The sequence below is a fragment of the Ursus arctos genome, unplaced genomic scaffold (assembly GCF_023065955.2).
Source record: "Ursus arctos isolate Adak ecotype North America unplaced genomic scaffold, UrsArc2.0 scaffold_25, whole genome shotgun sequence".
NCBI lineage: Eukaryota > Metazoa > Chordata > Mammalia > Carnivora > Ursidae > Ursus > Ursus arctos.
The window spans coordinates 12,202,743-12,456,975 of NW_026622930.1; the positions used below are offsets into that span (position 1 = coordinate 12,202,743).

Below are 254,233 nucleotides of genomic sequence, written 5' to 3' on the forward strand. Positions count from 1 at the left end.
TAATATTTAAAAATGTTTATATTAAACTACATATGAAAATTTTCAAATATGCAAACAGTTGCTGAATGTAAATTCCTATCATTCATAGACATGTTACTAAAAGGATGACAACGTTTGAATACATTTGTTCTGTGTATTTTTACTGGGCTTCTCACTTAGGTAGGTGAGCGAGTTGGTGTTTGCATAATGTGCCGTACAATTTAGACTGCTGAAAGACATGTCGATATTTTAACAAATCGTATTTATAAAATGGTGTTTATAGAGACAGGATTCTATGTAATCTTAGCAGTTACTGTTAGCATTCAGATTCCAGTTAATCAGCATTCTATTTGATCTTACAGTCTGCTAATGTTTAGCCCTTAACATCCTTTCTCCTAAAAAAAAAGAATGACTTCACCTTTTTCATTATAAACCGTCCAAAAGATATCCTCACAGTAAAAATTTGTGTGTCGAACTTTCTCCTCTTTAGTTGGCGTTGAATGTAGTCCGATTATGACTTTTTCTCAGGGTTCAACATCACTTGCCTTGGTGACGTGATGATATCACCTGAATGCTTTTTATCAACAGTTGTCTGGAACTTGAAAAGTATCTGTAGTTACATGAAAACTTTACGTTTCATTTTCAGATATTCTGTTCTTTTAAATAATTGGGATAGTGGAGTACACCAAGACTCTAATGGTTTCGATATGATGAAAACACTGCTGGCAAGAATTTAAGTCAATTAGATTCAAGTAAACAATGTGTATTAGTGATGTAAATACCAGGTCTTTCTAATCTAGTTCCTTTTCTCTGAGATGCTTCAAACCCTTTATGACTATTTAATATATTACATGTTTTCTATATTATTATTAGAGAGAGAGACTATGTATGTGTGTGTGTGTTTTTATAGAGAAAGAGAGAGAAATAGAGAAAGAGAGACTTTTTAAGACTTTCCGTTTAGCCAGGCAGAAAGAATGATCAAACAATATTCAAATGAATTTTCTACTGTCTATTATCCATCTTAACAAGATGTTATCACAAGAAGAGCTATACCTAACTTTATTTTACATCATATCACCTGTAGTGGGCTCTGTGGCGTTCCTTAAAAAGATATAGCCGTGTCCTAATCCCTCGAACCTGTGAATGTTACCTTGCAGATGTAATTAAGTTAAGGATTTTGAGATGGGGAGATGATCCTGGATTCTCTGAATGAGACTTAAAGGCCATCACAAGTGTCTTTATAAGGGGAAGCAGAGGGAGATTTGATACATGCAGAAAAGAAGAGTAGAAAGCAACATGCACAAGGTGGGAGAGATCAGGGGCGGTGCAGCCCCTGGAAGCTAGGAAAGGCAAGAAACAGATCCTTCTCTCTCCTAGAGCCTCTGGAAGGAGCCCCACTCTGCTGACACCTTGATTTTGGACTTCTGGCTTCCAGAACCGTAAGAGATGGATTTCTGTTCTAACCCAGTTTGTAGTTATTTGTTATGGCAGCTCTAGGAAACTAATACATTACCCTTGTTACACCACTTTCAGATGTGTTTCTAGGACATCAACTGCTTTAAAATTGTCTGCTCTTTCATAGTTGCTCATATTTATTTGTTTTAATAGCAGAAGCTTTAAAAAAGTGCTTCAGAAAGGACTATTATATTCTGGATTCAAAGATGATTGAATCCGTGACAACAAATTGTAATATTTCCAGATCTCATTGAATGAGGTTTCAATGGTGCATTGTTTCTCCAGATCACGTCGTTTAACTACGTAGACCCTGGTAGCTACTAAGAATTTTGTATCTATTAATTAAAAAAAGATACCATATATTATCCTAGCACAGAAAATGAATTTATAGGGTGAAAACAACTAAAATTGGCGAGTAAACATTTTAAAAAATCTTAATAGCACAACCAATGATAATACGGTAAGAAATTATACAGCGAAAAGTGAAGAGAAACCAATTCCTCAGGAGAGAAGGATGGAATCAAAGCCCAGGACATTAGGAGGAAGTCTCGTTGGACAGGATGGCTGGAAGTAGAACAGCCCTCACAAAATTATAGCCAGTTTTCCAGTCACCTGGTTTGACACGGGTATCTCAAGCCTTAAACTGGCTTTAAGGTGAGTCTTAATTGGTAGTAACTGAGGAAGCTGACAGAGGCAAAAGCAACTCTTCTTTGAAGTAAAGTGCCCCCATTCTTGGCCTCAAGTTCTACCTCCAAATAATTTTTTAAAAGATTTTATTTATCTGGTAGAGAGAGAGAGAGCAGGAGGGCAAGGGAGAGAGAATCTCAAGCAAACTCCACACTAAGCAGAGAGCCTGATGTGGGGCTCGATCTTAAGACCCTGAGATCGTGGGGCGCCTGGGTGGCACAGCGGTTAAGCGTCTGCCTTCGGCTCAGGGCATGATCCTGGCGTTATGGGATCGAGCCCCACATCAGGCTCCTCCGCTATGAGCCTGCTTCTTCCTCTCCCACTCCCCCTGCTTGTGTTCCCTCTCTCGCTGGCTGTCTCTATCTCTGTCAAATAAATAAATAAAAATCTTTACAAAAAAAAAAAAAAAAGACCCTGAGATCGTGACCTGAGTTGAAACTAAGAGTCAGATGCTCAACCAACTGGGCCACCCAGGCATCCCTACAAATAATTTCTAATATAGTGCCCAAACTATGGCCAAAGAATATCAGGAAACCCCCCAAAATCAGACTCTCTGAGCAAGAGAAAGCAGAAAAACAAACAGAAAGAGACCCACAAAGCCGTCAGGCTTTGAGGTTATCAGGCACAGGCTATGAAACAGCTGTGCAAGCTAAGTTTAAGAAACAAGTTTGAAGGTATCTTCAGGAAAAGAGAGCGTTAACTGGGTCCCAGGTTGTTCTAACTAAGCAATCCAGTGAAAAAGCAAAGAATGTCAGATTGGGGAGACAAAATGACGGAAAATACGGAAGAGAAGGTAGATTTAGAAGAGACAGTAGGAGACGGTCGGAGTCCCCCAAGGGGAGTTGATAAGAGGGCGAGGGCAATGCTTGAAGAATGATGGCTGAGAATGTCACACAGATGATAAAAAACAGCATATTAGCCAACTGTATAGGGTGGTTACACTGGTTGTTGGCTTCATATTCACATTTTTATTTATTAAATTTTTTATTTTGAGATAATTATAGATTTACATGTAGTTGTAAGAAATAATACAGGGGGATCCCTTGTAACTTTGAACCCACTTTCCTCCAAGGAAATAACTTGCGAGCTATATATAGTACAATATTACCATCAGGATACTAACATGGATACAGTCAAGATACACAACGTTTCCACCACCACGGGGATCCCTGCTGTTGCTCTTTCCCTCCAGCTCCACCCACCCACCTCCTTAACCCCTGGCAACTATTAATCTGTTTCCCATTTCAATCATTTTATCATTTCTAGAATGTTCTATAAATGAGATCCTAGAGTAGGCAGTCTTATAGATTGCCTTTTTTCACTCAGCATTAGTTCTCTGGCTATTCATACAGGTGGCTGCATTGCTTTTTATTGGTGAATGCTGTTCCATGGTATGGATGGACCATAGTTTGGTTAACCATTCATCCATAAAAAAATATCAGGGTTCTTTCCAGTTTGGGGCTATTATGAAGAAATTGCTAGAAATACTGTGTACAGATTTTCATGTGAATGTAAGTTTTCAAAGTTCTTTACAAATGTCCAGGAGTGCAATTGCTGGGTCATAATTAGTTTTTGTTTTTTAAGAAAATAGCGAGCTGCTTTCCAGAAGTAATGTACAGGTGGTCCACTTTCTCTGCATCCTTACCAAGATTTGGTATTGTCACTACTTTTTCATCTTAGCCATTAAGCGTATAGAGACATCTCATCGTAGATTTAATGTGCATTTCCTTAATGGCTAAAGATGGTGAACATCTCCTATGTATTTCCCATCTGTGCATCCTCTTTGGTGAAATGCCTGCTCATATCTTCGGTCATTTTCTAATTGGATTGTGCAGTTTGGGGGGGTTTTTGTTTTGTTTGGTTTTGTTGCCGTTTTGAGAGTTCTTGATATATTTTAGAAAAAATCTTTTGTCTGATATTGTGGTTTCCAAATAAATTCTCCCAGTCTGTACCTTAACTCTTCATCCAGGATCTGTCACAGAGGAAGTTTCTAATTTTGATGAAGTCCTATTTATTGATTTTTTTTTCCTCTTACAGATTGTGTTTTTGGTGTCGAGTCCAAGAATATTTTTCCTTCTCCTCGTTCCCAAGGAATTTCTCATATGTTTTTTGCTAAAAGTTTTAGAGCTTTACATTTTACATTTAAGGACAAGATCCATTTTTAGTTAATTTTTTGTAAGGTATGAAAATGAGATCAAAGGGGTTTTTTTTCGGGTTTTTTTTTTTGTTGTTGTTGTTTGTTTGTTTTTTGCCTATGGACGCTCTAATCCTCCAGCACCATTTGTTGAAAAGGCTATCTTGCCTCCATTGAATTATTTTTGCATTAAAAAAAATCAGTTGGACATGTTTGTGTGGGTCCATTTTCTGCATCTATATTCTGATTAACCTCTTTGTCTATCCCTTCACCACACAATCTTGATTACTGTGGCTATATGTAGTAGGCTGAATAGTGGCCCCCAAAAAGATATGATCATAACCTAATCCCCAGAACCCATGAATATCCCCTTAGATGACAAAAGAGTAATATTACCTTAAATGACAAAAGATGTGATTAAGTTAAGAACCTTGACAGGAAGTTTCCAGTGAAACCATCTGGGCCTGAAGATTTCTTTTGGGGGTGATTTTTAATTACATACGCATAGGGTTAACAATCACAGAGCTATTCAAATGATCTATTTCATACTGAGTAAGTTGTGGTAGTTTGTGTTTTTCACGGAATTGGTCTATTTCATCTAAGTTACCAGATTTATGTATATAGAGTTGTTCATAGTACTCCCTTCCTACCCTTCTGATGCCCACAAGGTCTGTAATGATATCCCATTTCATTCCCAATATTGATCATTTGTGTCTCCCCCCCCCGCCTTTGTCAGTCTTTTCAGAGGTTTGTCGACTTTATTGATCTTTTCAAAAAATCAGCTCATTTTTTCATTGATTTTTCTCTATTATTTTTGTTTTCAATTTCATTGATTTCTGCTCTAATCTCTATTCCTTCCTCTTTCCTACATGCTGTGGATTTTATTTTGTTCTTCTTTTACTGGGTCTTGAGGTGAGAGGTTAGATGATTGATCTGAGAATTTTCCGCTTTTCTAACCTATGCGTAACAATAAATTTCCCCTCCACTCTGCCTTAGGTGTGGCCTACGAATTGTAACATGCTATTAAAATTTGCATTTTAATTTTCATTCAGTTCCTTTTTATTGTTGCTAAAACTATGTATTTTTATTGTCCTTCAGTTCAATTTCTTAAATTTCCCTTGAGACTTCCTCTTTAATACATGAGTTATTTATAAATGTGTTGCCTAGTCTCTGTTTGCTGGAGACATACCTGTTCTCTCTTGCTATCAGTTTCTAGCTTGAGTCCATTGTCATTGCAGAACATGTCCTATGATTTATATCCTTTTACATTTACTGAGGTTTGTTTTAGGGCCTAGGATATGGTCTACGTAGGTATATTTTGTGGGCACTTGAAAAGAAAGTTTATTGTGCTTTGTGGGGTGAAATTCTATAAATGTCAATTGGATCCTGGCTGATGGTGTTGTTGAATCCTTCTACAGCCCTGCTGATCTCCTGTCCAGTTGTTCTATCAATTTCAAGAGGGGTGTTGAAGTCTCCAGCCCTAATCCGAGTGTTGTCTCTTTCTCCTTTCAGTTTTAGCCACACATTCAGAAGCGCTGTTGTTTGCATCAGACACACTTAGGATTCCGACGTCTTCTTGATGGACTGACCCTTTAATTACGATATCAAGTCACTCTCTGTCTCTGGAAATTTTCTTTGATCTGAGTTGTCTCCTTCTGATCTGTAGCCACTGCAGCTTTCTTTTGATTGTTTGCACAATAAATGTTTTTTCTCTCCTTTTACTACTGAGCCGTCTACTTGGTTATACTTAAAGGGAGGTTCTTGGGCACCTGGGTGGCTCAGTTGGTTAAGATTAGTGTGGGAAAGGAGAGACCTGGTCTTCTGCTCAGGTCATGATCCTCAGGTCCTGGGATCAAGTGCCACATCGGGCTCCCTGCTCAGTGGGGAGCCTGCTTCTCCCTCTTCCCCCCCCCCCCCCCCGCCGCTTGTGCTTGCTCTCTCGCTCTCACAAAAATAAATAAATAAAATCTTTAAAAAAATAAATAAAGGGAGATTCTTGTAAATACATATGGCGGGGCTGTGGTGGGGCTGTTTTTAGCCCACTCTGCCAATCTCTATCTTTTAATTGGTGTATTTAGACCATTTATATTTTATAATTTTTGATGTGCTGGGGCTTAAGTCTGCTATTTCATTTTTTGTGCTCAGTTCTCTGTTTCTTTTTCCTGCTATTCTGTGGGGTTTCTTGAGTATTTTTTATCAAGGTAAATCAAAATAGATTTCTCTGTAGTGGTTGAAGTGTGTCTCTTTGTATAGCTTTTTAAGTGGCTGCCCTGTGTGTGTGTTTGCTGTCATTCAAATGTCATTCTTTTCCTTAAGGCGGTGTTTCTCTCTCCCTGCTTTCAAGACTTTGTGGTTTTTCAGAAACTTGACTATCATGTAAACGGTGTGATTTCTTTAGGTTTACCCTGTTTGGAGTGGACTCAGCCTCCTGAGTCTGTAGATTTACGTATTTTGTAGATTGGGGGCAGTTTTCAGTCACTGTTTCCCTGAGTACTTTTTCAGCCCTCTCTTCTTTTTACCCTCCTTTTGGGTCTCTAATAACATGAATGTTAGATCTTTATGATAGAGACTGGATTCACACAGGTGTGACCTGATGGCCTCCCCACAGCTGTGCTTCTCCCTTCCCTCCCCAGGGCTTCTCCGGTGCTGGAGTGTGGGGTGCTGGGAGAAACTGCTCCATGTCCAATCATGCAGAACCCAGAAGTGCGGGAGTATAAGGCTGCCTGGGGCAAACTCTCTCTCTCTCTCTCTCTCTCTCTCTTTTTTTTTTTTTTAAGATTTTATTTATCACAAGCAGAGGGAGCGGCAGGCAGAGGCAGAGGGAGAAGCAGGCTCCCCACTGAGCAGGGAGCCCGAAGGGGGACTCAATCCCAGGACCCTGGGATCATGACCTGAGTCGAAGGCAGACGCTTAACTAACTGAGCCACCCAGGCGTCCCTGGGGCAAACTTTTGGCTGAGGGACACGGGAGCTAGGGATAAATGCTTCCCCCTTCTCCCTGCAGATTAATGGTTCTGTGGAACCAAAGACTCATTGAACCCCGGTGGCGCTGTTTGGGACCATCTCCCAGCATTGGTTCCTCCTTCTCTGCCTCGTACCCCTCTTGCTTGCTTTTCTCCAGGGGCTCACACTCCCCTTCTTAGGTCTTTGTCTCAGGCTCTGCTTTCTGGGATACGCCTCAGCTTCAGCTATGCTTCAGTTCTCTCCTTTCCCACACTAATCTGGCAAGCCCACGTTCTCAGTTTTAATCAGTCCTGCAGAAAGCCTGAGAAAGTAACACTGACCTTTAACTGCCTCTTAGAGAAAACACACTGTTCCTATCGTCACTGATAGAAAGAAGGTCCTGCCCCTACTTTTTATCATCATCTCCCCCCTTCATTTTTTTCTCCTTTGATCCAACTTTAGATAGAAATAAAATAAGTAAAAGTTCAGTTTAATAAAACAAAAATGTCAAGGTCACCTATGTTAAAAAAAAAAGAGAGAGAGAGCGAGAACACAAAAAACAAAAAGCAAAACTACAGAATTTCAGTATTGCAAAACATCCGTACAGTCCCTGTAAGGTTGATTTAACAAGATCTGATCTAGATTTCCCAAATTAAATTTTGGAACCAGAGTCAGCTGTTAGAGATCTAGACCGTGCTCAAAAATCCGTTCATCCGGTCATCGCATCTAGTTCAGAGTTCCATGAAAGGTCAGGAACATATCAGAAGAAAAGTTTTTTGAAATACAAAACTATTTAGATCCCATCTATTCCACCGTTGGAAAATGAATGACAGCATCTCTTTGAGGTTAGAACGAATTACCCACGCAAACATAGGTCCTGGCTACTATTGCTATGTAACAAATGACCTCAACAGTCTGTGGTTTTAAAGTAGCCATGTTATCTTGCGCTCATTTTTATAGGTCAGGAATTGGGGAAGGGTTTGGCTGGGCAGTTCTCATTTGCAGGTTGTCATGCGGTTGCAGTCAGAGAGGGTTGTGCCGCCGTGCTCCAAGAACTCAGCAGGGTCAGGGTTGTTTAAAATGAAGCATTCACCAGGCTGTGGGCCATGGATACTGCCTGTCACCTGGGAGCTCAGCCAAGACTGTCCACCGGAGCAGCCACATGTGGCCTAGCAGGGGAGTTGAACTTCTTACCTGGCGGCACAGAAAGCATCCCGAGAAAACCAAGGAGGGGCGCCTGGGTGGTTTAGTCAATTAAGTGTCCAACTCTTGGTTTTGGCTCAAGTCATGATCTCAGGGTCAGGAGATCGAGCCCAGCGTCAGGCTCTGTGCTCAGCACAGAGTCGGCTGAGATCCTCTCTCCCTCTCCCTCTCCCCCTCCTGCTTGTTGTTCTCTCTCTCTGTCTCTCTCTCAAATAAATAAATCTGAAAAAAAAAAAAGCACACACACACACACACACACACACACACACAAAACAGGCAGATGTGGCCTAACTTCCAGTGTCGCAATGTCACTTCTGCTTTGCTTTATTGATTACAAACATGTCATCAAGGCCAGCCCAGATTTAAAAGGGAGAGACAGAGACTCCATTTTTAGTGGGGAAAAATGTCAAAGGACTCGAGAGCAAGTTTTTTTTTTTTTAAGATTTTATTTATTTATTCGACAGAGATAGAGACAGCCAGCAAGAGAGGAAACACAAGCAGGGGGAGTGGGAGAGGAAGAAGCAGGCTCATAGCGGAGGAGCCTGATGTGGGGCTCGATCCCACAACGCCGGGATCACGCCCTGAGCCGAAGGCAGACGCTTACCCACTGTGCCACCCAGGCGCCCCGAGAGCAAGTTTTTTAACTACTTTACTAACTATGTTTACTCATGGAACTCTAAGGAAAGAGATTGCATTTATGACCAATAATACAAGATAAGTTTCAGAGGCCAAGGTAGGGAGGGTATAGATGAAAGGACAAGTTCATCTCACTTTAAAATATATATATATATATATATATAATTATTTTTTATTTTCGAGAGAGAGCAAGAGAGCATGGGGGTGGGTCAGAGGGAGAGGGAGAGAGAGAATCTCCAGCAGACTCCCTGCTGAGCACGGAGCCTGACTCACGAGCCTGAGATCACCACCTGAGCTGAAATCAAGAGTCAGAGGCTTAACCGACTGAGCCACTCGGGCAACCCATATTCATCTCACTTCTTAACAACCTCAGAACAACAGACGTGGTCTGGCTTGGGAGATAACTGGACACCCAAAAGCATGTGCTGCTCTCTTCTCTCTGATGCAGACATATTTGCCCACACCGGGGTTGGGGTAGGGAGGCAGGGAACACCTGGGGATAGGCTGTCATGTTCGGGAGGTTAGAACATTTCTCACCCAGTGACAGTCTGAAAAATCCAGGCAACATCTTGATTGTTCTGGCTTTTGTCAAGTACTAACCTAACCGCCGCGGTCAAGGGGCAAGGTACAGAATTGTTGCGTCACGTAAATATAACCATATAATTCTCAAATACAAAGTTAGGAAGAATATTTGGAGTGACAAAAACTAAGTCACAAACATTTGATTTCTGCTTAAATAGAGCTAAATAAATAATTTTCATGCTTTCATGTTGATACCACCATCCTTGTCCACCTATACTACCTTTCTGGTTATCAAAAGGTGGAAAAACAAATTAAGAATAAGGAATGTATGGATGCGTTTTTACATTCAGAATATACTTATACTATTTCTTCTGTGACAAATAATCTGAAAAAAATTATCCACCACAAAGCACTCCCTACAAATCAGGAGCCCTTGTGATCTGGTCACCAAAGATAGGACCCTAACACGACTCAGTCCTTTTGGGGATGAGTAAAGTGTCAGACATTTAAAAAAATAATAATCCAGATTTGACATGATCTAAGAGGAATCTGGTCTGCTCAGATGAGAGCAGGGACGATATGCATGATCTTTTCATCCTGAAGTCCTTCTCAAAACTCAAACAGGTGTAAATTCAAAAAAAAGAGAATCTCTTTTTTGTTTTGCAAACCTTTTATATTAGAAAGAAATCAGAATTCTCAGGAAAAATCTGAGAAAGAACAAAGTGATAGTTGTATTAGAAACATTCTTCTCGTTCTGTAGAAGAACTTTAGCAAACGTTATAAAAATCAAATACGTCAAGAACATACATATTAACTCTCAGTATATAATCCAGCAGGCCTCAACATAAGGGTAGCTGTGAGTTAATTTTAATTTTCTCATTTCCAGTTAAAATCTTATATTGTGGATATAAATCAAGATTTATCTCTTTTTACATTTAAAGACTTACTGTGCCTAAGAGCTGAATTTAGCACTAGTCTGGGTCCTCCAAAAAGCACACACCAAGATGAGATTAACCATGTAAGGATTTTATTAGAGGAAACACTTATGTAAAAGGAAATCGAGAGCCAGAATGGCTGGGAGAGGATTGAGTCCAACCCTGAGTGAAGTAAGAGGGACAGAAGGTTGGGTGGAAGCATTCTAGAATGTAGTGCACCCTAAAGAATGTTCGACAAAGCTGCTGAAGGAGTCCTTGAGCCCAAGCCACCCTACAGATGTTTCCCAGGAATATCTGCCTTAGTACCCCGCTGCATGCAGTCACTGGGGGGAGCAGCCGATGGGAGGTATGCTGTTTATAAGCACAGTGAGAACTTTCAGAGTGCAGCAGCTGGGGTCCTGGGTGAATTATGTTCCTTGTAAAAAGAGGTCTGCAAGGAGGGCACCCGAGTGGCTCAGTCAGTTAAGCGTCTGACTTCGGCTCAGGTCATGATCTGAGGGTCCGGGGATCGAGCCCTACATCAGTGGGGAGTCTGCTTGTCCCTCTGCCACTCCCCCCGCTTGTGCTCTCTCTCTCAAATAAATAAATAAAATCTTAAAAAAAATAAAAAGAGGTCTGTAGGGCATGTTCTCATGACTGCCACCTTTGGCATCCCCTGAATAACATGCAGAGCTAGAGCTATTTGAACAACTAGCAAGAAGCAGAAAGGGGCTGAGGGAAATGTACAAAACTGAGAAAGCATGTGTACATTGAAATTCCCCATGGATAATTTCAATACCCAATCTCCTCTTTCTCTTTATTACTATAACTACTTCCCTTGGCCAGTCTTCAGGAATGCTTGCTTTTACTTCTGGATGCATGGAATGTCCTGCATGAGGGCTTGGGCGATAGGTGGGAGATGGTCTTGGTAGCAGGCCGACTGAAAGAAGTCTCTGGGTTCTTCATTGCCCAAACTAATATAAATGCTGATGCAAATGCTGCTATATTCTGCTAGTGCCTGGGAGTGTTCCTCACAGGACTCTGAGCCATTCCATTTCAGAGTAACAACAGTTTCTGGTCACCTTTTGTAACTGAGTTGGAGAATTTCAAGTACAACAAATCTTATGGTGATGACCAAAGAAATAAAACAGCAGAATCAAACCCAGGGGATATGAAAGAGAAGAAAGTTAGCAGGCCTTGGTGAGGGACTAAGTACAAAGGTGAGGGGGAAAAAGTGAAAATGACTCAAATTTTTATCTGAAGTATTAGAAAATGGCTTGGGACAAACTTGTTTTGCAGACACCTCATTTCGAATCTTCATGAACTCTGTGCATCTCCACCACATAAAGCACTCTTTGACACCAGTCTCGAAAAAGGGTGAGAGAGGAGACTTGTCAGCTATGGTAGAGAACAAGGAAAGGCTGTATTGGTATCAGTCACCTCTCTGCTCTCCCCGACCTGATTTCCCTCCCCTAGATCGAAAGCAGTCTTAGGAGCTGGGTCTTCTTTTTCAAGACAGATTTGTATGGTGAGTGACGGGACGTCAGTGGCCCTTTTTAGACCATGATTTAGTTCATTCTAGACCTCTTTTTTTTTCAAGTGCTTGGCTTGTTCTTACCTGGGAAGTTGGCTTGGCTGTGAAAGAATCCACTCAAGGAGCACATTGTATATCATAGCAGCACCTGCCTCCTGAGTAGACACCAGTTTTATTTTTATTTTATTTTATTTATTTGAGAGAGAGCAGAGTGAGCGAGAGAGAACACGAGTGGGGGTGTAGAGTGGGAGAGGGAGAAGCAAACTCCCCGCTGAGCAGGAGCCCAACGTGGACCCCCATCCCAGGACCCTGGGATCATGACCTGAGCCCAAGGCAGATGCTTAACTGACGAAGCCACCCAGGCGCCCCTAGACACCAGTTTTATAGTGTTCCACTCCACGGGTGCCCTCCTACCAACACCTGCCACCATGGCAAGGGCTGATTTTCAGGAGAGGGGTTTTCTTTTTCTTTTTTTTTTTTTTTTAAGATTTTATTTATTTTGACAGAGAGAAACAGCCAGCGAGAGAGGGAACACAAGCAGGGGTAGTGGGAGAGGAAGAAGCAGGCTCCTATCAAAGAAGCCTGATGTGGGGCTCGATCCCAGAATACCGGGATCACGCCCTGAGCCGAAGGCAGACGCTTAACGACTGTGCCACCCAGGTGCCCCAGGAGAGGGGTTTTCTTTCAGCGGCTCAAGTTCTTTCTTTTACTTAGAGTAGGGAAAAATGCAAATAGGAGAAATAAAAACATTTTGGCTGGCTAGATTGTACTTACTTGGACCACAGCACCACCAGCTATAATGTAGAGAGTTTTAGAAGGAAGGTAAGAGTGATGGCTGTGAATCCAGGTGACGTCTTTCCTCAAATTATTTCACATTTGGTTTGGGGATCAAGTAAGCAATGTAAATAAATTTAATGATGTCTTACTGCATCGAAAGTGGACAAAATTGCTGTCATGTCCTGTTGCTTGAAATTATTGCGTTTTACTTTTTAGAGACAACTTTTATTTTTATAGTTTTCCTTTTGTTTGGAAAAGATGAAAGTCTCTGTTCTTTGTAAGCACCTCTTTGCATTTGGCAGTGAGGGAGGAAGGTCCCAACCTCTGATTTTAAAGAAAATCCCACATCCTGGGAAACCCCTCAGTATCGGTCATGCTGTCAGGTCCTCTTCCTGATAGATGGGTGTAACTCAAACTGCATTAGCAGGTTTGAGATGAGATTCCTGGTGATGTTAAGCACCTGAACTTGCCATAATGGTGGCCACTAGACACATGTGGCTACTGAACACTTGAAATGTAGCTACTGCAAATAAGGAACTGAATACTAAACTGTAATTTTAATTAAAATTTACACTTAAAAATCAATATTTTGGAAAAAAACTTAACTTGTATATGTGAATCTACTTTTTCAATTGTAAATTTAATAAACTCTAAATACAGATTAAGTATTTCTGCTTCCAAGTAGAAATTTACACCAGGGGTAAAGTACACATCGCATTTTGAACTTAGTACGAAAAAATGAATGTAAAAATCATTAATTTTATATTGATTAATATTTTGAAGATACTGCATTCAATAAAATACATTAACACATATCAGTTTCTTTGTACTTTTTCAAAAATTGGCTACTGTGAAATTTTAAACTACATGTGGCTCATTTTATTTCTAGTGGACAGCAATGACTTCGACGGCCTGGCAAATAGAAGCCCCCAAGGCGGCTCTTAACTTTCGTGAGAATGAGAATTTGGAATGAGATTGATTCCTTTGTGAAGATTAGCAGTGCTTAACCTCCCACGTCGAGAATTACTCATCCCGATTATACAATATCGTAGCCGTATCTGGTTTCATGAGCCCTTCAAATTCTTTTTTGCAACATGGAGGACTAGAAAAGAACAGCTCTGATAAAGAGTAAGGGAATGGCGGTAGCAGCTGGACTGTAAGGTGAGGTTTTAGACTTGTCACTTCGGGCCTGGTGCCAGCCGTCCCGTTTCTAGACTCGCCACACCACTGCGTGCCCCATGGCGGCTCCCAAGACCTGCGGCTGCCCTCGCCATGCAAACCTGTGGCCTTTCCCGGAAGCTTTTCAATGTCTCCCCAAAGGAAAAACGCCTTAAGTTCGCGAGGCTCCGGCGCCTCCCCAAGTGTGCGCTCCAGGCGCCCAGGAGAGGACACTCGTGGACGCGGAGGCGCCGCGGGAGAGTGCTAGGGCGACGCGGCCCGCCGCTTGTAAGGCAGGAAGGGGCAAGGGCTGCGGGACAGCGAGGAACCGAGAAGACCGCCGCCCCCGAAGCCCGAGACGCCAGGCGCGCGGCGGGTAGGCGCGCCGAGGCGGTAGGCGGGCTCCACGCCCCTTTCGAATCCCCGAACTGGGCTGATGACGAACACAGGGCGCGACGGCGCACACGCCGCCCCGCGCTCGCACGACGGTGCGTGCAGGGAGCGCGAGGGAGCCCCGGGCCGTCACCGGCGCGACCAGCGTTCCGCCTCCTCCGCTCCCTGCGCTCCCGCCACCTCGGCAACTCGGCGCCCGCCTACCGCCTCCGTCCGAGGCCTCCGCCGCAGCGAGGCTCCCGGCCTCGCTCCTGTCTCTTTAAATGGTGGGGCCAACGGGCCGCCCCTGCAGCTGCTGCCTGGGTGGCCCCGCGCGCTGCTATTGAGGGGCGAACCAAGATGGCGGCGGCTTTGGCTGTGTGAGGAAGACGGAAGAGGCGGTGGCAGAGGCGAAGGGAAAGGGACTTCCAGGAGGCAGGAGCGCTCGTGCGCCTGGGGGCTCTCGCAGTCTCCCGCGCAGTGGTAGCAGCTGCAGCAGGAGCAGGCGCCCCTCGGCTTGGGATATTTGAAGCAGGGGAGCGGAGCGGAGCCACTGGCTGCGGTGGCAGGGCCAGGTATAAGGAAGGAAAACATGGCGGCGGCGGCCTGAGGAGGCGGCGGCAGCGCGGGAAGCGGCTTCGCGGAGATCATGGCGGAGGCGGGAGCAGGGCAGTGACCGGCGCCCCGAGTTGCTACCGCTTGGGGCCGGGAGGCTGTAAAGCGCTGCGCGCCCCTCTCGGGGCGGCCGGCCTTGCCGAGCTTGGACAATAGCGCTGAGGAGTCGGAGGCGAGGAAAGACTGGGGCCCAGAGCTCGGGCCCGGGAGCGGGCCATGCGGGCGGCACCGCGGCCCCGCGGCGGCCAGCGGCGGCAGTGAGGCCCGGGAATCCTCCGCTTGCGGGTGTCCTCCCGCCTTGGCTCCCGCGTGTCCCGGCCCCCCTTCCTGGGCGACGCCAGCGGGGCCTCTGCCCCGGCCCCCGGGCGGCACGATGACCGACACCCGACGGCGGGTGAAGGTTTACACGCTCAACGAGGACCGGCAATGGGACGACCGGGGTACCGGGCATGTGTCGTCTGGCTACGTGGAGCGGCTGAAGGGCATGTCCCTGCTTGTCAGGGCTGAAAGCGATGGTAAGTGAAGCTCCTTGCGGCGGGACCCTTGCCTTCCCCCCGGCTCCGGGCCACATCCCTGGTTGTTGGGGGGGCGGGCAGTGGCCCTCTAAGAGAACGGAGGGGGCGACCGGGGCTGGGGGCGGCTGCCGCCCTGGAAGAGGGCGGGCCACCAGCACCCCAGTCCTCTCGGAATTAGCTGCACGGAGAGCGCTCGAAATGTCTTTTGCTTTCCAGCGCCTGGTAGCACTTGCGGGGACGAGGGGAGCCCAGCACGTTTGAGCTGTGCTGCCTGGGCGTGTGGAGAGGTCGGGGGCCTAGGATCGGGAGCCCGGACTGTGCTGTTCTTTTGCACTAGAGTGACCTTGAGAAAGGCACTGATTAATCCGATCTTCTGCCTTAGTTCACTCATCTGTAAAGCAGGCGTGAAACTTTCTCGGAGCGAAGAAAGTTCTTAGGTGTTTCACTCTTTGGAGAACGTTTTGCTGTGCTTCCCCCCCCCCCCCGCCCCTTTTAAACTATTTTTCTGCCACATCTTTTTGATCCTGTTGCAGGTTGGCTATACCGGCTCATGGATCCGGCAACTCTGCATTCGGCAGAGAAAACTCTTCTTTGCCTTGAGAAGATAGATTTGTGTTTCCCAGTATTGTCTTTTTCACTAATAATGCAGAATTTTGTGTACAGTTTGTGTAAACGTCTTACAAGTGTGAAACTATTTTATGCGAGCTTTTTTGAGTCACAATTTGGTTCAGTTAACAGGTGGGGAGAAGTTGGCAGATTACTTTGGGAAGACCTTTCCTATCTGCCCTAGTGCCTATGCTTTGCGTATTTTGAAATAGCCCTCAAGGTTCAAAGACCTAGTTTGAAAATAACTTTAACATTTTTCAAAACTTTCTTTAGGGTTTGCCACTTCCCTCTGTGACATACCTTCAGTTTCACTTAACATGTTCACATCAGGTATTTCCAAATTGTTTTTTCTGAATTGGAAAATCTGGTTACATTAGTCTATAATTTCACTGTAGCTGTTTCAGTTTATTACGATTGTAGTTGTTCTGTAGCTGAATTATTACAAACTCGTGTCAAGGAATTTTAATTGGACTTTCAATCCAATACTCCCAATTCTATGAAAAACAAACAAGACTCACCCTTCTGTAATTAAAGACTGTAGGGACATTGATTTTCAATTGGAATTGAAAAATTGTAATTTAGAGTTCCATTGCCCACAGGTGATCTTTATAAGGCTACCCCAAATAACCTAATGGAGAGAAGTTATTTCCCTTCAGAGGCATTTAAAGGATTTTGAATACATTGAGTGTATTTTTCTGAGGTCTATTTATTTGCCTCTTAAAAATACAAGTTTGTGTCGGTGTACTTTTGTATGTTTCTATCACATAGTCATTGAGTACCCTCAAATGTCCTTCTTTGCATGTTTGGAAAGCTTTTTACATAATGAGTTGAAAAGTATGGGCTGTGTAGGTTCAGTTAACTGCCAGATGAAGGTGTGTGTAGATTTGAGATCAGTTCTTTGAAGTCTCGTAACTTACCAGGAATAATTGTCACATCACATATTTAATTGGACTCTGTTAATACAGAGCCCGTTGTTTAAAATATTTTTAAGCATTAAGTTTTAATGTCATACTATGCTAGGGAATCCTACTCTACTAACCTACTAATGTAGGGGTCTGGTTTTTTTCCCATTTTTGTTTTTACCACTTTGGAAATAGCCCCTAAACTCTCATCCTTGGGAAAGTTTGGGACTCTGCAATGAAACAGGTTGAATGGCAAAAACAAAAAGGCCTTAATTTTTTATCCATTTTATTTATTTTTTTCTTACTGTTAGGGAAAGCTGAAATAAATGTAACTGGTGTGCTCTTATTAATTTAAGATGTAAGGAAAACTAAATCCAAAGAGTGGGCTTAGAAGATAGCAGCATACTTATGAAATACTGTCATAAATAATCTCTAGTTTGATGATTAATGTTTTTTTTTTAAACAGGAAGACTCCAAATAGGAATGATAATCAAAATTTATCGAGTGCCTACTGTGTGCTAGAAACTCTTTACTTGTATCTGCTGATAGAAGTGCTATTATTAGCCATATTTTGCAGATGGGGAAACTGAGGCTCTGACAGCCTATGGCTTGAGACTGTTACTAATTATTCTCATTAACTGTTTATAGTGTGTTTTAAACTCCCCTACTGCTCGACTAGCCTCATATGTCCTCCTTTGCATGTTTGGAAAACTTTTTACATAATTAGTTGAAAAGTATGGGCTGTGTAGGTTCAGTTAACTGCCAGATGAAAGTGTGCGCAGATTTGAGATCAGTTCTTTGAAGTCTTGTAACTTACCAAGAATAATCGTCACATCACATATTTAATTGGACTCTGTTAATACAGAGGCTGTTGTTTAAAGTATTTTTAAGCACTAAGTCTTAATGTCATACTATGCTAGGGAATCCTACTCTACTAACCTAATGTAGGGGTCTGGTTTTTAGCAAACTTGCATTTGCTGCTAAATACTTAAAGGCTCAAAGTTTATTTCAAAGAACATGAAAAGAATTTTTAGCCTAAAGATACTTAAAATTGTTTATCTTCAAGGCACGGGGTGGGGGGGTTATGTACAGACTGCTGTTTTCGGTTATCCATTATTGTATGCTTCTTCCGTTCTCCATTATAGGATAATTGAGAAGTTTCTTTTTATTGTGGTGAGCAAAGTGGAAAGTATTTCAGATTTTCCATAAAATGAGACATTTATCTTGTTAGAGGTGCTTATACACTAAACTGAAAATCAGGAAGGCAGTTCTGAATGGAAGTACTTGCGGCCTCCCTATTAACAGGGCGCATCTTTTCTAAGTGTGCCTTTCCCCTCTGAACTGGATGGTTTGGCAGATCTGTAGCCCACCTTGCCTTGGAGGAGAGAGATATCCTGCCAAGCTACTGAGCCCATTCCCTAGGTTGCATCCTTATTCGGTAGGTTCCTTTTGGCAAAGTGTATTGTAGGAACATGGCCCTTTCTTTAATGAAGATAAATTACCTCATTTCTCGGGTTTTTGTCATAGCCAGCTATCTGCAAAGTTCCATCTTCCAAAAAAAATTACTTGGTGTTGTTTTTTTTCTTCTTTCAGTTTATGCTGTACCTGTTAAGTTGCATGAAGGGTAATAATGTCGTCCCTTACTTGCTTGTCACTTTATGTTCAAATCATTCTATTATTGGGGCGCCTGGGTGGCTCAGTCGTTAAGCGTCTGCCTTCGGCTCAGGGCGTGATCCTGGCGTTCTGGGATGGGGCCCCACGTCCGGCTTCTCCGCTGGGAGCCTGCTTCTTCCTCTCCCACTCCCCCTGCTCGTGTTCCCTCTCTCACTGGCTGTGTCTCTGTGTCAAATAAATAAATAAAACCTTTAAAAAAAAATCATTCTATTATGGTTTTTACCACTTCCACCTTCCAATTTTAGAATTGATAAAGACTTTGGAATTTCTCCACACACTGAAGGATGTCTTTTTAACATAAAATCATATCCATGCTCTTTATTCTGGATTACTTGCCAGGCATCAAGAATAGTTTCATCTATTATCTGAGTTGCTTATTGCAAAGTTTAAAAGGTTAAATTTTCAGTGTTACTTGAGTCACAAAGAAAATGAGACATGGGGAAATGTTTTTGTTCAAGTTAGCACTGCTAGCTAGTGGTAAAAACTAGAATCCTGTACCTCTGCCTCTTGTAGATCTTGGCTGTAGGTAGTGCCTCACCCCCACTCTAAGTAGAAAAGGAGGTCAGAACACTTTGGGTGGAAAGCCTGTTTTGTTTTGTTTTGTTTTGTTTTGTGTGGGCTGTTGTGAAAGAAACGAAGAGAGATAAGTATCAGCAAAAATTTTTTTTTCTCTTATAAATTAGTAAGCAGTATAGAATCTTGCCTGCAGTAAGCGTTCCAGATTTAGCTACTGAGAAGAGCTCAATGTCAGTACTGGGAGAAATGCTTCACTCTGAAAAGTTCATTTAAACCCTTTTTTTCCTTCTTATGTAGACCTACTTTGTAGAAAATTACTAGGCCTAGGGTAAGCAAACCCCTGTTTATCATCTTCTGTGTGTGGTAACTTCTGACAGTTTGAAGTCCATCAGCCACGCTGGGTATAGGTGATAGGGCCTGAGTGTAGTGAAGGCCTGACGCAGGCATGGGACCTTTTCATGTAAGGCTACTCCTCCCCCCCAGCCTTTGTTTCAGTTTTTAAATGCTGTGTGTAATGGTGAGCCACAAAATTAGGAGAGAGGGAACACAGACTAGGTTTAAAGCCTACACCAGTGTCCTGTCCAGATGACGTTTTGGACTGACATTAACTCATTTTTGATGGTGTTTTCTTCCCACTAATGAAACACGGTACTTAAGCTCCTGCTCTTGGTTTTGAGCATTGATAAGGACAAAATATACCAGCGATGCCTAGATGTTGAACTGTGGAGTGACAGAGCTGAACCTGGTCATTCTGAAATCCCTAAGTGTTTATCCAAATCAAAATTAAGACCAGGACCAATGTGTCTTTAACTACCTGAATCTGATTGGTTGGTAGGTTGATATTGAAAATAGAACCATAAAAGTTATAGAAACTCTATAATATATCATTTCTCCAGTGAAAGGAAGTGGTATCTTCTAAATAAGCAAAATTTCTAGCTAAAAGACACTGTATCGGAAAGATTACAAATCTGAACAGTTTTCTTGGAATGTTTCCTAAATATTATATACTAAAATGTTTTTTTAAGCAGTATAATAAAACTGATGGTTAATCTTTCGTTCTAATGTGTTTCTGGGTTGTAGTTATTATCACTAGTTTTTCTGTTCAGCAGCACAGTGATGCTCGTGAAACGATACGTTGTCCATGCTCTAAGAAAAACAAGTATTGAGTGCTGGTTATGTAGTATATGCTAGTATATTCACTTTAATATGAATTTTTAGTTAATACAGCAACCTTATGAGGTATTATTTTTTCTAACCATAAGTCTCCCTGTATTGATTATTTGATTGGGTAGTTCTGTGGTCTTTGTTTCCTGCACTCAGCCAGACATCTACTTTTTTTTTTAATGTACAGTTTTTCCGTTTTAAAATATTTGCTTGAATTCGGTGTATGAGTATGTGTGTTAGACTGAAACTCAAATAAGCTGTCTGCTGGCTGGATCCAGGCTGCAGGCACTGGTTGTAGTTCTCTGATTTAAACACTTCTGGAATGATATTTCACTCTGCACTACCAGCTCCTTACCACCCCACTCCCTGGAGGTGTTGTTTTGATAGAGGTGTGTTGGGGATTGGCAAAAGAATACAAGAAAAGCTCTCACATTTCGTTTTGCGGGGAGGGAACATTTGTAATGCCTAAAATTGTGCATACTCGTAATTGTACTAAATGTTTTGTCCATCTTTCTTGCTTATTTGTGTTTGACAGCTTCTACTTGCAGTTGTCTTGGTAATGTTCTGAGTGGCATTTTCCCTCTTGTACCATTGTTCCCCTATTTTCTGAGAGTACAGACCTCCTTGTTTATTTGGGGCATCTATTTATGTCAGGATACACAGATCTGTCATCTAAGAGTAGCACAGTATTTCACTGTATATATTTAATTCACACAGTCCTCTGTTGGTGGCATTAGAGTAGCATTTCTGAAACCCTCCTTAGGATACCTTTATACTCTTAAAATAGGGGATTGTCAAAAGCTTTTGTTTATGTGGGTTGTATCTACTGATACTTGCCACATTAGAATTTAAAACTAATTCTTTAAAAAGCTTTTAAGTCAGAAGAGTGTCACTCTTTTACAGTTTTACAGATCTCTTTAACGTCTGGTTTAATTTTTAAAAAAAGATTCTTTTTTTTTTTTTAAAGATTGTATTTATTCGACAGAGATAGAGACAGCCAGCGAGAGAGGGAACACAAGCAGGGGGAGTGGGAGAGGAAGAAGCAGGCTCCTAGCGGAGGAGCCTGATGTGGGGCTGGATCCCATAACGCTGGGATCTTGCCCTGAGCCGAAGGCAGACGCTTAACCGCTGTGCCACCCAGGCGCCCCTTAAAAAAGGATTCCTAACCTGCTTCTGCATTCAGTCTTCTGCAATACCAGTATAGACACTGAGAAAAATAAGGGTGAAAAAGGCAAATAACTTCTTAGTAGTAATACTTTGAAAATAGTTTTGATTTCCCAGACTCGCTGAGGTCCCACACGTTGAGAACAGCTGGCATAGAGATTGTTTCTAGATTTTTACCGTTACGAACACTGCTAGTGACTTGGCTTGTTCATATACTTGGCACTGTGTGAAGATGTAGGCTAATTTCCTAGAACTGTTGGGCCAAAGAGGACTGTGTTTCAAAAGCTTGGTAGAGAAAGATAAAATGACCCTTTCAAAAAGTTGTGCTGATTGTAGTTTTGGTAATGGTAAACAAGAATTAAGGACCCTCTTTATTTTTTGAAGAAGTATGTGTATAAATATGGACTTGTAGGCCTATCAGAGCTTCTATGGAACATACTCTTTTAACAAGCACTCGCTGTGCAGGAATACTCTTTAGTTCACCTGAAGATGGTTGATTTTGCTAGTGGTCTGAAGGAATAGATTTTGCAATGACAAGTGAATTACATGTATTGATGCATTCCCCTTAGTTTGATCACTGTCTTGTTGTTTCTTTGTGTCTCCATATTTCCTTTATGTTGAAAGTGGGAAGGCCTTTCTCAAGTCTTGATATTGGGATTTGCTGTGTAGGCTTGTCTTTCACTCCGTGTGACGGAGTGTCTTTGTCAGATGGTGAGGAGGAGGTGTCATGGAGAGGGTGAGAGTGAATTCTTCTTGGGGGATAAGGGCATTTATTGGAGAGGATGGGTATGTTTCTCAAATAAGTTGGGTGGGGGCCGTTGTGCATATGTGCTTCAGTTATTAAGATAAACTGAACCTACCCTGTATCAAAAGCACGTGTTTCTCCCTTTAACAAGAACCATCTCTGCCTCCCCTTGATGTTGCTTAAGGTCTGCTGCTATGGATCATCTTCCTCATTTTCTCCCCTGTTGTTTCTGTTACCATGATAAATGCCTCTCACCTACAGTTGAACTCCACATCCCCAGCCGTACCCATTTATTACTAGGATGGAATTGCTGTTCCCAGTGCTGTAGCTATAGCAACTGATACGACTGATCTTGTTGGGAGAAAGGATTGTGTTAATGCATATTAACACTCATCTGGATCTTTTTCTATTGATTGGAAAAGCGCTGATAACTTGATCCAGTAGAAACTAAGAGGTGGGGGAAGGGAATGTATGACCTAGAAATCAAACTGTGAAGTTTTTGATAGATGACCTAGAAATAAAACTAGAAATATATCTTTGTTATTATCCTAGCCCCCAAACTAAAAGGCAGTTTCACATGCTCCAGCCTCTACAGCCTACTGATTTTCTAGGGAGCATGGTATTTGGGGACCAGAGCTGGGCTTCCTAAGGTGGTGCCTTAGACCAAAGGCATGGGATATGGCTGTGATGTGTTTCAGGAGAGATACTTCCCCTTAACATCTTGAATGGCCCAGTAAAGAAAAACTTGCCAACACCAGAAGCTTCCAGTTATCTACTTACTCTTGTTTTAGCTAGGGCTTTGGGAGGGTACACTTCAAGCTTTCGGTTTGGGATTTTTCCTTTCTAATTATCTTGACCCTGTAATTTTATGTAGTTTTGAAGCAAATGCAAAAGGGATTGGTACTTGAAAAATAATAGTTACACCCCTGCTGGTTTTGTTTTAGTAGCAGCCCAGTCAGGTGTGTGTTTTTCTTTCTTTCCTTTTTTAAGTACACTGCACACCCACCGTGGAGCCCAAAGTGGGGCTTGAACTCATGACCCTGAGACCAAGACCTGACCTGAGATCAAGGGTCAGATGCTTAACAGACTGAGCCACCCAGGCGCTCTCTCCTTTTTTTTAATTGAAGTGTAGTTGATGTACAATGTTTCAGGTGTGTTTCTTGAAAGCACAGTTTGAAATGATAACTTTACCCCACTGTGCCATATGTTGTTTACCCCTACTCTTAAACCTTAAAAAAAAAAAGTTTTGAATTGTAATAGATCAAAAAGTTACACAAATGCTAAGTATTCAGCTTGGTGAATTTTCACAAAATAACCAGCACTCTGGAAGCTTGCTTCATGTCCCTTCACAGTTACTATCTCCCCCTGCCTGCTAGTACCATAGATTAATTTTTGCTACTCTTTGAACTTTATGTAAATAGAATTATATGGTATATATTTTTCTCTGAGGTTTCTTTCATTCATGTTTGTAAGATTCATGTATGTTGCATTCACGGATTTGGTTCATTCATTAACGTTACAATGAGGTGTTTCACTGTATGAATATTTACATCTTTTTTTTAATTGACATTGTTCACATGCTGTATAATTCATTGTTTTTTAGTATATTCACAGGGTCATGTAACTATCACCACAGTCTTTTTAATTTTTTAAGTAACCTCTACACCCAGCGTGGGGCTCAAACTTACAACCCCGAGATAAAGAGTTGCATGTTCTACCGACTGAGCCAGCCAGGCTCCCCACCACAATCTAATTTTAGAATATTTTGTTCTCTCTGGACTATGGACTATGAGAAACAAACTGAGGGCTACAGAGGGGAGGGGGGTGGGGGAATGGGATAGACCGGTGATGGGTAGTAAGGAGGGCACATATTGCATGGTGCACTGGGTGTTATACACAACTAATGAATCATCGAGCCTTACATCGGAAACCGGGGATGTACTGTATGGTGACTAACATAATATAATAAAAAATCGTTATTAATAAAAAAAAAAAAAAGAATATTTTGTTCTCTCTGAAAGAAATCATGTACCCATTAGCGGTCACTCCCCATTCACTCCCCCTTTCCTCCCTAAACCACTAATCTACACATCTTTCTCTGATTTGCATACTCTGTACATTTTATGTAAAAACAGTCATACAATATATAGTCTTTTGTGATTGGCTTCTTTCACTTGTAATATTTTCAAGGTTCATCCAGCATGTATTTTTTTGTGTGTAGCTGAAAAGTATTTTATTCATTAGGTTTTGGACATTTGGATTGTTTGCACTTTTTTTTGCTGTTATGAGAAATGCTAAGAACATGTACACATATTTGTGTGAGCATATGTTTTCATTTCTCTCGGGTATACACCTAGGAGTGGAATTGCTGGTAACTAGCAATTGAGTAATTGCCAAACCGTTTTCCAAAGTGGATGCCTTTTTGCATACCCACAAGCAAAATGAATGAGGGTTCCAATTTCTCCACGTGGTTGCCAACACTTGTTATTGGCAGCGCTGTCTTTGATTATAGGCATCCTGGCGGATGTTAAATGGTATCTTATTTGTGGTTTTGATTTGTATTTCCTTAAGGACTAATGATGTGTTGAGCATCTTTCGTATGTTCATTGTCCATTTATGTATCTTCTTTGAAGAAATATCTATTCATATCTATCGCCCATTTTTAAATTTGGTTGTCTTTTTATTATTAAGTTGTCAGAGTTCTGTATACAAATTCCTTATCAGATATAGGATTTACAGATATTTTATCCCATATTGTGGGTTGTCTTTTCACATGCTTAATGGTATTATTTGTAGCACAGATTCTGATTTTGATCATAATCCAATTATCATTCATCAGTGATGTCCAGTATTTTCTTTTGGGTAGGTGTGCTTTTGTGTGGTTTAACTTTTAAAGAGGCTAACTTAGTTTGGTTCTAGGATACTAAACCTTTTGGATCTTCTGAATGTTACAAAGTAATCCGGTTGTTTCATTCTATTATTTATGTAGTTTTCTAGAAATGGATTGTTTTTCAGGACATGATATATTTCAAAGTGGTTTTTTTTGGAATTATTTTCTCCTAGAAACCACATTTTGAGTATATGCCACAAAAAGTAAGTTTGATCCGTAATGTACCTGACATACTCTGATTTCACTGGGAAATGATAGATGGCAATTTTTGTTCTTGTATTTACGAAAAACAATGGAAGAATATTTACAATGAAAGTTGGAGTCTTACTACTTTTGAGAGACTCTAGACATTGAGTTCATTTGCTTGCTGCTTTTTCTTGTTTTGAGTACATCACTAGACAACTCTTGGTAATTACCAAAATAAAAAAATCCAGTAATTGTGCATAAAGAAAATTGAAGCACTGGGAATTTAATTAATATGGCAAAGATTAGGAGAAGAGGAGGAAGATTAAACCAAATTTCCCTTAGAATGTGAGGATACTTGTCTGAACCTCAGTAAGCCAGAAATAGTAATTTTAAAAAGCCTAAAGAAATGGGGTATTGGGGGTACAGGGGGTAGAGGTGGGAAAAATATGGAGACTGTTTAGTTACCTTAAGTATAGAAAGAATTAGAGACACATTTAGAGTTAAGTTTACCTGTGTTAGACACAGTGGGAGGATTCGAGTGAAGTGGGAGGCTGTGTGCACAGGGTGTTCACAAATTAAGTCCTTACATCTTGGTAAATGCTGGTATTTTACTGTATTTGGTATCACTTAACACTGTTCTGAGCACAGAGGAGTGAACGGTCAGTAAATCACTAAATGGGACATTATCATAAGATTAGTAAATGAATTTTAACATTAAAAGCCAACTAATTAAATTTGGGAATGTTAAGAATCACCGTTTTCCTCAGCTCCCTAGCCACTATTTGGAAAGGAAAGTTAATGGTGATGTGTAATAGGAGAAGAAATGAAAGATTTGGATGAAGGACAGCTACAGAGAAAACTGCTGCTTCTTAAGCATTTTGGGCCAGTATTTGTCTTTAGATAGTACTTTGGGGATAAACTGGAACTAGAGTGAGGGGAGAGGCATAAAGCTGGTCTTAAAATTTGCTCTTTGTTATAAAGCAATAGTTATTTTCTGAATAGCACAAGTCCTATGATATGGCCAGGAAAAAGATAAAAATGTGCAAATTAAAATTAGTTTACTATGAAAAAATTGATCATTTGAAGACGAAGTGTGATAATTCTGGAACAGAAGTAAGAGACTTTCTGAAAGTGAACTGTAATGTGGGGATGTACTGGGGCAGTGGATTGTATCCAAGTCACAATGTACGTCACAGATTTAAACTCAGGCCACCTGGCTTTATGCTGCGCTGTTTCGCTACCCTGTGCTGCCCGTACGTTGTTAGATTTCTGTTACCATCCAGTCCTTACTCTTCAGATAATCGTGTCCTTGTTAAAAGTAAGCATGCATAAAGCAGGCATTTCTTGGGTTATAAGTTTTATTATATTTAAATTTGTTTTTAAAATACTATTTCCTTAACTAAAGTTACATGTGTATCAAGTGTTCAGGAAAGGAAGTATGTGTGTATGTGATGGAATGTAATTATGCTGCTTTGCAATGACATAATGGAATGTTTTGTTTTGTTTTTCTGTTTCCTAGGTTCTCTACTTTTAGAGTCCAAAATAAATCCTAACACTGCATATCAGAAACAACAGGTAAAATTTTGAAGATGTTGTGTTTTACCTTGTATGCTATCCTCTCAGTTGGGTGATTAAATGAAAATTTACCATAGATTCCTTACAGTTAAAAATTCAAAACAGGTTACAGCATACTTTCCCAGCTTAATTCTAAAATGTGATTTCAGCCAATCTCTGTGGTGTATAAAGCAGTCATTTTATTTTAAACTTAAAAAAATTGTTTCAAGTTAAGCTAAGTTTTTGCTCCAGATATTCTTGCAACTTAGTTTTCAAAAGTTAAAACTAAAACAATACAGTTTTCCTGTTTCTACCTAAAGAATAAAAAGTGACCACTGATGTAATAATCAGCTGTTAACACCACGAAAAGGTAGAAATTGCTTCCTTTGCTCTTGTAGATGCTAGTGCAGAAGGGACATTTCTGTCCCTACACAGCAACCCAGTGTAGATAAAAATCTGATTTCTTACATAGCCTGAATAGGACCTTAGAATAATACGGTAATAGAATAATGCAGTTTGTTAAGGCATCTTTCAGTTTTAGTACACTCTTTCTTGTATCCTTCGGATGAATAAGCAATATCTGAAAGTAAATCTTTCTCTACTTGGTAGACCTACTAGCACTGTCATCAAAAGGATAAGAGCACGTGTGTGCGCGCGTACACACACACACACACACACACACACACAGATGTACTGAATACTGTACAAAGCCAACGAAAGCAATATCAGTCCCCTCAGTGCTCTGAAGGTACAGAAATAAAATTTAGAGTAAAGAATATTACTAGCACATTCATATGTATATATTATTTTATAAATATATTACTCTATAAATAAATTATAAAGTGCTTTGCTTCATCATTGACCATTAAAATACTACTAGAAGGAAGTTAGTGTTGGCTTTATTTTGCGTGTTAGATGATCTCTAAAGATTGTGACTTGCTTGAGCTTACACAGATAGCATATAGGAAAGCTGTTATTAATTCCTGTGTCTGCATGATGGTGTTTTATTTGTCCGGAAAACATTTGGTACAATATGAAATATTTTCTTGATAGTCTAATGGTCTAATACTTTGTTGCTTTTAGTGTTCTTAAGAAAACTGGTTTGATTGGAGTGGCTGGAAACTAGAGTATTTTGTCTTTGATATTCTATACTTAAATACATAAATTCGTGTTTTGAGGCTTCAGTCAGTTGAAGAGTAAAAACACGTCCAAAGAAAAAGAAAAGATGAAGTCTGTTTTGAGGATGAATGAAGAAATCCTTATGTTGTAAGCTGTAGGTTGTTGGATGATAAATAAGATGATTTGGTGAAAATTAGACTCTTCAAGGAAAACAAGAAGAGCAATTCCTAAAAATTCTCAAACTTTTAAATTTGTCAAATGGGCACTTGAGAGCGTATGTCTAGTTGTGCCCTGTTTTAAGCCTACAGATGATTCTGAATTTACATTGCTTATGGTCCTATTCAATCTACCTTATTACCAATGTGATACTGGTTTTAGGCTTGTTTGGATCTTTATCACTGGTTTTCATAACTGTATGTATTATACCCATTTTAAAGATGAAGGAACAGACTCAGAGACTACACAGCCGACTAATATCTGGCGTGTTGATCTTACAATGTTTTGTGTGGTTTTTTTTTTTTTTTTTAAGATTTTATTTATTTGTCAGTGGGTGCCTGTGAACACAAGCAGGAGTAGGGACGCAGGCAGAGGGAGAAGCAGACTCCTTGCTGAGCAAGGAGCCTGATGTGAGACTGATCCCAGGACCCTGCAATCATGACCTGAGCCGAAGGCAGATGCTTAACTGACTGAGCCACCCAGGCATCCCTTGATCTTACAATGTTAATGTGAAGTGTTTTGAGTTTGAACAGCTACTTAGTCACTATGGGACAGATGCCTACCTGGTATCCATGCCATGATCTCTAGAAGTTCATGAAGATAGTAAAAAGGGGTCTTTGACCTCTTGTTCAAAATTCTGAATAAAAATTGTGGATTTGTTCTATTAGTAATGCTGTACAGCCCAATCAAATTATCTTTTATTTACTTATGGCCAGTGTCCCTTTAGTTCAGTGACAGACTACTGGTTCTCATCATTGACAGTTACATAATTGACTGAAAAGACTTAATATGCAGTTTAGCAGACAAAATCAGGGGATCCATTTGTGTACAATAGGAGGTATCTTTGATAGTGAAAAGTATTAAAAACTGCCTCCATGTAAACATATTTTTTAAGGTACCTTAAAGATGGTCTATCGTGTTTCCTTCTTAATGTAGGAACTTTTACCCTCCCTATAGATGCTCACCTAGCCTTTGCTTGGCTCCTTTCAGTTACTTATTAGATTGAATTATTTTTTTCTTTATATTGTACTCATATCTTTCTAACTCTGACTTCTCCTAATTTTTCTCTTTGGACCAGCCTGAAAAACTGCTACATGATCGCTGTTATGTTAGGCTTCTTTTAATTTTTTTAAAATAATTAAATAATTAATTAATTAATTAATTAGAGAGAGCACGAGCAAGCATGTGCGCTTATGAGCAGGAGGGGCAGAGGCAGAGGAAAAGGAATCTCAGGCAGATTCTGCACTGAGTGCAGAGCCTGATGAGGGGCTTGATCTCACGACCCTGAGATCATGACGAGCTGAAACCAAGAGTCAGTCGTCTAACCGACTGCACCACCCAGGCGTGCCCCAGGCTTCTTTTTTTTAAATGTAACTCTCCCTGGTACCATTCAGTATTTCATACATAAGAGGATTCACAAACCTCTCTCAACAAGCGGGCTCTTTTTTGAAATGGTTGATGGTTTGGAAACAGTGTATGTGTTTATTTTACTGTCTGTACGTTTGAAAAGATACCTTAGACCCTGTAAATATTTTTATTATGCTATGCATATTGTAGAAGACAGACTGTACTACAGGGAATATAAAATGGTGTCAGTACTGTAAGTATAGTGTCTTGCAGAGATTACATCTTAATAAAAACTGTTGAACTGTTCATTAAACTTAACTATCATTAAATAAAAGTCTCTCTGAACAGGAGTAAAGGGACTGTGGGTGGTAGGAGCATCTTGCTTCTTGAACCATAGCACTTTGGTGAAAACTAAAAAAAAAACCTATCCAGATAAAATCTCATATATTACAGATTTAGTGAATAATTTCATGGGCCTTGTGTGTCTCAGGTAAAGAACATGCAGTGCTGGTAATAGATGAGAGAAAGGGTTTTGTTATTAATCCCACCCTCCTGACATTCCCTAGTTACTGAATGCTCAGACTTCCTCTCTGGGCAATTTGGAGCATAAAATGAAACCTAGTATGCAAGCAAAGAATTAATACAATGTTTAGTTTGTATCTTTTAGTACATTTAGATTGGTCACTTTGTGGTGCTTCATATTCTGGTTAACTTCTTAAGGAAAACATTGTTTTCATTTTATAGACTGAACAGAGCTAGGTGTGAAAAGGCATTGTCAATCACAGTATCAGTGTTGCTCAGTACTGTCCTCAACTTGTTGCTTTTTTCATTTGTCTTATACTTTGACGTAGTTTGTGATAATTAAGGGATGTTAATTACACTTTTTTTCTCTCAAGGACACTTTGATTGTGTGGTCTGAAGCAGAAAATTATGACTTGGCCCTTAGCTTTCAAGAAAAAGCTGGATGTGATGAAATTTGGGAGAAAATATGTCAGGTAATTTTAAAAACTAGAAAATCAACATGCTAAGTATTTTGGTTTTTTGCTGAGCTTTTAGCTAATACCCAAGATTTTAAATAAATAGCATTTCATATTGATCTATTAAATTCATATTGTCTGTGAAAAGCTTGATTTATAGGAAAGCACAGTTTATTGACACCAAACTGTCCAGCCACGACCTTTGCTGAACTCCGCACTCTATATCCAGCTGCCTTTGAGAGCTCCTCCATCAGTGCTCACTGGTATCTCAGATCTAGTAGTCTAGAACCAAACCTAATCTCCACTAGATCTGTTCATTCTCCCATCTCTCTCATCTCAGTCAGTGTCATCCAGTTGCTGAAACCAGAAACTTGGCTGTTTTATTTATCCTTCCTTCATCACTTACATCCATTCAGTCCTTCAGCTATAAATCTTAAATCCATTCATTTATCCTTGTTTTCACTACTATCACAGTTTACCAAGCCACTATCATTTCTTGCCTGGATTATTGCTTTCATCTTGATTGGTCTTCCCAAATCCATACCACAGATAGAGTGATCTTTTAAAAAATGCCGATCTGATCATATCACTTTATTCAGTAACTTCTTGTGACTCTTGACTGTCTCTTCAGCTTCATCTTGCTTGTTCTCGGTTGATTCTGGAATTTTCTAGTGACTCTAGTACCTTGGTCTGGTGACATAATCTCCACAGTCTTGTTGGGTGTACATTTATTATGCATTCTATTTTGCATTTATTATATGCTAAAGCCATTGGCTCTTGTTATAGACTCATTTGAACCATTGCATCCTAAGGACAGTTTCTCTATTTCCACATTTATTCTAGAGTATAATCTTCAGCAGATTCTTCGCTTTTTTTTTTTTTTTAAAGATTTATTTATTTGAAAGAGTGAATATGCACATGAGAGAGGGAGGAGGGACAAGGGGAGAGAATCTCAAGCAGACTCCCCCCCTGAGTGTGGAGCCTGACACCGGGCCGATCCCACAACTTGCCACCCAGGCGCCCCCTTAAGCAGATTCTTTAATTCATTGGTTCTCACAGCAGCATGACCTGGGAACTGACAGAAATGTAAATTCTGGGACCCCCCCATCCTGGATCTACTGAATCAGAAATTCTGTGAGTACTTCCCAGTAATTGTATTTGAATTATATTTGAATAAGTCCGCTAGGTCAGATTTTCTCCATAAAGGGTGAGATAGTAAATAATTTAGGCCTGTGGGCCATACAGTTTAACAGCTGTTCAACTCTGCTGTTGTTATATGAAAGTAGCCATACATAACCCATAAATAAACAGCCATGGTTCCCTTCTAGTAAAATTTTATTTATGAAAATTGTTGGTTGGCCACATTTGGCTCTAGTTTGTCAATTCCTGCTTAAGCTGATTCTCATGTACCCTTGAGCGCCACTACCTTAATAAAGCTACTTGTCCTTGAGGCACAGTGTTTCCTTACCTCGTAGAATTTACTTCTGCTAGTAGTCTGCTCAGCTCTGTTTTTCATATAATAACCTGTCAAACTTCCCTTTCCTTCTGCTGTGAAGGGCTTACATTTATAGCTGAATGCCTCTTCATACTTGCTGTTTGCTTTCTTTCCCGTACAGCTTTCATAGCCTGCCTTTAGATTGTGTCCTGTGGAGTTCTCCCACAGAAAGAGAGATGAGATTGAAGAGCTTGGGTATTATAAAAGCACCCATTGCTCAGACAGATTTTGTTCTTCACTTTTCTGAGTCGAACAATCCCACCCTGGACACAGTCTTCTATTAAACCAATATTTAACTCACACCTGGACTCAGTGCTTTGCTCTCAGGCCTGGCTCTCCTTTAGTAAATTGTCGGATCTTTACTTTTCCTTGGTCTGTAGTTCTTCACTTACACTTGGGGTAATAGTACTTCTGTACTTCTCTAGAGTAACTTTCCTAGGAATCACTGGCTATTTTTTTATTTTCTATCTAATCTTCCCCTTTAACTTGTGCATACTTTATGATCAAGATATAGTTTTCTACCAGTGTTTTGTGATCCTGTCTGTACTTACCAATTTCTAGATCCTGGCTTGTTCTAGAGAATTCATTACATTTTGCTCTTTGAGATCTTACATGTCTTCTGTTTCTTGAACCCTGCTCATTTTTTGATCTAGAAACAGCAAAAAGTCTCTCCATTTTCTAGTATCTTCCTTGATAGTAGTTATTAAGTCTAGGTGTATCTCTTTTTTTTTTTTTTTATAGACCTTTCATGGCCTTCACATTCTCATTTTCTTCATATCTGTCCAGACTGCTAAGACTTATCCTTTCTCTTAAGGAAGATTCTCTCTTCTAACTTATTCTACCTTTCTTTTGTTTTCATTCTTCCATTGCTCCGTTCAGTAAGACTGAAACATATTTGTCAAATCATTACAATTCCACCTTAATTCCCTGAGCAGATCAGATTCCAGGAAAATTCTAACCACAGACCTTTTTGATGACCTTTTAGCCTTCATATTTGCAGATAAACTAAAAATGATAGCATTTTCATCCATAGTAAGAGCTCTTGTCCCTTTACATTTGGCTTTTTAATCAAACACTACTAAATTGCTTTAGGTAGAGCCGTAGTTTGAGTTCCAGGAATCTAAAGCTATATTGAGAATTTATGTTGTTAACAAATTGGAGCCAACTCGAGACCATGGCGGGTACAGTCTGTGAATGTGCTTAGCTGCCTTTCAGTGGTACTGCCCACTGGGTTAAGGTCAAGACAATATCAACTTGCAACATATTTCAAGACGTATTCCAGGCCTTCTTCCCTTCCGGTATCCATTTACAGTCTCTCTTAATCATGATAAGCAATTTAAGTTTCTTGGCCATTTCATATAAGGTCTAATTTTTCCATTTCTTTACTGTTCAACTTGGCCTGTTTTAGTGATGGTGTCTCAAATTATAGGGCCAAGATAGCAAAGCTCATTTTATTTCAAAATAAGTCCTTGACTTTGGGTAAAAATATTCTTTTATCTCAGAATGTATTTGTGAAAACTTCTAAGTTATGTTTTTATCATTAGAGCCCCTATACTGACATAAAGTTGGGGTTTATGACAAACTTTCAGGGCTTCTGGGGGTGATCATGAAAGCTACAGGTTTGGGTGACTAGAAAGGAAAACTTCTATGGTTTGGTTACTTTTAGTAGATATTCTTGGGTGATCTACTGTATTACACTCTGCTACATGTATGCTGCAGTTACTTTTTATATGGTTTCATTTTTGTGTGAGTATACTTGTTTACCACAGTGTTCTTACTCATATTTTCGGGCCACCAACGAGCATTCACAGCGCATCGGTGACCCAGTTTGGTCCAGAACCAGTTTGCACATATTCTTTGGCCCTTGCTTTCTGGAATTGAGGTTACAGTTTTCCTCATTGCTTACAATTACATGTATTTTCTGTGATCACAACATTATGATGTTTGATATTTATTTGAATTTTACTTAAAACTTCGAAGGGTTTGGTGGTGGCTATTCTGGAATATGATGCTAGGATTCTTACAACATCTCTTGTATTCATCTAAGAATATTTAGATTTGTTTGGTTATATTCTATTAGCTCTCATAAATCTTATTTAATAGGTTCAAGGAAAGGACCCTTCAGTGGACATCACTCAGGACCTTGTCGATGAATCTGAAGAGGAGCGTTTTGATGATATGTCATCACCAGGTTTAGAATTGCCGTCTTGTGAATTAAGTCGCCTTGAGGAAATTGCAGAACTTGTGGCATCATCTTTACCTTCCCCCCTGCGTCGTGAAAAACTTGCACTAGCACTGGAAAATGAGGGTTATATTAAAAAGCTCTTAGAGCTTTTTCATGTGTGTGAGGATTTGGAAAATATTGAAGGACTGCACCACTTGTATGAAATTATCAAAGGCATCTTCCTCTTGAATCGAACTGCTCTTTTCGAAGTTATGTTCTCTGAGGAATGTATAATGGACGTCATTGGATGCTTAGAATATGATCCTGCTTTATCACAACCACGAAAACACAGGGAATTTCTAACAAAAACAGCCAAGTTTAAAGAAGTGATTCCCATATCAGATCCTGAGCTGAAACAAAAAATTCATCAGACATACAGAGTTCAGTATATCCAAGATATGGTTCTACCTACCCCTTCAGTCTTTGAAGAAAATATGTTATCAACACTTCACTCCTTTATCTTTTTCAATAAGGTAGAAATTGTTGGTATGTTACAGGTGAGTTAGATCATTTTTTTCCCTACTTACAAAGATACCTTCTTGATTGATACCATCTAAACTGTTAATTGATTCAGCAGAAGTAATTTCCTGTCCCTTTTAAATACCAATTTTGATTTTTGTCTAAAGGTATATATTTGGGTGGTACTAGAAAAGATTATAGTATTTAATACTATGGGACCAGAAGGTTGTTTTGTTTACACCAGGAACATAAATGTGATGAAGTCTAGCTTGAAAAAATTACAGGGGAATGAATGGTCTTAACAAAACGATTAAATGTAGAATTTTCAGTTATGCATAGAACAGAATCAGAGAGAAAGATAAAAAAGATAAAATGAAGAGGCCAAGAAGTATGTCATTAAATATAGAATATAAATAAATAAATTCTGTGGAATTGGTAGCACTGTCAGATCATTATATATTAAAAGCCTAGTATTAGGGTCAAGAGAATATAGCAGATATTGGCAAATTATAGTTGCAGGTATCCTTACCAAAAGGCATGCTTTTGTAACAGATGAAAGTATGGGGAAGTTGGATGTGAATATGAGTTACAGCTCAACCTGTCACTTAATAGCTATGGGCTACTTGGCAACTTTCTTACCCTCTTAAAGCTTCAGTTCCCTGATTTGAAGGATGGTGGTATTAGTATCAACCCTATAAAGTCATCTGAAGATTAAAGAAGATCATGCATGAACATGATCCAAGACTCTTGAGTATTTTCTTTTTTTTTTTTTAAGAGCATGTAGGTGTGTGAGTGGAGGTGTGGGGCGAAGGGCAGAGGGAGAGAATCTTGAGCAGGCTCCATGTCCAGCACAGAGCCCGACACGGGGCTCAATGCAGGCTTGATTTCACAACCCAGAGATCATGACCTGAGCCAAAATCAAGAGTTGGACGCTTAACAGACTGAGCCACCCAGGCACCGGAGCATTGTTTAAAAATATCTATTAGTAATTACTGTATTAAACTCCAGATTTTCTTTCTACAGTATGCCCAGTCTCTCAGGTCTGGGTTTTAGGGTGCTTGCATCAGAATTGCCTAGAGTGTAACGTTTCCTGGATTCTGCACAAAACACAGAAATCAAAATTATGAGAGCTGACAATCTACATTTGTAACACCCCCAAAGTCAGAGAACCTCTCAGTATATTACCCCATAGTGTAGGAATTAGTCTGTTCTAACTGAAATAGAACTTTAAAGTTTGTGTGGTGTAAAGATTTGTGAGTTGCACAGTGCCCATGATTTTTATTTCTTTGATGCCCATGATATTGGAAGAATAACGGATAAATGGTATGACTTGGAAGACTTAAGACCTTTCCTCAGATCTACAAATAAAAATTATTTGAAACCTGGATTTGTTAAAGGAGGCAGAAAAAACATCAGAGCTCTTTGTAGCACATTAGGATTAAAGCAGTAAGTTTAATCTGTATGGCTATTCCTTTTTAGAAAATTGCTGTATTTTAGAGTCCTGTCTTTGACATCTTCCCAAAAAAACCCAAAAAACAAAACATGAATTCGAACAGAAAAATCAGTTTTACCAACGCTGCTGTCCTGGAGCTAGGAATAATTCTGGTTCATGTTGACCAATTTGATGTGCTTCCCGTTCATTTAAGACAGACATGTAAACAATACAGGCAATATAGTCTGGTAAGGACAATAGTAATCTCTATACAGTATATTGTGTTGATAATGGAGGAGGGAGAAGGTTTTGGTACCAATTTTTATTCTTTGATAAGAATCTCGTTTTTACTGGCTACCTAGTAGATAGAGCCTCTGTTCTGGTCCACTTTTGATTCCGGGTTTCCTGGGATAGTCCTGAGTGCGTCTGGTCCTTTAGCTCCACATGATTCTCATTTTGTTATGCAAGGATTTGTCACTTGGGTGTTTTCTTGGTCTTCATACCTGTGAAATGCCAGTTTTATTCATTAAGTGTGAATAATTTCAAGTTGTTAAGTCTTTGTTTCGCTACATTATGCTGCTTTGTAAAATCCTGGCTGCCATTGCTGTAGTTCTGTTTCTCTTGATACAGGTACTTACATCCGAAGTGCTGCTATGAAGGAAAGAGAATTTTATACATTTTGTGACAGTGGGTGATTGAGATATAATTTAAAGCAGGTTCTTACCCCCCTTGTGTATACAATCATATCCTCCCTTTACTATTAACTGCTCTGTATGTAATACTGTTAAACATTCTTGTTTTTTTTTTTTAAACATTCTTAATTCTCTCAACTTCTGTACCCCCCCAGTGCAGCAGTTCAGAGACTCTTTTTCAATCATTTGATTTCCAGTTGGTGGGATATATTAGATCTGGGATGTATCTTGAAATTGCATGCCGTTTGAGGTACAGCCTGTTTGTACATTTTAGAAAAAAGTAGGAATAACCAATTTAATATCACAGAAAAGATTTCCTAAGAATGTGCCACAGTGAATATGGAGTTTATAATCTAGTGGGAGATGACATACACACATACACATTTATACATATGTAGATATGTTTAGACTTAGGGATGTCTGTAGGGCTGAAGTAGTGCTGAATCTAGTACTAGCTGAGACAGTATGGAATTAAAGTATAACACTGTCTTAGTTAAAAAATAGTGATGGGAAAAATTTGAACAGATTATCAGGAAGGTCTGTGCCACTTGCTGTGGTTGGTCTTTGGGTAAGTTTCTTAATCTGTCTCAATTATAAAATGAGGTAAGATAACATCTGAGGTTCTTTCCAAGTTCTGTATTGATTTACCCACATTAGCAATTTTCTCCAAAATACGTATTAAATTTTGTGTGTCTGGATGGGATATCAGTCAGATAATAGGTGTATCTTTTAAAGCTCTGCATTTAGCTTTTTGAATAACTGAATCATTTTCTGCATCTTTACAACGTGAAAGCTTTATCTTAATTTTTACCTTCATTTGAGAGGTGGTAGAACTTTAACCTCTAAAGGTAAGATTTTAAGATTCTCTAAATGAGGGGTTTGCAAACTATGGCCCATATCTGTTTTTATAAATAAAGTTTTATTTGAACATAGACATACTTACCTGCATATTGTCTGTGGATGTTTCCTACTGTAATAACAGAGTTGAATAGTTGTGGTAGAGACCTTATGGTCTATAAAGCATAATGGACACAGTGTGGCCCTTAAATAAACTTAGGAAATAAGGCCTTTCCAAAATGTAAAGAAAAATCTTCTGTATAAATTTCCAGTTTATTCTTTAATAGTTTCGTTTTTCCTTCTCTTAAAAAATACTGTTGCCAATACCATCTTTCCTTTTTCCAGTTAGTGCAGTTTATATTTTACAGTATCTGAAAACTATGTTTTAATATACTCTTACCATTAGCATCAATTTATCCTTTGATTTAACAGGAGGATGAAAAATTTCTGACAGATTTGTTTGCACAACTAACAGATGAAGCAACAGATGAGGAAAAAAGACAGGAATTGGTAAGAAATTTGGTACTTATGAAGGGCACAAAGCTAAAACAACAGATCTTTTTATATTCACTTGTCCTTTTCCTTATTTTAGGTTAACTTTTTAAAAGAATTTTGTGCGTTTTCCCAAACGCTACAACCTCAAAACAGAGATGCTTTTTTCAAGACTTTGTCAAATATGGGCATATTACCAGCTTTAGAAGTCATCCTTGTAAGTTTTTCTCCTTACATTTAATTACAATTATATATTTTTATTTTTTAAGATTGATTTTATTTGAGAGAGAAAGCACAAGTGGGGGGAGGGGCAGAGAGGGAAAGGCAGGTTCCCCACTGAGCAGGACCCTGGGATCGTGACCTGAGCCAAAGGCAGCTGCTTAACTGTATGAGCCACGCAGGTGCCCCTATTACCATTATATTTTTAATCCACAAAAATATGTTTTTATGTAATATGCAAGTGTTTGACTATAGCCAATATTTAATATTAGCTGTGTATTACATAAAGTAAAAAAGCTGTAAAATTCTAGTATTACAGAGTCCTTACATGATACTGAAAGAATATTCAGAGGAATTTTCTGTATTTTTAATAATAGTTAATTTTGCCGCCTGTTGGGATGTTAAGGAAAGTAACTTTATCCATAGAACAAGCTTTACATGCCAGATTTCCCTGACCTCTCTTATTTCGGTGTTTTCTTTTAATTGGGTAGATTTTGGATTTTATATAGCTATAAGCTGTATTTTTATAAGTATAGGAGAAATAAGTGCTTTTTATCTGCAGGGCATGGATGATACACAGGTGCGAAGTGCTGCTACTGATATATTCTCATACTTGGTTGAATATAATCCATCCATGGTACGAGAGTTTGTCATGCAGGAGGCACAACAGAATGATGATGTAAGTAAGAAGTTAACAGAGCAAAAAATAACCAACAAGGTAAATATTATTTGCACTAACAGTAAGTATTTGTACATGGGGAGCTAGAACTGTATTTATTATTTATTTTTAAAGATCTAAATAGCTGATATTTGGGGAAAGTGTAGCCAGAATGTCAAATGGCTTATTTTTCCCGAAATTGGCTCCTGTCTCCGTTTATGAATTGTGTGTTACACAGGTGTTTGTTTGTTAATGCTCCACTGAAACGTGTTCTTAAGTTTCTGCGATCACGTTTCTTAATTCTGTCGTTCACGTGCTACGTTGTCGTTTTAATCATTTAATCAATAAATTGTTCTTCTGTATGTGGAATTATAAGTAACTTCCCTAGGAAAACATTGACTTTGCTAGGGATAGGTTCTAAAAATCACCAAGAATGAAGAAATGAAGCACAGTCCCTTGGAAAAGTATTTAGGGCACTTTCTTTACCGACTAACCATAAGGAGCAAGCTGTTGTCTTGTTCCCTCACACACATCAGTTTTAAAGTAAGGGAGGGAGTCTGTCCTGATCATGTGAAGGGTGCTCCTGGAGTATGTGGCACATGGCATATGCAGCAGCCCCACATGTGTGTGCTCTTCGGTTTTAGTTTTAGATCATTAAACCAATGATCCTGATTTTTTTTCCCTCCTTTCCCCAAAATCTTACAAGTAACTTTTAAGAATAGACTGACATATTTTGCCCTCAACTGCATCTTAAAAGGGGAGTTGGGCATCCTCTTAGGAAAAAAAAAACCTATGCACCATTCCTATTGTATTTTTACAAAATGAGAAAATAGACTTCTACCTTTGGAAAAAATCTTAATGCGTTATGTCAAAGGGAAGTGGAACGCCTAGTAACTTCTGTATTTAAGGTGCTTTTTGTTTTTGTATTTTTGTTTTTTGTGTTTTTTTTGCCAGGGTAAGTGTAGAGAAGTACCAGTTTGAACTGTTCAATATTATGTCACATTTTTCTTTAATAAAAGTCTTATCCAGAAAACCAAAATACCTGTATTAATTTAAAATAAAGGCTGTTCTTGGCCCTGAAACCTGCTAGTTGCACATACAGTGATCTACTTCTCTCACACACAGTAGGCTTCTTGATTCCTAATCTCGATCTTTAGGTCCATCCTACTACTGCATACACAGACAAGAGCAGAGGTTTCCTCACTGCATCCCCTTCTGTTTGTAGTTACTCCTTGGGCCAGGAACACCAGTCATAGAGCCTCAGGAAAACTAGTTATCAATTTTCAGTGACATTTGGGATCTGTGTAACAGATTTGTTCTCTGTGCTATCTAAATACCATAATCTTGTTTCCCCTAATTTCACACATTTGGGTACCAACTAGATTTACTTTAAATGGAAACTTTGTATCATTTCCATAAATGGGGAATAGATACAGATCTCATTTGCCAAAAATAGAAGGAATCTATAGAAATGCAGTGAAAGTGGAACAGTGGTGTAAATTCTAGCTAAATATTTTATTAAACTGAAGGTCTATTACCTTTCTTCAGAAGGGAAATTTTGTTATCAAGAAGTATAAAGTTCTATTAGCACCAAACAAAGTTGATTTTTGCTTTAATCAAAGGGACTTAAAAATAGAGAAAGAAACTTTCTTTTCTGCATTACCTAGTGTAAATGTGCCTGTGCCACACTTGAGGGAAACACTGCCGTATATCCTGTTAAAGCAGTTAGTCGTTTCATTTTGGGTGCAGTTAACGAGACAGCTAGAGCTAGGTGTAATGCTGTAACATGTCATAGTATGTGCTTTTCCATTCTCATAATAAGTGATCCTTATTGTGTGTACTTTCTCACCAGGATATTTTGCTCATCAACCTCATTATAGAACATATGATTTGTGATACAGACCCTGAACTTGGAGGAGCAGTCCAACTTATGGGCCTGCTTCGAACTTTAGTTGACCCAGAAAACATGTTAGCTACTGCCAATGTAAGCCACAGGCATTTTTCTCTTTCTCATACTAGTATGTTGTTTATTATTGGTAGGAGCCAGTGCAGTTAAAATTCATGTAAATGTTTTTGATTCCTTAGAAAACAGAGAAGACTGAGTTTCTGGGTTTCTTTTACAAGCACTGTATGCATGTCCTCACTGCTCCCTTACTGGCAAATACCACAGAAGATAAACCTAGCAAAGGTAAGGTAATGCAGGTTGGTAGTAAGGTTCTTTGTTCTTGAGTTCTGAAACTCAGAGTTGATGTGGAGTAATAGTCTTCAAAAGTTCAAGCCATTTGGTTAACACAGAGGCGTAATAATATATCTTCAGAAGTGTTCAAGGTAGACTTTCTTTAAAGTGCTGTAACTGGTGATAATAAGATGTAAAAGAGGAGATGATTGTTGCTTTCAGAATTTAAAAACACTTCTGTTAAAGCAATATTGATATTTACATAGGTTAAATAAATAGAAGGAAGTAATTGTGAAAAAATCATTTTAGGTTAATTTGCACTTCAGATCTGTAGCGCAGAGCTGCTTACTATTAAGCCTCTTATTTGCATTGAGCATTATTCATAGGTAAGGGATTACTCTTATTTCTGCATTTTATTCCTTTAGCTTGCATAGTGTGTTTAAATTCAGAAAGTAGTTTTAGGGTCTTCGATGGGAAATCCCTTATTGACATTTCAAGAATATTTTGTTGTATAAATTACCAGTATAGTATAACTTAAAATACAACTTAGAAAGTAAATGTTAAATTTACCCTTTTTTTATGATTCTAGAATCACGTCTTAGACACGTGATATTCATTTTTCCTGTCTACTTCATTCATATTAGGTAAAGCTTGAGGCTTCTTTCCAAAGGCATATATTTAGTCTTCAAACATTTATTTAAAAAAACCCATTGTGTGGAAGGCACTGTGCTGTAATCTTTAGGGGCTAAATGGGGGAAATGAAAAAGTGAGTAAAATACTTTCAGAGGCTTGCTGTGAGGAAGAAAGGTAAGCCAGTAATTATAATCCATTGTGGATTCATTCTATGTAATAAAGGACCCATAAAACACATTGGAATCATAGGAGCAGGGAGAGTAATTCCACCAAAGACGAGATGGGATCTTTCTGGATCTCCTATGCTGTGTGTACATCTTATGAGGGCCGTGTTAAGACATGGTAGAGCATTCTTGCACTTGGGAATAAAGCAGAGCTAATAGATTTGTATCCCAGCTCTTGCCGTATTCAGACTTGGGTTTTGTGAAAATAATTCATCAGAGTTAAGAAAATGTAAAGCACAGTTCTCGGGGCACATGGTAGGGATTCAGTGTTCGTTCCCTTTTCCTTAACTTTAAAATTTTGGGTCAACAGAAAGGATTTTACTTGGTTGGAATTTGGATACTTACAGTTAGAAAGGAAAAGAATATTAGTCCTTAAATATAATTGTGTTTTGTTTTTAGATGATTTTCAGACTGCGCAGTTGCTGGCACTTGTACTGGAATTGTTAACATTCTGTGTGGAGCACCACACCTACCACATAAAGAACTACATTATTAACAAGGACATCCTCCGCAGAGTGCTGGTTCTCATGGCCTCAAAGCATGCTTTCTTGGCATTATGTAAGTGTTGCTTCCGGTAGAATTATTTATTATCTATATATTATCGTGTTGCCGGAGAAGAAAAGATCACAGACTTCAGGACACCTAGATTCTAACAGGAAACTACACCAATTCTGTAGTTTCACCACAATTGGAGATAATTTTCCTCATTCGCATCTTTCTTTCATATACAGCAAAGGGCTTAGTGTGTATCCACAAAATATGTTAAAGTATTCTTCTCCACTAATATGGCACCTAAGATCATTTTACCTCAGTTATTTTTTTAGTACTGCCTTCCTCATTACAAGTTAGGCATTCTTGTGAAACTTACATTAAATCATGAAGAACATTTTTGTAATTTGGAAAACCTTTAGCTAATAGCACTGAGTTGCTAAAACACATTCAGAGTTACAGAAGGCCCAGCACAAGTGTCTGTAGATGGTCAATTCGTTAATTGCACAAATATTTTTTCTCGGCGTTACTGAGAAATATTTGACATAAAACATATTGTTACCTCAGGTACTTTAGAGCAAGGGTGCCAAACCTCGGAAGTGACCAGATCCAGCCTGTGCTCTACTTTTGCATGACCTGCAAGCTGAAAAGTGGTTTTTAGGTTTCTTAAAGGGTTGTTTAAAAACAGCAACTGCAGAGGCCATATGCGGCCTATGAAGCCTAAAATGTGTACTTGTAAACAATATTTATGGGGAAGGTTTGTCAGCTCTTAAAGCAACAACTAGGTTGTTCTTGGTTATGTTATTTTTCAAAAATTAACTTTAACTGTGTTCTTAAGGCCCTAGTTTATGAAGTAAAGCGTGTTTCAGAATTGGAAGTAGGTTATTTAAGACTATTCTTGATCCCAGCAGCCAGCCTTTCTTGGTAAGTTGACCAAGACTTAGAGGCTCAGTAAAATATGTCTGCTGGTAACTTCTGTCTTTTGGTTTCTGTAGGTAAGTTTGGTTGTTTGGTGGTGGTTTGACGGCATCACAGTCATTCACTAATTAGAGGCCTGAACATACATACCCAGTTTTGCTATTTTTTTTAACCTCATTTACAAATTTTTTACTTCATGGATTTTTAAAAATATCCTAAAATTATAAAAACGTGGTTTATAAGGATGTTTCTGATGTTGATTTGCTCTAAAATATTTTATCTTTAAAACAGTATTAGAAATAAGTATCCTTCTAAAAACATGAAACAGTTTCTATCAGGGTAACAGTTACAGTTGCCTTAGTTTTTCTGGCTAATGTACACACTGGAGGAATGACTGAGAGTACATGTATTCACGGTATGAATTCACGGTTTTCCAACTTTTCAGGTGTTTAGTGCAGCTACTTTCTGTTGATTGTCCAGGAACTTTGATGTTACCTTAGAAATCTTTTTCAGCCAAAAGTAACAGGTAGCATTTTGTGGCATTAACCTAGAGTGCTAAGGAGAGCAAAAATAAATTATTTTGGTTCTACCGTACTAATATCCATGAGCTTAGCATTTGCAAAAGAAGAGCTTTTAAACTCATAGTCATTTTCCTTATGTACCTACGACAGCAAAACAGAGCCCCACGACCAAGTTGAGAGGGAGTTTGTACAGACCTTTCTTTCTTGTTACCGTAGAAAGTTTTGTTTGAGTGTGGGAAAGGGAGGTTAGGACAGAATGGAAAAACTAAATGAATAAGTTAATCAGTTTTATTTTGATAAATGTATTAAACACCTACCATATTTTATCAGTTTTAAGCTCTGCATTTTAGACATTTATCATCTCTCAAATCAAGGTGAGTCTTAAAATTAATGGCATGTCATCGTGATTGATAGTTCTGTCTGTTTGATTTTCTTAGTAGTAGAGAAAGTTTTTTGCAATCAGGGGCATCTCAGATTTGATGAAGATGCTGGATACCTGGAAATTACAAGGAAAACGCGGACCATTAAGACCTGGACTCCGCTGTCAAGGGGTTTTGAGTTCAGTTAGGAGGAGATAGTCATTTAAAAACCAAAATGTCAAAAGTACTATATTGAGGTGTGTTTGAAAGCATAGTGGAAAAATTTTATTCTACATGAATGAGTCAAATCAGGAAAATTTCGCAGGGGAGGTAAATTGGGTTGTGTCTTGGTCCTGGGAGAATGTGACATTCTTGGTCGAAGGCACAGCTGATGTACATCTGTGGGAAAAGTGTAGCGTGAGAATGGTTTGGTGCAAGGGGACCACACAGTCCAGTGGGGGAGTGCAGGAAAGGAAAAGGCTTTCTCGGTTCAGGTCGTCTCATTGTTTTGCTTGCAGTATTACAAAGAAAGTTTCAGTTTAATGAGAACTATGAAGAGATACGTTACAAGGAAGGTTTATATTGTAGGAAACTAAGCATGTTAGCAAAATTTTAGTTATGTTTTATTGTTTAACAATAACTCAGTTCGAAAAATGCTGACTCTTAAATGAATCTATGTGGCTGTCTTCCCAGATTCAGAACATAAGTAGTTTCTGGAAGAAGACGCCAGTCATTAGGAATGAGCATTTTAGGACTGGCTTTAAGAGTATACAGTAGGAGTTTTTGATCAAGGATTTCTAAAAGAGCTAAGTGGGAGGTTTAGGATATTTTCAGTCTTCTAAGATTATACACTGAGGGGCGCCTGGGTGGCACAGCGGTTAAGCGTCTGCCTTCGGCTCAGGGCGTGATCCCGGCGTTGTGGGATCGAGCCCCACATCAGGCTCCTCCACTATGAGCCTGCTTCTTCCTCTCCCACTCCCCCTGCTTGTGTGCCCTCTCTCGCTGGCTGTCTCTATCTCTGTCGAATAAATAAATAAAATCTTAAAAAAAAAAAAAAGATTATACACTGAAAGTATTAGGTAGAGTGTTTAAGGGAGGGTTTCATAAGTTTAGATGCCCTCTTGTAAAGATAAAAGATAATGAGTGGTTAAATGTAAACAGTTTGGGGACTTACGGAACTTCTCCTTTTTTATATCTGCTGCTTATTAGAATGCTTTTATCCTATTTAAAGACAACGAATCAGGTGTGTAGGTGAGACAAGCAGTCCTTTCAAAATTTAGGTCTTCGTAAGGTTAGATTCTGTACATACGCCACTTTTACCAGTCTCATTTCTTTGGCCTTTCAGGATTCATGTTGTCTAGTCTTTTGTTAAAAGTATGGAAATCTGTGACAGGAATAAAACACAATTTTATTGTAGATGCTTTTATTCAGCCATCACAAGTTACGTAGGAGGCAAAAAGTCTCAACTTTGTGACATGAAATCTCATGTTGTGTTAACATAAAGATGAATTACTTGTTTTAGAGATGACTGAAACGAAGCACCAGAGATTCCTGGCATGTTAATGAAGGTTAGAGATAAGGGAAGCAGAGTGCACTTTACTTTGGAAGCCCAGCAGTTCTGCCAATGTGACCTATTCCAAAAGCTTTCTCTAATTTCCTTTGAGCGATTCGACTTCATAGAGCTCGCTGGTAAATTTTTGAAAGCAGCTTTTGTTCAGCAGCAAGTAGTGGTTGGCTATTCTTGATGCAGTTTTCTTTTGGGGGAGGGGTTTGAATGGAAATAACCCAGTTCTGGATATAAATAAATCAGGGCAAATTGAAATGAGGAGCAAAACAAAGACCGTTAGAACCCCACCTCTGTCTACACCAGCAGTTTTTGGACAGAACTACTCTTGAGGGAATGGTGGCACTGCATACCTTGGTCTTAGTGAATTCTAGGAAGGGAGTTTCTTTTCACTTACCTGGGAACTGCATGCAGCCCACGGGGTTCAGCTAGTGTGTGTTATGGTAGGACACAAGTCTCCACGAAGCCTGCAGAGTTGGAGTACCAACTCAAAATAATCGCTCTTGCCCTAATGAATTACTAAAAACTTCACATTTGGCCTGAGCTCTAAAGTACTGATTTTTATTCTAACAAATGGAACTGCCTCACTAGTTCCTTTGTCAAGTGACATTACAAAACACCAAACTCTGAAATCATTGTTTGGGGAAGATAAACCCTTGTTAGGCTTTGACTTAACACACAGGTGCCTCTTACTGTTTAAAATGTCTTATTTCACCATGCTTATGTATTTGGAAATAATTCAGTAGTTAAAAAAAAAAATGCAATTACTATTCTATAAATTATTTTGAAACTCCCTGCCCAGAGTGTCACATTAGAAAGAGACACTCTTAAAGAAGTTGCATTGTTAAGGCAGTTTATAGCCAACTGTACCTAACTGGGCATTCACTTGTGGACCTCTTTTCTGCCAACTAAAGAAACATTGAGCTGCTTTACTCCTCTGCCTTCCCACCCAGAAACCGTGTCAGCATGGTTGCCTGGCTACCTGCTCATGAAGGACTTGATTAATAACAAATTGGCAATTTAACGAGCCACTTCCATGATCTCCAAAGAAACCAAAATACAAACACAATATTTAATCTTGCCAACCGAAGACGATGTGACTGCATGAAGTGAGTATGCTTTTTTGAACTGTTTACAATAAGTGGGGCATTAACTTACTGACAAACTCCATGTAGGTAAAGAGGGCTTTGTCTAGCTGTCTGAGTATATTTGGATCTTGACGAATGGTGACTTAAGTAACTCCCCATACCTCAAGATGTAAATATACCTTTTAATCTGTAAGTTAAAGCCTAATTAATTGTAAAAAGGAAAATTAGGAAAAAAATTAAAAAGCATACTCGCTGCAATAAGCATAGAGGACCACATTTTAAACACAACATCCTCTAAATTTATCTCTAAACTATGGGAAGGCAAGTTTTGGGTCATGCAGAGTTCTGTGGGTTTAGAGTAGTTCTCCTGACACATCCAGAAACCAGCCAACGTAAAGTGAACTCAGAACTCTAAAGCCAAATAGTAAAGAGTGTCCAAAAGTGATGATCAAATTATACAGTGGATTGCCCTAAGAAAACAATGGTTTTTCTGTTGTTTTTAAGGTGTACGTAAAACGATATATTCAGAGTTTTCTCATCTTAAGTAGTATGAAGTTAATTCATTTGTTAGCCCTATTTTAGCTTTTATTTTAGATGTAGAGTACATTTTGGTCGTTAGTAAATTCCAGAATTTTTCTGGCTGTCCAAGACTTGTGTTCTATAATGACATACACTACTTTTAGGGTACATTTTTCTGATAACCCTTTTGCAGTCCTTGTCTTTAGGTTCATGCTTCTGGAAGCAGTAACATATCACTGCACGAAGAACTATATTTATTAAGCAGGTCTTTTTTAATAAGTCTAAAATATGGAAGTGTGGTATGTAATTTGAACAATAATGCCTCTGTGTTTCAGGTGCTCTTCGTTTTAAGAGAAAAATTATTGGATTAAAAGATGAGTTTTACAACCGCTACATAATGAAAAGTTTTTTGTTTGAACCAGTAGTCAAAGCCTTTCTCAACAATGGATCCCGCTACAATCTGATGAACTCTGCCATTATAGAGATGTTTGAATTTATTAGAGTGGTAGGTTCTGTATTAGAATGTTGGTTTTAATTGTTTGAGAATATTGAATATGCATTATTAGTATTTTGTCTTATTCGAGATTATATTTGAAGAAAAATTTTAAAAACTTGTAGAAATTCCGTTCAAAGTAATGAAAACCAAAATGATCTTCCCTCAGCAGCTGTGAATCCTTCATAGGATGGCTTCAAAGAAAACTGATCTAACACTGTCATGGCACTCAGCTCATTTTAGGACAGAATGACAGATAATAGAAAGTATTTGATGTGGTTTTATTTTGTTTTTAACACTGAGGTTTTCTGACTTTGGACTTTGCCCTCTATTTTTAAAGAACAATTTTGTAACCAGTTCGATTCTTTACTAAAATTAAATAGTAGTCGGCTTGTGGTTTTCCCTCAAGTGTATGTCAGAATTATCTGTGGCATGCTTTTTTAAAAAAATTATGGTTAAATGTTTATCACATAAAATTTGGCGTTTTAAGTGTACCGTTCCTTGGAGTTCAGTACACTAACACTGTTGCACAGCTCTCCCCACTGTCCATCTCTAGCACTTTCCTGATGTGCTGATTTCACTCCCACATTCAACTTGAGTAAGAGTTATCTGGGGCGCGACCTGGGCATTTACTTGAGGAAGACCCGTAGTTAATTCTGAGACACAACAAAAATTGGAGACTACAGAGTAGCCATTTATGCCCTTTTTCATTGTTTTGTTATCTCTGAGATTGGCTAATAATTTAACAAAGTTAAACTGTTTTGGGCAGGTTTATGAATTACCTAAAGCCTATTTTGCTAAAATAACTTCTGTATTTTTCATTGTAATTCTTGTCTATAGGAAGATATAAAATCATTAACTGCTCATGTCATTGAAAATTACTGGAAAGCACTGGAAGATGTAGATTATGTACAGACATTTAAAGGATTGAAACTGAGATTTGAACAACAAAGAGAAAGGCAAGATAATCCCAAACTTGACAGGTAAATTACCACATTTTTTCGCCTATTCATTCAAGTTGTATGGTGGTTCCCTCTCTTTGCTTGTTTCATATTTGGCTTGGCTGGGGGAGGGGATGCACAGTGGTTGTAGCTTTTCTGTAACGGGTACTGTGCATGTTTTCCCGAAGGTGTATGTGGTGTTTGAAGCTAGATAATGAGAAAGAAAACCCAACCAGTACGTGGTAGTGGGGCTTCATGTGTCCAGATTAAAATCAAAATAGGATGTTTTAAAGTCCACGAATTAGGACTTGTTAGTTTCTGAGGTTAACAAGTTTAATAACTGATCTGTAATAGTACAGTTTCCATAATAGTTTGATTCCCCTGGTAACACTAGGTAGGGCGGGGTGCCTAGTTCTATGGACACTGGTTCTTCATTAGCCTCTCTGTATAAAAGGATCTGATTTGGAGCACCACTTGAAGACTATCTGAAAGAGTCTTTGGATGAGTCCCTTTACTTTTTTATTTTTTTCTTTTTTAAGATTTTATCTATTAGAGTATGGGGAGGGGGTGAGGGAGAAGCAGGCTCCCTGCTGAGCTGGGAGCCTGATGTGGGACTCAGTCCCAGCACCCTGAGATCATGACCTGAGCCGAAGGCAGACCCTTAACTGACTGAGCCACCCAGGCGCCTGGAGTCTATTTACTTCCTTTTCTTTATTCCTAGTATGCGTTCCATTTTGAGGAATCATAGATACCGAAGAGATGCCAGAACACTAGAAGATGAAGAGGAGATGTGGTTTAACACAGACGAAGATGACATGGAAGATGGAGAAGCTGTCGTGTCTCCATCTGACAAAACTAAAAATGATGATGATATTATGGATCCAATAAGTAAATTCATGGAAAGGAAGAAATGTATGTTGAAAAGCTGGACAAGGAGAAATGGTGGCTTTCCCGCTCTAGGCTTACTCTGTATAACTTGTCAAAAGGAGGAGTATCTACTTTGTTATGACATAGATTTTTAGAGACTTTGTTGCTTTCTAGAATGTGAATTAATAGCTGTGGGTGAAAGTATGGACCAAATTTTCTTAATCTGACTTGACCCAGGAGAAATAACATTATTTCAGGAAGGGGAGGGACACTGAATACTGAAGGTCTCATTCCTTCTCAGTAGTGAACTGAACTTGTGTTTTTCCCTAGCAAGGGAGTGAGCTAGTTAAGTGTGGTTTAGTGCCACCTCATTTGGGGGGATTAAAAAAAGAGGAGGATGGGTGACAACTATTGACACTATTCTTATTTTTAGTAAAAGAAAGTGAGGAAAAAGAGGTGCTTCTGAAAACGAATCTTTCTGGTCGGCAGAGCCCAAGTTTCAAGCTTTCCCTCTCTAGTGGAACCAAGACTTCTCTCACCAGCCAGTCACCTGCAACCAATCTGCCTGGTTCACCAGGCTCCCCGGGATCCCCAGGATCTCCAGGCTCTCCTGGCTCTGTCCCTAAAAGTACATCTCAGACGGCAGCTATTACTACCAAGGTACATTCGGACTTGCAGGCCTGTCTCAACAGTAATTGTGACTAAGATTTCATTTGGTTACTGTCTTTTGGAAGTGATCTAACGTTTCTGAATGAGAGAGAGAAATTCTCCACTACCTGAATGTATGGAAAACCTGAGCAATTTCCCAAAGGTTTTTATGACCAACACAAAAGGCTGAATGAATTATTTTCGTTATCTACATTTTAGAACTCAGGTTCAGATTTGTGTCAGAACATTTACAGAAATTTTAAAGTTACTCTATCAGCTTTCCCAGTTAATACCCAGCTAAAGGCTGGTGTGGAGCAAAGGTCAGTATCTGGACACTCTGCTTTGTCAAGCAATATTTATAAAAAAGAATTAACCATCATCATTAACATTTCATAAGAAAGGATGACAATTTTAACACCAAAAATGTGGACAAGACAATCTCAGAATAAAAACCAATTCTTTTCACTACCTCCTCCTGTCCCGGACTAGCAGTTAACAGACTGGCGTTTGGGACGCGTCGATCTAAGCCAGGAATGTCATGCCCCATGCACAGTTCCTTTTACTCTGACATGAGCGTGAGACCCCTGAGGGCTAAGAAATGAATCAGTGTTCAAATGAAGGGGCAGGCTGAGGGCACCGCAGGGTGAGTTTCTCCACAGCGCCCCACAGAGGAGCTACAGCGGTGCCTGGAGACGGCAGGGGTCTGAAAAGAGGCGAGAGGAAAGGCAGGATCGCCTTCCTAACTTCTGGTAGTTGGTCTGCCCTCATTTCTGTTAGTCATTAGTCTGTTTATCTTTTGCAGTTTTCAAGATTTTGCTAATGCATTGTTAAGTCTTAGAAACCGTAATTATTAAATTGAAAAGGTTTTATCTCCTGGCTCACTTAATTTATATAAACTAAAAGTTTTGTTACGGAAAATATAGGAAAAACACAGTGACTTTCAGTTGCATATAATCTCACCGTCCAGAAATAACCACACTTAGTATAATGGGGGCGGGGGTGGTGGTGGAAATCTGTGTCCTTTATCTAGTATTTATGTGTTAAGGTTTGTTTTTTAAAAGCTACGTGTTCTTTCTGAACAGGGAGGCCTCGTGGGTCTGGTAGATTACCCCGATGACGATGAAGATGATGATGAGGATGAAGACAAGGACGACGCGCTACCATTGGCGAAGAAAGCAAAGTTCGAGTCGTAATAACGGCAACTGCCTGTGATCAGTACCTGTTGAGAAAACTGGTTCTCCACCCCTCCCCCCTACAAAATCCACAACAGAGCAGCGGTCTCTCGTGAATGACTGGTCCGGATCAGCCTCGCACACTTGACTCTGCTCTTCAAGTGCCAATTCAATGGAGCAGGAGGAGGGGATACTCTACATTTAGGGGAAAGACTTAAGCCTTTGAGCTCTCCAGCTTGGACCACACATTGCCCTTTTCTCAGGGAAGGAAATGGAAACAAAAAGCCAACAGGGCAGGGGTTTTGTAAGTGGAACTCTGGATTGGCTGGTCAGTTGCTACAATCAGAGTATGCTTTCTCGGACCATGTTTGAGACTCAGAAGAATAGGCTTTTGTGCCGTAATTCTTCAGTAGTTAAGAATGCCAGCAGTTTCTTTGTATAAAGAGACCTGCCTTTAAAATCATACATTCTGAACATTTTAGTCAAGCTACAACAGGTTTGGAAAACCTCTTTGGGGGAGGGGCGAATATAAAGTTTCCTCTTTTTTATCTGTTCCCTTTGCCCTTCAAACTGCAGATTTTTTTTTAAAGTGGGGATTTGTCCCTACTTGATTAAAGATTGAGTGGAATTCTAGATGTGGTCATTTGTGTCATAATTTTTTTTGTTTCATTTTGTTTTTGATTTTTTCTCCCCTGAGTGTATGCTTAGTTGTTGAGTATATATATTTGGGACCATTAAAACTTTTTTTGATGTAATATAACCTAACGTCGTGCTGGTACCTGTTTTACCATGTGTAATTTTTGTTCACATCACAGTTCTTAATTTGTTTAGAGTTTTATGAAAGATGGTATAGTTTTTATTGACAAAAACAAAGTAATCTTACAACTATGTGCATACAAAAGCAATACTATTTTGTGACTAAATATTTTATATTAAAATTTACATCAGCAGCTGTCTCGAGAATTCAGGGAAATAGAGTGGAATTTAAAATTTCAACAGTTTTGTTAAACCTAGAAACGTGAAATTAGTATTCCAAAGAGATTCTGAAATTTCGTATCTTGGGAAAATGACGGTACATTAAATCAAAATTGAGGCTGGATGATTTAAAAATAACATTTGACTTTTGAATAATAAAAAGAAAAGTGAAGAGTAAGAGAAACTGTATTAGTTGTATGTTTCTTTTTTTTTTTCTTTTTCTTTCACCACTCCCTTTGGAATACCAGCTGGAGTTGTACGTGGTGGTTCCTAAATAAATACTTGGCCAGAGGACCACCAGCCAGTCCCTTGTTACAGCAGTGTTTTTAAATAGGTTCTTTTTATTGTCTTAGGTGTGCTAAAAATTCTAAGGAAATGAAAAATACTTTAATGTCACATTCCCTCACTTTTTTTATAACCTTTTAGAACTTACTGAAGAATGTGTTTGCAAATGTGAATAAAAATCCATACCCAGGAAAGGATACTATTTTAAGTATCATCTATTTTAACTGAGTGTCTAACAAGCACTGTGTGCTTCTAGTCTTCTCTTTTGCTTAGTCCTCCGTACATTTTAACGTGTGGTACCAAGAACAAGGTTATACTGAATAGCGGATAGAAAACCAGAAAGTGATAACTTGCTGTAGTCATAAAACAAGTTTTATTGTTGGCTGATTATTTTTTTAACAGAAATTTTAGGTGCATAATTAACTATAAGAGTTTAAGTGTATCTACTACAGTATAGAGCTGCTTGTGAGCCCCAAGTTCTGGCTATTAATAATTGAAGTTAATCAAGTTATCTTGAAAATAAAGAGAAGAAAGATCTTAAGTTTAATTATATTACGTCTTCCTTTGTGCCTTAACCATACTGACTTTCCTGGCTGGGCTCTCGGAGCACTTGGCCTGGTGTGCTGAAGGTTCTTGAGGGGAGGGGCATCCCTTGCTTTCATAAATTCTGATCCAATATTTTTAAAAAGGTACTGACTATTGGCCTTCAACAAGAGATGCCCCTTCACTGATAGACGGTTGCATTTTCTTAGCTATTAGTGATTACAGTGACTGAAGCAGAAAATTGACACAAGTTGCTTTAACAGAAATTAGGTCTACAACAGCTTGTCATTTCATAGAACTTAGCAACAAATTGCTAGAAAGACGACACTGGAATTGACAATCCACCTGATTCAGAAGTCTGAATCTCGAACAGATACTGTCTGATTTGGTAACGGATGTAAACATCATGGTGTGAACAGTTATAAATCGTTATTTTCCATTTTAATGATATGTATTGGTTCTTTTGCATTTTGCAATGTTGAAAATGAAAATAATTCACTTCCCATTTGATTACCCAACAACTTCTGACAAAGACTTGTAATTAACTACAGGAAACACCTTGATGTCCTGTCTTATCCAGAAATGCTACCCTGGCTTTTTGTTGTTGTTGTTGTTTGGATAGAATTGAAGCCTGACTAAAGTTTTTCCCCCTGACTGTACTCAAATCCTGCACATAATTTTCTCTGGGAGTCAATTTTTGTGAATTTGGACATGAAGGAGAGGCATGGAATGGGGGAACATTCCTTTTGTTCTTGACTGATTTAAAGCAGTAATCTTTATATAAAGTGTGCAAGATTAGAACAGCAAGCAGTTTAAACTGGAAGATATTTTTAAGTGGAAAACGAAAACTTAAGTCAACAGAGTTCTAGTATTTACCATAAATAACTGTTTAAACTGCACGGTCAAAATCACTTTTGAAGGAAAGATCAGGACCTTCAGAATTCTTAATATATATAAGGTTATATTAACTTTTTCTGCCCTAACATCCATTTTGAGCACAAGGGGATTATAAAAACGTTTTTACGGGACGGACTGTTGTCTGCCATGACACTGAGGAAACATGAAGAAGTGGGGCAGTGTCTGCTCTGCTACCTGTGGTACTGATTCCTCTCTTTGGCTTTAATGTTTCCTCTTGGCTCTTGGGAATGATAACTAAAGGAAACTGCGTGTAGAACGCCTCTCTTCAGATAGATAAATGTCTACTGGAGTTGGAGGTCTTGGTCCTTAAAATAGCCCTGGTTGGAGAGACCAATTTCCTTGACCTTTTCGCTGTCCTAGGTAAGTTCTGTGGACTCGGGAAATACAGATTTCTCCAACATGATGCTAAATGGGTTTTGGTTTAACTTACATTCCCACTGTTTTAAAGAAAATACTCTGGTGTATCACATTCTACCTACCCATTGAATGGACCCTTTTCTGTCCTTGTGTTTCCTCTTAGGTAAGAAATCCTAAAGCACATGGCGTTACAGAGGCCAAGGTATGGAGAAGACCGCGGATAGCAGCAAATACTGCCTTTCCATCCCCTGATAGCTCCCTTCTTCACCCCTTAAATGCTGGGAATCTCTACTGCCTCCCCATGGGTGCCCGTCTTCCCAAACTCCAGCTAGGGCACCTTCCTTTGCTGTCCCTGACCCAGTCATGCACGCTGTGCCCTAAAGACTGCCTCACCCCGTCATGTGCCCTTCTGAGTGCTCTTCCTGCCTCGCCAGCTGATAAACGTACATTCATCTTTCAGCGTTTGGAAGCGTGCCCCTGACCCTGTTTCTTCCTTGAGGAAGAGGTTTATGCCCTTTTCAGCTTTGTTGCCATAGTAGCTAGTGTGACACCCAGCCCACAGATGGCCCTCCAAAATGTTTACTGGGTGAATGAAGAAAAGACTGAGTAACGTGCACACAGAATATACAGACTGGGAAAGTTTTGGCTGATGCCCTTATGGTCAAGAATGAGTCAAACTCTTGACTCTCTAAGATTCCCTCTTTGTGGATGTAAAGGGAGAGCTTGAGGACCTTTGTCCTGTCCTTTGTACCTTTGGGCCTTAGGTTAGTAATACCAACAAGGGGCAACTTTAGTTTACAGAATTACCCCCATATAGAGCCATTTCAGCAACTCCTAAAATTCTATTTAAGCTTTCCTGGTCTGTTCCCTGGCTCCAGCACCTTTACCTCATTAACTATGCCGCTTACTGGGCCTTTGGATCATAGATCGTCTGTGTAGCCTCATAGCGCTGGACCCCGCCAGGAGCTACCGATTCCACAGAACACTCAGCTGCTGGGATCAGACGTTCATTAAATCTCACTCTCTTACTAAACGTTCGCATCTCAGTTTATCTCCTGGAATGTGAGATCCGAGAAGCGGGCCCAGATGCATGTGATTCTCTTCGTGCGGCTAGCGGTATCACAATACAGATGACAGGCAGGTAGACACGGAGATAGTAAATAGGTCAGAGGGATTTCCTGTGTAGAATCAATTGATACTTGCCAGGCATGATAAAGAGCCTGGAAAATGTAATCACTCAAAACTAAAGCACTTCACTTCAGCATTAAGTATCTTTTCACAGAATCTGTTTTTGTTGCCTTGCAGAAAACAGATTGACCTGACTTTAATGTTACTGTAATTCATAAAGAAATTGCTACTTCGGGTTTTCTTATCCTAAACCGTAAAGCACAACTCAAGAGGAAGAGAAGGAAATAATGAGACGGTTCATTAAATACCCTCCAAGATGGTTCTGTCGGGTTTGTGCTGTGAGGTGGGAGTCCCATCAAAAACACTAAGAGCCCGGAAAAATTTAGCTTTTAGGATTGTAGGGTGGCTTTCAAAACGTTTAGGTGAAGAATGTGAGGAACAGCTGTGAGTGAAAACGTTTCACCCAAATCCACCCTGCCCCCACTGAAGCCTTTCTGAGAGCCTATTCTGGAAAGGTAATAGGGGTTGGGTGGGATGGGTGAAATAAACCAAAGAGGCTGAGGGAGTACTCAGGAAATTTCATAATCTGTGCTCCATGCATGCTGACTGATCGATGGAGTCGAAGAGCAGATTTCTTGGTAGAAATTGGTGAAAAGTTGAGAATATAGACCAAGTATTATAGAAACAGCATAGTCAGAAAGGCCTGGGTTTGAATTCTCACTCTGCTACTAAGACCTTAGGCAAGTTCCTTGAGCCTTGGTTTCCCCATCTCTCATGGAAGTAACATCACAACACAAGTGTAAGGACTTCAGAATAGATGTGTGTGTAGAGAGAGAGAGAGAAAGAGAGACAGCAACTCTCCCAGTGGCAGCTACTCAATGGATGGTAGCTAATGTGTTATATTAACATGGTCCACACCCAGAAGGAGATGGCTATGGTGTGAACCCTTCACAACCCAAAACTGCCTGTTTTTAGAAGTCACTCATAATCTCTGCAGTGCAGGGCTCGGTATACAATATACTGGTTAAGATTATACATCCAAGAATGGCACAGTAAGGGGCTTGGCAAATCCTCCCTCAAAAAGCAATTTAAAAACTGGGCAAAACTGTCAGAATGAACCATTTCAGGACTTTGGAAGTTAGTCAAAGACATATAACAAACTGAAAAAAGTTGATTCAAGAATCTCAGTAAGAGGGGGCACCTGGGTGGCTCAGTTGGTTGAGCGTCTGACTCTTGATTTCAGCTCAGGTCGTGATCTCATGGGTCATGGGTTTGAGCCCCATGCCAGGCTCTGCGCTCCGTGGGGAGCCTGCTTCAGATTCTTCCTCAACCTTCTCCCTCTGCCACCTCCCCCTTCAAATAAATAAATCTTTTTAAAAAAAAATCTCGGCACAGTGAACAGTCTGTGGCATTTTGGTCTGGGGTTCCTCCCGTCTCCACCCTCCCCCACTCCCTCAGCTCAACCTGCTGGTAGTCCTACCAGCACAGGACAGCTGTGAACTCACTGTCACAGCTGGGAGTGGCTCACTCGGACTGCAGGAAAACACACATACTCGCCTGTTCACAGAAACAGTAGCTTGACCAAGAAAAAAAAAAGAGGATTCAAATTATTAAATTCAGAAATGAAAGCCATTTGGTTGGGGCCGTTGTTACCAACTTTATAGAAATAAAAATAATTATACAGGAATTTTTTTTTTTTTAATTTTAGATGTGTGGGCATGCAAGTAGGGAGGGGCCGAGGAAGAAAGAATCTGAAGCAGACTCTGCACTGAGCGGAGCACGGAGCCTGATGCGGGGCTTGATTCCACGATCGTGAGATCATGACCTGAGCCAAAAACCAAGACTTGGACGCCCAACCAAATGAGCCACCCAGGTGCCCCAACTATAAAGGAATATTATGATTAACTGTATACCAATAAATTAACTTATATAAAATGGACAGATTCCTGAAAGACACGAACTACTGAAATTAACTCAAGAAGAAACAGACAAAAATCTGAACAGACCAGTAATCAAAAACTTCCCAACAAAAGTCCAAGACCAGATGGCCTCACTGGTGAATTCTACCAAATATTTAAAGAATAATTAATACCAATTACCAGACTCTTTCACAAATCAGAAGAGGAGGGAACACTTCCAAACTCATTTTACAAGGCCAGCATTGCCCTGATACCAAAATCAGACAAGGACACCACAAGAAAATGACAAGCTCATACCCCTGATGAGCACAGACACAAAGATGATCAACAAAATACATTATCAAACCAAGTTCAACAATACGTTAGAAGGATCGTACACCATGATCACCTGGGATTTTTTCCAGGTATATAGGGATGGTTCCGCATCCACAAATCAATGTGAATGTGACACATCAATAAAATGAAAGATAAAAATCCATGGGTGCTCTAGAAAAAGCATTTGGCGAAATTCATCTAATTATGATTAAAACTCTCAAAAAAACAGGTAGATCTAGAGAGAAGACACCTCAGCATAATAAAGGCCGCATATAACAAGCCCGCAGTGGACATCGTGCCCGATGGTGAAAAGCTAAAAGCTTTCCCTCTAAGATCAGAGACAAGACCAGGATGCCCACTCTTGCCACCGTTGTTCAGTATAGCATGGGAAGTCCTAGCCAAAAATATTAGGCGAAAAGAAAAATAAATGACATCCACTTAGGAAGTAAAACTGTCAGTATTTGCAGAGGACAGGATATCACAGAGAGGACGCTAAAGGCTCCACTAAAAACCTGTTAGAAGTGGTAAATTCAGTGAAGACGCAGGGCACAAAAATCAACAGATGAAATCCTGTTGCATTTCTGCACACTGACGACCAACTCAGAAAGGGAAGTTAGGGCTCAGGATCAAGGTAGCGCAGGAAGATCCTGAGAGCTCACCTCTTCCCGCAGAGCCCGAACTGTAGCTGCACACAGAACTGCCGCTGGGGAGGAGCTAAGAGCAGCGGACAGACCACTCCCAAGTAAGGAGATCAGAGAGTCACGACAGGATGCAGGGTGGAGACGTGTCTGGCCAGGACCCACAACCCCACAAACACAGAGGTTCTTCCTGAAGAACACGGGGTCCAGGCTCCATATTGGGCTCCACGGCCTGGGGACCTGCCCTGGGAAGATGAGCCCCCACAGCACCTGGCTTTGAAAATGGGGGGCTTAATGCCTGGGAAGAGCCTGGAAAACCAAGCCTCTGCCTGCAAAGGGCGCCCCCACGTCTCACTCTCCAAGTCCCAGTGCAGAGGGAGCGGTCTGAAAAGTGCCTGGGTTACATGGGAAGGAAATCTACTAACTGAGGGCACTGCCAGAGGGGCAGGGATCCGTTAGAACATTCCCTGGTGAGGTAAGAACTGGTGGGCACCCTTTTTGGGGGACGGTGGGGGCGGGGCACTGACCTTCCACCTGGAAGCCCAGCGCCGGCAGCCACCGTTTCTGATGGTCTCCAGCCGCTCTGCTAGCACTGCCCGCCCCTCCCTGCTGTTCCCCTGAGGACGTGTTCCCCCAACACACCTGATGGACCTGGAGCCCCTCCCAAGTGGCTCTCTGCCACCTCACGAGGTGGGTGGGCTCAGCCAGCACCGGAGCTCTTCGAAGTGCCCTTAACCCACACAGCAGCATGCCGGCAGCAGTGGTGGCCAGGCCGCGCAGGCAGGCAAGCCACGGCCACGCTTGCACCCGAGCCCGCCCGGGCCAGACCAGTGGCAGCTGGACCTCACAGGCAATCGCTCTGTGGGACAGTCCCGCATGCCCGTGAGCCTGCACCAACTGTGACCCACCCCTAAGAGGATGGTGTTCACAGCCCACACAGTGGACACTCCGAGGGCACCTGGCTCAGGGGACCAGGGAGGTTTGTGTTACTGGGTCCTAAAGGACACCTGCGTAAAGCCACTCCTTCAAAACCGGGGGACTACCTGGCCTAATTAACACATAATAATAAGAGAGTTGGGCAAGATGAGGAGACAAAGGAATATGCTCAAAATTAAAGAATAAGACAAAACCTCAGGAAAAAAGGAAACAGATCAGCAACTGACCTCATAAGGAGTTAAAAGTAATAGTCATAAGGATGCTCAATGAACTTCAGTGAAGAGATGAGCACAGTGAGAACTTCAACAAACTATGAAAGGGAACCAACCAGAGCTGAAAAATAGATTAACAAATTAAAAAATACTCTAGATAGACTCAATAGCATATAAGACAATACAGAACAGATCAGTGATCTGGAGACAGGGTAGTGAAAATCATCCCAGATGAACAGCGAAAAGAAAGGACATTAAAAAACGAGGCCAGGGTAAGGAACCTCTAAGCAACATCAAGCACGCTAACATTAACATTACAGAGCTCCCAGAGAAAGAAGAGGAAGGGGCAGAAAACTTATTTGAAGAAATACTAGTTGGAAACTTCCTAACCTGGGGAAGAAAAGACATCAGGCCTAGGAAACAGAGAGACCCAAACGAGATGAGCCCAAGGAGGTCTGCACCAAAAGAGATAATAATCAAAATGTCCAAAATTAAAGATGAGAGAATCTTAAAAACAGTAAGAGAAAAAGCAACTAGTTACATATAAGGGAAACCCCATAAATCTACCAGCTGATTTTTTAGCAGAAACTCTGCAGGCCAGAAGGGAGTGGTATGATATATTCAAAGAGGAAAAAGGGAAAAACCAACAACCAAGCATACTGTACCTGGCAAGCTTATCATTCGGAACTGAAGGAGAAACAAGAGTTTCCCAGACAAACAAAAGTTAAAGAAGTTCATCACTCCTAAGTCAGCCTTACCAGTACTGTTCAAGGGACTTCTTTAAATGGAGAAGAAAAGGCCATAATAGAAGAATATTATAAAAGGGAAAAGATCGCACAAAAGCAAACATGAAGTAAAGGCAAGAGGTCGATCACTTATAAAGCCAGTATAAAGGTTACAAAGACAAAGGTAGTAAAATCAGTTATACCCACAGAAATTAGGTGAGGATCTACACAATAAAAAAAGGACAATATGACATTATACACATAAAACATGGAGGCAAGAGGAGGAAAAATAAATGTGGTGCTTTCAGAATATGCTCGAACATAAGTGACCGTCAGCTTAAAATAAGCGACTATATACGCAGGATGTTCTGAATGAGCCTCACGGTAACCACAAACCACAAAACTCAGATACACAAAAGAGATAAAGGAATCCAAGCATAACGCTAAAGAAAGTCATTAAATCATAAAAGAAAAGAGCAAGATAAGAAGGAACAGAGAAGCATGGAAAAAACGGCCAGAAAACAACAAAATGTCAACCAATAATCTATACCTATGAATAATTACTTTAAAGGTGACTGAACGGATAAAACAAACACACAAACAGGACCCATCTACATCCTGCCTACAACAGACTCACTTCAGACCTAAAGACAAATACAGACTGAAAGTGAAGGGATGGAAAAAGATATTCCATGCAAATACAAGTGGGGGGAAAAAAAGCTAGGTTAGCAGTACTTACTCAGAAAAAAAATAAACTTTAAAATAAAGATCATACCAAGAGACAATAAAGTCATTCTGCAACGATAAATGGATCAATGCGACAATAATACAGTAAATGTAAAGATGTACGCACCCAACATAGGAGCACCTAAATAAATAAAGCCAACATTAACACACACAGTAAGGGAAACTGAGAGTAATGCAGTAATAGCGGGGGACTTTAACACCCCATTTACATCAATGGATAAAACATCCAACAGAAAAATCAATGAGGTAACAGTGGCTTAGACCAAATAGAGTTAACAGATATTTACAGAACATCCCATCCAAAATACAGCAGAATAGATACCTTTTCAAGTGCACACGGAAAATTCTCTAGGATAGATCACATGGTAGGCCACGTAACAAGTCTCAATAAATGTAAAAAGACCGAAGTTATATCAAGCATCATTTCTGACCATGATGGCATGAAACCAGAAACCAATTCAAGGAAAAAAACTGGGAAAACACAAACATGTGAGGCTAAACAACATGCTATTAAACAACCAATGAGCCAGTAAAGAAAACAAAGATGAAATTAAAAAATAACTTCAGACAAATGAAAATGGAAACACAGTTGTCCAAAATCTATGAGGTGCAGCAAAAACAGTTCTAAGAGGGCAGTTTACAGTGATACAGACCCACCTCAAGAAAAAAGAAAAATCTCAATCTAATTTGACACCTAATGAAATACAAAAAGAAGAATAAACAAAGTCCTGGGGCACTGGGTGGCTCAGTCAGTCAGGCATCTGCCTTTGGCTCAGGTCATGATCCTGGGGGGTCCAGGAACGCGGCCCCGTGTCAGGCTCCCTGCTCAGCAGAGAGTCTGCTTTTCCCTTTCCCTCTGCCCCCACCCCGCTTATGCCCTCCCTCTCTCTCTCAAATGAATAAAATATTTAAAAAAAAATAAGCAAAGTCCAAACTTAGAAGGAAATAATAAATAATAAAGGACAGAGTGGAAATAAATGAAATAAAGACTAAGAAACAATAGAAATGATCAGTGAAACTAAGAGCTAGTTCTTTGAAAAGATAAGCATTTAGACAGAGTCATCAAGAAAAAAGAGGACTCAAAATCAGAAATTAAAACAGCAGTAACAACAACCAATACCCCAGAAACACAAAGGACAAGAGACCACTAGAAACAATCATATGCCAACAAATGGGATTAGCTTTAAGAAATGGATAAATTCCTAGAAACATACAACCTTCCAGGACTGAAACAAGAAACAATCTGAATAAATTACTAGTAATGAAGTTGAATCAGTAATCAAAACTTCACAACGAACAGAGGCCCAGGACCAGACAGCTACATAGGTGAATTCTACTAAACATTTAAAGAGGAGTTAATACCTATCCTCAGACTATTCCAAAAAACTGAAGAGAAATGAACACTTCCAAACTTTTATGAGGCCAGAATTACACTGATACCAAAACCAAAGACACCACAAAAAGAGATGAGCAAACCAAATGAACAATACATTAAAAGGATCATTCACTACAGTCAAGTGGGATTTAATCCAGGGATGCAAGGATGGCTCAATATTCCTAAATCTCCCATGCAATACATTAACCAAAAGACAAAAATCATATGATCATCTCAATAGACGCAGAGAAAGCATTTGATAAAATTCAATATCCAGTCAAGATTAAAAAAAAATGCTCAGAAAAGTGAGTATAGAGGGAACATACCTCAACATAATAAAGGTCATATATGATAAACCATATTCAATGGTAAGGTCATACTCAATCGTAGAAAGCTGAAAGATCTCCTTCCAAGATCAGAAATAAGACAAGGATGCCTACTCTTGCTACTTTTATTCAACAAAGTATTGGAAGTCTAAGCCACAGCAACCAGACAAGAAATAAAAAACCATCCAAATTGGAAAAGAAGTAAAACTGTCATTATTTGCAGATGACATGATACTTTAGATAGAAAATCCTAAGGACTCCATTAAACAGTACTAGAATAAATGAATTCAGTGAAGTTGAAGGATACAAAATTAATATACAGAAATCTGTTTCATTCCTATACATTAATAAACTGCCCAAATGAGAAATTAAGAAAACAATACCATTCACAACTGCATCAAACAAAAAACAGAAACAAACAAACCTAGGAATAAATTTAACCATGGTCAAAGACCTGTAGTCTGAAAACTATAAGATATTAATGAAAGAAACTGAAGAGGACACAAATAAATGGAAAGACATACCATGCTCATGGATTGGGACAATGAATATTGTTTAAAATGTCTACACTACCCAAAGCAATCTCTAAAGAGTCAATGCAATCTCCATCAAAATAATCATTGTAGAAATGCAAATCAAAACCTCAATGAGATACCAACTCACACCTGTCAGAATGGCTAGTATCAAAAACACAAATAACAAGTGTTGGCAAAGACGTGGAGAAAAGGGAGCCCTTGTATATTGTTGGTGGGACTGCAAACTGGTACATTCATGATGGAAAACAGTATGTGGGTTCCTCAAAACATTAAACAGAACTAGCATATGAACTAACAGTTCCACTACCAGATATTATCTGAAGAAAACAAAAACACTAATTTGAAAAGATACACACACCCCTATGCTTGTAGCAGCATTATTTATAATAGCCAAAATATGGAAGCAGCCTAAGAGTCCTTCCATCAATAGATGAATGAAAAAGATACAATATAATGAATACACACACACACACACACACACACACACAGTGAAATATTACTTGGCCTTAAAAAGAATGAAATCTCCCATTTGCAGTAACATGGATTGACCCAGAGGGTATTATGCTCAGTGAAATAAGTCAGTCAGAGAAGACAAATTATGCAAAAAAAAGTTATGAATATGATTTTACTTATATGTGGAACCAAAAAAACCAAAGCAAATTAACAAAAACAAAAGAGAAACAGACTCACTGATGCAGGGAACAATCTGGTGGTTGCCAGACAGGAATAGGGTGGGTGATGGTCAAAATACAGGAAAGAGATTAAAAGGTACAAACTTCCAGTTATAAAATAACGAAGACACTGAGATACAAGGTACAGCACAGGAAACAGAGTGAAGAATATGTAACAGCTTTGCATGGTGACAGATGGTGGCAAGATTTATCATGGTCGTCACTCTGTTATATATATGTGTGTGTGTGTGTGTGTTGTACACCTACAGCTAATATTCTATGTCAACTAGAATAAAAAAAGAAATTAAGAAAACCATCCCATTCACAATTGCTCCAAAAAGAAAATACCTAGAAATAAATTTAAACAAGAAGGTGAAAAACCTATACACTGAAAACTATGTAAGACATTGATGAAAGTAATTGAAGACACACAGGAGACGTGTTCTGTACTCGTAAATTGGAAGAAATAGCTGTTAATATGCCCATACTACCAAACACAATCCACAGATTCAATGCAATTCTATCAAAATGCCAGTGGCACTTTTTGCAGAAATAGAAAAAAACGATGCTAAAATACGTATGGGACTACTAAAGACCCCGGACACCCACAGGAATCCTGGGACAGAAGAGCATAGGGGAAGGCATCACACTTCTGTTTCGAACTATATTACAAAGCTGTAAATATCAAAAGAGTAGGATATTGGCCCAACAACAGAAACTAGATCAATGGAACACAACAGAGAGCCCATAAATAAACCCACACATATATGCTCAATTAATTTACAACAGAGAGCAAAAATATACAATGGGAAAAAGTCTTTTCAATAAGAGGTGCTGGGAAAACTGGACAGTCACATGCAAAAGAACGAAACTGGACCACTAACTTACAGCATACACAAAAATTAACTCAAAATGGATTAAAGACTTGAACATAATACCTGAAACCATAAAAAACTCCTAGAAGAAAGCATAGGCAATAAGCTCCTTGAGATGAGTTTTGATGATTTTTTGGGTCTGACACCAAAAGGAAAGGCAACGAAAGCAAAAATAAACAAGTGGGACTATATCGCATTGAAATGCTTCAGCACAGCAAAGGAAACCATCAACAAAATAAAAAGGCAACCTACACTAAAACTAGAAAATATGGGCACATTATATCCAATCAAGGATTAATATGCAAAATATACAATGAACTCATACAACTCAATACCAAACAAAGCCCCAAACAATCCAGTTACAAAGTAGGCAGAGGGGCGCCTGGGTGGCTCAGTCGTTAAGCGTCTGCCTTCGGCTCAGGGCGTGATCCCGGCGTTCTGGGATCCAGCCCCACATCGGGCTCCTCCGCTGGGAGCCTGCTTCTTCCTCTCCTACTCCCCCTGCTTGTGTTCCCTCTCTCGCTGGCTTTCTCTGTCAAATAAATAAATAAAATCTTAAAAAAAAAAAGTAGGCAGAGTACCTGAATAGACATTTTTCCAAAAAAGAAATACTGATTGTCACAAGCACTTGAAAAAAATGCTCAACATCACTAATCACCTGGAAATGCAAATAAAAACCAAAAGATCTCACTTCATGCCTGTTAGAATAGTTATTATCAAAGAGAGATAATTAGGTTGATGAGAAGAGTGCAGAAGAGGGAACCCCTGTACACTGATGGTGTGAATATAAGATTATGCCACCACCAAAAACAGTATGGAGATTCCTCAAAAAATTACAAATAGAATTCTCATATGATCTAATAATTCCACTTCTGTGTATCCAAAAGAAATGAAAACACCATACACTCCCCATATCACTGCAGCCTTACTTAGCCAAGACGGAGAAGCAAGCCACGGGCCCATCAGTGCAAGAACAGAGAAAGGAAAAGTGGTACACATACACGATGGAATATTCGGCCGTAAAAAAAGGGAAATCTTGCCATTTGCAACAACATAGATGGCTCCTAAGGGCTTTAGAGTAAGTGAAATAAGTCAGAAAAAGACAACCACCATCTGGTCTCACATGTGGAACCTTGGAAACAAACTCACAGAGAACATGGGGGTTGCCAGAGGTGGGGAGTGGAGGGTGACGAGCGGCTAAAATGTACCCGCTCCCAGTTATGGAATCAGTCACTTATGGGGATGTAAGGTCCAGTGCGGTGACTACAGTTACAAATACCGTAGTATGGAATATCTGAAAGTTGCTGAGAGTAGATCCTAAACGTTCTGGTCACAAAATAAAAAACCGGGGGAGGAGGAGTCCAAGACGGCAGAGGGGAAGGAGACCTTAATTTCGGGGGGTCGCAGGGATTCCGCCAGGTCGCTGTCAAACCATTCTGAACACCTGCGAACTCAACCGGGGATCGAAGAACAGAACAGCAGCAACTCTATGAACAGAAAAGCGACCACTTTCTGGAAGGTAGGACGTGGGGAGAAGTGAACCCGAGGTGTTATAGGGGAAGACAGATCGCAGGGGGAGGGAGCCGCTGCCAGCCGCTCCGGGGAAGCGCTAGAGCCTCGAGCCCAAAATCGGAGTTTTGAGGGGTCTGCTCCACTGAGGGACGTGCTCAGGCTGCAAAGCGGGGACGGGACACTCGCTGGGACAGTGTGGTCTCGGGAAGGTCACGGGAAGACCGGGGGAGCCTGAGTGCGGCAGAGCTCCCAGGTATCGGAGCGGGGAAGCCGGCTGCAGAGTGAGCCGAGGAGGGGGCTCTCAGCTCGGGGTGGCCATAAACCGTGATCCCGGCAGTCGGGCCACTGCTTTTCCAGCTGGGGCCCAACAGGCGGCAGATCCGGGGAGACCTGCCTTCCTGCTCTGGGAGGAGCAGCACGGGAGCAGCCGCAGGAGCCTGCTGACTCCAAACGGGGCGTGTGCCTAGGGCAGAAACGCTCGGTCACAGGCCTGGTGAGCACGGAGTGTGGACAGAGATCAGGGAGACAGGAGTGAGTGACTAGCTTTCTCTGAGGGCGCACTGAGGAGGGGGGGCCGAGCTCTTAGCTCCTCCGGGCCCAGAGATTGGGAGACTGCAATTTTGATTCTTGTCCTCTAAAGCTGCCTGGAAAGCCTTCAGGGAACCAAAGCCACAGAGACCAACCGGAGCCGAGGACTTAGCCTGATCCCCGGCAAGGGCGGTGCAATCCCGCCTGGGGCAAAGACACTGGAGGATCACTGCAACGGGCCCCTCCCCCAGAAGATCAGCCAGACCATCCAGCCAAGATCCAGTGTCCCGATCCATGAGATCTACCAAACTCCAGCGCTAGGGGAACGCAGCACACAGAATTCATGGCTTTCCCCCCACGATTCTTTAGTTTTCAACTTTAATTTTTAAAATGTTTTTCTCTTTCCTTTTTCAACTAATTTATCTTACCAACTCTCTTTTAAAAAATCTTTTATTTTTACAGTTACATTCTATCTCTTCATTGTATTTAATTTTATTTATTTTTGTATATACATAAGTTTTTCTTTCTTTACAATTTTGGGATGTAGTTTCTTCTAAGACTGACCAAAATACAGTTAGGAGATAGTGTACTGCTCTGTTCTGTTCACCTGTTTACATCCCTTCCTTTTTTTTTTTTTGTTAGTTTTTTTCTCTTTTGTTTTTTTCTTGTCTTTTAATTTCCATTTTTACAGTTACATTCTATCCTCCCATTGTATCTAATTTTACTTTTGTATATATGTTTTTCTTTCTTTATAATTTTGAGATCTAGTTTTCTAAAAAACAGACCAAAATACACACAGAATCTAGTGTATTGCTCTATTCTTCTCACCTGTCTGATTATATTCTTTTTTTTTTTCTTTACCCCAGTGTTGGGTCTCTTCTGATTTGTTTAGTGTATATTTCTCCAGGGTCATTGTTGCCATTTTAGTATTTTGTTCTCTAATCCATCTATTATTCTCTGAATAGAATGACAAGATGGAAAAAACTCAAAAAAGAGAACAAGAGGCAGTACTGATTGCCAGGCACCTAATCAGTATGGACATAAGTAAGATGTTGGAACTAGAGTTCAGAATAACGATTATAAAGATACTAGCTGGGCTTGAAAAACGCATAGAAGACACTAGAGAATCACAAGTGTGATAAATAAAAGAACTGAAATCTAACCAAGTTGAAATAAAAAAAGGTTATTAATGAGATGCAATAAAAATTGGAGGCTCGAACTGCTCGGATAAATGAGGCAGAAGGAAGAATGAGTCATATGGAAGACCAAATGATGGAGAATAAAGAAGCTGAGAAAAAGAGAGATAAACTACTGGATCATGAGGGAGAATTTGAGAGATAAGTGATACCATAAAGTGAAATAATATTAGAATAACTGGGATCCTGGAAGAAGAGGAAAGAGAGAGGGGGACAGAAGGTATACTGGAGAAAATTGTATTAGAGAACTTCCCTAATCTGGGGAAGGAAACAGGCATCAAAATCCCCCTTCAAAATCAATAAAAACAGGTAAACATGCCGATATATAATAGTGAAACTTACAAATCTCAGAGACAAAGAGAAAATCCTGAAAGCAGCTTGGGACAAGAGGTCTGTACCCTACAAAGGTAGAAACATTAGATTGGCAGCAGACCTATCCACAGAGACCTGGCAGGCCAGAAAGGACTGGCATGATATATTCAGAGTGCTAAATGAGAAAAATATGCAGCCAAGAATACTGTATCCAGCTAGGATATCATTCAAAATAGAAGGAGTGATAAAAAGCTTCCAGGACAAACAAACTAAAAGAATTTCTAATCACCAAACCAGCCCTACAATATTGAATGGGGTCCTCTAAGCAAAGGCAGAGCCCCAAAGTACCATACACCAGAAAGCAACAGAGATAATATATAGTAACAGTCACCTTCCAGGTAATACAATGGAACTAAATTCATACCTTTCAATAGTTACTCTGAATGTAAATGGGCTAAATGCCCCAATCAAAAGACAGAGGTTATCAGATTGGATAAAAAAGCAAGACCCATCAATATGCTGTCTGCAAGAGACTCATTTTAGACCCAAAGGCACCTCCAGATTTAAAGTGAGGGGGTGGAAAAACCATTTATCATGCTAATGGACATCAAAAGGTAGTTGGAGTGGCAATTCTTAACATCAGACAAATTATATTTTAAACCAAAGACTGTAATAAGAGATGAAGAAGGGCACTATATCATAATTAAAGGGTCTATCCAACAAAAGATCTAACAGTTGTAAATATTTATGTACCTAACATGGGGGAAGCCAAATATATAAGCCAGTTAATAACAAAATAAAAAAAAAACACATTAATAATAATACAATAATAATAGGGGACTTTAGCACCCCCCTCACTGCAACAGACAGATCATCTAAGCAGAAGATCAACAAGGAAATAAGGGCTTTGAATGACACGATGGACTTCACAGATATATTCAGAACATTCCATCCTAAAGCAACAGAATACACATTCTTCTCAAGTGCACATGGAACATTCTCCAGAACAGATCACGTACTGGGTCACAAATCAGGTCTGAACCAGTACCAAAAGACTGGGATCATTCTCTGCATATTTTAGGAACACAATGCTTTGAAACTGAAACTCAATCACAAAAGGAAATTTGGAAAGAACTCAACTACACGGAGGCTAAAGAGCATCCTACTAAAGAATTAATGGGTCAATCAGGAAATTAAAGAATTTTTTAAAAATCATGGAAACACTACACCAAAAGCTAATGATGTACTGTATAGTGACTAACATAATAATAAGAAAAAAGAAAAAAATTTCATGGAAACAAATGAAAATGAAAACACAACTATTCAAAATCTTTGGCATGCAGCAAAGGTGGTTCCTAAGAGGGAAGTATATAGCAATACAAGCCTTTCTCAAGAAACAAGAAAGGTCTCAAATATACAACCTAATCTTACACCTAAAGGTGGAGAAAGAACAGCAAATAAGGCCTAAACCCAGCAGGAGAAGAGAAATTATAAAGATTAGAGCAGAAATCAATGAAATAGAAACCAAAAGAACAGTAGAATGGATCGAAGAAACTAGGAGCTGCTTCTTTGAAAGAATAAGACGGATAAAGCCCTGGCCAGACTTATCAAAAAGAAGAGAAAGAACCTACATAAATGAAATCACGAATGAAAGACGAGAGATCACAACCAACACCACAGAAACACAAACAATTATAAAAACATATTATGAGCAACTATATGGCAACAAATCAGACAATCTGGAAGAAATGGATGCATTCCTAGGGATGTATAAACAACCAAAACTGAAACAGGAAGAAATAGAAAACCTGAACAGACCCATAATCAGCAAGGACATTGAAGAAGTAATCAAAAATCTCCCAACAAGAGCCCAGGGCTGGCTGGCTTCCCAGGGGAATTCTACCAAACATTTAAAGAAGAACTAACATCTATTCTTCTGAAGCTGTTTCAAAAAATCAAAATGGAAGGAAAACTTGCAAACTCTTTCTATGAGGCCAGCATTCCCTTGATCCCAGAACCAGACAAAGACCCACACCAAAAAAGAGAATTACAGACCAATATCCCTGATGAACATGGATGCAGAAATTCTCAACAAAATACTAGCCAATAAGATTCAACAGTCCATTAAAAGGATTATTCACCACGACCACATGGGATTTATTCCTAGGCTGCAAAGGTGGTTCCACATCCACAAATCAATCAATGGGATACACTATATAAATAGAAGAAAGGGCAAGAACCATATGATCCTCTCAATAGATACAGAAAAAGCATTTGACAAAGTACAGCATCCTTTCTTTTTTTTTTTGCAGGGCAAACAGACAGAATTTTTATTAGCAACTAAATGATTTATGGCACACACACCCTGCCATCACTATTACGGCGTCTTGGAGCATCCAGGGGTGAAAACATTAAATATTTATAAAAATAGGCTTTTTTTCCCCCCCAACCCTCAAGTCCTTTGTATTCCCCACCTCAACTTTCTCAAGATACGTATGTTTTGCTTAAGCTATACGAAAATTAAATACCCCCCCCCAACAAAAAACCCATTCCAGATCCAGGGCGGGGATATTGGGGTGGGGGGTTCAGGGTCTGGGCTCCGAATACTGGAGGGCAACCAGGGGGGTGGGGAAACGACGGGGGCTCAGGCATGGGAGGGCTTATTAGGAACCCACAAAGGCCTTTGGATAAGGCTCAAGGATGCTCGGCGCCTACCAGAGCTGCGCCCCCACGCACAGCCCCTTCCCCTGCCTCGGCTTCCAGCAGCCCCGCGCACTGCATTTACTTTATTTCTGCAGTCAACCCCCTCCCCCAAGGCACACAAGACACAATACCTCCTTTCTCTAAACCCCCTCTCCTCTCCGTCTTTGCTCCTGGCCTTCCCGGGGCCGCACCGGGAACCTCCTGCCGCCCCAGCCGCCACTGAGACCTGCGCGCCATGCTCCAAGCGCGGACACCGCTGCTGTTCCCCTCGGCTCCGGCTATATCAGCATCCTTTCTTGACTGAAACTCTTCACAATGTAGGGATAGAGGGAACATATCATAAAAGCCATTTATGAAAAGCCCACAGCATATATCATTCTCAATGGCAAAAACTTAGAGGTTTTCTCCAAAGGTCAGGAACACAGCCGGGATGTCCACTACTGCCACTGTTGTCCAACACAGAAGTCCTAGCCTCAGTAATCAGACAACAAAAAGAAATAAAAGGCATCCAAATTAGCAAAGAAGTCAAACTTTCACTCTTTGCAGATGACATGATACTCTATGTGGAAAACCCAAAAGATTCCACCCCAAGTCATACAGGAATTCAGCAAAGTGGCAGGATATAAAATTAATGCACAGAAATCAACTGCATTTCTCTACACTAACAATGAGACAGAAGAAAGATAAATTAAGGAGTCAATCCCATTTACAACTGCACCAAAACCCACAAGATATCTAGGAATAAACCTAACCAAAGAGGTAAAGGATCTATACTCAGAAAACTATAGAATGCTCAAGAAAGAAATTGAGGAAGACACATAGAAATGGAAAAAATGTTCCATGCTCATGGATTGGAAGAACAAATAATGTTAAAATGTCTATGCTACCTAGAGCAATTTACACATTCAGTGCAACCCCTATCAAAATACCATCAACTTTTTTTTCACAGAGCTGGAACAAATAATCCTAAAATTTGTATGGAACCAGAAAAGACCCCCAACAGCCAAAGGAATGTTGAAAAAGAAAACCAAAGCTGGTGGCATCATAATTCCAGACTTCAAGCTCTATTATAAAGCAGTAATCATCAAGATAGTTTGGTACTGGCACAAAAACAGACACATAGATAAATGGAACAGAATAAAGAACCCAGAAATGGACCCTCAACTCTATGGTCAACTAATCTTCGAGAAAATAGGAAAGAATACCCAGTGGAAAAAAGACAGCATCTTCAACAAATGGTGTTGGGAAAACTGGAGAGCCACATGCAGGAGAATGAAACTGGACAATTTCCTTACACATACACAAAAATAGACTCAAAAGGGATGAAAGACCCTCCTACACCGTTGGTGGGAATGCAAGCTGGTGCAGCCACTCTGGAAAACAGTATGGAGGTTCCTCAACAAGTTGGAAATAGCGATACCCTATGACTCAGCAATTGCACTACTGAGTATTTACCCCAAAGATACAAGTGTAGTGATCTGAAGGGGCACCTGCACCCCAATGTTTATAGCAGCAATGTCCACAATAGCCAAACAATGGAAAGGGTCCAGATGTCCATCGACAGATGAATGGATAAAGATGATGTGGTATATATACAATGGAATATTATGCAGCCATCAAAAAATGAAATCTTGCCATTTGCAATGATGTAGATGGAACTAGAGGGTATTATACTAAGTGAAATAAGTCAATCAGAGAAAGACAAATATTATATGATCTCACTGATATGTGGAATTTAAGAAACAAAACACAGGATCATAGGGGAAGAGAGGAAAAAAATAAAACAAGAGGAAACCAGAGAGGGAGATAAACCGTAAGAGAGTCTTAATCATAGGAAACAAACTGAGGGTTGCTAGAGGGGAAGGGATGGGGTAACTGGGTGACGGACATTAAGGAGGGCATGTGATATAATGAGTACTGGGTATTATATAAGACTGATGAATCATAGACCTGTACCTCTGAAACCAATAATATGTTATATGTTAATTAATTGAATTTAAATAAAAAAGTTTAAAAAAATTTGGAACTGTTTTGTGGTGATAGATGTTAACTAGACTTGTGGTGATCATTCTGCAGTATAGACAAATATATCCTTATGTTGTACACCTGTAACTAATATGTTATATGTCATTGTATTGCAATAAAAAAGAATAGACAATTTGAACAGATTCATATAACTAGTGTAGAGATTGAATTAGTGATCAAAAAACTACCCACAAGGAAAAGACCAGATGAAATGGTTTCAGCAGTGAATTCTCTAATTTTCACAAATTCTTTCAAAACATAGAAGAGGGGTCACTTCCCAACTCATTCTGGGAGGTCAGTATTCCTTGATACCAATTCCAGACAAAGTCATCACAAGAAAACCACAAAATGCTATCTCACACATATGGTCAAAACACTCTCAACAAAATACTAAGAAATGAATCCAGCAACAAATGAAAAGAATTATACATCATGACCAAGTGGGATTTCTCCTAGGAAGATATGGTTGGTTTAATAGCTGAAAATCAGTCTAAGTAATGGTGTAATGCACCATTATTGCGAATAATAATGTAATGCATAATAGGTAATAGACCATGTTTAAATAACAAAATACAAGACTACACGATCATCTTAATGCATGCAGAAAAAGCACTGACAAAATTCAACTCTCTTTCATGTTAAAAACACTCAAACAGTGGAAAGAAGAAACTTCCTCAACCTGATACAGGGCATCTACAAAAAACCTACAGCTAACATTATAGTTATTGATGATAGAATTGATGTTTCCACCTACGAGCTGATACAAGACAAAACTATCCGCTTTTGTTACTTCTATTCAAGTGTAGTGAAGGGCAATTAGGCAAGAAAAAACAAAGGCATGTAGACTGGAAAGAAAAAAAGGAAAACTATTTTGTAGAGGACATGATCCCGCATATAGAAAATATTAAGGAATCTATTGTAAAACTCTTAGAACCAATACACGGGTCCAGCAAAGTTTCAGGATGTAAGATCAATATACAAAAATCACTTGTATTTCTATACATTTGTAATGAATAGTCCAAAAATGAAATAGAGAAAACAATTTATAATAACATGTAGAATTAGAAAGAAATTTAACAAAAGCAGTGCCTGGAAACTGTAAAACACTGTTCAAAGAAAGAAGATCTAAGCAAATGGAGAAATATCTCACACTTGTGGATTAGAAGGCAAGATTAAGATGGCAATACTCTTCAAACTGATTCACAGAGTTAATGCAATCTCTATCATAATCCCCAGCTAACTTCCTTGTAGAAGTTGAAAAGCTACTTCTAAAATTTATATAGAATTTCAAGGCATCCAAAACATCTTAATCTTCAGAAAGAAAAATAAAGTAGGGGGCGCCTGGGTGGCTCAGTCGTTAAGCGTCTGCCTTCGGCTCAGGGCATGATCCCAGGGTCCTGGGATGGAGCCCTGCATCAGGCTCTCTGCTCCGCTGGGAGCCTGCTTCTTCCTCTCCCACTCCCCCTGCTTGTGTTCCCTCTCTCGCTGGCTGTCTCTCTGTCAAATAAATAAATAAAATCTTTAAAAGAAAAAAAAAAAAGAAAGTAGGATGAGATAGCCTTCCAAATCTCAAAACTTACTAGAAAGCAACAATAATCAAGACAGTATTGTACTGGTATACAGAAATACACAGATCAATGAATTGAAAGTTCAGAAGTAAAACCATGTATCTATGGTCAAGTGATTTTTTAAAAAAGATTTTATTTATTTGAGAGAGAGGGAGAGAGTGTGTTTGAGTGAGAGAGTGTATGAGAGAGAGAGAGTGTGTACAAGCAGGGGGAGGGGCAGAGGGAGAAGCAGACTCCCTGCTGAACAGGGAGCCAGATGTGGGGCTCGATCCCAGGACCCCAAGATCACGCCTTGAGCCAAAGGCAGGTTGCTTAACCAACTGAGCCACCCGGGCGTCCCTAACTAGAGTTCTTATAAGAAGAACTTAGATGTTAACTAACTGGAATTTAAATAAAAACTTAAAACAAAAAAAGAAAAAGAAAGAGGAAATGAGGACAGAGAAACACACAGAGGCAAGATATAGGAGGACAACCCTTTTTGAGCCGAGAGAGAGGCCTGAGAAGAAACCAACCCCACTGGGTTGGACTTCTGGCCTCCAGAACTATGAGAATATAAATGTGTTGTTTCAGCCATGCAGTCTGTGGTATTTCAATATGGCAGCCTTGGCAGACAAATACAATTGGAAAGGAAGACGATCTTGAAAATTGGAATGGGGGCATATGTGAAGATCTTGATGAAGCTGGAGGCATCGAACTCAATTCTTGTTTTAAAAAGCAGACTCCGTGGAGCCCAACGTGGGGCTCAAACTCCTGACCATGAAGATCAAGACCTGAGCTGAGATCAAGAGTTAGCACACTCTAACCTCCTGAGCCACCCAGGGTCCTGGGTGAGTCTTACCTCTGAGAGTCTTGCCAGTGGAAGCGCTGCTTTACCTCTAAGGAGATGAACCCCACTGTGCCTCGTGCGCCCTAGCGGTCTCCCTGGAGGCAGTGGCCTTGCAAAACGCTGCTGCCTCACCTCAGCGTCTCCTCCCGCTGCCCCTGAGCTTCTGGAGCTATACAACTAGACTCGAGTCCCTACAGGCACCTAGAGGGGAGGTACGGAGTGTGACCCGGGAGGAGGTGTGCCACGCTCCAGAAGAACCACATGATTTTCCCAGTTAATACAGACAGAAGTCCAGGGAGTCAACGTGGGAGTGGATACAACACGATGCAATGATGGTGGAAGGAGCATAAAGCTGGATCAAGCTGAAGTTATTGACAAGGGTCTAGGAAACATTCTGCATTTAATAAGTTGTACCTTATGGGGTAGAAGGGGTTCTAACAGTTCGGTTGGTTGGTTGAAATATGGACCAAAAGCTGGCTACAGTGAATTGAGCTGAAATGCCAGACGTGCCTTGGTAGACTGTAGCAGAATGGACTTGAAGGCTTGGGGATGCTGGAGTGTTAGAGATGTTTGTCATTTAAGATCTGCTCACCCGCCCTGGGTGGATAACACCTGTCACTGTAACTGTTAGGAATCTGTGCGTGGAGCCCCTGCATCCTTGAAGTGCTGTGTGGTCACTCTTCTCTGTAGGTGAGGAATTTCAGTGAACTGCCGCTAGGGCCCTGGCAAACCTAAATGCACCAGGAGTGACTGGATCCTGGGATGGTGGGGGTGGGTGGGTGAGTGACAGCACACGGAGGGAAATCCTTACAGCAATCAGAACCCTTAGCACTGAACCTAGGTGCTCACTTTGCTGGAAAGGAGTAATGGCCAGGTGTCCAATTATATCAATTCATTAGCTGTAACCAATAAACTGGCTGGATGGTCAGAAACCGGGGAGGAATGTGATTGGAAAACTGGTGACAACGAAGTCTGAGGAAGAGGTATGTGGGCAGACATCTCCAGGCAAAAACACAAAGATATTTATTTCCCATGTAAATGCTCACCAAAGGGTGACCTCAGCAGAGGAAGATTTTCATCAAGTGGATATAATGGCTCGTTCTGTGGATATTAGCTTCTTTCCCCAATCACCCGTTATCACCCCGTGAGCTCGAGAACAAAGTAGCCAGGGTAGCAAAGATGGAGGCTAGGCAGGGGCTCCAGCAACATGGACGTCGACTCACCAAAGCCAACATGGCTACAACCATGGTTGAGTGTCCAACATGGCAGCAGCAGAGACCAACGCTGAGTTCTCCATGTGGGACTGCTCCTTGGACTGATCAGCCAGCTACCTGGTAGCAGGCTAATTACACTGGACTGCTTCCATCACAGAAAGGCAGTGTTTTTTTTTTTCTTACTGGAATAGACATTTACTCTGAATACAGATTTGCCTTCCCTGCACACATTGCTTCTCCCAAAATTATCTGTGGACATACAGGATGCCTGATCCACCATCATGGTGCTCCATGGCCCTGCTTCTGATCAGTGAACTCACTTCACAGCCAATGAAATGCATGAATGAGCTCATGCTCACGGAATTCAGTGGTCTTCCCATGTTCTTTACCACCCTGAAGTAGTTGGCTTAACAAAGGATGTTGGAATGGCCTTTGAAGGCACAGATACAGCATCAGCTAGGCGGCGATACCTTGCAGGGGCCGAGCAAATTTTACTAGAAAGCTATATGTGATCTGAATCAGCATCCATGTATGGTGCTGTTTCTCCAACAGCCAGGGTTCACAGCTCCAGTACTCAAGTCTGGAAATGGGAGTGGTGCCACTATCACCCCTAGTGACCCACTAGCAAAACTTTTGCTTCCTGTCCCCACAACCTGATGCCCTGCTGGCCTAGAGGTCTTAGTTCCAAAGGAAGAAATACTTTTATCTAGAAACACAAAGAGGATTTTATTAAACTGGAAGTTAAGACTGTCACCCAGCCACTTTGGACTCTTCATATTTCTGAATCAACACAAAAAGGGAGTTCTGTGCTGGCTGGGGTGACTGATCCTGTTTACCAAGGGGAAATTGGATTACAACTGCCAAACAGAGGTAAGGAACAGTGTATCTGGAATATAGGAAATCTCTTAGGGCATCTCCTAGTATTACCGTGCACTGTGATGAAAGTCAATGGAAAACTACAACAACCCAATTTATGCAGGACTTCCAATGGCCCAGACACTTCAGGAATGAAGGTTTGAATCACACCACCCAACTAATGAAGGTAAAGAGTCATGACCACCCAGTGCGCTTGTTGAGAGCAAAGGGAATGTGGAATGGCTAGTGGAAGAGGTAGTTATAAATACCAGCTACAACCAGGTGATCAGTTACAAAAGTGAGGACTGTTTGGGCACCTGGGTGGCTCAGTTGGTTAAGTGTCCAGCTCTCGATTTTGGCTCAGGTCACGATCCTCAGCGTCGTGAGATGGAGCCCCCCATCGGGTTCCATGTTCAGCATGGAGTATGCTTGAGAGATTCTCTCTCTCCTTCCCCCTCTGTCCCTCTCCCTGCTGTGCTCCCCCCTTCTCTCAAAAAATACATCAATAAAATCCTAAAAAAACAAAAACAAAACTAAAGTGAGGACTGTAATTGTCATGAATATATCTTATTTCATTATGAATGAATCTCAGATATCTTTGTTTTTTTCTCTCTTACTCCCTTATCATATAATGTAATGTCCTGACTTTATATATTTAAGTGCTGTTAACTACATCAGAGTATTTCAGTTACAAGATTTCAAGTAGAATAGGTCACATCACACAAGGACTGCACATTCTCTTCTGGGAAAAAGTTCAGTACATTTTCAGTTGTACACAGGATAACTGTTACCATGTTAGGCATAAACATTATATTGTCTTTTTTCAGGGATCAAGTATGCTTTAAGGAGACGTGTTTGGGTACCAAGTTGATAAGCAGTAGGCTTGTGATGGTTAATTTTATGCTCCAACGTAGCTAGGCCACATACCCAGAGATTTCATCTAGTATCTGAATATTGCTGTAAAGGCATTTTTAGATGAGATTAATATTTATATCACCAGACTTTGAGTAAAGCAGATTGCCCTCCAGAGTGTGGGTGGGCCTCATCCAATCAGTTGAGGACACAGAGAAAATAATTTCAGTCGCTGGAGGAGCAGGCAATTCTGCCCCCGGCCTGTCTTTGGACAAGATCTGCAACATCGCCTCACCCCTGGGTCTCTAGCCTGCTGGCCTAACCCTGCAGATCTGGACTTGCCAGACCCCACAATTGCAGGAGCCAATTCCTTAAAACAAATACCCCTGCATCCTCTCCCTCTCTTGATAAATTATATACATACACACACACATGTCTGTGTGTCTATACACCTGTGTGTATATATACATACACCTATATCAAGTGTACATGCAAATATGACTATAGATACACACATCTTATTGGTTCTGTTGCTCTGGAGAACTCTGAGTAATACACATGCCAAGCTAAGGTCACTCAACAGGGAAAAATAGTCTTCTTGACAAATGTGCTAAAACAATAGACAGCTGCATGCAAAAAAATGAAATTGCATCCTTACACAAAAATTAATTCATAATAGATCAAAGCCCTAAGTGTTAGAGCTAAAACTATCGTATTCTTACAAGGAAATATAGGGGTACATCTTTTTGATCTTGGATTTGGCAATGCACCAAAAACATGAAAAACAAGAGAAAATTAGATAAACTGGACTTCATCAAAATTTTGAAGTTTTGTACTTCAAAAGACAACGTCAAGAGGGTGAAAAGATAGCCCACAGAATGGGAAGAAATATTTTCAAATCATACACCTGATAAGAGACTTGTATCTGAAATATGTAAAGTACATTTGCAACTCAAAAGCGAAAAGACAAATATGCCAACTAAAAAAATGGCAAAGAATCTGAACAGACATTTATCCGAAACATACACACGAATGGTCAATAAGCACATGAAAACATGCTATACATCACTGGCCATCAGGGAAATGCAAATCAAAAACCACAATGAGATGATCCTTCCCACCCACTAGGATGGCTGGGATCAAAAAGTCAGATAACAAGTGTCGGCAAGCGTTTAGAGAAATCACAACCCTCGTATGTAACTGGTGGGAATATAAAATAATGCATTTTGGAAGACAGTCTGGCAGCTTCTAAAATTAAAGAAAGAGTTACCATATCACCTAACAATTCCATTTCTAGGCATATACCTTAGAGAAACGAAAACATATGCCCATACAAAAACTTGTACATGAATGTTTATAAGAGCATTATTCCTAAGAGCCGATGGGTGGAAACAACCCAATGTCCATTAACTGATGAATGGATAAATAAAAAATGGTATGTCCACACAGTAAAATATTCAATCAGAATATGGAATAAAATACTTTGAAAATAGTATGCTAAGTGAAACAAGCCTGTAACAAAAAACTATATACTATATAGTCCCATTTATATGAAATATCCAGAATAGGCAATTCTAGACAGAAAGTAGATTAGTAGCTGCTTAGGGCTGGGGGAAGAGTGTATAAGGAGGTGATGGCTGGTCCAAGATGGTAACATATGAAGACTCTGAGCTCATCTTCTCCATGGACACACCAAGTCTGTACCTACATATAGAGCAATTCCTCCTGAAGGAGAACTGAGGGCTGACTGAACAGCTTCTGCACAACAAAGGATAGAGGGACCACACTGAAAACAGGTAATGACACGGTAATGACAAGAATCACTCCGACCCATGTTCTGAACTGCAGAGGGAAAGGAAAGTACTGAGGGAACTGAAGCAGCTTTATCTGTCCTGGGGCACAGAAAAAAACCTGTGGTTTAAAAGGGCAACTAGAATACAAAGGAACTAGCCTTCTGCCAAATGGTGGAACTTTCTCCAGGTCAGAGGGGCTGATGAGCACCACTGTTTACATTCCCCCTCCACTTTGATGGTGCACACAGGAGCAAGGTCTGGGCACCCAAGCTGGCTTGCCACCTGAGCGAGCTCTTGACCCCCAGCCCATACCATCCCCAGTCTTTCCACCAGGAAGGCTCCAGCACAGCACACACCAGGACACCTCTAGACAGTAACCTCTACAGCTCCAGTCATCTCACCAAAGCCACACAGGCACAAAGCACGCTGTGATACCCCAGACTCATACCAGCTTCAGCTGCATGGAGCACCTCAGACTCTTCCAGACCACACCTGCTTCCATTCCGGCTTTCTTGCCAAAGTCTGCACTGTACAGGGTGTCCTGAGACCTCTGGACCACACCCTCGTCAGCAACAGCCATCCCACCAGGGCTGCCCCAGCTCAGAGTCCTGGGACCCCTAGTCCACACCTGCTACAGCTCCAGCCAGCCAGCCAAAGCTGCCAGCCACACAGTCTGCACAGGGAATGTCCCTATGCAAGGCCATTACTTCAATGTTAGAAGTAGCTGTTCTGCCTAATTCATAGAAATAAACACAGAAAGTCAAGCAAAATGAGGAGACAGAGGAATATACTCCATACAAAAGAATGAGACAAAATGTGAGAAAAAGAACTAAATGAAACAGAGTTAAGCAATCTACCTGATAAAGAGTTCAAAGTAATGGTCATAATGATGCTGACTAGACTGGAGAAAAGAGTGGATGAATTCAGTGAGAACTTCAACAAAAAGAAAACATAAAAAGGAATCAGAGTTAAAGAATGCAGTAATTGCAATGAAGAATACACTAGAGGGAATCAAGAGCAGATTAGAAGGTGCAGAAGAATGGATCAGCAATCTGGAGGACAAGATAATGGAAAGCACCCAAGCTGAACAGCAGTAAGAAAACAGAATTTTTAAAACATGGAGGTAGATTAAGGGAACTCTGGGACATCAGGCATATTGACATTTGCACTATAAAGGGTCCCAGAAAAAGAAGAGAGAAAAGAAAAGAAAACTTACTTGAAGAAATAATAGCTGACAACGTCCCTAACCTGGGGAAGAAAAGAAATATTCAAGCCCAAGATGCAGAGAGCACCAAATAAGATGAATCCAAGAGGTCCACACCAAGGCACATAACAATTAAAATGTGAAAGATTAAAGATAGAGACAGAATCATAAAAGCAGCAAGACAAAAGCAACTATTTACATATAAAGGAAACCCCATATTACTATGAGCTGATTTTTCAGAAGAAACTTTACTGACCAGAAGGAAGTAGCATGATATATTCAAAGGGCTAAAAGGAAGAAACCTACAACTAAGAATACTCTTCCTGGCAAGGCTATAATTCAGAAATGAAGGAGAAATAAAGAGTTCCCCAGATAAAGAAAGGTTAAAGAAGTTTATCACCACTAAACCAACCTTATAAGAAATGTTAAAAGAGGAGTGCCTAGCTGGCTTGGTCAGGACAGCATGCAACTCTTGATCTCAGGGTCAAGAGTTCAAGACCTATGTTGGGTGTGGAGCCTACTACTTTAAGAAAAAAAAAAAAAGAAAAAGTTGTTAAAGAGATTTAAGTGAAAAAGAAAAGGTCAAAATTAAAAGAAAATTATGAAGGGAAAAAATTTCATGAGTAAAAGACATAAAGGTAATAGATCAGTCTTAGTTAGGGGACTCACCAAAATAAAAAAAATACGACAACATATACATAAAATGTGGGGTTGGGGGAGTAAGACCGAAGTTCTTTTAGAATGTGCTGGAACTCAAGTGACCATCTGCTATATATGTAGGATGTTATATACAAGCCTCATGGTAATCACAAACCAAAAATCTATAATACATGCAGAGAAAGGAATCCAAGCACAGCACTAAAGAAAGCGAGCAAGGGGGTGCCTGGGTGGCACAGCGGTTAAGCATCTGCCTTCGGCTCAGGGCGTGATCCCGGCGTTATGGGATCGAGCCCCACATCAGGCTCCTAGGCTGGGAGCCTGCTTCTTCCTCTCCCACTCCCCCTGCTTGTGTTCCCTCTCTCGCTGGCTGTCTCTATCTCTGTCAAATAAATAAATACAAACAAAAAAAAAAAGTGAGCAAGAGAAAAAGAAAAGAACAGAGAAGTACTACATAAAGAACCACAGAACATTTAATAAACTGGCAATGCAAACCTATCAATAATTACCTTAAATGTAAATGGTCTAAAAGCTCCAATGAAAAGACACAGGGTAGCTAAATGAATAAAAAATAAAAAAAAACAAGACCCAATCTATACGCTGCCTACAAGAGACTCACTTCAGACCTAAAGACAAATACAGACTGAAAGTGAAGGGATGGAAAGAAATTCCATGCAAATGGAAGCAGGAAAAAAAAAAATACAGGGTAGCCATACATCAGATAAATAAACTTTAAAAGAAAAGCTATCACCAGAGACAAGATCATTAAATAATGATAAAAGATCGATCCAACAGGAGGATATAACAATTTTAACTATCTATGCAACTAATAAGAACTTAAATACATAAAACAAATACTAACAGACATACAAGGAGAAACTGACAGTAATACAAGAATAGCAGGGGAGTTCAACACTAATTTACATCATAGATCATCTAGATAGAAAATAATAAGGAAACAGTGTCTGAATGACAAATTAGATCAAATAGACTTAACAGATACATATAAAACATTCCATCCAAAACCAGAATATACATCGTTTTAAGTGTACATGGAACATTCTCCAAGATAGATCACACGCTAGGCCACAAAAGTAGTCTCAATAAATTTAAGGAGAGTGAAATCATATCAAGCATCTTTTCTGACCATGATGGTTTTAAATGAGAAATCAACTATAAGACAAAAAATTGGAAAGAACACAAACATGTGGAGACTAAATAATACATTACTAAACAACCAATGGGTCAACAAAATGATCAAAGATGAAAAGAGAAAAAAATACACAAAGACTAGTAAAAATGAAAACACATGGTCCAAAATCACTGGGATGGACAAAAGCAGTTCTAAGAGGGAAGTTTATAGCATTACAGACCTACCCCAAAAAGCAAGAAAAATCTCAAACAGTCTAAGCTTACACCTAGAGAAACTAGAAAAAAAAAATAACAAGTAAAGCCCAAAGTTAGTAGAAGGAAGGAAATAATCAAGATCAGAGTGGAAATGAGTGAAACAGAGAATAAAAATTAATAGAGAAGATGAAACCAAGAAGTGGTTCTTTAAAAAGATAAACATTGACAAACCTTTAACCAGACTCATCAAGAAAAAAAGAGAAGGGGGCGCCTGGGTGGCTCAGTCAGTTAAGTGTCGGCCTTTGGCTCAGGTCATGATCCTGGGGTCTTGGGATGGAGCCCCACATCGGGCTCCCGGCTCAGTGGGGAGTCTGCTTCTCCCTCTCCCTCTGCCCCTCCCGCCCCTCACGCATGCTTTTGTTCTCTTGCTTGCTCAAGCTCTCTCTCAAATAAAAACAATCTATAAAAGAAAAAAAGAGAAGGGATACAAAATCAGAAATGAAAGAGGAGAAGTAACAACTGACACACAGAAATACAAAGGATTATAAAAGAGTCCCACAAAAAATTACATGCCAACAAACTACACAACTTAGGAGAAATATGTAAGTTCCTAGAAACACATAATCTTCTAAAAGTTAATCAAGAAGGAACAGAAAACCTGAACAGATTGATTACCAGTAATGAAATTAAATCCACAGTAAAAAACAAACAAAAAACCTCCCAGCACACAAAAGTCCCAGACTAGATGGATTCACAGGTGAATTCTACAAAACACAGAGAAGAGTTAATTCCAATTTTCCTCAAACTATTCTAAAAAATAAAGAAGGAAAATTTTCAAATTCATCCTATGAGGTATTGCCCTGATACCAAAACTAGACATAGACACTACAAAAAAAAAAAAAAAAAAAAAAAAAAAGAAAAGAAAACTACAGGCCAATAACCCTGATGAACATAGATACAAAAATCCTTAACAAAATATTAGCAAACTGAATTCAATAATATATTAAAAGGATCATTCCACACAATCAAGTGGGGTTTATTCCAGGGATGTAACAATGCTCCAGTATCTATAATTCAATCAATGTGATACCTTCCGTTAACAAAATGAAGGATAAAAACCATACGGTCACCTCAATAAACGCAGAAAAAGCATCTGACAAAATTTGACATCTGTTCATAATATAAACTTTTAATAAAGTGGACTTAGGGAAGGAACTGTCCTCAATATAATAAAGGCCATATATGACAAACTCACAGCTAACACCATATTCGATTTAAGATCAGGAACAAGACAAAGATGCCAACTTTTTTTTTTTTAAAGATTTTATTTTTTTTACTCAAGAGAGAGAAAGAGCAAGCAAGAGCAGGGGGAGGAGCAGAGGGAGAGGGACAAGAAGACTCTGCACTGAGTGCTGAGCCCGAAACGGGGCTCAATCTCAGGACCCTGAGATCATGACCTGAGCCGAAATCAAGAGTTGGATGCTCAACCAACTAAGCCCCCACGTGCCCCAAGGATGCCAACTGTTACCACTTTTATTCAATATAGTACTGAAAGTGTTAGCAGTCAGACAAGAAATAAAACATAACCAAATAGGTAAGGAGGAAATAAAACTGTCACTATTTGCAGACAACATTATACTATATATAGAAAAGTCTAAAGACTCCATCAAAAAACTATCGAAACTAATTAATTCAGTGAAGTTGCAGGATACAAAATGTAAGAAATCAGCTGCATATTTACACACTAATAATGAAGCAGCAGGAAAAAAATTAAGAAGGTAATTCTATTTATAATTGTACTAAAAAAAATAAAATACCTAGGAATAATTTAACAAGGAAGTGAAAGACCTGTATTCTCAAAACTATAAAATTGAAGAGGACAAATGGAAAGATATACCATATTCATGGATTTGAAGAATTAATACTTTGAAAATGCCCATACTACCCAATGGAATCTTCAGATTCAATGCAATCCTTATCAAAATACCAAGAATATCTTTTAAGATTTTATTTATTTATTTTGAGAGAGCAAGAGCATGAGAGTGAGAGAGAACAGGAGCAGGGGGTAGGGATAGAGGGAAAGGGAGAAGCCAACTCCTCGCTGAGCAGCGAGCCCGATGCAGGACTTTATCCCAGGACCCTGGGATCATGACCTGAGCTGAAGGCGGATGCTTACTTGACTGATTCACGCAGGTGCCCTACCAAGAGTATTTTTCACAGAACTAGGACAAATACTAAAATTTGCACGGAATCACAAAAGAACCTGAGTAACCAAAGCAAGCTTAAGTAAAAGGTACAAAGCTGAAGGTATCCCAAACCCAGGTGTCACGATGCATTTCAAAGCTATAGTAATCAAAACAGCATGACGCTGGCACAAATAGACACAGAGATCAATGAATAGGAATAGAGCCCAGAAATAAACCAACACTAATCTGCTCAATTAGTATACCACAAATGAGGTGAGAATATACAATGGGGAAAAGTCAGTCTCTTCAATAGATAGTGTTGGGAAAACTGGACAATTACATACAAGAGAATGAAACTGGACCACTCTCTTACACCTTACATAAAAATAAACTCAAAACTAAATACGAGAATTGAAACCATAAAAGTCATTCTTTTTTTTTCCTTCAAATTTTTATTTAAATTATAGTCAGTCAACACACAGTGCAAATATTGGTTTCAGGAGAAAAATTCAGTGATTCATCGCTTACATACAGCGCCCAGTGCTCATCCTAACAAGCGCCCTCCTCATTAACTATCATCCATCTAGCCCACCCCCCACCCTCCATCAATCCTCAGTTTGTTCTCTATCATTGAGTTTCTTATGGTTGAAGAGTTGAGATGGCAGAGGAGTAGGGGGACCCTAAGCTTGTCTCAACCATCCAACACAGCTAGGTGGTTATCAAATCATTCTGAACACTCAAGAAATCAATCAGATGAGAGAACAAAAACTGCAAGTCTACAAGTAGAAAAGCGACCACCTTTTGGATGGTAGGAGGTACAGGAGTGGACTTGGGGGTGATACAGGTGTGGATAAGGTGGCAGGGAGGAAGCCTGCTTACGGAAGCTACTGCAAACTATTATAAATATGGAGTGCAAATCTGAACTTCTGGAAGTCTGCTATCATGGGGGATTTGCCTGGCTTAACGGTGCTCAAGTAGCAAAGTGGGGAGGAATCCCAGGTGTGACAGAGTGGTCTGAGGATTCCCTGCGTCACAAGAACAGGTGGTGGTGAAGTGCTGCACTGTCGCCAGGCATAGGAGTGGGGACACCAGCTGAGAACAGTGAGTCTTGGTGTCGGCTTTCTGCTCTGGTTTTGCCATAAACTGCAACCACTTTCTTGGGACAGGGCAGCAAAAGGCAAAAGCCTGGCCAGACCCTCCCCCAGAGGAACAGTGTGCGTCCACACCAAGAGAGTCCCTAAAATTTGCTGGAGTTTTGAAACTCAGTCACACGCCTGAGATAAAAAAATCAAACACAGGCAGGGTGAACAAACGCAGGGTTGTGACAGAAACCGGGAACACAAGAGTGACTGATCTTCTGCGAGGGGGCTTACTGAAGAGTTGGGGGAGGGGAGTGGAATTTCAGCTCCAGGGCTAGAGAGTAGGGCACCACCACATTCATCCCGCCCAGCCCATCGGCACTGAGTCTTCAGAGACCAAAACAGCACCACCTGGTGGAGGCCAGAGCCGCTTACCCAGAGTCCTGCCTCCCTGTGCACTGGAGGCATATTTCCACTAGGGCAAGTCCACCTAAGAATCCGCCCAATAGGCCCCCTTCCCCAGAAGACCAGCAAGTAACTGCTCACACCAAGTCTACTAATCATAAAGTGCTGCAAAGCTCCAGCTCTAGGGGAAATAGGATCTAGCTTTCTTTTTACTTGTAGTCTTTATTATCATTTTTTCATTTATTTTCTTATTTTTTTCAATTCTTTCAATTTTTTATTAATTTTCAAAATTTTTATTTTTGGGGAGGATGTGGAGAAAGGGGAACGCTCTTACGCTGCTGGTGGGAATGAAAGCTGGTACAACCACTCTGGAAAACAGTATGGAGGGTCCTCAAAAGTTAAAAATAGAGCTACCCTACAACCCAGCAGTTGCACTACTAGGTATTTACACAAAGGATACAAACAGTGATCTGAAGGGGCACCTGCACCCCAATGTTTATAGCAGCAATGTCCACAATAGCCAAACTATGGAAAGAGCCCAGATGTCCATCGACAGATGAATGGATAAAAAATATGTGGTATATATATACACAATGGAATATTACTCAGCCAAAGAAATGAGATCTCACCATTTACAATGACAGGGACAGAACTAGAGGGTATTATACTAAGTGAAATAAGTCAATCAGATTAAGACAATTATCATATGATTCCACTGATATGTGGAATTTAAGAAAAAAGAGGATCATAGGGGAAGGGAGGGGAAAAAGAAAAGACAAATCAAAGAGGAAGACCAACCATAAGAGACTCTTCACTATAGGAAACAAACTGAGGGTTACTGGAGGGGAGGTGGGTGGGAAGATGGGGTAACTGGCTGATGGGCATTAAGGAGGGCACTTGATGGAATAAGCACTGGGTGTTATATGCAACTGACCAATCACTAAACTTTACATCTGAAACTAATAATACACTATATGTTAATTGAATTTAAATTTAAAAAAGGAAAAAGTTATTTTTATACATATACTTTATATATACTTATTTTTTTATTTTCATTTCATTTTTTTATTTTGAGATCTAGCTAGAAAAGGAACAGCAAATAAAGCCTAAAGCTAGCAGAAGAAGGGAAATAATAAAGATTAGAGCAGAAATAAACAATAAACAAACAAAACACAGTAGAACAGATTAACAAAGTTAAGAGCCGATTCTTCAAAAGAATTAATAAAATTGACAACCCCCTAGACAGGCTTATCAAAAAGAAAAGAGAAAGAACGTGAATAGATAAAGTCACAAATGAAAAAGAACACAACCAACACCACAGAAATACAAACAATTATAAGACAATACTATGGAAAAATTATATGCAACAAACTGGGCAAACTGGAAGAAATGGACAAATTCCTAGAAACCTACAGACTACCAAAACAAACAGGAAGAGATAGAAAATTTGAACAGACCCATACCAGCAAAGAAAGTCAATCAGTTATCAAAAATCTCCCAGCAAACAAAAGTCCTGGGATAGATGACTTCCCAGGGGAATTTTACCAGACATTTAGAGAAGAGTTAATACATATTCTTCTCAAACTGTTCCAAAGAATGAAAGGAAAGGAAAGGACAAAGGAAAGGAAAAAGGAAAGGGAAGGGAAGAAAAGAAAAACTTCCAAACTTATTCTACGAAGCCAGCATTATCTTGATTCCAAAACCAAATATCCCACTAAAAAGAATTACAGGCCAATATCCCCAATGAACAGGGATACAAAAATTCTCAATAAAATACTAGCAAATCGAATTCAACAGTACATTAAAAGGACTATTCACCACCATCAAGTGGGATTTATTTCTGGGTTGCAGGGGTGGTTCAATATTTGCAAATCAATCAATATGATACACCACATTAATAAAAGAAAGGGTAAGAACCACATGATCCTGTCAATAGAGGCAGAAATAGTATTTCACAAAACGCAGCATCCTTTCTTGATAAAAACCCTCAATAAAGCAGGGATAAATGGATCATATCTCAATATCATAAAGGCCATATATGAAAGACCCACAGTTAATATCATCTTTGATGGGGAAAAAAATGAGAGCTTTTCCCCTATGGTCAAGAACAAGACAAGGATGACTTGTTTCACCATTTCTAATTAACATAGTACTGGAAGTCTTAGCCTCAGCAATCAGACAACAAAAAGAAATAAAAGGCATTCGAAGTGGCAAGGAAGAAGTCAAACTTTGACTGTGTGTAGATGACATGATACTCTATGTAGCAAACCCAAAAGACTCCACCAAAAAAATCACTAGAACTAATATATGAATTCAGCAAAGTTGCAGGATATAAAATCAATGTAAAGAATTTGCTGCATTTCAAAGCAAGTAACAAAGCAGCAGAAAAAAAAAATCAAGAAATCGATCACATTTGCAATTGCACCTAAAACAATAAGATACCTAGGAATAAACCCAACTAAAGAGGTAAAAAACCCGTACTCTGAAAACTATAGAGCACTTACAGAAGAAATTAAAGAGGACACAAAGAAATGGAAAAGCATCCCATGCTCATGGATTGGAAGAACAAACATTGCTTTGGTTAGTATAGACATTTTAACCATCTACACGTTTAATGCAATCCCTATCAAAATCCCACAACATTTTTCACAGAGCTAGAACATACAATCCTAAAATCTGCATGGAACCACGAAAGACCCCGAATAGCCAAAACAATTCTGAAAAAGAAAAACAAAACTGGAGGCATCATGATTCCAGAATTCAAGTTATATTACAAAGCTGTAGTCATCAAGACAGCATGGTACTGGCACAAAAACAGACCAATGGAACAGAATAGGGAACCTATATATGGACTCACAACTATATGGCTAACTAGTCTTTGACAAAGCAGGAAAGAACATTCAATGGAAAAAAAGACAGTCTCTTCAACAAACGATGTTGGGAAAACTGGACAGCAACATGCAGAAGAATGAAACTGGATGGCTTTCTTACACCACACATGAAAATAAATTCAAAATGGATGAAATACCTAAATGTCGGACAGGAATCCATCAAAATCCTAGAGAACATAGGCAGCAACCTCTCTGACCTCAGCCACAGCAACTTCTCACTAGATACATCTCCAGAGGCAAGGGAAACAAAAGGAAAAAAATGAACTACTGGGACTTTATCAAGACAAAAAGCTTCTGTACAGCAAAGGAAACCATCAACAAAAGTAAAAGGCAAACTACAGAATGGGAGAAGATATTTGCAAATGACATTATCTCATAAAGGGTTAGTATCCAAAATCTATAAAGAACTTATCAAATTCAACGCCCAAAAAACAATTCGGTAAAGAAATGGGCAAAACATGAATGGACACTTTTTCAAAGAAATCATCCAGACAGCTAACAGCCACATGAAAAGATGCTTAACATCACTTATCAATGAAATGCAAATCAAAACCACAATGAGATACCACCTCACACTGGTCAGAACAGCTAAAATTTTTAAAAAGATTTTATTTATTTGTTTGAGAGAGAGAGAGTGAGTTTGAGGGAGAAAGAGAGAGCGAGAGAGAGAGATCATGAGTTGGGGGGGGGGTTGAGGGAGAAGCAGACTCCCCACTGAGCAGGGAGCCCAATGCAGGACTCGATCCCAGGACCCTGGGATCATGACCTGAGCCGAAGGCAGACGCTTAACTGACTAAGCCCTGAATGGCTAAAATTAACAACAGAATAAACAGCAGGTGTTGGCAAGGATGAGAAGAAAGGGGAACCCTCTTGTACTGTTGGTGGGGATGCAAACTGGTACACCCATCCTGGAGAACAGTTTGGAGGTTCCTCAAAAAGTTAAAAATACACCTACCCTACAATCCAGCAATTGCACTACTAGCTATTTACTCCAAAGATACAAAAATACAGATTTGAAGGGGTTCGTGCACCCTGATGTTTACAGCAGCATTATGAATAATAGCCAAACTATGGAGAGAGCCCGAATGTCCACTGACTGATGAATGGATAAAGAAGATGTGGTCTATATATACAACGGACTATTAGTCAACCATAAAAAGGAATGAAATCTTGCCATTTGCAACCATGCAGATGGAACTAGAGAGTATTATGCTAAGTGAAATAAGTCAGAGAATGACAAAATACCACACGATTTCACTCATATGAGGAATTCTAAAAAGAAAACAGAAGAACATATGAGAAGAGTGAAAAGAAATAAAAGGAGAGAGAAACAAGCCACAAGAGACTCTTAATGATAGAGAACAAACAGGGTTGATGGAGAGAGATGGGTGGGGGATGGGCTAGATGGGTGTTAAGGAGGGTGCCTGATGGGATGAGCACTGGGTGCTGTACGTAAGTGATGGATCACTGAATTCTACTCCAGAAACCAATATTGCTCTGTATGTTAATTAAAATTTTTAAAAACAGAAAAGAGAATCTCATATTTTGTTTCCCTCTCTGTTTTCCCCCCTCCCATATGTTCATCTGTTCTATTTCTTAAATTCCACATATGAGTGAGGTCATAGAAACCATAAAACTTCTTAAAGAAAACACAGACAGTGATCTTTTTGACATCAGCCTTAGCAACATTTTTCTAGATAGGTTGCCTCAGGCAAGGGAAACAAAAGTAAAAACAAATTACTGGGACTACACCAAAACTAAAAGCTTTTGAACAGTGAAGGAAACCATCAACAAAACAAACAGGTAACCCACTGAATAGGAGAAAATACTTGCAAATGATATAACTGATAGGGGGTTAATAATCAAAATTCATGAAGAACTTATATAACTCAACACCAAAAATACAAATAATCTGATTAAAAAATGGGCAGAGAACCGGAACAGACATTTTTCCAAAGACAACAGATGGCCAACAGACACATGAAAAGATGCTCAACACCGCTCAATATCAGGAAAATGCAAATCAAAACTGCAATGAGATACCACTTCACACTTGTCAGAATGGCCAGTAAGAAAAAGACAAGAAGTAAGGGTTGGCAAGAATGTGGGGAAAAGGGAACCCTCATGCACTGTTGGTGAGAATGAACATTGGCACAACCATGGTGGAAAACTATACGGAAGTTCCTCCAGCAATTAAAAATAGAAATACTATATGATCTGATAATTCCACTACTGGGTATTTATCCAAGCATAAATGAAAATACTAATTCAGAAAGATAAATGCACCCCAAAGTTTACTGCACCATTATTTACAAACAGCCAAGATATGGAAGCAACCTGAGTCCACTGATGGATGAATGGAGAAAGAACATGTGGTGTATATACACTATGGAATCATATTCAGCCATAAAAAAACAATGGCGATCTTCCCATTTGTGACAACATGGATGGACTCAGAGGGTATTATGTTAGGTGAAGTCAGACAAAGAAGAACAAATACCATATGACATCACTTACATGTAGAGTCTAAAAAAAGAAAAAAAATGAAACAGAATCATAAATACAGAGAACTGGTGCTTGCCAGAGGGGAGGGGTTTGGGGAGATGGGCAAATTAGGAGAAGGAGATTAAGAAGTACTAACCTAGTTACACAGAAATAAGTCACAGGGATGAAAGTATAGCATAAATTATAGTCAATAATATTGTAATAAACAACACTGTATGGTGACAGATGGTAACTATACTTAGAGCGGTGAGCCCAGCTTAATAACCCACAGAATTCTCCCTTCACTATGTCATACACCTGAAACTAAGATAACGTTGTATTTTAACAATACTTACTAAACAAAATGTTTATTGGGTAGCTAATAAAGGTAGCTAGAAAGATCCAGGGTTTCTTTCTGAGGGGATAAAAAGCTCGAAAATTGTGATTATTGCAAAGAACTGAATACACTAAGTTGTACACTTCAAATGGGTGAACAGTATGGTATGATAATTATACCACAATATAGCTACTTTAAAAATAAGAAAAAAGTTCAAAACAATGATCTAGCTTCCACTTTAAGAAACTAGAGAAAAAGGTAATTAGACCCAAATCAAGCCGAAATGAGAAAATGAAGAGAAGAAATCAATGTAATTAAGGATAGAGAAGCGACAAAGTTTTTCTCTTAAAAAATACCAAAGTTCAGATCTAGCCAAATTGACCAAGGGAACAAGAAGAGAGAAGACGCAAATAGCAAACAATAAAAATGAAAGAAGAAAGGAGCATCACTACCGACACCACAAATGTTAAAAGGATAAGAGACTAGTATGAAAAGCTTTATGCTCATTAATTTGACAACTTAAACAAAATAGAGAAATTCCTCAAAAGACACAAACTACCAAAGTTTAATCAAGAAGAAACAGATAACCTGAATAGTTTGTATCTATTATAGAAATTAAACTTGTAGTCCAAAACCTTCCAGCAATAGAAACTCCAGGCCCAGATGTCTTGGGCAAATTGTACCAGATATTTAAGAAAACATAATGCCAACTCTACACAAACTTTTAGGATAGAAGAGGGAAGATGTCCTAATTCGTTGTAGAAGCTTAGCATCACTCAACACCAAAATCAGAAAAAGACATTACAGAAAAAGAACACCACTAAGCAATGTCCTTCAAGAAGACATGGGAAAATTCTCAAGAAATACCTAGCCAACGGAGAATAAGAGCACCTAAAAAGAATCATGGCCAACTGGGGTTTATCCCAGGAATGCAAAGCTGGTTCAGCGTTTTGAAAAAATCGACGGAATCCACCATGTCGATAAAGGTGAGTATATAGCAACATATCACGTTCTCATGGCAAAAACAAGCACCACAGGCAGTGAAAAGAAATGATAGACTGGCAGAAAGTACGCACAATGTGTATCACAGATTATGGGGCGAAACCTCTAACTGATGTGAAGAAACTTTTAAAAAAAATTTTAGACAACCAAAAATCTTGTAGAAAAAAAAATGGACTAGAGATGTTTGAAAAGATAGTTCACAAATAGAGCTCTCCAAGGGCAGCCTGTCAACACGACGTTCGCGGCCACTCCTAATTAGAGAAACGCAGATTCAAACCACAGGGAGATGTGTTTCTCGTCCTCACACCGCAGACTCAAAAGCGGGACCACACCCTTTGTCGGTGGGGCGGTGGGAAGACAGGCACTTTCATGTATTTGGGGGACATTTACTTAGATCTTAACATTTTTTTAAAAAGATTTTATTGATTTATTTGGCAGAGAGAGAGACAGCGAGAGAAGGAACACAAGCAAGGGGGGTGGGAGAGGGAGAAGCAGGCTTCCCGCGGAGCAGGGAGCCTGATGCGGGGCTCGATCCCAGGACCCTGGGATCATGACCTGAGCCGAAGGCAGACGCTTAATGGCTGAGCCACCCAGGCGCCCCAGATCTTAACATCTGATCACAGAACGATGTGTCCAGAACTGCAGAGTCAGGACACCAGTGAGAGCCTGCAATGGGCCCTAAAACGTTTCGTCCTGTGCCGGCTCGGCTGTTAGGAGCGAAGGTTCTGAGGTAACTTTCTCAGTGGCAAGGGGAAGTCCTTGCTGTTGGTTTTTAAAAATCCCCTCCGGCCAGCCAGGCTTAGGTGCTGGACAATCAACAGAGGTCCCACCCACAGACTGTTCCAAGTGAGCGCGTACTACAAATGTGGATTCCGTCTGGTCTCCCTGCCATCTGCGTGGTCCTGTGCGTCTCAAACCTGGTTCTCCTCCATCAGCCACATACTTCTGATGCCTACACCACGGAACACGTTCACATTGCGACAGGCCTTCCAATCCTGCCTCTTCACCGTGACTCCATCTTTTCCAAAATGGAGGTCCTGCTAGAGGTCAGCTAATCATGAAAGGGGGAATGGAGGCAATGCTTCCCAGAGCCCTGCTTCTCCAACTTCCTGCACAGGACTCAACTAGAGATCTCCTCAAGATGCAGATTCTAGTTCAAGGAGGTCTTGGGAGAGTTCCGAGAATCTCCAGTTCTACCAAGCTCCCAGGTGCTGTTATTGCTGCCGGTCCACAGCTTGGGTTGTCAAGGAAGGGGCCACGAGAGAGATGTCTGGGTAGGCTCCCCGGGGTTGGTGGCCCAGCTCAGTCTCCACCCTCTGTGCCCACATTCAGTCAGTCACAACCTCTTCTCCACTTCCTCTGCTCTAGTCTGGACTCCAGTTGTCCCTCACGCGGATTACTGCAAAAATCTCCAGACATACCTCCCGGCCTCTCCTGCATCTTTAATCCATCCCTAAAGGTTGCAGAGATGATCTTCCTAAAACACAGACCTAGTCAGGTTCCACTCAGCCTCAGCCCTTTTGATGACTTCCTTTTTCCTCATGTGAATGTCTACACTCCCTGACTGGGCCCATCAGGCCCCCTCACAGGCCGCGTCCTGCCTGCCCTGCCAGCATCTCCCTGTCCATGTCTCAGCACGTCAGGTCACTGGCAGTTCCTCCGTGGGCCGGCGCGCATGGTATGCCCACCTCTCTGAAGACAAACCCTTACCCTTAAAAATGCTGGTCCAATATCCACCCTCAGCAAAGTGAAGGGTTAACCACACCCTTCTCAGTACTATTTCCATACCTTACATGGGCTTTCTGAGACGTCTTTGAAAGAGATTTATTCACATGCCGTCCCTCCTATGCACCAGCAGGCTCCCAAGGTCAGGGACCATGTCCTAGTCTTCATCGTGTTCTTAGTGAGCACAGAGTTGTTGTTGTTGTTATTTTTTAAAGATTTTATTCGTCAGAGAGAGAGAGAGAAAGAAAGAGAGAACACAAACAGGGGGAGTGGCAGGCAGAGGGAGAAGCAGGCTCCCCGCTTAGCAAGGAGCCTGATGCGGGACTTGATCCCAGGACCGTGAGATCATGACCTGAGCCAAAGACAGAGCTTAGCCAACTGAGCCCCCAAGGCATCCCGAGCACAGAGCTCTGAGTGGACCCACAGCTCCACAAGGTGGCACCTGTCCTCAAAGTCATCAGAAACAGTCAGCAAAAGACTCATTCAAAACACCTGGCTTTTGGTCCCAAATCTGCCGATGCTCAGCAAACGTAGGCACAACGTAAATGAGAACGCTTTGAAAACCAGCAAGTGCTGCAATCATTGGACCAGTAAAAGAGGCCCCTCTCCGCCAAATGTTTCCAGTATGCCACGCGCTTTCCACTCTGCTAATCCTCACAACACTGGTGAGGTGGGAGGAGGAGCCCACCATGCAGACAGACAAACCGCAGCCAAGAGAAGTTCACGCTCTTACTTAAGGTGATACCCCTGGGATCCTTGTTGGCCCTGAACTTAGGCATTGTCTAGTAAGTCTCATGCAAGGTATTCTCATTGCCTAAAAGTATATTACATTGTTTAATAACCCAGCCTCATAATAAATGACATTTATTTTTATTGCTCTATATATGGCTCTTAAAAATGCTAAACATTTAACTTGACCTGTGTTCATTTCTCACTCCCTCTTGAAAAAAGGTTCATATCTTATCCAAAGTGCCTATCATGTTTAGCATGGAGCAGAGGCTTGGTGTTTATTCAATGTGTCCATTAAGAACACGGTCTTCTAACTGTAAAACAGGAACAATGAAAATACCCATTTCATAGGGTTGCTGTAAGGACTGAGTAACGTAAAATGCTTAGAAAATGGACGAGCAGAGTAAGTACTAAGTATTTGCTATAAATTAGGGCTTTTTTCTTAGGTGAACCCCATATTAAATTGACATTTTTGTAGTCAAATTTTGACAAATATCAACAATTTCATATGGTTCAACCTGTATCTTTAACAGAAAGTCACAGAAAAAAGACACTGGTTGACATATGTTTACTTAGGCTTCCTGGCTTTCAATATAACATTTATACTTCAGCACTGCCATGTTTTAGTGTATTAACTCCTGTTCTCTCTCAAAAAAAAATTTCTTCAAAATAGTTTACTGAAATTTCCCTTAAGTGGTGGTGGGACATTAACCAAGAGTGGGCTGGCATAGATACTCTCTTACGCATTACATCCCGAAGGACTCCGTATCATTTACTCTGTCCCTGCATTTGACAATATTAACTTATTTCAATATTAAAGAATGTTCCAAAATGTCAGATCTGTGACAGAATATAAAACTATCATAGAATATCATCCTTTGTTATATATGTTCATGTTCCATTACTTACTTTACACTGATTTCTGCAGAGATGTATTCCTAAAAGGTGGTATTTAAATTAAACCATTAAAATTCAAATGAAATGACAAAGTTAAATAAATTCAACTAAGAACTGGCCATTTAAAGGACATTTGTGGCAAACCCTGAATGCATAAATATCCACTCAACTTATGAAGATCAAGTTTTCTTATCTGCATTTGACTTTTAAAAAATATTTTAAGCTTCTCCTCTAAGATCAGGAACAAGGGAAGGATGCCCATTTTCACCACCTCTATTCAACACAGTACTTATAGCCAGAGCAATTAAACAAGAAATAAATGTTGTCCAAATTGGAAAGAAGTAAAATTACCTGTTTGCAGATATTAGGATCTTAAATGTAGAAAGCCATAAATATTTTGCAAAAAGAAAACTGTTAGGATAAATGCAACAAAGTAATAGGATATAAAATTAACACACAAAAATCAGTTTTGCTGGGGCGCCTGGGTGGCAGAGCGGTTAAGCGCCTGCCTTCGGCTCAGGGCGTGATCCCGGCGTTATGGGATCGAGCCCCACATCAGGCTCCTCTGCTATGAGCCTGCTTCTTCCTCTCCCACTCCCCCTGCTTGTGTTCCCTCTCTCGCTGGCTGCCTCTATCTCTGTCAAATAAATAAATAAATAATCTTTAAAAAAAAAATCAGTTTTGCTTCCATATATTTACAATGAATAATCAGAAAAGAAAATGAGAAAACAACTGCATTTACAATAACACCACAAAGAATAAACTATTTAGGAATGAACTTAACCGGAGAGATAAAAGACTTGCAGGATGAAATCTACGAAAGGCTGCTGAAAGAAATTAAAGACGACATACATAAATGGAATCACATCCCATGTTCATGGACTGGAAGACTTAGTATTGCTAAAATGTCATATTACCCAAAGCAATCTACTAAATTTACCCAGTGTAATCCCTATCAAAATCCCAATGACATTTTTTACAGAAATAGAAAAACTCATCATAAAATCCACATGAAATCTCAGGGGACCCTGAATAGCCAAAACAATTTTGAAAAAGAACAAAAAAACTGGAGGACTCATATTTCCTGATTTCAAAACCTACTACGTGACAAAACTAAGAGTTCTTTGAAAAGATAAACAAAATTGATAAGCCTTTAGCTAGACTGAGGAAAAGAGAAGACCCAAATCAACAAAATTATAAATAAAAAAGGAGACATTACCACAGATACATAAAACATTAAGAGGCTACTATGCATTTTAAACTATACACAAACTGGACAACCTAGGAATCATGGAAAAATTCTTAGAAACATTCAACCCACTAAGACTGAATCAGGAAGAAACAGAAAATCTGAATAGACCAAGTACTAATAAGAAGATTGGATCAATAACAAAAAATCTCCCAGGACTAGGTGGCTTCACAGGTGAATTTTACCAAACATTTAAGTAAGGATTATCACCAATCCTTCTCAAACTCTTCCAAAAAAACAGAAGAGGATGTCCAGTTCAAGATGGTGACATAGTTATAAACAAAAAAAAATAGATATTTCAAGTAGATTATCATATGAATTAAATCACATAAAAAAACAGATCAATACCTAGGGGAATATACTAGAAAATGTGAGAGTGATTAAAATATCAGGGGTACATGGATGGCCCAGTTGTTAAACATCTGACCCTTGTTTTTGGCTCAGGTCGTGATCTTGGGGTCCTGAGATCCAGCCCTGCACTGGGCTCCGCGCTCAGCATGGAGTTTGCTTGGGACTCTCTCTCCCTCTGCATCTCCCCACTGCGTGCATGCTCGCTCGCTCTCTCTCTCTCTCTCTCTCTCTCAAATAAATAAATAAATCTTCTAAAAAAATTCAGCAGGGGCTCCGGGGTGGCTCAGTCGTTGAGCATCTGCCTTAAGCTCAGGTCATGATCCCAGGGTCGTGGGATAGAGACCTGCATAGGGCTCCCTGCTTGGCGAGCCTGCTTCTCACTCTCCCTCTCCCTCTGCCTGCTGCTCCCCTGGCTGAGTTCTCTTTCGGTCAAATAAGTAAATAAAATCTTTAAAAAAAATTAAAAAATTCAGTAATCAATCATGTAGCACATTCCATTAGCAGGAAAAAAAGGTGACATAGGAAAATCCTGAACTCCCCTCTTCCCACAGACACACTGAATCTACATGAAATAAGTTCCTATGGGGGGAAAAAACCCACGAACCCTTCAAAACCAGTGGAGGAATTTTGCATATTGGTCAAGTGAGAAGGAAACCACACAGAAGCAGGTAGGAAAGGCTGAGACACAACCTCGCCACATACCCTTCCTGGTGGTGCAGCAACCCACACTCAGGAGGGAACTCAAAACCCCGAGAGTCTCCCTAAGGGCTGAAGGGTTCATACCCCAGATGTGGCACCTCAATGCTTAAGACCTGAACTTGAGAGACCAGCACCCAACACATCTAGTTTTGAAAAACAGTGGGGCTTAAGCCCCTAAGCATCATGGGGCTGTGGCAAACCGAGAAGCAGCTCTTCAACGGTTTGCATGGAGACTTACTCGCCCCAGAGCATGGCACAGAAGCCGCTGTTTTAAAAGCACCCATACTTTATGTGAAACAGGCTCATTTGAAAATTTTAAAGCTTTGGACTGAAGGGTAGGGGCCTGCTGGGATACTCTCCAGAAACAGAGGCTGGTGGGTGCCATTTTTGTGCTCCAACTCTACCTTGCTAGAGCAGGCAAGTGCCATTTTTTAATTTTTCTTTTCTCTTTCTGCCCCGCCCCCCACCCCTGGTGCCATCTTGACACTTTTCCTGCCTTGCTCCAGCTGGCAGGCACCATGTCCACACTCCCCCTCCGTGGCACCCTAGAATGCCAGGGGCTCCAGAGGGGACCTCCTTCCTAGATGCATCAGGTGCCGTGCCTTTACATCTGGTCATCTGGTTTTTGCAGATGACACCCAGGCAATGACTGCTTCTGGAGGTGGGGTGGGGGGTGGTCAGGGGTGTCCCATGGGATTGTTAACAAGCGGAGAGACAGTTGTTGGCAGACTACCACTCCCAGAGCATTGCATAAACAGCACCCTGAAAACAGCCCTAGTCCTTCTGTGAAAGAGGCCTATTTGCTTGTCTGGAGCCTCAGCCTGAGGGGCAGGCTCCAGGTCTGGCGCACATCTAGGGGTCTACTGAGGGACTGTCAGGGGAGGTAGGCTGAGGGAGGCCATCTTTGGACCTATAGCTTGCCAGCATCTCCCAGAAAGGAGCTTACATACGTGACTGGAGCCCCAATTTTCACAACTACCACCTGAGGACACCTCCAGATTGCTCACCTCTGGTGGCCAGTAGGGCTTACACTTATGACCCCATAGGACTGTACAGACATATTCACATAGTTTAAAAACTGCTGCCTTGAAGGTCTGGCTTCCAATCAGCCCGAATCTAGGTGCTGACACTACCAAGTCTTGGCATACCCTCAAATACTAGGAGCTATTATAAATGAAATAGGCTGCTTGGACCATCACAAAGGTTTGAGAGGCAACCAAGATCTAGGGCAGGTGTGAACGACAAAGTTCATCTCCTACAAGAAGCCACTCCTTCAAGACAGAGAGGTGGCTGTTTCATCTAATGCTAGAAGCCAACACAGGGAGCCAAGAAAAATGAGAAATAGGGTAATACGTTTCAAATGAATAAACAAAATTTAAACCTCAGGACAAATCCTTAATAGAGTGGAGATAATTTACCCGATGAAGAGGTCAAAGCAACAGTTGCAAAAATGCTCACTGAACATGTGAGAAGAATGGAAGAAAACAGGGAGAACTTCAACAAAGAGAAAAAATATAGGAAAGTACCAAACAGAAATCACAGAGCTGAAGAATACACTACAGAAAGTTCCTGACTTACAATGGTTCATCTTTTGATTTCTTAACTTTGCAATGGTATGAAAGTGGTATGTACTTGGTAGAAACGATAATTCAAATTCTGAATTTTCATCTTTTACCAGGCTAGCATATGCAGCACAATACTCTCTTGTGATGCTAGGTAGTGACAGCAAGCCACAGCTCCCAATCAGCCACATAATCACAGAGGTTGACAATGGATACACTTACAACCATTCTGTACCCATAAAACCATTCTGTTTTCCACTTCCAGTATGGTAATAAATTACATGAGATATTCAACACTTTACTATAAAATGCGCTGTTAGATGACTGATCATATCGCCCAACTGCAGGCTACTGTAAGTGTTCTGAGCACATTTAAGGTAGTCTACGCTAAGCTAGGATGTTTGGTAGGTTAGGTGTATTAAATACATTTTCAACTTATGCTATTAAACTTGCAATGGGCTTATCCAGATGTAACCATCTGTTCAACAGAATAGATGGAGAAGAAAGGGTCAGTTATTTTGAGGAACTCCCTGAATCAGAGCAGCTAAAAGAAAAAAATGTTAACAATGAAGACAGCCTGAAACTTATCAGACATCAAAAGGACCAAAATTTGCACTATAGGTGCCCCAGAAGGAGAAGAAAAAGGGGCAGAAAACTTATTTTAAAAAATAATTGCTGAAAATGTCCCTAAACTTCAGGAAGGAAACTTCAGATCCAGGAAACCAAAAAAGTTCTGAATAAGACAAACCCAAAGAGACCCATAAGACACAATATAATTGAAATGTCGAAAGTTTAAGACAGAGAATACCGAAAGCAGCAAGAGTAAAACAAACAAACAAAAAACTTGTTACATAGAGAGGAACCCCAATGAGACTATATGCAGATTCTTCAGCAGAAGCTTTGCAGGCCAGAAAGGAGTGGCATGATATATTCAAATTGCTAAAAGACACCAGGCTGGGGACCAAACACTACCCACAACAGGAAAAGAAAGCCTCTGTAAACAACTGAACTGAAGGGAAAAGAGGCCAGGACTCAAGAGCAGAGCATAGGAAGCACACATAGAAGACACTCCCTGAAGCACCAGGTGCTGGGGAACAGGGGACACTGCACTGCAGGGCACTACAGGACCTCTTCTTCAGAAGGCCGTTACCTTCAAGAGCAAGAGATGCAACTGACTTTCCTAACACACAGAAACAGACACAGAGAGACAAAATGAGGAGTCAGAGGAATATGTCCCAAATGAAAGAAGAGGACCAAACCACAGCAAGAGACCTGAGTGAAACTGAAATAAGTAATACGCCTGATAGAGAATTTAAAGTAATCATGAAGATATTCACTGGACTTAAAATAAGAGTGGAGGACATCTGGGGTGCCTGGGTGGCTCAGTTAAGTGTCTGACTGTTGATTTTGGCTAGGTCATGATCTCAGGGACCTGAGATTGAGCCCCATCTCAGGTTCCTCACTCAGTGGGGAGTCTGCTTAAGATTCTCTTCCTCCCTTTCCTTTTGCCTCCCCCTTCCACACACACACGCTAATAAATCTATTTAAAAAAAAAAAAAGTGGAGAGCATCAGTGAGACCCTTAAAAGAACCAGAGATGAAGAACATAATATGTGAAATTAAAATACACTGGATGGAATATATAGCAGGCTATAGGAAGCAGAGGAATAAATTAATGACCTGGAAGACAGTAATGAAAAGTAACCCAGGGGCGCCTGGGTGGCTCAGTCGTTAAGTGTCTGCCTTCAGCTCAGGGAATGATCCCAGGTCCCTGGGATCGAGCCCTGCATCAGGCTCCCCGCTCAGCGGAAGCCTGCTTCTCCCTCTCCCACTCCCTTGGCTTGTGTTTCCTCTCTCGCTGGCTGTGTCTCTCTGTCAAGTAAAATAAAATAATATCTTAAAAAAAAAAAAAAAAGTAACCCGGCTGAGCAAACGAGAGAAAAAGAATTACGCAAATTGAGCATAGTCTAAGGGGACTCAGTGACTCCATCAAGCATAATAACATTCTCATTATAGAGATCCCCGAAAAGAGAAAAGGGGGCAGAAAATTTATTTAAAGAAATAATAGCTGATGGGGTGTCTGGGTGGCATAGTCAGTTAAATGCCTGACTCTTGGTTTTGGCTCAGGTCGTGATCTCAGGGTCATGAGACTGAGCCCCGCCTCAGGCTCCACATTCAGCATGGAGTCCACTTAAGACTCTCTTTCTCTCTCCTCCTGCCCCTCCCCACTTTCTAAAATAAATAAATCTTAAAAAACTCGAAAAATAATAGCTGAAAACTTCCTGAATCTGAGGAAGGAAACAGATATCCAGATCTGGGAGGCACAGAGCTTCCCCCACCCCACCACCAAAAATCAACCTGAGGAGGTCCACACCGCGACATATAGTAATCAAAATGGTAAAAAGTGATGACAAAGAAAACAATTTTAAATCAGCAAAAGAGGACAGTTACATACAAGGGAAATCCCAAGGAGCTATCAGATTTTTAAGCAGAAACTCAGCAAGCCAGAAGAGAATGGCATGGCATGATACATTCAAGGTGCTGAAAGGGAAAAATCTACAGCCAAGTTACTCTATCCAGCAAGGCTATCATTCAAAATAGAAGGAGAAAGTTTCTCAGACAAACAAAAACTAAAGGAGTTCATGACTATTAAACCAGCCCTACAAGAAATGTTCAAGGCGACCCTTTGAGCAAAAAGACCATAAATGAGAGTATGAAAAGTATGAAACACAAAAGCAATAAAATTAAGTATTTCTGTAAAAAGTCAGTCAAGGATTCACAAATAAAAGGATGAAAAATATGATACCTAACATGTAGGGGGTGGGAAGAGGAGTAAAGAATGGGCTTGAATTTAAGTAACCATCAACTTAATATAGACTGCTACATGCAGAAGATATTATATACGAACCTGATGGTAACCACAAATCAAATACCACAGACATGCAAAGAATAAAGAGAAAGGAATCCATGTATATCACTAAAGAAAACCAGCAACCATGAAAGAGAGAAAGAATAAAAGATCAGAGAAACTACAAAAACTACCATAAAAAAGTAACAAAATGACAATAAATATATCAATGATTACATTGAATATAAATGGACTAAATGGTCCAATCAAAACACATAGGGTGACAGATTAAAAAAAAAACAAATCCATCTACGTGCTGCCTACAAGAGACTCATTTCAGAGCTAAAGACACTTGCAGATTGAAAGTGAGGGGATGGAGAAACACCTATCATGCAAATGGACGTCAAAAGAAAGCTGGAGTAGCAATACTAACGCTGGACAAAGTGGACTCTAGAACAGTCTGCAAAAAGAGACAAAAAGGACACTATAAAATAATAAAGGGGACAATCCAACAAGATCTAATGATTGTAAATATTTAGGCACCCAACATGGCAACACCCAAATACATAAAACGGTTAATAACAAACATAAATGAATTAATCGATAGTAATACAATAATAGTAGGGGATTTTAACACCCCATTTATGTCAATGGACAGATGATCCAAACAGAAAATCAACAAGGAAACAGTGGCTTTAAATGACACTCTGGGTCAGATGGATTTAACAAACAAAACCCTAAGCCAGCAGAAGGAAGGAATAAAGATTAGAGCAGAAATAAGTGATATAGAAACTAAAAATGCACTAGAACAGATCAATGAAACCAGAAGCTGATCCTTTGAAAAGATAACAATACTGATAAACCTCTCTCCAGACTCATGAGAGAGAGAGAGAGAGAGAGAGAGAGGGAGAATGACCCAAAGAAATCAGATGAAAGAGGAAGAAATAACACCACAGAAATAAAAACTGTAAAACAGTATTATAAAAAACTATATGTCAACTAATTGGACAATCTAGAAGAAATGGATAAATTCCTAGAAATACATAACCTACCAAAACCAACGCAGGAAGAACTAGATAATTTGAACAGACCAATTACCAGCAATGAAATGGAATCAGTAATCAAAAAAACAAAACAAAACACAAAACTCCCAACAAACAAAGGTCCAGGACCAGAGACCTTCACAGGTAAATTCTACCAAACATTTAAAGAAGAGTTAATACCTATTCCTCCCAAACTATCCCAAAAAATAGAAGAGGATGGAAAACTTCCAAATTCACTGAGGCCAGTATCACCCTGTTACCAAAACCAGATAAAGTCACCACAAAAAAAGAGAACTACAGGCCAATATCTTTGATGAACATAGAGCAAAAATCCCCAAGGGAATACTAACAAACAAAATCCAACAATACATTAAAAAAATCATTCACCATCATCAAGTGGGATTTATCCAGGATGTAAGGGTGATTCAATTTTCCAAGTCAATTAACATGATACACCACATCAGTGAGATAAAAACCCTATGATCATTTCAACAGATGCAGAAAAAGCATTTGACAAAGTACAAAATCCATTTGTGATAAAAATTCTCAACAAAGTAGGTCTAGAAGGAACATACCTCAACAGAATAAAGGCCTTATATGAAAAACCCAGTGTATATGATACTCAGTGGGGAAAAAAAATGGAAAGCTTTTCCCCTAAGGTCAGCAACAAGAAAAGGGTGTCCAGTCTCACCACCTTTATTCAACATAGTACTGGAATTAGACAAGAAAAAGAGATAAAAGGGGTCCAAATTGGTAAGGAAGAAGTAAATCTTTGACTACTTGCAGAAAATGACATGATATTATACATAGAAAACGCTAAAGACTCCAGAGAAAACCTACTAGAACTGATAAATGAATTCAGTACAGTTGCGGGATACAAAATTAACATACAGAAATGTGTTGCATTCCTATACCATGATAATGAAGCAGCAGAAAGTGAAATTAAGAAAACAATCCCTACAGCTGCACCAAAAACAATAAAACACCTATAGGAAAAAACTTAACCAAAGAGGTGAAAGACTTGTACTCTGAAAACTATAAAACACTGATGAAAGAAATTGAAGACAACACAAAATAGAAGAAAAACATCCCATGCTCACGGAGTGGGAAAACAAATACTGTTGAAACGTCTATACTACCCAAAGCAACCTCAGATTTAATGCAGTCCCTATCAAAGTACCAACAGCAGTATTTGTGGAATGAGAACAATCCTAAAATTTGTATGGAACAACACAAGACCCTAAATAGCCAAAGCAATCTTGAAAGAGAAAAACAAAACTGGAGGTATTACAATTCCAGACTTCAAGTGATATTATAAAGCTGGAGTAATCAAAATACTATGGTACTGGCATAGGAAGAGACATACAGATTAATGGAACAGAATAGAAAACTCAGAAACAAACCCACAATTACATAGCTAATTAATCTTTGACAAAGGAAGAAGGAACATAGAATAGGAAAAAGTCACTTCAACAAATGGTGTTGGGAAAACTGGACAGCTACATGCAAAAGAATGAAACTGGACCACTTTCTTATGCCACACACAAGAATAAACTCAAACTGGATTTAAGATCTAAATGTGAGACCTTAAACTGTAAAAATCCTAGAAGACAGCAAAGCCAGTAATCTGACATTGGCCATAGCAACATTTTCCTAGATGCGTCTCCAGAGGCAAGGGAAATGAAAGGAAAAATAAACTATTGGGGCTACAACAAAATAAAAAGTTTCTGCAAGGCAAAGGGAACAATCAAGAAAACTAAAAGGCAACCTACTGAATGGGAGAAGATATCTGCAAATGACATATCTGATAAAGAGCTAGTATCCAATATAAAGAATGTATACAACTCAACATCCCCCAAAACCAAATAATCCAATTTAAAAATGTGCAGAAGACATGAACAGACATTTCTCTAAAGACATACAAATGGCCAGGAGACACATGAAAAGATATGTACCATCACTCATCCTCAGGGAAATGCAACTCAAAACTACAACAAGAAACAACAAGTACTGGCAAGAATGTGGAGAAAAAGGAACCCTCGTGCACTGTGGGTGGAAATGCAAACTGAAGCGGCTACTCTGGAAGACAGTAGGGAGGCTCCTCAGAAAGTTGGATATAAAATGACCTTGAGGGGCGCCTGGGTGGCACAGCGGTTAAGCGTCTGCCTTCGGCTCAGGGCGTGATCCCGGCGTCCTGGGATCGAGCCCCACATCAGGCTCCTCTGCTGTGAGCCTGCTTCTTCCTCTCCCACTCCCCCTGCGTGTGTTCCCTGTCTCGCTGGCTGTCTCTATCTCTGTTAAATAAATAAATAAAATCTTAAAAAATAAAATAAAATAAAATGACCTTGAGATCCAGCAATCACACTGCTAGGTATTTACCCAAAAAGTACAAAAACACTAAATCAAAGGGATACGTGCACCCCTATGTTTATTGCAGCATTATTTACAATAGCCAAATCATGGAACTAGGTCAAGTGTCCAAAGATTGATGAATGAAGATGATCCGGTGTGTCTACACAGTGGAATATTATGCAGCCATAAAAAGGAATGAAGCCTTGCCATTTGCAACAACACAGATGGAGCTAGAGAGTATAATGTTAGGCGAAATAAGTCAGTCACAGAAAAGCAAATATCACATGATTTCACTCCTACACGGAATTTAAGAAACAAATGATCCAAGGGGGAAAAAACAAGAGACAAACCAAGAAACAGACTCATAACTACAGAGAACAAAGTGGTGGTTACGAGCGGGGAGCTGGGTGGGGGGGTGGGGGAAACAGGTGAAGGGGACGAAGAGCACACTTATCATGAGGAGCTGAGTAGCATATGGAATTGTTGAATTACTATATTGTGCACCTGAACCTAATGTAACACTGTATGTCAACTATCCTGGATTAAAATAAAAAACTGAATTTTAAAAAAGTGCTAAAAGATATAACTTCTGACCAAAAACACTCTGCCTGGAAAAACTGTCACTCAGGATTGAGGGAGAGAGTTTTCCAGACATGCAGAAGCCAAAGGATTTCATCGTCACTAAACCAGCCCTGGGAGACATGTCGAAGGGTCCTTAGGCTGACTAGTAACGAGAAGACGTAGGACAGTAGAAATCTCACTGGCAAAGGTAAATATATAGTAAAAGCGGTAGGCAGATCACATACAGCTAGTATGAAGGTTAAAAGACAAAAGTAGCAAAAATAACTGTACAATGATTAGTAAAGGGATACACAACATTAAAAGATGTGAAATGTGACATCAAAAACATAAAACATGGAGGGGCAGGAGAAATGGACAGCTTCAGAATGCCTTCAAACTTAAGTTGTTATCAACTTAAAATAGACTGTTATAAATTCTTTTAAGTAATCCTCGTGGTAACCACAACCACAAACCTACAGCAGATACACTAAAGATAATGAGAGAGGAATCTAAGCAGAGCACTAAAGAAGTTCGTCAAACCACAACAGAGAGCAAGGGGAAAAGTAGCAAAACAACAACAAAATACAGACGGAAAGATATTCATGCAGACAAATCAGGAGAATATTGTCAAAATGTCCATAAGATTCTCACAAACTAGATTCAAAACCATTACTATCAAAATTCTAACAGCATTTTTCACAGAAATGAAACAATCCTAGGGGCACCTGGGTGGCTCAGTCGATTAAGCGTCTGCCTTCAGCTTGGGTCATGATCCCAGGGTCCTGGGATGGAGCCCGGCACAGGGCTCTCTGCTCAGTGGGAAGCCTGCTTCTTCCTCTGCCCCTCCCCCTGCTCGTGTGTGTTCTCTCTCTCTCTCTCTCTCTCTCTTGCTCTTTCTCTGTCTCTCCCCCTTATCAAATAAATAAAATCTTTAAGAAAAAAAACAATCCTAAAATTTGTATAGAACTACTAAAGACCACGAATAGCCAAACCAATCTTGAAAAACAACAAAGTGGGAAGCATCACGCTGATTTCAAACTACATTACAAAGCTATAGTAATCAAAACAGTATGATAGCAGCATAAAAACAGACACACAGACCAGGGAACGGAAAAGAGTTCAGAAATAAACCCATACATATATGGTCAATTTACAACAGCGAGCCTATGATGCGCAATCGGGAAAGGAAAGCCTTCTCGATAAGCGGTGCTGGGAAAACTGAACAGCCACATGTAAAAGTATGAACCTGGATGAGTATCTTACACCATACACAAAAATTAGCTCAAAAGGAATTAAAGACTTGAACATAACACCTGAAATCATAAAGCTCCTGAAAGAAATACAGGCTATCAGCTCTGTGACATTGGTCTTGGTGTTTCTTTTTAAATCTGACACCAAAAGCAAAGGCAACAAAAGCAAAAATAAACAAATGGAGCTACACCAAACTAAAATGCTTCTGCAAGTAAAAGAAACCATCAGCAAAATGGAAATGGCAGCCTAATAAACGGGAGAAAACATTTGCAAATTATGTATCTGACAAAAAGGTTAATGCCCCAAATAAAAAAAGAGCTCATACAAGGATACCAAACAAGGGGGGGGAAGCCCCCAAACAATCTGATTTAGAACTGGGAAAAATATCTGAATAGACATTTTTCCAAAGAGGGGTGCCTGGGTGGCTCAGTTGGTTAAACGTCTGCCTTTGGCTCAGGTCACAATCCCGGGGGCCTGGGATTGAGCCCTGCGTCTGGCTCTCTGCTCAGCGGAGAGCCTGCTTTACCCTCTCCCCCTGCCATTCTCCTTGCTTGTGTTCTCTGTCAAATAAAATCTTTAAAAAAGAAAAAAAAAAAAAAAGGACATTTTCCCAAAGAGACCTACAGAGGGCCAATACATGAAAAAATGCTCACAAACCACTAGGGAAAAACAAATCAAAACCACAATGAGACATCACCTCACACCTGTTAGAATGGTTATTATCAAAAAGACAAATAATAAGTGTTGGTGAGAATGTGGAGAAAAGGGAACCCTTGCGCGCTGTTGGTGGAAATGTAAATTAATGCAGCCCCTGTGGAAAACAGCATGGCTCTTCCTCAAAACATTGAAAATAGAATTAACATTATGATCCAAGAACTCCATTTCTGGGTACTCATCTGAAGAAAACAAAAGCATTAACTCAAAAAGATATATGCACCCCCATGCCATGTTCATGGCACAAGATCCAAGATATGGAAACAACCTAAGTGTCCGTTGACCAATGAATGGAGAAAGAAAATGTGGTACATACGAACAATGGCATGATCCAGCCATAAAAAAGAATGAAATGTTGCCATTTGCGACAACATGGATGGACCTTGAGAACATTGTGCTAAGTGAAGTCAAAGAAAAACAAATATAGTTTGATATAGCTTATATGTGCAATCTTAAACCCACAGAGAACAGTCTGGAGGTTGGCAGTGGTGAGGGGGTTGGGGGTGGGTAGGGAACTAGGTGAGTCAAAAGGTACAAACTCCCAGCCGTAAAATAAGTCACGGGTATATAATATACAGTTTGGTGACTCTAGATAACAATACTATTGCCTATTTGGAAGTTGCTACCAGAGTAAATCTTAAAAGTTCTTATGACAAGAAAAGATTTGTCACATGTACAGTGACAGGTTAACTAGACTTATCATGGTCATCACTCTGCAACACATACAAATACAGAATAATTATGCTGCATACCTGAAACATAATGTTATTAATTATATCTCACAAAAAGCCCAAAAATAAAAAACACAGAAGAGGAGGAAACATTCCTGAACTCCTTTAATGAGGTTAGCATTACCTTGATATCAAAGCCAAAATATTCTTAGTAAAATACTAGCAAATTGAATTCAGCAGCACATTAAAAAAAAAAAAATCATTCACCATGATCAAATGCTATGTATCCCTGGGATGCCAGGATGATCTGACATGCACAAATCAATGTGATATATCTTATAGAATGAAAGGAAAAAAATTGTACGATCGTTTCAATAGACACAGAAAAAGTATTTGACAAAATCCGATATCCATTTATGATAAAACTTCTTTACAAATTAGGTACAGAAAGAACATATCTCAACATCATAATGGCCAGATATGACAAGCCCACAGCCAACATCATACTCAATGGTGAAGGACTGAAAGCCTTTGCTCTAAGATCCGATACAAGACAAGGGTGCCCACTCCCACTACTCCTCTTCAACCTACTACTGAAAGTCCTAGCCAGAGCAATCCGGCAAGAAACATAAATACAAGGGATCGGAAATGGAAGGAAGAAGTGAAATTTTCTCTATTTGCAGATGACATGATTTTATATATAAGAAATCCTAACAACTCCACCAAAAAACTTAGATCTAATCAACAAATTCAGTAAAGTTGCAATATACAAAATTAACATACAAAAATCTGTAGCATTTCTATACACTCACAATGAACTATTTGAAAAAGAAAAAAAAATCCCATTTATAATAGCATCAAAAACAATAAAATACTCAGGAACAATTCAGCCAAGAAGGTGAAAGATCTCTATACTGAACACTCTAACACATGATGAAAAAAACAGAATATACAAATAAATGTAAAGGTATCCCTGGGTTCATAGATTGGAAGAATTAATATTGTTAACGTGTCCCTAGTACTCAAAGGCATCTATAGATTTAATGCAATCCCTATTAAATTCCAATAGCATTTTTTAACAAGTAAAAAAAAAATCATAAAATTTATATGGAACTACAAAAGACCCTGAATAGCCAAAGCAATCATGAGAAAGAAGAACAAAGCAGGAGGCATCACAATCACTTTCTGATTTTAACCAATATTATAAAGCTATAGTAATCAAAATACTATATTGGCACAGAAAATCATATACACCAAAGGAACAGAACTGAGATTCCAGAAATAAACCCATGCATATATGGTCAACTAATATTTGACAAGGGAGGCAAGAATACTCAATAGAGAAAAGACAGTCTCTTCAATAAGTGGTGCCATGAAAATTGGATATTTGTAGGTAAAAGAATGAAACTAGAGGGGCGCCTGGGTGGCACAGTGGTTAAGCATCTGCCTTCGGCTCAAGGTGTGATCCCGGTGTTATGGGATCGAGCCCCACATCAGGCTCCTCTGCTATGAGCCTGCTTCTTCCTCTCCCACTCCCCCTGCTTGTGTTCCCTCTCTCGCTGGCTGTCTCTATCTCTGTCAAATGAATAAATAAATAAAATCTTAAAAAAAAAAAAAGAATGAAACTAGACTCCTATCTTACACCACCACAAAAATTAACTTGAAATGGATTTAAATTTAAAGACTGGAAACCATAAAAATCCTAGGAGAAAATACAGGAAAAAAGATCCTTGGCGTAGGTCTTGGCAATAATTTTTTTGGACAGGACACCTAAAGCACGAGACAAAATCAGAGATAAACAAGAGGGACTACATCAAAGTAAAAAGCTTCTACACAGCAAAAGGAATGATAAACAAAATGAAAAGACAACCTACAGAATGGGAAAATACATTGGCAAATCATCTATCTGTTAAGGGATTGATATTCAAAATATATAATGAACTCCTACAACTCAATAGCAAAAGAACAAATAATCCAATTAAAAATGGGCAAAGGACCTGGATAGATTTCCAAAGAAGACATAAGAATGGGGGTGCCTGGGTGGCTCAGTCCATCTGCCTTTGGCTCAGGTCATGATCCCAGGACCCTGGGATCGAGCCCCACGTCTGGCCCTCCTCCAGCTCGTGCGCACTTACGCTCTCTTTCTCTCCCCCCCAAATAAATAAATAAAATCTTAAAAAAAAAAAGACATAAGAATGTCCAATAGGTATTTGAACAGATACTCAATACCACGAATCATTAGGGAAATGCAAATCAAAACCACAACACCACGTTACCTCACACCTGTCAGAATGACCAAAAAGACAAGTGGTAACAAATGCTGGCATGGTTGTGGAGAAAAGGGAACCCTTGTGCACTGTTGGTGGGAATGTAAATTGGTGCAGCCGCTGCAGAAAACCGTATGGAGGTTCCTCAAGAAATTAAAAATAGAACTGCCATATGATCCAGCAACTCCACTTCTGGGTATTTATCCAAAAAAACCAAAAACACTAACTCAAAAAGATACCTGTATACCCCTGTTCATAAGCAGCATTATTTACAGTAGCCTAGACATGTCCATCCACTGATGGATGAATGGATAAAGAATTGGTGGTACACATATACAGTGGAATACTATTCAGCCACAAAAAAGACTGAAATGTCACCATTTGCAACAACATGGATGGACCCAGAGGGCACCATGCTAAGTGAAATAAGTCCGAGAAAGACAAAAACCGTATGATTTCACTTTTACATGGAATCTAAAAATAAAACACAAACAAAAAAACCCCACACAAACTTATAGAAATGGGTGAAGGCGGCCAAAAGGTACAAAGTTCCAGTTATGAATTAGTACTAGGAAATGTAATGTACAACGTGGGGATTCTAGTTAACACTGCATCTGAAATGATAGGTGTTAACTACTGGTGGTAAGCATTTCACATCGTGTAAGTTACATCATTATGCTCTATGCCTTTCACACTGTAGTTCAATTTTACCTCAAACTGTAAAAAGAAAACTTTAAAAGCCTGCTATAAAGCCACAGTAATCAAAACACTGCAGCATGAGCATAAAGACAGACATCTACACCAATGGAATGGAGAGTCCAGAAATAAGCCTCTGCACAGGAGGTCAAATGATTTTTGACAAAATGACAAAACGGTGCCATGACCATTCATGGGGGAAGGGGAGGTCTTTTCAACAGATAATGCCGGGAAAACTGGATTACCCACATGGCCGAAGAATGAAATCGAACCGTTAACTAAGACCACATACACACATTAACTCAAAATGAACCAAGTACCTAAAACAATAAAACTTAGAAGAAAACATAGGACAAAACTTCATGATGTTGGATTTGGCAATGAGCTCTTGGATACGATGCCATAGGCAACAAAAGAAAGAACAGACAAGTTGGACTTTGTGAAAATTTTAAAACTTTGTATGCTAAGGGACACTAGAAAGTAAAAAGACGGGGTGCCTGGGTGGCTCAGTCGTTAGGCATCTGCCTTCGGCTCAGGGCGTGATCCCGGCGTTATGGGATCGAGCCCCACATCAGGCTCCTCCACTAGGAGCCTGCTTCTTCCTCTCCCACCCCCCCTGCTTGTGTTCCCTCTCTCACTGCCTGTCTCTCTGTGTCAAATAAATAAATAAAATCTTTAAAAAAAAAAAAAAGTAAAAAGGCAAGCCATGGAACGATAGAAGATACTTGCAAATCAGTTATCTGATAAGGGATTCATATTCAGAATATATAGAGGACTCTTTAAATGTAACCACCACCAAAGACATTAAAAACTGGACACATCTCCAAACGGGAGAATGGCCAGTAAGTACACAAAAAGCTGCTCAGAATCACAAATCATCACGGAAATGCAGATCAAAACTACAATGAGATACCATTCACGCCCACAAGGATGGCTACTATCAGAAAACCAGAAAACCAGAGAACAAGTGTTGGGTGGGTGGTGTGAAGAAATCAGAACTCTCGTGGTCTGCCGGTAGGATACAGAATGGTACTGCCACTGTGGAAAACAGGAGGGAGGCTCCCCTCAAAACTAAAAATATAGCATTGCCATAGGATCCAGCAATCCTACTTCTGAATAAACTCAAAAGAACTGAGAGCAAGGTCTCAAAGAAGTAATTGCACACGTGTTTATAGCAGCATTATTCACAATAGCTAAAGCACAGAAGCTATGCAAGTGTCCATCAATCAATAAATAAACAAAATGTGCTATATACATACAATGGAGTTATATTCAGCTTTACAAAGGAAATTCTGCAATATGGTCTAACATGGATGAACCTTGAGGACATTATGTGAAGGGAAATAAGCCAGTCACAAAAAAACAAATACAATCTGATTCCTCTTACAGGGGGTGCTTTGAATAGTCAAAATCCTAAAGACGGAAAGTAGAATAGGGGTCGCCAGGGACTGGGGGGTGGGGAGGGAGAACAGAGAGTGATGGCTTAATAGGTATAGAGTTTCAGATGTACAAAAGGAAAAGAGTGATGGGATAAATGGTGGTGCTGGCTGCATAACAATGAGAATATATTGAATTCTACCAAAGCTATACACTCAGCGGTTAAGATGGTTTTATGTTATATGTATTTTGACAAAATAAAAAATTATTTTTAAATCATAAAAGTAATATACACTTATTGTAACAAGAAATCAAATACGGAGACACGTTAACAAACAGCCATTCCTCCTCCAACCCCCAAGTTGTACAAAAAATTTCAGCTCCTATCAGGTAACCTAGACATGCCATCAGCTTACAGTGCTGAGCCAGCATTTTCCAGGAAGGGAAGGAAAATTCCTTTTCAGAATGAAGAACACGATTAAAATAGTTCTGTCCAGGAAGCAATATATAAAGCAGAGAAATTACTTTTTATGCAGAAATGAACAAGAAAAAAAATTTAAAGAAAGGATGATGTCTCAGCGCGAAAGCCAAGGGACATCCAGGCAGGGATGGAGGGACGCTGCTTAGTGGTTAGTAGGTGGTCTGTGTGTACGCTCTCTGAAGCTTATGCCCCAACCCAACGAAGACTTAGGGGAACAATTCTTTAAGTAGTGATAGAACCCAGCAGAATATCAGGAAGATAGTCATTAAGATCTTCATACACGATTTTACATGCAACACCTTGACCCCCCAAATTATAAAGTCATATAGGGGAAAATGTTCTTATTCTAATTTTAGGGATTAAGAGGCTTCTAGGAAGTACCTTGTCCAGGTCGTCCAGCCCTTCAAAGCTTTTCAACCCTGTAACCTGGGCACCATCTAGTTTACCTGACCCCTGTCTCCCACGGAACAAGGATGTGGCAGGGTCAAGGCAATGAACGATGGATACACCAATGATCATGAACCAGCACAGCAGCTAACTGACCCCAAATCAGAAATTCTTCAACGGACTGTGGCCCAGGGACTGCCAATATCCCCAGGGACAAATTCTCTCACCACGATGAGAAATGCCTCACCACAACTGTAAGAAAGCATTCATTAGTCCAATGTGCTTCTCAGTGTGAAATAGCTTGCTTATCAAATAACTTTAGTCTCTCCAAAAGAGCTGGGGTCAATGTGAAAAACACTCTGGTCTCACAGGCATTCCCTGCTTTACAGAACAAGGACCTGTAAACAAAGATGGATGTGGATACCCGTTACACCTGTTTTCCAACTGATTTTACAATAAGGGCAATTAGGGAATTAAAGTATTTCTGGTGCATAAGAAAACCATTATGCTAGAAATTTTAGTTCCTCCACACTGTCCCACTTTTTCCCCACTTACCTTGACTTCTACATTTCTCTTTAGGGACTCCTCGTCTTACCCCCCTTGGCTCCTGGGGGCACATTGTCCCCTCCTCAGCTCAAGATGCGGCAGAATTCGGCTGCAATACCACATTTCACCGGCAGATGCCGCAGCCTCAACACCTGAGAGCCAACTTTCAGATTACTAACAACACAACCGGCAGCCATTTACTGCCTACTGTATACTCTCTCTCTCTCTTTTTTTTAAAGTAGGCTCCGCGCCTTTCGTGAAATTCAACCGGGGGCTTGAACTCATGACCTTGATATCAAGACTTGAGCTGCGGTCAAGAGTCATATGCCTAACCACTGAGCCACCCGGGCGCCTTGCCTACTGTATACTTGCAGTACAGCAATACATTAGGCACTTCAGGTCAGCCCCGCACTGGCTGGCTCATCTGGACAACTCGTGAGTACTAGATTAGTTAAATCGCATTAAGTGCTTTGAACAATGAACTGAATTGTAGTGTGAAATTATTACCAGCCTAAGGTGAGGTGGCAGAGACGGATGGGAACTTGGGTCCACCGCAGCTGTCTCAGCAGGTTGGTCTGGGCCCAGGGCTTGCTTTCCTTCCAGTTGGGACCACTGTCCTTTCTCCTGTCGCCCTCCACTAAGCTGCTGTTATGTCCTCCAACTTGGAATCCGGGATTTGGCTCCTCTACTGCAAAGTGACTGTAGTTCTGGGGGTCGGGGGTCACAGGAGGGGCGGCCGCAGGGCGGTTCGGCCACATCACCGGCCTCTTGCAGGAACTTCTAGAAGACAGGTGGCGCGGTGGGACGCAAGAGGTCGCGCTCTTACGTTCTAAACTCAACACTAAGTTTCCTCCTTTGACCCCCGGGCTCGCGCCCCACCTGCCCGCGAGACCGACACCCCCACGCGAAGCGCGAGGGCTACGCTCTTCTGCCACGGACCCTGGAGGGGCCTCTGGCGGCACCTGGGGGGCTGGAGCTCCGCGCGGCCGATGGGCTGCACCTGCCCAGGGCCGGGAATCTCGGGATCGGGCTCCGCCGTGTCCTAGCGTGCTGTGGGCCGGGACGACTCTGCTGTCAGCGCCCCAGCCTCCGGCGCGCCCCCCGGGGAGGCAGAAGGGCGCCAGCGTCCGCGCGCGCTCCGGCCGGTACTTAGCGTCCCGGCCCGCCGCAGACGCACGCGCGCAGGGAGACGCCACGTGCTGGGGCCCCGAGCGCGGAGGCTGCGCTCAGCGTGGGCGCGTGGCGGCGGCCCCACGTGCAGGTTGCCGGGGACGCCGCGCGGAGACCCCCTCCCCCCGCACACGTGCGGGCCGCCGCCGCCGCCACCGCCCCCTCCCGGAGCCCAGCGCAGCCGCGCCCGCACCCGGGCTCCAAGCCCCGGCACCGCGAGGCGGCGCGCCGGCTGCCTAGGGCCGCCGGGGGGCGGGGCTGCCGCCCGCATTGTTCCTCCCCGAGTGGCGGGCCCTCCCCTTCCCCCAGCCCCGGGCGGGGCGCGGGGCCGCCGAAGCCGCGGAACGTGGGCTCGCGCCCCGCCTTTGTCTCCCGGGTGCTAGCAGCCGCAGCCCCGCGCCCGCTGCTCGCTGCCGGAGCCGTTTTGTGCCGAGGCGCGGGGGACCGGGGCGTGGAGCCGGCGGGCGCAGCCTCAGCATGGACGTGACCGTTTCGGAGCTCATGGAGCTCTTCCTGCAGAGCCCGCTGGTGACCTGGGTGAGTGCGCCCAGCTCCCTGCCCCATTGTTGGTGCACTGGCTCCTTTCCCCGCTGCCTACGGGAGCCATACAGCCTCCCTTCCCGGGGGTCCCGGGTAGCCTCCGGGACGCGGGGGACTCAGCAAGTGCTCCTGGCCGAGGTCGAGGTCTGAGCCCAGGGGTCCCGAGGCATTTCCAACTCGGGAGCCCGCGCTCACGGCCCTGCAGGGGCTGAGCAGGTACACCTGTTCTGACGGGGCGCTGGGCTAACGTCCCCGGAGCGGACAGGATCCAAGTAGTCACCTGGGCCCCCCATGGCTTGACCGCTCGAGAAAAGGACCCACTCCCCCAAAATATTCTCGTGTAGTTTCTGAACCTCTGAGACCAGCAGGTGGGTGGCGGTGGGGACTGGAGAGCTCCGAGTGAGCATGTGTACAGGCTGGGGTCGGCGCAGTCATTTCCAGTAGATTTGAGACGTGAGAAATTTACTGAAAAGTCCCTTTTAGTTTTGTTGTTGTTGTTTTCCGCCCTGGGACACTGGAGAAGAGTGGGGAGGAAGTTTTCCTCCTGCTGTCTTGCGTCTGTTGCCTGGCGCAGGGTGGGGGTAGAGGCCCTGGAGAAGGGTGGGCGGGCGTGGGTGACCCCCTCTTCCCACACGGGCCTTGCCGGCCTTTGCCCTGGAGAGCTTTAGACAGTGCGCTCGGGGGTGACTTTTCCTGCCTCTCTCTCCGCGCCCCTTCCCGGCAGGTGAAAACTTTTGGCTCATTCGGAAGCGGCAACCAGGACAACCTGACAATGTACATGGATTTAGCAGACGGCATCTTTTTGAACCAAATCATGTTACAAATGTAAGTTATCTACGGGGAGGAAGGGAAGAAGGAAAGAACGATGCTTCAAAAAGTTTAAGGTCATAGCTATGGACCATGAAGTTCTAACAGGAGGGTTCTTTGCCAGTGGGGCCCCTGGTGTCTCAGTATTAAGGTGACTTCCTCCCATTCCTGTGGATATGAAGAATTCCGCGACAGCAGCGTGCCGGCTTGTTTGGTAAAGGCAATTTGGAATTGAATGACTGTCATCCACATGGTGTAGATAGCACAGTTGACTTCAAACTCAGATACTTGACTGAGGTTTGAGCAACGACGTTAAAAAACACACCCTTTTGGGGGCAAGGAACTGTAACAGAGTCTGGTTACAGGAAGTGTCTAGGGTGGACCCGGAGCCTCTGTGTGACTATAAAGTTGCACTGTAAGTTGGGATGCCTGTATTTGAGCTCCTTTTCACTTCGCTGTACATTTTCAGTTGCCCCATAGCAAGTGCAATTCGTTAAGGCCCTTCCCATGACATGGATTTAAAGTTACTGTGTGAAGAGAGCTCTGGGAGTCAGAATGCTGTGGCACTGTTTGTCTTGATGCACTCAGCTTAAACAGGGTCTTGGTGGAAGTTAAAGTTACCAGCATGTGTGTGTTGACCACATCCTTTCCTGCAGCTGAATTCTGCAGAGCCTGTCTGATTGACAGCCTGCCACATGTAGGTGTTGGCTCCTCCCGCTGTATTCTGTTTTTAACTCAAAGTGCCGGGAACATATTGGAACTGACTGTCAGTATGATTCACAGGCACTGGAAGCAAACTAAAACGTTCTAATGTTCTCTGTGGATCAGCCACTGAGGCTCACCTACTCACCTGCAGCTGAGCAAGTTGTCCTACCGGAGCACGAACCCATTAGCTAATGAGTATCAGCTTTGTGGCCCACGCAGGAGGAGCAATTAGCTTTGGCATATTCAGAAAGTGGTTTAAATAAATCTACCTAAAAAAGGTCTGTTTCGAAAATTTCCTGGGAACACTGCTGCTTTTAATAAGTCATTTGGTGTCATGATGTGGGAGAGACACTTCAGTTTTTGTTTTTTGTTTTTTTTTTAAAAGGCCCAACTAATCTTACCAATCTTGTGTTTGATTAGATCCTAAAAAGTGTGTTGCCAGCTTTGGCAGCACTTGTCTGAGAACATTGATGAAAAGGACTTTTCCTGGGGTTGTCTAGTGGCATATTTAAATCCTGCCAACTCCCCACCCCTATTTTGGTGGACCCCGAAAATGACTGGATTCCATTGGTGCAGTGACCACCGTGTCCTTACCCAAGCCCAAGACTGTTTAATTAAAAACAGCAGTATCCCGGCCTTTTCATTCAGTTTTTGCACCCAGGCAGAGGGGAGAACAAAAGCCCTGGGACTGTTTCTCTTTCTTCCCTGACCTTTGGAATTCCTGAAGCATTTACCACTTGCTTGTAAATCAGAAAAGCCTGTTGGACCATTCCTTTGAGAAACACCGGCCCATCACTGGTTCGCACTTGGCCCGTGGCTAACTTCAGTTTGAAGGGCGTCTCCCCCTCCCTTGACAGTTTTTACATGTTCTCCCCTCAGGGATATGCCAAGATAATCATCCTAGGAGCATGGCCTCAAGCCGTGCTTCTGGAACCTTCTGGCCAGGGTCAGGAGCAGAGGAAGGGACACCGGGCAGCCGTGTGGGTGGCTTTCCAGCCGAGAAATCAAGGAGTGAGGGGCACCAGCAGCACACAGTTTACTGATCGGATGATCAGAATAACCCTGTTCCAGGTGATAGGATAGAAATCAGAACATTGTTTGCTCCTGGAGGTGGGTGAGGATTGTCTGGAAAGGAGACACAGGCGAAGTTCGGGGGAGAGTGGTGGTGATATGTTCTCTGTATTCACTGGAGTACATTTTATTTTTCAGAACTCATCAAGCTCTAACTTAAGATCTGTGTATTTCACTCTATGTAAAGATTATCTAAAAAAAAAAAAATGTATGCCCTCCCCCCCCCCCCCCCAAAAAAAGCGTATTTCAGCCCTAGTGTTGACAGCCTAGGTAGCCAGCCTGGATTAGAACTCTAGGTCTGTCTCCTACTGACCAAGGGATGCTGGGCACACCACTCAACAATTTAGTTTCCTCCTCTGTACAATGGGAAGTAAACTGTCTCCCTGAAGAGATGGTTGCAAGGATTAAATGGGATGATGTGTTAGCAATTAGCACAGTGTTTATCACTTAAGAGGTACTAGGGTCAATTACAAATATGCCATCTTAATCCAGAAAGGATTTGAGGCACCCCATAAGAATTTTTCCAGTCTTTCTTTCTCCCACCTTCTTAGTCTCCTAGATTACTGCATAATTCTTAGCCTTGGCCCTCTCTCAAGGAGAAGTAGAACAAAACGGGATTCTGGGATCCCCGTCTAAGACCCACATCTAATGCTGTATGTAAGCCTCTGTGTTCGCTTCTCCTGAATGGAGAAATGTCAGGCTAGCTAGCAGGTCAAGGATAAAGCTATGTTCTGCCTTATCTCCTCAGCTGGTAGCTCCAACTGTGTGCTATTTGCCTATTTTGATAAATTCTCCCCACGTTGGTAGGACCTAGGAGAATTGTAGAGAGCAGTATGCTAAGTGGGTATGAAGCTCAGATAAGAGGCATGTTACCTAACACTTCAGAGCCATATGGAAGCCGGCGGGGGTCACGTGGCTGCACCTGGGCATTGTCTCTGGCAACTGAAGAAGGCTGCGGTCGTAGTCTCTTGGCCCTGGCCTCCCGGTGACATCAGTGCCTGAAAGCAGGAAAGCCCTGTGGGCTCAGCTTTCAGGGGAGGCCCAGGTGTAGGAGAATTCCCAGTGAAAGGCATTGAATGGTGTGAACCAAGATGCACGGGGAGCCTGTTGAATCGGTCCTCTGTAAATTCAGTCTTTCTGGGTGATCTGCTGGTAGCCAAGGGGAAACAAGATTTCTCATTCACTTTGGACACATTTCTCACTGTGTCGTAGGAAAGGTATTTAAGCACTCGGACTCTGAAAGCACCTGGCGGACAAGTTCACATTCCTGTCTCTGCCACTTCTTAGTTCTGCCTCCTTTGGCAAATTACTTAAACTCTTTAAGCCTCAACTTCCTGATCTGTAATAAGGGGATAGTATTTTATACACTTGTGAGGATTAAATAAGATTATGCATCTAAAAGATGCCCAACAAACATTCATCATTGTTGGTAGTGAGGCCTAGGGCCCGGTGTGTGTGTGTATGCGTGTATGTATGTGTATGCGTGCCCGCTTGCGTGTGCGCACCTGAGCCACTGTACCTCTGTACTTTTGAAAATGGATACCTTCTGATTTGAGGCAGTGGCTATGGAGTGCAGTTGGGAACTTGGGATTGGGCTTGAGAGCTTGTGCCTTTGCGAGGCCTGTGGTAAGTCCAGCTTTATTCAGACTTTATCTCTGGTGCTTACTGCAAAATTCAGGATAATATATTATTCAGGAGTTGGAAACATCCTCAGGTCAAACGGGAGAGTTTCCTAAATTTCTTTTTTTTAAGACTTTTTTTTTTTTTTAAGTGATCTCTACACCTAACATGGGACTCGAACTCACAACCCCAAAATCAAGAGTCGCACTCCCCACCAACCAATCCAGCCAGGTGCCCCAAGTTTCCTATGTTTCTAAAGGGCATTTTTAGGATAATTTAACTCCCTAGTGTGTTGGAAGAGGACTTCTAGTCCCATTCTGCCTATATAAAAGCTGAGGGCAAGTACTTGTTAGTTGAATGAGTTGTATTGGCGGAAAAGTGTTGGAAAAAAAAGATTTTTGTGAACTTAAGTGATTTCCTTTTTTGGCAACAGAGTATGACACTCTTCATGGGGGCTTTGAGTTCTTAAAAATTACACCAAAAATTTACCTTGGTTGTAGGAGAGTAGCAAGAGACAGATGAGCCAAATAAAATTGCCCGTGATTTTACCCTGTAGAGGTAGCAATGCTAATATTCTGGTGTCTTCGATGTTATCTATGGTAGATATATGTATGCATATATGTAGATATATGTATGAATGTATGTATGCATATATGTAGATATATGTATATACATATGCATATATGTAGATATATGTATGTATATGTGTATGCATATATGTAGATATATGTATGCATATACATATGCATATATGTAGATATATGTACGTATATATGTATGCATATATGTAGATATATGCTCCTTAAGGCATCTTTATACTGACATGGGCTCATGCTATTGTCTTTTAGCATCCTTGTTTTTCAACCCGTGATACACTGTGGACATCTCTGTGTCAACAGATCATTTCTTGATTCGTTTTTAAATTTTGAAAGTCTTTGTAATATAACGAAAAGTTGCAGACTGGCTTTCCCAGGGGAGGGGGGCAAGGTTGCTATAAACGTAAATCATAACTCTTTAAAATTCTAGGGCAAGTTTATTTGCTTTTTTCTAGTTCGAAGTTTTTGTTTTTTAAAGATTTATTTATTTGAGAGAGAGAGCAGACTCTCTGCTGAGTGCGGAGCCCGATCTCACATCCCCAAGATCATGACCTGAGCCAAAGTCAAGAGTCGGATTCTCAACTGACTGAGCCACCCAGGCACCCCTCTAGTTAGAAGTTTTTATAAGGAAGTGCTGAGGACCACACAGTTTGGACTTCAAAATCTTCCTGAGTACAGACAGGCTACCAGATGCTTTCACCCAGTGCCTCCCTCCTGTCCTCTGACCTCTCAATATGCGGCTTGTGGGCTTTTGCATTCTAGGGCTGTTATGAAAAAAAGTTCCTTGTTAGTAATGATGGCTTTTGGGGATGTACAGTCGTGCAGGGGTTTATAAGAGTTTGCCAGTGCAGACCTGGCCTTCAAGAATGACAGCCTAGGGCTGGAAGGATCCTATCGTCATTTTGCAGATGAGCACCCTGGGGCCCAGAGAACCTTGGCCAGTCCTGTTCCCCGAACTGGCATCTGTGCCTCCTGCCCCATTTTGTGCCCCACGGAAAGGTGGGGGTGACTCCGTGCTGGGAGAGTGAGGATGAGCCTTTCCTAACCATAATTGACTTTTGTTTCCAGTTATTTCTTCATAACCTCTGTACCCTGTGAGTCTTCGTTAAAAGATGGAGTACTAATGATCGTGATAATTAGTCTAATTACTCGTTCGGTAAATGTTGAGGCTCTTTTGGAGTGTTGTTTCGGTTAGCTGAGCTGGGAGAACAAAAGCAGAGCTGGGCAGGGGCTTCTCTGCTGTTATCTGGGGGACGTGCAGGTCCCCACCCAGGGTGTGTGCTGTGCCTTTGCACACGCAGTGAGTGTGCACCGTGTATTCCAGCACGTGTGCCGAGGCCCCCTGACTTAAAGCTGAGACCGCAGAAACAAAATGGAAAAAGCTCTGCGTGTTCTCTAAGTTCTGTTTTAAGAAGTACTTTAGTCACTTAGTGAAATTGCTTCTTCTCTCTTGAGGTACCTAAAGAGACGAGAAGTGAGTCTTTAAGACAAATTGTTTGTAACGTTAAGTATACTTCTGTAGCTAAAAATGCCTTTGTGGTTGAAGTTCTGAATGCCACCTCTATTCCTAAATTAATTTCCACTGAACTGTTAACCTTTGTTTTCTCAGTAATGAATGGCTCCAAGAGAAACGTAACGTGCAAATGGCTTGGCCAGACTCCATTACTGTGTGAGGACAATAAGAAATGTTGTCACATGACGGTTGAAAAGCGATTCCCTGGTTGCCCCAAGGCTGCCCATGTGATTATTTTAGGGGATACAGGTTGATTGAATAAAATCCGTGGCTATTACTGCGTGTTGTAGGTAAAGGGCTTTGCATACACACAACACAGGGTAGGGACTCCTGGTGTATACGTCAAATATTTAATGGTCGAATTCTAAACAGTTCATATTATTAAAAAAAAAAAAAGATTGTGTTTTCAGTAACGTCTGAAATGGTTTCTACTTGTGGATTTTTTTTTTTTTCTGTTTGTCAGTTTTGTGTTAATTACTGGCTTTGGAATGAGCCCTGTGGCATCGGGGCTGATCTCCTTAACTGCCCAACTCCGTCTGTGCTCCTGTCCCATTGTGGGGCGATTACCGAGGAAGAGGCTGACTCTGCCCTCGTACCCGTCTCACAGGGCCCGGGATGACAGACGAAACCCTGAAAACACTCCTCATTTGATTAGACAGTGACACGGGAGGGAGGGCTTTCTTATGAGAAGTATCGAGTGGTACGCGGGAAGGTAGGAGCCAAATCCGGTCTACCCAGTCTGTTCTCTTCACGTAAGAAACATTTTCAGAAACCTTCTGGACTTGGATGAGTGGAAATACAAATCCATTGATTCAGATTTCTGGTTGCATCCCAACCAGACCTGACTTTTGCCCGAGACTGGAAAGTAAATGACACCGTGGGGGTTTCCCACATGAATTATTTATATCTCTGTGCTTGGCATTTCTCATAGGGTACATGGGACACTGTGTCACGTCACACACTCCTGCTGTTGGTTTTTCAGGGTAGAATTGTGTCCCCGAAATGTAAATCACGGGCAGCACCAGCCCTAGGCCAATCTGGTGACAGAGGTGGGGGACCCCGGTGAGATGGAACATGAATGATTGTGATTTATTAACTCAGAAAACATACCTTTTTTTCCCCTCTTTTGGTATTTCCTATAGTTTGGTTCAGCTTTTAATCTTTTCAGTCTTGAAATCTGTCTTGGGAGAGGTACTTGGTTTTCATTAAGTATCACTTTTGGGGTCTGCATTGACCTTTGGTGGTGGTTTATGGGTGCTGCTAGCAGTGGGAACGGAAATAACGTTGACTTGGCCCATGATGGGTTGGTGCTGGGGGGCGGGGGAGCAGGGAGGTGATGAGGGTCCCCCCCTCCTAAGATCCATGGCTTGGTAGTAGTGGAATAAGGATTTGACTCGAGCCACACTGTCACAGCCTCGTAGTTACTGAGGACTGGAGCTGGCTCTCAGCTGGGAACAGGGGTGTGTGGCAAATGCTGGGGTATGCAGTTTCCATTCTCTTCCTTCTCCAGAGACCCCAGACCATCAAATCAGCGCATCAACAAGCACGTGAACAACGACGTGAACCTCCGCATTCAGAACTTAACCATCTTGGTGAGAAACATTAAGACCTACTACCAGGTAAGGGCCTGGAATCTCTTCCCCTGAAGTCCTGTTACGCGTCTGGTGGTGTCGTCACTGAACGGTTTCCCGCAGGAAGCCGAGAGGAAATGGGGTTCAAGGTTAGGCATCTGCTTGCTCACGCTTGGTGTGTTTTCACTTGCGACCTTTTTTTTTTTTTGCATTGTGGGAAGGGTGTCAGATGTTGGACCACTTTGTCCAGTGAATGTCCTTTGAGCTGCGTGCAAAGCATCGTGCCTGGTATGATGGGGGCTCTAGGGATGGTCCTTGATTCACAGCCGCGGCCCCAAGCATGCTCTTGAGCGGGGACCCTGACATGGTGTCGCCCACAGCTGAGTGAGTCTTTGTTCAGGAGCAACTGAAAGGGTTGAGGGAAAGAAGGAACCGCAGAAGGGTTATGTTCGTGACCCCAGCTTGCAGACAGGAGCATTGGGGTTCACGGTGTGAGGCGTCCACTTGGCAGGTGCTCCCTGTGTCTCAGCAGCATGTAGGTGATGGGTTGGGCAAGGGGGCCTGGTGGGGAAGGGCTGTTCAAATATCCATCCCAGCCTTTGGAAGGTCAGGTGAGAATCGTTGATGTTGATGGGAAATGGATTTAAACTATGTCTCCCTGGTTTTTAAACTTCCTAGCAGTGAGCCTCCTTCTCCACCTCCCCCCTCCCAGTACATTTTTCTTGAAACCCCAGGTGAAGCCCTAGTGACTCTGATTGACTTGAGGGTTAGGGGGCCCTAGTGTTCTCTGCTCAGCACCTTCCTCTCCCGCTGGGGCATCTCTGTGGTTTCCAGGACCTTAAGGAGCACGGTTTGAGAACTGCTCAAGAACAAATCTTTTCCAGATTCATGCTGGGGCTTCGCTGATTCCTTGGGCAGACTCTGAGTTGGGGACCTGTTCCTAGCATCAGCTTCCTGGACTGTAACTCATCTCGGTGCTGGGGTTTAGGGACATCCTCAGAGTAGTGAGGTCCCTGTCAACATGAGGTAGGCCTCGGGCCACTGTGCTCGCTCTCTGTCCTCGTGCAGTCGTTGCTGGTTCTGAGGTCAGCCGAGGCATCATGCTGCATGCCGGGCCGGCTCCTGCCGAGGGCTGTGGTTGCCGTGGGAGCCCTCCTTCTGACGCCTCAGGACGAATCTGAAGACGGATGAGAGGGAGGGAGTGGGCGGTGTCCTGGGTTTTCCGAGATGATGGTTTCCATCCTCCCATCGAGGTCGGGTGCATGAGAAGGGGTTACTGTAGCTGGGATGCTTTCCCTGTGCGGCCAGTTCTGCAAGCCACCTGTGCTCACTGCATGGACCATCGGTGGCCCAGCACTGTGGGCTTCCTGAGCAGCCTCTGCGAGGCTTAGGTCCAGCCCCATCCTTTTAGTCCCAGATAGATGCCTGCTGTGCTGAGGAGGGGCGCCTGGGCGAGCTGGATCTATGGGGCTGAATGGGTCTGTTTTCCTGCCTGAGGGGTGCCACACTCAGGCCCGGGCATGCTGTAGACAGGTGGGAAATAGTCAGCGAGTGTTTCCCTGGGGATGGCCATGGGCAGGGGAAGCTGAGCAAAGGGCAATGGGGCTGTCAGTGAACTTGGGTCTGGACATGGAGAGGGCTGTCTGGTGGCTGGGCCGGTTGTTCAGCATGTCCTCAGGGCTTGAACCCTATCTGCAGGCACCATTCATGGTGAGCAGGTGCTTTTGATGCTGTGTGCTAAGTGCCAGGGCAAGTGGATGGTGCTGGTAGCTCAACAGACCCCTAACCCATGCTGCGGGGGGTGGGGGAGAAGGCTTTCTGGAGGAGGGGGCACCTGAGTGTAGTCTTGGTAGGTGACTGAGTTTCCATGTTTGGAGGGTCATGGGAAAGAAGGGGAGATGGTGTAGAGGAAAATACGGGGGCATGAGACCGGTTTGTCTTTGATCTCTCAAGGTCCGTGTTTTGCACAGTTGCTCTGATAAAGGTCTGTTTTACCAAGTTTCAGATGAATCCAAACTGGGGAGGATGGGAACGTGACAAATACAGAAATTCAGACCAGGCTTGCAAGGTTGGCCAGAGCCAGTGGCGCTAGGTCGACAGGTGTATCTTGGGCCGCAGGTATGGCTGGGGGGTGGTAATCGATCCCTGGTGGTAGCCATGAAGCTCTCAGGTGGAGGCGAGCTCTCTGAGAGCCCCATGCATAGTCAGGCTCTTGCTGCAAGCTGTTGGCCGTGCAGGGGCTGTGTTCTGCTCTTGCTGGCCCGGGGAGTCCCGCGCTGGGGGTGAGCCGCGGCTCCTGACCGTCCAGATGTGGTCTGGCCGGAGGGAACTTGACACCCGCTTGAGACGGTGTCAGTTCGGAGGCAGATTGCTGCTCTGTGTAGAGTTCCAGAAGATGAGACCCAGTCAGGGGGAGGAAAAGATGTCTAGTCCGTTCTCAGGGCCCAGAAAGACTCACGGGTAGAAAGGACGACCCTCCAACCTTGTTCTGCTTCTGCACTGTTAACTCTTTGTGGCTGGTGCGCGTGGGCAGCCGCAGCCCAGAGCAAGTGTTTGCCGTAAGCGCTCGCTAGCGGCTGCAGAGCTGTCCGTGCTTCTCAGCCCTGCTCGCTGGGAGAAAGCTCCCGGGCTGCTCCCTCTCCGGGCTGCCACAGGTTAGGTGTGGGCAGCTCTGTAGCTTTTTTTTTTTCTTTCTGATCTATTGTAAAATGAAGTTAAGTCCTGGTCTTGTAAGTAATAGGTGCTCTTTATAAACAGCTTGGAAAATAAGTAGCAAGAAGAAATGAACCACCCGCAATGCCACCACTTCAAGACAATCCCTATTAACATTTTTACTGTTTCCTTCCAGTTTTTGCATGAATAGTTTTTGTTTTATACTGTTGTGGTCATGCCATATATACAATTGCATATCCTGCCTTTTTCCCTGCCACCTGACATTAAAGTGTAAGCACAGTTGGCTATGAGTATAAGAGGTCCTGAAAGCATGTTTTCTGAGGAGTGCTGCCCGAGTCCCCTTGTGAAAGTGGCCCTCCAACTTGGGAGGGCTCAGGATGAAGCAGTGCCACTCCTTGCTGTTGCAGGGTGGCCTGGAAGGGCGAGAGAGTGCCCCCCGAGTGAGTGGGACTCCCGCTTGCCTGTGGCTTTTTGGTGGACTCCTTGAGGTCACAGAACCCTTCCTCTGGTCGGTTCTGCCCACTAGCTGTCCCCTTCTTTTCAGAGGCACCATGGGGCAGGGATAGAAAGGATGGGGACCTCTCTTGAGTAGCATGGGCTTATCGCACAAGGAAGCTCAAGTTGTGCCTCTGAAGACCTGTGAAGACAATAACCTTTGACCTTTTTCTGGGGCAGAAGGTAGACGGTGGGGGCGAAAGCCAGCATGGCCGGACTTAGTCTGACCACTGGTGCGTGCGCCAGGGTCTCAGGCTGCCTCCTGACCTGACTTGTCTGGGGTTGGGGCCTAGAACCTGCATTTGCAGAAGTTCCCCAGCTGTTGGTCTTACCATCCTTCCAGCAGGCTGGGGAATCAGTGGGCTTCTCAGTGTGTGGTCCCCAGACCTGCAGCATCAGTATCACCTGGGAACCTGCTAGAATGCAGATCGCCAGGCCCGTCCCCAGACGGGCTGTGGTGGTCCGGCAGTGTGTCTTCACAAGCCCTCCTGGTGATTCTGATGTACACTCTCGTGGGAACCAAGGGTTAGAGTGTTTCTAGTGATGTCCAGAAGAGGTGTCTTCGGCCAGGTCTCCCCAGGTGACTCCTCTTCATCACGTCCAGCGGACACACATCTCCCCTGTCCTGGGACAGGGAAGCAGAGAAGGGAGTGCTTGGTGTAGTCGCTGCCTTTTACAGAAGAAAAGGCTGACAGCCCAAGGTGGAGGTACCCGCTCCGGTCGAGCCTCCGCAGACAGAGGAACATCTGCTGAGAGGCCTGGAGGAAAGGCAAGCTTAGACCAGACCCGCGTGCTGCCTCAAGCCACCTGGCTGGCCAGCTCTGAGCCCCCCCCTCACATGGTGCTTGTTTCACTTGCTCAACAGCCAAACTCCTTTTCCTCGGAGTCCTCAGGTTAAATTTTACGGTTATAGAACGGTTCTCTTTATGTTCACACTCTCGAGGGTTTGCGTTACATGCGGGTTCACTGGATACCGGAGCCAGTGGGAAAGTGCATCTAGTAGGAGCGGAGATCCTTGCTGTAGCAGTGGCTGATGCGAGTGTATTCTTCGGGGGCTGTGCACGGTGTCGCACTGCCATTCCCTGCCCTGGACACCTGCAGTCCTGCTCCTCCTCCCAACATTTCGGGCCTGCCTGTCACGTCACGTGAAGTTACTGAGGCTCCTTTGGTTTTGTGCACTTCAGACAGCGACCTGGATAAATTCGGCGTGTGGTTGCTGTTTGTCGTCAGGTGTACACGTAGATCTCTGTCCTGAAATCGGGACCCTCAGGTGAATGTATGGACCCGCCTGCAGAACTTACCCTGAAATGAGAAATCTGCAGTTTCCTTGAGCGGCCCCCCTTACGGATCATGTGCCATGGTCAGAAGGCCAGGACTGACCCAGAATATGGGTTTGTTTGTTTTTTTTTTTTTAAGATTTTATTTATTTATTAGAGAGAAGGGGAGAAGCAGGGTCCCTGCTGAGCAGGGAGTCCGACGTGGGGCCCAGTTCCAGGACCCTGAAATCATGACCTGAGCCGAAGGCAGACGCTTAACTGACTGAGCCACCCAGATGTCCCGAATATCGTTCTTTATCTCAGAAGAAATAGAATGAAGAGTCTGGGGTTGCTTTATCTTCTATAGTCTTTTTTCTTTATTGCTTTGAAAAATTAAAGTAGTATGGATGTTTCTAATGAACACTTGTGTATCTATTAAAAATAAATATGAACACATGAATATAGTTCATATCTGCTTGAGGCTTGTTCCCCCCCCTTAAATAAAATTTCTCTTATCCAAGTCCCCAGGATGCCTCCGGTGTGTCCAATTATCCTTCCCTCCCTCCCTGGAGATAACCCTCATTGTTAATTTCGTGGGTATCCGGTTCATGTTTTTATACTCTTGGTCCGTGTTTATGTGTATATATATGTGTGCATACATACATATGTGTTATTTTGTGTGACATCTTTAGATAAAACTTCCATACACTTGCCTGACCCTTTTCCCTACTCAGCCTGTTTCTGAGATCTGTCCATTTTCGGTGGTGGTTATATTAGATAAGCATGGGCTGACTACTTAAAATTAGAATTATCTCTAGAAATAATGTGCACTCAGTTTGAGAAATGAATGACTTGTCAAAAGTAAGAATAGAAGGAAACGTACATTTGATATTGTTGGTGGGAACATGGCAAACTCGCGTAGCTCGGTGTCATTCGTGTGGTCGGTAGGGTTCAAAGTGAAGCCTCTGTAGGTGGGTGTGCCCTGCTTTCATGGATAGGGATGGTGTTCAGGGGAATTGACAACAGTCCACACTGGCCGTTTCTACAGTACCAGTGGAATTTGCTTTATGATGAATACGGTATCAAATTTGCAGGGGAGAGGTTTTTTTTTTTTTTTTTTTTTTTTTTTTTTTTTTTTTTTAAGATTTGTTTATTTTAGAGTGAGAGCACAAGCAGAGGGGGAGGGGCGGGGGGGGGTAGAGAGAAAGAAGCAGACTCCCTGCTCAGCGCAGAGCCGGACCCTGGACCCTGGACCGCGGACGCGGGGCTCGATCTCATGACCCTGAGATCACAACCTGAGCTGAAATCAAGAGTCGGATGCTTAACCAACTCGGCCACCCAGGTGCCCCTCCACTTTGGTTTTATAGAGGAGGGCTGTGAGGCGCCACAGGAGGGTGGATATTCTTGACTTTGTAGCTTATGTTTTTAGCGTCTGAGGACACTGAAAGTAATATCTCTTATTATAAAAATATTTTTTGAATGCAGATTGGGAGAAATAAGGGCAACTAAGTCCACCCATTATCTCACCACTCAGAGATGCCATTGTTAACATTTTGGTAATTATGCCTTCCATCTTTGCGTCTGCGTGCGCCGTGGGTTTCAAAGTGTGGGCTACCTCATCTATACTATGTGTAACCTGCTTTCTTTTCATTTCCTGTGCAGCGAGCGTTTTCCCATGTCATTAAATGTTCTTTCATAATAGGCAATTCACTGTCTACCTGGCACTCCCATCGTGCGGCTCACCCGTTATGGGAGAGCCAACTCTACCAACCAGCTCAGCTGATACTGTTACTTCTGTCTCAGAATTACAGACACCACCACCACGAACGTGCTTGGTACTTAACCCTTTCACCAAATGTTTTCATTTCCTGGGGATGAATGACTGGTATGGAATTCCCGGGTCAAAGGGCATGAATACTTTGAGGACTTCTGTTACTGCCAGGATTGCCTTTTATACAGGCCTTTTGTGTTTCTTGCCAACTTGCCCGTTCACGCCTGTCGTGTGTCGTATTAGGATACACCGTGTTCTGCGTTGGTGTTGAACGCATGACAAACATTTCTGTGTCTGTGCCGTGCGGATGAAGGTCTGAGGTTATTACCGTATGCCTGGGCAAGCTTCCTTGCGTTGGGGGTACTGTCGGAGGCCGGTTTGGAGTCTCAGCAGAACAGCCTCCTGGTGATGGTGGCGCAGTGATGGCATGGTGATGAGGCCGGGAGGTCTTCATCAGAGAGGCCCCTGCGTCCTGTCCCCGGGTCAGCAGTGGGAGCTCTTTTTCTGCTGTGGACTTGACCCAGGAGCGTTCCTGCTTCCCCGTGACTGGGAGCTGTCCGTGTGCAGTTCAAGAGGGAACCTTCCAGACTATGTTGGGAAGTGAGCCCGAGGGGCGGTGGTCTGCATGGACCCCTCTCCTCTTTCCTTCATCTCACTTGCTGGCCCTCATTGTCTCTAGGGTAGTGATGAAATGGGGGATGAGGAAAGCTCTGGGAGCCCAGAGAGGTGGGGTTCCCTTGCCAGGCGCTGCCTGGTTCTTTTCTTTCTTGTTCTTAAGGCCGTTCTTCATGCCTGAGATGCCCACATCTCATGGCGTGGGAGAGGCCAGGTAAACCAGCCGCTGTAACACTTGGGCGATCACAGCCTGGGAAAGGGTGAAGCTCCTGGGGAGCTTTCCTGTAGTGGGTGACACTTGTCCTGAGTCTTGGAGGATTGGAGGGAGCTAGACCGGCAGAAAATGGGGCTCATAAGGGCGTGTCCTGGGAGAGGAATGGCACCTGCAAAGCTGTAGAGACAGAAAACAGCCTGAGGACTGATTAAATCACTTCAAGGTGGCTAGAGGTTGGGTGTCTTTGCGGGTGGTGATGGGTGAGGAAGGAAGATGATGAGGTGCGGGGTGGTAGGGGGCGGATGCCATGCTGATGAATTCAGACTTCATCCTGAAGGACTCAGGAGTCTTTGGGAGAATTTTTAAAAGGGCAAGTTGAACAAAGGAAATGCTGGCCCCCATATCAAAAATGGATTGGTTTCAGGAGGGAGTGGGGAGTCGGGGCAGATTGTGGGGGCCTGGACCAAGGCAGGGGCCGAGGGGACGAGTTCTGAGAGATACGCCTGGGGTATTGCCCATGCGGGGCCATGGGCAGCACCTTGCTTGGTGCCCCACCTGGAGCGAGCATCTGAGGGGAGGGTAAATGTTTTCCCAGGCCCAGGACCTCTGAGGCCTGCAGCAGATCTGCCCCCCACTTTCCCCAGGGCCTCGGGGTTCAGGGCCTGCCCCATGGGGCAGAATGGCAGTGGCTCTGGGTCAGCTGGAGGGGAGGTGGCTGGAGGAGGGTGGCAGCTTTCAGGGCCGCTAGAATTTCCCTTTTCTACACTAAACAGAAGGCATTTGCTCCTGACCTATGACCCTCTCTGTCCTGCTGACCAGGGACGGAGCAAAGAGGGCGGAGGACACCCAGTCATGTGCTTCATCACCCCAGACCTTTCCAGAGGCAGGTTTTGTTTCTGCAAAATGGGAGACCAGGTGTCAGTTGGACTTGATTTCTTGTTTTTTTCTCCTTTTCATTTTTAGAGGAAATGCTGTCAAGTCATATCGAATAGGAAGCAGGGACTTTGAGATTCAGCTTTTTGCCCCGGTCAGAAGCTTGAGAGAAGGAAACAGTGCCTCCTGTGAGCCAGGCCTTGGCACTGCGGGGAAGAAGTTGCTGTCTCCATTTTACAGGTTAGGAAAGTGAGGCTCATCAAGTAAGATCTAGAAACAGCCCCAGAGAGCTACAGGTTTTCTTGCTCATCGGCTGCTTGGTGACATGTCTTTCTAAAAATCAGTGTGTCTGCAGTTCATCGTGTGGGAAGATAGCTCGGTGTAGGCAGAGCCTAGTTCTGTGAAGGTTGGCAGGGCCACTCAGGATCTGCCCGGTCACCGGGGTGAGGTGGTTCCTGGGCCAGAAGCCTCATGTGGCGGGCCGGGCTGGGAGTGCTGCCTCCGGAGGGCCTCCTGCTTGGGCTCCGCCTTGTTGAAAACTAGATTTCACACCAGCCTGGAGCCCCAGAGGAAGGGACTGGATTGCTTCAGGCCCCTTCAGAAGCCAGCGCTTCCGGGCTTGGGTCGTGGGTGGGATGCAGGGAGCAGCTGGTCTCAGACTGCACCCCTGGAGCAGCAGGAAGCAGAGAATCAGGGGCTAATTGCAGAGGGTGGGGAGGGGTGAAAGGTGGGTCTGATGTAATTAGTGGAGCTGGAACTTGGCCAGGCCATGGAGGCTGAAGGCGAGGAGGAGAGAGACACACACACACAGAGAGAGAGAGAGAGAGAGAGAGAGAGAGAGAGAGACAGAGGAGGCCGGGAGAATATATGCAGACACCATCCTCTGGTCTCTGTGGGCTCCCCCTCTTGACCTTGAGTCCAGACCGTGAATTGTTGGGGCTTTCCCTGCTGTCCCCGAGCTGCCACGCTCTCCTTCCCTCCCAGGCCCTGTGGGCTGCCGCAGCACTGAGCCCACATGCCCCATATAGGGTTGGCCCACGCAGACCTTCACAGCTGCAAATCTGCCCTTTGTCCTGGCTCCTCTCCTTCTCCTGAATGGCACTTCTTTCCAGAATCCTGGTTCTGATACACGTGCTCTCACCATGGATTTACTTCTCTATACCTTTCATTCCAGGTTTCTCAGAGTTTGTGGCCACGCCTTTAAGAGGTGTCCTTTTCCCACTCTGGCATAGAAGAGACCCCGGGGGTGGAAGTTGGGGGGAGTCACACACACCCCCCCATCGGGCAAATGGTCTGAATTTGTGCTTCCAGCAAAATATTAGCTGAACCACGACCCCGAAGTGCTCAGATGCTCAGGGTGGGAAGGGAGCCGGCCTCCTTTTCAGGTAGCTCTTGTCACGCACTCAGAACTGGGCTGCGAGTGTTCAGGGGCGTGGGGATCCCGCACTGCTGGGTGAAAGAAGGTAGAAACCTATTTTTGTTGTACACTGGACTCCAGAGAGGTAGGAAGTGGGAAGAGGTACCCATTCCTTTTGTGACGAGGAGGAGGGAAATGGATTTCTTATTTTAAGGGGGGGGGGTCTCTCCCTTGCCTTGGGTTTTGGTGTTCGGTGCCAAGATCAGCATGTTGGAGGTTACAACGACTTTGTCAGAAGGAGACTCTGAAGAACTTGCCCGGGCAGGCTTTGCCCCTCCGTAGAGCCGCCCGCATGGCTCACCTCCAGGGCTAATGACAGTTTTTGTTATCCAGCCGTTCTCCTGGAAGGGCAGAGTTTTTCTGCTCCTGAGCTGTAGCATTCAGGGCCTTGGTCCTTTCCCTTTATGACCTGTAATTTGAGTCATTTTTCTGGTATTCAGGAGAAAGACTAACGAGGATGAGGAAGTGCTTGTCTGAAATTGGTGGGTTCACCAAGGATGATGGAGGTGTTGAAGAGGCCCCCGATCCGGAGTTTGTTGGTGATCATTTGAGGGCAGGTGGAGGTTTTAGAAGGGCTGCCGGCGACACCCTGCAAGGGTTCCATTGACTGGGGATGAGGTTTCTCAACAGGTTAAGGGGGGCGTGGAGGTGTTCTAAATACAGGGCCACGCTGTGAGGGAAGAGATGGGGCCCAGGGCGGCTTTTGGGGGGGGAGCCTCCCATTGCTTCTGTCCAGTAAGACTGGAAAAGAACAAGGCCTTCTAGACTCAGGGTCTCAGAACCGCCATCCGGGGAGCACAGGTTCCAGAGTAACCGAGAAGGTCTCCCACCTGTGTGGGGAACGCAAGGGGGTTTTATGAGCAAGAGGGAAGGGGGAATTACACGATGGAGGTAGGGGAGAGAAGAGGACAAAGCAGCTAACTGGGGGCTGACGGGCTGAGCGGCCTCTGATTACTGTCTCATTATTTTATTGATGCTAGCACACAGAGGTGTCCCGGGCATGTATTACTTAACCTTACCATCCTCCTGTGATACCCATGTCAGGTGCTCTGTTGAAATGTTCTGAGCAATTGCCTGTAAAGCTGTTGCCACTTCGGGCCCAGGTCAAGAGTTCACCTGTTGGGAAGGAAAATGGAGCTTGAAAATGGGATCTCTTCTGTCCAGAGATTTTATACAGTTCCATCCACACTTCCGTTGGCAGCCACCCAGTGGTCCCGGCGTTGGCTCTGGAGGGGGAGGAGTCAGGTTTGCTTTCTCAGCCTGGGGGAGGAGGGGGGGTTGGTGGTGAAGGCCAGGAAGGTGAAGCCAGAGGGGGAAGATCGAGATGGAGGCATGGGGGTGGGGAGGGGGCAGAAGTAAGGGCAAGCTCTGCTGCTTTGTCAGCTTGGGTCATTTAATTCTTGCAAGGGTCTAGAAACTCGTGTGTCATGGTTACTACCGGTGTGACTTAGGGTGTGTCAGTTAACTTCACCTATAAAATTCGGCTGATACCATATTACAGCTTGTCGTGACGCTTCACATGAAATGATGCCAAGTTTCTTGAGGCCGTGAGCGCTGACCACGGTTAGCTCGTGCTCCCGGGCTGGCTTGGCGGTCGGTCTGTATGGTGCAGCTGCAAGGGCCAAGCGCAAGCAAGGAACACCACTGCACGCCTCTGTCTGCAGAGGCAGGAGGCAGAGGCTGGGGTCCTTGGAGCTCACCACCCACATTTGCGACCTTGGGGGGGGCTTCATCTCCCGGGAGTCTTTCTTATCTGAAACGGGCATGTTAATAGTGCCTGCCTTAAGGACCGTGAGGTGGGTTGAATGAGGGCCTTGTGCGGGTACCGCGAGGGTGGGATGCCCACTGGTCGGGTAGAGGGGGTCGCGAGCAGATCCGTCTCTCTGGGCGTGCTTCACTGGCTTATTAGTGGGTGGGTTGAGGAGAGGCCCTGCCCCGGGGCCCACTGTGATGCGTTTGGATTCGTCCCGTAAGCACGCACATATGTGCTTGACTCGCCCTACGCCTTTTTCTCCTCTATGATCTTTTTAAGTTTCCTGTGTGCTTACCGTGCACTGAGCGTCTTAGGCCTGTTATCTCACGATTTTATCTGCCCCCAGCAGTGAACTATCTTAAAAGCTGGTACTGCATCTTGGTGTCTCACCACGGCAGTACGGAAACAGGTCTACCAGCAGCATGTGTTAGAGACAGGATACAACACAACAGAACCCATGATTCGGGAGTAAGTAGTTCAGAAAATCAGCCAGTCCTCGCTTTCGGGGAGCTCGTTATTACCGGGCCTGGATCCGGGATCCTGTCTCTAGGCTAGAATGGCCTGACAAATTCCCCGCCCTATTGCTCCTTTGTAGACTGAGTAATTGGAGGACAGGGCCTTGCTTTATTCTGTGTCGCTTGAGTGCCTGACCTGTATCGGGAACTTAGGACCTGACCGTTGAGGTCAGAGATGCGTTGAGGAGGTCAGAGATGCAGTGGGGTGGCTGGAGCCTCTGAATCCCACTCTTCGAGGGGTCCCCTGCTGCTTTCACGCCAACCTGCAGGCTTTTCATGTGGTGTTCCGCTTTGTTGATGGAGATGCCATATGTCAGGTACTGGGGAGGCTCGGTCCCTGGGGGGTGGAAATTACATTGATTGTTTTCAACTTTGTCTAGCCAGTTTGGCTCCCCTGAGCCTTGTAATGTTTAGGCTTAATGACTTTAAAACTTTAAAAATGAATGCCTCCTTTCCAAACCACAGCCACCAAACAGGCTACGCCTCCTGTTTACTTCCCTTTACAGTGTGGAATTGGGGCTGTGTTATCAGAAACTCGGAATCCAGTTCGGCACTTCTGGTGCTAAGCTGGTCTTCTAGACACTTCCCCCCTCCTCCCGCTTTACAGTGAGAATTTGTTATGTTGGAATCTTACAGACTAGAGCTTACAAAATTGGCCTTTTCAGATGGCGGCTCAGTTGCAGCAGTGGGTGTCCCAATGTTGAGATGCCAACAAAAAGAAGAGCTGGTGGCTCTGATAAGCCCAGGCTCTTCTTTTCTGCAGCTGCCTGGGGCAGTTAATCCCGGATGGTTTGGCTTGCCCACACTTTCTGAGGAAAGCACATGGGGACAGAAGTGTAGGTCACCTAGGAGGAAGAGATGCTTGGATCTGACCTGCTTCACCTGTCGTCACCTGTCACTACCCTGGTTTCTTCCTTTGGGAGGTAAACTCTGAGGCCATCTTTACCTTGTCTGCCCCTGGCCCGTATCCTGGGGCGGCCTCTGGACAGCGTCCTCCCCATTGTTGGGCAGACAGCAGGCAGTGAGGTCTTTCCTCCTCTGGGGCAAGCGATCTGACCCCTCCAAGCCATTTCCTCCTTTGTCCAAGGGGGACAGCTGCCCTTGACTCCCTGGGTCAGAGTGTGTACCAGCTTGCAAAATGCCCAGCCTGGTGCCAGCTGCAGAGCCAGAGGCTGGTGCGAGTGGACTGGACCTGTTACCAGGCTGTAGTACAGTCTTTGCCCCTTCCCTGCCCACCCACTCCCCTTCCGTCTACACCCCTGCGTCTTGTTTTGGCACTTTTCTCCCATTGGAGCACCTTCCCTTGGTCCGCCTCTTTGAACCCGGGTTTAATTACTTTCCTGATCCCCATCATTTCAGCACCCACCTGCCTTCTCTGGGTCCTGCACCAGTTTGCAGGTTTTTGTCAGGGCAGGCACTGGCAGCCTTTGCCCTCCCAGGGACTAGGGGGTTCATAAATGCTGGCTGATGGGCCACCCTACCACTTGGTGTTTTCCTAAGAGCCGCGTCTGAAAGAAGCAGGGCTAGCCTGAGAACTGCCCCCGGGCGAGCTTTACGTGACAGGCTGGACCCCTCTGTTCCTTCTCTAGTGCATTCCCTGCATTGAGACTGCGGGTCTTTATTGACACTGAGGCTCAGAAGGTGGGATACATTGATTTCTAAAGGCAAAGACACTTCGATGAGCCCTTTAGCAGCCTTTTTAAACAGACAGTAATCGGAATTGTCACAGCAGAGCCTTTGTCTTTTCCCTGTGAAAGTATCCTTCTCTGGTTCTGACTGAGGTTTCCCTCCCTGCTCTTGGGAGGTCAAGGTCAGGACATGGGGGTTCTGTGTTCATAACTACCCCCCACCTCCCCTCCAAAGGGTATTGGGTTGGGTTCTTTTGGGAGTTGGAGGGGGGCGTCGTGAGAAGGGGTGACTCAGTGCCAAAGTTGTAGGTCATTTACGTTCCCGGTGTGTTTGCGCTCCTAGGTACAATCTGTGGAAGGGAGAGCTTGAGCCACTGGGGATGGCCAGGTTGGCAGGAGCGTGGTCAACTGGGAACAGCTATTATGGTGGGTCCCGGTGGTGACTGCCACCCTCAGAGTCCCAGCTGGCTGGGAGCAGCCAGATGGAGTTGGGAAGTGAATTCATGATAGGACTTTGAAATTGGAGTGTATGTTCAGATTTGGATGGAAAGAGTTTAGAACGTGTAAGAGATAACTACCAAAAGAAAAAGAGAGAAGAACATGGTTATGTTCAGGAAAATTGAACTTTTAGTCTTTGAGTAGGTTATTTGATTTTAGAAATCATCTTTGACTTAAAAAGCAAAGAACAACATCCATGCCAGGAGGTGGCAGCAGCCCAGGTGTCCATCTATGGATGGATGGATAACAAAATGCGTACACACAATGGACTCATATCCTTAAAAAGGGAATTCTGACCCATACTGCCACATGAGGAACCTAGGACGTGGTGTTGTGATGTAGGCCAGTCACAGAGACACACATACTGCGTGATTCTACTCGTAGAAGGGATCCGGAGCAGACAGCTTCACAGAGACAGAAAGTAGAGTGGAGGTTGCCCGGGACTAGGAACAGGGTGGAGGGAATGGGGAGTTACACTGTCCCGTGGGATAGAGGTTGACTTTGCAAGACGAAGAGGATTCTGGAGGTTGCTGTAACTGTGAATGTACTTAAAACTGCTAAACTATACACTTAAAATCGGTTAAGATGGTAAATGTGAATGTGTATTTTATGTGGTTTTATGTTGTGTGTTCTGCCATCGTTTTACCAAAAACAGGATTGAACGCACACCCCTTCCTCCTGGAGGCCAGGGTCTCTCAACTTTCTGGTTCAAATGGGTGACCTGTGCACCCGGGGAGAGGAAGTAGGATGTTTCCACTCCTTTCTCTGGGCTTTGGGAGAGTCCCTGTGTTGTTTAGGATTTCTTTGTTTTTAACTCCTCCGGGCTCTGGGAATCCCCATAGTAGAATGAGACCAGCTGTTGGCTTTTTGTATATGGTACCCGAGAGTTGGCTTCAGTGACACTTTGGAGGAGGCTGCTGCAGGGGTAGTTCTGGGCTTTTCCTCCTAGGGTCTGGCAGTGTGGATTTGACATAGAGCCAGTTAGAAAATCAAGAGATTGGACCGGTGCGGCCCCGAGGATTTCTGCAGCGGGGGCTTTAGTCAGCACGGACACCTGGGAGATGCCCGCCTGCCTTACTCCTGCGTGTAGTGCAGAGCTCGAGGCATGCTTTGCGTGCCGCCCTGAGTTAGATGGGTCCCCAGCCGCTCTACTACGGTCATGAGGTGGAGATGCCAGAAGCATAAATTAAGAGGTTAGAAGGTTTTGTGGAACATATGGCTATGTGCCAGACACAGGTCTCAAATATTTTCTGAAAGAGTGAAGAGAGCATCTAGTATGAACATACGTGATATTGGTCATCAAGGGCTTGAAACCCCAGCCCCAGCTTAAAAGGGGCGTGTGTCTGTCCCACTCAGGTGGCTCACTGACCACATGTGGCTAGTTGAGCGGGGTCAATCAGCATTTCTTTTATTTCCCTTTCGTTTTTCCTCCATCATTTCTTGTTTTATTTTTTTTCCTGTTTTATTTTTTTTTTCTTGTTTGTTTTAAAAGAATAACCTTTTCACCGGGAGTTAGCAGAGGGGTTTTTCCACATCAAAGCGATTCATCTTAAGTCCTGGCAGCCAAGATACTCCTGTGGTTGATGGATAGTCCTAGGAGAGGAGGACTTTGTAGAAGCTCTTGCTTAAATCAAACCAGGATTAAATTGTCAGACACAGAAGCATCCCTTTCCCCTTGAAGTCTTTTGGGTCTAGGTCAGTGACCTCAGCTTTGAATTTGGGATCACGTCTGTCTAGAAGAGCAGTCCGTGACTTCCCCCGGGAGAAGTCCGGGAGGGTGAGGGGGGAGCTGGTAGCGGAGGTGACGGCCCACAGCCCCTCCTATTCCCATTGTAGGGCCTGGACTTGGACGGAGGGTAGATGAAGCTGTTTTTCTCCTAGGCTCCTTCTCCCCTCACCTACCCCTTCGTGACCTATAAAGGCCCCACTCCACTTGGCTGTTGCGGCCGCGGCCTTAACATGAGCTAATTGGACCCTCCTCCAGGCAGAGGATGGGCATACTCCCTGCGTTGCTTGGTCGGTCCTGGATCTGTGGTGGTCTGACATCCAGGCTGATATCCTGCCTTGGGCTGGTGAACAATTGCCGGGGGAGAGGTCCTTTTCCATCTGGAAATGAGCTTTTTCCGTGCACACCCCCCCCCCCCGGCCTCCCCCCCTGACCCCCATGAGGGAGATCTTGGCCTGCTCTGCAGAACCAGGTACCTGGACGCTTTTTTTTTCTGCCTTCTGTTAACAGGGTGGTAATCAGAATAAAACTTCACATAAAAAGAGAGAAGGCAGAGGTCGCCCCACCATCCTGCCATCTCAGCACATTAAAGTGGTTCATAGTTCACTGTCCCTCCCAGCCTGTGGCTCTTCCCTGGGAAGGGACTCTCTGGCTTTCGCGGGGACAGCTGGGGGTTATTAATATCCAAGGAAGTCCTTCACACGGGCCCCAAAGGGGAGGAGTTCTCATCTCTCTCCCCAAGCATGCTTCTGGGGCACAGCCCACTGTGAGAACAGATCTCAATCTTTATTTGGTTGAAACGTCATGTGTTCGAGTGTTTCGAGCCTTTTTTAGTCATTTTCTGTGCTGCCCAAGTGGCTGACAGCTTGCCATGTGTATTTCTTGTTTACAGATGGGTTTGAGAGCTTACTGTGAGCATCTGAGTTACGTCCTGAGTCCCACACACGCGCACGGTCTGCTCTGAGAAGCTGTTGTAACTTGGGTCTTACAGGAATGGCGGAAGTCCTCGGCCAGGGTCTAGAGTCGCGATGGTGGAGTGTGACAGACACCTGAGCCTGGGGTGTTTTGGGGGCAGGTGCCACCTGGTACCTGTCCGGACCTCAGTGCAGGGAGCCCAGGGGTTTCGAGGCAGCGTCAAAGCTCTGGAAAGCTGTGCTGAGGTTTTGACCTGGAAAAGGGGATCCGGGTGGGGGGTCAGGGAAGTGGGAGAAGGGCTTGGCTGTGGCTACACAGTGAGTTAATAGCCGAGCTGGACGTCAGCCCTCCTGTGATGTGAGCGGAATCTGCTCATACATTGATTGGGACTCACTTCTTATCCCGATCTTCTCTCTTGCTGGCCAGAGGCACGGTTGGGACATGCCTGGGGCCTGATAAAGGTTCCTTGGTGGTGGTCAGGCTCAGGAGACTGTCACAGAGGGGTGTTTCAGGACAAGCCCTGTTGGGGTGTGGCTGGTAGTGTGAAAGCCAGAAGGGAAATGAGGAGTGGCCCAGTGTGGCGTTCTCACTCCGGAATAAATAACCGAAGCACCCAGAATATGGCATGTGGACCCCTCCTGCCCCAAAGTGAGGGATCTGGCTTTGGACTGGTCTGGTGGGCTCGGGTATCAGTATTGTTTAGAAGCTCTCTTAGGCTCTTCTAATCAGATGACTGCGATGAGCTGCCAGACTGAGAACCACTAATTCTGGTCAGCCTGCCTCTGGGTTAGCAAATGGGGAAACAGAAGCCCAGGGCCACGGACTGGTTTTCTTTCGTCCCTCCAGCGATTTGGAGGCAGCCGGCAGCTGAGTCTAGGACCCGAGCCCTCGGCCCCTGTCTCCCCCTGCTTGCCTTGTTTCCCGGTCAGGCATCAGCCAGGGAGATCTTCGTGAGGCTGCGGAAATTTGCTGGGGGAGCTGGCGTGCCTGCGTACTTCTTGTAGACAGACTTCTTGGTGCCTTTTCCCAGCCTAACAAGACAGGGCAAGATGGCTCAGGTGTTTGAGTTTGCATCTGGCTTTGGAACTTCGGGGGAGACAGAAAGTGAGCGCTCGTAGGCATGTGGCAGCTGTCAGCGCCGTCCCAGAGTGTGATACCTGCAGGGCATGCCGCTCAGGCAACTGGGCCTGAGCGGGTTTCTGGGACAGGACACAGTGGAGCCGTAAACACCACCTGAGCCTGTCGGCCAGGCCTCCCCGAGCTGCAGACTGGTGGGTCTTCCCAGCACAGTGCTCAGGAAAGCACCCGAGCTATTGAAGCAGGAGACCAGGCATAGCCTCCAGGGGCTTAACTTACCAACACAGGCCCTTTGAACCAGAACTGGCTTGTCCTCCTGCCCCTGAAGATAAGGCTGGAAATGCATTCTGTTGGTAGAGACCTTGCAGGTTGTCCTTAGGCAAATGTATTGCCCCTGTTTTGGTGTTAATTATCTTGTTTTAAGCTCTAGCCATCCAGAGGGGTTATTCCAGAGTGTCCGATGCTCCACTCCCATTTTGCTCCTCCTCCGCTAAAAGGCTTTTGCAGAAAACCCTGGGTGCTCATTGGCCCCAGTCACTACTCCGCTCCAGGCTGGCTGCCTCTCAGAAAACCCTCCCTCTGCTGAGCGCCTACTGTGTGCACACCGCCCTCCTTGGCACCCCGAGGGGTTCCGCGATGTGGGAACTGAGGGGCCAGTAGTTCAGCTACGTAGCTAGGCCGAGGCAACACCTTCACCAGGTTCAGAGCCCAAGCTCTCTGATGGCAGACTTCACAAACAAGTTCAGTGATATTTGCATAAATGTTTTGTTTCCATCCCCGTGGTTCATTTTCTTTCCCACCATGTGTCCTCGCGTTAGAGGCTGCCCGTTTTGACATGAGTGGTTGCACCAAAAGCTGATGTCACCTTGGGCTTTTCACTCTACTTCTTTGTGCCTCAGTTTTTCTCATTTGTAAAATGCGAATCACAACAAGGTTGGACTGAGGATAAATAAGTCAATATATTGAAGAGGGCCTGGCACTTAGTATGTAAGTGTTGGCCGTCACGGTCATTATCGCGTCTGGCGTAGAGGATGCCCAGAGCAGCCCGTTGCACCGGGTTCTGGCTGCCCTCTCTGGGTCCCTTGGGCCGTCCCAGCACTGGGTGTGAGGAGGAAGGGTGCCAGCCCAGGGAATTGGGGAGGATGTCCTCCGGTCTGTACAGTCATGTCCCACACCACGATGTGGGCATCGTAGGAAGCAGGCTGCACGGGCAGAACACAGATTGGCCTCGAGAACGGAAACTGTCAGCCACCAGAGCAGTGAGGAGTCAGGATGTGACCATGGTGAGGATGTGTGTGTGCACGCATGTGCAAATATACACAGATCCTATTGGTTCTGGCCTGAGTCTGCTGGCTGCATTTACATTAATTATAGGCTCATCGTAGGGGAGAGAGAGAGAGCGCGCGTGCACTCAGTCATCAGAAGATCTATAAAAAATATGCGGTGAATGGTTCAGGGATTATCACCCCCATTTTACAGATGAGGAGATGAGGCCTCGGCTTCATTTCCATTGCTAAGTGGCTTACTCAGGGTCACAAGCAGCTCGTGGGTGTCAGACCTGAAATTGGAAACCAGGCCTCTCTGCTCCCAATGCATTGTTTTCTTCTGTGCCACATGGCCTCTGAAATAAAAATGCACGTGGGGTTTTCTAGGCGATGAGAAAGGGGGGCGGAGATGTGCCACAAGCAGCGAGCCTTGTACCCCATGACAAAAATGGACTTTTAAAGCCCTGGAATAGGGGCGCCTGGGAGGCTCAGTCAGTTAAGCCTTGGACTCTTGATTCTGGCTCAGGTCATGATCTCACGTCGTGAGATTGAGCCCAGTGTGGGGCTCTGCACTCACCGTGGAGTCTGCTTCAGATTCTCCCTCTCCTTTTCCTTCTGCCCCTCCCCAGCTCATGCATACACACTCCCCCCCCCCCCCCCGCAAAATGAATAAAATAAAATCTTAACCCCCTCCACCCCGACCCCCCAGAATATCCAGACCTTTGGGCATACCCTGCACTTCCCAGGAAGGACACCAGCTTCTGGCTTCAAAGCCATCCACCAGCTGGTGACCTGAAGCCTGTCTCTGAGCACAGGTTTCTTGTGGGCCATGGATGGAATCCCCCCCCCCCTCGGAGGGCCAGTGGAGTTGCAGGACACGGCCCCTTGCAAGTTCCCGCCCATTGGCTCCCTTTCTCGTTGAGGCTGCAGGCGGCTCCCAGCTCCATGACGCATGCCTAGAGACTGCTGTCTGTCGGAACTGGAGGTGGTCTGGGCCACGGGCCTGACGGGGAGGGGGTGCTGGGGAGCGCAGCCATGGGGGGCATTGCTGGTGTTAAAGTTCGCTGTTTCAGCGGGACAGGAGAACGTTGCATGCGGCGGAGGTGGGGAAAGGCACGTTGGGACTCGGTCTGGATGACCTCTGTTGGTAGGCTTCTTATTTTCCCAGCTTGTTAGAAGTATCTAGAGTCCTACAGAAAAACTCTGGCCAACAAACACTTTTCACCTGAAGTTCTGATGCTTTGGAGTCTTGCAGACCTTTGAACTTAAACATCAAAGCAGTACCGGCCTGGGACACGTGCTCCTGGTGGACCTCTTCTGTCGGAGGGAGGAGAATTTGTGGGTGCTGGTCTTAGCCATGTGGTTCATTAGGAAAGGCTCCTGGAGGTCGAAGTGATCACACTGCAGTGCTTCATGGGGAGAAGGTGTTTGTTTTTTGTGTGTTGTTTAAAGGCTTTATTAGAGGGGTGCATGGGTGGCTCAGTCAGTTAAGCGTCTGCTTTCGGCTCAGGTCATGATCTCAGGGTCCTGGGATCGAGTCTCACGTCATGCTCCCTGCTTAGCTTGGGAGCCTGCTTCTCCCTCTCCCTCTGCCCCTCCCCCTTCTCGTGCTCACTTTCTCTCTCTCTCTCAAATAAATAAAATCTTTTTAAAAAAATAGGGGCGCCTGGGTGGTGCAGTCGTTAAGCGTCTGCCTTCGGCTCAGGGCGTAACCCCAGCGTTCTGGGATCGAGCCCCACATCAGGCTCCTTCGCTGGGAGCCTGCTTCTTCCTCTCCCACTCCCCCTGCTTGTGTTCCCTCTTTCGCTGGCTGTCTCTCTCTGTCAAATAAATAAATCTTTAAAAAAAAAAAAAAGATTTTATTAGAGAGTGCGGGGGCGGGGGGGTTGGAGAGGATGGAGGGAGAGGGAGAAGCAGACTCCTCGCTGCGTGGAGGGCCTGACTTGGGACTCGATCCTAAGACCCTGGGATCATGACCTGAGCCAAAGGCAGATGCTTAACTGACTGAGCCACCCAGGTGCCCCAGGGAGAGGTTACTTTGAAAGAAAAGAAGGGAAAAGTTTATCTTTGGAGAGTAGGGACAGTATTGTCGTTTGATGCTGGGCGGATGCTGACCTAAGAGCCACCCCCATGCTGTGGGCTTGAGGCCTCACTGGATTCAACTGTGTGTCCTCCTCTGGGGTTCTCTGGTGACCAGGGGCCCAGTGGGCCTGGATCCACATGGGCTGTGACCAGGGAGGAAGGGAAGTGAGGGTTTCACAGCCCACACTGATGAGCCTGCTTCAGCAGCTGGCCACTGGAGCAGCTGGAAGTGCAGGAGCGCGTGGCCGGTGGGGCTCTAGGGGGTGTGGTGGAGGAGTGGTTGCTGCCCTCTCTTCCCTGGGCTAGCATGTAGCTCCCGGCCCGGTAGTGGGAGTCAGGGTCTTTCCTCCTGCGAATATCTGGAGGATCGTCGTGGCTTGGATTTCGGTGCATTGGTTCTCTCACCTTGGGCTTACTGGAGGCATGAGAGCAGCATGGTCTCTCCGAGTGTGGTGCTCTCCGAGTGTCCCCAGGATACACCAGTGCGCTGGGACCTGCAGCCGTGGCTCTCCGAAAGGCCTTCCCTCACATGGGGAGCAGCCCTGGTCCTCACAGTGGACATGGAGGATTCCGCCCTTGTGCAGGATTCATGGTGTCACCTGTTACTGGAAGAGTTTACACACGGGCATAAATTTGTCTCTGTCTTCCTGGGAGAAAAACGGGTCTCCTGGAGTTTGAGGTGATCACGTTTCGGTGGTCCCTCGTCTCCATGGGTGGCCCCAGCCCCCTGTCCTAGCATGCAGCTGACAATAAAGAGGTTTATGACCCGCCGGGGCGCTTGTGTCTTTTCCCAGTGCTTCTTTCTCCCCCAGAACGGCACTGTTCCCAGGGGTGTCCGGTTTCCCGTTGCCATTCACCAAGCTTGGTCTTTAAGCGGCAGAAACTAGTTTTGCAAAGTAAACTGATACTTCCGTGGGGATTCTTCCGAGTAAGGATGGGGCAGCTTAATAAGTTACTGGCGGACCTTTGAGGAGGCCAGGTGACCCCGGCTCCTGGCTTTTTCCCCCACCCCCTTTTTCTCCAGCTTCTTAACACTTGAGTGCACGCGCAGAATGAGGGAGGGCCTTGCCTTTCCTGGGCCTTGGGGGGGGAAGGGCTTGGTCATCGCAGCCGTCTTGCCTGGGGCCCTTCACTGTGGGGTCCCCCGCTGGGGCAAGGCAGGCCTGGGCTTTAAACAGACCCCTTGGGGAGAGGAGCCTTTCTGTCCACCTGACTATTCCTGGCTGACTGCAGCTTGTGGTGAGGAGAAGGGGGCTCCTGCAGGCAGCCGTGGGCTTTTAAGGGTTGTTTTGTTTTGTTTTGTTTTGTTTTGCAAGGTTTGGCAGGAAGGCCCTGGAGCTCGGGAGCGCGTCAGGGGCCGAGAGGAGGTGCAGTGAAGCATGGGAGCCGGACCCTGCGGTCCTTCAGCAGATCTCAGCTTGACCTTAGAGGCTGTAGTGCGAGAAGCTGGGATGAGGGAGGACAGCCCCAGCCTGGGAGGGTGGAGGGCAGGCATTTCAGGAGTGAGGACCTTGTTCTCTCCCTGAGGGCTTGAGGCTAAGGGACAGGCCCCCAGGCAGGGGTGGCCTCCTCCTGTCCCTCCTGTGGCACAGGTGTTTAAAGAGGCGCAGTCAGGTGAGGCCGTGTGTCCTGAGGGGGATACATCAGGATTTAAGCCTGGTGTGGGTGAGTCTGTGCCTCGTGTCCAGGAGGGCTGTGGTCTCCCCTTGGATTTTCTGTAGACCAGACATTCTGTGGGACCCCGAGGAGCATCCCTTGTGCCTCACCCCTTCTCGGGCTGAAGTCAGAGGAGGTTTTATCCCCCGACCTTGGCGGCTGTGTCTCTCTCCTCCTCCTCTGCCCTCTCCCTCAGCTGCTGGAAGCCTTAGGGTGTAGGGTGGATGGGGCTGGGCCCTGGGAAGGATAGAGAGATGGCGGACATCACCCCTGCTCGAGGAGCTTGGGGTTAAGGTACCTTCACACACAGTGGAGGCAGGGGCTGAGTGTTAGAGGAGACGGCTTTGTCAGGGCCTTAACTTGGAGAACACTTCAAAGTCTGTTATTCCCACCAGAGGTGGCCACTTGAGAGTCCAAATACTCTGGGGGAGGATTCCTTATTCCTATTTTGTGCCGTCTTCTCTGGGTGCTGTGTTGTGAGGCCCCCCGTATTTACAGCGTCCTTAGAAACCATCTCGCCGGGGAGTGGCCGTTCGGTCTACGCTGAGGTGCAAGGGAGCGGTTGTGGTAGCCCCGAGTCCTGTGTTGAGAAGGGCTGAGAGGCCGTGACCTGGATCTGTGGGAAGCGGTGCTTTCATCAGTGGCGGTGCCTGCCACGGAGGCGGGAGGGGGAGGACACTGGGAGAAGTTGGTTCTCGCTCTGTGTTTAATGGTGAGTCTGGAACCAGAACCTCAGGCTGTAATCTCAGCTGCCCGGACACTGAAGACCCCGTCCCAGCCAGAGAGGCCACACATGCAAGGGTGAAGTGGGGAGGGGAAAATTGACTGGCCCAGATGAAGTGGGCTGCTCAGAAAATACACCGAAGAGGGAATCAGAAAGGAGACTGGGAGATGGGCTGGGGCTGGAGAGGGGAGTGAGCTGGGTCTTGCGGGAGAGGGCCCATTTGGATAGAAGGCACTTCTGCTACGCCCCCCCCCCCCCGCCCCCCAGGGCAGAAAGTGCAGAAGCTGCTGCCTTCAGCCCTCTCTCCATGGCTCAGGCCTTGAAGCACCGAACTTCAGCAGCAGGAAGAGTGTGTAACTTCAGGGGCCTAGGGAAATGCAGAGTCTTAAGATAAAATCCTAAACCCAAAAGATGATTTCCATAGTTGGCCAGCTGGTTTGTCACACCTGCAGTGTCCTCAGCACCTGTGTGCTGGGGTTTCTGAGACTTGGGGTTTTCTTCCCCGCCTCCCCTCAAGTGGCCCTTTTGGTGATGTGTGATGGGTCTGGTGGCTCACAGCCCCCTTCCTAGGATGGGGGGTATGGGAGACTCAGACTCCCCACAGAGAAGGCCCCTGCACCTTTAACTTCTCCCCACGTTACCACACCCCTGCATGTTGTCAGTCCCCGCCTGCCCCACATCCCAATTTCACATGCTCCTTGGCCAGTGGTTAGGGTCACAGAAGGAACAGATCTGCGTGGGCGAGTACATGGGGAGCCCTCCCTGGAGCTTCTGCAGGCCTCACTAACGTGAACTCCATATCCACGCTCTCCCCGCCCCTCCTCCCACCCTTCTCTCTCACTTCCGGGCTGGCCTCCAAAAATGTACAGAGTGCTTCATTTTAAGAAGCTCGTAGGGGAAAAAAATGAAAGCATGTACTTGTGGTTATGTAAGAAAATGCCGGTGTTCTTTAGAGAAGCATTCTGATGGGGCGACATGACGTGATGCTGGAGTTTGCATTATAATCATTTTTCGAGCAAAGGGAGGCATGATGGATGAACTAGATCTCGCTCATTGTTGGAGTGATGGATACGCAGGACTTATTGCACTGTTGTCTTTTATGTACGTTCGAAAACTTCCACAATAAGCTTGTTGTAAGAGCTTGTGTGTAATTTCTGGCTTGTGTGTAATGTTTGATGCTCTTCCATTAAACTGCCCTGCCTGCTTCGAGATGCATGTCTGACCCACACACTGGCACTTGGCTCTCGTGCCCTTGCTTCTCCTGCTGCTTGTTGAAACAGATGTGTTTCTTCAGGTACTATTTTCTGAAAAGTTGGCAGAATGTTCAGCCGCCCCCAGGATGACCAGAATCCTATCCCTAGCATTTTACAAAGGTTTTGGGTGCGCTTGTACAAATAGTAATGTGAGCGTTGTTTTTATTAGACAAGTGTTTATTGAGCACCTGTGTGTGAAGACCAAACAAATGTGAGGAAGTGACGTGGGGGAAGGGCCCTGCTAGTGTCGAGATGACACTCGAAGCCGGAAGGTGATGACCCAGGAGGAGGGAGGGTCCTAGGACCCCTTGGTGCATAATGTGGAGGTGGTTTCTCACAGTGGGCTTGTCCAGTCCCCAGCCCTGTCCTGATGTCCCATAACACTTACGCTCAACCCAGACCCCTTTGTTTTAAGTTTTCAGGGTAGACCCTTTCTCCAGTCATTAAACTACCGAAGGGCAGAGAGCATTCCGTTTTTTGTGTGTTGGTTTCAAGCAGGCCTTCTGGAAATGAGAAGGAGGCACTCCGTTGGGAGGCCCAAGCACCAGTGAAGGTACCTGACCTGGCCATGGAAGGCCATCACTGTCACCTGTCCCTGGAGCCAAGAATGAGAGCAGGTGTTCAAATGGAATGGTGTAGGAGGAGGCAAGCTCGAGAGGCCAATGCTTGTATGGCCCCCGTCAGCCTCCTCCTGGCATGGGCTTGCGTCAAGGGGGCTTGAGAGTCTGGGGCAGCAGATGACAGAGTGAGAAAACTCTGGCTGTTGAAGACCAGTTAGACTAGAACTTGCAACAGCTCATCCCTAGGCCTGGGTGACAAAGGCAGGATCCCGTACAGACCGGCCTGGGTGTCTTTCAGCCCTTGACATGGACCTTGATCCTGTTGAGGTGTCTTTGATGTAATCCTCCATCATCCTTGCCCTTCCAGCCTTCTCCCTCTGGCAGGAGTTGGCCTGTCAAGTGGGAGGCCTTTGTGGCTGGGAACACAGGGTTTTAGGGTCAGGCTGGTGAGGGGTCAAGACCTGGCTCTTGCACGCATCCGGAGGTGGTGGTGCTGGGTCAGTGTCTGCTCCCACGCTAACACAAGGCAGTTGGGAAGGATCGAAGCTCCTGGCGAACTCTTGGGTGTTGCTGTTCTGTTTAATTTTCTGTCTCTCAGCCACTCGGTGCAGCGACTTTGGAAAATAGTCTGGCACGAATCCCAAAAGTTCAGCATTCACATGCCCTATGGTCCAGCTCACTTTACGCCTAGGTGTGTACCCGAGAGAATCTCTGGCGCGTGGACTCCGGGAGACTCGTACAGGAATGTTCACAGCAGTTCTATTCACAACGGCAAAGACCTGGAAACGGCCCAGATGCCCGTCAGTACGGGAATATGGATGAATACACTGAGATGTGGCCACACAATGGAATATTAGACAGCTGTCCAAACAGATTACCTGCAGCGACGTGCAGTGATGTAGACGAATTTTAGCAATTCTCATAAATATTAGGAAAAAAGAGCATGTGCTCCCAAAGACGACATACAGTACCATTCCTTTTCTTACAACGTGAAAAGCAACAAAAATGTAATTTTTAGGAATATTTACAGATAAAGTAAAGCTATTAAAAAAAAAAAAGGCAAGGGAATGTGCACTCGTGATTCAGGGTAGAGGTGTCCTGGATGGGAGGTGGCTGGGCGGGATGGGGGCACCATCTGTTCAGATAGATTATTGTCAAGGTCGTAGCCTGTGTTCGGGGTGGTGGGTTTTGCAGGTGGTTATTACATTGTGAAAAGTAACTAAATGAAAGTGAGCCATGTGTGACCACAGAGGAGTGTCGTGAGCCAAGGATTATGATTAATAGTTAACCCAGTTCTGGCCCTGTAGGGTCCGACATTCCCCGCCCCCACCCCCTGATCCCCCATTGCCAAGTTAGTTTTAGCAAAGGCTGTGATGACCCAGTGTTCATGAGGAGGCTGGGGGAGGGGGGTCTCCTTTTCCAGAACTGCCCTTCCCCTGCTGCTCTCTTGCCACCCCCCCCCCCTCCTCCAGCTCAGGCCTCCGTCTTCCACAACGCCTGCTGGCTGTAGCAACCTCGGCTCTGTTCTTCCTTAACCACTTGTTTCCTGTATGTCGAAGTGCCTGGTTAGAGACGGCCTCACCCACTAATCATTTCCACATGTGTGTGTCTTTCTAACGAGACTGTAATTTCCACGAGGCCAGAGGTCGTGTTTTATCTCCAATCTTATACGGCAGATTCCTCCCCAGCTCCCGGCCACTCTCCCCTTCTCCCTTTACTGAAAGCAGCTCCAGCCTCCCCAACGCTGCAGCTTACCCCACGGTGCTCCCCACAGTCACGACCAGCGAGGCAAGGCCCTGGGGCCCGTGCCACGTCTGTTGGCAGTGTGGAGTGCCCCTTCTGGGAAGCGCTCCCAGGAGGCAGCAGCCTGCTTTCTAAGCAGCTTCCTCCTGCTGTTGCCTGGAATGCCTTGCAGCGCCCAGGTCCCTGACACCTGGGGGGGGGGGTGGCGGGGGGCATGCGTGGTTGGCCTGGCTTCTCATGTCTTGACTCTTGGGTCCGTCGCTGCCAGTCGGGTCTTCGTTACTCACAGATTACTGTCATTCTTAGCCACCCCATGTCCGTGGTTTCCAGCACTGCAAGGTGTGTCATGACCGCACCGTGAGGCCTGTGGACTATTTTTTAAGGTTTTATTTTTATTTGGCGGAGCACAAGCAGGGGGAGCAGCAGAGGGAGAGGAAGAAGCAAGCTCACCGAGCAGGGAGCCCGATGTGGGGCTCGATCCCAGGACCTTGAGATCATGACCTGAGCCGAAGGCAGACGCTTAACGACTGAGCCCCCCAGGCGCCCCGAGGCCTGTGTATTCTAAAAGGTTAGCGGGGTCTTAAATTGGCATCTGGACTCCGAGGAGCTGCCATTGGGTCCCACACTCCACACACCTGCAGGTGACCTGGGCGTCACTTAACTCCTCCGAACTCCGCTAGTTCAGGGAGTTAGGAGGGTGCCTGCGGACACCAGGGTTAATCAGCATAGACCGTCAGCCAGCTGTTGGGAACCACGTGCGCCGGGTGCTGTAACTTTCCCAGCAGCCCCACGAGCTCTGGAGCGCCGCTGTAGAGGGGTAAAGTCACTGCTCGGCCTGCCCTCAGCCACCGTGCCACTTGCCCGAAATGGATTCGGGGCCCTGTGACACACCTGTGCCTGATGAAGGTGCTCTGTTCCCAGCCTGATGCTGCCAGCCCTCGGCGGTCACTGTGACCCCCCGACTCGAGAGAAAGCTTGGGGTGGACGATGTGAGATGAGATGAGCTTGCTCTTTCAGATGTGGCTGCTTTCTCGTGGCTTCTGTTTCCCTTTATTTTCATGTGTTCTAGCAGAGACCAGCGTCTCAGACACAGGGTGAGAGGCATTGTGCAGAGGGGGTGGGCGGCGATGCCAGTGTGAGGGGTTCAGTGGAGGCATGGTGTGTGTGTGCGTGGGGCTGCGGCCACGGTAGCCAGCCAGCCTGCCCACCTGAAACCAACAGCCAGCCCCGGTGCAGCTTACCCCATGGCCGCGGTGTTTCCTCGGGCCCGTGGCCCCGGCTGGGAGGGCCCCGCACGCCCCACCTTTCTGCATCTTTCCTCTCCGCTCCTGGGTGGGAGATGGGATTTATGATGACCAGCCGCTGGCTTTCCAGCATTCCTTCTCAGCTGCGTTCGTTCAGGAAAGTTTCCTTGGCGGGACCAGAGCCCCGTTCCTGACTCGGAGCTCACTAGCGAGGGTGGTGGGTACGTGGCTGGCTCTGCCATGAGTCTGCGTTCACTCACCGTCACGTCCCCGGCTCCTAGCACACCGCCTGGAATAGACCCAGGCTCAGAGAACACTTGTTCAGTGAATTCCCTAATGAGCGTAAGAGCGAGACCGTCCGCGAGTGTACAGAGCGCAGAGGAGCGTGGCTGAGTTTGGGAGGCAGGAGCACTCCCCACAGGCCAGGTGTAAAATGGGCACCTGCCCTACTGAACACAAGATGGTGTGTACCTACTTGGACCAGAGTGAGATGTTCTTCACACACACACACGCACTCACACACCCCTCCCCCCCATCTAATGTAGGCGCCTATAGTAGGTGCTCAGTTAACGCGCGTAGAGGAGTCTCGTCTTCTGGCTCGGGCTGGGAGAGCCCACCTGCTGCGCGGCGGGACGGGCACAGACTGTCGTCCTGCTTGATTTGAGCTCAGGAACAGCTGGCGAGGGCGCCTTTCTTTGCTTGAAGCGTAGGCGCTCCGCTAGCCCCGCAGGAAGCCAGAGCAGCTGGCCTGCCTTGTGACCAGGTGCCGGGGTGGGTCTGCATGCTTTCCTTTTCCCACCTCCTCCCAAAGGTTCTTTGATTTTGCTGGTCCTCACACCCACCTTATCCACATCTGAAGGAAGCCTCGCTTTTCTTTTTTAAGAGACAAAGAAAAGGGTGCCCCCCCTTCTTCAGATCCTCACTGCGGTAAGGCCCAGTTGGTCCAGTCGCAGGGGGCATTGTTTCTGCCCCCGTCCTGTAGGGATCCACAGTGAAGCTGTCCACACAGTGAGCACACGTGCCCGCCCAGCTCCTCTGACAAGCTTGGACTGAGCCCCTCCTTGTGCCCTGCCCCCCGGGGGGGGGCGGGGGGGGGAGCAGTGGGGAGGGAGATGGTCCAGATCCCCACCCTGGGGAACCCACAGCCTGGTAAGGAAGCTTCAGAAGTGAAGCCAGTTTAGCAGAGGAAGCCCAGTCCGCAGCTTTATAACTACGCGTGACTGAGAATTGCTGGTTCCTTTCCTCATGTCCCCACAGCAGTTTATACCGCAAGCAGTTACAGCACTCACTTCATCACAGGGGGTTACACCAGGGAGTGCCCGTGTCTTCATGCCTAGCTCGGGCACATGTCACTAACCGATGGTGGCGCTCTCTGACTCTGAGCCCTGGCATCGGGATTCTCAACACGGCGCCCCAGATGATCAGGACTGGGCCTCTGCACCTGGTGTCCGGGCTCAAAGTCTTTATAAGCCCCGTGTCCTTGTGAGTTCCTTGTGTGAGAGCTCCTGTGTCCTCGGGCTCCAGAATGGGATGTTTGACCCTGGAAACGGCACCACTCTCAGCGAGCGCCGTGCTCAGAAGGACTGCACAGCGTGTTCCAGCCGCAAGACTTTCCCCCCTTGCTGGTCCCTGCGGCTGGCGTTCTCCCAGTCCGCATGTCCACCTGGCTCCCACCCTCTTGCCACTCACATGTGTCCCACCATCACTTCACTGGGGGGAAGGGAGGGCTTCTTTGGTTACCTGTCTGTAATTTCTTTTTCCTTCACTCTTGATTATCTTGCCTGCTTATCTTTCTTCTTAGCACTTGGTATTTCTTGGCACCTACGTGTGATACACTTCTGACCTCTTCGTTGCCCGCATTTACTGCAGGTTCCCCACCAACCGAAAATCGTTGTCGATCAAATAGATCTTGCATTGGCCAATAGCCAGCCAGCCAGTGGACCTGGGATACCGCCTGCCGGTTGGGAAGGCTGGCTCATTAGGCCCTTTGACTGTTGTTCAAAAGCGAGTGTCTGTTGCCCTCTGGAAGGAGGGTGAGACTGTGTTCAGTGGCCCGAGGTCCTGGGGCCTCTGTTCTCACCAGGCCCTCCCTCCTTGTGGTCAGTGGGTTCGGTTTAGCCAGCAGTTAGTGAGCGGCTGTGGGCAGCAGGTGCAGAGGGCTGGGGTGGGGAGGAGGGGTTGGGAGATGAGCACCTTACAGCACCCCACGACCCTGAGGTTTCCAGTCACCTTGAACTGACCGCGGGGGTACACTGTGCCAGGGCTCAGGGGGGCCTAGAGGAGGAAGTCATTATTTCCAGCCCAGGAATTTGGGTAGGGGATGGCATTGGACGTGAGTGCTGTAGGCTGGGGAGGGTTGTCTCAGGTGTGGAGGGCAAGGGGGTCGAGCCACCGCCAACCCCTTGTCCAGTGACTTGAAGTCGATACCATCTGTTGAGATTTTCACTTCCTGCTGAAACGTTACTCATTACAGACTTGTCATTTCTTAACCTTCCTCCTCCCCAGTTGTTCAACTGTGTCCTGAGCTGCCCTCCCCCAGTTTCCTGCTATAGAATACATTTTTTGTGATAGAGAAAAAAAAGAACGTTCCAGAGTTTCTTGCTCTCTAGGTGAAGTCTGGTCGTCAGTTGCAAGCTCCCATAACGATGAGAAGTGACCAGTTCTTATAAGATAGTTTTGCTTGTACCATCTGGTGGTTGTTGTTGTTCCCAGGTGGGTGATCTGTATGAAGGGAATGCTTCTGATGATCGGACTCACGTGGTGACTGTGTTTTTAGAAATGTTGTGGCTTTAATAAAACGGACTAAATACACTCTTCCTGCTCTTACGTCACTGAACGTTGATTTGAGGATTAATTTTCAGAACTGCAATGAGAAGTAAATGTCTTCTCCCCCTTTTACTCTTCTAACAATGTAGACCTTAGAGTTATTTGGGTCTATTCCCTCCAAGTGCAAGGGTCCCTGCACTCGTGACCCAGCGAGAGGAATCTGTATCACTCTGTGGGTGCTTTTCCTTTGGTTCACAGAAATCCCTCCTCTCAGAGCCAGAAGTCACCTTTTAGTAACTTGTATCATCTGTCTCACCGGCAGCTTTTTTGGAGGGGAGCTGGGGCAAGGGAGGCCATAGTCCTGTCTTACCGAGCTCACCTCTCTGCCGTGGATGGAGGCAGGCATCAGGAATCAACCATGCACACTCCCCCCCCACCTCCCCCAGCCTAGGCCTGCCCTGAGTGTTCTTAGCACAGCACCCCCCCCCCCAGCCCTTCCGGGCTAAGACCTCTGCCCGCCTTTGCTGTGCAGGCCCTCGGGTGTGCTTTTCCTCTGGAGACCAAAGGGAAGAGAGAGAAAGTAAGAGCAAAGAAAGGATGGCAGGTGTTCCTGTTCAGTCCTCCCTCTTGCCTGGTCCTAAGCCAGGGTGATAGAGAAGGAAAGGGGTGTGGGGTAAACCTGGGGGTAGGGAGGATTTCTCCATTCCTGAGGACCTCCAGGGTGAACCCCCACACCCAGATAGCTGTGGCTGTCTTCCATTATGGGTTCACTTCTGGTCTCCCCAGGCCTTCTGCATTTGTGCCTCATAGGGCTGGTCTGAGTTGGGACCCTTGAAGCAGGAGGCAGGCGGGTGTCTGGAACAGCACCCCCTGGGGGCCAATTTCATGTCAGGCGCAGTGCTCCGGCTCCTATGGCTTAGGTGTGATGCCTGTCTGCCTGGCCAGCCACCTGGCAGGGGTTTGGAGCTGAGGCCCAACAGCTGCTGGTGGACTTGGTTTAGCAGCCACGGCTGCTGCTGTGGTGCTGGGCACAGAGCACACATGCAGGGCCCCAGCTCCCCGAGCAGGGAGGGGTTCTGCTGCTTCATCCTGGGACTGCGCTGGGGGGCGTGCCTCCAGTGCCCATGTTGGGACACATGAGGTGGGGGAGCGCCTTCTGCTTCTTCCTCTGCCCTTGTGGCCTCCTTTCCCCGCCACCAGCATGATCTCCATCCATACCCACGTGCCTGGATGGCACCTGCTCTTCTTTGTCCCACTGTAGCTCAGTGCTGCCTCTTCCTGAAAGCCTTTCTGGATTAGCCTCTCCTGTTATCCCTCAGTTCAGATGCCTCACATCCCCTCTGGCTAGTGGGTCTGTCCCCTGCCAGGCTGCGGACTCTCCCAGGGCAGAGCCCAGCCCCAGGGGCACACACCCTGGGCACCTTCCTGTAGGTTTGCCGAGCTTGTCTGTCTGTCTGCATATCATAGATTTGAGGACAGAGGTCTTCTCTGTGTTAACACCCCCCCCACACACACACACCAGCACACCACCCAACACCCATTAGGTGCCAAAAATGCAGTGGTGTCAGTAAAAGAGCGATTGGCTGCCCTTGTGTTCTCCCTGCCCTAGGGAGATGGATGTGTGGAGGCCTGGCTGACTGGGGAGCGTCAGTGCCTCGGGTCCTGCGATGCTCACACTGTGGGGTGCTGGGATGGCCTGGCTTCCCTGCCTGCCTTTCCCTGCCCTCACAGGTCCCAGCAGGCTGCCACATGCAGCCAGAGGCTCCCGGGTACTCTCTCCCCCTCCTGCTCTGACTTGTACCCTGGGAGTAAGGGAGCCGGTGCAGCCCCAGCAGGAATGGGTGAGGGCTTCCAGGGTGTGGCACCCGCTCCAGCCCTGCCTGGGCAGAGTGAGGGGGTGGAACATAGTGGGACACAGTGGATGCCTAGATACCATGTTCCTCCAGCCAGCAGCTTACTGGGACAGGGGAGAGCCACACCTCTCCCCCGAAGCTCTGTGGGCATGCCCAGAGCAGAAGGTGCCCAGGAAATCTGCCTGGGGCCCTGCACCTGCCGGGGGTGCAGGGGAGCAGTTTGGGTCCCATGGACCAGGTGGCGTTGGTAGCGCCTCTAGCCTTCCCCCTTACGCACGGCACGCTGGCCGACAAGTGGTGCTGGCTGTGAGCCCAACGACTTCCCTCACCACAGAAATGGCAGTTCTTCCAAGAAGCTTGAAGAAAGGGATTTTCCACTTGCTGGTCCACGGCTGTAAGATCCCTCACTGCCATGAAGTGGGGTTCCTTGTGTCAACGCCAAGCACTGACGCTGCTGATTTTGCTGGGAGGAGAGCCCAGGGCAGCCCTGAGCCACTGCAGGTCTTGAGCGTGAGAACGGGACCACCCCTCTCTCCCCTGCAGCCCCTACTGGAGCATGGTCCTAGGTGTAGGAGGCCCCCAGTAGACACTGACGAATGGAAGTGAGCTCCTTCTATAGTCGAAAGAGCTGTAGGACAGAGTCAGAGGAGACCTGGATTTCTACACCCAAATGTGAGGCTGCACCCCTGTGATTTTCCTCTTTGAGTCTCCGTTTCCCTGCTCTGTAGGTAATCTGGAAGGCTCTGTCAGTTTTGAAAGCTGGTCTCACTAGCCCCCTGCTGTTGGCTGGGCTCTGTCGGCAAGGTTGTGTGTCCATCTGCGGGTCCACCTGGGGCGCCGTGCCCCTGCCCCCAGCACCTGCGGTAGAGCCCAACTTTGGCTGCCAGGGACAGGCTTGTATTTACCACATAAAGTGGTTCCTGAAACACCATTTATGGGCAGAAATTCTTCTCAGAGGAGCTGAATGCAGTGCCCTAGCCATGCTTCCGGGGCTCCCCCTCCACCTTTTTTAGCCCAGGGTCTCAGAACAGGCACTTACCAGCATCAGATAAGACAGCTCCTCCCACAGAGCTCCCCCGGCGTCACCCCAGCCCTAAAGGGAAGGTGACAGGCGTTTGCGGGGACACGAGCATCCTCCAGCCCCGTCCTTGTTGGGTTTCCTCTGGGTTCGTCCGGGCCATGTGGGCACTTGCCCGCGTTCAGAGCTGGCAGCCCTGAGTAACTTCGTGAAGATGTGCTGTGCTCCCCTGTGCCAGCACCCCGTCTCCTTTCCCGCTTCTCCTCCCCCGACTTCTGAAGAAGTCAGACATCCCTTGGAGATGGTCCTAGTGCTGGAACAGATGAGCGTGCGGCTCAGAGAGGGACTGTGGCTTGCCTGAGGTCACACAGCAAGTAGCTGTGAGCTTGCAGAGGCTCCTTCCCACAGGTCTCCTCACCGATCCGCTCAGGGGAAATACTTGTTTTCCTTTCTGTGAATAAAGAATGGTCTTAGTTTGTTTTTGTGAACAGAGCCATGAGGAGTGGCAGATACGAACACGGGGGCAGCAGGTTTTCTCAGGCTGCAGTCACCATGGATGGCCCAAGTTGGGAGCTTTTAATCACCGGTTGCTGAGACGCCGTGTGGCCTAGTTAGCGGAGCCACTGCTCTCGGGCTCGTGTGACTCTGAACTGGTTTCAGGCCCTGGGGACCCCAGGATTAATTGAAAGGAGTTAGAACAGATGGATTGAATCTATCAGCAGCTTTACGTGACAGCCTCTTAACATAAAAGCACTTCATTACCCACTCATTTTGCCAGGGCTCCTGCCCCAGTCAGAGGGAATGCGGTAGGAGCCAGAGCCCCTCGTCCAGATGGAATTGCAAGCACGTGGCCCCATGGGCCCAGGCTTTGAGCAGGCGGCCGCGAATAAATCATCAGCCTTACGTCTCCTCCCAGCAGCTCAATTGGAAACCCGTGCTCTTGGCGGTGATATCCCAGAAAGCGGGCTGGGGCGCATGGGCTTGGAGTCAGGTCCCTATTGATCTCCGATGGGGAGACACTGTGGGAGGCACGATTTGTCGGGGTGAGGGCAGCAGGCTGTAAGTACCACGAATCCCTCCAGAAGGTACAAGGCCAGCATCACCGATACGGAGTGTTCCAGTTTGGGCCACGGGGCAATTGGCATGGTCCCCGGGAGAGCTCACCACCCAGAGTGCCATTCCTGGCCCTCGCTCTGGACCCCACCACGAAGCCCCGTTACCAGCACTGTGCGTGGTTCCCTCAGATTGGAAACTCTAGTGATTCTTTTCCTGACTGCCTCCTGAGACTGTGGGGAGCAGGAAAGAGATGGGACCTTTCTGTGGTTGGGTGTGTGTCTGGCAAGGCCAGGCTTTCGGGCAGTTTTTGTTTTGGCCAAGGAGTGTTGAAGGGCGTTAAGGAACCCCTCTCAGCCAGATCTGGGTGGGAGGTTTGAGATGTGTCACATGGAGGACAGCTCATTGATGACATGAGCATAAGCCGTGTGGTTTGGTGGAGGACCCCGGCACTACCCCCAGCTCTGTGGGTCTGTCTGGGGTGCTCCGTGAGCATCTGAGCCTTGTAGAGTCCTGGAGGCATCTCCCCTGTGTGAACCTTTGGCTAGTGCTGTGCACTTCCTGGCAGGGTTCTTGCTGTGGGGTTTAGACATCTCTCATAGGGCACTGGAATAGACACTGGGAGCGTAGGAATTCAGGTGATACCTTTCCTGTCTGAGCCACTTCTGGAATGTAGCGATTTTAAATGAACCTTGTTTTGCGTTGCTTGCTCCTGGAACGATCATATTTGGGAATTAACAACGGGAAAGCGTGGTGTATCCAAACCAGCATTACCGACGCACCGTGAGACGTTCTAACTTCTGTTAACATCTGCAGGCTGGTGAGTGTTAAGGCACATGGCAGCTGATTTTGCCAGGATTCCAGGCAAAGATAGTTGAGTTACTTCCGTCACAGTGGTGGAGCAAAGCAGATGGTTTTCAGGACTTGATTCCCCTGTTAGTGTGAGAGAGACAGAGAAGACACCTCTTCCCCCCAAAAAGAGATTTTTTTTAAGTAGTTTCCATGGTCGGTATGGACCCCAACGTGGAGCTTAAACTCGTGACCCTGAGATCGAGACCTGAGCTGAGATCAAGAGTTGGACATTTAACGGACTGAGCCAGCCAGGCACACCCCCCCCCGCCTTTTTAAATCTTAATATAAATTTTGAGGAATCTTTTCTGATCAGTCTAATTTTGTCAGCTGTCACTGTAGCAGCTTTTCACTGGCTCTGAGTGCGGTGTTGAGTGACAGGGCAAAATGTGAAAGGGCCACATACGTGGGCAAATGAAGCCTTAGGAATTCAGAGGGAGGAAAATCGTATGTGATTCACGGCATCAAAGGTAGCTGCATGGAGGAGGTGATGTTTTCTATGAGCTTTGGAGGATGAATAGGATTCTGGCTGGGAGGAGTGGAGGCCAGGGATGCGGGGGAGAAGAAAATGTGCCCCAGTGGAAACTGGAGAGTGACTTGTTGGCCACATTAAGCAGTTGAGATATCTCTGGGCTTTCTCCTTCTCCTGTGGGACTGCTAAGCGTTTTGCATACCCCAGCTCAAAAGCCGCCTCCAGGAAGCCTTCCCAGACTTGCGTGAGCAGAGTTTGGCTGTGCTCCTTGTGCTGTGCTGCTCTGACCCCTGCCCTCTGCTACGATTTTCTACCTCCCTGCCTTTCCATTCAGGCTGAGAGTTCTCAGCTCACAGCACGGTGCTCAGCGTGTCTTGAATATCTGAACTGCAGACCTAAAGGTGGGCTGGGTGCACACTCAAAGCCGATACCGTGCGTGGTTCTGATTTTCAGTACTGACTCTGAGAGTGTGGTTGCGTCCACAGCAGTGCCCTTTGTTTCTTTGGCTGTGTGGAAGGCACATTCTGCTGTTCGGACTGTCCTGACCTCCTTGGTAACCTTTCGGATGCCTCTGCTGTGTGATTGTCTTGACTTTTCTGGGATTTCCCCTCATTTACTCAGCATCAGCTCCTATTCAAACCCCCATGGAGGGTCACTCGGGGCCTGAAAACTTGGCTTTTAGCAGCATTTATTTTGTCTTCCCGGCACAATATCAAGCCATAAAACTGAGTTTCGTTTGGAGCGGAGAAAGAATTCTTTCAGTGTCTTCATGACATCTGTGTTCTTAATCCAACAGTCCCAGGGTGCAAGCACGCGCACACGCACGCACACACACACGCATGCACGTTTCCACCCCAGAACTTCTCCAGCACCTTGCATTTCTTCCACCAGGGGAGAAAGTGACCTTTCTGTTTGAGCGGGCACAGAAGTCCAGATGGGCCCCTGCAGGATTGTGAGTCTCTTCAGTGAGGCCTCTGCATTGCCGCAGGCAGTGGATGGAACTTTTCTGGGACCCCTGAGCCTCCATCTTCAAGGGGCTGGGGTTCTGGAGCCCACCCCTCCCCCCAGGGCATCCCAGGACTGTAAGTCTGCCCTGCCCCCACCCCTGGTCCAGGGTCACCCCCGGTCTCAGGGGTCCTGCTGCCTGGCATCTGCCCTTGCCAGCTGAAGCAGGCTGTGCGTTTCCTGGTGGGAGATGCCCGAGTGCGCTTCGATTTGGGAGTGGGGGGTGATGTTTTAAAAAAAATGGTAATCTAGTTCATTTTCCTCTTGGATACGTGGTGAATTGTCTCGAAGGAAAAGATAATTTTCGTGAGTCTGTCATTTCACAGCTCGGTCGCTGGCAAATAGAAGCTGTCGACTCCTGTCTGTGAGAAGCCAGGCCACGGGGTTAAAATACCGTCATTTAAGGCAGTCTGAGCGCTTTACAGGACCCGTGGGAAAGGCTGGGAAAGCTTGCTCTTGTCCTCATGGCTCTAGCAAAGAATGTGCTGTCATTTTGGTAGGTTCCCTTTGAGGGTTTCTCTTTCTTTTCTAACATACCTTCGGTACTGCACGGGCAACTGTGTAATCCTGTCTTAAGCATCTTCTGTGGTCTAACGAACCAGGATGAGTGCTGGGTCTCCCAGGACCTAACCAGCCCCCGGGGTCCATTCGTAGCCACGGTGTTGAGGTTCTCCTCTATCACACACCTCATCATACTTTCGTTTGTATTTTGAGGTTCTGTGGGGTGTTTTAAGCCTTCCATTTAATATACTGCTGTTGACAGTTATACTGTGTGGTAGACCGATTCCTAAGAGTTTGGGTACATGCACTTACGCCCAGAGGTAAGTGTCGGGGGTTTTAAGGGGCCTGAGCAGAGTCCCCCTGTTCCTAAACCTAAGTGAGGATGTTCTGGGAGAAAGCATGGGTTCATTTTGGTTCTTGCAGGACATTCAGCTGCCACGGTCGGGCGGGTGCAGTCCCTCTAAGTCCTGAGTGGGAACTGGCCAGAATGGAATTGGGGGGCCCACCTCCCACAGGGACCTAACAATTATGAATGGACTGGACAGAATGCAGAAATTGAGCTTCATTTACAAGCCCTGGGAACAGGGGGTCACATCAGGCCCCTGCTAGGGTCCATCCCGGGTCTCTCCCAGCCCCTGCTGTGCTGCCTCCAGCCTCTGACTTGCCCTCCCTATGTCCTCCTGTCTCTAGCCGGGCAGCCCTGTCCACAGGGCAGTGACAGAGCCTTCCAGATCTTTTCACCCTGAGACTTTGCTGATACCCGCCAAGTACAGACATTCTGGAAACCTTGAACGTTCCCCTAGAGGAGTGAGGTTGGAGGGGTTTGAGGAGGAGGGCTGGGGACAGGAGGGGTGCCCAAGTTGTAGCCTGACCTTATGGTGCGAGCCCGCATTGCAGCCTGGGCCCCACAGTGGCATCAGAGACCAGGAGGACAAGCGTTTGGGGTCATGCGCGGTGAAGCCATGCTCTCGGCCCATAGTGGCCACCTGTTTAGCTGTAATCAAGTGTGAGGTGTGCGCATAACCGGGGGCCTCTTGGATCTGCTCATCAGCATCTTCTGTCACCCTTCCTGTCACTAGCAGTGCTCCATCACCCATGAGGCCCAGAATGGGGTCCCCCTCCAGTGTCCTGTGCCCCCCTCCCATACATTTGTACTTGTCAGGAGAGGATTCTAACATATTCCTTCCACTCACCTACCTGGTTCTGTTCTCCAAACTTCTCGCCAGCAGTGACCTCTAGAGCCATGTCTCCCTGGGGTTGCTGCTAAAATCGGGAAGCTGGGAATCCCACGGGGCGGGGGGGACGGGCAAGCCTCCACGCTTGTTCACACCATGTGCAAACACAGATGCACAGCCCCTGGCACCCACCAACTGGGGCGACAGACGCTCCCTGCAGAGTGTCCTGGCCGGCCCCATCCGTCCCCCAGCGTGAGGGTGGAGGGCCGCGGGAGGAACTTTGGAATTCTGATAAGATCCCAGCTTCTGGATTTGCAGCCTCACTAGTGTCAGGTGGGCTCTCCCCCCTTTTCACGTCACAGAGCACTTTCCAGCCCTCCCTCCTCCTGAGAATCCTATACGCCCACCCTCCTCTCATCCATTCTCGGGACTTTTCTTTTAGTTTGTTTACAGCAGTTACTAATGGGATCCTTCCAGGATGCAATTAGTGCGGCTTCGTTTATGAAAAGGAACATCTGGGGCTTCCCCTGCATCTTATGTTAGGATCTGATAACACACTCAGAGGCAGGGACCGGGGGAGGCGAAGGGAAGAGGTACAGAATCCCCCCACCCCGGATCTCCGGTTTTAACCCTTCCTCCTCCCTGGTCTCTGCAGAGGGTGGGGGGCCTCCGGGAAGGCCGCGCCCTGAGTCTGCCTCTTCCCTCCTGCCCATCAGGCCACAAGGATGCGGTGACAAGACAGAGGCTGCGAGGAGGCTCGTGTGTGCCCTTGTCCCTCATCCTTGCCTCAGCCGCTGACTGTGGCCTTTGCTTCTGCTCATTGCAAAGGCCTAGGTTGGCACTGGGCAGGCTGGCTGGCAAATTTGAGGGCTGCTCAGAGCACACCACTGGGCTTGTGTTCTCCATCCTGGCTCTTTCCCACCCAACGCAGCCGGCCAGGGTGTGACCAGGTGCCTGTCGAGCTGGCCAGTGTCAGCTGTGGCCCGCACAGTGGCTTTCTGTTCTCAGTCCCGGGCGGGAGGGTCTCCTCGTCAGCAACCACCTCACGTCCCCACTAGATGGAGGGCCTGGCCTGTCGCCTTGGAGGCCCTGCCACCCCGAGGGGACGAGGGATGTATTCTCGTGGCTTTCCTCCGGGATTGACTGCCACCGAGTCCCCTTGTCACCGGTGTTGGGGAGTGACTGTCCTGTCGGGGGCGTGACAGCTGCTAGTCACCTGTGGCTGTGGGGGCTTCCACGTGTGGCTAGTGTGACCGAGGAAGTGAAATTTTAATGAAGTTTGAGAACTGACACAGGATTCAGGCATTGGAAAACTTAAATGTGTTGGGGACAACTTGGGGGTGTGAAGCTACTTTTTTCAGATCAAGCATTTCCAATGAAAATTAAGCATCTGAGTTGAGATCGGCTGTGGGTATAATCTCCTCACTGGATTCCAAAGACCTTAGTATAAGAATGTGGAATATCTCATTCGTGATTATATGTTTGTTATGTGGCAAAATGATAATATTTTGGATATCTTGGCTTAACATATTATTCGAGTATTTTCATATACAAAAACACACCTTTTTTCCCCTCCTTACCTTTTTTAGGGTGGCTACTAGAACATTTGAAATTAATATGTGTCTCACATTCTATTTCTACTGGACAGCTCTGTCCACGCTGCTCATACCTTGGAGCCCACTTTGCTGAAAATGTGATTGGTGGTCCTTTAGGGAGATGGTTGATGTCTCAGGAGTGCTTTAGGCCACAGGATTAGATCTTAGGAGACTCACAGGCTCCTAAGTTTTTTTGAAAGGAACAAATTTGAAAATTCATCTGTTCATAAAATATTACTTCTTGATTGCACAAGGGACCCATTTCTTATGGGGAAATTAAAAATACTGATTAGACAAAATAGAACACCCTGATTTGGGAGAAGAATGTGTGGGTTTTCTAGCAATAGTTTCTAGCAGTGTTTCCAACGATCTTTCGCTGAGATAATCATTGGCATGAAAATACCGCCTCGTATTACGGCAGAGCTCTGCGAGTGATTTCACGTTCTGTGTCCCCTTCACAAGCGTGAGCACCCGGACCGTAGCGCCGGTACCCTGGACACTTGGACAGTGGCAGAGGGAAACCAGCCCAGACTTCTGAAGGGACTCTAGCTGGCTGGACAGCGGTAACAAATCTTCCAGAAGCTGGGCTGAGCCCTTGAGTTTAGTGTTGAGGCCAAGTAGGGACTCTGTGGCAGAAAGGGCTTAATCTGGCCTGGAGTCCTTTCTTTTGCTGGATGAGCGAGCTGGGAAGTGGATTTTGCTGATTTTACTCTTCATGTGTGTTTTGCCCCAGGGCAAGACTGTGGAATCCTTTGGCGAGAGCATTCAGTTGAGAGACCGTTTTGTACGTGTGTTGACTTCTTTGGGGCCCTGAAGGAGGGCCGAGGCTGCTCTTACAGCTCACGCGTATGTCTAGCAGAGGTTTTTGCCACCAAAGACGTGTTTGAGAAAGCATTAGCATCTCACGTGGTGACCTGTGACCCCCGATGATAAAGACGTTCGCCAGCATTGAGTGGGGAGGGGTCTGGTGTGTTTGGGTCCGCATCTGCTCCTCTCCCCGGCGCCCCCGAGCTGGTGTGGACACTGAGGGGAAGGATAAAACCGTTTTATATATCTTTTGAAGGTGTCGGCCTCTCCAGGCATGCTTGCCAAGGCTACCACTCTGATCTGACGATTTGGACATCGTTCTGGGGCGTTCAGCGGGGCCCTGTGGGGCTAGAGGATTGTGTGATTGTCCCTCTTTTCTTTGTCAGAGCTAGTTGGCCGTGGACAGAACACAGAGATGCTCGTGTTCGCGTTGTGCAGTAGAGTGAAGCCGCCTCACTGGGAACACTTGTAAAAGGGCATAAGAGAGGGGCGCCTGGGCGGCTCAGTCATGAAGCATCTGCCTTCGGCTCAGGTCGCGATCTCAGGGTCCGGGGATCCAGCCCTGCACTGGGCTCTTTTAGCGGGGAGTCTGCTTGTCCTTCACCCTCTGCCCTGCTCATGTGCTCTCTCGCTCTCGTGAATGAATGAATGAATGAATGAATGAATGAATGATCTTTAAAAAAAAAGGCACAAGAGGAGCTCTGTTGGTGAAGAATTTCTGCAGTGACCACTTTTGGGATATGTTGAGACCGAGAATACTTATGAAAACCCACTCCCTTACTTGTCTTCTGAAAAAAATGAGACTTTTATCTTCTGATGGGTGGGAAAACAAGGCATATGTGGGCAGGGAAGACGACATATCCTGAGAAGTGCTCTGGGAAATGGGAGCGGTGGGTCGGCTCGTTGGAGCCGGCACGCTCTGCTGGGGGAGCTTGTTAAAGACCCCAGACACGGGGGCATGACGGATGGCTGGTGCCTGGGCCTTCTTTCAAAGCCCCTTGGTGTGAGGGCCAGAAGGCAGCTCATTTCCTCGCGACACCTCTAAAGGGTGCAGATGAGCTGTGATTTATCCCCTCTCCCGGGGAAGCCGCCGCCGCCGCTGTAAATGAGAGAAGTCTCCTCATTTACAGCTCGTACCAAAGACAGCTGAATGCTAGGATCCTGAATCATCAGGTTATAAAAGAGTCTGTACGTAGCCTCTCTCTCATCTTTACTCTGGATTTTTTTTTAATTGCACCCGCAAACCGTACCATAAAAATAAAGACCTCCCTTAAAAAGAAACTTACACCTAATCGTCTGTCCTAGCCTGTAGTAGATCTTCTTTTTCCCAAGGTCTCCATGCATCGGCAGGCACGATTTTTGTTACCGATCAAGGCAGAAGTATAATTAAGTTGGCCTTTTCACATTCATTTGTATTCTAAATATTCCTTCCTATTACAGAGGACCTTCATACTTAGTACTTGATGGCCGCGCGTTCATCCAGTGACTTGATAAACTGTAATTTTCTTAGTCATTCTTAAATTCTGTTTCCTGTTCTTAATGGTATCTTTTCCCCCTTTGTTTCTGTAGGAAGTTCTCCAGCAGCTGATCGTAATGAACTTGCCCAACGTCTTGATGATTGGCAAAGACCCGCTGTCTGGTGAGTGGAGGCAGCCGCCTGTGGTGGCCGGGCAGCGCCGTGGGCTCTGAGCAGCTGCTGGGCACACGGCTCTGGCTGCCATCTCGGAGCCAGCACGGTGGAAACACGAGACAGTTCGGGTGAGCTTTTCGGAGGGTGGTTGACTAGCTTGAGGCATGAAGCCAAGCGCACATTTTGTTTTTCCTTGAGGAAGAGCCCTCCCGACCCCTCGTAGCGAGCGCAGAGGCTTCCTCTGCGCTTGGGGGGGGGGGGTCTCTCCTTAGTAAACGTGGAATCCATACCATCGTGGGATGTGGTAGCTTTTGGCAAGAAAGTCAGAATCTTTTGAGGGAACTGATGTCCCTTCTGCGGGGATCCCGCTACGCTTTCATTCACCTCGTGTGGATCTCTCTAGCATGTCCCGTCTTGTATCTGTTTCCACGCCTCCCGCTGGTCTCTGGAGCCCACGCTGCCAGGGTTTCTAAGTCCTAGGCCACAACACTTGGGGTGACTTTGAAAGACTGAAAGAAATGTCCTCCTGGACACCTTTCAGAAAGAAAATCCGAGTGTAATTCATACTCGCCAGCTAACTCGCTGGGTGAGTTGAAAGGGTGATGGCTTTCTTCCCTGCCACATTTGTGCTTGACCCGCACCCACGGCTCGTGGACGTCAGCGTGCAGGCCGTAGGGACAGTGTACTCACCGGCTGGGACTTGTTCCAGTGGAGACCTGGTTGGCGTTGATCTCTGGCCTCCTAGAATAGGTGAGGGTCCAGGAGAGCAGCAAGGACCCCACGCAGTAGTGACTTTTACAGAAAAGACCGCAGCTTTCCTCTGTGGCATCTCCTCCCCCTATTCCCGCGGGCGTCTGGCCACCCTTGCCCCTGTTCATAGGAGAGTAGCTCAGGTTGCCTCGAGACTGAAGGAAGAGCACCCCGAGTGACTGGCTCAGGACGGTTCTCGCAGAGAAGTTGCATCTGAGTGCCGTGGCCCTGAGAGCTTCAGTAGCTTCTGGAGGGCGCCGGGTCAGGGGCAGCTGGGCATCAAACCACTTTGCTCACGCGGGTGTCCTCCGGGGCCCCTGCTGGCTGGTGTGTCTGCCTTTTTTCCGCGTGAGCCAAAAGGAAGAGGTTTCTTGGGCCTCCCCTTAGTCTCTAGCGCAGCTGGCCGTGAACACTCGCGGCCTTGCACAGCGATGGCTCTGCAGAGGCCACCCAGGCCCAACTGGTGGCTCCTGGTGGCAAACGCCCTTCCCCACTCAGTGCGTTAGTAATAGGGAGCCTTTGGTTCGCCTTGCCTCTGCTTTCAGGCCATTTGTTTTCTGGCTTTATTTCAGGGTTCCCCCAGGTAGAGGATGCCAGATGCAACCCATCCCAGCAGCAGCCCCGGGCCCCAGGGGCGGTTGGCACGCTTGCGTTTCCGTAGTAACATCAGGAAAGTGAGGGGTCTGCTTTGCTGAGCAGAATTGTGCTGCCTGTCCTGATTCGGGGGCTGGTTTTATGGGCGGGGGGGTGGGGTGGGGAGAGATGCCTGTGGGAGGAGGTGGGTGGTTCAAGCTTAGTTCTGCTATTCTGTCTGCTCTGGAGGCAGCCAGAGGCGTAAGGTGAAGAGGCAGGCAGAGGAGCAGGAAAGGAGGATGCTCTCTTCTTGAGCCCTCGGTGAGCCCACCAGGTGCTGGGCACCGTGCATGTGTTAAACCATGGGAATGGGATTGTTCTTCTGGGGTGTGGCTGTGCCGTCCCATTTATAGATGAGAAGACAGAGGCTCGTAGGGTTGAAGTGACAAGCCCTCGTCACTTAGCCCGTAAGCAGACCCTGGAGCCTGAGCTCCCCATCTCTACCACACGCAGACACGTCAGGTTGGGCCAGTGTTCAACCATTTTGACCTACAGACGTGGCAGTGGCACATGGTTCAGTCTAACGTTAAACACATCCCACTCCTCCGTCCAGCCACCCCGAAGCCCCCTCATGCAGTATAGCTTGCCCACCCTCCTTCTGCTGGTGCCCCTTCTCTTCCCTGTCAGTGTTTCCCCCTACCCTTCCCGCTGCCATCTGGAAGCCTGTCCTCCGGAGGCCCCTTCACCAGTTACCTCCATACCCTGGAGCCCCGGCTCCAGCCTCCCCGCTCAGCAGAGTCTCTGTTCCAGCCTCTGAACCACGTGGGGCCAAGAGAGGTTGTCCACAGACAGAGGACACAGGTCCCCACTTTGTGTCTGGTGCCGAGCAGAAGCACGTGCAGAGATGTGGACTGACTTGTCTTTGAAATTGCTTTATTGAGGTCTAGTTTGCATACCATGAATTTCAGCCATCCGCAGTACACAGCGTAGTGATTTTTTGTCCTCAACGTGTAGAATTGTGCAACCTTTACCACCACTCAGGTTTGGAACTTGTGGGGAAGGTGCTTTTGAGGCTGTGACAGGTGAATGGAGTGCCCCTAGCCCCGAATAGAATCAGTACACATCCGTCAAACAGGTGGAGGAGAGGCTGGGAAGAGACGGAGCGCGTCGGCCTGGCAGGCCTGGCAGCAAGCTTGGGGGGCGGGGTGCTCCAGGCGGGGCCTGACTGCCCATGGCTTCGGCAGGCTGCACACGGAGGGCTGGGGCCCCCTTACTGCGGCGTCACGGCCGGGGAGCTGAGAGCGGAATGCACGCTGGGTAGGTTTTGACAGGGGTCCCAGGGGGCCTCTGAGAACAAGGCAGGTTGGCAAGGGAGGCCCACCGGCACGAAGACGTATTTATGGAATAGTGTTTTCTGTTTTAAATTTTAAAACATAGATGATTCTGAAGAAGCATTTTTTTTTTTTTTTAAATAAAGAACAAAGTTGGTTTCTTTATTGTGTGGTTGCCTAGAAGTGGGTTTGGGAGGTGGGAGGGGTGCTGCTTCTTTACTAATTCTGCCACACGTATCTTAGGAGCATGCCTGTGCTCTTTTTTGGCTGATATTGGCACCGTACTGTTATTTATAACATTTCACAGTTTAGGGTTTTGTTTTGTTTTTGTTGTGTGGGGTTTTTTTTGTTGTTGTTGTTGGCAAATGCACCTCAATGGAGCCTGGTGCCAGGGACGGAACAGAGCCCAGCAGAGCGTCTAGACACACACACACACACACACACACACACACACGATGTAATCTTTCATGAGGATAGTGATCTTTGGGTTTTTTATTTTTTATTTTTATTTTATTTTTATTTTTTTAAGATTTTTATTTATTTATTCGACAGAGATAGAGACAGCCAGCGAGAGAGGGAACACAAGCAGGGGGAGTGGGAGAGGAAGAAGCAGGCTCACAGCGGAGGAGCCTGACGTGGGGCTCGATCCCAGGACTCCAGGATCACGCCCTGAGCCGAAGGCAGACGCTTAACCGCTGTGCCACTCAGGCACCCCTGGGTTTTTTATTTTTATATTGTTGCCAGTGTATTGCAGGTGTCTAGAGCAGTGCCTGGCACACAGTCAGTACTCAATAAATAAAGCGTGCGTGCTGGAGACCCACCTTTATCTCCTCCTCTCTTCTGTCCCCGCTTCTGTATTCCTTCAAACAAGTGCTCCTGACGAGTATTAAACACATGCTCTCCCAGATGCAAAGGTCGAATGTCCGAGGTCGGGGTCAAGTAAGAGTTGCTCTCTGCTGAGCACCGTGTGTGTGGCTCCGCGAGGCCCGACTTGTAAATGGCCGATCCCACCTACGATGTTCAGAACGGGAGGGAGGGAGCCGCGTAGGTGCAGAAACCCAGCCCAGAGAGGAGAGGGGACTCATTCAGAGGCACACAGCATGAGGACCCCACAGCAAAGGGACATGTCTGTTACTCTGAGTTCCGCAGATGGATGTATATGTGGACAGGCAGGAGGGCCGGTGCTTCTTGTAGTGTAGCCCCCGGCGAGATTCCCGGGTCCATGGAGGGCCTGACCCTACGGAGTGCTGTCCCTGAATACAGCTGGAACTTTGGCGGATAGCCTGGGGGATTCTGTTCATTGCTATTCAGTGGGCTGGCCCTTGGTCTTTAGTTTTCTCCATATTCTGGGGGTTCTAGAAGGACTTCCAGCAACAGAGAAAGCACCTTGAGGCGTCAGAGCGTTCTGTGCCCACAGATGCTGTGAGGTCCTTCTTCCCAGCCCATGCAGGCCTCCATGATTTGCTGCTCTGGCTGAGGAGACCAGAGGGCCACTTTCCAACCCCTCCCCCCACCAATAGACGATGAGAATGGCCCTATACCCTTCCACTTCTGAGCAGGCTACCCCTCAACCAAAGGCACCACAGAGAAGCTCAGCCTGACTCTCTCTTCCAGCTTTTGTGTCAAATATCCACCCTCTCCTGGGTCCAGGGGCCCTGGAAACAAGTAGGCTGTCTCTGCTCAAGAAGCCCCCCAGTCTTTGTTGGGGAAGGGACGGGGGAAGGCAGCGTTGATAACTATTAGATCTGTTCTAGGGTGAGAAGCGATGTAAGTGTGCTTCCCACAGAGTGCAGAGTAGGTAATGAGCTCTGCCTGGGCAGGCCAGGAAGACTTCCTGGAGGAGGTGTGTGGCAGAGCATCAGAAGGGAAGGTATCCTGGGACGGAGGAGCTCAGAGGGGTGGAACTGTGCTGGGAATCCCATGAGGGGCATCATACTCAGGACACTGGGAGGAAGTCCCTGTCACAGCTGAAGTTTACATTTCAAAGGCCAGAAGGATACGGAACTCCCTGAAACTCCTGGAATTTAATATTTAACACTCTCAGTGTTTGCTCTCCTGTCAAGGGCATCCTGGAAGTGCTTTTCAGATCCCATGGAAACATTCCCTCATAGTCCGCACTGTGCACCTCTGCGTTTTGATGAGGAACAGGGAGCTTGTGCCGGGCTGGTGTGCCCGTGACAGCCAGGGAAGAGGGCCTAGAATCTGCTTATTAGGAACAATCGTCTTGTCCCTGAGAAGTGCTCTCTTAAACACCACAGGGGCTGGCTTCCTTCCCTTGCTGTCTTCCTGCCGTCCTGCCCTCCCCTCCACCCTGCTTGCCAAGGGACGTGGTGGCCAGCATCCACCACTGGGGGTTAATGAGAGATTCTTGGGTTCTTTCTCCAAACTTTATTTTTGTTTTCATTTCTCCCTAACTCTGATCTTGTCTTGTATGCATTTATTTTTCTTTCTGATTTATTACAAAAATCTCAGGCCCTTCAAACGAAGACGGGAGAAGTAAGTGAACAAAGGAAAACCGCCCTCGCAGCCATGCCATCCTGCTTCTGCTCCCTGTCCCCTCCTTGAGGGAACAGGCTCAGAAAAGCCCCCAAACCCTATTTCACGTGGCGAGGCCACGTCCTGCTACTTTGCTTCTGTGCTGCCAGCTGGATTCAGAAATGAGTTTTTCAGTGCCATCTAGAACGCGGGGTTCCTGGGCCCTTGAGCTGCAAGCCAGCACTTGGCTTTTCCAGGAACGTGCAGAGCTTGGTTAACACCGGGCCCAGGCAGGCGCTCCAGGGCAGCCAGAGGCCGGCTCTCTGAACAGCCCGGGGGAGCTGCCTGGATACCAGCCTTTGTTTCATAAACTTCTTAGCGATGCTCTGTACACAGACTGCTCCCCTGGCTGCGATAACCACGCCATGGCTTCCAGCAGGACCGTGCCCTGTGGCCGTGGCCGTCAGCGGAGGAGGGACGAGATGTTATTGGTGAAAGGTCTTTCTGGTCCCCGATAGGATTTGGGCTTTGAGTTTTCCCCCTGGTGGTCGGGAGGGACCCTGCCTCACGTCCCCTCCTGCCTGTGCCACCTTCTTTCCTACGACTCGTGCAAACGCTGGGTCTCCAGCTGGATTCCGGCGGTCAATGCTGCTTTTTCTGGCCTTCTGTTGCTGGGGGCTCGGGGGAATCAGCTGTCCCCGGCTGTGGCCCCGGGCAGGCTGGGTGCGGTGGGCAGTCCTGTTTGTGGGTGATGCTGTCCGAGGGGCTTGCTGGGGCTGTTTCAGTGTTCTCCGCCATCTGGGAGTGGCTGCTTTCTATCACCGGGCAGAGGCTTCTTGTTTGCCCACGGGGTGGAGCTGAGGGGTCCAGGGGACGGGGCCGGGCTTGCTGTGGGTGGTGGACAGACACTGGGATGAGGGGGCCGCTGGTCAGGGTGCACTCGGGAGGCCTCTGCCCCATTTCACACAGACATGTGACTCCGTGCCTGCCAGAGTCCACCTGTGGTAACCATTTATTTAATAACTGAATAAACAAAGGGGTTCTGTTAATGCCTGGTGGGGGCCGCGTTCTGGGCGTAAGAAAGCTGGGTAAGGGTTTTGCAGGGTCTGCTCTTCAGATGGGGAGGTAGCAGGTGGAGGTACCTGCCTCAGACTGCATGGACCGGGACAGGGATGTGGACAGTCCCCGTGGGCCCACCCCCCAGGAACTCGCCATCCATACTGTTCCTCGGCAGTGCCCGGGGAAGGTGAGCTTGACTGTTAAAATAGTAATAAACAGCAGTTTTTCATGGAAGCGGAGCCCCCAGGAGGGCCGACAGAGCTGTGCCCATGTGGGTGAGTCTTGGGGTGTCTACGTACCCGGGTCATGCTCAGTGCAGTACTAGTTTCAAATCAACGAGACAGCCCTGTAATCCCCCTTAGGAAATGGCTGTTTTTTGAATAAGAAACCGGGAAGAGCATAGTTGGTGATTGACTCCAGCACAGAAAGCAGAGGAGAACAGCATGCAGAATTATTTAGAAAAAATACGTACGTACGTAAGCGTGGCCTCCGTCCCAACAGGGAAGGAAAGTGAGCCTGTTCTCTGTGTTCTACCCGGGGATTCGAGGTGAACTGTTAACGTGACTGTCCAGTCAGCAGGTGCTGGTTATCGTCCCGCAGGCTGGAGTGCTGGGATCAGACGCTCAACCAGATACAGCCTTGCTCTGGAAGGAACTGTGACCATCAGTCATGACAGGGATGGTAGTGAGTTAGGGCAAAGCAGGCAATGACCAGCCCGGGACCAGATCTGAGTTCTGGGATCCGCTTCTCTGAACCTGTTCTTGTTTGTAAGATGGAGAGAATACTGTCCTCTGGGGATTCAGTCAAACGGTCATGTGTTCTGTGCAAGGGCAGTCATGGTCTGTAGGCATGAAGGGCACGTGGGGAGGGCAGAATTAACTTGATGGGTCCATTTTCCAGCCTGTGAAGCTTAAACCCACAGCCTTGCCGGCGGTTTGTGGATCCTGGGCGTCTGTGGTTGTGGAGAGCGGAGTTAGTGAGACAGAGGGGACTCTGTGTCATTACTTTTCTCTGGTCTTACAGGTAATCGCCATGCCTTCCCACCTCAGCCAGCCGGAGGGTGTGCAAATGAGGGTAGGAGGAGCTCCAACTTAGAAGGGACTGGGTGTCCCCTTGGCTAAATCCCCACCTTCATACCTGTGTGATCGTTTATAGAGGACGAGCCTTATTTTCCGTGTCCAGAGACCAGGAAGTGTGAACGTTCAGATGGCTGCGTCTTAGAGAATCAGAGTAGAGCCAAAAAGGACCCTGGAGATCATGTACCAGGCACGGAAGACGGGTTTTGTTTCATGTGTCAACTTCCGTTGATTGGCAGTGGCTGTCGTGTGCTCTGTTCGGAAGGATTCCGAGCCTCATGACAGGCTCAGTAAGAAGCTGATGGGAACGATGAGCCACGTGCACACAGACACAGGATGAGAAGGGGGATTTTCCAACTCAGATCCAGTCCAGCCGCCACGTTTTAGAAGTTCATGTACTTTAATTGTCAAACTACCCTTCTATCCCCATGCCCCCCCGCCCCCGCCACCACACGTGCAATATCAGACAGTTTCCTTTCTGTTTTGGAAGCTGATTGCCTCAACTGTCTGTAGCTTTATATGTAATTTAGATCAGCATTCCAGCTCTGCTAAGAGAGGCTGCTGTGCGTTTCTCTGTGTCAAGACTTCAGGAAGCAGGTAGTAAAAGTATGTCAGGTTTTTCTTAGACGCAGACATTAGCTCGAGCTGTCATGGGGTCCCCCTGGGGTTGCGGGCACATGTGGAGGCTGTCGGATGTTTTCAGCCCTTCCCCCACCCCTTGGTTGCTTTTAACTCACTTAGTACAGAAATCCACATCGCTTCGTACCCTGTCCTCATTTCTCACTCTGAAAGCCCATCCTCGTGAGTTTAAGCAGGAAGCATTTATAATTTGACACACACCCATGTTCCTTTACATCTGGGCCTTGCACGTGCTGATCCCCGTGCCTGGAAAGCTCTGGTTCACCTGCCTCCCACATCGCTCCTCACCATCGGATCTCAGCTCAGAGGTCACTTCCTTGAGGAGGCCTCGAGCCTGAGCCTTACTGCGAACAAGATGTCCTTCCTCTGGGTTTCCATAGTGCTTATCAGCTTTTTAAAATTGCTGGTGGTCTTGGTCTGAGCTCTGAGGACCGTGTCGACTCCATTTCTGTGCTCAGTGAACCCCTGGCACATAGTAGGTGCTTGGGAGGGGTTTGTCTGCAAGTCTGTTTCTTCTTTGCCTGCTTAACTGTGTCACTGAGCCAGTCTCGCTGGCAGGGACCCAGGGCAGAGTCTTCTGGTATGTTTTAAAACTATTCAAAACCCACAATCTGGCGGATTTATGAAAATAGCAGGAGTTTGCCTTAACTGTTGAAATCTTGAGAGAAATTGGGAGCTTCCTGGGAGAAATGAGAGCACTTGTGCTCTAATTTATTTAAATTGCATAGGGATCTGTGTAGGGGTAAAAGTCACAGGGTGCGTTTGTGGTAAGCCAGTGTTTGTACTCACTTCGCCTGGTGAGGCTGGGCGCACACAGCACCGCTTCATTCGAATGAGGGCAGAGGCGGGCGCCTGGGTGGCTCAGGCAGTGAAGCATCAGCCTTTGGCTCAGGTCATGATCCCGGGGTCCTGGGATCCAGCCCCGAGTCGGGCTCCCTACTCGGCGGGGAGCCTGCTTTTCCCTCTCTCTCTTCCTCTGTGCGCTCACTCTCTCTCAAAGAAATAAAATCTTTAAAAAAAATGAGGGCGGAGGTGAATTTCCTAGCACCCTGTTCATCGCTAAAACGTTCATTTTAAATAATTTTTTCCATGAAAATTTTTTGAAGACTCTCTCCCTTTAAAACCTTTGCCCCGACTCTGTTCCGAAACAGAGAGAGCAGGAATTCCATACTTTTCTAATGGGTGCGAGTGAGCGAGTGACTCACGGTCGTCATTGTGTGTGGCCGCTGGTGCTGAGGGAACAGAACCCTTTGTTCTTTCACCGAGCAGCCGCAGAATGTAGTTCGAGCCCTTTGTGTGCACGCACACACAGGGTTTCTGGTCTCTTCCCTGCAGTCAGGTAACTGGCCGATGTCCTGCTGCTGGCACTGGGCCTGTTCCGTGCTTGTCCCCGCTGTTGGTTTGCTGTTTTTATCCGTCGTGAGCTGGGAGCCTGGATCATCGGAGGTGTTTAAATTCTTTTTGAGTATGATATCATTAGAACCTTTGGGGCCTTTGCTGTGAACAGAGTATGTAAAGATTTGCCGTGTGAACTCTGACTTCCGTCTGGGCCGATCTGAGACCTTCCAAATGCTTTCCTCCTGCATGTCCGCTCCCTGCTGGTTATACACCAGCGCGTGGCCCGTGGAAGGTGAATCATCACTGGCGACGGCTGGCGGGGTGGGTCTGCACCTGTTAGGTCCACCAAAGGCTTATGAGGGGCGCTTGCCCGGTGTCTGGGGACTGACCGAGGGGACAGAGGTGAGAGCACTCACGTGGGCTGGATGCAGCACTGTGGCCAGGGAAAGATTTTGGTGAGACTGATTGCAGGCTTTGAATATTCAGGTAGGTATTTCCTTGTTATCAAAACTAAAATCGTGATTGAACATCAGCTCAGCTTTAATGCAGAAGGTTAGTCATTGTGGTCATATATTTATTTATGTTTATGGATTAGAACCTCTTGGGCCAAGTAAAAGGCCTCCAGTTAAAAAAATGCATTAGCCTGAAAATGTTTCCGCTTCACACGTTGATAAAGTTCTGCACCTTATCAGCAACGAGAAGGGCTTGACCACGGTGTGCTGATGTGCAGGGCAGACCTTAACCGTATTCTTAGGTCTGTGGATGTGAGTGCTCTGAAGGGTCCCTGAGGCCCACACCCCCAGCGCCTCCTGCCCACCTTCAGGCTGGAAGGTGAGAAGTGGGGCTGCAGTTTTGGTTGAGCTAACGCCCAGCCCCCATACGTAAGACTCAACCATGACCTCGGGGAAAAGCCGTTTTGAGTGCTTTCTCACTTGAGAAATACTAGGACAAGCTCGCATGTCACTCCACACACACGTTACGCCCAAGGACTGGAAATGAATCACAACACTAATTCTTGGGATCCAGCTCGGTTTGTTTATCCCAGCGGTGGTTGGGGATACGTTGGGCCATTTTTGCACAGGGTGAGCGGGTGCCCGTAAGTCTGTCAAGAAAACCATGCTATTTGTGGCATGTCGCTTCTCCCCCAAATAGAACAGGACATAATAGGAAAGGGTGAGCTCTGTGGAGTTTTTCACCTGCAAGCAACCTTGCACCTCACCCACTTCATCACATCGTAAGGTGTGGAAACCGTTTCGTAGATACGGAGACCAGGCCTGCGAGACAGAGTATGACGTGTCGGAGTCACGCCTCTTCGGGTGACCGAGCCTGTCTAGAGCCCAATATTTGACTGTTTGTGTACGTGGTGGAAACTGACTAGGCAGGCAGATGAGGGTGCATTCGGCCTCACGCATAATCGGGGAGACATAGCGCAAAACAGCGAAATGAGGTTTTTTGGCGTCTCTGGCAAAATTGAGAAAAAGTGGTAGGACGGAGGCGTGGGAGGATGGGATTGGGACTTGCTGTTTTTCGGTTGTGAGAAAGCAAAACGGTAAAGCCTTTCAGCGGGGCAATTTATTAAAGAAGGAAGTAAGGATGTGCGTAACTAGCCACTAAGGTGTTCTCTGTAGCATTGTTTAGATTAAAATAGCGAAAACTTGAACCTCTCGAAGAAGATTGGTTGAATTAGTTTGTGGCCTTTGTACAAAGTCGATATGAGACCATCAGAAACGATGCATATAGGGGCGGCTGGGTGGCTCAGTCGGTTAAGCGTCTGCCTTCGGCTTGGGTCATGGTCTCGGGGTCCTGGGATTGAGGCCCCGTGCTGTGCTCTGTGCTCAGCAGGGGGTCTGCTTCTCCCTCTCCCTCTGCCCCTCTCCCCACTCAGGCTCGCTCGCTCCCTCCCTCCCTCTCTCTGAAATGAATAAACTCTTTTTTTAAAAAATGACACATATATGTTTGGGATTTGCTCTAGAATACTCCAGCCAAACACTGAGACAGAGAACGCGGGGGAGGGGGCGGAACCGATGTGCAAACTGTTGATCACGTGAAGCTGGGTGATGCGGGTGGGAGGTTTGTTCCGCTGTTCTCCTTTGTCTGTTTGACGTCCCGCATGATGGAAAGGTGGAGTTCTACACAGCCTTATTTTGGAGGACGCGGTATTTCCCGTGGGGTTGACTCTCTCTCCTGTGCTTTGCTTCCCACACACCAAAAAGAGCCACTGGTACTGAAGTTCGTTCACTGTCACGAGAGGATAGTTACGCTCTCTGAATGGAAAAGGGCCACAGAGCGCTACGGACGGAATTCCCATTTGGTTTAAAAAATAAACCCATACAAAGAAAACAGATGGGCGTGTGTATACCTGGAGGGATAGCGCTGGGCACAAAGACTCCTGTTTCTCGAGCTAATCTCCCCTCCCCCCTGCAGCAGACACAGATCACTGGTGACGTTTTATGAACCGTTGAGCTTAACTAGTTATGTTGCTCTTTTGGTTTAGGGAAGAGCATGGAGGAAATAAAGAAGCTGCTGCTGCTCGTGCTGGGCTGTGCCGTCCAGGTACGGGTGGGGCCGGCGGGGCGCGGGGTGGCCTGCTCTCAGCCGTCTTGGGTTTGAGTTATGAGCTGGGAGCTCTTGGGTTCCTGAGAGAGCGGAGGCCGCCATGTCTGGCACAGGGTGCCTCGGGCCAGAGGGCAGGTGGGGGGACCCATGGGGTCCCCATGTAGGAGCATCTAGAACAGGTGTCGATGACCTATGGCCTGTGGCCACATTGACCTGCCACCTATGTTTATAAATGAAGTTTTATGAACACAGTCATGCTCACTCCTTTACACACGCTCTGTGGCCGCATTCACACCATCGCAGCAGAGCTGAGGCCAAATGGTCCACTGGGTCTGAGATTTTTTTTTTTTTTTTTTTTTTTTACAACTGGCCCTTCACAGATGAAGCTTGCCAGCGCCTGGCCTAGACTGGGTGTTCTTATTCTTTACGTGTTTAAGACTCCCCTGGAGAGCTGACTCGAAGTGCAGATTTCAGCATCCCCCCTACCCCCCCCCCCCCCGGTGTTGTCAGTCTGGGATGAGCCCCCCAGGTGATTCTGCTGTAGGTCTGATACAGGTAGTTGGAGCAACTTCTAGAGAAACCTCCGTGGGAGGGCTGGGGGGAAGGCAGGAGCTTGCTCAGTTATGAAGGAGAAGGCTTGGGGGGCGGGTGGGTGGGCAGTTCCTTTTGAAAGTGTACTTCGGCGGCAGGGCGGCCCTGGGTTGCCCTCGCACGGGGCTTTCTTTAATACCTGTTACCCTCCACAGTGTGAGAGGAAAGAGGAATTTATCGAAAGAATCAAACAGCTGGACATTGAGACCCAAGCTGGGATCGTGGCCCATATACAGGAGGTAGGTGTGTGGCCCCGTGGGGCGTGGCTGTGGATGGCGCTCCTGTGGCCACATGGCGCTGGGCGCACTCCACCGGGGAAAAGCTTAGAGAGTCTGTCACCGTTAATGATCTTCTGCTATTAGGATTCAGATGCCTCAGACACATTGATTCTATTTGGCAAGGTAACCATCAGCAAGCTAAAATGGGGTAAAAATAAGAAAAAAAAATTTTTTTAAACCCTTAACCGAGTCTTCTTTTGCTTCCTCTTCTTGCCTAATATGGACTCAGACTATTTTTAAGAACTGTCAAGTGGTTTAGGCTCAGAATTTGATTTACAGACCCTGAGAATGTCTTCTGGCAAATGTCACCCTCCTTCGAATAGTTGATCTTTATAGAGAGAGATTCTCTGCTTCTGTCAGTGACATGGCAGAGAAACAAGCCGCCCCCACTTGGGGAGTTAAAAACCAGCAAGTCCCAGGGCTGTGTGCAAAGACCCAGGCTCCTAGATGGGGTCGGGAGGGCTCTGTACCAAGAGCAACCCCTCCACCATTGCCCTTAGGGCGACATGGTTCCCCAGGAAAATGAGCCTGGAGAGACAAGTGCCCACCTGAAAATTTCCTTCCCTGACCTCCACCACACCCTCTCTCCAAAAGGAGCGCTGTATAGGGGTGCCTGGGTGGCTCAGTCGTTAGGCGTCTGCCTTCGGCTCGGGTCATGATCCCAGCGTTCTGGGATCGAGCCCCGCGTTGGGCTCCCTGCTCAGTGGGGAGCCTGCTTCTCCCTCTCCCACTCCCCCTGCTTGTGTTCCCTCTCTCGCTGCCTCTCTCTCTGTCAAATAAATAAATAGAATCTTTAAAAAAAAAAAAAAAGGCACTGTATGCTTGAATCATCTCAGGAGATACAGTTTCGCTTTCAGTGTAATTGGACAGATGAAGGAAAGACACACAAAAGACACGAGCAGGAGTTCATAGGAGCAGGTGTATAACTGGCAGGAGTAGCTGAAGGCAGAGCTCCCTGTGCTGGCAGCAGGGACAGGCTGCTCCTGGGGTTGGGGGCTCCCGCAGCTGCCCAAGGCACTGCGTGTGGTCGTGGTGAGCTCTGAGCCAGGATTTGAGGCAGGAGATGAATGGAGCTCGTTGCAGGTAGGAGGTCCATCAGGGAAAGTCAGTAATATAGCAGATATTCTCAGCCACCTGTATCGGGCTGACCAGTGGTGAGCTTCAGAATGATTCTGCTTTTTTTCCTTTCACGTCTGTTTTTTTTGAAAATTGTGTTTATTCCAGGGCCTGGGTCCTGGAGACTCACCAGTTCTTTCCACTTGCTGTTTTTCCTGCTCAGACAGCAGGATGTTAAAAAGAGAGAGAGAGAGAGAAGGGATGTGGCCAGAAAGGATTCCTGCATGCCTCTCATGTGGGGGCTGATGGTGGGGGCTGGGCTTCACAATTAACTGGGTGCTTCTTAAACGTTCAGGTGTCCAGACCCCATGAGAGGCCAACTGAGTCAGAACTAGTCGAGGACGGGCACCAGCCTTCAATTAAAAGCTCCTCGGGTGACTGACGTGCACCTGGGGTTGAGCCCCTGTGCCCTGCTCCACAGAGGCCTTTCCCCAGCCTTGGTTTGGGGCAGGCCCAGCACCCAGCCTCCGCTCCCAGCTCTGACTGTGCCCTGTACCACGGGATGAGATTTCTACTGATCCTTCGTGATCAGCTGATTCCCAGTTTTTCCTTTGTAAGGGGGGGAGAGGTAAAAAAGGGGGGGTGGCTTTTGAGAAACTAAAGGGCCCTGTCTTTTGTTTTCTTTAAACTATTTTCTGTCTCCGTGTACTGCCCTGAAAAATTTAAGAACTTCTGTTGGTGTGCCTCACTAAGTGGATAGCCCTGGTTTCTTTTTATTTTCCTCTGTTGAGGCCTGAGTCTGCAAATACTTCTCTTCCCAAACGGAGACATCAGGCACTCAAAATAGATCTTCTGCCCCCTTGGTAGGTCTGGAGGGGGAGGTGTGAGAAGGTCAGGCTGGCGGCAGCCACGGAGAGGCTGCCCAGTACGGACGTAGCTGTGGGCCTCCGCTCACACCTGACAGAAAGGGGAAACCAGATGATCTTACGTGCCCTGTGGGGATGAGATACGGGCTTACCTGAAGTTGGTTTTAGATAATGACCTATTTCCCCCCAAAATAAAATTGTCACGTGCCCAACATTCTGACAGAAGCCTTTGATTTAACATTTGCCATATTCACATTTGATTTGAAGTAATAACACACGGTCCCTCTCCTCCCCCTTGGAGCCTCTGAGGCTGCCCTTCCTTGTGTTGGAAGTCCATGGTGCTCCAGGAACAGTACCCGAGGGCTGTTTAGGGAAATACTGTATTGTAGGAGTGCTTTCCGACAAGAAAGCAAAATCCAGGTGTTCTTAAAGGTGGTGTTGAAAGCAGGAGCGGCTTGTGGAAGCAGCTCGCACCTGCTGAGGCAGCCCCCTTCTCAGGCAGACCTGTCGGCGAGGGGTTGCTGGTGTCGGTGGAGTGACTCAGCCGCGACCCCGCCTCGTCTTGTGCGGGGAGGTGGGTGCTCCTTACTGGCCTCCGCAGCGTCTGCCTGTGCCCACAGGTGACCCACAACCAGGAGAATGTGTTCGACCTGCAGTGGCTGGAGCTCCCGGACGTGGCCCCAGAGGAGCTGGAGGCCCTCTCGAGGAACATGGTGTTCCATCTCAGGAGGCTCATCGATGAGCGAGACGAGTGCACGGAGGTGCGTCACCAGCGGGAGGAGAAGGCCCTAGAAACACCGAGCTCTGGGCGGGGGGGGCTCCTGCATTCACACGCTCCCGGTCATCCCTCTGAATATTCCATCTCTTCTGAAAAACTCGCACTCCTTTCTCCTGCCTCCCTCGTGGTTTCTCGCTCCCAGCGGGCGTCTCCTCTCACTTTCTCCCTGTCTTCCCGCGTGCGTGGCCGCGTGCGTGCCGGCACCGTTCGGGGCGCGCTGGTGTGACTGCTGCTTTCCCTCCCGCCCCGCCGCAGCTGATCGTGGACCTGACCCAGGAGCGGGACTACTTGCAGACGCAGCAGCCGCCCAGCCCGCTCAAGTCCTCCAGCGCCGAGTCCACGCCCAGCCCCACCAGCAGCCTCTCCAGCGAGGACAGGCAGCACCTGGCCGTGGAGCTGGCCGACACCAAGGCCCGGCTGCGCCGTGTCAGGCAGGAGCTGTGAGTCTCAGTGACCCCGGGCTGTCTTCCTGCTGTTGCGTGGGGGTGTTGCAGACGCTGTCTGTCGTGCGCTCCATGTCTGCGTGGTGTAGCCAGCTGGAGTACTCCAATGTGGGCCCCAGCATCAGTGGGCTCTGCCCCGAGCTTGGGCGCTGTTTGAATGTGGACTGGTCACCTCCCTGTCTGGGCTCCTGCCAGTCCGGGTTACAGATTGTCTGCAGAAGCAGCCTCCTGTCCACACTAGTCCCATTTGGGGCAGGAATGATCACACATGGGGGTGTGTTCTTGGCTGGAGGGAGGATGCAGCTCACCCCATCGGGTGCATCTGCTGTCCCCTCTCTCCTGCAGCAGGTGACTATCACTTCACCCCATCTCGGGAGCTGCCCGCCTCCCCCTTGCTGCCTGCCTGGCTGTGGGGAGTGCACCTGTGGCTGGAGCTCCTTACCTGCCCTGCACCCTCAGGGAAATCCAGCGTCTGGTGGGTGGGGTTTGAGAGCAGCCTTTGAAAAGTGAAAAATGGAAAACGAATTTGAGTCAGGAACATTTTTGCAGGCTCCATCTGCAGACTCCTCGCTCCCAGAAGCGTCCCCTTCCCTCTCCCTGCTGTGGTCTCGAGAGGTGGGGGGCTGGTGGGGGTGCTAGCTGAGGAGGCCTCACCACGGTTCCTCCAAATTGCCCCTCAGGGAGGAGAAGACGGAGCAGCTCGTGGACACCAGGCATGAGGTGGACCAGCTGGTGCTAGAGCTGCAGAAAGTCAAGCAGGAGGTGAGCGGGAGGGCCTGTGCGCATGTCCAGGAGGAGGGGGCGGTGGTGGCGGGGACTCCCCAGTAACTGAGGCCCGGAGGTTCGGGACCGTAGCATCCGGGGCTTCCAGCAAAGGCCTCTGTGTCTGTCCGGCCCAAAGCAGCACTGCCCGAGAGCCAGCTGTCCTGAGAATGGCTGTGAGGGGTGACCACGAGTCTTCGTGATAGTGTGTGGGGACCCTCCGCCCAACAAGGACCTGCCCGGCCACCAGAACATGGCTTCTCCTGGGATGTCCTGGAAACGCTGCCCTGCGGGGACTTGGCCCCCTCTTCCCTCTGCAGAGGGGTGCCCTAAGCTGGGTTCCCCTGCCTTTCCCCACCTTCCAGAACATCCAGCTGGCGGCTGACGCCCGCTCTGCTCGCGCCTATCGAGATGAGCTGGACTCGCTGAGGGAGAAGGCGAACCGTGTGGAGAGGCTGGAGATGGAGCTGGTGCGCTGCAAGGAGAAGCTGCACGACGTGGACTTCTACAAGGCCCGCATGGAGGTGAGCCCGTGCCTTCCAGACGCACCTGCAAGATTTGGGGAAAGGGGGCCATTGTATCTCCACGGCGATGCTGTCCCCGTACCTTAGTCTATCTGCGCGTCCCCAGAAGGCCCCCTCTGTGCTCCTTGCCTGGCTGGAGGCATCAGAGGGGTGAGGGAGGGGAGAGAACATGGTTCTGTGATGAAGAACTCTGATTTCTTGTAGGGTTTTTCCTTCTCCCTCCTCATGCCACAGTGATGACCATCTACTCATGGATTTTTCTTTTTTTTCCTCCTTCTTTTTCTGGTTTTCTGTGGTTAACTCTTGCCAGGACTCTGTTTCCTCATCCATAAAATAGAGATAGTCCTACCACTTCATGAGTTTTTTCAGATGAAAGAGGCAGAATTTCTGGCACTTGGGCAAATCCCATAGTGAGCCCTCAGCCGTGGAACCCACTTGGATCCTCAGGTTCTGGGTGGACGGCGGGGTAGGGCGTCAGGGCTAACGGGGGACTGGAGACCAAGACCCAGGTGAGGTCACTGGTGCTTCAGCCACTCACCCTGACTGCCTCACATCAGCCACTGGTTCTGGGACCCTCTTTTCCAAGGATTTGGGGATTTTTGCCCCTGTCACCAATCCCAGGGGGTCGGGAGGTAGTTGTAATAAGCTGGTAAAATCAGGATGTCAGCACATAGCAAGTGGGCTTTTTTGGGAAGAAATAATCCCAGTTGCCACTCAGGAGGCTTTTGAGGGGACTGGACACAGATCTGGGGAGCACGGTGGCCCTCTCCCAGCTGTGCTGCTGGCAGGCACGCTTGGGAGGGCTGTGTGGCTGAAGACCCGGACATGCTCTCCTGCTGCAGGTGGGCCCTGCCCCTGGGCCGTGGGAGGAGAGGGGGAGGCTGTGGTGCAGGGCCTATTTGGTACCCAAGGAGTGTCTATTCCCTGAGGAATGTGACACCCTACCTCCTGCCAAGAAGGCGCCTTTGGTGCTGCGGCCTTGGCCTGAGTCCCACGTGGGGGTGGGAGACCAGCTCTGGCTTTGTCCTGGAAACGGTCCACTGGCCCCGCTGAATTTGAAAGGCATAAATCCCCGGCACAGACAGGTTCTGGGACGTGGGCACACACCGGGGCCTCTCATCACTTACTAGAAATGTCATAATTGGGAGAATGAGACAGTCCCACCCATTTCCCCAGACTGCTGCCCCAGCAGCCCCTCCTGTGCATGGTGGGGACCTTATGCAGCCCCCAGATGGGATCAGAGGTGGAGTGTGGTTCCCCCTCTCATCCTGATTCTGTCCGGTGAAGCAGGTGGATGTCAGGATCCAGTCTCTGATCTCTGTGTTCATGCCTGCCCTGTCCAGGCAGCTTCACGGGGTCCTCCAGACACAGCCACTTCGCGCCTGCCTGCTGCCAAGGCCTGCACCAGCAGCGAGGGATCTAGACACAGGATGATGCATGGCCTGTGTTCACGGAGCTTGCAGACTTCAGGGTTTCTCCTGGGATCCCCTCATCCTCAGATTTCTCCAATTCTCATATTTCATGCCTCTCTGTAGTAACCACATTTTTCACATTGATGAATGTCATAGTGAAGAGTAACGGTGAGATGGGTAATGCCTTAAATTTTGCTTTAGTTTTTATTAACCACAAGAGGAACAGCGTGTGTCTGCGTGAGATGTTGACTTGGGGGCAGGCAGTGGGTGTGCAGACGCTTTGCAGCCCAGGCTGGCTGATGCATTGGGACTGGTCCGTGGAGTTCCAGCCACTGTGGAGAGGATGCTTCTTGCTGTGCTCCCGAGGCCCATGCTAACAGGGGTCAGCGGACGGGAGTACCTGGGCACCCATCCTTAGATTTGAAGTAGTTACATGAGCCTTGCTCACTGTTGGGGGCGGGGTCATAGGCCCCAGTCACGGAAGGTACGTGCCATCCTCAGGAAGCGTGTTAGAGAGGGGAATAGTGTCGTGTGTATTTCAGAAGCACATGCGTGTTGCTGGGTGAGAACAGATCACAAGGGGTGTCAGGATGCCATAGGCTATGAGAAGTCTACCAGCCAGATTTTATCAGCCTGAATGGCCCCGCCGCCTTCTGCCCACTCCCTGGCACAAGGCCAGGAGGGGCTGAGCAGTTAGTAGAGTGACAACCGTGTGCTCTCATTCCCGTCTCACAGCAGCCCCGGGGACGAGCTGAGCTCGGGGAGGTTGAGCGGACGGTGCAGGGCCACTGGCTGCACATGCAGACCCAGGTCTGTCTGGTGTTCCAGCCCCCTTTCTGCTGCAGCTTCCCTGACTGCCGCTGGCGTAGGCCCCGAGGTGGGGGGTCTGTTTGCTTTGACTATGGATATAGGCTCCGCATCTAGACCAGTAGATGAACACTTGTTGAAAGAATTCTGTCTGGGGTTTTCTTGGGGCAGCATTTGCAGAGCCGGCTGCTGCTGGGGCACAGTGGAGCCCCCCGACCCTCTCAGATCCCTGTGCCGTCTCCCCCTGGCCAGCCGCCTACCAGAGCGCTCAGATGTGCGTTGGAAGTTAACCTGGAGTGCAGCTCAGAGACCTCAAAACAGGTTGCTTTGGGATGAGCCAGCAGTATTTGGGGGCCTGCAGGGATCGAGGTGGGCTGTCTGCCCCTGGGTGCGGGGGCCCAGGCTTGGGCCACTCAGTCCCTCTAGTGCTTCGTGTCGGGGGCAGCGCTGCCTCGATGCGCTGGTGTGTCTGATGGGACCGCGTTTGTGTTTCAGTAAACAAGGTTGCCCAGCTCTATGTGGAAAATCAGATTTTCCAGGGTGTGCTGATGCCCATTTCCAAGGGATTCCCCATAAGGTTCCTAAATAATTTCTAAGCAATTAGAAGTACTCGGTGACATACAGAAATGTGTCTGTGAATTGAGATTGGCCTGCATGTGATAAAACCTGAGGTTAGAAAAGTATGATGCGTACACATCCAGAAACCAAAGACAGAACGGACGGAGAGCTGGGTAGATGGGTGGACGTGTGACAAAGCAAATAGAGTGAAACACTAATTACAGAATCCAGGGAGGTGCGCATGACGTTCAGAATATTTATTTCAACTCTTCAGCATACTTTAAAATCTCCATAGCACAATATGGAGGGGGAAGTAAAAAGATAGCAGTGGGCGTTAACTCTTCTGAATAAGCTGATAGGTGATTGACATCAATTTAATAATGAAATAATTTAAAGTATTAATCAGTTTCAAGCTATGCAACTGCTCTCTGTGAGTGTTAGATCTCTGTTTCTCAAGGTGTGGTCTGTATCTACCTGTGTCCCAGTCTGTTCAGGAGGCCTGTTCAAAATGCAGATTCCTGGGCACCACCCTAGATCCTGGGAGTGGACCCTAGGAATGTGCATTCCGCAGGCTCTCTCCCAGATGGCTCTTCTGCACTGTCAGGCATGCGGCCCCCAGTCGTAGATGGACAGGGCACTCTTCTTCCTGCTGGCTTTTCTCTGCCAGAGGCGGGGTGGGCAGGGCTGACGGCCAGCCTGTGGGTGGAGCTTGGCCGGAGGCTTCCTGTGTTCACCTCCAGCCCCTTAGGCACGGACTGGGTCTTATCTCGACTGCATGCCCGGGGCCTGGCACACACTAGGCACTTCGTAATCACCCCACAAGTCGGGTAAAGCCCCACTGCTCAGCAATAGAAAAATTTAGCCTGGGGAGAAGGACAGGAAGGATCAGGCACCTTTGTCCCCTCCAGAATGGAGTGGTGTTAGGTGTGAACGGGCAGAAGGGCAGCAAGAAGAGCACAATTGTTGTGTTCAGGCCAGCTCATGCTGTGGATACCTACCCTATAGGGGACCCGCTTCTAGACGCAGGGAGTGGCAGGTGGCCCAGGTGCCCTCCCCGAGAGCCTGGCCAGTCTCACTGCTGAGAAGCACAGTAACGCATCTCACGGGCAGGCAGCGTGTGTTAGTGCCGCATGGGAGGAAACGATAAAAGGTCTTGGAGTTCAGGGCGAGGGCAGGGTTGATTTTGGTTCGAAAAATATGGACCACAAGTTTCCACGTTTTGTTGCCAAGCTTCTGGCAGCTCTTCTGTGGCTCCTAGTCTAGTTTACTTAAGGGTTCATGTGACAGGAGGAGGCAGCGTGGGCATCCGCAGGTGCAGCAGGAAGCATGCGGTGGGTGCCCCGGTGGTCCTTGACTTCCCTTTGCAAGCAGGTGTCCCTCCTCACTGCTGCCAGTGGGCCCTATGGGAGGACAATGGAGGCAGAGAGGCTGCCTGGAGGTTCCTCTTGTCCCGTGTTTTGCTTTTGGCTGAAATTCCTGACAGCAAAGGGCAGGTGCGTTGCTGCCATGTGCGTCCTAAGCAGGGTAAAAGTGAGATGGGCCTTGTCCTCACGCCTCTGAGATTTATGGCTTTCTAGGCAGTGCTGGCTCCAAAGTAAACATAGTCTGAGAGGTGGAGACCCAGCAGGGCACAGTCCTAACTGCCACTCCCCTTGCTGGGTGTTGGGTGAGGCTTGCCCCCATCTATAAAAGGGGGTGCCTGGCTTCTTGGATAACATACGAGCATATTTTCAGCTTATCCTGGTGAGACTTGGGAACCGATCTTGCAGCGAGGGGCGGGGTGGGTGGTTGGCAAGGCAGTTAGGAGCTACGTTCATGAGCAGTCCGGCCCACCCCAGCCCTGCCCCAGGTGTTCCCCATCTTCCAGAGCCCATTTCCCCACCTGCCAGCATGTCCCTGCTGCTGCCCGCAGGCAGGATGAAGAGTGAGTGAGGGCCTTTGCCCCTTCTCTGTTGTTGCTCATTGACCCCAGGGCCTGCACACAGGATGCCCTCCATAAGCATCTGAACTGGCTGTCCAGCCTCCATCTGTCCTCATTCACATCCCTCTGTCCTGCCACCACAGTGACCCTTCTAAGAGTTCTTTGGGCACCTACGCCTTTCTCTTGGGATAAAATCCACACTCTGCCCCTTGTCTGGCACTCACCCACTTCTGGTCCCCCATGGGACTCTGTTCCGGCCATACTGAGTCCCCTTCAGGTCCCCCAGTGCCCCTCTGAGGCCTCCTGGGCCCAGCCTACCTCCCCAGGGCCAGATGAGGAGAGGGTAGGCCAAGCTCTCTGGGCCGCATTCCGGGGCCTCCCGCTTCACGTTTCCCGTAGGCCCCCTGCACACCCCCAGCAGAATTCACCATGTGCTGCTGTGATGATGTGCATTCCTGTGTCCCACCCACACCAGAAGCTCCTGGAAGCCCGGGTCTGTGCCTCACTGACCTTGAGCTTGAGTCCTCGAGCATGCTGTGTAGCTTGGGGATGGCCAAACTCCAGTCCATCCAAGGGTGAAGTCTGGCCCCCCATCCATTCTTGTAAGTATAAAGTTTTATTGGAACATCGCCAAATCCATCCATTCACGTGTTTTCTGTGGCTGCTTTTGGTACACCCGCAGAGTTGAGGAGCTGTGACAGGCACCGATGATCTGGAAAGCCAAAAATGTGGAGCTGTGGTCTGGCCCGGGTAGGTGCACAGCAGGGTTTTCGATGAGCAGTAAGAACCGCATTTAGGGAGATTTTTCCGCCCGCCAGGAGAGGCTAAGCTCCAGCCACATCATCACACGTAAACCTCATGGGGGCCCACAAGGTTTAGCGGCCACTGCGGGTTCCTCTCATTTTTTTCAGATGAGAAAGCTGAGGATTCATTCACACCTCGTGTAGCTGGCCCTGTCAGTAAGGAGGCGGACCTGGCGCTGGAACGTGTCCGTCTGCCTGCAGGGCCTCAGCCTTGATGAGGAAGGAAATAAGGGAGGGGGGTTCGCAGAGACAAAGGGGGCGCAGGGGAGAGGTGAAATGGGGGGACTTGAGGAGGGGGGTGATGATGGAAGGGTGGGGGGGGGCCCGCCACCAGCAGCCCATGTGAGAATTCGGACATCATGCGGTAAGTGGGGAAATGTTCAGACTCAGGGAACGGAATGAGAACCTTGGAGCCTTGATCTTCTGTTCCCACCTGTGACTTTGTGTTTCTCTGTGTATTTGAATGGGCTGGATTTCGGTCGCTCTAGATGCCTGAGAGAGGCTCTGGGTGCTGCGGTTTGAGCGCAGCGGGGAGGAATGGGTTGTGTTTGATTCTGCCTCCCCCCAACTCCCAGCCTACCCCGCCCCCACTGCCTCTGGTGTTTGGTGCTTCTTGGGGGTCAGGGAGGCCCCGTGGCAGCAAGTCTTCGCCGGTTGTTGGTGGATGGATGCTTGGAGGTCTTACAGCGGTGCGAGGAGATGGTGACAGCCAGTCTGCTCACTGGGCCTCGGGCGCCACGCACGGAATACTTCACGTGCATTATTGCCTCTGATCCCGTATCAGCCCTGTCGGGGTGCCCATCGTAGAAAGGGAGGCATCCCTGATGGAGGGACATGCACTTGCTTCACGTCTCATGGCTAGCAGCGCCTTGGCAGGCCTGGGAACCAGAGCCCGTCAGCCCGTATCCCCTGTCACTGCTCCCGGTTACCAGGCCAGATTAGCGGTGGCAGCTCTCAAGCCCCTTGGGGACCAGCCGTCAGGCCTGGCCTGTGACGGCCTAAATGTGGCCCCTCAGCTGTTTGCAGGGCTGGGTCAGGCCTTTAAATAGCCTCCCGGTTCAGTCGAGGTCAGGTCTGCAGGGGGGCGGGCTGGCTTCGGGCAGCTGCCCAGGGGTGAGGAATAAGGATTCTCAGCCCTCCACACGGAGCCCTTGCCTCGCTGTAGGAGCTCGGGCACAACTTCATGCAGATCTGATTTCTCACTTCTGAGGTCGTGGGGTGTACGAGGCAAGCTGAGGTATTTCTGTTGCCTTATATACGGTGGAGGTTGAGGTGGAGGCCAAAGGATGGAGAATTTGAGTAGTTAGAAATCATCGTGTTCCATGCTGTATTTCTGTCCTGCACACGCTTATCCATCCCTGCCTGTTGGAAGTCACTGAGTCCTTAAGCGCCCATGTCATATGTCCTCTGACTGCCCCCGCATGGCATGATTTGGCCAACAGGTGTTTTGGACACATCTCTGAGGCCCACAAGAGCAGAGGTGGGACAGCCCTACCCTGAGGAGTTTACGGTCTGGGGAAGGAGGGAAGGCCGCATTGCCTCATGATGTGTCCAGGGCACTCTGGGAGCCCAGGTACCTGGCTCAGCAGGCAGGACAGAGTGAATTTGCAAGCATTTCTCAGAGGGGGCAACTCAGGCTGGGTTTTGCAGGCTGGTTAGAGGTTGGTTATGAGGCTGAAGGGACAGCCTGTGCTGTGGGAACTGAGGGCCCGGCAGTGAGGTGATATGGGGAGTGCTGGCGGGTGGGCCTGCTGGAACTCAGGGTGTGAACAGTGGGGGCAGTGGCTGGGCCTTCTTCCTGCTTGAAACCCCCTATGTGCTTTGGCTCACCTCATTGTTGCTGGTCTGGGCCTCTTTCCCCATGAGCCCCTTGAGGATGGATTGCAGGCAGCTGAGGGCAGTGGAATGAACACAAGTCTGGAGCTCTCGGGCCAGAATTCAAGTTCCAGCTTCGCCCCTTGCCAGCTTCGTGACTTTGGGCTCATTCCTTTATGTACCCAAGTAAGCCTGTTCATCTGTAGGAAGACACTGTCCCTGCCTCCGTCTTGGGGCTGTTGGGCCAAGTGAGGGAGGTGGGGGCAGGGAGCGCCCAGCGCAGGGCCAGCCACACAGTGGACAGGGTCTCCCAGCAGAAAGAGGGCACTTCAGTAATCCTGAGCTTAAACCCTTCACAGCTGCCAGCCTTTGATCAGAGCCGTGACCACTGATCAGAAGGCACGTGGTTTCCCCTCTACCAGGAATCTTTAATGCAGGGAAAATGAACACGGAGTGGATAAGCAGAGCTACCCAGTTGTTAGGGGGACAAGCCTTTGAAAACTCTGCCACCGAGAAAAGCAGACACATCCCCACATGTGCGCGTGCGTGTTTGCACGCCGTGAAGGCATTTGGGGGAAATTCAGTCCCCCCACCATACTGAGTGGTGCTGGAGGGGCTCCGGGGAGAGGAGGAACCAAGAAGCCCCATAACTGGGGTGGAGGGGAGGAGAAATGGGGTGAATGAGCTGAACTCCACCTGGTGAGAGTCCAGCGGCTTCTCGTGCATGAAGGGGCTCTGCGAGGAGACAGCCCTCATGTTCCACACCCGGCACGTGCCTGACACACGGGGCACGCGGTACTTCTTTGTGGGGTTCCCATTTGTTTGTGTCTGAAGTCTCAGAGACTCCCCATTTCCAGGAGGCTGCTAAGAACCGTTTTTTGTCCAAGAGTATGTATGTAGACTGTTCCCATAGGAGCTGGGTATGGAACAAAAGCTGATCTCAACAGCTCCTTTCTCCCAGGACCCTGATCACGAAGTCTGTGTTGCTGAGGACGGGACTCAGCCCTCGAGCCTGGGACCGTTTCTCAGCCCCACCTCTTACTGCTTAAGGAAGTGGGGCTCGGCCAGGTCCCGTGTCGGTCGGCAGCGTCCACTTGTCCGTCCGCCCAGATGAGGTTACAAATGCCAGACGCCTTGCTACCACTGGCGGCATGAAGTAGACACTGAGGAAGCGTCCACGGAAGGAGACACTGAATTCAGACATCTTCCCGAGGCGTGGACTTTCTCTTTCAGTAGAGAACGCCTGTTTGGCCTGGGGGAGTGGGAAAGGTGAAGGCGCTGAGAGGTGGAGCCCTACCACCTCCCCGACCCCCCACCGCAGTGGCCTCACCCCTGCAGCGTAGCGTGTGTTTTGGGCCTCGAGCCCTTGTCGTGAACCGGGTGCCTTCGCCTGACAGTTCTCGTGTGTGTCTTTGCGGAGCAGGAGCTGAGAGAAGACAACATCATTTTAATCGAGACCAAGGCCATGCTGGAGGAGCAGCTGAGCGCGGCCCGGGCCCGGGGCGATAAAGTTCACGAGCTGGAGAAAGAGAACCTGCAGCTGAAGTCCAAGCTCCACGACCTGGAACTGGTACTGGCGGCTCCCGTCACCCCATCCCACACGCATCGGGGCCGTTCCAGGTTTACGCTGTGCCCTGCTCCGGGCTCTCACCCCTGGGCTCACGCTGCCGCCGCCTTGGTGGCCTCGGGGCCGTGGAGGGGGCAGCACTTGACGCCCGCAAGAGGGGCCTTGGCTGCTCCTGCTTTTCTGTAAGGATGGATGTACGGGTGTGTCTGTTGCAAGAAGGGTTCTCTGCTGGCTTCACGGTGTGGGTCGAGCTCTGATTCGTGAGCCCCTTCAAGGCGTGTTGGGCCTGCGCGAGGGCCACAAAGCCACCCATCCTCACGGGACTTGCTTTAAAGCCCTGCGTGGTATGTCACTTTGTGCAGACCAGTTAGGGACCTTGGGGCTCTGTTCAGCACCTAGGTCACCGGGGCAGGGTGTCTTAGTGGCTGGAACTCTCACAGCTGGCCCTGGGTTGGAGACGGTTCCCTCCAGCCGTGGTTTTTTTGGCAGCGAGCAAGTGCTGGAGTCCCTTCATCCTGGGGGCATGAGGGCAGGTGTCTCAGGGCTGGGGCCTCACTCCTTCCTCTTCCTGCGCCAGGACCGGGACACGGACAAGAAGCGAATCGAGGAGCTGCTGGAGGAAAACATGGTGCTCGAGATAGCCCAGAAGCAGAGCATGAACGAGTCGGTCCACCTCGGCTGGGAGCTGGAGCAGCTGTCCAAGAACGCAGACCTTTCCGACGGTGGGTAGCGCCCCATGTCTCGCGCCAGCCTGGCCGCAGCGTCGTCCTCAGCCAGGGAGCTGAACACTTGACTCAGAAATCTTCATGTCAGTCTCTCCCCTCGCCCCACGTAAATAGGATTTCCTTCAAGTGCCATTTGGAATGGTTTCATTGCAGTTCTCCCCAAGGAGAACATGAGGGGTCTGGCAGCCTCGGTGTCAGGACATGAAATGCAAATTAAGTGTTGCCCGCTCTCTCATTTCCCATATGGACAGTCCTAGGAGCTCCCAGATTACAGCATGCTGGCCCCCAGAGGACTTCTTAGGCCTGTCTGTGGATGGTTGAAAGCTCCGGATGGCAGGTGACATCCCCAGCGGTCATTAATCTGCTCTATAGCTGGGCCCCGGGCATTATTTCCTCTGTTCGTTTGCATAATTGGGCAAGATGGATGCAGTCTGTTTTCTGTCTCTCTGGAGGGGGATTGCTAAGTGGCTGCTCCTCACAGGACCCGGCCTCTTCCTCTCCCCACTGTGCTTGCGTGGCCGCCACTGCCCAGCACCCCAGACGAGGTGTCGGCCCGGGGCAGGTGGGTGGGGCAGCAGTCAGCCCTGCAGCAGGAAAAGCTCCAGCACTAGGCAAACAATGAGCCAGTTCCTTTGTTCAAAAATAGTACTCGTGCACCTGATAGTGCGAGTTAATGTTTACTTAGGACTTTCTAGAGCGTTGGTAGGGCATTCGGCTAGTTTGGGAGTGGCTTTTTCAGTTCTAGGAAACATCCATGCCTAAGCGTAATGGGAACGTTGCTGAGAACAGCTGGGTGTTTTTTGTCTTCGAGCTCCAAACCTGAAATCTGTTAATCTGTGGGAGAAGTTAGTTCTGTCCGTGCTTTGGTGCCTGGTGCCGTGGGGTGGGGTGGGGGGGTGTCACAGGGATTCCCTGCTCTGGGAGTTGAGGTCCACTGGGGAGGACCGCTGCCCCCTGGAGGAGCAGAGAAGTGGTGCAGGCTGCCTAGGACAGTCTCAGACCACACGCGAGTGTTTCCGTGAGAGACTAGGGAGGCCGATGGGGTCCAAGCCTCACCGATTCAGACTAAGTATGTTTGTGAGCCCTTTCAGGTCACTGATGACGATTTATTCTTGGTGTTCCCGACTCCTCGTGCTCAGCTGGTAGCTAACGGGCGCTGGTTTGAATGGCGGCATAATGGGAGCAAAGCCTGAATGTACTTGTGCCTGTGTGCTGTGGCGGCTTCTCGAGTCAGAACTAGTTGGCCAGATGACCTCCCTGCTAGATGATCTGCAAAATGGGGGTAACGAAGCCGCCACACAGGATTGCCCTATCCAGTGACAGGAGGTGTGAAGGGTTACACTGTGCCTGGCCCATGGGCACTCCATAAGGGGCACCTTTCCTCTCATTGCCTTGCTCAAAATCTGTCCCCCACACACATATGCACACACACGCACACATGCACACACACGCTCATACATGCACCCCTGTCCCACGACCTCCGATTGCTGGAGGGGCTAACGAGTGTGGCCCTCGGTGAAGAGCCCTTGGTTTTGTTTGTGATAAACTGTTGTGTCCTCATCCTGGTCTCTGAGGGTCTGCCTTTCACTGAAGAGGAAATGAGGCTTGTACTCAATTCTATTGTTTAATGTGTGGAACCATCACGTTGATGCCGAGAGTACAGAGCTTCATTCAGCTTGGGATGATGACAGAGTCTGGAGGCGGCCGGCGGGGATGGTTGCAGGGCAGTGAGAATGTATCCAATGCCACCGAGCTGTACGCGGAGGTAAATTTTGTGTTCCGTGTATTTCTCCAGAATTTAAAAATGTTATTTTCCCCACGGATGCTGCAGATACGGTCTGAGGTTCTGAGTCACCGGGCTCTTAGGTCAGGCTCGATGCGTTTGTAGCGTGGTCGAGGCAGAGCCCTCCACGCGCTTGTGTACCCCGAGAGCACGTGTGCTCACGTGTGCGTCGGCGCGGGGACGGTCGTCCACCGGCACTGCTGCGTGCCTGTCGCTGCTTGGGGTCTTCAGGACACTGGCTGGTCGGGTCTGTCCTGCTGTCCTCAGTGGATGAGGGGAACTTGAAGAGGGATGCAGATGCCTTCTAGTTCTTATGATCAGGCAGAGGATCCGAACGCGCACGTTTCGTTTGCGGCTTGATGTGCCTGCTGTGAAAGCCAACCCCTCTATGTACCTCCAGCCCCTGGTGTGATGAATAAGAAGCAGGTGGGGGAGGCTGTGTTAGCGACAAGGTGTGGTAAGGCTCCCAGAGCTGAGCAGGTGGCAGTACTGACGGGACAGATGAGGATGGGACAACCCTGATCTCGTCTTTCCTTTTTTTCTTTTTTAAGATTTTATTAGAGAGAGAGAGAGAGAGAGCGAGCACACAGCAGGGAGAGTGGCAGGCAGCGGGAGAAGCAGGCTCCCCACTGAGCAAGGAACCCGATGTGGGACTTGATCTTAGGACCTGAGATTATGACCTGAGCTGAAGTCAGATGCTTAACTGACTGAGCCACTGAGGCACCACTGCTCCCCCTCCCCCCAGTCCCTTCTTTGAAGGGCTTTCACATACATTCCTTTTTACTTTCCAAAAAAGCCCCCCCCCCCCGAGTTACCTAATGTCATTCAGCTGTTTTGTGGCAGGAGGGGGGCCAAGAATTCCAGTTCATGACTCTTGGGTCTGTGCCCCCTTCTTCACTTGTATTTGAGCTGTGTCGAAGCAGTAGAGAGAATCTGCCTTTTTTTGTCTTTAACTCACATTTTCATCTCACTTAGAATTTTAAACCAGTTTACATATACCATCTCATTTTTTCCCCATACGGTTGTGGAATTACAAAATTTCTGTCCACAGGATGGCCGGTACTGGGCATACGTACCCATACAGCCACCTACCACTCGTGGCAGACATAACTAGTTGATTACCGGGCCTCTCCTGCTGACCCTTCCAGAGCTGGCACAGAAATGTCACCGATTTGCCATCTCTGTTTGTCTCTGCAGTCCTTGAGCTGCCCAGGCAGGTTAGCAGCCTGGTAAAAAAGGTTCCCAGCAGCCAGTCTGTAACTTTTGCATTGCCTTCTTCACCGTGACCTGCTCTCTTTTTAAGCGCTGGCTTGCTCCCCTAACAGACCCCAGCTAAGCCAGGAGAAGGACTGTCACTGTGCGAGGGACTCTCAGGTGCCGACCACACGCATCACATGAATGGGGGGGTGAGGCACCCAGCCAGCCCCTGGGAGCCCCTCCTGGGCCCCTCACATGTAGGGTATGGGAGCTGATGGCCTCATTTCAGGGCCAGGAGGTAGAGAGCAGGCAGGAGCAGAGGCTCCTGGAACCTGGCCTCTGACCCAGCTTTGTGCTTCAGCCTCCAGGAAGTCGTTCGTGTTCGAGCTGAACGAGTGTGCCTCCAGCCGCATCCTGAAGCTAGAGAAGGAGAACCAGGGCCTCCAGAGCACCATCCAGGGGCTGCGGGATGCATCCCTGGCATTGGAGGAGAGCAGCCTGAAGTGCGGGGAGCTGGAGAAGGAGAACCACCAGCTCAGCAAGAAGGTAATAACCCCAGCCAGGGGTGGGGGACCTTCTTCCCCAGCCCTCGTCTGTAATACGCAGCCCGGCAGAGCGTTCAGGTGTCAGCGAGCATGCACAGCCTGGACGACACGCAGAATCCAGTGCAGCCACAGTTAATTGTAACAGAGGGACGGGAGGGCCGTTGACGGGAGTTCAGAGGCAGCGTGGCTCATCCCTGCACCGCTGCTTTGAGGGTGTGACCCACGTGTGACTTGACCTCTGTGTGCCTTGTCTTCATCTGTGACATGGGGTTCATGGGGGTTGTTACTGTAGGTAAAGGGTCCGGCACAGAGTGAGTGCATTATTAGAAAGCATAGGACGGGGCATGGGGGCGAGGAAGCAACGATGTGAGTCATGCGTATGTGTGCGTGTGTAGACGACACTGGTGGACAGTTTTAGGGCATTGCTGGTGGTAAAACTAGGTCAGAGCTCACTTCTTTCTCTTGGTTTATGGGATGAGGAAGAAGAAATGGCTATTTGCCTTTCAGAACAACTGCCGGGTCTTGAATTTAGCACAGTAGAACCCAGGCCTCTGGGAGGACAGAGAGGCTTGCAAATGGTTTTTGTTCGGTGGTGACGAGGACCCCCATCCATGCAGGGGATGCGGTCTCAGGTGCACAAGGGGGCCGTTGAGAGCTAGGGATTGCCACCACGTGGTGGTCCCAGGGCTTTGGGGCCCCTCACCCACACCGGACGGCACAGTTGTACTGTGGGCTCTGAACACACCAGCTGCCAGATGCCACCTGAGGGAGAGGGCGAGAGCGCTCTTGCTTGCCGACCACCGTGCAGGACTGATGTTCCAGGTGTCGGGGTGTCCGTCCCATCCCACCCACAGGTCCCACCGGCGTCATGTGCTGAGGCTGCACTGGCAGGGGGAGGAGCGTGGCTGCACTCCCTCTCTGGGTGAGGCTCGGCACAGCCCCTCCTGTGAAACGGTCCCTCCGGTCCCCTCCTGGGACCTCCTATACTCCGTCATTCACCCTCCTCGTCCCTTTGAAGCATTGTGTGCTCTGCAGTGTGGTAGGTGCCAGATACTTTGTCGTCTCCCGGATGACAATGGAAAGCACCCCCTCTCGAGCCCTGGCTCCTAATGCAAGCAGCAAGTGGAAGGCACCTAGACGGTTTGGGGTTTTAGATTCACAGGGGCCTAGCACAGGAAATCTCTTTATAAATGGCAGTCTGACCTCAGTCAAGATTAAAAAAAAAAAAAATGACCTTTAGAGAGATGAGAACCTTTGACTCCGCAGGGCCTCACGGTCTGCCATAGAAAGCTGCAGCGTAATCTCGCTGGCCCAGCTCCCAGCCGGCCTCAGAGGTGACCACTCACACTTTCCCCTGCCCTCGGGGTCCACCCTGGCCCCTCCTCTGCAGACACGACTGGCAGTGGGTGCTGCCTGCCCAACATGACTCCTGAGCCCCCGTCCCTCGGTCCCCCCTCCTGCTTCCTCTCTGCGTCAGCTCCCCAGGGGAACACCAGCCCTCCCCTGCCACAGCCCGTGGGAGGCATGTCTTGGCACAGCATTCCTTGTCAAAGGGAGGTGCCGCTGTTCCCAGACTGCAGCCATCCTGTGTCCGGAGCCGGGAGCCCTGGGAAGAAGGTCCTTCTGCCTGTCGGAGCGCCTCTCCTCCCTGTCCTGCTCTGCCTGCCCAGGGCCTGGCTGGGTCTGTCCTACCTGGCACGGCTGGATATGCTTTCTCCCCCACAGCCGGGCACACAGCGCTGGAGGGATGAGCCCCTTAGCTCACCCTGATTTTCCTTGCCCCAGCCTTAGTCACCTCGCTCTGTTCCCCTCCTCTCTGCGGGGTGTGTCTCAGCCACCAGCTGGCATGTCTTGGTCGATAGGTGAACCACCAACCCGGCAGAGCCCCACAGGGGACACAGCCCTGACACTGACTTTCCTGGAGATAGTCCAGACAGCGTCGCCACTCTGGGAGGTGTCTGCTAGGGACAAGGGCCAGCCGGAACACAGTGACCTGGAGGCCCAGACCTCCTGATGCCAGCCTGGCTCTCCCCGCCCTCCCGAGTGTAGCCCAGGCTGTAAGCTTGCTTAGGTTTGCAGTGTCTGTGGGAAACATCATTCCCCAAAGGTAGTATCCTCCCTCTAACTCACAGAACTTCCGTGGACCTTAGAGAAACTGCCTCCCTCTCGTGACTGTAACTGTGTTGATATCATGAGAATTCACGCCTTGAGCCTAGAGGTAAAGAATCCTTACTTTCAGAGGAAGAGAGCAACCCTTTGGGGGTGCATGCAGCCCTAGGGCTGAGAGGAAGGTCCTTAGCACCCACGTGCTCTGGGAGCCCACAGCCTGAACCAGGTGCTTGAGGAAGGACGGAAAGCCCTCTGAGGGCTAGCAGGCTGGCGGCCAGCTCACATCTTAGCTCTGTGAGCTCCCCCAGGGTCCCTGCAGTCGCTCAGGGATGGATAAGGATCAGGGCTCCAATTCCATGGCAGAAAGAACCAGAAAGGGAGAAAGAGGACAGTGAGCATCCAGCAGTGATAGGTGGGATGTAGGGAAATCCTGTCTTCAGACTAGAAGCCTCTCTCTGGGAAAGAAGGGACGGCGGGGGTAAAGGATTAACAGTGAGGTCAGGGGGTGAGCTAGGAAGGCAGGGAGCGCATACCACAGGTCCCCCGACTGTGCACGAGAGCAGGGCTGGGGTCGCCCACTGTCCTAGCTCTGCTTTGTCCTCACCGTAAGGCCTTGGGCGAATCACTTAGCTCCTCTGGGCCAGAGTCGCCCTCCGCGATGATCGGTAATAACCTGTCAGCGAGGGTCAGCTGACACTGGCGTACCTGACGCCCGCCAGGTGTGTGCTGAGCACTTCGTGCTGACCGACGCTCGTGAGCGTGGACACCGCTGGGCCCATGTCAGTAAGAGAAACTTCCTCATGGTCCTGTCGCTAGTAGCAAGGGACCAGCCTCTGAACCCTTGTCCCTCTGACACCAGTCACTGCCCTTTTCCAACTCCTGTCTGCAGCAATAAGGAGTTTGGTGTTGGCAGGAAGGGACAGCAGCCACCTTGAAGCCCTCGTGCTGCAAACAGCAACGTGGGCATTGCCTCAGCCCCGGCCACGCTCTCTGGGCGTCAGGCACAAGCAAGTGTGAGAAGCCCTGAGCTGGGTATTTCTTGTTTCGGAAGCCTGGGCGCTGGTGGGGCCCAGCAGGAGAGCTTGGTGCCCAGGAGGGGATTGGGTGGTCAACCAGGCACGATGGAACGTGGTCTGGCCTGGGGCAGGCAATGGGCATGTGGGGAGGGGGGCGGACGGGTAGACAGGATAGGATTTGGTGACGAACTTACTTGGAGGTGCAAGAGGAAGGACAGGTGCATCAGAAGACAGCTCCGAGCAGCTGAGCGAGCAGGCGCGTTACCAACCGAGGTGGCCGTCGTGGAGGAGAGGGAAGGGAGGTGGGAGGTCCCTGCAGGGCATCCAGCCAGTGGTCCGACCCTCGCACGGGTGGACAAGGCCTGAGATGGAAGGGACAGACTGGGAGAAGGTTGAGAACATGGCAGTGAGGATGAGGAGGGCTTGGTGCCCAGGACCTTCCCGTCCCCCCTGAGCCAGAAGTGCAAGGTGTGGGCTAAGGACTGAGGTCGCTATGGAACACCTTCTGGATGTCTTTTCCTCGAGAAGAGACCTAGTAAAGTATTCTGTGAACCTGACAGGTTTCTGGTTTGTGTTAAAACATAGTTCACCTCGGGAGGCTGACCTTTGCACGGGCCGGGTCTTTGGGCTTCACAGATTGAGAAGTTACAGACCCAGCTGGAGAGAGAGAAGCAGAGCAACCAGGATTTGGAGACCCTCAGCGAGGAGCTGATCAAAGAGAAGGAGCAGCTGCAGAGTGACATGGAGAGCCTGAAGGCTGACAGAGCCCGGCAGGTAGGTGCCTCTAGAACGAATGTTCCCGCCTGCAAGAGGGAGCGTCCAGGATTATGGCCATTTCCTGGTAGTGGATGAGTAACGCAGGGGTTACCACGTGCTCAGCTTAGCTGCACCTCAAACCAGCAGTTCTCAACCGACAGTGGAGGAATGGGGGGTCGGATTTTGCCTCCCAGGGGACATCGGCAAGCCTGGTTTTATTGTTGTGATTTGGAGGGGAGGAGGAGAGAGAAGGTGCTCATGGCATGTGGGTGGAGTTCAGATGTCCTGCAATGCACAGGACAGCCCTGCAGGACAAGGAACTGGTGCAGCTGCAAAGGTCCACGGTGTCCTAGCAGAGAGCCCTGGCAAGCCTCCAGGCTTTATTTGGCTCACACCACAAGAAGTCCTGGGGTGGGCAGCCCAGTGTTGGTGCAGTGGCTCAGGGATGCCAGCCAGAAGCCAGGCCTCTCTCTTCCCGCTCTGCCACCCCCAAGCTATGGGCAGGAAGGACGTCATGATGCCCAGGGAAAGCGTTCTGCAGGGTGCCAGGCACATTAGAGTCACAGAGCTGACACTTTACTCTGAGCCCTGAAGGATGAGGAGGAAGGAGCCAGGGGTGCTAAAGGTTGGTGGGGGCGGTGGGGGTTGCAGAGGGAGGATGGTGAGTGTTCAGAGAGAAGATCACCTGCAGTGTTTGCTGAGGGAGAGTGGTGTCAGGGGAGGCCACAGGTGGGCGGGCTCAAGTCGTGGGGGTCTTGCCAGCCAGGGTGAAAAGGACCAGGGAAAATCTCTTTCATTCTTTCAGATCAGGAAGAGAGCCGTGGCTTTTGTTTCTGAATCCCTCCGGCTGCTGTGGGTGTTTTGGCTTCAACTAAGTCATGAGTGTCCATTACCTTGTATCCATACCTGGCCCCTGGGAAGCAGTGGGACGGCTCTGGGTGCTCTCTCAGGGGCCTGCACTTTAGTCTCCCAGTTTGGACCCAGATCACGGAACGACATCCATGCAGCAGCCCTGTCATGCCCGTTCTGTTTCTCTGCAGATCAAGGATCTCGAGCAAGAGAAGGATCATCTCAACCAGGCGATGTGGTCACTGCGGGAGAGGTCGCAGGTCAGCAGCGAGGCCCGCGCGAAGGACATCGAAAAGGAGAACAAAGCCCTCCACCAGACGGTGACGGAGACTAGCAGCAGACTCAGCAAGTTGGAGTTTGAGAAGCAGCAGCTGCACAAGGACTTCGAGCAGGTGAAGGAGAAGGTGGAGCGGGTGCAAGAGCTGGAGAAGGAGCTGCACCGGCTGGAGAAGGAGAACGAGAAGCTGGCCAAGAAGGTGGCCTCCCTGAAGACCGCCACCGAGAAGGTCGATGCCCTGGAGCGCGAGAGTCGGGGCCTGGCGCTAGAGAACCGGAAGCTGAGGAAGTCGCTGGACACCCTGCAGAACGTGTCGGTGCAGCTCGAGGGTCTGGAGCGGGACAACAAGCAGCTGGACGAGGAGAACCTGGAGCTGCGCCGGATGGTGGAGGCCATGCGCTTCACCGGCGCCAAGATGGCGCAGATCGAGCGGGAGAATCAGGAGCTCGAGCGGGAAAAGGAGGAGCTGAGGAAAAACGTGGAGCTGCTGAAGGCCCTGAGCAAGAAGTCCGAGCGCCTGGAGCTCAGCTACCAGGGCGTGAACGCTGAGAACCTGCGGCTGCAGCAGACGCTGGAGAGCAGCAGCCAGAAGGCCCAGGCCCTGGAGCAAGAGCTCAGGGAGCTGGAGGCCGAAAACCAGGTCCTGCAGCGCGACCTGGAGGCCCTCCGGCTGTCCAACAAGCAGCTGGAGCGGTCGGAGAAGGACAGGAAGGCCCTGGAGCAGGAGGTGGCCCAGCTGGAGAAGGACAAGAAGCTGCTGGAGAAGGAGGCCAAGCGGCTGTGGCAGCAGGTGGAGCTCAAGGACGCCGTCTTAGACGACAGCACCGCCAAGCTGTCCGCCGCCGAGAGGGAGAGCCGCGCCCTGGACAAGGAGCTGGCCCGCTGCAGGGACGCGGCCAGCAAGCTGAAGGAGCTGGAGAGGGACAACAGGGACCTCACCAAGCAAGTCACCATGCATACGCGGACGCTGACCACCCTGCGAGAGGTGAGCCGCTGCGGGCGGGCCCCCCGCCAGCCCAGGTTGGGGGGGGGCGGGGCGGTTAATGCCTCTGCCCCAAGTGGCACGGGCGTACTGTGTGGTGGGACTGTGCGTGTCCTCCCTGATTCTACATGGGATGGTGTCTGCAGGTCTGAAGAGCAAAGGGCACATCGCCTGTTAGGGTCTCCCTGCCCAGACATCCCCACCACTCACAATCTGGCTCCTTTCATCCCGTCGCTTCCCGTGTGTACTTGTGTCTGTGCGCACTTGACGTCCTACTTCCCTGCATCCTAACCTCTTCTGCTTTTTGCTTACTGTACCTTTCCCCGTCACAGTGAGCGGGCTTTAAGCCGTGGAGTTCCAGTAGCTGCACGGTATTAATCCAGTAGATCCTGCAGCTTTATTGCGCTTTGTTTTTGGACTTCGAGGTGGTTTTCCAATTTTTTTCACTATTTTAAATAACACACCAGACGTCCTTGCGTATACAGCTCTTTTGTCTCGGGCTGTATTCCTAGAAGTGAAACTACAGGATCGAAGGGTATGAACATTTTAAAGTTTTGTGCTAAGGATACGTCCCACTTTTCCCCAGTGTTCATCCCATGGGTCATCCGGGCATTCCTTCAGTATGTTGGGGGGAATAAACTGCTTTCGAAACTAACGTGAACCTCTGAATGGCCCCTCACAGAAGTCGGGTCTCGCGCATGCAGGAGCCCAGTGTGGCTGTTCACGGGCACCTGGCTTCTGCCACCCCGGGGCTCGGCCGTCCCGTGGTGGAGCCCCCTTCTGGCTCCTCCGCCTGCGGCAGGGGGATGAGGGAGAGCGCGAGTGAGAGGGACCACACCGCTCTGTGCAGAACTCTCTAGCTGCAGGTGAGGTGGGGAAATGCGTGTTAGCTGCGTGCCAGGGAAGGAAAGGAAAAAGATTAGGTGACCCCACAGCCATCTCCGTGTTCAAAAAGGAGTACAGACGATCGTGCAGGCAGCTCCGTATGCTGTGGGGGGAGACACAAAACACGAGTACGACCCTAGTCCCTGGCTCTGTAAGCGTCACATCGGTCATGCTGCAGTGACGGACAAACCACCCCAGAATCACAGCCGCTCCTCACACCCACGGCTGCCTTCTCACCCACGACAGTCCAGGTGACTCCCCGGGACCCTGCCGTCTGCGCTGTGACTCTGCAGTCCAGGCTGCCTGCACGAATGGCTGCACCACCCCAGCACGGGGCTTGGGCAGTCGCCGTGGCAGGAGAGAGGCAGCCAGAAGGTCACATGTGCGCTCTTCTGTGCTGCAGCCAGGAGTGACCCCGGGCACGTCCGCCCACGGCTCACTGGCCAGAACCACCCGCCAAATGCAGGGTGGCTGGGAAATCTGGGGGGAGCCGATGGAGTGTCTGGCGAGCCCCACTCTGTCACACTGCCATCGCAGGCCTGAGGATTTGGTGGGGGGTCAGCTTGCATGCCGATCGCTGTGGCACTGGGCAGAGAGCAGCACCTGAGAGCTCCCGGGATGCGTGGGAGGAAGGTGGGCCTCCAGGAAGTGACCCACCTAGAGGAGAGCACCCGCTTTTGCAAAGCAAACCAAAACTAGGGCTTCAAGTAAAATCTTTCCCCTCCTCGTACTTCTTGCAGAGAATTTGGAACAGAAAAAGTATTTCATTACATTATTCCACGGGAAAGGCAGTCATGCTAGAATTCAGACCTCCTACTCAAAGGTCAACATACATGGTGTTGCAGACGCATGTTCTGGATGCGTTGCCATGTAGTCTGGTCATCTTCAGTGCCGGGAGACTGGGAACGTGTGTCTATCCCCTGCCCTTTGAGAGACATCCCTGGGGTTCACCTGTCCCCGTTGAACTGTCTGCTCAGCCGTCAGGACACCTGAGTCAGCTATGACTTGGGAAAACAGCTGCTCAGCCTTGAGAAGGGCCTGTGCCAGACCCTCCCCGCTGGGCTCGCATCCCACACACGTCCTCTCCCCGTCCTCTCCCTGTCCTGGCAGGACCTGGTGCTGGAGAAGCTGAAGAGCCAGCAGCTGACCAGCGAGCTGGACAAACTGAGCCAGGGGCTGGAGAAGGTCGGCCTCCACAAGGAGCTGCTGCTGCAGGACGAGAGCAGCCATGGTGACACGTGAGGACCTCCCTGCTGTGGTCTGTGGGCTCTCACAGCTCATACCCGTGGCCACGTGCTGCATGCCCGGTTCGCTCTGTAGAGCTCGGGGCTTGTTGTCACGTGGTCTCTGGAAGGGGCCAATATCTTTTATGGGACAGGGCTTCTTCCTGGAGAATCCCAGGGAGGAATGAAAGGAGACTCTCTTGTCCAGTGGAAAGGCTTCTTAATTTTTTTTAAGTAGATTTTTTAGAAAAGTTTTAAGTTCAAAGCAAAACTAAGGGGAAGGTTCAGAGAGTTACTAAATGCCCTCCGCCCCCCCACCACAGCGTAGCTTCCTCCTTATCAGTATCCCCCCCAGAGTGGTGCACGTGTTACACTCGATGTGCCCCCACTGACCCATCATCACCCAGCGCCCACAGTTGGCAGTAGAGTCACTCCCGATGCTGCACACCCATGGGTGTTGGCACGTGTGCGATGACCTGTGTCTACTTACGGCATCGTACAGACTAGTTTCCCTGCCCTACACGTCCTCTGTGCTGCACCTGCCTATTCGTTCCTCTTTCCCCGGGCCCAGCCCTGGAATTTTCAAAAATTTATTGTGCTCTCTGCCCACAATTCTTTGCCAAAATGATCTCATTTTTCAAGGAAATCCAATATCATGGACTTCTGCTAGACTTGTAACTGACAAGATCCGCGTAACGGATAACGTGACACCCTGTTGGGGTGGCGAAAGGGCCACATGGACTTAGCACTTACCTAGTGGGCACTGTGATCTTGGGCAAATTGCTTAACCTTTCTGAGACTCCATTTCCCCATCTGTAAAATGGCCATAATAATCCCTTCCTAAGACTATGTCTATAAAACGGCAGCAGTGGTGCTTCATTTGAAGCTGTCATAGGTGTGTCTCTGCGGGGAGCCCTGGGGAGGGCTCTGGGTGATGGATTGTGACTTGTACGGTTCTTCTGGGCCAAATGCTGCAGAATTAACAAAGGAAACCCGCTCAGTGGGGGAGACAGGTGTTGGCAGCTGGGAGATTGGGAGCTTGTGGGCAGAAGAGACAGATTAATACCATTGAATACTTGTATTTTTCAGAAAATTCAGTATTTTGGAGGGCAGAAATGAGTCAGCATTAAAAACAACATTAGCCATGAAAGAAGAAAAGATTGCGTTTTTAGAAGCACAGATGGAAGAGAAAACCAGCCTGAACCACCAGTTACAGAATGAACTCCAGGTGGTAAGATGTGACCCCTTTCGGGGCCAACTGTGAGTCCCAGCCGTGAGGTCCCTACCTCACCTTCTCCAGCCCCTCACCTGGGTAGCAGAGGGGCGGCTGGATGCCTGTTTCCCGGAGCAGGTGTGCTGACCCACAGGGTTCTGAGGGGGGCTACCATCAGAATCCTACGCACTGGGGCTGGATGGAACCAGAGTGAATCAGAGGCCTGGGGGCAGAGGAGGCCACGTCCAGAACAGCATTGATTCTGTTAGGTAGGATCTGGGACATTGAGGACAACCCACGTGAGCTTGTGAGCATCGAGACCAGGCAGAGGCCTAGAGTCTCGTGGGCACCCTCAGATGGGACAGGTGTGAGTGCATAGGGACTCGATCAGGATGTCCACATTCGTGCTTTCTAGCTCTCTTTTTTGAAGCCTTGGTGCATTTCTGGGCTGTGTGATTGAATAAGGAATCTAGAGCAAAGCAGTTCTCGAGCTGGAAGGGCCTTTATAATATCCTCGGGGTCCGTATTCCCCAGGCTCACCTCCGTTTTATGGAGTGGGCGGCTGAGGCCCAGTGAAATGAGAAGACTTGCCAGGGTCGTGTGGCTAAAGTTGGGACTGAGGCAAATTTCTAGAAGGCGGGGGGAGGCACAGGATGGGTTCTGTGCATTCCTCACAGAGCAAACGCTGGGTGCGGGGCTTGTCACTAGTGCCAGGTGAGGGGTTGGGGATGCTGAGGAATCGGGTTTGCTGTGGGGCCGTCCTCTAGCCGTGAACACGGAGCTCTGAGCCGGCCTCTTCCTGCCCCAAGTCTGCTCTCCTATTCCCACACCCCACAGCTGAAGGCAGAGTGTGAGATCCTCAGGCAGAACCAGGAGGAAGGGAAGCACTTACAGAACTCTTTCAAACACCCTGTGGAGACTTTGGTCACCGGTCACCAGGGGAAGGAGCCCTGGGGGTCCAGCCACAAGGAGGCCACCATGGAGCTGCTCCGAGTGAAGGACCGGGCCATCGAGCTGGAGCGGAATGTGAGTGGGCTGCCATCGCTCAGAGAAAGAGAGAGCGAGACAGTGTGCCCTATTGATTGTCCCACTGATAGGCCACCATTCTGGCCGCCATTCCTGTAAAGGACCCAGAATGTCCGAATCTGTCGAGATTTATCCAGGTCTAGTCGAATACTTCTCTCTCTCTCTTTTTTTTTTTTTTTTTTTAAGATTCTGTTTATTTGGCAGAACATGCACGCACAAGCAGGGCGAGTGGCAGGCAGAGGGAGAAGCAGACTCCCTGCTGGGCAAGGAGCCCAATGCGGGGCTCGATCCCAGGACCCCAGGATCATGAGCTGAGCTGAAGGCAAACGCTTAAGCGACTGAGCCACCCAGGCGCCCTTTCTCTAGTTGAATACTTATTAAGTTGTTCTGGCAAGTCCTACGAACTCCTTTTCATGTGAGGTCTCTTTGCCCTTTGCGGTGGAAAGGGGTGGATTCACATTTTCCCACGGCGAATCAGTCTGCCTGCCCATCATACTTGGCCTGTAGCTTGTGCGCCAGCCCTCTGTCTCCACGGTGCTTTCCCAGGGGCTGACACGCCGTGGCCCGCCACCTGTTTTTGTCAAGTAGGTTTTATTGGACCAGAGACACACCCTTTGTTTACATACTGGATGGGGTTGTCCTCCCACCATAGTGGTGGCGGAGGTAAGTGGTTGGAATGGTGACCACATGCCTGGCAAACCCCAAAATTTGATCTGTCCCTTTACAGAAGTTTTCCGGTGTGTGTCTAGTCCCCTGACGTTATTTCTCTCTGCCAACAACCTTGAGAAGCAGCTAGTGATGATTTTCACCATTTGACAGATGAGAAAGTGGAGATAGAGTTTAAGAGACTCGACCCTATGGGATGCCTGGGTGGCTCAGATGGTTAAGCATCTGCCTTTGGCTCAGGCCATGATCTCAGGGTCCTGGGATCAAGCCCCACGCCGGGTTTCCAGCTCCGTGAAGAGTCTGCTTCTGCCTCTCCCCCAGCTTTTGTGCACTCGCTCTCAAATGAATAAATAAAAAAATCTTAAAAAGAAAAAAAAAAAAAAAGACTCAACCCTACATTCTGTGCTAGTGAGGTCACAGCACCAGGCTACAGCCCACGTGTCCCAGCCCCTGGCCCCGTTGGTGGCATATTTTACAGTCTTTATCCATCTCATGGAACGTGAACCGCCTTATTCTACGTGCTGTCACTCCTGAGCAGGGTGACGTGTGGTCACAGGCTTTGACTCCCTGTCCAGTGGGAGAAGCTCACAGAAGTACACGCTCCGGGTGTTCAACAGAAAGCATTAAAGAGAGAAGAGATGATGCCTTGGCTTTAACCCCAGCTCACCCTGGCCTTGCACTCAGATGCTCAGGTTGGAAGCAGCGTCCTCATTACATGCATGCATTTCTGTCTGGAAAGCACGTACCAAAAGAAGTAGTTCTTTCCCCTGCCCCTGCAGTTCTGTTGATTGTCTTTTCCAAGAGGGAAACATGTTACTTCTCTTAACCGGTGGACTCTGGCCTTAGTCCCCAAAGCGTCAGCTCTCGACAGTTCCTTATATCCCCCGTGCCTGGGGCTGGTGGGCATCGACCGAGCTGGTGTCTGACGGGCCTCCTGCTTCCGTTTGCCCTAGAACGCGGCTCTGCAGGCTGAGAAGCAGCTGCTCAAGGAACAGCTACAGCACTTGGAGACCCAGAACGTGACCTTCAGCGCCCAGATCCTGACGCTGCAGAAGCAGAGCGCTTTCCTGCAGGAGCACAACACCACGCTCCAGACCCAGACGGCCAAGCTGCAGGTGAGCGCTGTGCAGCGGCCCCGGGCATCCCTGCATCTCCCGGAGCCCGGCCCCGGCATGCTGGCTCCTTGGGAAACGAGGCCAGGCGAGGGAGGGTGTGCAGGGTTTTGTGTTTCCTAGGCTCGTGGTAAACAGTGGTGCCTAGCCTCAGGATCTCTGAAGGTAGTACAGGTCTGTAGCCATTTCCACGACTGAGCGTGCAACGGCACGGCTGGGGATTCGGTTTCTCTGCTCGGCCTTGTAGGGTTGCCTTTTCCCAAAGTCTGCTCCTTGAGATTTTACTAGGAATGATTTGGAAAGCGATCCTCGGCTCGGCTACGTTGAGCTCAACAGAGTTAACCAGGTTCGTTCACTATAAAACCTGCCAGAGCCTCTTCGAAGCTGATGGGAATTTTGAATCTCCGTGAAGGACGGAGGGGACGAAGCGGCTGCCAGCCTGTTGAGAGCTTCTGGCAAAACTCACGTCCCCTGCCACCTACTGGAGGATGCTGGTTTTATTTACAGTTAACAGATTGTGGGGAAATGAATTAATCCTTCATTAATGCCGTTTGTGAGAAGGGGGTTTGAAAATGTGCAATGTGGGTCAGGACGATAAACAGTAATCTATTCGGCAAAGGGGCTGGGGCTTGTTTTATTAAAATAACAAAATAGGATACTGGTTCGTGGTGGTGGTAGTTCTGTCTTTGTCTGGTTTTGAAATTGGTCATTCTGGCCCCAGAGTGAGTTAGGCAGCACTCCCTGCTCGGTTTTCTGATGGTTTGGTACGTGGTTCTAGAAACGTCCGTGGGGTGAGGGTGGTTGATGGCGGTGTTCACGTGCTCTCTGTCATTACTGATTTTCTACTTGTCCTAGAAAAGAGGTGTTTAAAAGTGGTCACAGAGGGCCCCCAAGGAGCTTATCCAGAGAATAGACATAGTTTGTCCCAAACAGTCACCTGGGGGGAGGGAGCAGGACCCGAGCCCCAAGCATGCGACAGTCTGTTGTGCCTCTTCCCAGAGTAGTGCCTGCAGTTCAGAGAGAACTGTCCTAGGGACGGGTGTTGCCAGCACGGAGGGTCTCCGTGGTCTTGGCGCAGTCGCTGCGGGGGGACGCCGGGCCTGTGGCTCGCGGGGTGCCGGCCCGCGGTGAGGCAGCCCCTCCTCCCTCTCGGCAGGTGGAGAACTCCACTCTGAGCTCCCAGAGCGCTGCGCTCACGGCCCAGTACACGCTGCTCCAGAACCAGCACACGGCCAAGGAGAGCGAGAACGAGAACCTGCAGAGGCAGCAGGAGCGGCTGACGGCGGCCTACGACGCCCTGCTGCAGGACCACGAGCACCTGGCCGCGCTCCACGAGCGCCAGTCCTCCGAGTACGAGGCCCTCATCCGCCAGCACAGCTGCCTCAAGACGCTGCATCGCAACCTGGAGCTGGAGCACAAGGAGCTCCGCGAGAGGTGCGTGCGGGCGCCCGGGGCTCACGTCCCTGCCCGGGAGCCTTCCCCGCCTTCCCTCTCGGCCCCGTGGCTCACGTTGTCCCGGACCCTGAACCTTCCCAGAGGAAGTAAAATTGGGAGTCACACTCCGCGATTGCGAGTGTGTGCACCTGGAGCCTCAGTGACTCCAGGAGGGTCCCCGCATGGAGAAGCCGGTGCCACGCGAATTCCAGCTCAGGGAAACCCAGCCTTGGGGGCCCTGCTTCCCTGAGGCCCCCCACCGCCTCTCCCCTCCTCTCCAAACCGGGCATAAGGAGGACGTTCGCCGGCACTGCTAGTCCACAGTGATGTGCTTACTTGGGCTTCCCGGGCCTTGGCTTCCCATCCAGATGTGGGACGCTGGCTTTCCAGCCTTCAAATGTAGCAGCTTTTGAATACAGAAAGCAAACAGAATAGTCGAGTGAAACCCCCAAGTACGTTTCAGCCATACCTCTCTCTCGCCACCTGCCTGCCCTCCTTTCCTTTTTTAATCTAAAATTTGCATACTTTGAATCGGACAGATCTTCTCTTTGCGCTCTCAACAGTCCAGGCTCCTGGGTGTCGAGTACGTTGGGGCAGCTCGCATTGCCTGAGCTCCTGCCCCGGGCAGGTCCCTGATGGCCCCCGGCCCCTGGGCAGCTGTGGCAGGACGCGGAGTCCGGTGGGAGGGAGGCGTGGTGTGCGCCTGACTCAGACACAGGTGGAGCTGTTCTCTGCAGAGAGGCTCTCAAGCACACGGTGCCACCGGAGGAGGGAGCGATCACCCACTTCCTGTGCTTGTCAGGTGTCCCTGCGGCAGCATTTCCCTTGACTCGTCTGGATCACTGGGCCTGCAGAGCCTCGTGAGGGCGTCTGATGATGCCGAGGGCACAGAGGTGGTGACGTCCCTTTATTCCCTCGCCCAGGGCTTCCTCTCTGCCTCTCTCTGGGCTCCTCCCCCTGCTTATCCACAGAGATCTCCTTCCTTCACGGGCTGCCCAAGTGCCTGCTTCTAGTAAGCCAGAATCAGCATCTTCTGCCTCCGAGCGTCTCCGTCTCCCCCCTCCTCCAGAGCCCATCCTGGGTTCATAATACGACACAGAGTGTGTGCTGTGTGCACGGTGCTGCGTCTGGACGTGGCAGGGGTGCTCCCGGCTGGCTCGTGAAGTGGAGCACCCAGCATTCCCCGAGCTCTGAAACGAGCTCTGTGCCCACCCCTCACCGGGCACCTACGTGTCTTATCATTAACGTCCTGTTACATGTTATGAGAGTGCCTCGTGATACTCTTGGTGTCCGTTTAGAAGGGGAAGGTTTCTGTAGGTGGAATTTGGGCCGGCCTTGAGGGAGGAGCTGACTGTTGTTTTCCGTCTGGTTCCTTGTCCGTACAGCAGGCTGAACGACGATAGTACTTGAACGTTCCAGTTGGTTGGACAGAGGGCTGGAGGCCCCTTTGGTCTGTCTGCAGCAGGGCTGTGGGTTTGGGAACGTAGGTGCCTGGAACACAGGGGTGTTCGCTCTGTATTCACTAAATTTGACACTTAGATGCTCATTTCCTGATTCCCTTCATACTATTTACTGAGTGCCATGCCTCGTACCTGGGATTCAGTGGTGAGCAAGGTGCACAGTGTCTGTCCTGCCCTTGGGTGGTTACAGGTATCCCTGATCAGTGGGCTTTTATAAGATGTTACAGCAGGGAAGCAGGATTTGGGGAACCCTAATCATCTGCCCATGGCCCTAATTTGTTGACCCTGGGGGACTTGTCACCACCTGAAAAGCTAGACAGAGCCTCCACTTCCAGCCGTACACCTGTCCCCATTGGGCAGCCTCTGCCCTGGGGCAAAAGGCCGCGAGAAAGTTTGTCCTTGCACAGCTGCCTGAGCACCTTCCGGAGTTTGACTGCGGTCACGTGGTGCAAGGGCGGCTGCTGGGGGGCTGGGGGCCCGGGGGGCCGCGGGGCCGGGGTGGAGGTCTGAAGACCGGTTGGACGCCCTGGTCTGACTGTGCGTGTGAGGAGCTCAGACGAGGAAGGGGGTCTGGAAAGAGGGATTTCCCTGAACGGGGACTGTTGAAGGGCGGTGCCTCAGTCACTGGCGTGGACTTGAGGGAGATCCTGAGTCCTCCGTTTCCAGCAGGGGGGAGGAGCAGCGGGGGCTCTCAGCAGCTCGTCCTCCTGTGCTCTGCCGCCCTCCAGAGCCGGCTGTGCAGTAACCACGGAGACGGGGCTGGAGAAGGAGAGAAAGTCCCAGCAGAAGGGGAAGGGCTGTGGTCGGGGCTCCTGAGAAGGGGGGTGCGTGTGCGTGTGCATGTGCGTGTGTGTGTGTGTGTGTGTGTGTGTGTGAAGAACTGGCCTCTGGCAGCTGTTAGGCCCCCGCCAGGCAAGCCTCTGCCCCCACAACCAGGACAGACCAAGAACAAGGAGACTCGGTTCCCAAGGGGAGGAGGGCAGAGGGCTGACCAGCCCCCAGTGAAGAGGGATTAGCTGTTACGTGGGGTGGAATTCAGCTCTTTATTTTGTGGTTTCTTTTAGATCTGTTTGTGCTTAGCGAACCACTTAGTAACGTATTTATAACTCTCCGAAGCGAAGGGCTCCGAGTGCAGAAAACAGTCTCGGCGTGCCCAGGTGGCCAGGGAGGGAGGGCGGCTTTGACAGGGAACCCAAGGGGCCTTGGAGACTTGCCGGGTGGGGAGAAGAGGACTCTGCTGTGGGGCTGGGGGCGACCCCTGGCCCAGACGGCCCTCCCAACTGCCGTTCTCCCGTTCTGCTGCTGCCCTGCCTCTCGCCCCGCCTGTTCCCTGCCCCGTCCCCCTCCGCTTTGCAGAGAGAAGCCGCCAGAGGAACCCCATTTTCCGTGGGAGGTTTCATAGTCTTCTGGGGCGTTGATTCCCTGGAGGAAAGGAAGGCTCCAGACAAGCTCCCAGCGGGTATGTTCCCTCCAACAGGCAGGACGACGTGCTGAAGCGTAAGGCGGAGCTGGACGAGCTGGAGAAGGTTTTGAACAGCGAGAGGGAGGCTCTACAGCAGGAGCAGAGGACGGGCGCCATGGCCGTGGGTGAGAACCAGCGGCTGCGCGGCGAGCTGGACAGGTAAGCACCAGGAGTCCCACCGGCCCGTGCAGGGCGCCTGCCGTCCAGGATCCCACGTAGACCAACCCGGCCCCACCTCGAGCATGTAGGCAGAGTCCCCGGCGGCCAGGTGTTTTTACAAACCCTGTTGTGTTCACAGCTGGGGCACAAGCTAAGAGGGGACTCTAGCTGGTGCTTGGGATGGAAGGGCCCGAGTGACACCTGGGGACAGGTGCCTTGTATCCATTGTGGACCCTCCTCTGATGTAGGCCACATGGCGATCTCATGAAGGACACACCATGGATCCCCATTATTCACACATTCTCTATTTGTGGGTTCACCGACTTGCAGTCTTCCCCAAACTGATCCTCATGGTGCTTTCACGCACGTGCCCAGGGTGGCCTGATGCCTGAGACCCCCGAAGCACATGGTTCCAGCTGAGGGCAAACAAGGATGCTCTGCCTTCTCATTGTAGTTCTTGTCCTGTGAAGAAGCGTCCTTTTTATAGTCTATTTGGTGCCAAGGTGTTTTCATAGTTTTTGGTGGCAATTTTGCTATTTATTTTTTTAAAAGATTTACTTGAGAGAGAGAGAGCACAAGCAGGGGGAGTGGCAGAGGGAGAGGGGGAAGCAGACTCCCCACTGAGCAGAGACCCCTGACATGGGGCTTGATCCCAGGACCCCGGGATCATGACCTGAGCCAAAGGCAGATGCTTCACTGACTGAGTCACCCAGGTACCCCTGCAATTTCACTATTTAAAATAGCCCCCAAGTGGAGTGCTGAAGTGTGGTCTAGGACTCCTAGTGCAAGGCTGTGATGGCCTTCTGGAAGCAGTACACATTCGAGAAGCTCCATTCAGGCACCAGCTACAGTGCTGTGGCTGTGAGCATATATTAAGAGGTGTCTTTAAACAGAAACCCTGGGGCGCCTGGGTGGCTCCGTCGGTGAAGCGTCTGCCTTTGGCTCAGGTCATGATCCCGGGGTCCTGTTAAAGCCCCACATCTGGCTCTCTGCTCAGCGGGGAGCCTGCTTCTCCCTCTGCCTGCTGCTCCCCCTGCTTGTGTGCTCTCTTTCTCTCTGTCGAATACATAAATAAAATCGTATAAAAATAAACGGAACCCTGATAAAATAAGGACTGCCTTGATCCATTGGCTAAAATGTCACGAGAGGGCGCCTGGGTAGTGCAGTCGTTAAAGCGTCTGCCTTCGGCTCAGGGCGTGATCCCGGCGTTCTGGGATCGAGCCCCACATCAGGCTCCTCTGCTAGGAGCCTGCTTCTTCCTCTCCCACCCCCCCTGCTGTGTTCCCTCTCTCGCTGGCTGTCTCTCTGTCACATAAATAAATAAAATCTTTAAAAAAAAATAAATAAATAAATAAAATAAAAATAAAATGTCACGAGAGCTTGCAGGAACGTATGCCCTGTGTGTTCCCAAGAGGCCGTGGCTCCGCATCTGCCAGTCAGTGACCACGGGGAACTTCATAGAGCGTCATTACCTCGAATAACAAGAATCCACCGCGCTACTATCCCAACCTCCCCCACACCCCCCCCCCTTTTTTTTTTATAGCAGATAAGGAAACAGGCTCAGGGATGAACTAAACTGTTCAGAGTCAGTGCTTCTAGTTAATGAGAGTCAGGATGTGAATGAGGTCTCGTCTCAGCACAAAGGCACGACTGAATGAAGCTGCGTCCTCTCCACGTCCTTGCATGAATGTGCTCGGGGGCCCCACACTCGGGGGCCTCCAGGGACCCGGGCAGGCTGGGTTCGCTGGTGAGGGAGTGCTGGTGACAGCCCAGACGGGGACATTGGGAATACATATCAGCTGAAGGTTGTCAGCCAGCCAGCCAGCAGGCAGGCCCAGAGCTTTCTAGGTCATTCTTTCATCTTCCTCTTTTTTCTTCAGGGAAACTGGACATCTGAGTGTTGATGGGAGACCTTCAGGTTTTTGAATGTTGGCACACTGACCCATTTAAAAGAAGCGTGTAGGCCAAACAAGACACATCTGCGTCCAGATGATGTCCATGAGCCTCCAGTAATTTGAGCTTTCGGATACGAATCTTCCCCTAAGGAGCCCTGGTTGCATGATAGTTACGATGGTGATAATTTTAGCGGATTTCCATAATACCCTGGCATCTCATACTTTATTCATCTCAGGAGTTGAAATTAGAAAGGAGCTTGAAATTGGGAGGAAGAGCTGGACATAGACACAGGATTTTAGAGCAAAAATGTTCTGGTTCAGTGTTTCTTTAAAAAAAAAAAAAAGCTAACAGCCGAACCCTTTTTTCCAAGTACGTATGCAGATACGCCAAAGCTTTAAATGTAAAAGAGATCATCTTGTGATGCTCTGTGGGAGCGGGTGTCTGAGCCGCCCACGCTGTCTCCCCCAGCCCAACGTGGGGCACCAGGGGGTCCCTCACAGAACCCCAAAGAGCATAGTTTGAAAACTGCTCATTTTGTTCAACCCCCTCCTTTCACACGTGAAAAAACTGAGGCCCAGAGAGGCTGTCATCTTGTGTCAGGTTGCACAGCAGGGACAGAGCCTGTCATGCCCTTCAGCCCTCGGCCTGTGGCTCTCCGCCCCCAGGGTCAATTTCCTGCACCGCCAGCTGAAGGGCGAGTACGAGGAGCTGCACGCCCACACCAAGGAGCTGAAAACCTCCCTGAACAACTCACAGCTGGAGCTGAACTGCTGGCAGGCTCGGTTTGACGAGCTGAAGGAGCAGCACCAGAGCATGGACATCTCGCTGACCAAGCTGGACAACCACTGCGAGGTGAGGCCTCGGGACAAGGACCAGAGCCCTGGGCCCGGTGGGGTGGTGACGGGTCCTCGTTGGCAGGGGCGCTCGAAGACCACGTGGAAGGTGGTACAGGGGCTGAGAGGGAACAGAGGCATTTGGAGGGGAGACGGACACCATGACTGGCAGGGAGGGGTCAGAAGACAGCTTTCCGTCTGCCCTCTGCTTCTCGCGTGGTCGGGGAAGTGCATGGGAACAGCAGAGGACGGTCTTCCGTCCGTCCCCTCGGCCGTGTCTACACTTGTCTTTCATCTTTTAAATTCAGCATCCACACTGTTCTAGAGGAGTGGCGGGAATGGCTGACTCCGCTCCGGATCCCGGGGCAGCTCGGCTGAGCTCACTCAGGCGCGCCCCGGTCTCCAGACACGCAGAGCTTTCCCTTGTGGTGCGCCAGGTTGAACATTGTCTTAAGCAGCAGAACCATCTCAGATGAGGTCAAAAGCAGATCCCGGGACAGATAAGAAAGGCAAAGTGGATCGAGCTGGGAAGAGTGGCTTGGTCCCAGCTCCCTTCAGGACACCCCAAGGACAGCAGTGTCCCCAGGACACGGCTCCTCTTGTCTCCCGTTTGTCCAGAAACCCTCTCAGAGGCCCTGTCCTTTGAGCTCCTGGTAGCCCTGTGGGACATCACAGCTGAGGAAACCGAGGCCCAGGGGATACAGATGCCTCCAGGCCCCCCTGGGCTGGGGCAGGGAGCATGTGGAGGAGGTGGGGGCCAGACCCTCGGGCACAGGAAGCCTCAGCCACCGTAGGCTATGTTGTCACAGGGAGGTGCTTTAGGATTTCTGAGGAGACCCCACACTGGGGCCTCCAGTCGTGGATGGGAACTCAGGCTGTCTGAAGCCCAAGCTTGGGATTTTCCTGCTACATCAGCCGCGATGGTATTATTCTGCAGCGAGAGCTGGCAGACCTCAGCCCGTGAGTCAGATCTGGCACACTGCCAGTTTTGGTCTTTTACAGTTCTAGTGGTTGGGAGAAATCAAGAAAAGAGCGATAGTTTGTGGCAAGTGGAAATGATTGGCGATGTAAGTGTCCGTGATTGGGACGTGGCCGCACCCTTGTGTTTGCGTGTCACCCCTGGCTGTTTCGCAGCGGTGGCCAAAGGGGAGCATTGCGACAGACACCCCCGTCCAGCCTGGAAAGCCTGAAATACTTCGTGTCGGGCCCTTCACAGAAAGGGTGTGCCGACCCCCTTCAAGAGCAGAGCTGCCCAACGGAAATATGACGCAGGCCTCATACCTAAGTTAAGGTTTTCTCATCACCACGTTAAAAATAAAAACGGGGGGATTCAGGTTAATCATTTATTTTGTTTAGCCAGCGATCTAAAATATTACCATTTTGACGTGCGACCCAAAAAAGTGTTAATGAGCTATTTTATGTTCTCTTCTTTATTACTATGAAGTCCTTCAGAATCTCTGTATATTTTGTCAGGTCTCGGTTCAGACTAGCTGCACTTTAAGTGCTCCACGCATTGCTGTCGGCCGCCAGTTTGGACAGGGCAGGTGCAGAGGGAATTCCGCTCTCCCCAGGCCGTTGCCTCTCTCAGTCCTTGCAGGTTCTCACTGGCGAGGGACAGGTGCACATCTCTGTGCCCGTGACCCTTCCCTTGGAAGCCGGATTACAGCAGTGGAATCCTGGGATTACAGTGTTTGAAACGCTGATTTGTGTTTTAGCTGCTGTCCCGTCTCAAGGGGAACCTGGAGGAAGAAAACCATCACCTGCTGAGCCAGATCCAGCTGCTGAGCCAGCAGAACCAGATGCTGCTAGAGCAGAACATGGAGAGTAAGGAGCAGTACCACGAGGAGCAGAAGCGGTACATGTAAGGGACGCGTGTGGGAGCAAGGCCTGTAGACAGAGGGGCTCTGGCTTCCCCGGCCCCGTGCCAGGGCCTGTGACATCCTGGGCAAGGAATGGCCCCTGGGCCCTTTGGTGTCCTGAGGGCAAGGGGACAGACCATCCTACCAGCACAGCCTTCTCTCGACGTCCCGGAATGGTTCTCGGTTTGTGCACATGGGGTGGTTGGCTCTGGTTTGCTTTTCAGAGGCCGTGCCTACCACCAGAAGCTTCGGAATCTGCTTTTAGAATTAAGCTCACCTTTAAAAATAAGACAGTGCCAACAGAAGTATCTCAGGGAAAGAACTCAAATGGAAGGCTGAGCATGGGTGCTGTAACTGGGGTGTTCCTGTTGCCTCTGCGTTCTCCTGGATTACTGGAAAGCGGGTTATTGGTGTGCTGTGGTTGTCCTCCCTCAGCTGGTGTTAGTGAAGGGCCTGCTCTGGCATGGGCCCCATGAGGTGCACAGAAGCGGTCCCCTGGGAGCCAGGACAGGGTAGGGGCAGGGGGTTTGGGGAGCATGTCCATGCTGGGCAGCTGTTGAGGTACGTGGAAGGCAACATGGTGGTGGGAGCTGGTGCTCTGTTGCTGACATGGGATGGGGAGAAGGCAGGCAGGTGGGGGGACCCGAAGGTGAAGCCGGGAACTTCAGGAGAGAAGGCTGGAGAAGGAGGAGGGCGCTCAGCTGAGGAAGGCTTCCGTGCCCAGCTTGTGAGTTTGGATTCGTCGGGAAGCGTTAAAGGATGCTGGTCTAGTAGGGCCTAGGAAACTTCCAGAAGTAGAGGTCGGGAGGAAGAGCCTTGGTACTGGAAGCCTCGTGGTTTGGAAGTCATGTCATCCAAGACACATCGCACGGATCCTGAGTGATGTTTAACCCTCATGCTCTGATGGTTGGACTGTCCTTCCTCATGAGCGGGACTGGCTGGCCGGCCCTGGGAAGGCTGGGGGAGACGTGCCGGCAGAGGGACGTGGTCATGTGAATGCCAGCTGTGCACTGGCCATGCTCTGCAGCCTAACGGTTCTTCTTCGTCAGTTTTCTGGCCTCACCTGCTCCTGTAGAGGTGGCCCGCCACCTACCGGACGATGGTTTACATTGAAAACCACGCTGTAAATTTGGGGTAGATACGCCCATCCACTGAAGTTGGCCCTCTATAACCCAGCCGATAAAAACTGCCCGCAGGGTTGGGCAGGTGCTAACGAGGAGCGTAGGAGGCTGGTACCCAAGGGGGATGGTTTGATGATGGTTTGGCATTAGAGAGTGGAGAATGCCAGAAGTTGGCATACGAGCACCATTCTGGGCCCTGTGAGGGGTGCGATGCCTGCTGTCTGTGAGTTAGTGTGCATCTGTGGGCCCAGCCAGCCACGAAAGCACCCAGAGGGTAAGGCCAAACAGAGTGGGGTTTCATGGTCAGGGCCAGACATTCACAAAGCTGTCACTCTTCACGGAGGCGTTCATGTGCGGCAGACTCGGAGCCCTCAGTTCGGGTGGACCCCTGGCAGCCTCACAGCAGAGGGGCCTGAGCACTGGCCTCTGGTTCAGAGGCCTCCTGAGGAAACCAGGGTGTGGTGACGTCTGGGCGGTGTGGGTCGAGCGCTCCACCCCCGTGACTCCCTGAGATAATCAGAAGCACGCCCTTCCTATCAGGCTGGACTCTCCCGGGAAGCCCAAGTGGCAGCCCTGGGGTCCAGAGGTGTCTTGATCCTTCCTGTGTTTTTGAAAATGTGAACTGGTTCCCAACATTTAGGGACCAGGAGATTTGGCTCCGTAACCTAGGTGTCCTGGCTTCTCTGCCAAAATCGGCGGATCTGCCCTGCAGGCCTCGCACGTGGCCATCTGGCGGCCAGCAGCCAGAGCTACGGTCCCCACTGCTCCCCCTGCTCTTTCCAGGCCCGCTTTGCTCCTTACCTTCCCTGTCTGGCCCCCAAAAGCTTTCAAGTTTGCCCCCGTGGAAGTGTTACCAGAAACCCGCTGTCACAATAGGCCCAGGTCAGAGGTCTGCCTTTGTGGAAATGGTTCTTTCCGCCTTGATGCCCATCCAGCTCCCTGAGGGCACACCGCTCCCCCTCAGCAGAGGTATTATTAACACACAAGCCCTGTGTCCGACCCCGAATGCCCAGTATCCTGCATGACCTGGCCGGCAAGTGTTTGGGGCCTCTAGAAGCGTGTAAATTTTCCGACGGTGAGGGGGTTTGCTCCCTTGAGTTGACTTGCACCCAGACCCTGAGCGCTCTAGCCCAGCTCTGCAAGGTAGCAGGGCTTTCTGGACCCGCGCTAGACGTTTCCATTCACACATCCCCGACTTCATGATTATGACGGTCGTGAGCACGATGATGTCTGAATCCCAGCAAAGGTCCTGGGCTGGGCTGACGAGTAAATTGATGTGTTTTATTTAAAACAGGATTGAGAGTCCTCCTTTCTTCTCTCTTCACAGAGACAAATTAAATGCCTTACGGAGACATAAGGAAAAACTGGAAGAAAAAATCATGGATCAGTACAAGTTCTACGATCCTGCTCCAAAGAAGTGAGTTGATTTAAGTGTCAGGAGGTAAGCCCGGAACGGAGAGCTTCCTCGTGCATGAGTGCAGTGGAAACCGCTCCCACTAGAGCAGCGCCCGGCTTGGAGGGCCCGTGCCTCCTGCTCCGTGGAGGTCCTCTGTGTGCAGGCCACTCCTGTGACAGAAGGAGCGAGATTTTCAGCCCTGCCCTCTGTACTCTGGCTTGTTCTGGGAGGGTCAGCAAATGCCAACAGGGGGTGCGGAGAGTCTGTGGTTTGGGAGCCATTAAAGTGGGACAGAAGGGTGGCCATATCAGATTCTGTCTCACGATTTCACGGGACATTGGAAATCACATTCCTGTTTCGGGGACAGAAGCTGGCGTACCCGTGCTCTTCGACACGGGAACCTCTGGGCCTCACACAGATTCCTCTGGACTCCCTGAACCCCAGGGCAAGTTCATAAACTCAGTCCTTTCTTCAGGGAGCAGCAGCCCCCTGGTGGTGGAGCTGGCTCAGTCTCTGGGGATGCCAGCCTTGTGCTGGAGGCCCTCCCCTAGTCTAGACCTAGGCCCCAGGAGCTGGCCTTTTCCATGGCCCAGCCCAGCCTCGAAGTCAGGATCACAATGAATCCTTCAGGGTTCTCTGGTGAACCACAGAATTTCTGAACCGCGGTCTTCCTCCCTCTGGCAAAGAAATGAAGGCCCAGATGAGGAGACTGAGTGATTTGTGTAAACACGGTACTGTCTAGTTTCAGCGCCAATTTCTTTTTTTTTTTTTTTGTGATATCAGAATGCCTCATTTCCAGTCAGCTGCAACTCTGTTGCTTACTCTTGAAATTCGCTGATTTTAATTTAAACAGCCCACTCTCCCCTCCCTTCCCCTCGCTCTCTCAGACTCCTCAGTGCCAGGGCTGATTGAAGAATGTTAGTTTATTCTACTTACTATTAACTTTAGCAGAAAACGAGAAGGTCCATGACTCAGTTCCAAAATGGCATTTTGACAGAAAAATTGCTGATGGACGTGGCTTTGTTTCACGCAGATAATCAAGAGTTTGAAGTTTGCATCCTGTTTGAAATTCTGTTTCCCCAAGAGGCTAGTGTGGATTTCCACCACAGTGCACACTTCTACCATCCCTGGGCCCCCAGATCCGATGATCATGGTGATGGTGGGGAGGGCCATCATTCTGAACCCCAAATTAATGACTTCCAGGTTTGTGATGGAAAGCTCGGCTCACATCAGGTCACCCCATGACCTGCTGGAGGGGCAACGAGGGTTGGTTGTGTCCTTCCGACAATCTGCTTCTCCCTAGGAAAAACCACTGGATTGGCGCCAAAGCCTTAGTCAAGCTCATCAAACCAAAGAAAGAAGGTTCCAGAGAACGATTGAAGTCAACCGCAGAGAGCCCCCCCTGGCAGGTGGAGTCCCCGGACCCGACCTCGCCATCTCCTCAGCCCCTCAGATTGCAGCCAGAGAACCCCGAGCCCACCCCGTCTGGCTCCAGTGGTGCAGAAGAGCGGGACACCCTCAACGGGCCTGTGGGTAAAGGTAGGAGCGGCTGACCAGGCTGCCTTCGTGCTACGGAGGGGATGCTCGGAAGGGCTCTGCCTGGATGGGGTGGAATGAGAGACGGTGTGCGATGTGCACACGTGTGTGTAGGAGCGTGAAGAGGGTGTGCTGCTTACACACAGATCTGCCTCCTTGCATATGTTCGCAACCCAGGAGAGAATACAAATTCCCGTCAGCAGCTTCGTCCCGTGACGGTTCTGTTATTTTAGGATGAGAAGCGTCACGCATCCCGTAGGCTGTGGTAGCATCTGGGCTGATAGTTACGCAGGCGCTGTAGAGACGGGCTCAGGAGTGTAAGTTTGGGGGTGCATGTGTCAAAGATTCAGAGTCCGCTGTTTCGTAGGGCGATCCCGGGTGCATCTAACCTGTTCTGTACGTACGCGGGATCCTCAGAAAGTCCCCGAGTCCTCCCGGCCGCGGGGCACGGCTTACCTCGTTACTTATGGCTGTCATTTGGAGTTGGCCAGAGGTTCTGACTCGGATTCCTAGTTGCATATGCCGTGTTTCCTCACATCTAAGCAGCTCTCAGCGATACGCTGCATGATTACCTTATATACCGGCGGGAGAACCGCTGGCCGTCCGAGGACGCTGAGCTTTACTGCTCCGCGGGCGTGTTACGCTCTGCTCCGAGAGCTCTTCTGAGACTTCGATAGCCGTGCACAGGCCTAAAGGGAAAACGGGCGCAGTGCATGGGGTGTGGCAGTGACCGTTCCGTCAGAGGTGCCACCTGGCCAGCGGTGACTGTCAGACCCCGTCGAAGCTGCGTAAGGATTTCAGAGATGTGAAGCAATGGGGGAAGCGTGTACCTCAGAATCGACTAAACACAGTAATTGACAGAAACGTTGTTAAGTTTTCAGCTTTACTTTTTAAATATTAGCTTATGGGTTCTTTACCCATAAACCTGCCAAGCATGCACCCGGAATAATTTAAATTTTATGAAGGGCACTGGAACTTTCTGAAGACTGGGCCTAGGCCTGAGAGCCCTGTGCCCCAGGGGGTGATGTTACAGTGCTGAGGGCCGGTGGCGACAAGCTGCCCCGTGTGACATGTGCACAGGCCTTTTGGGGGTGCCATTCAGTGGGTCCTGCTATGTCCCTTTCGAATGCAGAGAAGAAAACGTGCGCACGTGCACACGTTGGGGACAAATGCTTGTGTTCCCGTTCTTTACAGATCAGATTAGGTAAGAGGCTCAGGTGCAGCTAAGCGACGCTGAGGCTGGACCTTTGTTTCTGTCTAGCAGGTAGCGCTCCCCTCAGGTTTTCTTGTTGGCTAAAGTTGTTGACCTTTATCCCCTCAACTTGTATTATTCTCTAAACTGATTTAATTAACTACCATCGGCCTAATGAGCTACGAAAACTTGCAGAGAAAAAAAAAAAACTTGACTGGTCCAGGCTGTTGTGCCGGCCCAGGGACGAGCAGGTCAGGGAAAATTCTTCGTAGCCCCCGCAGCTGTGAGATGTACTGGGCGTTCCTTCCGGGCTCCTTTTAGCTAATTGACGTGCTTCACCTGTCTCGTGGAGTCCGAACTACTGGGCAGGGTGGGCACGATGAATCATCCCTTCTCAGAGCGGAGAAAGGGAGGCTTGATGAAATTTTAAACACTTGCCAGTGTAATCAGTGGTGGAACTGGGATCCGCACACGGGGCCGCGGACCTGGAGCGCTTCACTGCTGTGTGCACTTAAAGCCTTGTACAAACGTGCCGCGGAGTCTGGGGCCCCTTATTCTGTGTCGGGAACGCCGGCCACCAGGTGGCGCCGTGGAGGCAGAAATAAGCAAGGTAGCAGCGTGCCCTCTCCTCAATCAGAAATCCCTCGACTCTGCTGTGTTGATATAGGTCCTGTTCAGAAAATAAGACCGGGTGTCTACTCTGACAAGACTCGACTTTAAAGGCCATGAAGTGTAGGACTGGAGTAGAGCTTGTGCAGGAGATCTTAAACGATTCTTGGTGTTGTGGGGTTTGGGGGTACAAAAGGAGGTATTTTCATTATTCTCAAAAGGGGTTATTTTAGATGTACAGAATTATTGGTGAATACTTCAGCAGACTGTCATCTCGTGACATCAGGCCAGAAACATATCATTAGGTGTTTGCGAGGCCCTTGAACAGGAACGGGAGTGGCGTGTGCACCAGATCGTCAGGGGGCCAGTCGTTCAAGTGCATGAGTAAGAGAAGCCAGCTCCTAAATTAATAAGCATCCTTCTTTAATAATTTAACATGCTGAAATTGAAAAAGGTCTCCTCCATTGGCTCCTTGGGCGATACATAATTCTCCCGTGCAGAGTAAAGCGTTGGCACTAAGACGCGCCTCAATTAATCACGTTGAGTCAGAGCATAAATGATTCACCGAGTCCTGATTCTGGGCTTGTCGTGGGTATTGTTCCTGTCTTTCCTGGGTCGGACAGGCTTCTGATCTCCGGCCTGCATTTAGCTAATTCAGAGTCATTTGTTATTATTCATTTCATTTATTTGTTGTTTTTTTTTTTCCTTCCTCTCCTGGGTTATCCGGGGAATAACAATTGAGCAGCTCAGCGCAAAAAGAGTCCCTTTTTGAGAAGCAAAAGCAAGGACAAAGACAAGTCTCCAACGGCCCACCCGACTCTCTCTAAACGCCTGCGGTTCTGGTCTTCCTCTGACATCCCATCCTCTCCTAACGAGCCTGTCCCTTTTTCAGAAATCGGAGATTTCTAATCCTTTTCCTTTATCATGTGTTTTCATCATGTATCTTCCTTCATTTCTGAAATCCAAACAAACCAAAAAAAAAAAAAAAAAAAAGTACCTAAAGGCCTGATGACCCCTAGTGGACCCCTCCTCCTGATCCCAATTCCAAGCCAAGTTTAAAGTAGCCAGCGTGGATTCTCATTTCAAAAGAGAAGATGAGTTGTCACACTCTCTGGACCATTTCTCCAGCACAGCACAGTTGTAGGGGAGCCTCGGGACATCCATGCACAGGTCCGTGGGCCAGGATGTCCGTGCTAAGTAAGTCCGGCGGCCGGGTGCCGCCTCCCCGCGCTCGCACCTGCAGCCTTATGTCGTGCCTGTGCTTTACAAGCAGAACTGGTCGGTTGTCGCTTTGCTTCCTAAAATAGATGGCCTCTGTCAAGTGAGATTTTTTTTTTTTTAAGACTTATTTTTAAGCAGCCAGATTTAAAGCTGCTGCCCTTTTCTCCTCCTCTGTGAGAGCCCTGAGTTGTTGGCTTTTGCTGACAAGGCCCTGTGTAGATGTGCTCTGTGTCCTGAAGGATTTATCGCTCCATTCAAGCATTGTGTATAATTGGACCGATGTTGCCAAGCCAGAGGTCAGCCCAGAATGACGTTTTATGACCGTGCGGTGGCTCTCTGACCTCCTGGACGCGGACGTGAAAACGGTAGCAGACAGCAAGACCATCAGCACGCCGGTCACGCCCAGAGCGGGGGGAGCGCGGGTCGGTCGAGGCCTTTAGCTACTGCGCTGTCTGCTGTCTGCTCTCATTCTCTGCCATCTTCCTGAGTTTTGCCACATCTTTTTATCCACCTGTGTGGATCACATACGTGTTTTTCCCAATTAACTCACCGTTGCCACTTAAATTTATTTTAAATTAAAGGAAGATTATTATTGGTGCTGTCGATGGAAAACCGGTGTCACTGCAAACACAAGGTAACACACGAGCAAATCCGCACCTGTTAAGCTGTTGAAGCCGGTCGATGTGGCACTGACTTCATGTCACGAGCTCCGCCCCGGGGCCTGTGGGCTGCCGTGCCCCCGGGCCTCGGGGACTCTGTCTCGCCAGCATGCTGTCGGCCTCGTCCTGTTTCTCTGCCATCCATGTTAACTGTCCGCTCCCCTCCGCTGCCCTCCCTCCTCATTTTAACTGCGCGCACTGGATGCTTGTCCCCTCGCATTCCACCAGACTTGAATCTTGCTTCTCATCAAGGGTGTCTTTCAGAATCCAAATTTTGCCTTGGTTTTAAATTGTAAGATTTGGGCACTGAAAACCTCCCAGGGAGTGCAGAACCCCGAGTGGTTGAGGGGCCGGCGGGGTCAGCCCCATGGGAGGGTGTGCCTCCGGGTCCCGGCCGTGGGGTGCCCAGAGGGGAACATGGTGCAAAACAGTGCCGTCCTCACGCTCTCGGGAGCTCCGGCCGCACATGTGTTTATCTTCCATTTAGAGAGCCCAGCCCCTTTCCTGCTACTAGTAGTTGGAAGATTTTTTTGTTTTCTTTTTCTAATGTTTTTATAGAAATTTTGTTTAACGAAAGTATGTGTTCGGGGTAGAAAATATAGCGATTGCAGACAAGCACAAGATACGAGGGAAAAGTCACTCTCACAGAGATTAAGACATCTTCAATGACTCTTAGTGTAGGAGTAAGCTGCTTTCTCAAACCCTAAGTGAAGCCAGCCGCCAGGATGGACATCTGTCCATCCATCCTGGATCTTCAGGGCCTTGGCTGCAGGCCTAGAGTGATCCTGAGGCAACATCCTCAGGACCTTTTGAAATCGGATATCCGAGTTACACACAGCGTTACACGGCAGGCATGCCCATGGCTCATGTGTTGGCCTTCTGGCAACAGTTGGCTTATCCTCTGAGTGCCTTATCTTGTCCCAGCCTTTCAGGGCTCGCAGTCCGACCCATGTGTAGAGCCGGGGCCAGCCTCTCTGCCCCCTCCCCCATGCCAGGCTTGTAGCCAGGGCCCTCCTGTCGACACCACAGCCCAGCTTCTGTCCTTGTGGTCCGTGTGCCCCGGTGCCCCTGCTTCTAGGCCTCCGTGTAGTAGCCCAGCCTTGGCACAGGACTTTGCTGCCCCGTTTCTCAATGTCCTTCTCTGCCCCAGGCCCTGGGGACCTAAAACCAAAGCAAGGGTCCCCGCACAGAGGCAGCCTTGACCGCACAGATGCCTCCGCTGACCCAGCCATGAAGCTCTGGCCTTCGGAGCTGAGCTCCCGGACCTGTTCGACCTCAGCCATCACTACAACCCCTTCCAGCTCTACCCCCCTCTCCCGGCACCCAGGCCGCACCAAAGGTGAGTCGTGGGCCCCTCTGGAAAAAGAGAGATACCTGTCCAGGGTCGTTCCTGAAGACCCCAGGCTTGCAGAGATAGGTGGTAAGCAGAGTACTTAGGTTGTAGACGAGCTTTGCCATCACGTAGGCACAGCTTCTGCCTGTCAGCTGTGTGACGTGGGGCAGACAACCTCACCGCCTAGAGGCCCAATCCTAAGCCGCTCTCACCACCACTGTTCAGGAACTGGTGGCGCTACCTAGCTCCAGAAGGGAGGTGAACTGCAGTTTGGGCTGAAAGCAGGCAGTGCCCTCACCCCAACCTGGTAGGAGTTTGGAGGGTTATTCTTTATGGAGGAAACACGAGAGCGTCTCTGAACCTGGTGGTGGCTTGGGAGAGGAGGAGGCAGGCCTCCTTCGCTGAGAACAAGGGGATTCGGGGAAGGATTGACACACCGAACATCTCCCAGGGGGCCAGTGGCCATGTGTGGTCACACCTTTACATGTGAGATTAAAATGTTCTTCAAGCCATCTGATAAGCTCGAGAAATTCCCCACAAGACAGCTCAGTCAGATCTTGTCAAATGAAGCCTCTGGAAGTTCAGGGATCGCCGGGCATCCAGCAGCAGTGACCCAAACCAGTGGCGGGCCACAGAGTTAAACAGATGTTAAGCACAGAGGTGACAATTTTGAAGTGAGTGCCGTTGACGTAGTCTGGGATAGGCGAGGTGGTTATACCTACGGAACAGGGACAGGATGCTGTAAAAGAGAGCAGTTAAGGGAGAGGCACTTGGAAATCTAAAATACGCTAAACAGAAAGGAAGATAAAGCCGAAAACTAAAAAAGACATTCTGCTCGTAACTTAGAAACGAAGCAACAGCTGGCAGAGCCGGAAGGGGGGCTGCGTCTCGGGTGTTGGGAATCGGAGAGAACTGGGAAGGATGGTTTCGTTTCATCAGAACACCACCCACTCGACTCTTGAAACCTGGCTGTGCAGAACCTTGCTTTGACAGGCAGAGCCCACAGGGTCCCCGCCCTCCAGGCGCACCTGGGTTAGCCTCACAACCTTGTTCACAAGTCATCAACAGCCCTGGGGAGAGAAGCAGAGCGAGCACAGGGCAGCCAGGCAGTCCTTCTCCACTCCTGGCCAGACCCTGGAAGCAGAGTCACTCGCTGCTGGAGGTCGGGAACGGTGCTGCGTTCTGGCTGGGACAGGCATGCTCTGAGCCCGTTCTCGGCAGTCAGCAGTGTCCCCCTCCACCACCCCCTTCTCCCTGGGCTTGGGGTGCAGAAGCCCTGCCTGATCTCGGGGAGGGGGCTGGGTTCTCCATCTCCCCTCGGACTTAGCGGCTTGTGTGGCTCAAGGTCCAGCCCTTCAGACTAACCCATGGGCCATGTCAGCCTAGATCCCATTCCTAAACCCGAGCCTAGAAACACCTCTGGCCGTTCCTATGCCTGCAGAGCCCGAGGGAAGATCGGTCGCCGCTGCAGACCCAGCCCCGGCCACACGATTCCCTGGCAGCCTGTTCTCACACTCTGGCGTTCATGGCCAGTGGGCCCATAGCCAGCCGGCTTCAAATAGAAAGAAGCCTCCTTAGAATCCGCCATTTCTTTAAGTCAATCTGGTTTCTTTTAGAGCAGAATTTAATAAACAGGATCTGGGCCTATGGAGTTGCCATTGCTTCTAGGCCCTTTCAGTAAAGGAAGATAAGACATACATATTACTGGTTTGTGTCAGTATTTCCAATTCAGATTTAACATCACAGGGATTTCCTATTTGCGTGTCCTTTTCTTTACAGAGTGCTTGTCTCCTGAAACATTTTTTCCCCAAAATATGCAATAATGGTTTAAAAAGTAATCCTACTAGTGCTACCAGTCACCATAAATTCAGCAAGCAACATTTTCTTTATAGTTCTTTTAGTCCCTAGATTGTATTTCGCTAAGGACGCTCTCACAGAGTTTTACACTCAAAATTCACTGCAGATCAGTGTTTCTCTCTGTGTGAAAACGTTGATTTGACGAAGTAAAGTTCATTCCTGTTTTTAATTTTACACTTTTTTCTTTGTAAATTAAACCCTGTGTGTTTTAATGTGTAAAATTTTAGATTCAAAAACCTGAATTATGTGAAAAGCTGTACTCCGTGCTCTAGGCCCCCCTCCCTTCTGTTCCCCCCCCCCCCCCCGCCAACTTCGTTCCCAGACCACCCTCAGGATAACCTTTTTTCTTAACTCCTTGTTTATACTCCCGGTGTTTCTTTCTGCAAAAATAAACCAAAATGGGGCGCTTGGGTGATTCAGTTGGTTAAGCATCTGACTCTTGATCTCAGCTCAGGTCTTGATCTCAGGGTCAAGAGTTCAAGTCCCATGTTGGGTTCCACGCTGGGCATGGAGCCTACTTAAAAAAAAAAAAAAAAAAAAAAAACCCACATAAATAAATAAAATCTACACACCTTGATTTTTTTCCACCTGGGCATAGATCATGGGGATCTTTCTTAGTCTCTTTAGAGCCGCATACTAAGGAAAATGGCCACACATGATCTTTTCAACCACCCCACCCCCAGAGTTGTTTCCTGGAAGTAGGATTGTCATGTCGAAGGACAAATAAAAATATACTTTTCCTAAATAAGAGTCCGTAGTTGTTCAGAGTGTTCCAGAAAACCCTATCTTAATAACCAATGACCTTACTGCCTCCATAGGCTATAATTCAGATGACAGCCTCTGTGACCCGTCCCTGGAGCTGGAGTTCAACCACAGGCAGTACGGTGAGTGCTCAGTGCCTCATGTCCTTGGGCCTGGCGTCTCAGACTGGTTTTCATCGACAGTATTTTTCCTTCGAGCGCAGTCCCATGTGGGAAACGGGTAGATGTGACGTTGTTGCGTTGAAGTGGGAATGGGGAGGGGCCTCGGTTCCTCCAGGCTCCTTCACTCCCTCCCCGGGGGTCTGGGCGTGTGACTTCTGCTTCCATACCTCCCATGACAGGGAAGTCACCACCTCCAGAGTATCTGACTTCTACAGGCTCCAACTCCCCTTGCTTGAAAATGCTCCCTCAGGTTTGCCAGGACATTCTGCTGACCCTACCGGGAGCCCTGATTGCAGGGAGGCCTCTCACTGTCCTCACTTGGGTTCTAGTTGACTGGAGTACCTGCGTGTGCTCTTAGAAATTGTTAGAAGCACTCGGGCATTTGACTTAAGATATATTGTGAGTTTCTGGAGAAGGGAAACAGTGACTATAACCAGCCTTCTCAAAAATTAAAAGCTGCTTTGGGTTTTTATAATTTTTGAAAAACAAAAATCCTAGAAGGGTGGAAAAATAATTCTTAAAAAAAAACTCAGCTCACAGTGAGCTCTGTTTACTCTTAATCAACAATAAATGTAGGAGCTAGCATGGTGTCCTACCCTAGTCATTGTCTTTTTTTTTTTTTTTTTAAGATTTATTTTAGAGAGTGAGAGCATGAGTGGGGCAGCGGTGCAGAGGGAGAGGGAGAGAAAATTGCAAGCAGCCTCCCTACTGATAAGGAGCCGGACTGGGGGCTCGATCTCACGACCCTAAGATCACGACCTAAGCCGAAATCAAGAGTCCAGTCATTGTCTTAAACGTTCTATGATGCTGATATTCATACAGATACAGACACTGGCACTCGGCGTGAGAAAATACAGGCTCTGTGGCAGAACAGTTTAACACACGCGCCCTTGTGTCTACGCACTGAGGAGAGGGGAACACACCTGGGGGTATCGGCCATGGGGCTTTATTAAGTTGGCCGGGGAGCCAGGTCAATGCTGCAACCGCTGACCACCGAGGGGTTTTCTTCCTAAGTACTCCTGAATACTCTGATTCCTCGAGCTTTTCTTATCAGGAAAAAGAAGGAAAAGCAGTCTTCAGGGTGGTACCTGCATAAACAAAAGTGCTTTGGGGGCTAGAAGGCGCCTGGGTGGGTCAGTCAGTTAAGGATCTGCCTTCGGTTCGGGTCGTGGTCCCAGGGTCCCGGATCGAGCCTTGCGTCGGGCTCCCTGCTCAGCGGGGAGTTTGCTTCTCCTTCAGATTCCCTCCCCCCATCCCCACCATGCTCTCTTCTCTCTCTAATAAAATCTTAAAAAAAGGGGGGGGGGTTGGGTCCTGTTGATTTATATCACCATTTTCTTTTAATAACACTTAAAATTCCTTTTTAAAGAGAGATGTGCATTTTTATGTCCATTTTTCCCTTCTCAAAGAGGGGACTTACTCTGCTTTTACAGAGTTTCTCGCAAAAACCAAGTATTTTTTGGCTCCTCCCCAAACCCCGTTTGCTAATAAGAGTTTTCCATATGCCTGCTATTTGCAGAGCACACCAGTACTTGGGAACCAGGAGCCCTATAGACCAATGAAAAGGAAAGTGTCCCCGGGGGTGTGGTAAGCCGAGCGCCTCCTAGCGGATCTCCGGTTCTCGGGGTGGCTCGACTCCACACCAGCTGCGCGCGGAGGGGGATGCAGGGAAGACCGAAGTGCAGCTCCTGACCCCCAGGGGTTCCTGGCCCAGCAGGACAGACGCTGGTGCGGGGCTGGCTGGCAGGGCACCTGGAAGAGGGGACCAGGAGAAGCAGGCCTGCCGGCCTTGAAGGGGCAGCTGCCCTTTGCGGGGTAGAGCCGCCCCTCCTGCCCCTGGGCTCCTCCGCGACCTGAGAGCTGCCACACGCCTCCTCGGGCAGCACCAGCAGCAGCAGCCGCGAGGGCTGGTTTGTCCAGCCCTTGTCACCGTACCAGTCGATTTTTCCCTTGGGGGTGGATGTAAATTTGAGACAGGGGAAGCAGGGAGCTGACGGACTGCAAACGACCAGGGAAAGCGAGCTCTCCCTCTCCTCCTCCAGGTCCCAGCACTGGCTCCTGTGGATGACGGGGGTCACGGTGGCCTGTGCGCAGGCACACACCCCCTTGTACACATACGCACGTGTTTCCCCGCTGTTTCCCGGCTCCCACTCTCACCAAGTCTCAAATGGGTTCCAGAAAGCTCTGTGCAGTCGTAGGAGTGGGCACTCCCTCCTCACTCGTTGGCTTACCCCAAGCCGCCCTTCTTTCCAGTCTGCTTATTGTACTGGAGTTCGGTGTGAGATTTCTTTTAGCCCTAGACCTAATAAAAAATGCTAGTTGTCGTTTCTGGATGGCCTGCTGGATGCCATGCCTCGCACCCAAGTTGGCGAAGCTAGATCTCCTGATGGGAGAATGCAGAGAACCCCAAAGTCCATCCTTCCTGAGGACATCTGCCTTAACTTTGGCATAGAGTGGCTTTGTTTCGCAGCTTTTCTCGGACTAGACGGTCAGTCTGGGGCATACGTGCCCCCTGGCCGTTTAGGCTGAGTGTCCCTTCCTTTCAGTGTCCCGGCCAGACAGCTTGGAGAGCAGTCGGAATGCGTCCAGTGACAGCTCGCCTCTTAACCTGAAAGGTAGGTCAGCCTTGGCCGCCATGCACTTTTCGTTGTATTTGGGTCTTTGGTTCTGGGCTCACGTTATTTTCATGGTTCAAGCGCTAACACAGGATTCTCCGCTGCACCCACATTTGCATGTATGGTCCGCGTCATGCGGTTTCAGGCACAGGCCTGGGCGCCTGAGTGAATCCCTTTACCCCCAGAGACCAGCCCAGGGCACCCGGGCACGTCACCCTTGCTCCGAATCCAAGCTACTTCATCTGTAGAATGGGGGTGGCGATTGTTACCAACAGCCCATGGTGGCCAGAGAGCACAGTCGGGCGACTTTGATCCTTTTACGTTTTTTAACTTTATTTTATAGCGTACAATATCATCTGTCTCAGCGAGCGTTTCTGTGCATTTGAAAAGAATGTGTATGTTGTCCCAAGACTAGAAACTTTTCAAAGATTTTTTTTTCTCTTAGCCTGCTCATGACCAGCCCCCGGAAGAACCCCAGCACGTAACAGGCAGTAGATAAACCCTCAATAAATGAATGGATGACGCCTGATATGTGCGCTGCCTTATAGCAATTAATATTAAATAATAATTTAAACTTCACCAGAAGCTTTCCACTTTTATCTCAAGTTATTTTGTTTTCAAATGCCACACTGAAAAAGGGGAACCCTCTTATACTTGGTGGGAGTGCAAGCCAGTGCAGCCGCTCTGGAAAACAGTATGGACGTTCCTCAGAAAGTTGAAAATAGAGCTACCCTACGACCCAGCAATTGCACTACTAGGTATTTACCCCTAAGATACAAATGTAGTGATCCGAAGGGGCACATGCACCCCAGTGTTTATAGCAGCAGTGTCCACAATAGCTAAAGTGTGGAAAGAGCCCAGATGTCCATCGACAGATGAATGGATAAAGAAGATGTGTATATATACATACATACAGTGGACTATTACTCAGCCATCAAGAAGATGAAATCTTGCCATTTGCAACAATGTGGATGGAACTAGAGTGTATTACGCTAAGTAAGATAAGTCAATCAGAGAAAGACAGTTACCATATGATTTCACTCGTGGAATTTAAGAAACAAAACGGCGTAGGGGAAGGAAGGGAAAAATAAAACAAGATGAAATCAGAGAGGAAGACAAAACATTAGAGACTCTTAACCATAGGAAAAAAACTGAGGGTTGTTGGAGGGGAAGGGGGTAGGGGAATGGGGTGGCTGAGTGATGGGCCTTAAGGAGGGCACTCGATGAAATGAGCACTGATGTTATATACAACTGATGAATCACTGAACTCTCTCTCTGAAACTAATAGTATACTATATGTTAATTGAATTTAAATAAAAATAATGCCAGACAAATTCTGAAGCTGTCCAGAAAAAAAAAATTTTTTTTTAAAGATTTTATTTATTTATTTGATAGAGATAGAGACAGTCAGTGAGAGAGGGAACACAAGCAGGGGGAGTGGGAGAGGAAGAAGCAGGCTCACAGCAGAGGAGCCTGACGTGGGGCTCGATCCCAGGACTCCAGGATCACGCCCTGAGCCGAAGGCAGACGCTTAACTGCTGTGCCACCCAGGCGCCCCCAAAAAAAATTTTTTTAAAGTAAGTTCCACACTGGGTAGAGGGGGAGCCCCTGAGATCAAGACCTGAACTGAGACTGAGGTCAAGAGTCAGATGCTTACCCGCCTGAGCCACCCAGGCGCCCCTTTCTAAGATGTTCTTAACATCAAACTCCGAGCCTGGGAGAAGTTCTCTCTGTTTTTGGTGAACCCAAGGCAGCACAGAGCCCCTCCCTGGAGGCCGGCCGGACGGGGAGGGAGACTCAGGTGTGTTCCTCTGTACCGCCCGCCCCGCCCCCCAGGTTCCTCCGACCAGCTGCACGGCAGGTCTGAGAGCTTCAGCAGCGAAGACCTGATCCCCAGCAGGGACACGGCCACTCTGCCACGGGATGCCAGCGCCCTGGTCCGCAGCGCCCTCAGCCGCCATGAGTACCCCCCACCCCGGAACGGGCCTCTCCCCCAGGACGGCGTCCAGAAGAGAGGCGCCACCCAGCCCCACGCGGGGGGACGGCCCTGCTCTGCCTCCCCGAGCAGTGAGATGGTCACCCTGGAAGAGTTTCTGGAGGAGAGCAACCGGAGCTCGCCGACCCCCGTGAGTGGCCCGGGCTGGGGACACAGCGTGCCTCCTTTCCCCCGCCCTCTCCCTGTTTTGGGACAAGGGACAGAGACCGTGGCAGCGAGGTCACAGAAGGGGTCGGGGTGGGGGTGCCATGGCCCCGGTGTAGAGCTGGCTTGGGTGGAGGAGGAGGCCCACCAGCCAGCAAGGCGTGGAGCGCTGGCCGCCAGCCAGACCTCGGGCTGTTCGCTCCATCTGTGGAGTGAGCGGGCAGGAGCTTGTCGCCAGCATGGAGGGAAGGGATGGGGTGTGCCCACCCCTGGGAGCCTCTCTCAGGAAAGGGCCAGCACCCAACTGGGCAGGCGGAGGGTCTCACAGTAGCTTTTGTGGCAGAGCCCAGAACACGCACTCTCCCTGAGCCTTCACCAGCAGAGGTCGGCAAACTTTCTGTAAAGGCCTGGATAGTAAGTGTCTCAGGCATTCCGGGCCACACAGTCTCTATTCCACCTCTCAGCTCTGCCGTTTCAGTGAGGACACAGACGGAGCACATCTGTCAGGGAACAGGCGTGGCTGTGGGCCCACGAAACTGTACTCACGGACGTTGGCATTTGAACGTCGTATAATTTTTACGTGTCATGGAAGGCTGTTCTTTTTAAGAAATTTTTTCGATCATTTAAAAACGTAAAAACCATTCTTAGCTCATAGGCCGTGCAAGAACTTGTGGCAGACTGAGATGAAACCACAGCTGGAGTTTCCTGACCTGTGTTCTGCAGCTCTCACCCCCAGACGTCCCCAGCACGAGGGTCCCCTCCTCTGTCCCCTTTCCAGGGTCTCAGGCCAGCTTTTCTGAAGCTACAGGTGTGTCTCTTGCACACTCTGGCTGACTGCAGTCGTGTGAGCAGTTGAGTTACTGGACACGTGAATATGCGGTCTTGCGGTTGAGATCCTTCAAGGATTTTTAATGCTTCCAGGACTCCGTCTCATTCTCCTTAAACGGTTGAACTTAGCCGCACGGTAAGCTCTGTGACCCGCATTAGTAGGCCATGGCGGACCACACGGTCTTGTTCAGTGCATATTTACGGAGCACCTACTATGTGTTACACAATGCGCCTAGTGTCTGCCCTCGAAAAACAAAGCAAACCAGCAAATGGCAAGTTTTTCTGGCATGCTCGCTAGTGCGGAGTCTGGTGATTGGCCCTGAAAGGAAATGGAAAACGTGGTGCCTGCCCTCCCTCCATTTATATTTCCGTCTGGCAAGCACTTACTCTATGTCCTGGGAGTTGGAGAAACCAGACAGAAGCCCTGCTGCTTTCAGGAAGTTTCTGGTCTGCTCGGTGGTTCCCACGCTCACCTGGCGGCCTTGCCAGGACACAGGCTGCCCTCTGGAGTTTCGGGCTCCGCGGGTCTGAGGTGGGGCTCCCTGAGAATCTGCATCCCTACTTGGCTTCCCAGCTGATGGTCTGGCTGTCAGCGTGTGTCCAGGCATCCCACACTGAGAAGCCCCGATCAGGTGAGATAAATGAGAACAGTCCAGAAAGCAATGGGGAGGCTTTCCTTCTCTACCCTTTTCTGATTATATACCTGTCAGTTTCCTCTCCCTTTGCAGATTTTGTCGGCGGGGGGGTGTCCTGCACAAGGATGGGGCCCTGCCCTGCTCAGCTCAGACCTGTCCCTTGTAGTCACTGTTTCTCACTCACTTTCCGTAACCTCACCTGTCCCTTTTCAGCCTAAACAAGCCCAAAATAATCTCATGGCGGCAGTTCCTGTTGGGAGCTGACGTGTGGCCCTGGAGAGCCACACTTCCCTCTCCGCCTGCCCGGGATGCATACCTCTTGCCAACTCCATGCCCCTGACTCCTCCCACCCTCCCCTGACCAGCCCCAGAAACGTCACATCCTGCCCCACCCGTGCCTGCTCTCCCTGCGTATTGATGATGCTGGGAAGGGGGTGTCTGAAAATGGGCTCCCTGGGTGGCCAGAGAGGGCGGCCCCCAGATGGTGCGTATCCGAGAATTAAAAATGTGCCCCAGGGAACCAGGTGGTGCAGGCCGCCGGAGTCAGACAGCAGTAGGCCTTCTCCCCGGTCTGCTCTCCCGATGCGGGGCCTGTGGAACCCCTGTGGCTTCAGCTTCCTTCCCTATTGAAGATTGTTTTAGTCCAACCTTAAACAACCTCGCAAGGTTGCTCTGAAAACGAAGGGAGGTTTTGGTTTCTTGGTGATGACACCGCGGTTCTTAGCACAGTGCCCGGCGCGCAGGAAGCACTCGAGAAGTGGTTCCTGTCCACGTTAACAACGGAAGGCCTTACCACAGCCTCCACCAAAATCTCTGGCTTCAAACGAGCATCTAATAGCAGAGTGTGTCTCTGTCAGGTGCAGCATCCAGATGTTTCCATAGGCCAGGAGCTGTTGGCAGGTGCAGACGGTTTCTGAGCTCTGCTGCCCCCCACCCCCACCGCCACGTGAATGTACTCCCTCTCCCGGTTTTGCAGGGTCCACCAGCCTGAGGAGGAGCCTCCGCTTGGCTCGTCCAGGCTGTGAGGTCCTGACAGAAGGCTGAAGTTACCGAGCAGCGCACAGACCTTGGCCTCTGGTGGCTCCGTGGGCCTGCAGGGAGTAGCAGAGGACACGTTCACGGGCCAGGGGAAGCCCAGCCGGGGCGACGGTGCCTTGAAGGGAGCAGGCTGGGGGGCTGGGCCATCCCATGCACTCCGTTCCCCCCAGGCAGCCTCACTGCCCTCCCGCCCGGGCAGTCTGCCTCGGTGGCCCCCACCCACCCCCACTGTGCCTGCCTCTCACGTGTGGCAATGGTCTGAGCAGCGGTGAGGCTTCTGGCTTTTTAGGAGCTGCTCTTGTTCCCTTTCCTCTGTGGCCCCAGACAAAGCCCTTGCGGTGTGTCTGAGCAAGGTGGACTGACTGGGAAAACGAGGTACCGTGCTACCCGTGAGCTTCCTCCTGCTGCCCTGCCAGGAGAACAGGAACAGATGGGAACAGTTGGCTGTGGTCAGGCTTTCAGCCCCGACCTTTCCACAGCGTGCATGAGCTTTGCGGGAAGTCCTTCTCCTCTCTGATGTGTTTTCTTGTTTGTAAAGTTAGGGGCCTGCCAGAGTGGTGTCTGGGGTTCTCTCCCTGGTGATCCGTGTATTGTCCCCCAGTGCTGAGCGGGGGCAGTGTATGTGGTGGGGCAGCATTATATCTCGAAGAGGCCGAGCAGGAGCAGGAAACCTGTCCTGGCCACCTGCACTGCCCTGGGGACGTCCTGGGGGTTGGGGGGTGGAGGGCTGTCCCAGCACCAGCCTGGCCCTCGTGCCCACCTCTCGCTTCTTCCTCTCTTCCCTGTAGGACACTCCCAGTTGCCGGGATGACCTGCTAAGTGATTACTTCAGAAAGGCCAGCGATCTCCCGGCCGTTGGAGGCCAGCCAGGACCACCTACCAGGAAAGAGGGGGCCAAGATGCCCACCAGCTTCGTGGCCCCTACCATCAAGATGGCTGTCAACACCTCTGAGGGGAAGCTGCTGAAGCCTGGGCAGTATGTGAAGCCAAACTTCAGACCCGCTGAGGCCGAGGCCCTGCCCAGTGCCCCCCCAAGACAGGTCCAGCCTCCCCAGAGCCTGTCTCTGGGCAGACCCCGGCAGGCCGCGATGCCCCCGACGTCCCACACGCCTGCCAGCCGGAGTGCGTCCCTGAGCCGGGCCTTCAGCCTCGCCTCTGCCGACCTTCTCCGGGCCAGCGGGCCGGAGGCTTGCAAACAGGAAGCCCCTCAGAAGCTGGGGGGTCCTGACAGCTCAGGGGGCAGAGAAACAGGCAGCCATGTCGTGCAAAGCCCCACACCCCCCAGCTCCCACAGCCTGGCCCGGGAGCGGACCCCACTTGTGGGAAAGACTGGCGGCTCTGGGCAGAGTCCAGCCCCCCGCAGCCGGCCCCCGGACACGAGGCGCTTCTCCCTGGCTCCCCCGAAGGAGGAGAGGCTGGTCCCCCTGCAGCAGTCCGCCACGGCCCCGGCCATCGCCACTGGGGTTGGTGGCGGTCCCTGCAGCAGCTCCCAGATCCAGCACTTCCCACCAGCCGCAGCCCCGGCCACCAGGACCAAACCCCAGACGCCCCCCCATATGGCGGAGGTGGCCACCATTGCCCCTGTGCGGGGGCCGCTCAGCCTCTCAGAGGGTGATGGGGTCCCAAGGCAAGGCCACAGTGAGGGGCTCCCTGTCAAGAGCCCGGGTAGGTCTCCTGACTTGGCTTCCCACGCCAGCCGGGCCCCGGAGGACTTCAGCCGAGGAAGCAGCTTGAAGAGCACGCCGGCGTCCCCCGAGCCCGGTGGGGACCAGCAGACGGTGTGGTATGAGTACGGCTGCGTGTGACTCATCTGGACCAGCAGCTCCCGAACCTTCTAATTATGATGGCCTTTTCTTCTGTCTGCCTGTGGTGCCGGGAAAGGGTTTTAGAATGCGGATAGGGTTCCTGGGCATCTCTCCTGATTGTTCTGTTAATGAAAACACTGTGCCAAGCCCTAAGAGGATTACACTCCCAGGTGTGTGTGTGTGTGTGTCTCTCAATATCTCCCTCTCTCTCTCTCTCTCTCTCCTCTTCCTGAATCTGTAGCCTCCAGCAACGGCTATCTTTTGGACAAATCCACTGCGGCATGGGGACACTCAGAACACAGTGACAAAACTGACTATAGAGTAGACACTATTTGAACACATCCTGGCAGAACACTCATTTGCAACTTGTTGACCTCTCTTAAAGCATGCGTGTGTGTGTGTGTGTGTGTGTGCAGACACAGGTTCACATGGCCAAGCCCTAGTGGCTCTGGAAACTCCATGCCCTCTTCCTAAAAGCCATCTGATCCTCGGAGAAGTCCAGACTGGCCAAACTACAAAGAGCTTGAGGACCTTGGGTAGACCCCAGAATTAGGATCGCTGCTGAAAACCAGGAGCGTGGCCACATTGTTCCTGGGGTCCCAAGCAATTCCCTTTTACCCCAGGGCCAAGGTCGCCTTCCAGGCAGGTGGCTGGTGGCCTTGGGCTTTGGCCACCTGCCGGCAGCCGGCTCCTGGGCTCTGCAGGGTGGGCTCTGGGGGCCACATGGAGACCCGCCTTCCCTGGCTCACTCTTCTACAAACACTGGATGTGCTGGGTCTGGGGGCCGGGCCAGAGAGAGGCGCCTGCCTCCGCCCCCTCCCAGCAAGGATACGTCGTGCACAGAGGGGAAGTATGTGCGGGAGTGGGGTGCAGGCCTGCTTAGCAGTGTGGCTGCAGCCTCTCCACGTCCCCGATCTCAGATGTTAATTATTTCTGAATAACTTCTTGTGGTAGAAACCAAATTTCATTTAATATATATGTACACACGCCTGTGAAATATATGTACTTTGAGGGGGATCTATTTATGTTCCTTTGGGAGTCTTTCTTTCCTGTCAGGAGTCTGACCTGCTGCTTGGTGTATTCGGTCAGATTCCTGACAACGTTTTGTTTTCTGTTTAGTAAAGGTGCTCTTTCTGGGATGTACTAAACCTGGTGATTATTTTTTTTAAGAATTTTTTCCTTTCAATTTATTATACCGAGAAAGAAATGGGACTGTTAAGATCAGTTGTAGGAGTGCTTTGGGTTGCGTATTAAATAGCCGTGCATTCTGGAACACAAGGACAGGACGGTAATAAAATGAAACGGCAGAGAACCTTGTCCTGGTTTTTCTCACTGGACGGTGCTGGTGGCATTGGACCAGCCATTGGGAGGGTCTCGGGGCGCTCTGCTTCACCTCAAAGAGCCTTCCCGGCCATTGGAACCCACAGCTCCCTTTGCCCCCAGGTCAGAGAACACAGAAGAGCGAGGTCTCTGTGCTCACTCTACAACGGCTTTTTCCCAGACTCGCGTTTATTTTCGGCTAGTAGGAGCTGGATCCCGTTTTGGTGGGGGATCAGCTCGTGACAGCAGCTCAGCTCTGCTGGTCCTTTGGGTTTTCCCAAGGCTCCTCATCTAGGAAGGGCCGATCTGGAATTTAGATCTCCGGGACCTCAGTTCGGATGCTGAAGTAGGATGGAGGAGGGAGGTCGGCATAGACATACCCACGCGCGACAAGATCTTTCTTCAACTGGTTCTCTGTCGAGCGGCTCCCTCAGTGTCTCCTTCCTCCCTCACCAAACTGTAAGAGTCCCTTCCTGCCCCCTCGCCTGTCCCTTCCGGAGCTCTGCCATCTGGCCCATGACCGCTCAGCGGGAGCTGCCATCCACCGCGCTCGGGCCCAGCTGAGCAGCGGCCTCCTCGCGCCTTCCTCCTGCGCGGCCCTGGCAGGGGTTGATACCTGGCCGGTTACTCCTTGAACTTAGCCCGCGACTCTCTGCTCTCTGGAACATCTCTTCAGTGCTCACACCTGCCAGCCCCTCATTCATTCACTCATTCCTTCCAGACTCATTGAAGGGTAAGGTGTGGAATATTACTCCCCCATCAAAAATGAAATCTTGGGACACCTGGGTGGCTCAGTCGGTTAAGCGTCTGCCTTCAGCTCAAGTCATGATCCCAGGATTCTGGGATCAAGCCCCACATCAGGCTTCTTGCTCAGCAGGGAGCCTCCTTCCTCTGCCTGCCGCTCCCCCTGCTTGTGTGCTCTCTTGCACTCTCTGTGACAAAATCTTAAAAGAAAATGAAATCTTGCCATTTGCAACAACATGGATGGAGCTAGAGGGTATTATGCTAAGTGAAATTAGAGGACAAGTGTATGATTTCACTTACATGTGGAATTTAAGAAAATAGGAGCAGAGAGGAAGGGAAGGAAAAATAAAACGACAAAATGAGAGAGGGAGACACACCATAAGAGACTGAACTATAGGAAACAGGGTTGCTGGAGAGGAGGGGGTGGGGGGCTGGGGTAACTGGGGGATGGGCTTTAAGGAGGGCACGTGATGTAATGAGCACTGGGGGTTATGGCAACTGCTGAATCACTAAACTCTACCTGGGAAACTAATACATTATATGCTAATTGAATGTAAATAAAATTTTTAAAAAGCTAAGGTGCTAGGTCCTAGAGGCTTCCCCTTCCACGAACCCCCAGGGCTAGCCGAGTGTTGACCACTCCCAAGCTTGAGGCCTGAAGTCACACTTGCTGTGGAATCCCTCTGCCTGGGCCTTTAGGCCTCAACTCCTCTGCCTGGCCACCCCCACCCCCACCCCCACCCCCACCCCTCTGGCTCCCCTGGCTCATCCAAGGGCAAGCTGTCCTACGATCAGAAAAACCAGAAGCCCGTGGTGCAGGCTTGGCCCTTCCTCTCTCCGCACCCCACATGTTATAGGTCACATCCTGGGCTGAGAATGTGTCTGGCATCTGCACCTCCCCCCTTTATCTTCGCCAGCTGTTCTCATCCCAGGTCACACGCACTGGGGTTGGCGCTGGGGTTTGGCTGTAGCTGCCTGCCTCAGACAACCCAGCCCTCCTGGCTCCTCTCAGGGCCTTCATTCACCCCAGGTGACCTTTTGAACCATCCCCCCCCCCCACCTCCGCATTAGCCACACCCATCCCTTTGTGGACTGGGTCCTCTCTGCATGGCTCAATTTGAGGTGCGCCCAGCCCTCTTATCACTCCCTCCTCTCACCCCAGACAAGCTCATACACATCCACAATTTTAATTACAATCTGTTCCCAGAAGGCTCCAGACATCTCCAGCCCCAGCCTCTCCTTGGAACCTCCAGACCTTCCCTGTGTTTCCAGGTTGGATGTCGCAAAGATGCCTCCAGCTCAATGCAGGTCACCATCCCCCCCCCACCGAAGCCTCTTTATGTTCCCCATCTTGTCCTATCTGTCTCCTTACATCAAGGCGATGTCAATATTCCCTTCCCTCTTCCCCATCTCCTACCCATGACTTCATCAGCCGGTTCCAACTCTGACACCTCCCTCACAGGCACAGCCAACCCCAGGCTATGAACCCCCCCTCCCCCGCCCCAGACAGCACCACAGGGTCCTGCTGCTGAGCAGGTCCCAGATCATGCCCTCCTGAGCTCCAGGCCCTCACCCTCTGCACTGGCCTGGGAAAGAGCCAACTGACAGCTGGTATTCATGTCCCTAGCTCAGGGGTGAGGTGTGCCTGGAAAGAGATGTGGGATCGTCTCTGGGACAAGCGGGGCTCACCCTGGGTAGGACACCAAAGTGAGAAAACGAGAGCACATAGGACAAACCTTGGGAGCACCAAGCCAGTGTTAACCATCCAGCCAAATGTTTATCAACCAACTGGGGAAAGAGGAGCAAATGTGTGTACACACACACACACACACACACACACACACACAGATATAAAGTTTGGCTGATATAAAGATATGTAACAAAATTTACAAATAATAAAATGTGTAATACTTACGGCTGCAAAATCCACACAGCCAAGTGCTTCTCTTAGAAAGTTCTCACTGATTTTTGCCAAACGCGTGTATTTCCAGCCAACCTGTGCTTGCGACTGACGGATACGTGTAGTTGCGGCAGGAATGTCGGTTCGTATTTTCATTTATGTGAACCAGCAAGATGAAAGTGGAACAAGCCAAAGATGCATGTCAGAACGTCACTCCCTTGTGGATGACAGGGTGACGGCTCAGTAGTTCCTCAGTTTCCCCGCTGTTCACGTTGTATTGGCTACAAACACAACACACCTGACATTATACGCACCCCAGGCCCACTTTTCCGTTTAATGGGCACTCTTAACATTTTCTCCATCATTTTCTTAACTCTAGACACTAGGCGCTGAAGGAAACAGACATCGGGCCTTGCCTGGGCCTATTTGGAAGTTTCTGTGGTGTCCGTGCTTTCACCATGGCGTCAGGAAGCTCGGAGGTGGGAAGCGATGTGCGGTAGCACTTGTCACAGACCCCCCCACACACACCTACAGAGTGGGTGTAAATAACCTCAAGAGTATAGGAAACAGTAAAATAATTAGGAAGTGGCAAGTTTTATGTATTTATTACCTTTGCTTTTAATATACAGTATTTAATCACTGGTTTACGTAAGTCAATTTTTAATGATGGCTGTTTAACAAAGGGCTTGCAAAATCCCTGCATACCACCTGTTTAGGGATGGGCTGAAAAAGCAGAGACAGAACAACTGAGAAGTGACCAAAGAAGGAGGAGGAACCTGTGAACAGCTGCCCACCAACTCCACGTTGGTATGCTGGACCCTGTCCTTCCCGGACCCCAGGGGCTCGCTTCCCTCCCATCCCCCCTCCTTGCCCTTCCGCAGGGGGTAGAGGGAGAGAGTGGGCCTGAGGAAAACCCATCATCTCTGCCTCTGTCAAGTGGGCCGGTGAACAACATGAGGTCGGGCAGGGGCCTGGGGCGTCCTGGCACGTGCCTGGGGACGCGTGGAGGGGTCGTGGCAGCACTCAGACGCGTCCCCCCCTTCCCAAGCTCTGGCTTTTGGGCCCAGCCCACTGAGGTTAAGTTCACGGGGGATCCCATGGCCCCGGCAGTCTGAGAGCTGGCCGAGCAAAGCCAGCCACCTGCCCCCCAGCCCCTCTCCCAAGGGACCTCTGATAAAGAGCGGGGAGGAAATCTCGGGGCTCCTCGATGCTGGGAGCGCAGTGGCTCTGGAGCAACGGTGCTGGAAGCCGCACCCTCCCCGGGTCCCTGGAGCCGCGGCTCGGTGCCCGCCGGGAGCCCCCGCCCCCTCCACCGCCTCCCGAGGCGGCGCGCGGGCCGGAGCCGGGGCGCATGGCCGCCCGCACCACGCCCCCCGCCCATCCCCACCGCCCCCGCCGTCCTCACCCGGTCCCCGCGCCCCCGCCGCCGCCGCGCATCCCTCCGCTCCCGCCCGCAGGCTTCTGTGCTCAGCCGCCGCCCGGCTTCCTGCGCCCGGACCGCGAGAGGTGAGTGCGCCCGGGCAGCTGGGGTTGGGGCCGGGACAGCGGGCCAGGCAGTGTGGGGATGACAGCGGCTGTCGGCCGCCCGGCCGAGGGGACCCCTGGACCTTCAGCAAGGCTGGCTCCCCGACATCTCCTGCGGCGGAAAATTCAAAATCCAGTCTCCGGATAAAGGCCTTTGTGGGGAGTGGAGGAGAAGGGCTGGGAAGTAGGTCCCTGTCATTCCGAGGTCCACACTGATAGGGCTTTGGGGGCCCAGGGACCTACCACCCAGAGGGTGTGTCACCAGGGGTGGGCAGCAGGCTAGAGGGGGCTGCCCTGACCAGGGTCCCTGTGGTGGGGCAGATCTCAAAAGTCCAACACCATTCAGGTCCCCTGGGGACATGCCCTGACCCTGCATAACTGCAGCTAAGGCCCAGGAAAGGGCACTGGGGCAGTCCAAGGACCAGGTCCCAGGCTGGAGACTTCCCTGATGGGGAGGGGGGAGAGCACAAATTAACAGCTACTGAGTGCCTGCTGGTGCTGGGTACCTCTCCGGCAGCATCTCCCACCTGTCTCAGCTGTTCCCCCCTCCACTCTGTATCACTCATTCAGCAAATGGGCCCGCTCCCAGGCTGAAACCCGAGATGAGGGAGCTGGTCCCTGCCCCTACAAGTCACACTCTAGCTTGGGGAGACAGGCTGTAATTCAAGGAGTAACTGGTAGAAGGTCCACGGTGCTTCTCTTTGCTGCCCTAAATGATCAGAAGCTAAGGCAATAATATCCCTGCACTGATGAGAAATTCTTAAGCCCCCACCATCAATACTCACAGGACCCCTTCTCTATCCACAGCACCATACACACCAGTCACTGGGAGGATTCCCAGGATGCCTCCTCATCCCCTTGCAGGTTTCAGTTTAAAAGTCACCTCTTCCAGGAAGGCTACCCTGACTGCCCTCCTCTTGATCAGATACTCTGGCCCTCACTGCCCATCATCCTCTACTCATAGCTGTTATCAGAGTATCGTCATTGCTGTGTCAATCCTAGCTTTTCCTCCTAAGTCAGTTTCAAAAACTCAGCCATTCAAGTTCCATTTTATTATATACATAATATTTTTCTTGAATATTTTTACTTTGGATTATGGCAGAACCTCTATTCGGGAAACAGAAACTCGAAACTTAGTCTCTTGCTACCACTATTTTTCCATCTCCCCCAGGCTGCTCCACAGCTTCTCGGGCAGAGTCCAGCAATTTTTTGGTACCTTGGGTACAAGCCCTGATAACCCAGAAATACCCCTGGGGCCCCTGGTTGAGGACAAAGAGAACCTATATTCTGAAAAGAGGACAGGGACCAGGGCCCCTTCCTTCTCCCCTGCTCCAGGGCCTGACTCCCTCACTGTGTTGAGGGCAGGAGGGAGACAGACCGAGACCCCTGTCCCATCATGAAGCCTTCCCCCATCCATGTCCTCTCACTGGTGGTCCTCTCTTCTCTCTGGCCAGCCTGCACTGGCCCTGATGGTCCCTGGGTGGCTCCTCGGCGGCACAATGCAAAAGGTCCCCTGGGGCCTCCCCACTGTCCGGATCCCTGACACGGGAGCCTGGGCTCCAACATGATCTCCTCCTGCCCCCTTGGCTCCTGCAGCACCAGACAGCCCTCTGGGAGCTCAGCTCCTGTCCTCCATATCCACTTAGCCACGCCAACCTGCGTGACAAATGGGGGACGTACAGGCCGCTCACTCTCCCCTGGCTGGCTCCTGCCTCTCTCCAGGCCTCTTCTCTTCTGGAACAAAAAAGCACGCCGAGCGGATTGGCATGCCCCTGCCTAGGCAGACGGCCCGCGGGGCTCCTCTCTCTGCGGCAGCCCCAAGCCCGCCCATGAGAATTTGTCTGGAGAATCTCAGCCTCTCAAAGCTCACCCTCGGCTCCCAGTTCCTGCCCGCCCTCCCCGGCACTGCAGATGTGGGTCAGGGGTGCAGATTACGATGTCCTAAGGAGCGGTTTGGCCCATCACTGAGGGGTGCCCTTCTTTGTCTTCAACCGGACCCCAGTGGTCAACTCCAGAGAAGGAGGGAGAACCCCCTTCTCACTCTGGGTTCTATGACACTTAAATACCCTTATTTTTAAAAGGAAATTGCGTTCCACTGGCAGGAGTGTAAAATCAGTACCCTCTGCCACAAACGTAAGGTAATTAAACAAATAAAAACAAGGAAAACCGAGCGGTGTTGGTTTTAAACTTAGATCAGCACCTGTTGCCTGCAGAACACACCTGAGGCTAGCTTACACAGGGAGCTTAACAAGAATTAAGACTTAAAGACACACTAACAGCCAGCTGAGACATTCTCCTTAGTGCAGTAAAACAGGTTAAGGGATAATTGGATAAAATACACAGCTAAACTTCTGTCAGTCGGCACCTACTGAGTACAGAGCCCCACACAGAGCCTGAAGTGATGCAGAGCAAGCCTTCAGTTTATCTATCCCTGAAGGGCCACTTCTTCCAGGAAGCCCACCCAGATGTGCCTCCTTAACCAGCTGTACTTCTCCTGTTGTGAGGGTTGTTATGCTTTACTGTAACGGGGTATTGGCTTCCACTCCCAAGGATAAGTTCTATTAGAACCACCAACAGGCCTGTCTTACTTCACCCTCCAGGTGTCTGCCCCCAAAAGGGCCTAGAGCACAGGTGTTGAACAGATGAATGAATAATGAATGGATAACTGGGTTGACCTCCTTGACTTTGGTCTTGCTGGGCCCCCTCCAGCAATGCCTTTCCTTCCTCCTCCTCCTCATCCTCCCTGTCCAAACCACACACCTCCCATCCTTCAAGACCCTGCCTGAGAGTCCAGCTTTTCCAGCAGGCCTTTTTCAACCCACTGAGCCCACCCTGAGCTCTCCTGCCCTGGAATATTCAATCCCTGGTGGTGCCCGTGCCCAGGGGACATTCAGTGCCGTGGCCCAGTGTGCTCCCCACACCTGCCCAGGACAAGCAGTATGGGTGACACCCCAGACGCTTCATGCCCCTGTGGAGCGACGCAGCGTGGGTCCTCCTTCAAGGATGCAGCAGCGTTGGGTCTGGGCAGCGGTGTGAGTTCCCTCGTGCTGCTGAACAATTACTAGACGCTTAGCGGCTTAAAGCGCAAATTTAATCTTACGATTCCGGAGGTCAGAAATGGTCTCGAGCTGTCAGCACAGTGGAGTTCCTTTGTGGAGGCTCCAGGACAGAAGCCGCTTCATTTCCTTTTCCAGCTTCTAGAGGCCGCCTGCATTTCTTGGCTGGTGGCCAACTCCTGTCTTCAAAGCCGACTGACTCTTGCTGGTCGTGTCTCTCCCACCCGTGGAAAATCCAGGATACTCTCCTCATCGCAAGAGCCTTCAATTAATCACACCTGCCAAGTCTCCTTTAAAGAAAAAGAACCATTTATTCGTTTGACAGAGAGAAAGAGAGCAAGGGGAGGGGCACGCAGGCTTCCCCTGAGCTCTGAGCCAGACGTGCAGCTCAGTCCCAGGACCCCGATTTCACGACCCAAGCCAAAACCAGGAGTCAGATGCCCAACGCACTGAGCCACCCAGGTACCCCATCTCTCTCTCTCTCTCACTTTTTAAATTAATTAATTTGAGAGAAGGAGTTCGTGAGAGTGGGGGAAGGGGCAGAAGGAGAGAATCTCAAGCAGATCCCCCCCACCCCCACCCCGCTGCTGAGCGTGGAGCCAGACACGAGCCTTGATCCCACTACCCGAAACCTTGACCTTGACCTGAGCTGAGTGGCCCAGGCGCCCCTGCAACGTCCCTTTTGCCACGAAAAGCAACATATTCCCAGGTCCCAGGGATTGGGACGTGGATATCTCTGAGGAGGGGCATTATTCAGGCTGCCGTAATCACTGTCCCGGATAATCAGAGGGACAGCACTGTGGTGGGTGGTATATTTATAATAACTGACGTTTACTGAACGTTCACTCTGGGCCAGGGACCATTCTGAGCCCATTCCCCAACACTCTGAGGTGGGTGCCACTGTTCTCACACTCACTGTAAGGGGAGGCACTGAGAGATTGAATAACTTGGCAAGTGGCAGAGCGGGGATGCGAACCCGGGCAGTCTGCCTCCACCACGTGCATCCTCCAAACCTTGGGGCTCCCCTGCTTCTCTCTGTCACCACTCTCACCTCCAGGATCCCAGCCCACAGCCTGGGAGAGGCCAGGCGAGGTCTGAAGCCCAACACAGAGGGAGAATTTTCACTGAGATTTCTGGGCGAGGACCCACCTGGGTCACAAATTCTGTGCTAGTCCCCTCCCATTGTGGCCCTGTGTCCAGCCCATCAGAGGCACCTAGTTCTATCCCAGGGAGCAGCAGGGAGCTTCCCGTGGCTCTCTTTAGGGGCTCCAGGCAGGTGAGTTTGGACGAGCTCCTGGATGCCACCTACCAGTCAAATTCACCTCTGCCCTGCCCCCACACCCACATCCCAATCCTATGAGTCCCACAGGAAACAACCAAAGAAACTGAACCTCATTTCCCTATCTCACTATCACGAAGAAGCCTGCATACCTGAGCCAGAGGGGAACATGCAAGCCTTCCACAGGCACTGGGTGGAGAAGGGGGCCCTAACATCTACTGAGCACCTAGTAGGGGCAGGCATATTTCTAAGAGATTTATGCTTATTAATTCATTGACTACAACAACCCTGTGAGGTACTGCTGTTATCCCCATTTTTCAGATAAGGCAACTGGGGCACAGAGCAGTCATGTAACTTTCCAACGTCACACACCCTGTAGGAAGAGCCAGGATTCAATCCATTCTCCATAAGCAGGAGAACCAAGGAAGAGAGAAGGAAGAGGCTGATCAAGGCTGGTTGAGCACTTCCAGCCTGACCCACGCTATGTCAGTCAGCCAAGCCCCCTTTTGTGCCTTCCCAGCATAACCTGCTCTCTTTGCACCTGCTAGGCTGGGCCCCTAGTTTCTACGCCAATAGATTTCTTGAGAGCACTTTTATATCCCATGCTTACACCGATCTTCATTATTACACCCATTTTTAAAGAAGGAAACACGGGCTGCAGAGAGGCTGCAAGACTTGCCAGAGCTCTCCCAACCACAAAGCAACAGGTTTGGGATTTGAATGCAGTCAGATGCTACCCCCTCTCCCAACGGCCTGAGCCTGAGCAAACCCAGCCTGAAGGCCTCCTCCAGAAATCTGCAGTCCGGCCAGGCATGCAACAGGGTTTCCCCCGCTCACCAGATGTGTCCTCACACTTCGTCTAGGTCTGCCCTCCCTCTCCACCAGCCTCAGAGTTTCCTGCCTTCGGGTGGCCACATTAGTCACACTCTGTCTGAGAGCCCAAGGATTATCTGAGTGGGAGCGGAAACAACGTTGTGTTAATCAGGTCAGTCTGATTAATCAGTTCAGGCCCAAACCTGCTGGAGTGTGGTTGATGCCAGGAAAGTGAATTCTCAGAAAAACCAGCTTCTTGCTGCTTGAAACTGTCCAGGGACGAGCTTGACTCTGCAGTGGCAAGCATTTCTCAAAAGGAAAGTCAGACACACCAAGATGAGTTGCTAGGAGGCCCACAGCGACAGAAAGCACAGGGCAGGGGAGTCTGCAAGAGGCAGAGCCCCGGGGCTGAGCTGGGGCAGCAGCGAGCTGGCACGGTAGCAGAGTGAGGAAGCAGGGACTCATTCTGTTATTCTGGGGATAAAGACAGATTTCCTCTGAGGCTGGCCAGCTGTGCTAACTGGAAGAAGCAACTGGAAAAAACAGTAATTTTTTTAAAGTAGATAATCTGTGCACATTCTAAACTATATGCCTATTCTTCCATTAGTGCGAGTTTGCAGGGAAGACGCATCTGGTCCCTCCATTCGTGTGTGTATCAGTCAGGGTCCTGGCAGGAAGCAGAGGCGCCGACAGGCAGGGTGACCGAGGAGAGGCTAACCCAGGCACGGTTTTTCAAAGGTGTGGATAGTTAAGGGAACCAGTGCAGGACACTGCAGCAGCCTGGGCCTGGCATCTCTGGGCAGCTGCCACTACCCCAGGCTGGAGAGAGGAGAGGACAAGGACTCCAGCAGCACCTAAAGGGAGGCAGCCAACCCGAGCTGACCCTGGCAGGAAGAGAAATAATCCCTCCTCTTCACTCTTCTGCCATCCTCTGATCCCAGTTGGTGTCTTCCATTCGCCAAGCCCAACAGAAGCCAGAGGGCAAGGGAGGCTGGGGATCCAATCCATGGAGTAGCATGGAGACAGGTAGAGAGTGGATCTGGATGGGCCGATAATAAGTCCTCGGCACATTTCCGGCCCTGGTGTGACACTCTTTCATCCATTCCCTCTGCTACCATTGCCGAGCACCTGCAGGGGCTTCCCTAACCAGACACTGGGAAAATGCAAATGCCAAGACCAAAAACCCAGGAGAGACTGGAAAAGCAGCAATGGATGTAAACGTCACTTCTGCCAGGTATGGAGAAATTCTGCCTGCGTCTCTGGAGTCCAGCTCATTGTGGGAGATGATTGCTGTGGGCAAGAAAGACGGTTATTAGTGCAGTGTCTCAAATCAGCATTCCAGGAGCATGGGCCATAATTTGCCATCCCCTAGAACCAGGGAAGTTCTGGAAAACAATGCATGCTTCATTTTAACTTAGTGAGCTGTTTGTTGTCTACAAGGCCAATGCCTGGTTTTATTTACAAAAGAACAAATTCTGCTGCCCCTGCCAAGGACTGGACATCTTAACACCAAGAAACACAGCCAACGCTAGCCGAAAGGTGACATTGTCAGCAGCGTGATGAATCTCTTTGCTTCTCCAAATCTAGCATCTTCTTAGGGAGAGCATGGCCAGAGATGCCAACCCTTTTCCCACTGGCCAATTCTGGATCTTCAAGTAACTAGTATAGGTGCCATGTTGTCCTGTCTCTAGAAAGTGAAGCATGAATCCAAACGGAACTTGTTTTAATTGAAGAGTATTGACACTTCTAAAAGGTTCTGGGTTTAGAGATCCGTAAACAGAGACTGTGTGCTAGAGAGAGAAAGGCAGGGAGAGAGGGGGCCACCATCTGATAAGTTACAGTGTGTGTACCCGCGCCCCCCCCCCCCCCGCCCCAGAATTGTGCATCTGGCAGCCGGGACAGGATTCACTTTGTAACAAACTTTCTATATGGCATGCACCGTTGGACCCTTGGGAGCCAGAATCCTGGATCTGGCAACTGACAATGCGCTTTAAAACACCCCCACTTCTCTCCTGGGGGGTCAGGAGGAGGCAGCACATAATTGCTGCAAGTAGCAGCTTCAGTTGGGACTCTGTTCAAGTCCTGGTTCAGACACTCAGAACTGAGTGGGCTCGGGTAATTCATGGAGCCTCAGTTTCCTGATCTGTAAAATGGAAAGAAGAAACCTACTTGTTGGAATGCAAAGAGACCATTCACAAGCACTAGGGACATAGTAAGCATTCAACAGATAAGAGCCATATATAAGAGGGTATGGAGGGGGGACAATAACAGCAAACACCCAGGGAGCCCCAGTATCTGCTGGGTGTAGAGCTAAGAGCTTTCCCTGATTTAATCGTGAAATCACCTCAATTCCCTTGTGAAGCAGTGTCCCTGTTTCACACATGAGGAGCTAGGCACAGAGAGGTTGAGGGATTTATCCAAGGTCGCCCTCCTAGTAGGGAGCAGCGCTGGGGCTCAAACTCTAGACACTCGGGCTTTTGGAGGCAAACT

The 254,233-nt window shown here is 47.7% G+C and overlaps 2 protein-coding genes across 4 annotated transcripts; both read left to right on the forward strand.

Moving 5' to 3' along the window:
• Positions 1–14,462: 14,462 nt before the first annotated feature.
• On the forward strand, positions 14,463–52,776 carry PPP4R3A (protein phosphatase 4 regulatory subunit 3A). 2 transcript variants are annotated; one of them, XM_026515443.4, is made up of 15 exons: positions 14,463–15,443; positions 26,810–26,865; positions 30,423–30,521; positions 34,102–34,719; positions 38,075–38,152; positions 38,235–38,351; positions 38,916–39,071; positions 40,864–40,995; positions 41,097–41,199; positions 42,444–42,602; positions 47,838–48,007; positions 48,836–48,978; positions 49,658–49,848; positions 50,237–50,463; positions 51,534–52,776. In XM_026515443.4, exons 1-15 carry the CDS (start codon positions 15,302–15,304, stop codon positions 51,642–51,644), a joined length of 2,502 nt encoding a protein of 833 aa, XP_026371228.1. In that variant the 5' UTR covers positions 14,463–15,301; the 3' UTR covers positions 51,645–52,776. The 2 variants fall into 2 exon arrangements, with proteins under 2 accessions (XP_026371228.1, XP_026371229.1); XM_026515444.4 differs by having other exon boundaries at positions 14,464–15,443; positions 38,916–39,032.
• Positions 52,777–117,964: 65,188 nt separating this feature from the next.
• Positions 117,965–242,419, forward strand: CCDC88C (coiled-coil domain containing 88C). Of its 2 annotated transcripts, none has more exons than XM_026515445.4 (30): positions 117,965–118,192; positions 118,920–119,020; positions 126,018–126,126; positions 168,695–168,764; positions 180,491–180,549; positions 181,299–181,382; positions 183,964–184,104; positions 184,377–184,561; positions 185,245–185,326; positions 185,692–185,850; positions 194,590–194,736; positions 195,311–195,455; positions 198,800–198,984; positions 202,745–202,882; positions 203,905–204,975; positions 206,968–207,095; positions 208,170–208,311; positions 209,131–209,319; positions 210,939–211,100; positions 212,254–212,531; positions 215,469–215,612; positions 218,174–218,360; positions 220,057–220,202; positions 222,649–222,738; positions 224,021–224,256; positions 229,085–229,273; positions 231,943–232,008; positions 234,594–234,662; positions 236,499–236,788; positions 240,091–242,419. In XM_026515445.4, the coding sequence occupies exons 1-30, from the start codon at positions 118,133–118,135 to the stop codon at positions 241,105–241,107; spliced, it is 6,069 nt and encodes a 2,022-aa protein (XP_026371230.2). In that variant the 5' UTR covers positions 117,965–118,132; the 3' UTR covers positions 241,108–242,419. The 2 variants fall into 2 exon arrangements, with proteins under 2 accessions (XP_026371230.2, XP_044245901.2); XM_044389966.3 differs by having other exon boundaries at positions 220,057–220,196.
• The last annotated feature ends 11,814 nt before the right edge of the window (positions 242,420–254,233 follow it).

Coding starts and splice junctions, on each gene's coding strand:
- CCDC88C (XM_026515445.4), top strand. CDS start 118,133: ATGGACGTGACCGTTTCGGAGCTCATGGAGCTCTTCCTGCAGAGCCCG. Junction 181,383..183,963: donor TCGTGGCCCATATACAGGAG/GTAGGTGTGTGG, acceptor CTGTGCCCACAG/GTGACCCACAACCAGGAGAA. Junction 234,663..236,498: donor CTCGCCTCTTAACCTGAAAG/GTAGGTCAGCCT, acceptor CCCGCCCCCCAG/GTTCCTCCGACCAGCTGCAC.
- PPP4R3A (XM_026515443.4), top strand. CDS start 15,302: ATGACCGACACCCGACGGCGGGTGAAGGTTTACACGCTCAACGAGGAC. Junction 26,866..30,422: donor CTGCATATCAGAAACAACAG/GTAAAATTTTGA, acceptor TTTTCTCTCAAG/GACACTTTGATTGTGTGGTC. Junction 38,153..38,234: donor AGGAAAAAAGACAGGAATTG/GTAAGAAATTTG, acceptor TCCTTATTTTAG/GTTAACTTTTTAAAAGAATT.